The sequence below is a fragment of the Callospermophilus lateralis genome, chromosome 4, assembly GCF_048772815.1.
Source record: "Callospermophilus lateralis isolate mCalLat2 chromosome 4, mCalLat2.hap1, whole genome shotgun sequence".
In the NCBI taxonomy this organism is placed as follows: Eukaryota; Metazoa; Chordata; class Mammalia; order Rodentia; family Sciuridae; genus Callospermophilus; species Callospermophilus lateralis.
In genome coordinates, this window is record NC_135308.1 from 67,898,648 (window position 1) to 68,124,475 (window position 225,828).

General features: G+C 49.2%; 1 protein-coding gene and 1 non-coding gene across 6 annotated transcripts; one reads left to right on the forward strand and one right to left on the reverse strand.

Annotated features, from left to right (window-relative positions):
- The first annotated feature begins 22,831 nt into the window (after positions 1-22,831).
- Tspan9 (tetraspanin 9) lies at positions 22,832-220,929 on the forward strand. Of its 5 annotated transcripts, XM_076854033.1 has the most exons (11): positions 22,838-22,905; positions 28,184-28,225; positions 46,590-46,668; positions 47,002-47,083; positions 137,346-137,425; positions 213,613-213,804; positions 214,137-214,211; positions 215,365-215,466; positions 216,090-216,221; positions 216,606-216,689; positions 217,516-220,929. In XM_076854033.1, exons 4-11 carry the CDS (start codon positions 47,068-47,070, stop codon positions 217,585-217,587), a joined length of 753 nt encoding a protein of 250 aa, XP_076710148.1. In that variant the 5' UTR covers positions 22,838-22,905; positions 28,184-28,225; positions 46,590-46,668; positions 47,002-47,067; the 3' UTR covers positions 217,588-220,929. The 5 variants fall into 5 exon arrangements, with proteins under 5 accessions (XP_076710149.1, XP_076710148.1, XP_076710151.1 ...); XM_076854034.1 differs by lacking the exon at positions 47,002-47,083 and having other exon boundaries at positions 22,832-22,905; XM_076854036.1 differs by lacking the exons at positions 46,590-46,668; positions 47,002-47,083.
- Positions 117,453-117,583, reverse strand: LOC143398720 (small nucleolar RNA SNORA42/SNORA80 family). The gene has a single exon (XR_013091319.1). It is a non-coding gene; the product is annotated as a small nucleolar RNA SNORA42/SNORA80 family (small nucleolar RNA).
- Positions 220,930-225,828: the final 4,899 nt, after the last annotated feature.

Genomic DNA, 225,828 nt, shown 5'->3' on the forward strand with positions numbered 1-225,828 from the left:
GAGGGCACACCCCCAATGACCTAAAATCTCCCACTAGGCTCCACCTCTTAGAGGTTCCACCACCTCTCCATAGTGCCAAGCTGAGGACCAAGCCTTTAACACCTTTAACACTGGGGGACATTCCTGACCCAAACTAGAGAAGGCACAAAGGCCCAGCATGAATTTTGGTGGGGACAAACCACATCCAAACCACGGTAGAGGGATTCACAGAGTGGGTGGTCATCCAAGGCCTCTCTGAGTCAAGACCTAGGGAAGTGGAGCCCTAGAACTTCAGGCTGTGGTGGGAAAGAACATGTTCAAGTGTCAGAAAGAGGGCCAGAGTCAGCCAAAGAGAGGACATCTTCACTCATCAGCTTGAGGACAGTATGACTTTAGGGAGGAATTCTTATTTTTTTTTTCCACTTTATTTATTTATATGTAGTGCTAAGGATCAAACCCAGGGCCTCACACATGCCAGGCAAGTGCTCTACCACTGAGCCACAACCCTAATCCAGGGAGGAATTCTTTACCCATCCTGGTCTGTTTCCTCCCAGTTGCTTTTCTCTTGGTTAGCTTTGGTCTTGGTGGCCCCTTGTTAGAGGCTTGCCTCAGAAGCCCTTGCTTGTCTGCCTAAATGTAGGAGTGGAAACTGAAAGCTGACGGGAGACTTGCATTCTGTGGCCCTCAGTCAGGGTCTTAATTTAGGAAGTGAGTTTCTTTAGGGTATGTTTTTCTGGCCTGATCAGATTCCATGAAAAGTGTTTCTCCAACTGCTTGTTCTCTGGCTGCTAGCATTCTGGGAATCAAATGCAAGAGCTGGGACTATCTCCACTCAACATGGAAACCTTCACTAACCCCTCTGTGTTCTGCACCAGAACTCTTGTTTTCAGCTGTTCCTGGTATCCCCAGAGATACTCCACGGTACCCTCTTCCAAGAAGAGAACTGAGTTGAGTGTGGCGGCACACCCCTGTAATCCCAGTGACTCAGGAGGCTGAGGCAGGAGGATCACAAGTCCAAAGACAGCCTCAGCAACTTAGGGAGGCCCTAAACAACTTAGTGATACCCTGTCTCAAAACACAAAAGGGGTTGAGGATGTAGCTCAGTGGCTGAGTGACTCCTGGTTTCAATCTCTCGTACAAAAAAAAAAAAAAAAAAAATAGGAGTGAGAACTTTTGGTTTCCATCTGAGCTGGAGAGGAGCAATTCCCCAGCTGCATTGTGGGGAGGCAAGGATTGGGGAGTCTCTCTCTCTTCTTGAACTTAATTTGATCAACCGTCCCCTTTTTTTTTTGGTGGTGGTAGGGATGGAACCCAAGGCCTGGTGCATGCTAGGCCAGTGCTCCATCATTGAATTACATCCCAACCTACCCTCCCATCTTGAGCCCCAATGTTGCCTCCATTTCCTTTTATTTTGGGAGCGGGGCTGGATGATAGTGGGGATTGAACTCAGGGGTGTTCCACCACTGAGCTATATCCCCAGCCCCTTTTTAAATTAATTTATTTTGTATTTATAGACAGGGCCTCACTAAGTTGCCTAGGCAGCCCTCCATCTTGTGATCCTCCTGCCTCAGCCTTCTGAGCGGCTAGGATCATCAGAGACACTTGGTGCTCCCAGTTGTTGGCTTCTTGGGAGTTGAGGGGCATGAACGTGTTCCTTTTTGTCTTTCTCCAGGTTAGGCATCAGCTTTCTTAGGTCTTCTAACTCAACACAGCCATTTCCTTTCCAGCTTCTGAAGTGATGTCATGATTACCTCCTTAGTCCTTTAGGATTTCTCCTTAAAAAAAAAAAAAAATCTCTTAGCCTGAGCCCCGCCCTCCAGGTCTGGAGGAAGCCCTGTGGGGTCTGCCGGGCTCCCCACCTTCTCGGATTCTGTTGCTTTCCTCTTATCCTCTGCTGGGCTGCTGCCCTGAATGACCGGTGGGTTGGCACACAGAGCAGGCAGCCCCAGGCACCTGCTGCCTCAGGGATGCTCCAGCCACCCTGGACCTCCGCACAGCTGCCCTGGCTCCCCGCCTCCCACCCTCCCCAGCCTGCAGTGGGACCTATCAGCCTGGTCCCACCCCATGGAGAACCCCAAGTCTTACTGTACATAACTCCAGGTGACATTTCTACATCTATAGTAGGGTTGAAAACCACATGCTTCACACAAGGAACCACCCTTCCAAAATCCGTCTCCCTTCCCCAAACCCTGACCCTTGCCGGGTGGGCGGAAACCGCTGGCGCACTGTGGGCTGGCCCCAGCGATGATTCCAACAGGCAGCTATTGGGACAGGCGGGAGCACACAACGTTATCATTATTATTATTTCACTCATCATTTAAAAAAGATTGATCGAACAATTATTTAGGATGTTTGTGATTTGCCGACCTTGCTATAGATGCCATGTTACTAAGATTTCCTGGGGATGGGGTGTGTGGGGCTTGTTTACTCCTTTATTTTCCAACTTCTGGCCTAGGCATGACAGTGGGCACCTTCCCCCAGCCTGGCTGGGCCCAGGGCCTGTGTTCTCTGTGGTGTGTGTGTGTGTGTGTGTGTGTGTGTGTGTGGTGTGTTTGTGTGTTCTGTGTGTGGTGTGTGTAGTGTGTGTGTCTGTGGTGTGTGTGTGGGTGTGTGGTGTGTGTATGGTGTGTGTGTATGTGTGTGGGGAGTGTGTGTGTGTGTTCTGTGTGAGGTGTGTGTGTGTGTGGTGTGTGGTGTGTGTGGTGTGTGTGTGTGTGTGTGTGTGTGTATTTTAGGGAGCCCTCTTCCTTGAATATTTTACAGTTACCTCATTTTTCCCATGTATCTATTTGAGAAAAATGTTAATATATAGAGAAAAAAATGGTTCCTAAAGCTTAAATGTGTGGTTTTCCCATTCAGTTGGATTCACATTGGGTTGTAGCATTGAACATAACTAGTATGTTATATTTTACATATATATGTATACGGATTTGCCGGGTTTCTGTTCGTTACTAAAAGGCTCAGGGGTCACTCCAGGTAAACTGGGCTGATTGGGCTGTGCAAAATAACCACACAAGAGACACAAATGCCTTTTTCTTTGGGGTCGCTGTGATGGCTCCTCTGACCTTAAGGGCCTGCAGGAAGAGAGAAAGCGAGAGCATGCCTGACCCGACCCCTTTTATTGAGAAGAAGCTATTCAAATGAGGCAAGGGGTCAGATTTCACGGGGCTGAGTTTATTTTCCTGATGTCCACTGTCAGCAGGTTGACTGACAACTGGGTAGGCCACACCCAAGGGCACAGTAAGAGAAGGGGACCCACATAGGCACTTCCATGGAAGATTCTATCCTAATCAGGGCAAGGGGTTATATTACAAAGGGACAGGTGAGCGTAGCTTCACCCATGGGGCTGTAGCAAGACACACTTGGGCATGATGACACAGTCCCTCGAACCCTAGAAGAGCGGGGCAGTCTAGCAGCATGGGTGCCACATCACCCAGCAGGGGAGTTAATTCAGTCTCCTGTGAAGTTGGTCTCCCACACTGATTGAAATTTTTAACAGATTTGTACTTTTTTTAATATTTATTTTTTAGGTGTAGTTGGACACAATGCCTTTATTTTATTTATTTATTTTTATGTGGTGCTGAGGATTGAACCCAGGGCCTTGTACGTGCTAGGCAAGCGCTCTACCTCTGAGCCACAGCCCCAGCCCAGATTTGTACTTTTTTAAAAAAATGAAAGTTGCTAGTTCTGTTGACCAAGTAGTGCCATCATTTTTTAAAAAATATTGTTTCTGATTTTGGAGGGATGTTCATTAATAAATGTACGGTGTATACCAAAACAAACAAACAGCCCCTTTATGGTCATCTCAGAAATGTTGCAAGATGACACAGAGTACATTGTGTTGACTCCATCATCTTTGTTTTTCGTACTGGGGATTGGACCCAAAGGTGCTTAACCACTAAGGCATCCCCAGTCCTTTTTATTATTTTATTTAGAGACAGGGTCTCATTAGGTTGCTTACAGCCTAACTAAGTTGCTGAGTCTGGCTTGAAACCTACGATCCTCCTGCCTCAGCCTCCTGAGCCACTGGGATTATGGGCATGTGTCACTGTGCCTGGCTGAATCCACCATCTTTGATTCACTTACTTAAACTACTGTGCTCGCTGCTGTGGAGCTGGGCTATGGGAGGGCAGGAGTGGATAAGGGGAGGCTGGATGAGGCTGCTGCGCAGTTCCAGGAGAGAGGTGCTAGTGCTGGTGCAGAGGTGCAGTGGTGCAGGTGGAAGAAAGCAGATGACCTTGAGAATTGTCCAGGCAGACACACCATGACTCCCTGAGAACTTGGAGGGAGAAGTAGAAGAAAGTAAGGAATTAAGACCAATTCCAACATTCCTGGTTCAATTCACTGGTGCCATTTACCAAGAGGAAAAAGACTTGGAGAGGAACAAGTCTGTGGATGGAGATGAGGACTAAAGATTGAGATGCCCAAGTGGAGATAGCAAACAGCAGCTGGACATACAACCCTGGAACTAAGGCGAGCCATGAAGGCTAGATTTGGGATTCTCTGGCATCCAGAGTGGCGTTTAAATTCTTGGGAGTAAATGAGATTTCTTAGGAGGAAAGGAGTGTATGGCCAGAGAAGAGAAAGTGTTGCCAGGATCCTGTTGAGACATTTAAATATTTATGGATAGAATATAGGAGGAGGAAAAGCAAGAGAGAGTGTGGTGGGGAGGGCTTTTTTTTTTTTTTTTTTGGTGCTGGAGAGCAAACTCAGGGCCTTCTACCAACTGAGCTACAGCCGCAACCCAACAGAGTGTGTTTTTGTTCTCAGTGGTATACAAAAGAGTTTATAGGAAGAGAGGTCAAATGCTACTGACAAGATTAAAGCAACAATGGAGAAGGGGCCATATGTGACAGAAACTCCCTGGTTTTCCCTTCTTCTGGGTGATAAGATCCTCTATTTTTAGCTGAGCACATGGTCACTCAGAATGAAAATCACAGCGCACTTAGATGTGGTCACGGGACTAAGTTCAGCCATTGGAGGAAAGCAGAAATGCAATTTCCAGAAGTGTCTTGAAAGGGAGAAGGCATATTCTTCTTTACTCCTAAGAGGCTGATTGGAATGTGATGTAATGCCTGGATTTTGCGTGGCCATTTTTGGGTCATGACCTTAGGAATCAAAGCTACCCACGATAAATCAAAACAATAAAAAAGCTCTTGACTTGTTCGAGGCCCTGGGTTCGATCCTCAGCACCACATAAAAATAAATAAATAAAATAAAGGCATTGTGTCCAACTACACCTAAAAAATAAATATTAAAAAAAAAAAAAGCTCTTGAGTCCTTGATACCATGGAGTACCATAAAGCTCCAGACAGATTTCACATGAGAGAAAAATTAACTACTATCTTGTTTTTTTGTTACTTTTACTTTGAGTTTTCTGTAATTAGCAAACTTAATTCTAACCAGTACCCATCATAGGATCTGGCAACAATTCAGAGGCATAACATTTAAGGCATGAACAGCTGTAATAATAATAAAACTAAAAAAAAAAAAAAGAAGCTACCCCTAACACACACACACACACACACACACACACACACAGAGTACTGGGTATTGAATCCAGTGGTGTTTTACCACTGAGCCACATCACCAGCCCTTTTGATTTTTTATTTTGATACAGTGTTTCACTAAGTTGCTTTGGGCCTTGCCAATTTGCTGAGGCTGGCTTTGAACTTGTGAGTCTCCGACCTCAGCCTTCACTGGGATTACAGGTGTGTACCACCCCCAACTCTTGACAGCACTTTTCAGTTTACAAAGCACTTTCAAATCCACTTTGTTGCGTGGCATATGCAGTTTTGCTGGGATACCACAGACATTCTTTTCACATAGATGAAGAAACTGAGGCACAAAGAAATCACAACCTTGTGTTACCTGATTACTAAGGTGCAGATATTCTTCGCCCTGGACCTCTGACTCTCAGGCAGTGCTCTTGAGTGCAGGTGGAGGGCATGTTGTGAACAGGCTGAGTCTGCCTGATGCTGGGTGGGGGAGTGGATAGCTGGCCCCCAAGATCCTGGACAGTCCTGGAAGTAAGAAGAAAACCTTTTGGAGGCTGGAGGGTGGCTCAGTGGTTGAGTGCTTGTCTCGCGTGCATGAGCCCTGGGTTCCACTCTCCTGCCCTATGGGATAGAAGGCAGAAAATATTTTTTGGTGAGACAATCCATGGTTTCTCATCTTTGGGGTAAAACAGTTTGTTTCTGCAGGGGTGAGGTGGGGCACAGGAGATTGTGGAGAATAAAGGGAAGTAAACATTAGACAGCCACCCCCACTGGGGGGGGATTGGGCCTGCCCGCTGGCCAGCCAGCCGTCCCGTTTTAGAAGTAATCGGGAGTCATCAGATGTTCAGCCCAAGTCTGCTGAGTGTCTTGTGACCATAGAAATGCTTTCTTGGTATCAAAGGGATCTGCTTCTCTTTGCAGTCCCCCTCCTCGGAGGCCGGGCTGGGAACAGCGGGGTTTGGCACGGTCCTCTCATCCTGCTTTTCTTCTTCAGTAACTACTTTTGCTGACTTCTTTCCAACTCCTTTCTCGAAATCCCCACCAGTCCTGATGCAGACCCTCCGTGGCTGGTGGATGCCAAGTATCATTTGGAGATTGCTGGGGATGTGCAGATTTCTCACTTGAGCTGCTTATGAAGGGTCTGCACCATCCTGACAGCAAGCGAAGGTGAGGTTCCTTTTAAGAAACTTGCTCAAGGTGACTCAGCCGGCATGCGGAAGCTGGGCTTGAAGACAGCCTCCAGGCTTCTGAGACCCCCCAGTGTTCAGCTCTGGAAAAGTAAGAACCCCCAGAAAATACCATTCTGTCCAGCCCACCCATGGCCCCCTTTAATCTTGCCAGACCCACTCCCGCCCCACCCCTGGAGGCAGATTAAAGCAAGCCTCAGATGCCTGCCCCAGGGAGCCCCGGCCCCTCCCCAGTTGTAATCTGCCCACTTGCTTGTTCTCTCATCTCCCTGGATCTGGGACTCCTGGCTGTGCTCCCTGGCTTTGATATTTGCTTCTGCTCTCTCTGGTTTGGCAATTCGTCACATTCCCCTTGTGGCTTTATGGGCCTCCAGGTTTTGTTGGTCAGCCCTCTGCAGTGTCCCCTCCTCTGATTTTGTGTCCTTCCATGGCCTTCCACGAGGAACACTCTCTGGTCTGGGGCTCTGTGGAATCCCATGATAAGGCCAGAGATGACAGTGGCGTTGAGGTGGGATTACGGCAAGGGGCACAGGAAGACCTGAGTCCTGCCCAAGGCCCCAGGTACCCCTCCTGTGAGGGAGGAGTACAAAGGAGGGTTAGCAAGGCGCTCATCACTGGAGGACTTGGACACCACTGCAGAGTTCCAGTCCGATGCTGGCGTGAATGCTCAGCACCCAGACGGCTGCTTTCATCCTGGAAACCCTTCCTGAGCCCCTGGGAAGCATCTGGCACTGTTCTAGCTGCTGAGGATGCAGCAGTGAAGACGTCCAAAGTCCCTGCCCTTGAGCTGTAAGAGGGGCAGGGAGGGGGGCAGCCCGTGCCAGATGGTCACATGTGAAGAGCACTGCTTCTGGCCTCAGAGTGTGCTCCAGACAGCAGCAGGGCACCACCCTGGAACCCACTGGACAGACAACTCTCACCCCGCCCACCCCAGTCTTGTGAAATCCCAGTGTGCAGGCGATTTCTATTTCTGTTTCACTGGAGTCTGGTAAGCAGCAGGACTGGAATTTTTGACCAAGTGCAGAGTAAAGCTCTGTCCCTCAGTCTGAGCTTATCAATCCAGGGTTATTCCCCTTTCTTGGAGATGAGAAGTGGGGTTGGGGTAGACACACAGCACTTCCTTCCTTGGGAAAGGTATGTATTTGAGCAGAATTATTAAAAAAAAAAAAAAAACTGATTACTTTTCTCTTTACACAAAATACCAATAAAGTTGAATACACAAAATTATATTCCAAAGAGACACTTTCTTTTAATTTGATTTGCAATCTTTCCAACTGTCAAAGTTTCAACAAATAAATCATTCTATGCTTTTGTGGGGATGGAACCCAGGGCCTTACACATGCTAGGTAGCATCCTTCCACTGAGCCACACCCTCCACCCCAAGTCTATACTTTTTTTTTTTTTAATATTTTTTTTTTTTTTAGTTATCGGCGGGTACAACATCTTTGTTTGTATGTGGTGCTGAGGATCGAACCCGGGCCGCACGCATGCCAGGCGAGCGCGCTACCGCTTGAGCCACATCCCCAGCCCGTAAGTCTATACTTTTATATTGGCTTATAAACTACTAAATCAGCTGGGTGTGGTGGCATAGGCCTGTAATTCCAGCAGCTGGGGAGGCTGAGGCAGAGGGATCTCAAAGCCAGCCTCAGCAACTTACTGAGACCCTAAGCAATTGAGCAAGACCCTACCTCAAAATAAAATATTACAAAGGGTTGGGGATATGGTTCAGTGGGTTAAAACCCCTGGGTGGAATACTTGGTACCAAAAATAAAACAAAGGAACAAACAAACTACTAAGTCACTGTCAATTGAATTTTTAATGTATGAATGGAACTATTTTTAAAAAGATTTTTTAAAATATGGACACAATATCTTTATTTTATTTTATTTATTTTTTTCTGGTGCCGAGGATCGAACCCAGTGCCTCACATGTGCAAGCTATAACCCCAGCCCCTAATGGGAACTTTTATATATGGAAAATTGATTGAAGTTATTTGTATATTTTAAGCATTTTTTTCAATTTATTGAAGTTGTAAATTTTAAAGACTAGTTTTATTAAGTTCAATGTACGTATCTTGTATCTTTGTTCTCCAAACTAGTATTTCTTGTTTTTTGCTACTGGGGATTGTACTCAGTAGGCACTCAACCGCTGAACCAGTGAGGCTGGCTTTGAATTTTTGATCCTCCTGCCTCAGCCTCCTGAGCTGCTGGGATTACAGAGGTGCATCGTGGTAGCCGGGTCAAGCTACTGTTTTCATGTTAAATCTCTTTCACTTTTCTTTGATTAATGCTCAATTAGCTCATGAATTCTCTAACCATTTAATATTACAAGCTTGATTAATTAAATTATCTTAGACTGTTTAAATCATAATTGAGCACCTCAAACATCTCACATCTGACATCTGTCTAAGGCAGACTTACATCTAACAAAATCTTAGACACTAAGCATTTAATACTAAGAATTTAGAAATTATTCACAAAACATGATCTTAGTTTATAGATTTCATTAGATTTGTTTACATATATAACCACCAAACCTAATCTACCTAAATAATAAATTAACAGCATAAGTCTCGTGTCACATGCTTTTATACTTTTCTAGTACTTTAAAAAGCAGATCAAAAAATTTTCCAGTTAATGGTGAATGGTGAATCTTATGTGAATTTTACCTCAACTTAAAAAAAAAAAAAACAACCCAGCAGATACTATACAAATCACCTCCTTCAGTACAGTATTGAAAACCTTAAACCTATCTAAACATCTGGGTCATTCATCATCTTTATATTTTATTTAAGCAATCAGCCTAAATTTAAGATTTAGAGGCATGGGGTATATAGCTCAGTGGTAGAGCACACTCTTAGTGTGTGTGAGGACCAGTGTTGGATCCCTAGAACCACCCTGCCCCCAAAACAAATTTGGAGTTTGGGAATATAGTTCCAGATTAGAGTCATAAATTCCAGTTTAGAGAATCACTTGGAGATTGGACACTGAGTATGGGAACAGGGTCTGGATGTGCCTGGCAGTTATCAGTGGGCTCAGCTTCTACTGGTCAATTTTGCTTGCCACTTCTTTTTGTGTGTGTGTGTGTGTGACAGGTATTGAACCCAGGGGTGCTCAGCCACTGAGCCACATCCCAGCCCTTTATGTATTTTTATTTTGAGACAGAGTCTTGCTAAGTTGCTGAGGGCCTCACTAAGTTTCTGAGGCCTAGAACTTGCTATCCCCAGCCTCAGCCTCCCAAATCACTGGGATTACAGGTATGCACCAGCACAAGCAGCCTGCCACTTCTTTTTTAATGCAGCCCAGTTCATCTCTTACCCCTGGGTGTCCCTTAAATCTCACTGCAGGCTACAGGTACCAGAAATTCAGAAATTCACAGCTTAATAATTAAACAAAGCTTGGCTATGGCTGGGCACAGTGGCCCACAATAATCCCAGTGATTCAGGAGGCTGAGGCAGGAGGATTGCAAGTTGGAGGCTAGATTGGGCAATTTAGCAAGATCTTGTCTTAAAAAAAAAAAAAGAAGAAGAAGGGCTGGGGATATAGCCAAGTTGTAAAGAGCCCCTGGGTTCAATCTCTAGTACTGCACAACAAACAAACAAACAAACAAAACACTATACTTAACTATGGTATTATTATTGTATTTATTTGAAATGTCCCCAGAGGCCTATGCATTAAAGGCTTGTTCCCCAGAGTGGTGGAGTTAGTGCTGTTTAAGAAGTGTGGCCTACAATCCCTAAAAAACAAATGCCAAATGTCTTCTTTGATATAAGGAGAGTAACTAAGAACAGAGTAGGGACGAAGAGCATGAGAAGATTAACATTAAACAGGGATGAGAGGTGGGAGGGAAGGGGAGAGAGAAGGGAAATTGCATGGAAATGGAAGGAGACCCTCAGGGTTATACAAAATTACATACAAGAGGAAGTGAGGGGAAAGGGAAAAATAATACAAGGGGGAGAAATGAATTACAGTAGAGGGGGTAGAGAGAGAAGAGGGGAGGGGAGGGGAGGGGAGGGGGGATAGTAAAGGATAGGAAAGGCAGCAGAATACAACAGACACTAGTATGGCAGTATGTAAATCAATGGAAGTGTAACTGATGTGATTCTGCAATCTGTATACGGGGTAAAAATGGGAGTTCATAACTCACTTGAATCAAAGTGTGAAATATGATATATCAAGAACTATGTAATGTTTTGAACAACCAACAATAAATAAAAAGGTATATATAAAAATAAATAAATAAATAAATAAATAAATAAATAAAAAGAAGTGTGGCCTAATGGGAAGTTTAGGCCTTTGGTAGCAAGCTCTCAGGGGCTTTGTGGGACTCCAGTCTACCTGCTTTTGAGGTAAACAGGCTTTCTGACACACACTGCCACCATGATGTACTGCTACAGGTCCAGAAGCAATGTGGCCAATTGGTCATAGACTGAAACCTCAAAATGTTGAGGCCAAATAAAACCTTCTTCTTTATAAATTGATTTATCTCAGGTAATTGTTACAGTAATGGAAAACTGATTAACACAGGTATGTATATTATTTGAACAGTGGACATTTTGAGGAACTCAAACATGCCTCTTTTTAGAATAACCCATCTTTGTTGTCATTACAGACTCAGGACTTTTGCAAAATTTTTGTTTTATTTTTGATACTCAGATAGTTGTAGCTTTGCTTTTTCTGTTTTGTTTTTGGCTGTGTCCCTTTTCCTTTTAACACTACCTCAAAAATCTTTAGATTCTAACGTGCTTCTGGCATCAGCCAGCAGATTTACTTTGATTTTTCTTGTGCTAAGAAATGGAATCAGCTGCTCTCCAAAGAGACCTTGTATTTTTAAGTGGTGAGTGCTGTTAGAGACCAATATCTGGACACTTGTCATGGGAATCACATTATCCACATGAGAACCAAAGGCAGGGGTCACCACTTCTAGTCTAATCTTGGGAGAAAGCTGGGAAATGAGCTTGCATTGTTGTGTGTGATTTGACTCCAGCTCTACTAAGTCCTTTTTTTGGTTGTTGTTGTTTAATATTTTTTTTGTAGTTGTAGATGGACAGCATGCTTTTGTTTCATTTCATTTATTTATTTATTTTAGTTGTAGATGGATACAATATCTTTATTTATTTATTTATTTTTATGCAGTGCTGAGGATCGACCCAGGGCCTCACACATGCTAGGCAAGTGCTCTACCACTGAGTTACAGCCCCAGCCCCTCTACTAAGTCCTCTGAAATATTATCCTGCTTTAGGAATTTTTCATTTTGTGTTCATTTTTTCATAGTATGTATGGCAGAGAAATAGGAGAGAACCCCATTTCCATCAGCTTCCACCCCAAGTCTGCCCCTTATTTTGCAGTGCTGGGATCAAACTCAGACCCTTGCAGATCCCAGACAAGGGGTCTACCACTGAGCTACAGCCCCAGCCTCTGTACATTTTAGTGACAATATTAATGAACTTTTCTATGACATAAATAGATAGATATTCACTTAGATCCCAGACTCCCTGGCCAGGGCTGCACTTTTGAATCTTTTTATGTCTTATCCACCATCATCCTCTGGTCATTTTATTGACAGTCACACAATTTCATTTCACCCCACTCTGTTGAATTCACCAGGCTTTGATTCCAATTTCAAAGTGTCAGCGTTGGCTGGCTCCCCTCTGCAGGAGCAATCTTCGCTTTCAGACTCTCCTCTGTATCTCGGACTGGAGATTGGAGCTGTCATTTCATTTCTTGCTGTTATCTTCAGGATTCCTCTCAGACCGTCCCTGTGTATGCACTTTAAACATCTGCTCCTTAAAAAAGCCAGGTTTTAGAGGGCATAGAATCAATATATAGCTAACAAAACTAACCTATTTAATGCACTTTTTTTTTTTTTTATAAGCAAGCAGGTTTCTTTTTCATGGTATGTATGGCACAGAAAAGGAGAGAACACAATTTCCATCAACTTCTTCCCCAGCCCAAGCCCTTCTCCTGTCACTGTACCATCCTGTACTAAGTCCTGGTCCTCAAGTGCTCAGTACTTCCTTGCCCTGACCCAGGTCTCACTCTCTCTGGATTCCTTCCCTGCCCACCATACTGCCTATGGCAACTGGCAAACACCCCTATCTCCTCTTTCTTCTCTTGGAGAATGAGCCCAAAGAGGCTCCCACCTCTGCCTAGTGTCCTCCCTGGAGTGTGTATGCCTGTGTCTCTGGGACTTGCTGTTTTGTTTTTGTTTTTTGAGACAGGGTATTACTAAGTTGCCCAGGCTGGTCTTGAGCTCCTGGGCTCAAGAAATCCCCTTGAATGCTAGTTGAGGTGGTGCATGCCTGTAGTCCCAGCAGTTCGGGAGGCTGAGGCAGGAGGATCACAAGTTCAAAGCCAACCTCAGCAACTTAGTGAACCCCTGAGGAACTCAGTAAGACCCTGTCTCTAAATAATAAAAAAGGGCTGGGGATATGGCTCAGTGGTTGAGTGCCCCTAAGTTCAATCCCTGGTACCAAACAAACAAAAAATCCTCTTTACTCAGCATCCCTAGTGCTGGAACTACAGGCAAGCTCCACTATGCCTGGTTAGACACCTGCTTCTAATAATTAGAATATGGCAAAGATGGTGGGACGTGGTCCCTGTGATTATGTTACATGAGACCCTGTCTTGCCATTAGGGTCATTCTAGAGACTCTTTGCTGGCTTGGTAAAATAAGAGGCAACCTGGAGAAGCCCACGTGCCTGAGTCAGGACCCTCCAGCATCCAGCCTGTAAGCAATGAATCCTGCTGCTGCCCGAGTGGGCTCAGAAATGGAGTCCTTCCACTGAAGCTTCTAGGTGGCAGAATGGTCAGTACCTTGACTACAACTTTGTAAGATCCTGGGCAGATGTCCCAGGTAGGCCAGGGTGGCACTGACTCACAGAGACTATGAGACATTAAATAAGTATGGTTTTGAGTTGTGAATTTGTTATGTGACAATAGGTAAGCAATAAACCTACAGGCACTATATTCTTTCAAGCTCTTCCATGGGTGTCCGGTTTTCCTCCATGTCATAGCTTAAAAACTGCAGGTAGGGTCATTGTCCTCCTTACTTCCCATTGCCCTCAGACCTTTTGTCCCAGTGTCCATCATGTGACCATGACACCCTCTCCCCTTCCCAAGAGCTCTGTTAGGACTGAAGTCCTGGGATTTTGCTCTTCAAACATGTCGTCTTTTTTTTTAAAAATATTTATTTATTTATTTTTGTTTTAGGTGGAAACAGTATCTTTATTTTTTTTTTTAATTTCTTACATACATGACAATAGTGGAATGCATTACAATCATAATTATCCATTCACAGCACAATTTTTCATAACTCTGTATATAAAGTATGTTCACACCAAATTATGTCATTATGAGTTGTGTTAATATTATTATTTTTTTGCATTACAATTCTTTTTTTTTTAATTTATTTTTTAGTTGTAGATGGACACAACACAATGCCTTTATTTTTATGTGGTGCTGAGGATCGAACCGGGTTCTTCCTGTGCTAGGGGAGCACTCTACCGCTGAGCCACAATCCAGCCTGCATTACAATTCTTAATACACCTTTATGCCACAATTGTTTTTATGTGGTGCTGAGGATCGAACCCAGTGCCTCATGCATGCTAGGTGAATGCTCTACCTCTGAGCCACAACCCCAACCCCTTCTTCAAACATTTCTGCAGCTGTCTCTCATCCTTTTCTATCCTATATCTGTGCACTGCTGTGGATCTAGGCAAATTCAGCACTGGATTGGGTGAGCTTTCCAACAGTCCAACTGGACTCTCAGTTTCATGATTTATATCTCCCCAAACACCATGTCTACTGTCTGGAAACTGTCCACTTCCACAGTCACAGTTTGGTCTTTAACATCATTGGAAATTCTTCTGCTCCCAAACCATCAAGTCAAACCCCTCCCTTCTCTGACTGCCACCTCCTTTCCCCGCAGTTGGTTTGTTCCACTACTGTTATTGCAACAGTCCCTGCCCCCCAGCCCCCTGGATCAGCATCTCTGGTTTGGGGGTCTCCACACCACCGATTCTCTTGTTTACTTCCTTCTCTTCTTGTTGAGCTTAGATTCCACATCCATAACAGTCTTGGTAATACCCTAACCTTGACCTTTTGCCATTGTGTTATACCATCTGACAAATCCCAACTGCAGCTGGCCCCAGCCATCCACTGTCACTCTGCACCAAGGCAGCCTGGGAAAGTCACACAATGGGGAATATTGGTTCCACATAACATTCAGTGATGAGGTTCAGACGGGACTTCGGTATGTCTAGGAAACCCTGTTAAGTGTCTACAATTAACTCAGTCTCCCAAGTGGTTATTTCAAATCGCTGACAATCTCCTCAAATCTCTGGCCTTTCCTTCACATCTCTACCTGTAGCAGGTGACCTTGTCTCTAGTTCTCTCTTTTTTACAAGGAAAATAGAAGCCATCAAATGAAAATTTCCACCTAGAACATATCAGTTCTCCTATGTTTGCTCCAGTGTTATCTTTCTTTCCCCTCCTGTTGCAATCAATGCAGGTGGTCTCATGTTTTCTGCCTTAGCCAAATACCTAAGCTCACATTGAATTCCATTCCTTCCCACCCTCCATAGAAAATTTTACTATTTGTGATCGCTTACCTTTCCATATATCAACTCTCCCTCCTGAATGGCTCTTCCCCCTAAGCTTTTGAATATATATATATATATTTTTTCCTTGTTTTTTTTCTCTCTCTCTTGTTTCCTCTTTCTGTTCTTTCCCGAACTCCAATTTTGATATTGACCCACAGGTCCTTGAGCACTTTTCTCCCTTTTTCTTTCTAATCTTCTCTCTCTTTCAAATTGAGTGAAGTCTGCTCATCTCTCTTCAAGTTCATTTACTCTTTACACTGAGATCTTCAGTGAATGGTCATTAAGTTCATCCAGTAAATTAAAAAAAAATGTTTATTTTTTAGTTGTAGGCAGCACACAATTTCTCTACTTCATTTTTATGTAGAGCTGAGGACTGAACCCAGTGCTTCACAGTGCCTCACACATGCTAGGTGAGTGCTGTACCACTGACCCACACCCCCAGCCCTTAAATTTTTTATTCTAGTTATTTTAGTTCTAAAATTTCCATTTCTCTCTCTCTCTCTTTCTTCCCCTGTTTTTCCTCTGTGCTTTCCTATCTGTTCATTCTTTACAGATGTATTTTTCAGTCTATCCTGGAGATATAATAGCTTCTTGTAAAATCCTTGTCAGATATATCCAACATTTGAAGTGTCTTGGAACTGGCCTTTATTGTTTGTCTTTCCCTTGAGAATGGTCACATTTTTCTGGTTCTTTGTATGCTAAGAAATTTGGGATCACATCTTGACTATTTGAAGGTTTGGTGAGAAGACTCTAGATTTTTATTTATTTATTTACTATCAGGGATTGAACCGAGGGGCTTTTTACCATGGAACCACAACCCAGTCCTTTTTATTTTTGCTTTTGAGCCAGGTCTAAGTTGCCAAGGGTCTTGCTAAGATACTGAGGCTGGCCTGAACTTGAGATCGTCCTGCCTCAGTTCCTAGCTTTGCACCACCTTACCTGGCTCTGGATTTTATTTTATTCTTCCAAAAGTGTTGGTATTTTTTCTTTTAGCAGCAATTAACTTGGTTAAAATTCAAATTGCAGACCATGTATTACCTGTAGTGGGCAAGTGCTCAGTTTTGGACTGCCTCTGGTTTTCCCTGCTCACATGTGGGACAGGGATCTGTCAGAGATGCAGGCAGAGAATGCTGGGTTCCTCTTTTCCGGCTTTTTCCTTTCCAGGATTTATCTCTCATTCTTTGGTAACCTTGATTGCTCTGGGCTCCTAAACCAGAAGGACAATGGCTTTCTGCTAGAATTCCAGCCATTGTGTTCCAGGACTCCAGCCAACACAGGAGAAATCCACAAAGATGTGAACCCACCTGCCTCCAGGTGCTTCTTTCACACTATGAATCCTGCCCCAAATCTGCCTCCCTGGGCTCACTCTCCAGGGTCCTGAGGTGGGTTTCTTGTTTGTTGCTTTTGTGTTTTGCCCAGACTTTGTAGACATTTTCTGTGGGAGAGTTGATTGGTTAGTAACTGATTCTTCTATACTAAAATTAAGCTTCTTCTTATGAGGCTTTATATATTTATTAATAAATGTTGATAGTGTGTATGTGGGGGTGCAGATACTGGGGATTGAACCCAGGGTCACTTTACTACTGAGCTACAACCTCAGCCCTTTTAAAAATTTATTTGAGACACAATCTCACTAAGTTGCTGAGTCTGGCCTCGAACTGGTGATCCTCCTGCCTCAGCCTCCTGAGCTGCTGAGATTACAGGGATGCCCCATGGCACCAAGTTCCATAAGGTTTTTATTTTTTTCTTTCTTTATTTTTTTTTAGTTGTCTACGGACCTTTATTTATTTTTTTTATATGTGGTGCTGAGAATCGAACCCAGTGCCTCACACATGATAGGCAAGCACTGTACCACTGAGCCACAACCCCAGCACCCTCATAAGGTTATAACAGACTCAATTCTCCCCATTTAAATTCCCCAAACCTTCTCTTGTTCGTCACTCTCCTTTAGTTATCTGTTGTATGTATCTTTCCACCTATGGCCAATTTTATTCCCTTCCCTTCCTTTTTTTTTTTTTTTTAAACTTGTTTTTTGTAGTTGTAGATGGACAGAATGTCTTTATTTTATTTGTTTCATTTTTTTGTGGCGCTGAGGATTGAACCCAGTGCCTCCCACATGCTAGGAAAGCGCTTTACCACTGAGCTACAGCCCCAGCCCCCTTCCTTTCTTTTTTGAGATGGTTTCACTAGGTTGCTCGGTCTCAGCTTCCCAGGTGTCTGGGATTATAGGCTCGTGCCATCACGCAGGACTTAGCCAATTTTCTTCAAAGAATTGTCTCATCATCTCCATTTCTCAGATGGAGTAACCTTTCCAACTCTTTCCAGCATCACTTTTGCCTCATCATATCAAAGAAATGATTCTTGCCAAGATCCTTACTGACCTTTAATTTACTGTATCAGGTAGACATTTATTAGCTCTCATGTTCCTTGAACTCACCATTGTCCTCTTAAAATCTAGTCCTCTGTCACTGTTTCCTATCTCAGAGAATGACCCCACTAGCTGTCTTCTTAGTCTGACCAGAAACCTGAGTCATTCTTGACATCTCTTTTCCCTAGTCTTCTGTTACATATCTATTGCTGATATATGTAAATTTCACCTTTTTTTAAGAACTTTTTTTTTTTTTAGGAGAGACAGAGAGAATTTTAATATTTATTTTTTAGTTTTCGGCAGACACAACATCTTTGTTTGTATGTGGTGCTGAGGATCGAACCCAGGCCGCACGCATGCCAGGCGAGCACACTACCGCTTGAGCCACATCCCCAGCCCGTGTAAATTTCACCTTTAAAATCTCTCAGGTCTGTTCAGAAGTCTCCTTCTTCACCATGGTCAATCTGACGTCATCTCATGCCTAGTTTACTGCTAAAGTCTCCTATATTTAATTTTTAACCCCTGACTCCTCAGATTTGTTCTTAACACTATAGCCAGAGCCATAGGTTCAGAATGTGAATCTGATCATGTCATTTTTTTACTTGAAACACTTCACTGATTACTTGTTTTAGGATATATATATACATGTCAAAACCCTTAGCTTGGAATACTCAATTGCCTGTGGGATTCTTTGTCCCAAGGTGCTCCCCCACAACTCCTGTGATCCAGAGGCAAGTTCTGTGCTGTGGCAAGTTCATGTTTGGGTTTCCTGCTTTTATTAACTGGTCAGTCCTTTAATATGTGGTTTTGATTCACAGGGCAGAATCTACAGTGTGATTTAAACCATGGAATTGCCCTTGATAAGTATATAGGAATATTCTAAGATCAATAAGAAAGTTGATACCCATATAGCTGATTTAGTTATTACGGTTACATTTATTGATTCCAACCAACCATGCAAATTCCTCAGTTGCTACCCACATGTTCAGACAGCGGGTATGTGTCCACGCATGTGCGTGCACACACACAGATACTCAAATAGTTACCATGTGTTTTTGCATAGGTGGAGGAATGCCAACGGCTTTGCCTTAGCGGAAGGCTTTCTTCAGGGGTGTTCTGCTTTCCTTGGCCTCTGTATTTTCTGTTTGATTTCACAATGTGCATCTCTGTCTTTACAGAGTACATGCTGACCACCAGCAATTCCAGACATAGAATCTGCATTTCTTCAGACAGGTCTGACCAAGACCTTGCAAAACCTAGGAAGCTTCAAGCCCCACTTTAGAGGTGTGTGCTTTCTGAAGGCACCAACTCATCTTGGGTCACACACATGTGCACCTGCATACACCCACTCATAGAATTGCTGGTATTCATTATGCTCAATGCTTTTGGTTAGTCTTTCTCTGTGTTTTACACTTGCAACTTGGACCCAGGCCACTCACCTCAACAACACATCTGAAGATAGCCAGGAGTTTGCAGGCTCCAACTTGAAAAGATACCCCTCTCATTTCAGGGCTTGGCAAATTGTGATCTGATTTTTTTTTTTTTGGTAAATAAAGTTTTATTGGAACACAGTCATGCTTATTCATATTTGTATTGCTATGGCTGCCTTTGTACTCCCATGGCAGAGTTGAGTAGTTGAGTCAGAGAGTGTATAGCTATGAAGTCTGAAATATTCATTATTTGGTCTTATTTTTAATTTTTATTTATTTATTTTTGTGGTGCTAAGGATTGAAGCCAGGGGCATACTACCTCAGGGCTACATTTCCAGGCTTTTAGGTTTTATTTTGAGATAGGGTCATGCTAGGTTGCCCAGGCTGGCCTCAATCTTGCCATCCTCCTGTCTCAGTCTTCCAAGTAGCTGGGATTATAGGCATGTGCTACTATACCTGGCTAATATCTGTCCTTTTACTGACAAAGTTTACCTGCCTTTGATTTAGTCCATACTTTATAGCAAGTCAATAACAAGGTAGAGTTACTAGATTTAGCAACTAAAAACAGTAACACTGGGCTGGGGGTGTAACTTAGTAGTAGAGCACTTGCTTAGCATAATATGAGGCCTGGGGTCCATCCTCTGCAACACATACACAGAGCAGATTCACTGTACATTTAATGGATGGTTTATATGTTTTCTTGTCTGTTTTAATGTCATGCTTTTAATAGATGCAGAAACTGTCCCTTCTTTACTGGTAGACATGGGAATAGAACTCCTGGTACATTCTGCTTCTCCACCTACCTTTGCCTCTTCCCTATGTCAGAGGGTTGGTGGAAGTCACTCTCAGTGCAAGATACCACTAATGTAACTTTGCACATCACTAAACATGGAGTAGAGTAGCAGTTATGTGTGCAGGCCAGACAACCTGGAATAATAGCTTAGCTATGTAGTGCCTAAATAACCTAAGAAAAATTACCTAGTCCTGAGCCTCAATTTCCTCATCTATATAATGAATGAAGAGTGTACCTACCTTGTGGAGTGTGAGGATCAACGAATCAAAGCATGACATGCTCAGGACCATGCCTGGCACATAAGTACTTGGTAGATATTAGCTGTTGCTCTCTGGTTTGCAAGTCAACTGGAAATATGTGGCGGAAAGTGAAACATTCTCTGAAACCCAGGCTCCTGCAGTTCCAATTCTTCTCACTAGGTGTCACCATTCAGCAGCCACTGTCACTGAAGCTTGACAGGGTGGCTGGCTGAAAATTTACTTTTTGCTTTTTATCATTTTTGATTTGATTTGGTGATTTCAAGGGGATAAACTGACACACTATCTTTCAAAATCCTTGGGGATCCAGAAATGCCAGCAGAGATTCTGGCATTCAAGGCTGGAAGGAGCCCTTTGGAGTTTTGCCTGTGGTCATAGTTTAAGTGGCATATAATTTATTGTCCAAACCAGTATATTCTGAAAGTGAAAAGGGCACTGTTAATAAATATACCAGGGGCTGGGGATGTGGCTCAAGTGGTAGCGCGCTCGCTTGGCATGCGTGCGGCCTGGGTTCGATCCTCAGCACCACATACAAAACAAAGATATTGTATCTGCCGATAACTAAAAAAAAAATAAATAAATATTAAAATTCTAAAAAAAAAAAAAGTAAAAAAAAATAACTATACCAGGACAAGAGGAGTAAATGGGTTGAGGCTCAAGAACCCAGATATAGTCACCTTACCCATATCTAATCTAATATATGGTTATCCCTCAGAATTTTTTTAGGATCTGAAAAATGGGAACTCAGCAACATTTTTCAGGAGCCCGACCCAGTAAATTGTGGTCTTGTGCTTTTGGGAATTCTTTCTCTAAAAGTGTCTTGTTTCATTGTCAGGTTTATTTGAATTTTGTCCACAGTGGATTTGAATAGCATATGTCTGCCTCATAGACTATAAGTCACCTTGGCCTCTTTATTCTGAACAATCTCTTGTCCTTTATAGCTCTTTTTTCCTCAGGTTTACCCTGCAGGTACTGAATCTTCCACATCCGGATAATTGCTGTTGGAGAATCTTCTAAGGATCCTTTCACTTCTTAAGACTCCATCATTCTATCATTTCAGATTTGTTTATTTTCCTGTAAAGGGCAGAAGGATGCTAGCATTTTTTGGAATACCCACTTGGCATCAAGTGTTGTGCTGTTGCCTCCATCATCTTGGTCAGCCCATCAACCCTGCAGGTGTTGTATTATTATGCCCCATTTCAGAGGTGAGGAAACTGAGGCCCAGCGCAGTCACAGCCTGTAACTGTAAGAGGCAGAGCCAGGATTTGGACAGCTGTCTGTTTTTACAGACCCATGTTTGCTCCCTCACCAGGCTGCCTCCACTGTTTTTACAGTTTCATCACTCACTGGTAGACATCAGTATCAAGTCTTCTGTCTGAGCCAGAAGGTGGGCAGAGTTGGCAATGTGGGGTTAGCCTGGCAAGGTTTTATGCATATGGGGTGTCAAGCAAAGTTTTTTTTTTTTTTTTTTTTTTTTTTTTTTTTAAAAGAAGTAGAATATTTCTTTTGGTGGAAAAGGGGAATCAGAAGTGGACAGATGATGGGTTAAGTCTAATAGTCAAAAACAAGACTGTTGTGGAGGGAAGCTCAGTGGATGAGTGGAAACTGCCAGTGTAATTAGGAGAAAGCAAAGGGGGTCCCTTGCGATTATAGCCAGGTTTTAAAGGTTTGTCTCAAGTGAACTGGTGGTCAATGCCTGTAGTCTCTACTTGGGAAGCTGTGATGGGAGGATCACTTGAGCCCAGGAGCTCAAGACCAGGCTGGAAAACATAGCAAGATCTCGTATCTTAAATAAATAAATAAATAAATAAATAAATTTGTCTCAAATCACACTCACGCAAGTGGGAAGCACAGGTTAGATTTTCAATGACAACAATGATGAAAGATGACGGTTTTAGTGGTCACTTTGGTGCAAATTTAGACCTCTGGCTTCAGGAATGCAGGCCTGGGAAAGCCAATAGGAAGCGCAAGGCCCGAGATGTCAAACTTGAGTTTCTCCAGCTTCACTCCGGCCCCTCCCGGCCCCCGGTGCCCTTTATCAACACTTGGAGGCCTCTAGCTCCTGGGGAGGCAGCGGCTCCTCCAACAGGGTATCTCGGGGCAGTATCTAATACACACCCGCGTTGTCAACACCTCAAATAGTGCGCTCGAAATACCAAGGGAGGATTTCTTCGGTGTGGGGTGGGGGTGGTGAGGCCAGACAGACTGGCACGAGCGGGAAAGCTGAGCCCCTGGCCCAGGCGGCCTTGGGGTGTTGTGTGGGCGCGGAGCCCAGGAGCGCCACCTAGCAGGCCTTGCCCTCCCTCTCCCCAACCCGGGCAAGGGCGCGGCCAGGCCCGATCCGGGCAAGGGGAGGCGCCGTAGTAACACCTCGGGGGAGCGGCCAGTCGGGGAATCCGGGCGGCGGGGTGCGGAGGGAGTCTTCCGGAGCCCGCAAAGGGAGGCGCTCCTGGACGGGCCTGGCCTCCTTCCAGCTCTAAGGCTGGGGACCCGGCCGGGGTGGTGGAGGAGGGGGCTCCGGTGGCCGCTCTCGACTCCGCGCTTTCCGGGGCGCCCTCGGCCTGGCCCGAGTGGCGGCTCCCGGGTAGCGCAGCGCACTCTAACCACGCGCGCTCCCCGGCACCGGGCTCTGGCCCCTCGGCTGGCCCCGCCCCTCCCCGCCCCGCCCGCGGCCTCGGCGTTCCCGGGAAGGCCCCGCCCCCGCTTCGGCCCCGCCCCCCGTTTCCGCTGGCGGCGGCGGCGGTGGTGCGGGAGCGCGAGCCGAGTCGGGAGCCACATTCCGGCGAGCGCGGTGAGTGCGGCCGGGCGGCGGCCGGCGGCCGGCGGCGCGAGCCTCCTGAGGCGCAAAGTTGCGGGGGTTCGGGTTGGTGCCCGGCTGGACAGGCAAGCCTCCCACCGGGTCCCGAGAGGGGGGACGCGGCTGGGGGCGTCCCGAGGAGGCGGTACTCTGGGGAGGCGATGTGGGCAGGGCGACAGTGGGGCGAGAGGAGGAGGAATGGGGCAGGCGCCGCGAGAGGGGGGCGGGAAGGTGCGTGCGGAGCCCAGTCACTCAGCCGACAGGAGTCTGCCAAGGGAGAGGCTTGGAGGAAGACCTTCGGGAATGGGGTTGCAGGAGAGTGGACAACGGAAGCCCAGGGGAAGGGATGGGAGGTTCGGAGGATGCAGCAGAAAGGGACACCCTTGGAGCTGTCAAGGGTCCAGTAGACTGGCTTGACAGTTCATACAGGGCACATAGAGAGGGCCGGGACCTTTTGGGCAGGTTGGGATACTGCCTGCAGCTTCCTGGGTACCCCCAATCACTCCTTGGGCCACTGCTGGCAGATCGGCACTCAGAGTGACAGGGCTTTGGCACGTCCCTAGGTCCGAGATGCAGCCCATCTGTGCACTCAAGTTTGGGACTTTTAAAAACTTTCTTGTGGTTAAAAAAAAAAAAAGTCCAAATAAGCCACTAGCTTATGAGACCAGTATTTGTAGTTGTGCATGTTGAAACTAGAATTTGGGATCTCTCTCTTTAAGTTGTTGCTCTATTTTTTCTGCATCTTTCCCGGAATGTCTATAGCATCTAGCGAAGTTGACAGTCTTGGGGTAATATGGGATCTCCTGGGTATCCCGACCTTTTCTCCTCATCCCCCTCTAAAGTGGGATAAGAAACCTTAGCTTTCTAGGCTCTGTTCAGGGAACCAAATTTCTTGATTTGTTATGACAGTGCCTTTCTGACCTGCAGCTGTCCCCTTCACTGGGGCAACTCAGGCATTTCCTCCTCCAGGAAGCTTTCCTAGATTAGTGGAGACTAGGGACTACCTGACACTTCCCTTTTCTTTACTAAAAATAGCTGGAGTGAAGGTTTTGTATGTATATTTTTTCTATAAAGATGTGCAGTCAGCCTGCCATCATGATGAATGGGGAGGGGAGGAGAGGGATTATGGATAATTTCAAACAATGGACTGGACAAATCATTTATATTTAGCTGAGGAATGCAGCCAGAGAGGCAGACAATCACCCCAGCTTCCTACCCTCAGCCTGGTCCCAGCATGGCTGATATAACTGGGCTGTATGTAGGTTGAATGTAAGAGGGAGAAGAGGATCCGGGTGCACAGAACCTGAGGTATAATTCAGTTCTACTCTCACTCATGGAAGACCTGCTATGCACAAGGCCATGAACTGTTGAAAGTGTTCCAGAATGGAGTGGGGTTTTTGTTTGTTTGACTTATCAGGTTTTAATCTTCTGGTAGGGCTCTTTAAATCTGTGAACAGAGATTTCATATTAATAAGAATAATGAGTGTTTATAAAGTCATTTATAGTTGGCCAGTATATTCACTGCACATTAGCTGTATTTAATTTTATTTGATTCATACATATCCTTGTGAAGTATGTTATTTTAGTTGCCTTCTCATAGGTTATAAAAATGAGGCTTAGAGGGAATAAACTTCTCTAAGGTCAAAAAACTCATTAAGAGAGAAGCAAAACTTGAACTCATGGCTTCTGACCCCTCATGCCATGCGCCTCTCTTTCCTACTTCTGTATTGAGCCTTGTCTTAGCTCTATTTGTGCAACCTTGGGCAGTCTACCTCCCCTTTTCAACTCTTTGATTTAGAGGGATATTGAGTTAAAATGTTTCTAGGGTCTCTTCCAGCATCACATAATTAATAGTATATTATCAGCAGCCAGACAAACAATTAAATGTGTTTTATTTACATTAGGCTTTTAATTATGGCAGAAAACACAACGTAAAATGTACCATCTTAACCTTTTTTTTTTTAATTTTGAGATAAGTTCTCACTAAGTTGCTTAGGGCCTTGCTGTTGCTGAGGCTGATCTTGAACTTGTGATCCTCCTGCCTCAGCCTCGAAAGTCACTGGGAGTACAGGCCTGTGCCATCACACTCAGCCCATCTTAACCTTTTTTTAAGGGCTCTAATGTACAACAGTTCGGTAGCATTGAGAACACACGTAAAGCCGGGTGGGTGGAGCAAAAACCAAGGTGCTAAACAACTCAGCGAGACCCTGTCTCTAAATAAAATACAAAATAGGGCTGAGAGTGTGGCTCAGTGGTCGAGTTCCCTTGAGTTCAATCCCCAGTACCCTCCGCCCAAAAAGAACACACATTATTGCACAACAGATCTCCAGAACTTTTCATCTTGCAAAACTGAAACTCTGTCCATTAAACAACAATTCCCTGTTTCCCACTCCTCCGAGGTCTTGGCAATCACCATCCTGTGTTCAGTGTGGTGTGCTTATTAAGATTCCACTGTGTGCTTAATATGTGCTGCCCTTAAGTGATTAATAAAGGGAGTTGTAGAGAGGCAGCCAGCATCAATGGGTAGCCCTTGGGCCCAGGCTAACTGATAGGCGTGCCCTCCTGCATCTCTGGCTCTGTAACCTCCACGCCAAGACTATGAAGCAAATGAGTGAGTGGGTAAGGCCTTAGGCATGGGCCATCACCTCTTTTGGTCTCAGCTTCCAGCTTACAAACTAAGGATAACAATACCAAGTTCTCAGGACTGTGGGAAGGAGCAATGAGATAATGTATGTGAAGCATGTAGCTTAGGGCCTCATACACAGCAGGTGTGCAGTAAATGGAGGCTGTTATTTATAACCTAGCTGGGGAGACTCGACTAATATGCTTGGAACAAGAGAGGACAAGACTTCTTTTCTTTTCCCATTGAGCCCCAGGCTTGCTGTGGTCGTCATCCCCACTGACTAAGGGGGAATGGAGCTGGTCCAGATGCCTTAGCCCGGCAGTCAGCATCCTTCTCCTCTAGCCCCAGCCTGCCTTCTAGCTCCTCTCCCACTCTTCTCCCTCTAGGAAACCCTTGGGTCTAGCCAGACTGATCTTCCAAACATGCTTTGTTCTTTCCTTTTTTGTCCCTTAGTTCATACTCTTCACTTTCCTGGAATGCTCTTCCCATATCTTCCTTTCCGTCCTTCAAGGTTCTATGCATGGATAGCTCTTTTCAGCCTTTCCTGGCCACCCATCCCAAATGAGCCTTTTCTTTGGAATTTCTATGGCATTTTCTACCCTTGCCTGACTGTTGGCTTTCAGACTTTGCCTTGGGTGATTCTTCAGTGAATTTTTCAAACATGTGTGAGATATATATATATATATATATATATATATATATATATATATATATATATATGAGTTTTGCTAAGCTCTTTTTTTTTTTTCCATACTGGGTGTTGAACCCAGGAGTGCTCTACCACTGAGCTGAGCTGAGCTACATTCCCAGCCTTTTCTTTTTTTTTTTCAAATTTTTTATTTTGAGTGAGTGTCTTGCTCAGTGGCTGAGATCCTCGCTAAGTTGCCAAGGCCAGCCCACAAATTGCGATCCTCCTGCCTCAGCCTCCCAAGTCTCTATAATTACAAATGTGTCCTCAGCCCTTTTTATTCTCTATTTTGAGACAGGGTCTCTCTAAGTTGTTCAAGCTGACTTTGAATTTGTGATTTTCCAGCTTCAGCCTCCTGAGCAGCTGAATTACAGGTGTGTGTTAGCACATCCTGGCTCTGTGCAAAGTTCTGATGATGCAAAAAGAAAAAAGATAAAGGTCCTTGTCTTCATGGCTGTATAATCCAGGAAGGGGCTAGGAAAGGGGTTTGAAAATGACAGTTTAAAGTGCAAAGTGAGTAACTTCTGAGAGAAGAGTGGGTTTAAACGTGGATCAGTGGCCCTGATTGAGAAGGAGCACTTTATGCACCAGGTTGTGGTGGATGCCAGTGCTGAAGGGAGGCTTGAGTCTGGGCAGAGGGAGGAAGGATCAGCCTGAGGATAGGCACTGGGAAGGTGTTTGGGTGTATGAGTAGCCCAGTGGGGCCAGTGTGTGGATTGTGTGGAGGGAAGCCACTGGAGAAAGGACTGGATAGGTAGACAGAGGTTATATTGTGTATGACTTCAAATGTCCAGCCAAAGAGTTTCATCTGTCCATTCATTCATTTATTCAAGAGAAATGCAGGCACTGGGCTGGTCAACCTTGGGGTGGGGGGCTGGAATCTGTGCAGGTTTTGAGTAGGAGTTACAGAAGCAGGCCTGGGCTTAAGGATAGGGAGATCTGAATCTGAGAAGAGGGGAAATCTTGGTCAGGAGAGTGGTTGGGCAGCCATGAAAAATGGTGAGGAGGGAATGACCCTGCATGACCCAAGACCGTTTGTGAATTGATCAGATGAGGCCACAAAGGAACTTTGAAACTGCTTCTGAGCTGGGTGATTGTGAAAAATGTGATGCTGTTTGCTGTTTCCATGGGGCATTATTTCTCCAATTAGATTCTGAGTCCCTCCAGCTCATGGATTTTCTGATATTCTCACTGTACTCCCTGCTGTGAGGCACAGACTAGGCAATGTGGACCCCTGACCTTCTCAAGAAACAAGCCTTGCACCTTCCAGAATCCCACACTTGCATCCACAGCAATATTTGCACACAGGCTTGGCTTTCTCCGGAGTCATGTTTCTGTGAAGAGTCAAGTGTTTCCTGTATATATATCCTCACACTCCAAGTTAACTGCCCTTCCAACTTCTGTTGCAGTTTTATCTCCCATTTGACGGTCATTTTGCACTACTTTCTACTATGCTATTAAAAGTAGCTTTGGATGTGATAGGGAGGAAAACAACACTGTGGCCCATCCCATTATATCAGCCTCATAGTGTAAGTTGATCAAGCCGATGTCTCATGGAAGTTACACACTTTTATGTATCTTGAAACTTCGGGTCTCTTTTGAGTGGTCAGAATGTTATATCATTAGATGCCTGGGGACTATATATGTGTAATGTGGATACTGTTACTTCTATAACTGCCCACAGCAGCCCATAGCAGACATCACTAATCTATTGCAGCTGTCTTTCCTACTGAGCCAGGGTTCGGGTTCTGCTCATAATGCTTTAGGCACCCACCACCAACCGAGTGGAATTGCACCACAGCTGGAATCTGTTTGCCATTTTTGGTCTTTTCCAGTTGTTGAATCAATGGGGTCTTGGAGGGAGACTGCTGCCCCAAAGAGTGGCTATTGCTCTAGAATTCACCCTAGAGTGACTTCATAGCAAAGTGGTGATACAATTTTTTTTTTTTTTTTCCTTGCAGGAATACTCTGGGGCCAAGGTGTTTACAGAAAATACAACAAAGGTCAGTATCAGCCTGGGTCCATTGTGTGCCAGGGTCTCTGGAAATCTGTGTGTTATAAACTGAAGTCAGTTTTTCTTGCCCTTTAACTGTGGGTTGGGAAGGATAGAATAAGATGCTGACATTTTCTAGATGTTCCTCTGCCCTTGCTCCTGACTTGGAATTTATAAGGTTTTTAAAGTGGGCTTTGGAGCGCCACTGTTTCTGATTGACCACTGAGAGTACCCTTCGTTCCTTTCTTGGCCACCCCAATTGTGTGGAGGAAGCTTAGGGAAGCAAGAGAGGCTTTTAACTTCCTGCTTCCTGTCTCCTCCCCACAGGCTGGGGAGCCAGGGTGGCTTGGCCTCTCACCAGCAGGCCAGGAACGAAGCTGCGGGAGTCCAGGCCAGTCCTGTGTGTCTCCATTCCTCTTTGCCGGCTGCTGCAGGAGTGCCCCCTCTCTGCTCCTCTAGGCTCCTGGGGTCTTGCTGATGGCGTGTCTTTGTTCCCAGCCCTTGTGCATCGATGCCCCTGCTGAGCTAGCAGGCTGGAGCTACTGGCAGCCCCTGTGGATGGTGCTGATTCAGGCTCCCTGGAGGAGCTGCTTACAGACCTGGGCCTTTTTATGTTTTAATTTATGTACATTTTATCCTGTGGCTTCTCCCTGCTGGGTGATTTGTAATCTCTTACCTTCCATGAACCCAGCAGTGTGGTTGGTGGAGAAAGAGGGGAACTGAATGGTACTGACTGGTGGCTTATTTTGCCTAAAGAGTCCCCTGTCTGAGTTCCAGCAGGGATTATTTTGTGGCCCAAGAGTGGCCCTGTACTTCTTATTGTCCCACCATGCTTTGTACTTATTTATGTTTGTCATCAACCCAGTTTTTAGACCCTTTATGTATGTTAACAGTGAATTTAGTGTAATTATATGACATTGTGATTTAAATCTCATTTCACTGTCATAGTCCCATGTGGTAGCTGTCATTCTCTTGCATTTTACAGTTTTTCCTATGTTAGGTGAGCAGGGATTCCAACCCAGTTTCTGTGCCTGGCCTTTTACAGAACTGGGTTCGTTCTCCTCAGCCCCTGGGAATCTGCTGCAGGGCCCTCCCAGAGCCTGCCTGTGCAGGAATGTGTGAGCTCTCATTTTGAGTCTTCCTCCCTCCTGGGACCTGCATGGGTGTCCACTTTCATTCTCACAGCTCTGGGATTTGGGGCACCGCCTATAGTTGGACTGAGCAGTGGAGCCTGGCACATGGGCTTAGGCCAAGAAAACACAGTCTGGTGATAGTCAGGTGGCAGAGAAGGAGGGACCTGAGGACAAGAGAATGGTGGTCCTCCTGTGTGCAGCACCTCTTGCCTCATCACAGATCCTGTGGGGTCTGCTTCTGGTGGGCCCTGCCAGACAGAACTTGGTGGGGAGCCGCCCAGGAGGCCTGTGTGTCCTTGCGGAGACAGACAGCCTCTGACATCACACCATTTCTAGCCAGATGACTGTCTTGGTTCTGCAGTCTGTGTTGCAGCTAGAGTGAAAGAGACCTGAGTGAAGGACTTTGCAGACAGGAAGTTTATCCTCTCTCATGGCTTTGGTTTTGCCATTTCTTGTCATGCTGTGGGCCTCTGGAATCATGACCAGCTCTGGGGAGGGAGGCTCTCATCCTGGCTTCTGTTCCTTCCTCTCACTGGAGGTGACCTTTGCAAATTAATTGCTTTCTTCAGTCCTGTTTCCTTACCTACAAATGGGAGGTTGGGTGATTCATGGCCAAGGACCCTTTTAGCTCTGCTGTAGGTTGTTTTGGAGGTAGAACATGCCTGGGTTTTGGCTTCCAGTTCTGGAGTATCCTAATACCTCTTCCTCCAGCTAATGCCTTCTCTGCCTCTGGTCTAGAGGTAGATAGCTGACAAAAGAGGTTAATGAGTAAACCTGGTGGCCTGATTTCTGATGAAAGGGTGCACAGAGGTTGTTTACAGAGATGGCCACACCATCTCTGTAAAGATGCCTCATTGGTGCGGCTACTTTCATTTGAACTCTCTGCCTCCTGCCCCTGCCAGTGCAGTTATGAGTTGGAAGGCTCCATGGCTGGACTCCAGCCCTATAGGTTAATAACTCCAATTTTGGTTGTAGCCACAGCATCATGAAAAGAGAAAGTGCCTGGGTGTAGTTCAGAGAGACCAACAAACAACTAAAAACTCATCTGGAACCAGCCTGGGGCTCTGAGAGGGAGAGGCAGAGGAGGAGTCCTTCTGTTGACCTCGGGAGCCATTGTCACACCCCTGAGTGATTCAGTTGACACCTTGGGACCCAATATAGATTTTGGGGAACTATTCCTTGTTTAATATTGTCTGCCCTTTTGAGATTACCACACCCCTCCTGCCTTCTCTTCTCCCTCTCATCCCCTATGCGGTGGAAGGCTGGAAATGGATTCTGTTTTGAACACTTGCTTGCTTTCTGAGAGTCTTGTGACTGTCTCTACTCTCAATGGTCAGCATTTGTTAAAATATCTGATCTTGTGATAGGAACAGGATTGTGTGGAAAACAGTCCAAGGGGTCTGAAGATTCAGGAAGCTTGGTAGGTACCTCCTAGGATTCCCCCACTTGTTGGGAAGGCTTGGCTGTCACTGTGGGAGGACTGGAGGAGCCTGTGGTCTTTGGTGCAGGATCTTGGTAAGATTCTTAGTAACTTGTATAGCACCTTTGTGCAGATTTGAAAAATAGCCTTTCCTTGGGTTAAAAACAAAAATTAAAATAAATATATTATTGTACAATTAGAACAATGTCTACCTCTGCTTGGGACAGGCTTCTAGAACCCTGGTGGGCTGTGGCCCCAGCTGTGTATATACTTGCATGTACATGTCCCCCAATTATAGGGTGCACATGTTGCTGTCAGCACATATAGTCTATGCTGCTTCCACTCCCAACGAGGGGAGCATGTCAGGTTCAAAGTTAAGGGGAAAGGGCTGGGGTTGTGGCTCAGTGGTAGAACGCTCACCTGTATGCGTGAGGCACTGGGTTCGAACCTCAGTACCACATAAATATAAAATAAAGATATTGGGGCTGGGGATGTGGCTCAAGCGGTAGCGCACTCGCCTGGCATGCGTGCGGCCCGGGTTCGATCCTCAGCACCACATACAAAACAAAGATGTTGTGTCCGCTGATAACTAAAATAAATAAATATTAAAAAAAAAAGATATTGTGTCCACCAATAACTAAAAAAATAAATATTAAAAAAAAATGTGAAGGAGGGCTGGGGCTCAAGCGGTAGCGCGCTCGCCTGGCACCACATACAAACAAAGATATTGTGTCTGCTGAAAACTGAAAAATAAATATTAAAAATTAAAAAAAAAAAGTGAAGGAGATCGCCTCTGGGAAGCTTAGACAGGCAGGGGAAGTGATCTTGGGAGGTATGTCCAGAACAAGGTTGAAACAGGGTGTGGGCATACCTGTGTGTGTAGGTGAGTACATATGTGCCTGTCCTAGCGTGTGTGTGACTGGGTGTGCCCACATGGGTTGTGTGGGTGGGAGTTCTCCTGCATTCTTCTGGGACTCAGCGGAGAGGCCCTCCTGTGCCTACTCAATAGGTCAGTGTATACCTGTGATGTGAAGTCCCCTCAGTGGGCACGGCACCTGGCAGCCCTGCCTAAGGCTTCTCCCCTTGTACCTGCCACAGCATAGAGACTGAGGCTTGGGGGTCTCAAGTTCCCAATAAACCCTGGAGGGGGAGGTGCCCGGGAGAGAGGGAGCATATCCTGCCTCAGAGAGCCCCAGGCCCCTTCTGGGTCAAACCCTATATATAGCAGGGCTCTGAGGGGTAGGGTGACTGGTGGGATTTGACTAGAGTGTGTTTCTGGGTGTGTAAGCATGCAGAGTGACATGTTTTGTTTTAGAGAAAATGAGGTAGAGGTCTGGGCTTGCAATTTTCCACTCATCTTAATCCTGGGAGATTTTAAACAGCTTTGTTTAAAAACTGAGTGTGTAGATTGCAGGGACCTGAGTGAGGAAGAGCTGTTGTGTCCCCCAGGAAGGCAATTAGGTTTGAAGCCAGAGTGTGGATCTGTCTGACCATTATGTATGTATGTGTGGATGCAGCATGTGGACCCAGCGGGTGGGGAGGCGGAGTGCTTACAGCATCAGCCAGGGGTGAGTCACTCTAAATTAACAGCCATTCACACTGACTCTCTGCGCTTTGCTGCTGGAGGTGGGTGGGGGAGGGGAGGAAGGTCCAGGTTGGGGTGGGGTCCTCACCCTATCCAGGCTGTGCAGGGGCAGAAAGGGAAGAGGGTTTGGAACTACCTGTCTTGGCTCTGCCTCTGACACTGTTAGAGAAGCTGGGGATGGTGGTGGCTGGTTAGCTGGTGTCCGTAAGGAGTGGTCTGTACCAGCAGTGCAGGGAGAATAACACAGGCCACTGTTCAGTCAAGGGCAAGGGCAGTGGAATTGGTTCTGAGGATCTGTAGAGGAACTCAGGGGAGACAGATCAGAGCCTGGAGGGAGGGCTGGGATTTGGGGAGGTGAAGGAAAGGGGGCTCTTTGCCTGGTTGCATTTTGGGGGGTGAAAATCTGAGGTTGGAGTTGGGAGGGGAGCATAAGCCCAGGTGAAGAGTGAGAGGTATGGCTGGACAGAGTGTGGGGTCCTTGATCGCGGGTACCTTGAATGCTTCCTGGAGCAGCTTAGGTTCAGGAGGCTGGCAGTGGGGAGCAGGGGAATGAGGATGAAAAAGGGATGTTTTGGGAAACATGAATTTTTTTAAAAAACATCTTTCTGTTATAAAAATAAAACTCATTTTAATATTCAAATGTTACATAAATTATAGAAAGGAAAATCTCCCATAATCCTGCCCTTCAGAGATAATCGCTGTTAATACTTTGGTTTCTATTCATTTCAGATATTTAATGCTAAACTAGCATCTAGCCACCCACCTAGTTATGTTCTCAATGTCTACAGATAGAATTGTATTGGACTTCTTCTTCAACTTCTTTAGTCATCTTTTCACATGAGAATGACCTATTCTTTTCAGTGGCCACCTAGACTTGCTGAATGGGTTTTTAAAATCAATTATCTATGCAGCACAACAGAGAAGCCCATAATTTAGTGGATTCATATACTCGCCATTTCATTTGCCCGCTATGCTGTGGCTTTCATTTGCTCACCTTTAGTCTGGGCTCAGCTGGTCACTCCTGAGCTCATTAATGCAGTAACAGTCAGCTAGTGGCTCTGCAGGGACTGGATGGTGCAAGAGAGTCAGCGGGCCTTTTTCCCCCTTCTGGCTTTTCACTGTCAAGGACACTAGCCTTTTAGGAGAAAACGGAATCATCTTCTTGTAAGGTCTGGACTTGAAAGCCTCCCAAACACAGTATCTATCTACTGCTGGCCAAAACAAATCTCAGGACCAGTGGAGCTCCAGGGGTGGAAGAGACAGCTCCTCTGGTGGCAGAATGGCCATGCCATATCCAAGGGTGTATGTTCAGGGATGAGAGGGGATGGATGTGCAACCCCTCTCTTGCCCAGATGTCTGAGAACTGGAATCTTTGCAGATAGCCCCCACAGGTCTTAGGAAAACCGTAATCCCCCCTTTCTTCCCAGCCCACTCTGCCCCAGATAGGCCAACCACAGATATTGGCAAGGGCAGGGTACTTACTTTTTTTTTGTACCAGGGGTTGAACCCAGGAGTACTTAACCACTGAGTCACATCCCCAGACCTTTTTATTTTGAGATAGGGTCTTGCTAAAGTTGCTGAGGTTGGCTTTGAACTTGTGATGCTCCTACCTAAGCCTCCCAAGCTGCTGGGATTACAGGTGTGCAACATCATGTCTGGCCAGGACACTCACTTTTCATGTTGGTTGGAAGTGCTGTTTTAGGTAGATTTTCTGTGTGTGTATAGGGCTAGTGCCAGCAGAGGTTTAGACTTTGTAATAGCGTCTGTGGCCCTAGGTCTTCTTGAACCATCTAAGTTGAATCTTCCTGGCCTCTGAAAGCAAAGATCCAAGAGCTTGGCTTCTTGGAACCCCTGCTAATTTTCATGGCATTTCTGAAAAATATGAGTCTGTGAGTGACAGATCTTTAACACAGATAGCTGGCCACTCCAGGTCCGGGCCACTGCTGGAATTCCACTCATTGATTTGCCAACAAATACTGCACCTGCTATGCTCCAGGCTTCCCTCCCACCCCCTAGGAACTTCACATGTAGAACAGGAGTGCCTGGATCCGTGAGATGCACGTTACCTTTTTCTTCTCAGGAACTCATGGTGGACTTGACATTTTGACTTCCTGCAAGGTGTTCATTTTTATAATTTTCTCTTTTCATGCCCTTCCTTGGTAGTTCTTCCCTCTCTGTGAAATGTCACCAATGGCCAGAAGGCAGGAGGAAGCAGGAAAAGAGTGAGCAATGGGGCATTAATAAATCCCTAAGTCCCAGTTTTGAGGATGCTGTCGGGGAGCTGCTGGTGGAGAAGTTCTCCCCGGCTCTGGTCATTCATCAAACAGCCACCCCCACCCTGCTCGCTGGACCTAATGGAAAACACTCTCCCAGCACAGGAGTGTTCTTTTGCCTGTCATCTGCCTGGTGGTTTGTGCATTCATCAAATTAGAACAAACCAAAGTGGGCTTTCACATTTGAAAACCCAAAGTGTTTTATTTTCTCCCTGCTCCCTTTCAGCATCTTTTGGAATAGAAATACTTTGTGGTGGTAAGCATTCTGCACCCCATGGCACAGCCTCTTGGCCATTCTCTTTCTCCATCTCCTCCTCCATGATCCCACTGTGGGAGGCCTGATGTAGCTCAGCGAGGGAGTTGGTGAAAACTGTGGAACAGGAGGGAGTGTGGCCTGGTGCCACACTCAGGAATGTCCCTGATGCATCTGGGTGACTTGGGGATGTCAGCGCTGTGCTCTTGCTGCAGGGTTAATGATATCTAATCAGCTTAGAGGCTTCATATTTACAGTGCTCAGTGATGATGGAAACATGCAAAGCTGACTCTGCAAACCTTTGAGCAATCTGGCAAGACCAGAAACCTCAGCAGCTCCTTTTGGCCAAGCAATTGGAAAAACTGGATGGAGGTCTTCAGCCTGCTCCAAATGAGAGTTTGCTAGTTTGAGGAAGATAGGTCAACTCTTCATAAGCAGAGACCCAGGAGGCCCTCTTTGATTCTTCTCTGCTCTATGTCCCCATTATTTCTGGTTCTCCATGGCTATGAGGATGGGTCAAACTTCAGCATGCTGAAAGAACATAATGTTGGTTAATCAGCAAATAATTATTGAGCACTTTGATTGCTTAAAGGCTGAGACAGCTTTTGGCCCAGGTGTTCTGTGCAATAGAGAGCTTTAGCCAAATGCAGGATTGGATAAGTCGTCAACCCTTTCTATTTGTGGCTACTGACTATTTTATCTAGTTCTCTTGTTTCCTTATAAGGCTTATTCCCACAGCATCTCTGGCACCCAGGAGTGGACTCTGAAGGCAGCAAGCCATGCAGGAAGGGGTAAGATTGCTACAGATAGTTGAACATGGTGGTGCACACCTGAAATCCTAGTGACTGAGGAGGCTGAGGCAGGAGGATAGAGTTTGAGGTCAACCCAGACAACCGACCCTACCTCAAAGTGAAAACTTAAAAGGACTGGGATATAGCTCAGTGATGAAGGGCCCTGGGTTCAGTCCCAAGTATTTGGGGAAAAATTGCTATAAATACAAACAGAGCCCTCTATGTAAAATTCAAAGGAGATGCCTGCCTTGACCCACCTGGGAAGTCTTACTGCCCAGAAAAGTCACATCTTAATGGACATAAAGAATGATGGTATCCAGTTTCATTGTCCACCTTACCCACTGCTTATCCAAATAAGTCAAAGTTGTTTGACAAATTTGGAGGTCCCTTAAGGATAAGGATGGTCTTTCTTCCCCTGAGGATGCTCATTGGACTATGCCTTGGCCTCTGAGTACTGCTTTTTAAGGACAGCAGTAGAGGCAGCATCTCTGGAATATGGGTGTGGCTTTCCCAGAGGGACCATACTATGGTCACCGAGAGGGAAGTTAGAAATACGAGGGCTGGATGAACTGTTGGGTGCTTTACGCCTGCTCTTGGCCCAGGCATTGCAGTTTGGAAAAGATCAGGCAGAGTGGGTCTCTTCTTCCCAGGAGCTCACATCCTGATATTCAGATGAACATGAAGCACATGAGAAGCATTCAAAGTTTTGGGGTTGGAGGACCTGAACCATATACATTGTCTTCCCTGTGAATACTCCTGCTGGGTGCTCACCTCTGGGATAGTAATATTAATTGTAGGACACACTTATGTCAAATTGGGAAGCCATAGAATTGTTCCTAGTTCTGGGGGACAGGAAAACCTGGTTTCTTAGGTTCATGTGCTATCTGGTTGGGTGGGGGTGGGATTTGCCCTTCACCTGATGGCTCTTGAGTATGAGCCCCTGATTCTGGGCAAGGGAAGAGGTGCAAGGTGACTCTAGCATGCGTGGCCTTTCTCCTTTAGTGGGTAGCAGGTGCTGTTTAAACCATGTGTGCTGAGCTTTGTGCTCTGACTCTGGCTGTGGGTTAGTGGGAGGAAGAAGATCGGAAAGACAGGGTCAGGTCTCCAGCTCACACCTGAGGGCTGCTCCATCTCTGTGCACCTTCAGGGCAGTGGGGATGGAGTTAGTCGCAGAAGGTGAACAGGGAATGCTGCCTAATGCCACCCTCAACCCAACCATTAGTGTCTGCTGGGGAGGATGGCCTACGGATCTAGCAGATCCCCATTAGAAGATTGCCTGACCCAAGGAAGCCCTTGAATATTTGTGGATGAAGGTAGGAAGAAGGCAGAGAGTTTCAAATCTGGAAAGAAACTTCCTGGGCCAAATCACAGTCTGGAGCTGGCTGAAAGTCTGCTATTCGGTGCTCTTTCTTCTGGAATCTGATCCTCAGGAGTCTTCTCTTGAAATGCCACCGCCTCTTAGGAAGGCAGTCTGTTTCCAGCCGTGGCAGCAGCCTTGCAAGGCATTTTAAAGATGGGGTTCACAGGAGGGGTGTGTCACCCCTAGACTCCTGGCTTCCTTCCTTATCTTGCCCAGTGTTGCCTCTAGTTCCCAAAGCTTTTTATTCTGCAAAATTTTCAATGGAGTAGCTACAGGGGTTCCTCACCTCCTTCCAGAGCTTGCCAGTTACTGCCAGGAAATGCTCATGGGCCTTCGTAGGGCAGATGGGGCAGCTTTAAAGGAACACTTCAGAAGGTGCTGCTTGGTGGTATTGGTGGTTTTACTGAACGTCTTTAATATAGTCATGATTTGCATCAGGAACTAAAGCCTCAGTGTCGCCACATTCTAAACCCAGTGGTGCTAGCCTTCTCTGTGTTTCTAAGACCCTGCAGCCATCTCCACCTTCCTCACTCCCCAGCATGACAAACAGAGCTGACTCCTGGGCTCAGGAATTCTGTAATCTTCACTGGCATTTTCTGATGGCACCAGAGTTTCTTTCCTTCTCCTTAAAAACCCAGGGTCCTAAGCATACTAAGCACATGCTGTACCACTGAGCTACACTTTTATTTTTAATTGATACATAGTAATTCTACATATTTATGGAGTACAGTGGGGCACTTGAATATGTCTGTCATATATATAATGATCAGATCAGGGAAATTGACACATGTATCACCTCAGACTTTTATCATTTCTTTGTTTTAGGAATATTCAGAATCCTCTCTATTAGCTTTTTTGAAATACTCAATTAATTATTGTCCACCATGGTTGCCCTACGGTGCTAGAGAACATTAGGAATTAGTCCTCCTATCCAGCGATACCCTGTGCCTGGTAACCACCTTTCCCAGGATCTGGTAATCACTGTTTTATTTTCTGTTTATTTATTAGCTTTCCCATTAGGCTAGAGATTGTTTTTCCAAGAGGGGTAGGAGTATTTCTAATGTCTTGCCTAAGTCTCTCTTGTGGTCTCTATTCCTTCTGAAGAACAGAGGCCTTGAGTATCTCTTCTCTGATGCTTTTCCTGTTTTCTTATTGCCTGGCACCTGGTGGGCACTCTGTGTGTGTGTGTGTGTGTGTGTGTGTGTGGTTCTGGGGATTGAACCCAGGGCTTGGTGCATGCTAGGCGTGTGCTCCATCACTGAGCTGCACCTCCAACCTCTCAGATACTTTTTGAATGAAGGAATACTACACATATGATCTAAAAAGAATTGTGTCCCTGAGGGCATCTCTTTCCCCAGGACGCAGTGCTTGCTTGGCTTCACCATCCATCTTCATAATCACAGGGTTTGAGATGTCTCTGGGGAGGAGGCAGGGATCTCTGTTAGGTCTGGAGTTCTTTATGAAAGTGTCCACAGCTCTGGGAGTGGAGAATTATGCCTTCTTACCCAAAGGAAGTGGAGAGGAAGTTGAGGGAAGAGGAGGCAGCTGCTTGGAAGTCCCATGCCTGAGGAAACTGAGGCTGGTTTTCTTGGGATCTCTGGGCAGGTGAGCAGAGGAGCTTGGAGCCAGGTGTCCTACCTGCATTCTGTCTCCTCTATCCCTCTGCCACATCCATACCTGCTCCCACCTTCCTCAGCAACCCCAAGAGTACCTCAGAGCTCCTGGCTCCCTGTGTGAGAGAGGACGTCACAGGACCTGTGGGCAGCTTTGTAAGAAAACATGCACCCCAAATGGCCAAATCCATGAGGACTTGAGAGAGGCACGTGTGGGGTTATTTTAGGTTGGGTGGGCAGGCTCAGATCTCTGTGGCATTCTTGGCCTCTGGCCTTTGAGAATTGACCAGAATGGAAGGATGATAAAAATCGAGACTCCAGGAATAGCCCAGGAATTTACTCATTCTTAACCTCTGGGAAGAAGTGTTGCCCAACCCAGAGCCTGTATTGGGGGAGGGGGAAAGAAGGAAAGTTCAAGTTCATTTCCTCTTCCTCCCCTGCGCCTGCCTGGAGGAGGGGGTGGCAAGCACAGTGCGTGGCTTAGGGCCAATCTGATAAGGGAAGCAGGATTTAGAGTCCAGAGGAATGTCAGCACCCCCACCCCCATCCTTGCCTCTTGAGGAGTTGCCTGGTAACAACCTTAGAGCAGAGTTAGGGGGTCCTCTCTGTATTGCTGTGCCTGTCTCTGTTTCTCTTTCCTCTGGCAGACGACTGAGTAGACACAGCTCTGGCCTCAAATCTTCAGAAAGACCTCATTTCTTCCTCCCTTCCCCAGAGTCAGGTGGACAATCACCTTTGGCTCAGTGCACATGAGAGGGACTGTATTGAACACCCACTCCATAGTAATTCGGGAGCTCATTGATGCTGGGCCTGTCCTTAAGGAGCTCGAGTGGGCCTGTAGAGACAGACACAGGTAGACACACACAGACAATGACGTTGTCCAGAGCGGCATGGAGTGCCAGAGCACTGTGGGGCTGTAACAGGTGGAGTAGGTGGAAAGAGCAGTCCATGGGAGTCAGGACCCTGACTGGCCTTGGGCAAGTCTTGTCACTTCTCTGGGCCTTAGAGTTTTTTCACTGGAAAGTGAGGGGTTCTGATACCTGAGATCCTTTCTGGTTTAAGAGTTCTCATTACAGGAACTGTGGGGAGAGGAACCTTCTCAGATGGGTAAAATATTTCTGTCACTTCTATTTTTATTCCACATGGGGTCCATCCTTGGGTTGTCCTTGTGGTTGGGGGAAGAGCAGCCTGAAGACTCAGAGGTCACAGCTGGATCCACCTCTCTTCTGTTCTCTGGATCCTTCTATTTAGGAAAACTGCAAAGTCTGACATTAGGCTCAAAAAATCATTTGCATTTTTCCAGGACAATCTGACCTGAGGTTGAGGTGAGGCCAAAGGACTGAGGTTTTCAGAGCCTCCTTGGAGCTGCCATCTGCTCCTGTCCAGGCTCATTGGTCCCCGGTTAGATCTACCTTGTCCTTGTTTCTGTAATGCCATATTATCTGTGATTCTCCCTTCCTTTTCCCTCTCAAAGGCTCTCATTTCTCATTGTCTTGGGTGTGATCTACTTTGCTGAAATGCACCCTCCATCTTGCATTGTTTCAGCAAATGTAACAATTTGTTCAGCAATTGTTCCACCCCCTCCCCCACCGGCAATGGGGTTTGAATCTGGGACATTTAACCATTGAGCCACATCCCCAGTCCCTCCCCTCTCTCCCTGTTTTTTAAAATTTTAAATTTTGAGACAGGCTCTCACTAAATTGCTTCATGCCTTGCTGAGTTGCTGAGGCTGGCTTTGAACTTGGGATCCTCCTGCCTCTGCTTCCTGAGTTGGTGGGATTACAGGTGTGTGCCACCACGCCAGCCAGCCACTGTTTACGTTTTTTCCACTCCCGCTCCTCTGTCTTTTAGAATGCCAACTATATGGATATTAGACTGTTTGGTATTATCCTATGGGTTTCTGAGGCTCTGTTAATTTTCTTCAGTTTTATTTCTTTCTGAGGTTCATTTTGCATAGTTTCTGTTGTTACCTTTTTACACAGATCTTTTCTTTTGCAGTATCTAATCTGATTCAGACCCTTCCAGAATATTTTCACTTCAGATATTGTGTCTCCCATCTTTCATAGACCATCTGAGTCTTTCTGATGTATTTTCTGTCTCTCCTCATCATATTTTGGTTTTCTTCTTCCTTGAGCATACGGGGAATGTTTACAGCACCTGGTTTTCCGTCTTTGTCTACTAGTTTCATTATCTCTGTCATTTTGGGGGTGTGTTCTACTGATGGATTTCTCTTCTGGTTATAGGCCATTTTTCTGCTTCTTTGAATGCCTGCTAATTTTTGATTGGATGCCAGGCATTATGAATTTGATGTTGATGGATGTTGGGTTTTGTTATATTTCTTTAAATAGTATTTGACTTTATTCCGGTATGCATTTAAATGACTTGGGATCAGTTTCATACTTACAGTCTAGGGCTAATTTAGCCTCACTACTAAGGCAACACCCTTCTGAGGACTCTACCCCATGCCCTCTGAGATCTTGTCACTCTCATAGGGGATGTGAGCTCTTTTGGGACTTGAATGTGCTCCACAGATGATTGGTGTATTGCTTTTCAGTGGTTCTTCTTCAGGTCTTGTGGAGTTTCACCCCCAAGTGTGCAGATCAGTCAGGTGTTCCAGGGGACTCTTCTGCAGGTCTCTCTGAATTCTTTCTGTACAGACCCTTTTTTTTCTGGCATTTTACACTAAAAATCCTAGCTGTATGAGCTCTGATTTCTGTTTCCTCCTCTTGGTGAGACCCTTGAATTCCACTTGGAGTCCTCCTCTGGACCTGCCCTCTGGAAGTTGCCTCCAAGGCAGTCAGCTGGTTTTAGTAGGACTCCCCTCTTTTATTTGCAAGGATCACAGTACTATGGCCTGGGGTCTAATCTAAAGCAGTTTCATGCCTTCTGTCCAGTTTATTAGTTGTTTAAGGTGGGTGGGAATATTCGTACCCCATTACTTCACCATGGCTGTTGTCAGGAGCCCTGCATTGCTTTAAGTTACCTGACGTGTCTCCCTTTCCTGGATTCCTCCTTCCCCACTGGGGTGGTGCCTTCAGTTAAAACTCCTAAAAGACCCCATTAGCAGCATGTTCTTTTTCCCATATTTTTTTCTGATTTTGTTTTAATCTCTCTAAGTTGGCTGTCTCCTTTAGCACAAAGATGGTATGGCATTTTCCCCAGTATCCCTTGTACCTATCTTATTGCTTGGCATATAGTAGGTAGCTAATACATGTTGCTTGAATAAATAAATGAGAACAAATATAAGAAAATATAAGGTAACCATGCTATATGGTTCTAAGGAGTTTTTCCTTTTTATTATTGTCCTCCGCCTCCTCTTCCCCTTCTTCTTCCCCCTCCTCTTCCCCCTCCTCTTCCCCCTCCTCTTTCTCCCTCTCCTGGGGCACTTAACAACCTCCTCCTCCTCCTCCTCCTCCTCCTCTTCCTCCTCCTCCTCCTCCACCTCCTCCATCTCCTTCATCTCCTCCATCTCCTTCATCTTCTGTTCTGGGCATCATGCCTGCTAAGCAAGCACTCCACCCCTGAGCCAAACCCCCAGCATTCTAAGAACAATACCATCCTGGATGTGGGGTTCAGACCTCAAGAGCTCAGACCACATCTGTAGCATTAGGATTTCATAATTCTTAATTCAATGGTAAATTTGAATTCATCTAGAGGAGGGTGAAACCACACTCATGGGAACTTGATTAAGGATTTGGGGATGCTCATTTTGTCAGGAAATTATGAAGTGCTGTGGGAGGGGCCATAATCATGGTTTTCCAGCATGTGTAGGATGGGGAGTAAATCTACGGGCGAGTGGTCTTAGGGGATCATCAGATTTGGGTGCAGGCCCAGGAAGAGCTTTCCAGTAGAGCCATCCAACAGAGAAATGGGTTCCTTGGGAGGTAGTAAGTTTTCTGTTGCTGCTAGGATTTAAGCAGACACTCATATCTGTTGGTGAAGGATGTTGTGTTTGGGATTATAAGATTAGACATGATAGTGCATGAGGTAATCTCTTAGATACATTCTATTCAACTCTAAATCTTACTCCTGCCATTGAGACCCACGATTCATCTCCCCTTGCAATCTCCTATCCCCAACTGGTGTGTGCCCACACGCACGCGTGCACATACACACACACACACATTCAGAGAACACACTGGCAATGTGCTTCTTACTTTTGTTTTAATGAACTACACATACCCTCCTCCTTATCTAAGCAGGTGTCTTCTCAGTGCCTTGCAGACTAGCTGCTGCCACCCCCGGCTGGTGTCCATGCTTTTCTCTATCTTTGCAGCAGCAGCCTGACTGGCACCCCATTGATCTTGGCTGGTCCCAAAGTGCCTTGTTCCATTGTCTCCACTGCCTGGACACATAGTGCCTTTGAGAGAGGGAGGACTCTGGTTAGCTCATTGCTTTCCCACCTCCTCGCCGTCCCCATGGCCTGGGAGCCTCCTAGTGAAGCCTTGCGACTTGGCATCCTTGCTCCAGCCACAGCAGAGCTCAGGAACATCACCCGAATGGAGCTTCTGCTCTGGACCTGCTCCTTTGCTTGTTTCTCTGGCTTGCTTCTTTCTTGGGGGCCTCAAGGACTGGAGGCTCCCAAGCGGAGTCACCCCCAGGTCTAGGACGGTGAGTCACACACTCTGGGGAGGGGGTGGTCCAGTGAGTGGTGGTGCTCCAGAGGCTCTTCATGCACCTGCTCTTTTCCAGTTTTTAAGATGGCTGAGGGGAGCTGCAGTTGGATCCCCTGCAGCCGGGAGGTGCGAGTCTGCAGCTCTGTGGCTGGAGGAGGGGCCTGGAGGTCAACCTCTGGATGGAGTGTCATGTGCCAAGGGACCTTCTCAGCGGAGCTTTGTCTTATGCTTCCCCTGAGTAGTTGCCAGCCTGTCTGTGGAAGGAACTTTTGCTGGGTGACTTTTCTATCTCAGCTGTCTGTTAGGGGGATCCCTGGCACTTGCCTACCCCACTCATTCTCTCTGCAGTTGTCTCCTGAGCTGCATTCCGGTGGGCTCTGGGGCAAGGGATGTGCAGAAAGCAGGCCTGAGGTGAGAGAGCTGCCCAGGTAGCAGGTGCCTGGCTATACTGCCAGGGGTCTTGGGCTCTTGCCACCCTTCTTGTTGTACAGCTCCGCATTCTTTCAGGTTGGCCTAGCCAGGCACCATCAGGGATGTGGAGGAACACTCTTGAACTTGGGACTTGGGACTCTGTGGTCTCTTAGCCTTGGCCACCAGACAAGTTTGACATGAGCAAAAGCTTGGTTTCTTTCTCTGCATACTGGGAAGAAGGCTTCTGGGAGGGGGACAGAAGGGAGGGCTCCCCCAGGGGTCAGGCCTGCTGACTTCCCAGGGAAGCTTGCAGTATCCTGAAGACAGTGGACTTGGTACGTTCCTCAACAAGGGCTTCAAACTCTGTAGATGAGAGTCCTGTTCCCCAAAGAGGAGAAGGCCATGTTATTTGAGGGATGGGTCTGAATGTTTGTGGGCTCACAAAGTCAGCGCCATTGGCAAGGGAGCAACAAGAGAAGGGGTCTGCCTGTGTTTGCTACTGCACACCCAGTGTCTAGGAAGGCTTCTGCCAGCTGCTATTTGTTGATTGAATAAATGAGACCCAGAGAGGGAGTCCTAGCATCTGGGTGACTGGGACAGTGCCCCACTTCACCAATCCACATTTTGAATGAGAAAGGCAAGTTCAGCAGTGAAGCTGTGCGCCCAAGGCCACGTACCACTGCGGGGAGAACCTGTCTTAGAACCCAGTGTTTCTACTTCTACTGTTCAGCTTGTTCCATCAGAAGGTGTCAAGATAGTTGGGCGAGGTGGTGCATGCTTGTAATCCAGCAACTTGGGAGGATTACAAATTTGAGTCTAGCTTGGACAATTTAGTGAGACCCTATCTCAAAAAAAAAAAAAAAAAAAAGGCTGGGGATATGGCTTAGTGGTAGAGTACCCTTGAGTTCAACTCCTGGTACCAAAAAATTTAAAAAGAAAAAAAAAGGTGTCAAGACAATAATAAAGACAGTGGGTATAATATTATAGCTAATATTGACCATGTGTTCTGTTTTTTTTTTTTTTTTTTTGCAATGCTGAGGTTCGAACCTAGGGCCTCATGCTCATGCATGCTCAGCAAGTGCTTTGCCCCTGAGCTAAATCTCTAGCCCTGGCCTACTTTTTTTAAGATTAATTTTTTTTCCCAGTGTTGGACATTGAACCCAGGGCTTTGATCAAGCTAATAAGCAAGTGCGGTACAACCGAGCCACACCCCAGCCCTTTCCCTGCTTCTTGAAATGCATTCACTGAAAAGAGGTTTCCTGAAGTCGTTCTTCACTCCCCTCGACTGTCTTCACCAGTTCCTTAGTGTCTGCACCAGAAAACACCTGGCTTGGGGTGACTAAACAGCCGTCCCTCACTCTGGAGTTGGTTCCAGGACCCCCCTGAGGACACTAAACTCTGGCACAGCATTTGCATACGGTCTCTGCCCACCGTCCTGTGTATTTTGAATCATCTCCATATTGTTTAGGGAATAATATCAAGAAGAAAAGACTGTACTTGTTCAGTACAGAAGCAGGTTTATTTTCCCCAAAATTTTTGTTCATGCTTGCCTGAATCCTCAGATGTACAATCCATGGGTGTGGAGGGCTGATATTGTCACTATTTTTGTCAGTCTTCTCCATGGTAGCTATTGTCTGCATGCTGTTTGAGGTCAACTCATGTTTTATTCAGGACTTTTAACCAATTATCTTTCTGTTCTCTTCGTGGCTGTCTATATGGGATCTGCTTATTCATGCTTCCAAGCAAACATTTGTTGGAACACTTACATTGTGCAGGAGGTCCTGGGCACAGGATTCAGTAGTAGATAGGATACAGTGTGCCCATCTAGGGACCGTCCTGACTCGGCAGGATTCCCCAAGGCAGTGGATCTCCTGTAGTATCCTCTTAGCACTCTGGCTCCCAGCTGGGTACCAAGGTTGGGGCCTGGGAGAAAGAATTGGGGATTGTCCATTTTTCTAGGGCTTTCCACCAGGCCAAGCACCAAAGCATATTCCTAGATAACCTCTTACTATTGCTGCCTCTTGACTGTGACCTTGAGTGCCGAGGATGAGGCCTGTTTTTGATATTGCAGGCAACTTATTAGTGGGAAAGTGGGGCTTAAGACTTGTTTCTAAAAACAAAAAGACTTGTTTCCAGTGCCAGCCTCTGCTTGGTCCACTCTAGGTGTCCTAAGACTCATTCCTTTCCACAAATGTTCAAGGGGTTCCTCTGGACCAGGCATTGTCCAGGCTCTGGGGAGGCAGGACAGAAAAGTCCCTGCCCTCAAGAGCTTTTATTTTGGTAGAGGAGTGAGATGATAAGCAATTAAAATCTGTAGTTTATTGGATGGTGACAGATGCTATGGAGAGAAGTAAAACAGGGAAGTGGGGGAGGATGGGGCACTGGCAGGGATTGTGAAAGGCCTTACTCAGGAGGGGACATTGAAGGAGAGGTAGAAGAAGGAAATAGCGGAGGAAGGTGCATTCCAGGGCAGAGAGACCAGGAGATGCACAGGCCTTGAGGTAGGTGCCTGTAAATTGTTCAGGACAGGTCCAGCTTTAGTGAAGAGACCTGGGGAAGGTCACGGGGCTCAGATCACATGGGGCCTTGAAAGCCAGCTGAAGGGTGGTAGCTTTTATGGAGGGAAAAATTGGCGCCTTTGGAGGAATTTGAGCAAAGGAGTGACAGAGTTACCTTGTATTTCAAAAGGGTCACTGTGAGGACTGGGGACGGAGCTCCATGAGCACTTGCCTAGCAGGTGTGAGGCCTGGCCTGGATTCCACTGGAGCTGCGGTGGTGGGTGGGGAGGGCCAGGTCACCATGCCGCTATGTAATAGTGACTGTTTGCTGCCAAGTGCTTGTTGTGTGTCCGGCATGGTGCAGAGTCTCTATGTGTGCGTCTCATTTAATCCTCACAACTCTTATCTCTTTTTTAATTAGGAGGAAGCCGAGGTTCAAGAAATCAAATTTTTTATCCAGGAACACGAGTAAAAGGTGGTGGAGCTGGCTGTCAGCGCAGGTCAGTCTGATGCCGAAGTTCATGCTGTGGACTATTGCTCATATTTTCAGGGACAGAGGGACTGATTGTTGAGAAGAGCAGTGAACAAATATCTGGGTGTGATGGTCAGGCCGCCTCTGAGTCTGTTGTTTGGCTACTCTCAGGTGTTCAGCTGGTCACCCAGGAGGGAGGTGAGGGACAGGCCCCCTCCTTTAACTTGCTTGTTTGGTAGAAGGAAGAGCAGATTGTTTCCAGATTAGGGGAGGCTGCTTGGGGAGTGGAGTTTGTGCCCCGTCTGTGGACAGCAGCCTCTCTGGCCCGTGAGGACCCCGTGTCTTGTGTTTGGCTCCTCAGACAAGCCTGCTACTGAGAGACCCCTGCTTCCTGCTACCGACTTGGGCTCAGTGCCCCGGCAGGCAGATGGAGACCTCTGCAGGTGAGCCCTACCCTCCCTGGGGACGGCAGCTCCCCCAATTCTGAGGAAAGTCTGGGCTGAAATGCTCTATATTTTGTCTCCCCCCTTTCTTCCAAGTTATTCAAATCACTTTCAGAATGTCATTCCGTAATCCTTGTATTTATCACTCCCTAAAGAAGGAAGGAGGGTTTTTCTTTGTCTTAAAAAAAAAAAAAAAAAAAAGCTACAGTTTGGGGAAGGGGAGTGGGAAAAAATAAATGAAAAAAAATGCTACAGGGTGGAAAAATTGAGGTCAGAGAGTGAGGCTGAGAATAGAGCAACCCAGGAGCGCTCTCGGGTAGAGAGAACCCAGGAGCACAGGCAGGTGGGGCAGAGGTAAGCGGAGTAGGAAGCTGGGCTTCTAGATTTAGGGTTGTTCCTTTTATATTAACTATGCGCTTTGGCTTCTGAGTCTGGGCAAGTGATCTTTCTTGCCTGCCCTCCTTACTCAGCGACTGTCTCAGTGTGGCCCTAGGGCCCAGGGTCTGCTCTGTGTGTACCTATACACACACACACACACACTCTCTCTCTCTCTTTCTCTCCCGCCTCCCCCTTTCTCTCTCTCTCTTTCTCTGTCTTTCTCTACACACACACACTTCGTGCTCACATACACCCTCATGACCTCATACTTGTTTCCGCTCTCACGCACACATTTATCTGTACCATGCACATGTGTTCTTCACACACATCTGCTCACACGCCCTCACTGGCTTCTACCCTTACCCCACATACACACACCTGATGTGCACACTCTTGTGTAAGGCTTGTTATGTGTCTGCTTTCACTGTGGCTGTCACACATGCTTAAGTGTGTACCTAGTTCACCTGTGCATATGCCCTCCCAAGCCCACAGTGAGATATCTAGGGTGCATATGTCAGAGATAGGCACCAGCAGCTGGTGGTTGCCTGACTGGGCATGAGAGTTTCCGATGACAATGGAGCCCTGCAAGTATTGGGCCCCACCCCGTGCCTCAGTTTACCCCTGTTGTGTAATAAAGAGAGAGAACTTTGAGAGACTAAGGACCCAGAGAGACACACAGGTGGCTCACTATTCTGAGCTGTTCAGACTGGGAGGTGCTGTCTGCCTGAAATGTCAAGTGTGTCTGTGCTGTGAGCAGAGAAGGGAACTAGTGGTGGGAGGAGGGAGAGTTTTCAGAAGCGAGCAGGCCGCGCCTCCCACAGGGCTCCCTGCCTGGCCCTGCTTCTCCAGCTGCAGCCAGTGTGTTCCCAACCAAGAATATATGCCACCGGCAAAGCCCAGCCTGTGGCTGCAGAGGCTGGGCCTGGCAGAGAGGGCGTGGTGATCAGCAGGGCGGAAGGCACCATTCTAGGAAGAAAAGGGTCCTCCTCAGCTGCTCAGGTCCCCCTGGGTTACCAGCCACAGAGGCAAAGCAAACAGGCCCTTGACTGCTTCTATTTCAGAAACCTCACTGCCATCGCTGCTGCTACTGCAGAGCACGAAATCATCCCTGGTCTGTGGAAATCCAATTAGACTTGCGCCGCTGGAGGCCCCTCCGTGGGGAGAGCAGAGGGAGGTGCGAGGGGAGGGGAGTCTCCCTCTACAAAGCTGCCTCCATAAATTTGAGTTAAGGGTGGTGCAAGGGCCAGACCATTATTCATCCACGACTGTCCTTCCTGACCTCAAGATCCAGCCAGTGAAAATCTGCATGAAAACCCGAGGTTGGCTACACGGGGTTCAAGGGGTAGGGGGCAACCTGAAGACTTAGATTGTATTCCCAGTGTGTTTGACCTTCACCCATTCTCTGGTCCTGTGATCTTTCAGAGCCTTAAATCTCTGGCTTTTCTGGGTGGGGGTGGGGAGAGTGGGACCAGGTACAGTGAACCCTCTGTTCCAGCCCAGTGGCCATATTTCAAGTGCCCTTCTTCCAGAGCCTCTGCATCCTCTCGTTATGTCCGGCTTCCCATCTCTGTACAGGGCACTGGTTTCATGGTGGCCTGCACCTAGTTGCTTCCAGGCTGCTCTGGGGACCTTTAGGACACATCCACAGCCAGCCTTTTGCCTCAGTATCCCCATGCTTCATACTCAGATAGGTTGTAGTTTATTTATTGTATATTACCTTGTTCCATAAAGGATATTAAAGTGAACCCAGATACTCATAATGTCACCAGTGCTACTTGAGCATGGCTTCATGCTTTCCTGGCTTCAGTTGCAGATGTTGACTGGGACTTTTGTCTGTGGTCAGCAAACCCATGGATTGTGATGGGTCCCTGAGCCTTGGCACCTATTCCTGCTGCCTGCACCCACACTGTCTGTACCATCTTTGCTTATTCTTGAAGATTCTGTTTACACACCTCCTCCCTGCACTTAGCGTCCTTGTCATGTGAAATTCCATGGCACCTCTTGCTGGAGGCACTGAGCTGAGTAAGACCTAGTCTCTCCCCTGGAGTCTAGTGGTATAGACAGGGAGTCATCTTTCATTTGCAGCCTGCTGTGACAGATGTGCCACAGGGGCAAAGTACTACATAATCGGTACTCTTAATGCTTGTAAACGTTGCAAATCTGAAAAAAGAACTCTCGGCATTCACATTTTATTGATATTCTGGCTTGGTAAGAGATCTAAGCCGGGGATTGGCGTGTGTATGCACATGTGTGCAAAGCGTTGTTTACTTTTCATGTAAAGGTTGCTGTCTAGAAGTCTATCGCCATTCCCATTTCACTCCTTTCTAGGTAGCCTGGTCTTCCCTCTCTGGATTCTCTAGCGTCCGATGTGAAAGTCTCTGTCTCTGGTATTCTGAAATGTCACACATGACATGCCTTTGTGTGGCTCAGTTTTCACCCCATGTGTTGGGTGTCCTGTGGACCTGTCTGTTCAGTCTTGGAGCACACATTATGTTTAGTTCTGGGCGATTTTATGGAATTCCTTCATTGATAATTTACGCCCTCCATTTTCTCCTCTCCTTTGGAATGTCTAGAATTTGTATATTAAATCTCCTGGATCGGCTCTATAGTTTTATGATATTTTCTATTTTCTTTTCTTTGAGTTTTCCCCCCACCTTTGTCTTCCTGCTTTCTGCTGAGGTTTTCATTCTAGTTATCCTATTTTTAATTCTAAGAGATTTTGTTGTCTGAATCTTCTTCTTTTATAGCAGCCTGTTTTGGTTTCATGGATACAATATCATCTCCTGTGTCTCTGAGGATATTAATGGTAGCTTATTTTTGGAAGGAAGGATTCATCCTGATTGTTTCCTATAACACATGTGTGTGTGTTTCCTGTCTTTCCTGTGACAAGCTTTCTTCAGTCTAGTGATCCTAGGAAGTCTGCTAGCATTTGAATGAAGCTTGAAAAAGGTGACTGAAGGAGGGTGTAATGGCACACACCTGTAATCCCGACTACTCAGGAGGCAAAGGCAGGAGGATTTCGAGTTTGAGGCCAGTCTGGGCAACTTAGTGAGACCCTATCTCTCAAAAAACAAAAAAAACAAAACAAAAAAAAGGCTAGGGATGTAGCTTAGTGGTGGAATGCCCCTGGGTTTAATCCCCAGCACCACACACACAAATAAAGGTGAATTGAAGCTGTGTGTGTGTGTGTTGTGGGGTGCCCAGACAGACAGTGTGTGTGTGTGTATGGGTGTGTGTGGGGGCAGACAGATAGTGTGTGTGTGAGAGTGAGAGAAAGAGAGAGAGAGGGGCAGACAGACAGGGTGCGTGTGAGGGGTGGGGGGAGGAAGACAGAGGACCCAGGCCTCATGTAGGGTTTCTGGTGGTTTGTTCATTTATGAACTTAGCAAGTTAGTACTGCAGATTGCTGAGATTCCCTAGAGAAGACTCTCCTAATCTAACTGGAAGGTCTAAGACAGACTCCCTGTGCCCAGAAGCTTAATGGAAGAAGCGGGCCAGGGTCTCAGCTTCCGCATGTCAACTTAACCCTGTGTCCAGTTTCCTTAGTCCACAGACTTGCTTTGCCCTGTCCATAGAAAAAGGCTACTTCCTCGTCTGATGATGGATGGAGGAGGGACATTCACTGGCTGAGGGAAGTGGGGACAGAGGATGAGCGATGGATGGATGGTTTTATTTAGTCCTATTTTTTTAAAATATTTTTTTTTTAGTTGTAGATGGACACAATACCTTTATTTTGTTTATTTTTATGTGGTGCCAGGATTGAACCCAGTGCCTCATGCATGCTTGGCAAGTGCTCAACCATTGAGCCACAACCCCAGCCCTATTTAGTCCTATTTTTACAGCAGACTTTTAATCTGCCTCCTGTTTGCAGTGCCCCCTGATGCTAAGCCTTTGGGGGTTTCAGAGTGCTGATGGATTAGGACTCAGCTTTGTGTCACTTACCATTCATCCTTCTGCCCTCCAGTCTCCAAAATCATGTTACTGTCATCAACCCTTCTGCTTTTTTTTCTTTTTTTTTTAAATCATGGGTTTTTGCCTTAAAAAGTCTCTTTGCTCTCAACTTTGTGAGGTGTCGGGTGGGAGCAGAGCTCTCTCACGTGCGTTCTCTCAGAGACCAGCGTTGGCCAGAACATACTTGGGGCATTTAGTTGTCCTCACTTGTTGTTTTTAATAGACCACTGGATGGTTTTCATCAGCCTTTGTGGGCAAGGAATGAAAGCTCATTTAGCTATGTATGTGCATTACAAGGATCCCCATGCCTGGAACCATGCAGGTTCTATCCAAGGTCCCAGTAATTGCTGGCAGAATGAGGGAACGAACAAATGAATGAATCACAAACAGATTTGGAAACAAAAATGTCAATACAAGTACACGTCAAGGAGGTTCAAACTCTGCCCTTGGATGCGGGCCGGTGGCTTATGTAACTCTGAACCTGTTAAATACGAGACTATTGGACATTGTTTCTGACTAGTGGTGGGGACACTATTAACCTTATCCTCATCCTGGCTTGTTTTCTCTGGCTATAGTACATACGTGTTATTGCTATTTTTGTTGTTGTTGTTGTTGTCGTTGCTGGGGTCAGGTGCCTTACCACTGAGCTATACCCCCAGCCCAATTGCTTGTAATTTTTATAAAGAATGAAATGAATAAAAATAAAGCATCAACACAGGCATAAGTTACTCCTTGTATAGCCTTTCACAGTTCCTCTGTCACCTTACACCCTAGTTTCTTGCTCTGTAAAATGAATGGTTGGATCAGATGCTCCTCAGGCGTCTGCTATTGTCCTTGTTTGTTGGTGTTGTGATAATGTTGGCTTCTGTAGAAAAACCTGCCCCATCTCCACTTTCTTGGGCCTAGGATGACTTTCTTGCATTCTCTGCTCATCAGAATCCTTTTTTTTGTTGTTATTAAAATGTATTTTTTTATATTTTTATTTTATTTATTTATTTATTTATTTTTTTATGTGGGGCCGAGGATAGAACCCACTGCCTCACCCATGCTAGGCAAGTGCTCTATCACTGAGCTACAGCCCTAGCCCCTCATTAGAATCTCTTACTCCTTTAGAACCTACTCTGAAATCCCACTCCTTCATGAACATGCTGATTGCTCCAATAGATGCTGGCCCCCTTTCTCCAGCTTCTTTGGACAACTTTATTTTGCAGCTAGATATAGAGGAAGGAGCATGGACCCTGAGGTCTGATATTGCCGAGTTGGGTTTTTAATTCTGTCATTTACTTCTTGTTTGACTTTGGATAACTTACTAAGAATCTCTTAGCTTCAGTTTCTTTATCTGTCTACAAGGAATTTGTAATAAAAGTTATTTTATAGAACTTTATGAGAATTAAATGAGATATACACTGTCATAGCATCTGTGGGGATTGTTTCCAGAACCTCTGCAGATACCAAATCCATGGGTGCTCCAGTCCCTTATATAAGGGCCTGTGCATATACTCCTGTATACTTTAATCATCCCTAGATTTCCTAGAGTACCTGATACAATATAAATAATTGCAATACTATATTGTCTAGGGAATAATGACAAGAAAATGTCCGCACATGCTCAGTACAGTCATGATCTTTCTTTTTTTCTGACTAGTTTTGGTTCATTGTTGGTTGAATCCTCAGATGCAAAACCTGTAGATGTGGAAGACCCACACAACACAAGAAGATGATAATAACAATAATCTGTGTTCCTTACCTTTTAACCCACAAAGTAGGCACTTTCATTATATTTGTTCACAGATGAGGGGTTTGAGCAGGAAGTAACTTGTTCAAGGTTGCAAACCAAGGATATTTAGCCTTTACCTTTCTTTAGGTGTTTTGTGTTTGCATTTATTCTATGAATATTTATTGAGAGATGACTCTGTGTCAGGTCATGCTGAGAATACAGCAGTGAGCAAAATGAAGCTTCTACTATTAATATTATATATTAAATTTGTATTCCAGTAAAAGAGTCAAGGAAAAAGGAGGTACATGTCCATCAGATGGAGGCAAGTGTGATGGGGCAGGGCAGGGCGTAGGGCATGCAGGAGCATATGGAAAGAGTATGTGGTGGGAGGGGCGCTTCCCCCAGTAAATCACACCTGATGGAGACCTCCAGAGATGGAGGGAACCGTCCTGGGGGTATCTGGTGCATTAGCTTTCCGTCACTGTCAAAATACCTGAGATAAATCAACTTCTAAGGACAAAAGGTTGACTTTGGCTCATGATTTCAGAGGTTTCAGTCTGTGGTCTATTGGTTCCCTTGCTTTTGGGCCTGTGGTGAGGCTGCACATCATGATGGGGAACACTTGATGGAGCAAAAGCTGCTCTACTCATGATGGCTGGAGAAGGTGCGGGGGAGGGGAGATAGATAGAAAGATAGGTAGATAGATAGATAGATAGATAGATAGATAGATATCATCTCAAGGGCATGCCCCCAGTGATCCAGCTTCCTTCCACTGGGTTCCTACTTCCTGGAGGTCATTGTGTCTCCAGTAGTGCCACAGACTGAGGACCAAGCCTCTAACACGTGGGCCTTTGGAAGACACTCTGGGGAATCACATTCTAGGCCTTGGCAATGGCAAATGCACTTATGTTTGAGTCGCAGGACCCAAGTCTAGCTGGGGTGTGAGACCATTGTGAGAACTTGGGGTTTTATTTTTAAGTTACTGTTTCCTTTTTGAAGTCTGAAGTTTGCATTTTTTTTTTTTTTTTGGTACCGAGTATTGAACTCAGGGTACTTGGCTACTGAGCCACAACCCCAGCCCCTATATTATATTTTATTTAGAGTCAGGGTCTCACTGAGTTGTTTAGTGCCTCACTGTTGCTGAGGCTGACTTTGAATTCGTGATCCTCCTGCCTGAGTCTCCTGCCAAGCCTCTGGGATTATAGGTATGTGTCACTGTGCCTGGCCAAAGGTCGCATCTTTTTCTAATTTTGTGTCGTGTATGAACTGGATAAAGAAAGTGATGGACACTTTGTTGGGTAATCAATACATATTTTTCAGTTGATAAATTCTCCCACCTTCTATCTTCCCAGGTCACCTGGCATAGGGTTGTATACAACTTTCAGGTGGCTCTCAGCCCCCTGCCACATTCTCCAGGACCTTAGCCTGGCAGGGGAAATAGTGCCAGCTGCTGTGAAAGCTTTGTGTGAAGGCCTTGGTGACCTTCTTGTGGCTCTTGGGTGGGCCACTTCTCTCTCTCCTCAGTGCCTTTGAAAATGTGGCTCCCTCCCACTCCTTCTGGTGCCCAGGTCTTGGTTGGTGCACTCAGAGGCTGGAGGGTTTTTCCTGCATGGCCGCATTTGTTTCCATTGATGTACCCTCACTGTGTGGTCCTCAGGCCCCCATCGTCTTCCTCGTTGGTCATTAACTCCTTGAGGACAGAGACCCTACTGTTCCTCCTCACTCTTCCCCTCTGCTACACTCTAATCTCTAGCACAGAGGTTGGCAAATCTTGTCTGCAAAGGACCCGATTGTAAATATCTTAGGCTTGGCAGACCATATGGGCTCTGTTGCCGTCTCTCAGTGCTGCCCTTGGAGCACAAAAGTGGCCATAGAGAATACATAGATGAATAAGCATGGCTGTGTTCCAGTAATATTTATTTATGGACATTGAAATTTGAATTTCATATAATTTCCACATGCCATAAAATATTATTCTGTTTTTTTTTTTAGTCTTGTAAAATATAAACATCATTCTTGGCTTGCAGGCCATATGAAAATTGGCAGCAGGTTGGATTTGACGCATGACTGCTGACCCCTGAGGTGAGGCAGTGCATGGCTTATAACATGTTTTTAATAAATATTTGTTGAGTGACACTGGCAAGAAGTAGTGAGCTGCTGCTTCCCCTAATTAACTCCGTAATTTTTGCCCTTTATCAGATTCCCTGTAATCTGTTAAAATTAATGAAGAAGGCCAACTGGTTCACTTTATTGAGGTGTAATTCACTACCATAAAATCAGCCCATTTAAAGCATACAATTCAGTGGTTTTTAGCATATTCTCAGTTTTGTGAGCATCATCACTGTCGACTTGAGAACGCTTTCATCACCACCAAAAGAAATCCTATTAGCAGTCACTCTGTCCTCTCCTCAATTTGTCTTTCCATCCTAGCCCTAGATAACCATCAGTGTACTCTCTGTCTCTATAGATATTTCTCTTTTGGACATTTTGTATCTGTGGGGTCCTGCAAGTTGTGGTCTTTTGTGACTGATTTTTTACTTAGCATAATGTTTTCAGAATTTTCATCTATGTTGTAGAATGTACCATCAGAATTTCTTTCCTTCTTAAGGACAAATAATGTTCCATTGAATGGATATACCACATTATTGTTTATGCCATTCATTCACTGGTTGACTGATCTTTGAATTGTTGCCATCTTTTGACTTATATTTATAATTTTCATTTTTTTTGTGGCACTGGGTATTTTTTAATCTTTTTATTTGTTTTCATTAGTTATATATGACAGTAGAATGCATTTATGCACTTTGATATAGCACACATAGATGGGATAATTCATCATTTTTCTGAGTGTACATGTTGCAGAATCATGTTGGTCATGCAGTTACATATATACATAGAGTAATAATGTCTGTTTCATTCTACTATCTTTCCTATCCCACATTCCCTCCTCTCCCCTTCCATCACTTCCCTCTATCTAATCTAAGGTAACACTATTCTTCCCTAGTGTCCCCCGCCTTATTGTGAATTAGCATTCTCATATTTGAGAAAACATTCAGCCTTTGGTTTTGTGGGATTGGCTTATTTCACTTAGCATGATATTCTCCAACTCCAACCATTTACTGGCAAATTTCATAATTTTACTCTTCTTTAAAGCTGAGTAATATTCCATTGAGTATATATACCACATTTTCTTATCCATTCATCTATTGAGGGACACCTCAATTGGTTCCATAGTCTAGCTATTGTGAATCGAGCTACTGTAAACATTCATGTGGCTGTGTCACTATAGTAAGCTGATTTTAACAAATACATGCAAAAGTGTTCAACATCTCTAGCAATTAGAGAAATGCAAATCAAAACTACTCTAAGATTTCATCTCACTCCAGTCAGAATGGCAATCATCAAGAATACAGGCAACAATAAATGTTGGTGAGGATGTGGTAAAAAAGATACACTCATACATTGTGGGTGGGACTGCAAATTAGTGAAACTACTATGGAAAGTAGTATGGAGATTCCTCAGAAAATTGGGAATGGATGGAATTTGACCCAGCTATTTTTATTTTTTGAGTAACCCTTTTCACTGTCTTTTTGATTGTTCAACCAGTTCTTAAATGGACAAATTTCTGATTGAACGTGACTATTTAGATAAAAGTTTTGCTATTTTCTTTCCTAAAAATAATGCATATTTATTTTTTTATTTTTTTTTTAAAGAGAGAGAGAGAGAGAGAGAGAGAGAGAGAGAGAGAGAGAATTTTTTAATATTTATTTTTCAGTTTTCGGCGGACACAACATCTTTGTTTGTATGTGGTGCTGAGGATCGAACCCAGGCCGCATGCATGCTGGGCCAGCACGCTACCGCTTGAGCCACATCCCCAGCCCCAATAATGCTTATTTATTAGGGTATATTTGGAAAACAAAATTTGTTTTCTGCTAGTGATGTCCTGGTTGCATTTGGTTACAGTCAGTTCTTTCTTTCTTCTTCTTATTATTATATTGAGATGGGATCTCTGTATGTTTAATCCAGGCTGGTCTCAAACTCCTGGGCTCGTGATCCTCCCCAGTAGCTGGGACTACTGGCACACGCCACTACATCTAGTTGCAAGCCAACATCTTAACAGGCCTCTGAAGACCCAGGCAGTAGCCCCAGTGAGGTACAGTAGATCAGGATGCAGGTCCTGGTGGCTCAAATTTGGGTTCATAAACCAGCTCTGTGGCTTGATATTGGCAATCTGCTTCTCTATTCATCCAACAGGAATTTTGGGGTACTTACATGTGACAGATGTGTACCTGTTTGGCTGGCTTATGGCTGTGCAGGGCTGAGCATAATGCCAGCTCCTGGTAAGCGCTTAGTAAGTGGTAATACTGAAGAGCGATAGACAACCCTACCCCCTGCAGTCCCCAGCTCCTCAGGGCTTGAGACAGACTCAGAGGAGTAAGGGTCCTCTAGCTCATCTTCTCTCCTTGTCCCTGGTACTGGGTTCCATTCTGGAGCCAGGCTCTGCTGGGATGCTGCTGCTGGTGGGAACTGGCCCCTGTTGCTGGGCAGCTCTGGTTTTCGGCTCTTCCTTTTGGAGCCATGCTTTCTTTGGCCATGCCTCTCCAGCAGGGCCTGGGAGAGCCAGCCGGCCCCCTGGTGCACATGACAACCCTGCGAGCATTTGACAACAGTTCCCCACCCGCCTCCTCTCCAGATCCCTCAGCTGTCTCTTAGATAACTTCATTTCTAGACCTGTCGTTCCTGTTGCCACCTTTGGACAAGCTCCAGTTTGTTCTTGGTTGTTCCTGGCCTTGACCTAGAGGTGGCTTTGAGGGGTGGGATGACATCCTGATGGTGGTATATGCACACCAAGTGCCAGGATGAGTTGTAAGCCTTTGGGGTGACAAACCTTCACTTTACTAGCAGGATGAAAATTGTGTGAGCAGGAAAGAACTTTGTTCTGAATTATGACAAAAATACCAGCTAAGGCTGTCCAGTGTCCCCACTCCTCCCATTTCCAAGCTCAGTTAGGGGAGTGGGGGCTGCCCAGCCCGCCTTCCCGATGTGCGTTGCAAACACAGCTCACCCTGCTGGAAGGGCTTTGAGTTTTCCCCACTGTCACTTCCCATCCTGATAGGGCAGAGCTGTTGTTATGTTTTCTTGGGCTCCGTTTCATTAGCTGCTGGAGGGAGATTGTGACAAGCAGCCCATTAATAAAAGCACTTTAACAGAAACAGAACAAGAGGAGTCGGTTTGATCATTTGTCTGGTTTTGTATCCTAGGGCCTCTCTCCTATTGGTGGGAGAAATCCAAGTGTGTTTAGCAATCCCTCATCTGCTGCCCATGGGGTAAAAACTTTGTAGTTTTATAACCAGGAAGAGTCCAGAAATCCAGACCAGGCGCAGCACTTCCCTGCGGCAGGCCACAGCGGAGGAGCACAGTTTAGGGCATTTCCTACCTCCTCGGGCCAGCTTTTGAAAACCCATGCCTAATGTTATTTTAACTGTGTTCTGGGATGATTTACATAACTTTATTCTTCTGTGGTTAGTTACTCATTCAGAAATTCCCCTGTCCATCTGTTCTTCTGGGACTCTGAGTCAGTGGGAACAGAGTATCCCCTTTGATTGGGGCCTGGTGACCTCCTGCTGTCCTCATTGCTGCCTGGAGCCCAAGGCCAGCAGCATTTGTCTGCCTCCCTAACCCCAGCACCTGCTGGCCAGATTCCTGCAGTTGGAGGAAGCACCTTGGGAGGCAGTCGCCCCAGGTTCCAGAGCCTATAGGCCTGAGAGTTTGTTTGCAGGCTGTGGTCTCATGGCTTGGGAAGACAGGACGGTGGCCCGGAGGTGGAGGAGGCTTGTATGGTGTGAGGCAGCATAGACAGTGGTCAATACCACACACCTGGTCGAGATCCTGACTCGGCCATTCCCCAGTCATGCGACCTTGGGCAAATTAGATACCTCCCCCCTTTTTTTTTTGGTACCAGGGATTGAACTCAGGGGCACTCAACCACTAAGCCACATCCCAAGCCCTATTTTGTATTTTATTTAGAGACAGGGTCTCACTGAGTTGCTTAGCACCTCACTTTTGCTGAGGCTGGCTTTGAACTCGAGTTCCTCCTGCCTCTACCTCCCAAGCCACTGGGATTATAGGCATGTGCCAATGCACCTGGACCCTTTTCTTATCTATAAAGTGGGGATAATAAAGAACTTATTTCACAGGGTATTCATATATTATTGGGTGAGTTTGTGAAGCATCTGGACCTGGCCTGGAATAGGGAAAACACTATGTAGCTGTCAGTTGGTGGTAATGAGGAGGGGGAAAAGGAGGAGGAGGAAGAGGAGGAGGGGGAAGAGGAGGAGGAGGAGGATCATCTGTCTTTCCTATTGGATTACCTTCCTCTGCCTTTTTTTTTTTGGAACTTATTACAAACACGGGAAAGCTTCTGTGTGGGCTCTGCCCTACTGCATCTGCAGCCCTTAGATTCCTTAGCCCTCTTAGATCACCTCTGCCCAGCGAATCACCACCCAGCCACTGTGTGAGAACCAGCCTTAGGCTGATTACCGGCTGGCAGTGGATGGCCTTATTTCCCTGCTTCAGTCTCCTCATCTGTAACCTATAGAAAACATTTACCTTCTGCTTCCCTCCTCCTTTCCTCCTGATTCCTTCAAAAACTTGAATAGGGTCAGGTGACATCTACTAATAAGCATGGCAGGCAGGTTACAAAGCCAGGCAGAACTTGGATGGGCAGCATGGGGGAGTTGTGAGCTGAGGGCCTGGGGAACTGGTCTTCCTGTTGGGGAGAACCCTGGGTCAGATGAAAATGGAGCTCAACACTGCCCTGGGGCTACCTGGAGCTAAGACAGCCATTTTGGTTGTACTCCCCACTGTGAACGGGGACTGGGATGTTTGGTTAGAAAATCAGTCCATAAATGAATATTCCTCAAGCTGAATAAGGTGCTATGCGTAGTCCTTAGGATGCTTATACAGTGGCAAAGGGCCGTTGAAGTATCAGCCAGAAAGTCTCACTGATGCGAATAACCAGCAGTTAATGCCTTACCTTGTATGTGTCAGGTGCCAGGGCACCTCTTTCATAAACGAGGGGCAAGGCTCAGAGTTCATTAACTCCGCCAGCTAGGAGTTAGGGTATGCAGATCTGGGGCGTTTCCTAGTCTGTGTTCTTTGCAGGAGGGGAGGGGACCTGATCTGGAGGCCTGGAAGGCCTGCGGGAGCTCCCTGTCACTCCCTGCCTTCCCAGTGTTTTGCTGTGAAATCCTCTCACTTGACCACATGGTGTGTGTGTGTGTGTGTGTGTGTGTGTGTGTGTGTGTTTTCCCATCAGCCTGCTGACTCCCTGTGGGAGTGCACGCCCCTCCTCTTTGTAGCCTTTCTCTCTCCCTTCTTTCAGCTTCCTCCTGCAGTGAGAGCCCAGAGAGAAACCTGTGCCAAAAGGTGTGGTGACCTTGGGCTTTTGTTAGTGTGGAATTTCTGAGAGCTTCTGGGGGGAGGGCGTGAGGTGTGTGACACATTCTTTGCTGTGGTGTTGGAAGTGTTCTTAGTTGAAAGGATGAAACGGGGAAGTGCTGCCTTGGAGAGGGCGCAGGCTGGCAGCCAGCGGCCAGGGAGTCTGGTGTCTGTCTGCATTAACTGGCTGTGTGACCTTGGGCATGTCTACTCCTTTATGGGCCCTGCTCCTCACTGTAAAGCAAGGGGTTTGTACCAGATGGTCCCTAAGGTCCTTTTGGCCGTAAAAGTCCTAAGACTTGAATTGCTTTCCTCGGGAAGTGTGATGCCTGGGCTCATTTGTTCTTCCTTTCCCTGGCTGCCTCTTTCCAGCTAACATTTGCTTTCCAGCTGGTGTTAATTGGTAAGCTTTAATGTATGCTTTGAACCAACAGGAGGAATTCCGAGGCCATAACTCCAGATCCTGTCAATCAAGGTTTGCAAAGTCTAGTACCTACAAAAGCCAGGTGGGATGTCTCTGAGTAAGAACAAGTTCAAACAGGAACCCTGGGGCCAGGAGCCAGGCCTGGCCAGGGCACAACCTTGAGGTGCTCGTTCACCTCAGGAAATGTAGCTCAGTGCTTTAGGACCTGGCTGGCTAACCCACAGGACCTGTCCCAGGGAGTGCTGATGACACCTGCCCTGAGGCAGAAACCCGCAGGCCAGCAGGGCCTCATTGCTCATGCCTGGGTTCCTTGGCCTGCCCAGGACACAGCCTTTCTTCCCAGCCTACTCTCAGCTCCCCCAGCTACCCAGCCCACACTCTGGCTCCAGGCACAAATCATGTCCCTTCTGGCCTTCCCTGTCCCCTCTTTATCTTTTATACCTGTTGATGTCACTGCACCTCTCATGCCCAGCCTGCCTTTTACCACTCCACCCAGACTGAGATAGGGCAGGAGAGTGAGCTTGGCACAGGGTGCAGCCCTAGAACACACTCAGTATAAATCAGAATGTGGGGGTGAGAGGGGAGCCACTCAGTCAGATCACATGAACTGAGCCCCCATCACCTCGTGGATGCTGCAGGAGGGGCAAAAATGTGTGCACGACACATTCCTGGGGGAAACCGGAGGTGGCCATGACAGTTGGAAGACCAGCCCTCGTGAGGAACACCTGCCCAGTGACAGGTGATATTTCCATTCTGTATTGGGAAGAGGTGGGAGTCAGCGGACCTGGGTCCTGCCAAGGCTCTTGCCAATGGCTTTTTTGCAAATCATGTTTCAGGACCCCTGAGTCCAAGTTTCCTTTTTGGAGAATGGAAGGTTAGGGTGGGTCTTCCTGAAGTCCCTTTCATCTCTCCCAAGTTAATAGTTGCCATTTATCAAGTGCCTTCTGTGTGTCAAGCCGTGTGAAGTGCTGGACAAGCCTAATGCTACCTGATCCTCCCAACATGAGGCTCTGTTATTTGCTCTCATTGCACAGGTGAGGAGCCTAAGGTTTAGAACTTAGGTTTCTGTCTCTTAGCCCTTAGGTCTGATCTTGGGTCTTAGGTCCTATCCAGGTCACTGATATATTCTGTTCTGGCCCAACTAATGCTGCTGTGTTTTAGAGCCCACATTTAAATGCTGGAAAGATTTTTTTTTTTTTCACAAAAATAGGGATTTGGGCTGTGGAAAGTTGGAAGGAAACTGAACTACACAGTACAGTACACTGTACTGCCCCACAGCAACAGTTGGCTGGATCTGAGTCTCAGCCTCCACCATCGTGTGGGGGGGCCTGTGGACTTTCCTGGTCCTTCAGTCTTTATACCTTGTGGGGAATGTGTGCTTGTACCCAGGTGGCCTCGCAAGCTTGTATTTTCTACCTGGCTCCTGTAGGTACTAGACTTTGCAAACCTTAATTGACAGATGTGATGGCACTTACACTCTATCAGTGACACAGCTACTGAGTGTTATAGGCAGGACTAGGCTTGGTTCTGCCTGACGTGAACCCTGAACCACCCTGCTGCTTTTTTGAGTTGGTCCTAAATCTCAGCAAGAATTTTTGGGTGCTCCATCTGAGCATCGAGAGCCAAGTCAAATTTATATACATTTATACATCCAGAGAGCTGTGCACCTCAGTTCTGTCCAATATACTGTGGCAGTGAGGAGGTCAGAAGCTTGCTCTTGTTTTCAGTCTAGAGAAAAGATTATCTCCTTGCTATGGGGTCCGTCCTTTCCAAATGAATTTAATGTAATTGTTTTCTTGTCTACTGCCTATTTTCTTTTATCTTGGTTTCTATTTACTGGAATCCAGGAAACCCACCTCCCTTCTAGGAAAGTCACCAAAATGCCACGCAAAGAGCTTGTGTCTCTCCAGGCAAATGGAAATGGGCAATAGGGTTTGTCTTCAAATTGTGGATGCATCAGGGGTGGGCAGGGGTCCCTGGAGGACAGGCAGACAGGATGCTGGGCCTCCCAAACAGGGAGGGGATCTGGTGGAGGCCAAAGTTTCCTGCACTTGCTGTTGGTCTGTCCAGCTGCTTCCTGCTGATAGAGAGGGTGGACAATGCTGCAGTGACTCAACTCCAGGATCGTCGGTGAACAATAGCAGATTTGGCCGGGGTCAGCCAGGGAGTGCTGACAGTACCAGTCACCTGTTTGCTCCTTGTGGGGAGGAGCCCATGGCACCTTGAACTACCTTCCTGCATGTTCTCCATGTTCTGGTTGGGCTGCTTTCTGGCTGTTTCTGTTTGGTTTCCCTGTAGCTTGTTCTCACCCCTCCTTTGTGCACAGCTGACCCAGAGCTTCCGTGACTCCACGCTGACCAGCTGCCTGCCTACTGTCCCAGAACCAGCTTTGCCAGCCCTCCCTTGCCCTGGGTCTGAGGTTCAGGGGGTTTGGCATGGTACTTGAAGGTTCTGAGTCTCTCCACAGGCATCCAGGGCTGGATGAGTGTCAGATGAGAGAGACAGCTGTGAGTCTTTAATCTCCTCCAGTGGTAGAGGATTAAACAATTTTTTGGTGGGTTTGTTGTTATGTATTATGATTTTTTTTCTTCATAAGAAGCTATCATTTATTGTGTATTTTCTAGGTTCCTGACGTGGTTACTAAGTACATACATTATCTAACTTAAGCCTTCCAGTAACTCTTAGAAGGAGGTATTGTTACCCCTATTTTATGGATGAGAAAGCTGAAGCATAAGAGAGTAAGGAGCCACACCTATAATCCCAGAAACTGGGAAGACTGAGGCAGGAGGATCTCAAGTTCAAGGCCAGCGTGGGCAATTTAGTGATACTCTGTCTCAAAAAAATAAAAACGGGCAGGAGATATAGCTCAGTGGTAAAGGGTCCTGGTTTAAACGCCAGGATGGCAAAACAGATTAAAAAAAAAGGGGGGGGGTGTGGGGATGGGGGTGGGGAGGTGGTGAGGAGCTTTCACAAGGTCTCAGATCCTGCTTACTTCAAAGTCTTGTGACCTATGACTTCCTAGGGAGGGACACAGGAGAAGGGGGAGTGTGGAAGAATTTAGAACAGTTTGAGGCTGAGTGCAGTGGTAAGCACTTGTGTTCCCAGCTACTTGGGAGGCTGAGATGGGGGAATCTTAAATTCAAGGCAAGTCTGAGCAACTTAGTGAGACCCTGTCTCAAATAAAAACTGTAAAGGACTGGGAATGTCATTCAGTGGCAGAGCACCCCTAGGTTCAGCCACTAGCACTGCACAAAAAAAGGGTGGAAGATGTTAGAAGGGGATGTAGAGGTGAGCAAGCTTCAGCCCCTGTGCCCCCTGATTTACAGCAAGATGGAGGAAACAGGTGTGGTGTTAATGAACTTGACACAAGCTGTGGTACGCTTGGTGTTAACCGTGGAGTTGCCTGATAACTTGGAAGAATATTTTCAGCTGGTAGATCAGCAACCAGCAGAAGACACTTCAGAACAGAAGTGGGGGAATTCTTAGCCCACAGGACTGATTCAGCTGTCAGCATGATTTCAACTGGTCTATGTAGAAAATGCTGAGATGTAGTGCCATTTATGTCTGGAGTTGCAAAAATGCAACATTCCTTAGAAATATTTTTAGTACAATTTTTGGCAGTTTGTATCCAGAGTCCTAGAAATATTCATTCATAATCCTGTTCCTTGTAATTCATACCAAAGAAGTTTTTATATGTCTTCATTGCAGCATTATTTATAATAGTTAAAAATTGTAAGCATACCAAATGTCCAACAGTAGAAAACTAGGTACATAAATTTTGGATACATTAAGTTATAGTTAGATAGACGTAAGACGTTCTAGTATGCTATTGCATGTCAGGTGACTGTAGATAATGGTAATGTATTATATATTTCAAAAAGCCATAAGAAAGAATTTTGAATGTTTTCACTGTAAAGAAATGATAAATGTTTGAGGAGATAGATATGTCTGCCCTGATTTAAACATTACACAATGCATACATGTATCGAAACATCACATGGTACCCCATAAATATGTACAATTTTTGTTTTTATGTATCAGTTAAAAATAAATTTAAATAGTTTTTGAATACATTCATTTGATGGTCTGTTGAGCAGCCTTTTAAAAAAATCACATTCAAAACTTATTTATAATGACTCACAAGAATATTTCTGAAAAATGTTAAGCAAATCCTATAAGATGTAAGCTGTATGTATATACCATAATTCCTAGTTTCTTTTTTTTTTTTTTAGAAAGTGAGGAAGAAAGAGGAACTGCACCAGAAATGCTAATGGCGTTAGTGGTTATTAGTGATTTGTCTTTTATATAATTCCTAAAATTTCTTGAGTGAGTAATAACAGAGAAATCGGGAGTGCCCTGGGAGTCTCAGAGGCCCGAGGGTGTTCAGTGCGTGGCGGCACGTCACCCGGCCTTGTGAAGTGAGGGCCTGAAGCTTTCTTCCTAGAGGTGACAGATGTGTTCAGGGAGGTTCCTTTCCTTCTCCAACACATTCTTCCCCTCCAGCTTTCTCCCTTAATTGGATGTGAATTTACAGCTAAAGGACAATTTTTAAAAAATATGTATTGTTTTTATTGGCTGTGTTTCCCGAACCCTGACAAGAGACATTTTATATTTCTCACTCTAACAGAAAGCCCTAATTTAAGCTCCTCTCCACTCATGTGATCCCAATTGATTTTTCCCCTCTCTGTAGTTCATATGGTCTTTGTCAGATGGAAACATTTTCTGCTCCTGCCTTAAATGGCTCAGTGTAAAGTGACACTGTGTGCCGTGGCCTGTTGGGTAGTACCAAGCTGGCCTGGCTTCCCAGGGAGGATGGGCAAGTGGGACACTGGCTGTTTCACAGCCTTGTGGGGCAGTGAGCTTGAAGCCGACCCTCAAGTGAGCCTGGAGAACACCTGGGATCCTAGCTGCAGAACAACAGCCTGTGTTTTGTGGATTATTGATCAGAGCTTGGCATAGCATCTGGTGCTTAGGGCCCAATTCGTGTTATTTGGATAAATACTGACTGGCCTTTATGACAGTATTCACTCCAAACAACAGACACTTCCTTGGAGTGTTGTATTAAAAAAATAAATAAATAACTAAAAGGAACAAATAAAAAAAAAAAGAAAATAGGTTTTGGCTGGGGTTGTGGTTCAGTGGTAGAGCGCTTGCCTATCATGTCTGAGGCACTGGGTTTTACATATGAAGACATACGAGTATGTGTGTATATATATATGGGGGCATATACATAATAATTATTTTTTGCGGTGCTGGGGATTTAACCCAGGGCTTTGCACATGTTAGGCAAGTGCTCTGCTGCTGAGCCACATCCAGGTGCACAAAGAAAATGGTAGCTGCCAGGTGGGCTGCCCTGTAGTTCCAGCCACTGGGGAGGCTGAGGAAGGAGGATTGCTTGAACTCAGGAGTTCAGGGCCAGCCTGGGAAATATACAAGACCCTGTCTCACAAAATAAAAATAAAAGAGTAGACAGATATGTTTAAATCAGGGCAAACATATCTATAGAGCTTAAGAAAATAGATTTTGGCAGACATGAAGACCAATGGTACAGAATAGAAAAAACAGAGTCAAACCAACATAAATATAGTTATCTCATACTAGTTAAAGGTACCATAAACATACATTATAGAAAAAATAGTTGCTTTAACAAATGGTGCTGGGAAAACTGGAAATTCATATGAAATAAAATGAAATTAGACCCCTAACTCTTACCCTGCACAATACTTAAAGTGGATCAAAGACCTAGGCATACCAGAGACCCTGCACCTGCTAGAAGAAAAAGTAGGCCCAAATCTCTATTGTGTTGGTTTAGGAACCGAATTCCTCAACAAGACTCCTGAAGTGCAAGAATTAAAATTAAGAATCAATTAATAGGATGGTATCAAACTAAAAAGCTTCTTCACAGCAAAGGAAACAATCAAGAACATGAAGAGAGAGCCTACAGAATGGGAGAAAAGCTTTGCCACCTGCATCTCAGATAGAGTATTAATCTCCAGGATATAAAAAGAACTCAAAAAACTTAACACCAAAACAAACAAACAAATAAATAAACAAAAAACAAATAACCCAATCAATAATAGGTAAAGGAACTAAACAGTTACCTAATAGAAGAAGAAATATTATGGGCCAACATATATATGAAAAAATGTTAACATCCTAGAAATTAGAGCAATGCAAATTAAAACTACACTAAGATTCTATCTCATTCCAGTCAGAATGGTAATTATCAAGAGTACAAGTAACAATAAATGTTGGTGAGGATGTGGGGGAAAAGGCACATTCATATATTGCTGGAGGGACTGCAAATTGGTGCAGCCACTCTGGAAAGCAATATGGAGATTCAGAAACTTGGACTGGAACACCATTTGACCCAATTATCCCACTCCTTGGCATATACCCAAAGGACTTAAAATCAGCATACTATAATGACATGGCCACATCAATGTTCATAGCAGCTCAATTCACAATAACTGAGTTGTGGAACCAACCTAGGTGCCCTTCAATAGATGAATGGATAATTCATCAATACAATATTACTCAACCATAAATAAGAATGAAATTATGGCACTTGCCAGTAAATGGATAGAACTAGAGATTATCATGCTATGTGAAATAAGAGTCCCAAAAAACTAAAGGCTGAATATTTTCTCTGATATGCAGATGCTGATGCATAATAGGTGGGGAGGAGTGGAGGTTCACCAGATTGGAGTGGGGGATGGGGGTAGGGAAGGGGGATGGGAATGGGAAAGACGGTAGAGTGAATCAGACAAAACTTTCCTATGTTCATGTATGAATACACAACCAATGAAACTCCACATCATATACAACCACAAGAATGGGAAGTTGTACTTTATGTATGCATGATATGTCAAAATACATTCTACTATAATGTATAACTAAAAGGAACAAATAAAAAAAAAGAAAATAGGTTTTGGGCTGGGGTTGTGGCTTAGTGGTAAAGCGCTTGCCTATCATGTATGAAGCACTGGGTTCAACACTCAGCACCCCATAAAAATAAATAAATAAATGAAGGTATTATGTTCCTCTACAACTAAAAAGATATTAAAAAAACAATAAAGAAATTAGGTTTTGGATTAGAGAGTTTCAGATCCTGGGTGATGAGGATGGTGACTTGTGAGCCTACCTCCTAACTTCCTGGAGCCTCACTGCTCTATAAAATGGGTAGGGTGCCAAAATGAAACCTATATTGTGTTGTAGGGATCAAATGAGCTAGTTCTTTAGCTGTGCGTACATACTAAGGGACCAGTAGCTATCCTACTGATATAAAAATATTTATAAGATTGTTGGAGGAGGGGTCACTCCAGTTCCCTCTGAGCCAGGAATATGGTTCTGTGGTCATTATTTCAGGTGCCCTGAACACCCTCTCTCCTCTAGTTCAGCCAGTTAGATTCCTCAGCCCTCCTTCTGGTTCTCACCTGGTTTCTGTTGAAACTCAGTAGGGAATAAACTTTCAAAGTCCAGAGGGCCTGTTTCCCAGGTATCTTGACGGAGGCCATAGCACAAGACTGAGTACCCATGTTCTCTCAGGAAATACCTTCCTGGCTTTATGATGAGCCAGATGCCACCCACTCCAAGGTTGCCCGGGTTACCACTCTGCGCTCTGTCCATCATTGGATGAGGCAAAGATAAAATGTTCAAGTCCAGCAGATCTTCACCATCACTACCAGCATATTATTTTTCTTTTAAAATTGTTTTTTATTGTTGTGGAATACACATAACACAAAATGTACCACGTTAAGTGCACTGGCCTGTGGAATTAAATGCGTTCACATCATTGTTCAGCTGTCTCTGCCATTCATCTCCAGAGCAGTTCATCTTCCTAAACCGATACTGAGTAGCATCCCCAATCACTTTCATCTCCCACTTCCTTCAACTCCTTGTAATCATTTTTCCTAACTTCTGTCTCTGTGTTTGACTGTTCTAGGTACCTCATGGAAGTGGAATCATACAATGTATCTGGCTTATTTCACTCAGCAAGGATCACTGATGTTGTAGCAAGTGTCAGAATTTTATTTTTATTGCTAAATAATAATCCATTGTGTGTGATACCGGTTTGTTCACCCGTCTGTCCCTCTGTCTGTCCATCCATCCATCCTTGGTCATTGGGTGTGTCTACCTTTTGGCTGTTGTGCACCCTTGTATTTTAGAATTAAAGTCCCACTCTTCTCCTTCCCAGCAGCTCTCCAGTGCCTGACTGTGATAAAAATGATGGATGCTCATCATAACACCTGTGAGCTCACAGGTAGATTCCTGTGCACGGGGGCCATTTGTCCATTTCCCTTATCAGGTTGAAAATGTTCTGAGGCTAACAATTATGTTTAATGATTCTTTTTTTAAATATTTATTTTTTAGTCCTAGTTGGACATATTACCTTTATTTTATTTATTCATTTTTTTATATGGTGCTGAGGATGGAACCCAGGGCCTTGCAGGTGCTAGGCTAGTGCTCTACTGCTGAGCCACAGCCCCAGCCCTGTTTAATGATTCTTTGCCAGATCCTGAGGGTCTGTTTTAGGAAGTGGTCAAGGATCTTGGTTAAAAGTGAGGGATTCTGAGGTCAGACCATGTGGCTCTGCTTCCTGATTCCATTGCATGGTTACTTAATTCTTTGACAATTTGTCCACTTTTTTTTTTTTTTTTTGGTACCGGGGCTTGAACTCAGAAGCACTCAACCACTGAGCCACATCCCCAGCCTTATTTTGTATTTTATTTAGAGACAGGGTCTCACTGAGTTGCTTAGCACCTCACTTTTGCTGAGGCTGGCCTTGAACTCTCAATCCTCCTGCCTCAGCCTCCTGAGCTGCTGGGATTACAGGCGTGCGCCACGGCTCCCTGCATTTGTCCTTTTTTGAAATGGTGGTGTTGGGGGTTAACCCCCTGGTCGGGCAAATGCGATGATCTATGTACGGGTTTACCATATACCCTCAAATACCAGCTTAAGAGAAGGGTAAGACCTCTGCATCCTTTTGGAGTTTGCCTCTTGCATCCTCATTGTTCCCTAGGAAGTGGCTGGAGAATAACATCAGAGGGTCTCTTGCATGAACTGGAGTTCCAAGGCTCAGACGGGGCGATGGTGGAACCCGGCAGAGCGGAGTCCTTCCCCCTGCCCGCCAGTGTCCTCCTTCCTCCCTTGGGCAGAATGTGGGCCCTGAGCCTGACACTGGCCCCTCTTTGGATGGCTTCTCTGTGGCCTCTGCCTTGCATGGACCACTGCTCAGTGGCAGGCACTTGATATCTGGGGGTTGTTTGTAGGCAGCATGACGTCCCTGTGGTTCCTTCAGGGTAGTGCTATGGGATGGCCAGAAGGTCACTTCCTTGCTGCTTCTGGAACATCCCCAGGCTGCTCCAGAGTGCCACCAGCCATGTGCCCAGTGACTGGCCGTACCCCACCAGCATGGGGAACCCGAGCCCCTCTTGCCCACACAGCAGCACACCCACAGGCCCTGACAGTGTTGGGCAGGAGCATGAGCGGACAGTGGTTTCTCCCTAAAACTGGTGGAGCTGGTGAAAACAGAAGCTCCCCTATTTATTTTTCTCTGTTTAACAGAAAGTTCCCAAATATTTACCAGAGACTCTCACATTTTCTTCTCAGCATCAGCTTCTAGCTTCGGCTTCCTGGCCACAGCGAGGCAGGGGAAGGATTCTGTTGCTTGGGGCCGATTATCTGCTCTGGAGAGACCTCCAGTGACGGAATGCAGAGGGCAGGAGCCAGGCACCTCACCCTGAAATCAGGTGACTGAATCAGCTGACGGCGTTTCTGGAGGCTGGTACTCAGGAGTGGCCTGGTGGCAGAGTGGACACTTCCTAGCTGCGTGACCTTGAACAGACCTTTTAACCTCTTGTAGCTTCAGCATCCTGATTGGGAAGATGGGGTTAATAATAGCCTGCCCCCCAGAGATGTGAGGACTCAGTGAGATAATCTATGTAAAATGCTTAGCATAGCGTCTGGCACACTGAGAAGGCTCTAAAAATGGACGCTCCTTCTATTTTTATTGGCAAACTTTATTTCTGCTGTTCCTAGCCTTCTATTCCTTTACACCTTTTCTTTTCTTTTTTTCCTGGTAACCTTGATGCCTTTAGGATCCCAGTACCCTTGAATCACTTCCTGTTCTCCTCTATGAAGCCCAGACTTGGGGAAGGGTCTCAGAGTACAGGCACATCACACTTCAGGGGTCACACCTTCAAGGTCATCTGGGCCAATCCCTGACTGAGAGTTGTTCTTTCTGAGTAGCTCTCTGCTGGACCTCACCCCCATGCCTGTCTACCTGCTAAGGCAGTCTGCTCCACTTTGGGGTGGGGGAGGAACTGAATATTTCTGGGGCCCCTTTATGTGCCAGGAGCTGCTAGGCACACCCATTATCTCATCTTTTGCCTCAGTAGGCCTTCAAGGTTGATGGTGTTATTCCAGTTTTCAGAGAGGAGGACACTGAGGCACTGCAAGACCGAGTAGATAGCCAAGGGTCACCTGCAAGCCTGTGAGAGCTGGACCTGGTTAAGCTCAGTCTTTCCGACCCCCCACCCCAGTGTCTGCTTTGATGATAGCCATAGCTGGAGGCTACAGCTCGGTGCACAGATTTGAATCTCAGCCTCTCCACTGACCAGATACTGTGGGCTCCTTACCTCCCTGCTCTAAGCCTCAGGTTTTCCACCTGAAAATGAAAGTGCTAGTTGCACTCGCACACAAGGCTGTTGTGATGTTCAGAGAAAATGCTGGATGCTCTAAACCCTCGGGGGCAGTGCCTGCATGTGGCCATGCGTGGGGAAGCCGGCCATGGTGTGACCATGCTCTTGAGTTTGACTTCTGGGAGGCTCTAGAACAAGCTCCAGAACAAGCCCTGGCCTCTGACCCAGTGGATGGCCTGACCAGGTGTCATGCCTCTCCTGAAGTCCTCTTCATTTTTAAAGACTTTTTATTGTGATAACAATACATATACATAAAATGTCCCATTGTAACCATTTTAAATGTACAGTCTAGAGGCATTAAGTAATTCACTGTGTTGTAAAACCACCACTACTTAGCTCCATAATATTCCCAAATAGAAACTGTGCCCCTTAGCTATCATCCCATAGCCCCCCACCCCAACCACTGACATCCACTAATTTGCTGTCACTATGTGAATTTGCCTTTTCTGGATGCTTCATACATACAATCATATAATATGTGACCTTTTGTGTTTAGCTTATTTCATTTAGGATATAGCTTCTATTCATCCATGTTGTAGCTTGGAACAGTACTTCCTTTTTTATGGCCAAGTAATATTCCATCGCGTGTATATGTATGTATGTATGTGTGTGTGTGTGTGTGTGTGTGTGTGTGTGTGTATATATATATATATAAAACATTTTATCTACTTATCTGTTGATGGACTTTGATATTATGAATAGAGCTGTTGTGAACACTCCAATACAAGGTTCTTGTTTGGACACCTGTTTTCTCTTCTGTTGGGTATATAGCTAGGAGTGGATTGCTGGATCGTATGGGAATTCTATGTTTTACATGTTGAGGAAGAGCCAGACTTCTCTCCAGCAGCAGGGCCATTTTTCATTTCCACCAGCAATGTGTGCAGGTTCCAGTTTCTCCACCTCCTTGCCAGCACTTGTTATTTCCCATGAAACACACACACCTGGCTGTCCTAGGTGTGAAGTGGCATCTCATTATGGCTTGACTTGCATTTCCTGATGACTGATGGCGCTGAGCCTCCTCCTTCAGCTTTGACATTCCCACATTCTCTTGGCCCTGTTCTAAACTTTTTCCACCACTCTATTCAAATTTCTCAAAATGGGGCTCCATTTGTCTAGATTCTGTTTAAAATGCCCAGATTGCTGGGCAGGCCTCCAGCGAGGCTGGGTCCAGCCTGGTGTGGGGACTCCCTTCCCTGGTTCTAGAAAGGCTGCTTTTTCCTATCCAGTCTGGCAGGCGCCTCCGAGCCCTCCTCTGTGGGAGCTCTTCACACTCAGATTCTCCCCCTGCGTGGCTGTGGGCCCTCAGCCTTGCCTTCCCCTGCCTGGTCTGTGGGCCGTCTCCTTCCACGCCGTTCAGGTGACAAGATGCCTCCCTGCAGGCTGGCACGAACCCTCTTCCTCATCCTTGGGGCAGCTTTGGGGCTTCCGGGTTGTCGCTGGCTCCAGCCTGCACTCCCCCGCCCTTCTGCAGGGTTATGTGGAGGCCTGATAGGAACCTGCTTCCCCGCGACCAGCAACCCTGTTCCCTCCAAGGGTGACTAGAAGCCATCGTTCTGTGTCTCTCGGGTGGGTTTATGGTTTCAGACCTATTTCTGACTGGAATCAAAGCCTGTCCCTCGTGAAGGAATCTCAGGCATGACTGAGCAGATGGAAGAGGTATTTTGGGGGGCTGAGAGTTTGTCCCTGTGTTCCAGAAACCACTTCACCATCTGCCTCCGTACAGAGACCCCACCCACCCTGGAAAAAGCCAAGGCCTCCTCTCCTCCAGGCCCCTGTCCTTGAGACCTAGCCCATAGGCACCTTCCTACAGGGGCAGGGTTTGGATGTCTGTGTGAAGTGCTGGATTCATTTTAAACAGTGACCCAACTATTGTATGAAAATGTATTTGCTATAAAAAAATCAAATAACATGAAAGAACTAGAGTAAAAGGTAGGAGTTTCTATTCCCACCCATCTCCCACAACCCCTAGTGTCCTTCCTGGGGGAAATTACAGGTAAAATTTAGTGTGGATTCTGGGTCCTTCCAGAACTTCCAGACCTTTTCTTTCCAATTATTCTTTTTAAAATTTTTACTTTTCTCATTATCAAAACTCCAAAATAAATAATACCATCAGATTGATCATATCAAACAAAATGAGTTCAGGTTGCCCTAAAATGGCCTGCATAAGTAGACAGCGTCGGCTTTTCCCACTCGGGTGATTAACTGTGGTGTACAGTCTTGAGTAAGGGGCGCTCAGGAACCTCAAGTGGGGTGGGTGGAGGTGTCCATGGATCAGGTTTCGTGAAGTTAGATGGATGAAGGGAGGAGAGGGAATGGTAATGGCGATCACACACCAGGGCACAAGGGTAAGAGCCAGAGGCTGCCCAGGTGCAACACCTACGTGACACTGGTGTTGTAACTCCTGGCAAGTTTAGGGCTGGAACCTGCGTGGGTTTTGGTTTCCTCAGTTGCAGGTAGGCTCAGCTCCTGGGTCTGTCATGAGGGGTGGATCCTTGGAACAGCACCTAGAAGGTGTAATGTGAGGGATGGCTGCCCTGATCTGCTGGGCCTCAGCCTCTGGGCAGGTCATGGGCCCTTGGCCTTTCTTGTTGGCCTCCCTCTGCAGGCTGTGACTAGAAACAGCTAAACAAGTCACATTGCTAAAAATAGCAGTCTTCCCCCCCAGCATGTGTGCTCAGTGTTTTTCTTTTTTAAAATATTTTTAATTGCACATGGACACAATACCTTTAATTAATTAATTTGTTTGTTTTATGTGGTGCTGAGGATCTAACCCAGTGCCTCTCATAGGCAAGTGCTCTGCCACTGAGCCATAACCCCAGCCGCTCAGTGCAGTTTTTATTATTGAATGAATGAGTGCTGAGTTGAGACTTTGTACCCTCTCAAGACAAGTGTATTATGGGAACAACTGAACCGTTAGCTGTCATCAGTCATGGACACTTTAGTTTGAATTAAGTGATGATCCTTCATGTACAAACATGAACATTTTTAGGTTTGAAGAAGGAAAAAACTTGCCTTGCGTGTGACATGGCCAGCTGGGGCCAGCCAAGGCTGGACCCCGGGTCTCCTCTTTCCGCCTATCCTGGCAATTGGACAGGAAAACCAGCCTCGTTTCTGTGAGACCTGCTTGCTTCTGCTCCGAGTTGCTATGTAGTGATGGAAGGTCACCTGGTTCCGAAGGCCCACAGGCGAGCTGGCCGACAGATGGGCCTTCTGGAAGGACTGAGGGAGGCCCAAGGACGGTGGCATGGTAAATGACTGTTTAGGGCCCTGCAGCTTCCAGAACAGGAGGTGGGAAGCATTTGAGGCTCTGAGGCCCTGCTTGGTGTGGCCCGTGGAGCCAGCCGCTCAGCTCGTTTATGTGACCACAAACTAAGAGCTGGCCTGGTGGAAAAGATGGACATAAAATCAAGTGATGACGGCCCAGGGTGGAAAGTGAGGGAGGGTGGTGCAGCACAGAGAGGCAGCAGTGTTTGCCCAGGCAAACCGTCCATGTCGAGAAGGGAAGAAGAGCATGAGGTCAAGCAGGGCAACCGGAGGCTGCAGACCATTGCACCACCACAGTGTGAACTGTGCTTCCTAGATCCCTGGGATGCTGGCCCGAAGGCCTTTGGTTTTTGTTAACTTTTGCACCATTTTATCCTCCTGATACTCAAGGTTCTGCCTGGTTGCGCAGCCCCTGGTCCAGAGACCTGGCTGACGGTCTTCAGCTTGTTGTCTGCTCTTATGTGTGCCTGCCACTAGATGGCAGCAGGCAACCTACCAGTTTCTCTGGCATATTGGGTGTTTGTCCAGTCAAGCCCTTGCTCTGGGTGGATCAGTCACTTGGCTGGCCCAGGGACTCCAATTCCATTCTCACTGGGTCCAGCATGGATAGGAGCTGGGATGAAGCCGGGCCAGCCCTATGAGAGCTGAATCTGAATCTCCTTCAGTACTCTTGGGAAGTGGCTGCCTTAGCCCAGTAGTCCCAGGTTGCAAGATGGCCCTTCAGGACCCTTCCATGTGGCCTAGACTCTTTTTTTTTAAAAAAAAAAAGAAAGAGTGAGAGAGAGAGAGTGAGAGAGAATTTTCAATATTTATTTTTTAGTTTTCGGCGGACACAACATCTTTGTTTGTATGTGGTGCTGAGGATCGAACCGGGGCCGCACGCATGCCAGGCGAGCGCGATACCGCTTGAGCCATATCCCCAGCCCCAGGCCTAGACTCTTTTTAACAGCTCCCACTGTCAGGCAAGTGTTTATCGCCAGGCCTTGGCTGGGTTTCCCAGGTGGCAAAGGGACCAGAAGCTGAGACCCAGTGTCTCTGAAGAAAGTGGGATTAATTCCCCCAGGTGCCCTCAGCTTGGTGGCCTGTGGTGATATTGATGGGCATGGTGATGGAGGGACAGCAGCCTGTGACAAGGATATGCTCCTCATCAAAAATGATACATAATAATAGCAAACTCTTACAGGGCACTGCGTGACACTGACTCCGGACTCTAAACCTCCCAACAGCTCCCAGGTGTAGTATCTTATCCTGATGTGCACAGCTGATCATGGCTGAGCAGGGCCTTGAATCCAGGCAGGTAGGCACCAGAGGCCGGAGATGAGTCATGTGCCACTCATCAAGGTCATTCTCAAGCCCTTGAATGTCATTCCTGCTCACTCAGTTCTTCCTCAACTTTGGGGGTCTTACTGAGTCATCCCAGCAGCCCTGTGTCAGGTACTGGAGTATCTCCCCTTTACCGATGAGGAACTTGAGGCTCAGAGAGTTAAGGATGTGTCCAGCATTTCAAAGACAGGATGATAAACATGGTCACTTGAATGAAGAGGTGTCAACCTGCTGCTGCCCCCGTTTCTGAGCACCTCACCATTGTGTACCACAAGCTGGAGGCTGGGGTGGGGGAAGGTCAGCTGGGACTCACTCCTGGTGTGGGACTAGAGAAGCGGCCCACACTGCTCTGTGGAGCTACCAGGTCCGTCAATCTCCTTCCACTGGCCAGTTGCACCATGAAGGCACTGAGCATAGGAGGGCTGGCGTGGTGGGCACCGAGTTGGCCTCTTGAGTTTGTATTGGGCTTATCTGAGTCAGGCAGGCTTTGGCTGGCACTCCCTTGCCCTCTTCCTTCAGGAACGCCGCTGTGGTCAGGGCCTGTGTCTTATTTGCCTGTTTCTGCAAGGTCCTATAGCTTCCAAGGCTACTTATCGGTAGTGGGCATAGTTCTTGGGCTCTCCTTCATCCTTTTTCCCTCTCCAAGACGGGCCTTCTTGGGGGCCTGCTCCTCTCCCCCACCTCTACTCTATCTGGGCTGCAGACCCAAGGCCCTGTGTGGGTATGGCATCTTCATCAGATCTCGGTCAGTTGGGGGAGGAGTCCATGGGAAGCTGGGCCCTGGCCTTGCCTACTTGTCCCTGGGTCATGCTCCCTTGGTCATCCCAGGTCTTCATTCCCCTCTCACTGGAAGACCCCAGCTATCTGCCTCTGGAGCTCAAGTCATTGCCCTGACCTCCTGACTCTCCCAGGACCCTGCCCGCTGCTTTCCGCCTCCCACCTGGCTTCACATCCTCCAAGTTTAATTGTAGACATTGATGCCTCTCACATGCTCTGCTCTGGGCACCCCACAACCATGCCAGGCCTGTGTTTGGGCCCCAAGGTAGCGCTAAGCCCTGGTTACTGGTTCAAAGGCTTCTGCTTTCCAGCCAGACAGCAGGCCCACTCCATCCCAGGCTCCAACATCCTGCCTGGCCTGTCTTCTCCACCCCGCCCCCAGCTCCAGCTGCAGCTTCCCCGTCGTGCTCTGGCAGTAGGCTTGCTGGGGGTGGGGGCGGGGGCTCCTCTCCCCTTGGCCTCTCCTCTCTATTACATCAGCTTATAGCCAAATACCCCTGGGGTCTGGTAAGGGAGGGCTTTTTATTAATTTCTTTTTTTCAAGGGAAATAATTCCACCTCTTGTCACACGGATTTCTGCATTTGGCTCTTTAGGGGGCTCAACTTCCTTCCCTCATCTTTCTCAGCCTCCTTGATTCTCAAGAGATGGAGCAGTGTGGTTTCCTTGGCCAGGGCCTACAGGCCCTGGACTCTGAAGAAGGTGGTATGGGGCAGGAGAGCACAGAGCTGGCAGTCAGGTATCTGAGTCTGGCTGTCCCACTCACTGGCTTTGTGACCTTGAGGCTGGTCCGTCCCCTCCTTGGGCCTCACCTTCACCTTCCTCTCAGCAGCCTGGTGCTGCATCCGTCATCTGTGGATGGATGGTAGGTGGTAGTGCCCAGTGGCTTTTACTCTGGTTTGGAGGACTCTGACCTCTGGCCTCATGGTGTGATTACCCATCTGTCCCCTGCCCCTGGGTCTGGCCCTCTGCTGGGGCTGGGGCTGGCAGGAGGCTGGGAAGCCGGCCTACCTGTTAGGAGTGAGGAAACCCCTCGGTGCCGGTGCCGAGGCAGGCGGGAGAGCGTGCCTGGAGGGCTGGAAGGGCTGTGAGGGGCAGGGCCATGCCAAGAAGGAGAGTGCCCTTTGTCTCCTGCTGGCTCACAAATGTTAGAGGAAGGAGCTCAGCTGGGGCGAATGTGTCAGGTGGAAGAGGCCCCAGCACCCTGCTCTGCCCCTCCTGCCTGCTCTAGCCAAGCAGACCTCTTCTTGCGCCTTCCCCTCCCTTGTTTCTTCTTTTCCTTCCTCCTCCTCCCTCCTTTGCTTCACCTTCTCTCCGTCCCTCTCACCATGCCCTTTCCTGGTCTAGAGCCACCAGTCCTGCAGGCCGGGTAGGTCCTCGACACTGTTCCCTCCTCTGCTCTCCTCTGGGGAGCCAGGAATCGGCACTCTGCTCCCCAGCTCAGAGCCTAGGGCTCCAGGGTGTAGAGGGCCTGAGGAGGGGGTACCTCCGTCTACACAGCGTGCTGCTTAGCACTGGCCGGCCCCCTGCCCAGGGCCCACATCTGGCTGGAGGGCTCAGTTTTCCTTGCTGCAAATTGCCTCCTGCTGCCCCTTGGCATCCGCTCAGGTTTCAGCTTCTGGGGCCTTTTTCTTTTGGGGGTGGGGGTGTGGATCTAGGGAAGGCCCTGCTTGCTGTTCTCTGCCTTCGTCTGTCTGAGGCTGAGGAGAGAAATCTTTGGCAGTGTTTTTAGTGATCCTTCCGCCCAAGTCTTGGGTGAGCTGTGGTTTTTAGCAGGTGGCTGAGCAGGAACCAGCTTTAATTAGATTTTCTCCTTTTTCTGTTCACACCTCCTCCCTCCCCTCCTTTCCTCACCTCCTCAGAGGCCAGCCTTACTGAGCCTATGTCCTCTTGCTGTGCAGCAGGAGGGACTTTGCTCCCGGGGACCTGGCTCTTAGGGTGGGATAGCTTAGAGATGGTGTGGTTCTGTCCAACTTGACCTGCCTCCTGCCCTTCCTTGGTATGGCCCTTGACCTGGTATTCAGCCTCGGATTCCTTCAGCCCCACGTAGCCCCTCAGGTTTTTGCTCCCTTTACTGCCGGTGAGTCTCCAGTCCCTGCAGCTGACCCACCAAGGGCTCGGGCTGTGGCACCCACATCATCCCACCCACATCATCCCACGCGGTGACCATAGGGTCCTCTGGCTGGTCGCTTGCTCTAGAATTTGTTTGCACCACTGTAGCTCTTGGTCACCCATGTTCCTGGGAAAGCCTTACATGGCGGGCATCTCAGAGCAGCCACCAGGATAGCCTAGTGCGGGGTTACTGAGGCTAGAAGTACTCCAGGGGTGGTGTGGACCAGGGTTGATCTGCAGCAAGGGGAGTTCAAACATGGAGAGTAAGCATTTAGAAATGGTCCTGGCAGTTGACATGTCATGGCATTTGAGGTCGTTGGGTGTTGCCTCGGACAGCTTCTGGGAATTTGATTGCTGGAAACCAAGGAAATTCTGTTTTTTTTTTTTTTTTTCCCCTGAAACTTATTGACAGAGTACGGGTCAATGTTGTTAAAAATCTGCAGAAGAGTCAAGAGTGGTGTAAAACATTGCTATCCTACACTTCAGGGCCAGGAAGAATGGAAAATAAAAAGCCTGACATCTCCCTCAGATGGGCTGGCAAGTACTGCCCTTGGCATTCCCAGCCTGCAGAAAGGTCCCTGAAAGGAAACTGAGGCTTTCTAATGGGAAGCGGGAGGGATTTTAGATTGGCATGGGATGTTGAGAAGCTGAGACGTTGGATGTTGAAGGCTCAAGGAGAGTTCAGGCTTTGTTGGGGGAATTTGAAGGAGGAAGATTTGTAGTTTGGTATGGGAAGTTAAAGCGTGGCCTAGAGTTTGTGGTGGGAGGACATAGGGGTGTTTGGGGGTTAGGCGTTGGAGACCTGGGGGCAAGGTTTATGGGGGGCAAATGCATGAAGCTCTGAGGTCCTGTGGGTGAAAGTAAAAGGACATACTGACTTCCTGGGAAAGGACCTCAAAAAAGATGGGCTGCATGTGTGGGCCAGTGGCAATTTGGAGGTCAAAGAGAAATCTGGGGTTTTATTTGGAAGATTTGAGGGAAATTTGGATGCATGTGGAGGAAGGACCAATGGAGTTTCAGGGTTTAGTGGTGGATGCCAAAAAGAAGCTGTGGGGAAGGGCTGTGTCCACTGGTGGGTTCACAGTGGAGCCCAAAGGGGACTTTGGGGTCCTGTGCAAGAGGCCAGAGGGGAGCCATGGGATTCTCTTGATGAGCATCAAGGGCTTTAGGGGTCCTGGCCAAAGGGGAGGTCTGAGTTTTGTATCACCCAAGGTGACTGAAGGGTCTAGTCTCTATCAGCTGTCAAATATCCTGTGTCATGAGGAAGTTCAGAAAGAGCTCTCACCCCATCCACTTAAAACTTGCTTCTCAGTGCCAGAGCCTTCCACCTCCCCGGCTTCCCCAGCCCTCTCGTCTAAGTGCAGTTGTGCTCGAGCTGTAGGCACACAGGTGTCTTCACTCACAGACTGCAGCCCGGCCCTTCTCAGGGTGGCTTCAGATGGCTTTTCCAGCCCATTCCCTCCTTCCTCAACACGGCTGTGATGGATGTCTGCCTGCCTCTGCGGCTTGCTGTGATGATGCTCCTCATCTCGATGCCTGCCTCCCTTCCTCCTGCCCCTGCTTCTGCTCCACTGAGTCCCACACATCTTTCCAGGGCTGGCAGGAGCCCTCCCTCACAGTAGTACCTGTGGCGTTTGACCTGGTCCTCATTCACCCTGGGCTTGTGATGGTGATTGCCCCGCTTTCCTGTTGAGACCTGATGTTTCAGTGTGCAGTTGTCTCTCCAACTAGACTGTTAGTACCCCAGAAGTGGGGTCCAGGTATCTTATTGCTGGGGCAACCCTGACCCTGTGGCCCAGAGGCTTCCCTCTGGGGTGGGGCTGCCCATCCTTAGCTCCACCCCAGCCCACACCCACCCTGCTCTCTTGGCCGCCCTTGCCTTTCCTCTGGGCAGCAATAGCATCACAGCCACCTGACATTTAAATACAAGGGCCCCTTCCGGTGCTGCTCAATAGGAGACCTGTGACAGTCAGCCACTTGGGAGAACTTGGAATTTCTGTCCTTGGAACCAATAGGTGTCTACATTTTCCACCAGGTCCCAAAGCCCACTTTTTCCATCTGCCCCTTTCCCACCTGGCCAGCAGGTAAGCAGCAAGATTTGTCGCGGGTGGACTCTCCTAGGCCTCCTGTGTGATAGGCACATTTGTACCGATGAGGAGACCAAGGCACTGAGCACCCAAGGCCCTTGCCCAGCTTCACACACTCGCGCCTGAGGACCGATTATCGCTCTGCTCTGCTGCTGCTCAGTGAGGCCCACCCTGGAGCCTGCTGCCTGCCCTGCTCCATGGCCACAGCCTTTATTTCATCCAGAGGGCTCCTACCGGGGGCTTCCCTCTTGGCACTGAGGGGCTTTTCTCTGGCTGGCCCCCAGCCTCCCTCTCTTGAAGCCTGGTGGGTTCAGGCTGCTCTCCTTTGTGGCGGCTGCCCCCTCCCCTGCTTCTCCTTCCACCCTTTTCTGAGAGGGGCTGAAGCCATTCCCAGGCTGGTCCTAGATGTGGGGAAAGGGCTGTGGGATGAAAGGTGATATAGAAATGCAAGGCGATGATTATTTATGTGACAGGGACAGCTGCCTGTGGTAAAGAATGTAATCTAGTAATCCTTTTGTGAAAATCAGATCCGCAGCTCAGCATGCTGCCTAAACAGCAAAAGGGCATTTTTCCTCCCTCTTTTTGCCTCCCCACCCCCACCCCACCCACCATGCTCTCTTACAAACTTACATGGCTGCACATGTGGCCCTGGAAGCATGTCTGTGTGTGTGGCATACACATGTGTTCATGCATTCTGTGTCCTGGTAGCATATCCATGTGGGCAGCATGCACATGTGAACACATCTGTGCCCTGGTAGCATGTCTATATGTGCAGGCTGTGTGCATGTGTATGCTCATTCTGTGCCCTGGTAGCATGTCTACACTTGTGTGTACACTTATATACTCATGCATACATGTTCTCTTGCTTTGTTTGGTTGTTGGTAACTTACTATGTATACATAGTATTACATTGTCGAAACCAAGAATAACATCAGTATATTATTATTAACTAAGTTACAACCTTTATTTGGATTCACTTCTTTTCTGCCTAATGTTCTTTCTGTACCAGGATCCTGCATTGCATTTAGACGTCATGTTTCCTTAGGCCCTTGTAGCGTGTCAGTTCTTGGTTTTTCCTCTCTTTCCTGACCTTGACAGTATTGAAGGTTACTATCAATTACTTTTTAGATGGTGCCTCACTTTGGGTTTGTCTGGTGTCTCCTCATGAGTAGACTGAGGCTGTGCCGTAGCTGTGATGCTGGGTCCTCCTTATTATCCCATATCACATTTATTCCTCAGGTGCTCCCGGACTCCCTCCACAGCGTGACCGTGTGCATCAGCCCAGGTGTCCTTTGGTGGAAGGCATGTTGGCCCACTGCTGGTTCAGTGAGGTCCTCAGTAGGCCACACTTGCCCTGTGCTTGGGGCCCTCAGTCTCTTGCAGTCACCTTTAGGCTCTTGCAATCAGCCCTCTCTAAGCCTGGCTCATGGCTCTCCTGTGGTGGCTTCCCACTGGGCCAGTCCAGGTGCCCTTGCTCTGCCCTGTTCATTTGCAGTGCTCTCACTCAGGAAATGGTCTTTTTATGTCAACAGTATTAATGCACCAACTTGATTGGTGAGAGGCCCTGTCCTTTGGAAGGTGCTTCACTGGGGTGGTTGTAGATTTTCTCCTTCTTTTTTACCTGGTGGCAAAGGAACACATGTCTTAACACAACCCGTGCTGCCTTTGGGGTGGAGGATTCTCAGCTATGTAGGGGGAAACTGAGACCTTGAAAAAGAGAGAGCTACATGCTCACGGCCTTGATTCCTAGTAGCACATGCACAGTAAGGGCGGGCAGGGCAGGGACCAGGTGTCCATAGTGTCCCAGCAGTGCTCTCCGCCAGAATCATCCTGTCCTGCTCTTTCCTCATTTCTCTGTCCAGATGGCTGGGGGAAGGCATGGCTGGCATCAGACAAGGTGATGTATGACCACCTGGGGCTCAGAGCAGAAAGGGCCCAGACCATTAGGGTGTCAGGCTGGGAAATAGGAAATTAAAGGCCTGGTGCCACAGCCAGCAGAACCTCCCCCTGGTGCAATGTTCTGAGATCACCTGGAGTGGGCTTCATTAACATGGGCACAGGGGAGGGAAGGCCTCTTGGCAGGCGGAGGAGACAGATGGGCTGCAGGCTCTGGCTGGCCCTTAGAGCAGGCCATGGGGCACTCGGGCTTGGCGGTGGTCTTTCGGTATCAAGCTCCTTTAGACACAGGCATGAGAAACTTTGCTCCACTTTGATGCTGTGCATGCCCAACCAAGCCCACTCTCTTCTTGGGCTCAGTCTCATCATCTGTAAAAGTGGGAAGATTGCCACCAGAGAAACTTCCAGTTCTTTGTTGCCCTGACTCAGCCTACATTTATAGCTTGTGTTGGTTAGGAGTTGCAACTGATGTCCAAGGGGGCAGACAGGGCCCCAAGGTGCTGGGCAAGGTGCTGGAGCCAATAGGAGGAGGACAGCTTTTCTGGATATCTCCCCAAGAAGGCCTTCAGGGAGCTGAGGTCAGGAAAACTTTGTGGATATGGTGGTCTCTGAAAAGGTAGAAAAGGGGACTTTTCTTTTCCCCTAGTTCCTTGATGTTGTGTTTGCATTCTGTCTATAATCTGTCTTCCACCCTTCATCTTTCCTTTCAGAAATTTATTGAGCACCTACTGTGTTAGGAACACCACGGTGAACAAGACAGTATCTTTGCTTTCATGGTTTCTAAGGAAGACAGGCATTAGACAAACAACTGCACAAAGAATTAATTACACCTGAAGTAATTAAGTTCAGATGTCTCTGTGCTCTTCCTTGATCTTACTTTTTGGTTCTCTCTTCTGTTTTGTTTTTCCTCCCTCCTTGTTCTTTACCTGCTGTGTCCCATGGACTTTCTTCACCAGAAATGCAAAATGCCCTTGGTCTTGATCCTCCTACTTCTGGGTTTTTGGAGGGTCCCAGGGGTCTCCAGAGACCATGCCTGGTCTTCCTTCATATCTTATCAGAGGACACTTTGGCCTCTGAGGGGTGTAAATGTCAGAATATGATACTGATTTACACAAGTCACCTATCTTGAGCTTAGTCTTATCTGGACAGTGGGTTTAACCACATCTACCTTGTGGCATTTTTTGGACATCAAATAGGAAAATGTAAGTGAACCTTGAATGTAGTAGATGCTTCATTAAACCTAGTTTTCTCTTCCTTTTGCTTCTTCCTTCCCTTCCGCCTGAGTTTGTGGCTAGGTATTTCCATCTGGGCTGGAAGCAGGGGAGGCCTGGCCCTCTGAAGGTCCTATTGTAGCCTGAGACTCAGGTGGGGCATGGGGGTGTTTCGGGCAGCAGCAGGATAGCAGGGCTCCCTGTCCCTGGATAAGGTGCAGACCTTGAGCTAGAAAGGGCCAGGAGTCTGCCAAGGGCTGGAGAGAATGACAGGCGTTCCATGCATCCCAAAAATGAAGTGTGATGTGACAGCTGTCTGGTACATCCTGCTGGGTGTCGGGGCCAGGGAGACCCCCATGGAGGGGTATGGTTGGTGAGCCTACAGGAACCTGAATCCTGGTGGTGTCTTCCTCTTTCAGGGTGGCGACCACCTCCTTTCCTCTCTGTCCCCTTTGGGTTCATTCTGGGCCCCTAGGGCCTGATCTGTCCCTACAGAGAGCATCTGTTGGCTCAGTGCCTTGACACCCAGTGCTCTCTGTTCTGCACCCTACAGTGTGGTCATCATTAGCCACACGTGGCTACTGAGCATTTGAAGGGTGGCTAGTGCACCTGAGGAGTTTAATTTTTTAATTTTGTTTACCTTTGATTAATACAAATTTAAGTGTAAATGGTCACCTACTGATAGTGGCTGCCATGTTGGACAGTACCCTTCTGGACCATAGTTTTTACCGGCAGTGTCGCCACACTCCAGGGGGCCACTTTTGGCGTGAGGTGTATTGTGACTGATTTGTTCTTAGTGAGGAATTGCTGAGCTGCATTCATGTTGTACGTGTATGTGGGGAGGCGGTCACGGCTGCCCTTGAGAGGCACATCTAGGCACGCTTGGGGGTGGAGTGCGGGGTCCGCGTGGCCGAGGAGGAGGGGTAAAGTGTGAGGGCCTCATTTATCTGGGAGGCGCTGCAGAACCAGGAAGGCATTTTGAGCAGCAATTCCATTCAGAGAGAAGAAATGAAGGGCACACGTCCCAGGGTTACTGGCTCAGAGGCAGAGTGGATTTTAGAGGGGAGGAACCTGTGAGGCCCTCTAGTCCAGCCAGTCATTTTGCAAATGAGGAAACTGAGGTCCGGCATGTGGTGGATGTCTGTCATGGACCAGGATATTGTCCCTATACTTCTAAAACCTGTCCCGTAAAGCAAATATTAGCAGCCCCATTTTGAAGACCAAGAAACTGGAAATCAAAGCCATAGAGCTTTGATTTGATTTAGAACCAGGATTTGGTCCCCAATATGTCATGAGTCACAGCATGATTTGCGACAAAGCCATATCCACTGATGTTCAGTAGCACCTACACTGTTGGGGTGTTGTACTGCTTCCCACATTCTTGGGTTGAGGGGTCAGGATCCTGGCCTTCCTCCTCCAAGGCATGGGGGTTGGCTGGCAGTGGTGAGGCCTTAATTCCCATGTGGGTGGGGGCTATGGTGTGGATGGGTACAGAACGTGGGCTGCTGCTGCGGTGCCTTCCATACTGGTGAGTGAGTGGCCCTGCTATTTGTGGAATCCAGAGACACCTGCCTGCCTGTGAAGGACCAGGAGGGACAGAGGAATAAGGTCAAAGTGGAGCTGAGTGCTTACATTCCATCCTTAAAGAGACGTGTGTGGAGGAGACTGTGTCTCCTTACGCTCCAGCTCTGGCTGGGACTCTGCCCAAGTGGGGGAAGGGCCCTCCCTCTGTCCAGCTGTTGTCCACCTCCAACCCCCTCCCCACTGCTGCAGCTGTCCCAGCTCCATCAATTTCATCCAACACTGGGTGGAAGGAGGGGGATGAAGAGAAGAGGGGCCGCGGGTGTGTCTGGCTGGGGTAACTTTGGCTCCTGCCTTCGAAGGAGCTGTCTCCGGTCGCTGAGGGAGGGGGCTCAAGGTGATGTCTTCCCCCTGGCTCTTGGGGAAGTTGTGGGGTATGGGGGGCTCGGCTTCAGCCTCTGAGCATGTGTCTGTGTTGGAGAGCCACTTTTGATTGAAAAGAATAGGAATGGTTAAACTCTCCCTTCATCACCAGCTGACTCTACTCCTGGACTTGGCTCGGCTCAGCGTTGCTGTAACTTCCATGAATGAATAAATGAGCGGCCCCTCGCCTATCTCCAGGATGTGGTGATGGGCAAGGCCGGAGAGGAAGAGTCTCTGTTCCTTCTGGCCTGCTGGCTTGACATCAGGGACACCCTCTGTGGGGGGTCAGACTTGGGTGTGTGAGCTGCAAAGGACCTGTGTGTTCTGCTCCAGCCTCCCTGGGGTGGAGAGATGCCAACCCTGGTGTTGGCATCATCTAGCCAAATGCGTACCTAGCCTTGTTCTTTCTTTTTTACTGAAACCCCCTGGAGTCCTTGAAGGTTTTAATAAATTGCCCTCTTCAAGAGCTCAAGGGTGAGATGAAAAGAGGGACCTCTTTCCTGGCCAGGCCTCAGTTTGCCTGCTCTCAGAAGAAGAGAAGCATTGCCACCTATCTCATTCCAATAGGTAGCGGTGTCACAGCTAAGAAGTTACTTGAGCCCTTTGTATAAAAGACCCTAGGAGAGAATCACTTATTTTGTTTTTGTTTCTTAGCTTCATCCAGTCCCACTGCAGGACTGAGGGAGTGTTAGCCAAGTAATAGACATCAGTGATTCCAGACCTGGCTCTGAGTTGGAGACATCTGGGAAGCTTTTTTAATAATTCAGACTCCTGGGCCCCCATCCCAGATCTTCTGAGTCTTAAAATCTGGGAATAGGGACAGAAATCTGCATTTTGAAAAGTTTTGCTGGTGATTTTAACACAGAGTTGGGTTGGGAAGGTCCAGCTCTCCCACTTGTGGGAAGTCTCCAGGTGAACAGATCTTCATAAGGTACTTTTTTGGAAGTACGCCTTCCTGTGAGGAGCTTTTGTCCACTCATTCATGGATTCAGTGGTCATTCATGCAGCCAACCAGCTATTTAATGAATGTGGTGTGGTAGACATGGCTCTGGACAGAGGGGTGCAGGCCGAAGGAGACAGAGAAGAACACCTACTGTTAGGTGTTAGAATGTACTGTTGGAATTCTACTGTTAGAATGTAGCACAAAAAGTGGGGTGTTGGAGAGGCTCACTGGGGCTCTTATGTTTATCTAGGGTTCAGAGAATGTCTCAAACTCCCCAGTCAGCTCAGTCCCTCTGAGTTGGGTAGGGGCTTACTTACCCCAGAAAGGGACCTCAGTAAGCACCGCAGGCATCCCCTGATCCTTACACAAGGGGCAGCTGATGCCCAGAGAGATGAAGCAACTTGACTTGAGCCCTTGGTGAGCTAGTATTTGTTGTTTGTCGCTGTGTTGTTTTGAGGGGCACTGGAATGAGGAGGGTACACTTTGGAAAAACTGATGACAAACCTCAAATGGAGCATCGGGTATCTGGACTCTGGAGGTGTGACCAAGGTTGGGGGACTCCCTGATTCTCAGGTGTCTTGTCTACCACATGAGGTTAATATACCTGTGTTGCTGCTGGTTCTTAAAATTACAGCCGTCCTGTGCTTGGCCCATGCTAGGTGCTCAGTCAGCACTGATTTTCCTTCTCCACCATTTTATTTTTATTTTTTTTGGAGAAGAGTCTGTTTTGGGGGTGTCTCAGTCTTTCAGAGCCCTCCTTCTAGCTGGGGGTTACCTTAGCCAATTCCCACTTATGGGCTGTGCCAAGTTCCAGGCACTGCAGGAGAAAGGCTGCGTGCTGCCCCTTCCTTACCCCAGGCTGTCCTGGCCTTGGGGATCCAGCCCCCTCCTGTGCCTTTTAACTCAATACTCCCTGCACGGCTCCATGCAAATTGCTGGAGCACTCAGAATGCCTGATTTCTCAGTAAGACTCCTCCATCCAAGCCTTTGTCCTTCCGCTTGACATTAAACTCTGTCAACATTTTTTCCCAATGAAGTTCTTCCTCCCTGTGCACAGTCTCCAGTCTCCAGCCGGCTTCTCTAGCCAGGGACACAATTGGATTGCAATTGCTAGCACTTCCTGGAGATCAGGTCCCTGAAGAGCTATAAAAATCCAGGAGTGTTTCTGGCCACCTCTCCATGTGGTTTGTAGCATTCTGTCACACGCTTATGGAACATGTGAGTGTGTGTACAGTTACATGTGTGCGTATGTGTGTGTTGTATGTGTGCCTGCCTGCGAGTATTTGGTTTTGACAGAGGCCCTCCTATTGCATTACCTATGTCACTAGTTTCTGGCTGCCAGTGTGAATTTATTAAGTGGATTTTCTGATTCTAGGCTCTGGAGGGCTCCCCCCACCATATGTAATCGGGCACGGAGCCCATCCTAGGGTGGATTTGGGTAATGACTGGGCTGCATTCCTGCCATTCTTTTCTCACAGGAAAAAGTGCCTGGAAATAACCCCGGGGTGGAGATTGCTTACAGGAGGATGGGCCTCCTGCCGGCCACGGCCTTCACATTTGGTCCCTCTTGGCCCCTCTGGCCCTTCCTTACCACCTCCCCTCATGGCAGGTGCCACCAGTTGGGTGGCCCCAGGGCTGCACATGTCCTTATGGTTTTCTGACCTGATGGCTTGACTGCCTTCTTGCCACCCTTACTTGTTGGGCGGGTGCCTTCCTTTCCTGGGGACTCCTCCGCAAATCCATGTATGTAACACAGTAGGGCAACAATGAATGAAATTTCTCTCTCCTTGCTTTCCTCCTTCCTTCCTTTTTCTTTTTGCTTAAGCTAAACCAGTCTTTGGAATTGAAAATGAGAAAGCCTAGCCATCAAGTCTAAGTAAATTTCCCTACAAATAGGAGGCTTGCTGGATTTGGGGTGTGATTTGGCCGCTTGGCTCAGACAGCTCTCTGTGGAGGTGTTTTCCTTCTCTAGCTCTCATCCCCTGGGGAGTTCATAGCAGGAAATCTCTCCTTGGGGAGTCTGATCATATTGGAAACTGGAGGTAGTAGGAAAGTTTCTCTGTCTTCCCAGGTGCCAGCTCTCAGTCACAATTTACATTAAAGCAGCTGCCACTTCACAGCCCCCAGTGTCCAGTCACCCAGGAGGCCACTATGGAGTCAGGTCTTCTGGGTGTCCACATGACCCCAACACCCGGGCTCCACCAAGGGCTGGCCTGATGCCATGGTGGGCTGGGATTTGGAAGGTCCAGTGATGGTCCTTCTATCCTTTGGAGCCTCTCCCTTCAGCCTTCCCTCCAGTTTCTAAGGCCCCAGCAATGTCCATGATGAAATGTGTATTAAAATGAACGAGTGAAAGACAGCCTTGGGGGCTCCCAGGGGGCAGGTTGTGACATTATTGCGTCACAAGGTGGCCCTACCATTCTCAGCGGTCAGAGGTATCTTTCCCCCTCATACTGACTGTATCAAAAGATCTGGAGTCGTGGCTCAGTGGTAGAGTGCTCGCCTAGCACTTGTGAGGCACTGGGTTTGATCCTCAGCACTACATAAAAATAAATAAACAAGATAAAGGTATTGTGTCCACCCAAAAAATACCAGGACTCTGGGACCAACGGTGTAAATGACAGAGCTGCAGAGGGTTCCATACGTTGATGGGTGGGGAACTAGGACCATGTGATGTCAGTGCTCGGTGAGAAACGCTGAGCTTTCTTCCCTAGGGGTGGGTGGGGTGCAGGGGGTGCCATCTTTGAATGCTCTGCAGCCTTCCATATCTGCAGATTGGCTGGTGACACTTCTACCTTGTTCCTGACCTGGTCACACGAGGCCCTCAGTGAGGAAGCAGCTCCCACCAAGCCATCATCGCTGCCTCTTGGATTGTGTGAGTTTATTTCAGGGTCACCAGTGGCCCCGCATTTTAACAGAGTGTAATTGTGTGAATAATGCTGTATAATAAGAACACAAATCAAAAAAAAAAAAGGGGGAAAGACCTCACAACTGTCATTGCGACAAATCAACTTTCCATTTTCCAAAATGCCATGGGTCTGTGTTTACTGACAAACATAATTTTTACATTGTTGTAGTCATAATGTAGGTAGGATTTTGCATTCTGTTTGCTTTATTTAATATTCTACCACAAGCTACATAATCATCAAAATTAGACTTTTAAATGACTACCTAGGAATCAATGAGTATTTATCAGTTTTCCTACTAGTTTGTTCACAGATTCAACTTACTTAAATAATAATTGCAGGAAACTGCATTAATATACATTGATGATTATACTAATATATATTTGTATGTGTCTATGTACGTGTGCCTGTCTCTCTCTTTCTCCCTACCCGCCCCCCCCACCCCAGTCTTTGTACTCTTTTCTTAAGGGCAATTAAAGAAGCCAGGCATTCTTTCATTCTTTCCTAGAGTAATGGGAGATCTCATTATGGGTTGTCAAATACCAGCCGGAAGTCAGGTGCCTGAGAGCAGCCCCGGATTTGGATCAGATCATGGTCCTGTCTGTCCTTACAAACTGCCCTTGAGTCAGTCTGGTGGCAGAGGCCCCATGGTAAAGGCCGGGAACTGCATTTTTGCTGTAACTCTGGCTTTGAAGCCTGCCGGCCTAGGTGCCTCTACAGAGGGTACCTTGTTTCACTCATTCAGTAATTCCCAAGGGCACCTCCCCCCGTTTCTGACCCCACTGAGAGCAAGAGAAAGTAGTCTAGAGGTCACCCATTCTCACTTTGTAGTCTGAAATGACCATAGCTCACCCATTCAGTGATAGTCAGCTTGAGGCAAGGCTCCAAACTCCAATGAGGGGTAGGGGACAGGGTGGTGGGGTCTGAGAGAAATTGAAGAGCAGGAGCCCCCTCTGACACCTCCTGCTATTCAAGTCCATCTGACTGTCACCACACCAAAGTATGTCCTGGAATTGCCAGAACTTCTCTTTCTCTTTCTTCTTCCTTTTCCCCCTCTCTCTATGTCCTGTTGTTGTTTTGCAGCAGAATGCTCAGCGTAGAACATAATTGCAAATATTTGGCTATGCAAAAGAAGAGCTAATGCTTAAGTACAAATGGAAGACATGATTCTTTTGTTTTAAATAAATACTTAAATGCAACTCAGGTCCTGTAAGCATCTGGACTCCAGGACTGAGTAGCAGAAACTGCCTCCACTGTGGACTTTCAATGATGTTAGGATCCCTCTTGTAATCAGTACATGGAATCAGGGTGCCAGTGGTGGAACTGATCACAATGAGCCCATTTTCTGGAACCTTCCTCGGCCCTCTACAGATGTAAGCTGGCTGGAATTTCTTGAGGGTTAGTGGACTGTCACAGTTGAGTGTTCTACATGAGTCTTTTTGTTCCCAGAGTCTTTCATTTTTTTCAAGTGAAGTTTGAATTTCTGATTTTTAGCTGTTGGCAAAAAATTAAGAAAAAATTAAAGCATGGTGTAGAACAAACAAAATGTGTCTGTGGGCTGGGTTTGGTCTGGGGATGCCAGTTTGTGACCCCTGCTTTGTGTATTAAGGGCAAGATATCATGCTGGGCACTTTGAGGGATACAGGGATCATAAAATTAATAAAAATCGTGGCGGGTAGGGGAAGTGATCTGCATGCAGAATTAAAATACAAAGTACCGTTTGGTCAATGACACTGGTGAGACACAAGACAGGCTGCTCCGAAAGTGCCTGGGCAGCGATAATTGATCTGCTCTGCACTTAGTGGATTGGGAGGCTGCTCCTTTCTGGATGTTGGAGCTAAGTGAGACATTATGAAGTTGTTATTCTCCCTGTACTTTTCTAATCACAGTGATGAGATGGGGTGTCTGTGTCTGTCTGTCTCAGAATGAGTCCATACCTGGCTTTCCTAGAGCCTCTGAGCAGAGTAGCTTGCCTGAGAGGCGGTATGAGCCATAGAGTTGGAACTGGGAAGATTGGATTAGGTGGGTGCTGAGTAAATTTCGTTTCCTCTGTTTTCCCATCTGCACCATGAGGGAATTGTCCCCCTTGGGCAGTTAGCAAGTATTTATTGCAGGCACTCTGGAGGCAGAGTTGCCAGGCCCCCCTCCTTCCCCCACTCTTCGAGAGCTACGGGGAAGATGAAGGGGTGTCTGTCTGATGGGCTTTGAACTTCTCAGGAAGGAGAAGGGACTTGAAAACTCTGCCTTGCTCCTTGGTCTCCCCAGATGACAGCCATGACGTACGAGGCGAGTGATACTTAAGAAATACGGCTCTTGAGGGAAATAAACACCCCATGTTATTTATTATTTATTAAAAAAACAAAGCTTTTCTCAGCTGGGAGGTTTCAGATCACTGACAATGTCAGGTCCAATTTCCCTCCATTAATAACAGGTCTGCCTCCTCCCTGCTTGTGTCAGCAGCCTCAGGGTGCGTGTCTTAGGTACCTCTGCCATTTGATGGCTCCTTGAGAGGAAGGGAAAGTGGGATTGAAGGATTGGAGGGTTGTGTGGCACCAGGGTACAGATCTGCTTGTGAATAGCCATCCAGAAAGGCTGCCTGCTCAGTGCAGGACCCTGCACCAGAGTCCTTACCTGCCGTTGCTCACAAAATCCCCTCCAGACCAGGAGGGTGAGGGGCCTGAGGCAGGAGCCAGGGCTCAAGAGTGAGGGTGCTAATGGGGATGGATGTCCACATTTTCCTGGTGGTACTGCAACCAAGGGTTCCTGGGCTTGGCTTCTAAGAGTCAAATGGAATCCGGGGACCTCAGGCATTCTTGGCAGTGACTGGAGGAAGCAACTGTGGGCCCAGGAGTGAAGGTGGAGTACTGGAGGAGAGGGACCTTGGGTAAGGGATCCAGTGAAGGTGAGGTCTAGCCCATTTGAGGGCCACCACCTTATGGCCTTGAGGCACTGCAGCATTGACGAGGACAGTACCCTTGTAGTACTGAGTTTGATTCTCCCCTCTGAGCCTCGTAGCAAGCAGGTAGGGGAGAGCAGAGCAGGTCTTATTTCCACTTAGTTCAAGTATGAGTGGTGTCATTTAAGAACATGGGTTCTGCTGAAACAGATCTGGGTTCAAGGTTAGCCTTATGACCTTGACTCACCTATTTGACCTCTGAACCCCCGTTTCCCCATGTGTAAAATGAGGAGACAACCACCTCTTAGTGTGTTTGTAAAGCATAAAAACCTACAGTGGTCCTTAGCACACCATAGACACTGAATGACCGACCACAGCTGTGTGTGTTGTCAGTGCAGACTGAGGAAATGAGAGGTCACATGTCTTGCTCAAGGTCATGAGGGGACTGGCCTGGACTTGACTCAAGCTCCCCGATTTTTTAGACATGTTCTCCTCTTTTCTGTGTGCACTGGGCCCGCTCCTTCCCCCTGATCAGATGTACGCTGGGCAGACATTGGCAGGCAGGGACCACCACTGTCCAGGATGCATTTACGACTGAATTGTAAGTTATGGGCTGCATTCCTGCCTCAGATATGATTATAGGGTGCTGACGGAGCAGCACACCTGATAAAAATGAAGCGTGAGAAGGAACCAGAGCTTTTGTTCACTGAGCAACTCCATTGTGTCTTTCTCCCCTTCCTACCCCTCCCTTTATCTACAAAGAAAAAGAAAAGGAAAGATGAAGGGCTGTCAGCACGAGATCACAACACGGGCTCCAGGAGTTGGCTGCCTTTCAGTTCCAGGCACAGAGTTCTCTTTTCTTGCTTTCCTCAACTAAACCTAATTGAGATAAATCTAAGCAAGCCCCTAGAAGCGGGGCTTCCTGCTTTCTGGACTCCCATTGGAGCAGGTCTCTGTGTTAACATTCTCCTTGTCCTGTGAATGCATCATAGGAGAACTGTTGAAGTGGAATCCCACTGTCACTGCTGTGGGCGGGGCCACCTTTCCCTAGCACGCCTCTGCTCAGGTCACTCTCCTGCTCCAGAATGCATGGAACCTTCAGTGGCTCCCTGTTGCTCATCTGTAGGCCATGCTTCTAAGTGTAGCATGCAAGGCTCCCCAGAGTTTGACCCCAGCCTGCCTTTGCTTTGTTATCCCCCACTGTGTCTTGTAGAAAGCATATGCTTCCACTGTACTGGCCAACTTGCTATTTCCTGAACAGATCTGGAAATTACCTGCCTTTGTGCTTTTGGTCACATGGCCCCTTTTGCTTGGAAAGCCCTCATCCTGGTGGCATTCAGCCCATTCTGCAGGGATTAGCTGAAGTGCCAACTCTTCTGAAAACCACATCTTGCAGAGGAACGTGCTCCTACTTTGCCTGGCACATGACAGATATGAAATTAGAGTTGAATGTGCTCACGGACCCTCCACTTGTCACTGCGCAGGTCTCTTCCAGGGCCTCCGCAGAGCCTTGCTGTCTGCACCCCCTGCCCCCAAGCCATGGAGCGCATTGGAACTTTGATTGCACATGATCTAAGTTTTTAGGCATTTTTCTCTTTAAGTTTAAAGTTTTCTTATTTTTCCCATCATTGTCTGTTCCGTTCCTGGGCCCCAGAGGTAAGGCAGCAGGAGAGTGTAGAAGAAAGAGCCCAGACGAGCGGCAGTCCTGCCTTCTGCCCTCAGCCTGCCTCTGACCAGCTGTGACCTTGAGCATGCAGCTCCTCTTTCCTGGGCCTCAGTCCCCACCTGTGAGATGAGGGACTGGACTAGCTGATCTCTAGGATTTGTGGATGAGTTTTTTTTTTAAACAAAGTTGGTGTTATTTTATTTGGACCTTTATTTTGTTCATTTATATGTGGTGCCGAGAATCGAACCCAGTGCCTCACACGTGCTTGACAAGTGTTCTACCACTGAGCCACAACCCCAGCCCTGTGGATGAGATTTTTAAGAAAAGATTTATTGACTGTTAACCACAGATTCATATGTCGAAATCCTAATTGCACTTACCTGAGACTGTGGCTGTATTGGAAATAGAGTCTTTAGAGGAGTAATTAAGGTCATGGGGGTGGGCTGTCATCTGATAGGACTAGTGTCCCTACAAGAACAAATCAGGACCCACACACACAGAAGGACCATGTGAAGACAAAGGGAGGGTACAACTGTCTAAACTGTCTACAAACCAAGACAGGGAGGAACTAGCCTTGTTGACACCTTGATCTTGGACTCCTTGCCTCCAGAATCAGGAGAAAATAAATTTTTGTTGTTTAAGCAACTCAGTGTGTGACACTTTGATAAGGCAGCCCCAACAAACTGACTCAGTATGTTTAGGGTTATGTAACTCTTACCCTAGTCTATCTTTGAACATTTTTATCACCCCCAAAAGAAACTTGATATGCATTCTCAGTCATTCCCTATTTCCCTCCAACCCTCACCCCACTCGCAACCTTGGGCAACACTAATCTACATTCTCTCTCTATGGATTGCCTGTTCTGGACATGTCCAGCAAGTGGAGCTACACAGTATGAGGTGTTTTGTATCTGGCTTCTTTTAGTAGATAATGATTTCAAGGTCCATCCATGTTGTAGCGTATATCCTTTTTATTACTGCATAATATTTCATTCCGTGAGTGTGTGCCACATCTTGTTTATCCATTCATCACTTGATGGACATTTGGATTGTTTCAGTTCTTTGGCTTTTATAAATAATGCTTTGGTGAACATTTGTGTATAGGTTTTTGGGTGGACATGTTGTCATTTCTCTTGGGTATATACCTAGAAATGGAATTGCTGAGTTATGTGGTAACCATGTGTTTTAACTTTTTGAGGAACCATCAAACTGTTTTCCTAAGTGGCTGCACATTTTAAATCCCTGCCAGGAGTTTATGGAGGATTCGATTCCAATTACTCCACACTCTTGCCCACTTGATTGTCAGTCTTTTTGGAGCCACTCTTGTGGATGTGAAATGGTATCTCGTCATAGTTTTGGTTTGCATTTCTTTGAGGAGGAATGGTGTTAAGCATCTATCTTTTCATGTACTTATTTGCCACTTGTATATGTTCTTTATTTAAAAAAATTTTATTTTAAAATTTTAACTTGTTATATATGACAGCAGAATGCATTATAATTTATATTTTTTTAGTTAAAGATGAACACAATACCTTTATTTTATTTTTTTATTTTTATGTGGTGCTGAGGATCAAACCCAGTGCCTCATACATGTGAGGCAAACGCTCTGCTGCTGAGCCACAATCGCAGCCCTACAATTTATATCATACGAGCACAATTTTTTATACCTCTGCTTGTACACAAAGTAGAGTCATGTCATTCGTGTCTTCATATACGTAATTAGGGCAATGATGTCCGTCTCATTCCACTGTCTTTCCTACCCCCATCCCCACTCCATTCCCCTCCCTCCCCTTTGCCCTATCCATGCTCCCCACCCCCAACCCCATTATGAATCAGCATCCTTAAATCAGAGAAAACATTTGGCATTTGTTTTTTTGGGATTGACTAACTTCACTTAGCATTACTTTCTCCAACTCTATCCATTTACCTGCAAATGCCTTGATAAAGAAAATGTGATATTATATATTTATAAAATACCACATTTTCTTTATCCATTCATCTACTGAAGGGCATCTAGGTTGGTTCCGCAGTTTAGCTATTGTCAATTGTGCTGCTATAAACATTGATGTGGCTGTGTCCCTGTAGTATGCTGTTTTTAAGTCTTTTGGGTATAGACCAAGGAGTGGGTCAAATGGTGGTTCCATTCCCAGTTTTCCAAGGATTCTCCATACTGCTTTCCATATTGGCTGCACCAATTTGCAGTCCTACCATCAATGTATGAGTGTGCCTTTTTTCCCACATCCTTGTTGTATATGTTCTTTGGAGAAAATGTTTATTCATATACTTTTCTCATTTTAAAATTGAGGTTTTTTTAATTGAATCTGAAGAACTCTATATATTCTGGTTATAAGCCCTTTAATAGAGATATGATTTGAAAATATTTTCTCATATTCTATGGGTTTTACTTTCAGAGGTTTTATCTGTAGCATAAGAATTTTTTATTTTGATAAAGTCTAATGTAACCATATTTTCTTTTAGCACTTGCAATTTTGGATTATTATCTAAGACACCATTGCCTAACCCAAGAGCACGGAGTTACTCCTATGTTTTCTTCTAAGAGTTATATAGTTTACGTCCCAACATTTAGGTCTGTGGTCCATTTTGAGTTAATTGTTGCATATGGTGTGAGGTAGGGGGTCCAACTTCATTTTTTTGCATGTGGATATGATGGTGCCCCAGCACTGTTTGTTGAAGTGAATGGGATCTTAAAGAACATCTGGAGCCCCTGGAACTTACCACCTCAGAAGGAGGTATGGGGAGGGCCTAGTGGGGGGCTTGCTTGGAGAAAATGTTCTTGTCCCACCTGCAACGTGCAGCCCTCAGTCCCTCTTGCGCTCTTGTGTTGAGATTTTTTAGTTCTATGTTTGTTTTACTTGCTCTTCACTACTCCCAGAGTGGTGCTGTGTGCAGCTGGAGGTTGAATAATTGATTCGGGTGATGGTGAAAGTCAGAACAAGGGACATGGGCTTCCATCACAGCAGAGGTGTCCTAGTGAACCACAGCTGGGAGCTTGTCAACTTCCTTCTACCTGGAGAGGTACCTGAGGATCCCAGAGTCCAGTGGATGGGCCCATGTAAGTACTCCTGCTCCGTCAGCTGTGGGGATGATGTGACAGCTGAGACCAGAGGTAATGAATGGAGACAAAAGTAAAGAGAGAATTTTCAGCTTTCTGGCTCCTTTAATCCATCCCTGCTTTAGGGCCAGAGGAGGACCGTTTTCTTTCCCCTCAGCACTTTCTCAGCAGAGCTAATAGGTCCCTTGGGTAGATTTAAGGGAAGTTAGCGAGACAAGTTATGGCTATACCAGGCTCTAGGCTACATGTCGCACTTCTCTCCCAGGCTTCCTGGGTGGAGGCTTAAAGCTCCATCCCCTCCAAAGGGCTGAGGCAGGTGTCAGGGCACTGTGCACCCTGCTTGGTAGGGCAACCATGTGAGGGCGTCTGGATCACAGAGGTCAGGGACTTCTCCTTCCTTCCTGCGTTGACCTTTGTGTATGACGGGAGGCGGGGTCTGGGAAGGCATTGGTTGATCTCTCTTCTTCAAGCTTCTTCCATAGCATCCCTTTCCATGCCCCCCTCCCCACGTCTATTCTGAGCATTCCCATGCTTGTTCAAACTCTTCGTTGCTGTCCTTAGCACCTAGGAACTGCCTGACAACTGTGAATGGATGGGTGGATGCTTTTCTCCCTTGAGCTCAAGCTGTTCCTTCACCTCATTCCCCAGTCAGCCCCTGGCTGTCCTTAAAAAGCCCTACCAGCCACTTAAGGGCCAGTGTGAATGTCTTGCTGTTATGGTTTGGATGTGAGTTGTCCCCCAAAAGCTCTCGTGTGAGACAATGTAAGAAGGTTTGGAGGAGAAATGATTGGGTTATAGCCTTAACCTAATCAGTGAATTAATCCCTGATGGGATTAACTAGCTGGTGACTGGAGGCAGGTGGGGTGTGGCTGCAGGAGATGGGAACTGGGGGTGTGGCTATGGGGTATATATTTGCATCTGGAGAGTGGAGTCTCTCTTTGCTTCCTCATCATCACGTGAGCTGTTTCCTTCTGCCACACTCTTCTGCCTCACTCTGAGCCTCGAGGAATAGAGCCAGCCATTTATAGACTGAGACTTCTGAAACGATGAGCCCCTAAATAAACTTTTCCTCCTCTACAATTCTGGTCAGGTCCTTTCGTCACAGCAGTGAAATAGCTGACTAAAATACTAGTCCAGAAGCCCCATAATTGAACATGATGGTCTCTTCTTTGCATCTTCTCTCTCTTTTGTGTTGGCCTCTGTTTTGCCACTTGCCACACTTTGGTGCAGTGTTCATGTGCGTACCTTAACCCTAGATCCTAGATACCACGCGTGACACTCTCATTTTGCATTTTCCTCCATTTCCTTTTGCCATACCAAGAATGGTGGTTTGCACCAATGAAGTTTTTGAACTGCTGAGCCTAGGTTGCAGATTGTTACTCTTGGGCCTCTGCCTCCCGAGTTAGTGTTCTTTGCTGCCCAGAGAATTTTTCTGAGTTTTGCATCCTGTAGTAGGAAGCGGATGTCAGTGTGCGCTCCCTGTGCTCTGTGTATAATTTGCATATCTCTGTGTGGCTAGCATCAACATGACCATGTTACTGAGGTATTATACTTGACTTCTTGCAGGAAGAATTGGAGCTGATAACACATCGGTGGTAATCCCTTGCTCTGCCCTGGAGGATACAGAAAATCTCTGGTGTGAGCTGCTGCCTGTGGATATTAGAGACTCACCTGTTATCATTAATGCCCTGCCTGGGCTCTTACCTCCAATTTATGAGGCAGCTCTTCCCTCTTCTCCCATCTTTGCAGCCTGAAACCCTCCCCTGCCACAGTTCCTGGCTTGGAGGTTGGAGTTGATTTGGGGAGAAGGGCCAGTGGGAGGAAAGGCATGGGAGGTCCAGCCCTACAGTCCTCTGGGGAAGGACATTGGTGCTGGGGCTGTAGTGCTCCTTGGGTAAAAGTCCCTAATGGAAGAAAAGGGGAGGAAGGCAACCATGACAGCTGTATACTAACATGGGGCTGTCTTTGTCCTATGGACTTGCATATGAATTTTCACCTTTGCCTTGCAAAACAATCCTGGGAGGTGTGTTTATGTCTGTTTTTTGGACACACAGTCTACAGAGCCGAAAGGAAGCTGATATGTCATTGAAGTCAGTAGGAGAGGCAGTCACTTTTCACTGCGTGGCATGTGTCATTGGTTGGGAAGCCCACTGTGCCCTGAACACAGTGGGTATTTAATGCATACTTGTGCAATAAAGGAATAGCAGACATTCAGTAAGTAGTTGCCATGTAGAAATTAAAGTTGCGTTTTCAGTATTTTGCCTCCAGTTCTGTGGTCTCTTTCACTATTGAACTCGGTTTCTTTTCTTCCCATAGGAATAACTGCTCTCCCTGGCTCTGTACTTGTTCCAGGCCACCAAGGGGAGAATGACACCCAGACATATTTTGATCAAGATGCTGGAGGATCATCCTTAGGTGACTTCAGGGATGCAGTGGTGTAGTGGCAGGTTGGCAAATAAATTTAACTGCACACCCCTTGTCCTTTGTTCCTAGTGGGTGCTGCTCTCTAGTCACACACTCTTCCCCTCTGCGTCCAGACCAGCCTTCTCCATACAGCCCTCTGCTCTCCACCTGCAGTGGGCCCTGCATGGCGTCTTAGGTCTAGTAGAGCGCCTGGGCCAAGTGCCAGAGGACCAAACCCTGAATGCTGGCCTTTCCATTTCTGCTTTGTGATTGGTCTTTGTGACTGCCTTGTGACCTGGACATTTTGGAGCCTTGAACTGACTGGTTTCTCAGATCTCTTAAAGCCCTGAAATTCTAGGATTCCGTGGTCCCTCACTGGAGGGAGTCTCATCATCTTGTAGCCTGGCCATAGAAGGGTAGGATTAACCTCCGGGGTCAGCAAGCTTGCAGAGCTCAGGAAATGCCTCTGTGTGATCCGTATTTGGTCCAGAGACAGGTGGTGGGGCCTGGAGGAGGGGAAGTTCGCTCACAGCCTGGGGCTGGGGGAAGGGAGGCCTAACTCAGCCGCTCTCTTTTTCTGAGGGAATGAAGGTCTACAGGCCTCAGTGCATGTAAACCCTGCGAATTACTTTCCCAAGCCAAACACTTGGTCACTACCCCTGTTGCTCACCGACTCTGTTAGAGGGGGCACAGGGGTTGTCTTATTCCTGATTAATGGGGCTTTGCTGGGAATCAGGGTTCATTCATTCATTTTTCTGTAAACTTTATGAAATGCCAGTTCCTTGGGCAGGTGTTGCTCTTTGGATTGCAACTTGACCTCTGGAAAATTGCTTCCTTTGAGTCATTATTCCGCGTGCTCTCTTGTTTGGTAGGGGAGTCCTGGAAGATTTCAAGTGTTAGTGAGTGGGTTCTTTGTTACCACTGAGAAGCCTGGCTGGGGTCGTGGAGCATGTCTCCCACTGTGCAAGGAGGAGACTCTGAGGCTGGAAGAAAGTTGCCTGCTGAGCCGTGATTGGGGCGGGGGACAGTCAGGGAGGAGGCATCTGTGTTTGTAAGCTTCCGAGGCTTCTTTCTAGGGAGCTGTAGTCGATCTGTGTGTGTATTTGTGAGGCGCCCGTGAGCTTAGCCACTGGGCAGAGGTTTTATTTATGATGGCGCCTAGAACTCCCGTCCGCTGCCTGCTAGAATCCACTGCCATCATTGGTGTTGTTGAGCTCCCAGGGGTGTCTTAAGTCTCCTAAGTAATCTGTGTGTCGGTCATGTTCCAAGGCAGCCTCATGCAAAGGACAGTCCTTAAGGAGTGGGATCAACCCTGGGGCTCCTGCTGGGCTCAGCCTTGCTGAACACTTCAGTCTATTAGGGCTGGGGTTGAAGTGGCCAGGGTGTTGGACTGACAGACATCTTAGTGTGACCCTCAAAATGCTCTAATTTGGTCACTTATAATACAGCAGATGTAGTAATTTGGCATTCATAACTCCGCTGGATGAAAATGATTGAAATAAAGACCTACCGTGGGCAGGATGCAGGATTTCAATAATATTCAAGGCAATTTCAGAAGTGTCAGCCTAAACTATATTGTACTTTTTTCATTAGCTTCAATTTAGCAGACATTTAGATTTTAATTTGTAATGCGCTTAGTTCTTGAAAGCTGTAACACTGCTTTTCCTTAAACAAATGTTCCATATTTTGCACTTTTCACTAATTTGGGAAGGATTTCTTATTACTGATTAATGAGGTTTTACTAAGAATAGGATCAAAGCATTATACTATCGAGAGCTGGATGTTCCTTAGAGATTATCTCATATGATTCGTTTTGGAGATGAAAAAACACTAGTACTACATATACTGATGATCAGTGATTTATTTTACATAAACAACTTTGTTCCTTTCTTGAAAGGCCTACAGGAGTTAGTCGATGAACAGAAACAGAAAATTGTTCTGACCTCCTATTGAAATACAACATGTGTTCAAAAATACAACACTCAATTAATTTTTGTAAAGTGAACACATCCATGGGGCCAGATTAAGAAACAGTGTTACCAGCACCTCCAAAGTCATCCTCATCCTCATACCGGTTTCCAGTTTTTCTAGATCAAGGGTAACCTCTATTCTGGCATCTAATAGCATAGATTAGTTTTTGAACTTCACATAAGTGAGATCATACAGTGTGTTCTTTGTTGTGTCTTGCTTCAAAAAGAACATTTAGGGCTGGGGCTATAATAGCTCAGTGGCGGAGCGCTTGCCTAGCATGTGTGAGGCATTGGGTTCACCTGGGTTGTAGCTCGGTGGTAGAGTGCTTTGTGAGATACTGGGTTGATCTTTAGCACCACATAAAAATAAATAAAGGTATTGTGTCCATCTACGACTAAAAATATTTTTTTTTTAAAAAAAGAACATTTAAAAAAATGAGATTCATCCATTCTGCAAGTGGCAGAACTTTATTAAAAAAAATTTTTTTTTGTACTGGGGATTGAACCTAGGAGTACTTAACCACTGAGCCACATCCCCAGCTTTTTTTTTTGGTGTCAGGGATTGAACTCAGGGGCACTCAACCACTGAGCCACATCCCCAGCCCTGTTTTGTATTTTATTTAGAGACAGGGTCTTACTGAATTGCTTGCAGCCTTGCTTTTGCTGAGGCTGGCTTGGAACTTAAATTCCTCCTGCCTCAGCTTCCTGAGCCACTGAGATTACAGGGGTGTGCCACTGCTCCCGGTTCCACCCTTTTTAAAAAATATTTTATTTAGAGACAGGGTCTTGCTGAGTTGCCCTAATGAATTGCTTAGGGTCTTGATAAGTTGCTGAGGCTGGCTTCGAACTTGCAATCCTCTTTGTCTCAGCCTCCTGAGCCACCGGGATTGGAGGCATGCACTACTGCACCTGGCCTGGTAGTTTATTAATTTTCAGTGATGCATAGTGTTTTACCATGGGTCTGAACTACAATCAATTTAACCTTTGAACTGTTGGTAGATATTTTGGTAGTTTCCAGATTTGGGTTACTTTTTAATTTTTTGTGTGGTGCTAAGGATTGAATCCAGGGCCTCACACTTGCTAGGCAAGTGCTCTGACACTGTGTTGTATTCCCAGCCCGAGGTTTTGATTAAAGTAATGCGTCTATGGATGTTTAATATACTTTTTCATCAAAACTAATTTCTGTTGGTTTACAGCAAAAAGTGAAATTACTGAGACATAAAATATGGGTGTACAGCATTCTACTCTTGAAGATACCATCAGTTTTTCAAAGCAATTATACCAGGTTGTACTCCCAATAGCAGTATATGAAAGTTCTGGGTGGCCCATGTTCCTCCCATCATTTGGTATTTTCTGTTGTTTTTGGTTTAGCCATTTCTGGTGACTATATAATGATATCTCACCATGATTTCATTTTATTTTGCTGATGAACAGTGATGTTGAATAGCAGGAATGGGATTTTGAGCGTAGATTGGGGTTTTTAGCTCTTTCATTGAGGGATCTATCTACTCTGCCAGTCAGTGAAGACACAGAGATGTATTTTTAAGGATGATAAACATGTAACTTGAGTGTAGTATTGATTGGTAGAACAGAGAAAAACCGTAAGCCTCTGGAGGTTGGGGTTACATCACGTGTACTTTGGCATCTCTCTTCCCCCTTAATGGTCAGGATAGTGTTATTCACGTAGGTGCTCAGGAAAGGCTAGTGGTGGGATCCACCCAAGGTTCAGCCTGAGAGGGATAGAGATGGGCTGGGTGGATGTGGGGGCCATGATAGACTGGATTTGGGGCACAGTCCTCTGAAACCTCTGTCTGGTTCCGTGTTCAGGTAGCTGCTGCCGCCATGCTGTGAGCATGGCCTCCTCTGAGCTCCTTTATGAACCTGGATGGCAGGAGCTAGGTGCTGTCAGGGGACAGATTTGACTGCTGACCTGGAATGCAGAGACCAGGGCTGATTGAGTTTCTCCAGGGGCCTTAGCTGGCATCACTCTGCTGAGGATACCCCCCTGGATCTGTGGAGTCTTGTCTGAGGCATTGTGTACCGACCACCCTTATCCCCATCCCACCGGCTTCTTTGGGAGCTCTGGGTCTGAATCTGTAGGCCAGGATTGCAGGCTTTTGAGGATGGAGGCATGACCTGGAGTCCAGGGGCAGAGCAGTAGCAGGAGGCAGCCCTCATATTACATACTGTGCACCAAAAAAAATGATTCTGGACATACAGGCTTGGAGAACCCACCACACCCTTGAGCTTAGTTCCCTGCACGGCAGGGGTTGCACTGACCTTCCTTGGCAAAGAACCATTTTCTCTGTATCATCAGAAAAGTCCTCAACCCTTTACGCTGTATCAACTTCTTCCAGATGCTTCAAACCTATTTAGTTGATAAGGTATTCATCAAAATTTCCCCTCTATGCTTCTTCTTTATGCTTCTTCCAATTCAAGACCAAGAGGGGAGCCAACATGGATGAGTTCCCAGCATGTGCCAGGTGCTGCAGGGGAAACAGGACTGGGGCCTGCCTGAAGCTGTTCAGTGTCCAGCCCAAGTACCAAATTCAGGACCCGGTCTAATAAGAGGATATAAGGGGTAGGCAGAGGATGTCACATAGTGGGAGCTGCCAGAGCCTGGGAATCACATATTTATTTTCTGTCTCTTTCCTCCTACCTCTCCACATGCCCCCCCTCTTTCTGTCTGCTGATACATTAATACTTGCTCGTGAATGGCTGCATCCAATCTCTTTGCTGATTGATGTCTCAAGAGAGATTATAGGGTTGGGGAGGAATTGGGTTCTGGGTGGGAAGGATTTGGTAAGCCTCACAATCCTCTTCCCCATCTCTCTGGGAAGACAAGGCGACTCCCTGCCCCCTCTGTCTCCGTGCATCTCTATCAGTAAAGAGCTGGCCAAATGAATAAGATGCGGTGTGTCGACAGTCCCACCTCCTCTCCTGGCCAGCGTTGGTGTACAGATGGATGAGCTCAGGTTTGGATGTGACTCAGGAGGAAGGTAGTAGAGAAATATAAGGTGGTGATCTCATGTGGCATTCAACGGAGCCGGAACATGAAGTGTATGCATGCCTATCTTGTCATTTCTCTTGGTCCAGATCCTCTGGCAACAGACTCCCTGTTTAGGACATTTTATGGAGTGTAGTCAGAGAAGAGGAAGCTGGCTTTCTTTCTACCAACACTGGATATTTCACCAACCATTGCAGCTTCTAGACTTGTAACACTGGAGAGGGACAAAGGCCTAGGCACATAGCTGCCTTCTTTCTCTGTAAAGTACTGTTTTCCCCTTAATGTGCAGAAAGTGCCCACTCTGTTTCAGGTAGCTGGGGGTAATTTGGCCTCAAGGCTGCGGGAAGGTCCAGTTGACTTTGGCACCCTCTGAAAGGAGGAGTGGAAGTCCCTGCTCTGGGAAGTTGGGGCGGAGAGCGGGAGTTTCTGTGGTCTAGTGGAAAGAGGTTTGCCTTTGAAACGAGAAGCTCTGATTTTTAGTTCTGGTTCTGATATTAATTAGCTTGATGTCCTTGGAAAAATCCTTCATTCTCCTATGTTAGTCTGCCTTGTGTTATTTTAACAAAATATCTGAGATAATCAACTTAATAAGGAAAGAGATTTATTTTGGCTCAGAGTTTTGGAGGTTTTAGTCCATGGTAAGTTGGTTTCATTGCCTTTGGGATGGTGGCAAGGCAGCACATCATTGGGGGAGGCACATGGCAGAGGAAACCTTTGTACCTCATGGTGGCTGGGAAGGAGAGAGAGAGAGAGAGAGAGAGAGAGAGACAGAAGTGTGCAGGGTCCTAATATCCCCTTTCAGGGCACACCCCAATGACCTAAGTTCCTCCCATGAGGCCCCACCTCCTAAAGGCTCCACCATCTCCCAAGAGCACCACGGGCTGACGACCAAGCATTGATGTATGGGTCTTTGTGGGACACTTATCCAAAGCATAGCACCTCCATATCTCTTCAGTTGTCCCATGGCAGTATGCATACATTCCCTTCCTGCCACCCCCAATGATGATAAGGACCACGTGAGGTAACAATATGGCAGCCCAGGAGGATTGCAGTGTGCTGTTTAACAGCAAGGTGATATCATTTTCAGACACTCAGAGCCACAGGCATCAGTGAGGATGTGTGGAATTATAGTTGAGAAGGGCGCAGATCTGAGGGTTGAGGGTCTGCAGGATAAAACCCAGGTGTTTGGTAGGTGCTTCCAAGCCCATGAGCTTGGAGGAGGTCGAGCCAAGTGAGGAAGGGAGTTTGGAAGACTTGATAGAGGAGGCAGTTTTGAACAGTATTTGAAGGGAGGTTGAAGATGGCCCTGTGAGCTATCATGGTGGGCAGGGTGACTTCTGGCTGTCCTGGGGCAGGGAGGAGGTGAAGGATTCCAGGGATCCTGGAGATGTGTTCTGTTTCCTGAGTCACATTCAACCAGCCCCTTGGACCTGATTGGGGCCCCTTCTTCCTTCATTTCCCTGAGGCAGCGTGGCAGGGGAGAGGGATCTCAGTTAGAAGTCAGGATGTTTGGGGCTGGGGTGGGGTGAGGGATGTCCTGAATTCTGTCTCTGCTGTTTTCTAGCTGCTATGACCTTGAGCAAGTCCCTTTACTTTTCGAAGTTCCACATCCTTCATCTGGGAATAATAATACCTGTCTGGCAGGGTTGCTGTGAGGATTGAATGCAGCAGAAGAACAGCCGGGAAGTAGAAGGTGCTCAATAAATGTCATTTAAATCTGGATTTTTCTCCATTTATCTTGTTTATAGTGTTTTCAGGGAATATTCCAGAGCCTTCTGACATATCCACATTGGTCCATGTATTGGCTCAGTATTTTCCTTCTTTTTTATGGAGACAAACTTTGCAGTTACTCCAGCTTTCTATCCCAAACCTACATTCCTGCATCGGACATACCTATCTGCGTCCAGCTTGGATTCTGCTGTAACATACATTGCTGAGGAAAAAAATCCTCAGACTTCAAAGGCAACTTTTAAGAAAAAATTTTAGAAGCAGTATTTCCTTTTTTCCTTGTTGTCATTGTTGGGAACAAATCTAATTTGAGGGATCTATGGGGCATATGGAAGAAATCACCCATTTCAGCTCTGCTTCCAGCTGGCGAGTAGCCTTGGGAGGTGGTGTGGCTTCTCCTGGCCTCAGAGTACCTGCTCTGTAGAGTGGGACAGCTGCATAGATCAGGTCCCGCCCCCCAACCAAACCAGTCAGGTAGTAGGTACGAAGACACAAACCCCTGAGCAGAGCAGAAAGGTCAGTGTGTCAGTGGCAACTGCTGGGGAGAGCCCCACGGTCACATCATTACCTGCTGGGTCAGGACTCTTGGGTTAATATTCCTTAAAGCCTCTTCATTTCAAAAGTTCTTTGGCTCATAAAATCGTTGGATCCACAGCTCCACTTGGATGACTAATAGACCTCTTAGTGTACAAAAGCGTGCCTAGAATCTCCTCCTAGGCTGTTTCCTTTAGATCAACCAGCATCGATCCTCCTCTTCCTCCTCCTCCTGCAGCAACCCTGGTCCCAGCCACCATTCCTCATCTCTTCTTTGGACTAGTGCAGTAGCTTCCCCACTGTCTCCCTGCCGCTGCCTGCTCAGACCTTCCCTGACCTGCATACAGTAGCTCCCCCGCCCCCAGATTCCTTCCTGCTCCCTTATCCCTCTTCAGTTTTCTACCTAGCCCTTCTCTCTCTCTCCCTCCCTCCCTCCCTCCCCCCTCACTCTCTCACACACACACCCCACTTTATTGTTGCCACTGTGTCCTCAAATCAGAATGAAGCTCTATAAGGATGAGGACTTTTCTTTTTTTCCTTCTACTTTGGTGCACTCCTGTAAGCTGTGTAACTAGATCATTGTTTTAGTCAGGTTTTTTGTTGCTGTAACCAGAAGACCACACAAGAATAATTTTTATTTTTTTCATGTTTTTTATGGGTGTGTTAGAGTTGTGCTTAATGATGGGATTTGTACATGTACATAGTCACATGCATGCAATATAACAATATAGTTTGGCTAATATCCCTCCTCCTGCCCCCTGATCCCTTGCCTCTACTCTGTCTTCCTTGGATTTTCAGGAGATCCCTGTCCTTTCACCTTTTTTCCCCCTTTTTCGTCTCTATCTTCCACACAAGAGAGAAAACCTATGACCCTTGACCTTCTGAGTTTGACTTATTTTGCTTAATATATAATGGTCTCAAGTTCCATCCATTTTCCTGGAAATGACATAATCTAAATTTTCTTTATGGCTGAGCAAAATTTGATTTTATCTATCTATCTATCTATCTATGGATATATAAAATTAAAACATATATGTACTTATAGATACACACATACATATACACATACACATCTCACATTTTCTTTATTTATTCATCTATTGATGGACACCTAGGCTGGTTCTGTAGTTTGGCTATTGTGAATTGTGCTGCTATAAACATGGGTATGCATGTATCACTGTAGTGTGATGACTTTAATTCTTTAGAATAAATATTGAGGAATTGGTATAGCAGGGTCATAACGGTGGTTCCATGCTCAACGTTTTGAGGAAGCTCCATGTTGATTTCCATAGTGTTATACTAATTTACAATCCCATCAACAGTATAAAATTGTTCCTTTTTCTCCACATCCTCTCCAGCATTTATTATTGTTTGTATTCTTGATAATTGCCATTCTGACTGGCGTGAGATGAAATCTTAGTGTAGTTTTGATTTGCATTTCCCTAATTGCTAATGATGTTGAACATTTTTCTCATATATTTGTATTTCTTCTTTTATAAAGTATCTGTTTGATGCATTTGTCCATTTATTAGTTGGATTATTCATGTTTTTTTGTGTTAAGTTTTTTGAGCTCTTTATATAATCTAGATATTAATCCTGTCAGAAGAGTAACTAGCAAAGATTTTCTAGCATTCTGTAGGTTCTCTCTTCACATTCTTAATTATTTCCTTTGCTGTGCAGAGCTTTTTAATCTGATGCCATCCCATTTATTAACTAATTCTTGGCATTATTTCCTGAGCTATTTAAAGGTTCTTTTGAGAAAGTTGTTGCCCCTGCCTAAAAGCTGGAGTGTTGATCCTATGTTTTCTTCTAGGAGTTGCTTAATTTCTAGATTAATTCTGAGGTCTTTGATCCATTTTGAGTTGAGTTTTGTGAAGGATGTGAGATAAGGGTCTAGTTTCATTCTTCTACATGTGGATAACCAGTTGTCTCAGCACCATTTACTAAAAAGACTGTCTTTTCTCCCGTGTATGTTTTTGGCACCTTTGTCAAGAATCAGATGACTGTATTGTGTGGGTTTTGTCTTTGTGTCTTCTGTACCATTGGTTTATGTGTCTGTTTTTTGATGCCAGTGCCATGCAGTTTTTGTTACTAAAGCTTTGTACTTTAATTTGAAGTCAGGTATTGTGATGCCTCCAGCTTTGCTTTTTTGGCTTAAAATTGCTTTGGCTGTTCTGGGTCTTTTATTCTTCCAAACTAATTTTAGGACTGTTTTTCCTAGTTCTGTAAAGAATTTCATTGATATTTTGATGGGGTAGAAGAACAGTTTTAAAGGAGGAAAAGTTTATTTGTTGTTCATGGTTTCAGAGGTCTCAGTCCCTAGATGGCAACTCCATTGCTCTTGGCCCAGGGTGATGCAGAACATCATGGTGGAAGAGTGTGGAGGAGGAAAGCAGCTCAGTACATAGCAACAAGGAAGTACAGAGAGCTCTGTTCACCAGAGACAAAATATATACCCCAAAGGCACGTCCCTAGTGACCCACCTTCTCCAGTCACACCCTACCTGCCCACACTACTGGATTAATGCACCGATTAGATTCAGGCTCCCATAATAATCATTTCACTCTAAAGTTTCTTGTATAGTCTTACACATGACCTTTTCAGGGACATCTCATATCTAACCATAACAGTCATATAATTCATGATCTTTGGAAACTCTTTGCTATCAGTCTGGGAATTACTGTTCACCTTCTTGTCACATTTTCCTTGATGCCAACTCTTATCTCAAGAGTCCCCTGACGCAGGGTGTCCTGATAGCCCCTATTGTCCCCTCCCCTTACCCCATCAGGCCCATCCTATCCTTTCTGTATTGCGAGTTATACATCCTGTGTGTCTCTATGAATTGATCCCGTAGATAGAATAATTGAGGACTTGGTCTTACACTTTTAACCTTTGCCCAGCACAGATCTAATATACATAGTTGTCCTTCAATGTCCACATGGAATTGGTTCCAGGCCCTGCCGCAGACACCAAAGCTACAGATGTTCAAGTCCCTTGAGTAAAATGGTCTAGTATTTGCATATACCCCATGCAGTCCTCCCATATACTGTTCGTTATTCTAGGTTACTTTTAGTACCTGCTACAATGTAAATGCTGTATAAATAGTCATTTTATTGTGTAGGGAAAATGATAAGAAGAAAAAGTCTACATGTTCAGTACAGTTACAGTGTTTTCTTTTCAAATCTTTTTTTTTTTTTTTTTTTTTTTTTGATCTGAGGTTGGTTGCATCTGCAGATGTGGAGCTCATAGGTATGGTGGGCTGGTTGTAATAGAAGATGTCCAGTAAATTCAGCATTCATTCATTTATTTACTGGCAAACATTTTAATGAATTGCTATTAAAAGATGTTTAAAATTCCAACCCAGAAATGTTCTGGGCCTTTGAAAACTGTGCCTTATGGCCCTGCAGTGGCCAGATGATGACTCGATATAGACAAGGACGGTGTGGATAGTTCAGGTTCTGGGCTGAAAATCTGGGAATGTGTCTGCTTCCAGAGTGGCCACGGTCCCCAGGGCATGAGGGGTGCACCTCTTTCTTTAAATTTCCCTCGAGGGTCAAAGCTGCTCTTTGAGATTTTAAAATACGGTGTGCGGTCCCAAAGTTGTCAGGTGGCTAGTTTATGGGTCCCGTCCTGGCTGTGATAACTCAGGCTAAGCTGGATAATAAACGAAAGTGGGACAGAGCTGCAGGATAAATATTGCTACAGGGCATCTCGAGCAGCACAAATCACAGGGAAAATATCTCCCAGCCTTTTCATTTCTCCTCTTCCTCCCTGGCCCTCTGGTAGCAGCCAGCAAAGCAAGATCCATCCATCACAGTGCCCCGCCCCAGCCCAGCCTCTGCTCTCAGGGCACTGCTGCTGCAGGCAGCCGTGCAGTGCTCCCGACGCAGGATTTGCTCTGTCTTCTCTCTCAGCTCTGGAGCCAGCCTCGGGAGTCAGCACGGACAGGGTCAGGCCTCCCCTCTGTGGCCATTCCTAGCTATGTGGCCATTCCTAGCTATGGACCACTGCCTGGCTTTGCTGACCTGTTTCTTTTAGAATGAGAGGGTATAAAAATTGGGGAGGTCCTTAGTCTGCCACAAGCATTCTGGTCACCTGGAGAACTTCAGAGCAGTCTGTGAGCCTGCCCTAGTGTGCAGAGTCCTCGTCATGGGAGTCTAACCTTGAGGGTCTTCACTTGCCTTCTGCGGCCCTTGCTTGCGGCTTCCTGCTGCCCACTTCTGTTGAGAATCACTGTCTAGAGATGAAGATTGGGAGACGGGCTTGAGTTAGCAGTTAGACGGGCCAGTTGTGTGACTGTGACCCACTCTTGTACCAGATCCATCAGCGCTGTCACTTAGGAAGGTGTTATTCAGCTTGGGAAGCATGCTTGCTTTGTGATCAGTGTCAGCTTTAGGTATTGATTGAGCCTGTGGGGAATACGAAGCTGTCTCAGGCATGTAGCCATGGAAAGGTAACTAACTGCACGAGGCAGGCGCATCTATTAAAGGAAGAGGATGATCTCTGTGAGAGGTGTTACCACCCTGCTTGGGCCCTCCCTGCCTCCAGGAACGTAGGAGGCATTCTCTGCTGTTCCTCTTGACCCCCACGTTCAGATTCTGTTGTCCCACCTCCATGTCACCTCTAGATCCTGCCTTCCCAGTTCAGGTACTCGCTGTTACAAGAGCTTCTTAACGGGGCCTGTGCTGTCCTACGGAGCAGTTGTGCTCACTGACCTGGTTATCCTAACTAGTCCTTTGCCGTCCTATGAAGTGGCCGTGCTCACTGACCTGATTACTGTGCTTGGTGTGCGGAGGACCCTCGCTTTGCTCGGTGGATAAGCCCAGCTGTTCCTTGTTGCCTTGGGGGAAGCCAAGACTCCCTGTGTCTGCAGCCCTGCCCTCTGGCCTCACAAGCTGACTGTGACAGCCATGCTGCCCTTCTTGTGCTTTTGTGAGTCTGCCACCCACTTCTGGTCCGTGCCTTGCCCGTGCCACTTGCTCTCCCTGGGGTGCTCTTTCTTCTCGGTGCCAGGTAGACTGCCCCTCACCATGGTCCAGCAAGGTGCCTCCCAGCTGGAAGGAGCCACTTCCTCTGTGCCCTTCCTGGTATCGTGGAGGGTTGCACATCTTGAGCTGTTTAAAGAGTTTGTTAAATTTTTTGTTTGTTTGAAATCTCCCTCCTGCCCTTTTTCCTTCTTACCATACCCTGTCCCCTTTCCTTCTTAAATTATAAGCTGCTTGAAAACAGGGACCAATTATGTCTTAAATTGAGTCCATATGCCAAGTACAGCGCCTGGCAGGTCTCTGCCTGATAAATGTTGAGTGAGTGGAGCATAGTGGGAAGCACATGGACCAGGACAGCAGGAAACTGGGTTTTCCTATTTGTCTTGTTACTTACTACCTGGCTGGATGACCGTGGTTGTTTCCCCCTCTGGAACCTCATTTCCCCCTCATTTGTACCGAGGGTGTATGCCTGACTGACTTCTAGGTTGCCTTCCGTCAGGGAGGAGGAGGCCCCCGATGCTGTGCTGGGCACAGGTCTTCGTGTCACAGGCCCAGCACATGGTTGCTCAGCATGGTTTTCATGGGTATGACCAAGATTCAGGGAACCTCCTGTTCTGGTGGCATCGGGTGGCTGCCTTCTTGTCTTTCCCTCCTGGTTTTTGGAGGAGGTGGCTAGGAGGACTGGCAGTAAAAACCAGCTTTGGGCCTTGTGTGATGTGAAGCCTTTGACATCTACTGTGCTCTGTAAATATGGCCACTGCCAGTGAAGCTGGGGACAGCATGTGTGATAGACTGGTTTGAGGGACCTAGGAGCAGGGGAAGCCTCTCTCCGAGGGGTGATGCCAGAATTGGAGGAACACGAGATCAATGAATCTTTTCTGGCCTTGGAGGCCTCAGGGTGTCTGGGCTTCTGGCCGTCCAGAAGGGTGAGACAGAGAGACAGAAGGAATGGGAGGTTGACACCCAGGCGGGTGCCTGGCAGACTGGGATGGCCCTCAGAGCTGGAGAGTGGCTGCCTTGGAGAAGGTGTGAGACCCAGAGCCAGTGCATGCTGGGAAGGTCAGAGCCTGCACGTGGAAAGACAGACTGCTCGACCTTTCTGTCTCTCTGGGCTCATTCCCCTAAGTACTTAAGAGAACCACATTGAAAGACCCAACCTATCTGGCTGAGCTCAGCACATCACAGAAGCCCAGAGAGAACTGCACTTTTCAGCAGGTCGGAGCCTCTAGTGAGAGGGCCCAGCACTGGGGAAGAGCCCCTCTCACAATGGACTCTCCCTGGTGCAGAAACACCCAGTATCTCTGGTGTCTGGCTTTGCAGCCTCAGTTTCTCCCACTGTGCCCCACCTCCATGGCTGCGTGTGGGACCAGCACTGCAGCGTTGCAGCGAGTTGCTTTATAAATAGAAAGATACTTAACACCGACCCTGGACTCAAGCAGAGAGGGTGGCTCTGGGCAGCAGTGTTTTAAAATGAGCATTGATTTCTGGGGATCTGCACGCTGCATATTAAACAGACCCATGCTGGCACCCAGGCACTGCTTAGACTTGCATCCTGCTCCTTTCCCCTTTCTGGAATGTATGCTACCCATCTGATCCTTGGAGGGTCGGAAGAACCTCGGGATGGGGGTTTGTCCCAGCCTTGAACTCTGTGGGCATTCACTGCCTGGAGAGCTTCTCACACGCACCTGTTTGTCCAATTACTTATTCATTCCTGTATCACCTGCTGTGATTCAGGCACTGTTCTAGGTTCTGGAATTCACAGATGAAGAACAACCACCCCCATTCCTCTCTGCTCTCCAGTCTCAGCATCAAGACTCACAGCAATATACAATGAGAGTCTTAATATGGAGAGCTTTGAAAGTGTAGGAGAGAATGTTTAATTTTGCCTGGATTGGGGAAAAAAGAGACTTCCCAGAGAACTAAGAGTGCCCCAGAGCAGGGCATACATTCCTTCCAGGAAACAGAATGTGCAAAGACATGAGGAAGTGTATCCTTCCTGCCTACTGCAAGCAGCTGGTGTGAACCAGGCATCTCATTGCTGTTACCTGAGTTAAGTACACCAGGGGATTGTAATGTCCACAAACCATGCCTGCCCTCTTCTGCTGGCCTCCTGCGAGGGTGCCCAATCAACACCTGTAGATTGATTGAAATATTTTGTTTCTTGATCCAAGCACAATAAAAGGTTAAGAGAATAAGTAGTTGAGGGCTGGGGATATGGCTCTGTGGTAGAGTGTTTGCCTAGCGTGCATAAGGTCCTGGGTTCAGTTCCCAGAACTACATACACACATACAAAGAATAAGCAATTGAGTAACTTCACTATCACTAAGCCATGTTTTTCACTTGGTGGCTTGGACTCTTGGTCACAGTAGAGAAGCTATCACTTTTCTAGAGAAAAATCCCAAGAAAAGCTTGTCTTTACATCCCCCTGCCACCCTGCACTCCACCACCTGACTGAGAATTGTATCCATTGGGCCTGCAGAGCTCCCACCACACACCAGACTTTTGCTTGAAACTGGAGCCGTCGAAGTGCTTTGGCAGGAAGTGAAATGAACAGAACTGAATGTTGGAAAGATAACCAGCATTTGCATGAAGAGGACCTGGACGGAAAGGGCCAGATGAGGGAGATGGGGAGGTCCCTTAGGAACACCAAGAAGAGGTGCAGACCCGAGGAGATGGGCCACACTCTTTCCAGCACTGGGGAACCTTGTTTAATTAAAAAAAAAAAAATTAAAACTAACCTGATGAGTAAACAATGAAGGTTCAGTTATTTTAGTCTGTAATGTCCTTGACTTTCAGCATTCCCATGGTTTTCACAACTAAGAAGAAAAGGGGTAAAATCCCTCATCACAGAAAGGATTCAAAGGGAGCCCCCTCCCTGGTTGGTGTGGTGGGCCAGAGGACAGGTGGGTGATGCAGAATGTGGAGTTGGAACATGGTGGCGCTGGTCAGGCGGGGCCATGCCGGCCCCTCCCTCTGTGCTCTTCTTACCTCTGTCCTTCTGATCTTTTCTCCTGACCTTTTCCCCATCCTTCCCTGGCTGTTTCTCCCTTCTCCCTACAGTGCTTAGCATAATATTTGTTGCCTGTTTTCTCTCCATTTGCGTTTCTGTCTTTAGCTGTGGCTGGTCACCCTTAGAGATAGAGGTCTATGTCACTAACCCTGTGCCTGACATTTAGGAGACACTCCCTTAACTCTGGTTCTTTTCTTCCCTTCCCCGAGTTTAGTTGTATTTCTCACAAAGAATTGGAAGGATGGGGGTGTAGAAACGGTGACATTTAGAAAGCCGTGTGTCCAGGCCGGGCATGATAGCACATGCCTATAATCCCAGCTACTCAGGAGAAGGAAGCAGGAGGATGGCGAGTTGAAGCCAACCTCAGCAATTTAGTGAGGTGCTAAGCAACTCAGTGAGACCCTGTCTCTAAATAAAATACAAAGTAGGGCTGGGGATGGTGCTCAGTGATCGAGTGCCCCTGAGTTTAATTCCCAGTATCACTATACACACATAAAAGAAAGCCATGTGTCCAGGTTGAGGGTGCAGGTGGGACTCCAGCTTCTCACACTTCCTCTTGGCCATTGTGTTTGGAGGGTGGGTTTAGCCAATGGGAGGGGCAGGCAAGCCTTCTTGACATGTCTGTATGTCTGCCGCAGGGGACCTGATGGACAACGTTGGAGATGCCCTATGGCTCCCGCCCGCTGTCCCCCTTTGTCTCCACCACACAGAAGGATCTGGTTGCTTATCCTCTGATGTGGTTTCTCCTGGGAGAGCAGAGGAATGAGAGTTATTCAGTAGCTTTTTATGAAGAGGAATGCATGATTTGAACAATGCTGGGCCCAGGATGCCCTGGATTCCTCCGATGACGCTGGCATTAGACAGGAACTAGCAGGAGCTGGAAATAGGCCACGAGGCCTGGGGGAGATCTGATTGTTTGTGGCAACCCCACAGCCATCATCCCATCTCATCCTGGAACCATGGATGCCGCAGACAGGAAGGCACCTCCCAAAGTCATCTAGGAAGGAAGGGACCATGAGCAGCCATGCAGGGCACATTACATACCCTGACACCCAGCCTGGCGCTGACTCCAGGTGGGGTGGGCTTAACTGGCCCAGGGGGGTAGCTAGCACCTGCTTGGGTCAACTGTTCTGTCTTTAACAGCTCCATTCTGCAGGCTTCCTGTTGCATTTTGAGCCCATTCCTCTCATTCTGCCCGGAATGAAACAGGAGATGGGGCCTCATGTTCCCTGCACAGTCTTTAGATGCATGAGGGCACGATGTTTCCCTTCTGTTTTGAAGAAACCAGTGGAAGGTGGTGTCTACTACAGACACATGAGACAAGCAACTGAGTAGAATTTGTCATGGGTAAAATACTGGCTCAATTAAAAATTGGTTTTCTCTAATTTAATAGATTACTTAGGGTATAGTTCTATACCAAGCTAACTTCATGCATTTTTTTTAAAACAATTTTGATTTGTTCCAGCAATCATGTAATGAATACACAAATAAAAAGTCTATGTTATATATTGCACATTCAAGATTTTGGGCACTGTTCTCCCCATTTTGCAGGCAAGTACCTTAAGTCCAAATTCCTAGCCAGAGTTCTGCCCAGTGGATGATGTCATCAGATCAAATGCCGAGGGACACATTTCCAAACTGACAAGACTCAATTTGTCTCTTCTCATGATACACGTAACTTTTTGGCATCCATTAAGCACATTTCCGTCTTGAAGAGTGAATCCAAGTATATTTCCTGCAGCTGGGTAAACCTTCCTGGCCAGGTGTGGTCTCCTATAGAAAGTAACCAGCTTTAAATTTCATGCCTCAAAAGTGCATATTCTCATGGGCGCAGTTAGACTCTGTAGGCTGTCACGTCCCTTTTAAAGACCTGGGGGCTTGTTTGTTAAACTTCATGATAACATGTATATGCACACACAGCTACACCTGAGAAAATGTCTCATGGATGATGCATATCTCTTTATTGTGTGAGTAAGTTGAATTTTTTTTTTTGTTTGTTTAATCTTCGCTTCTTCCTTCCCTCCCTCTGTGCAAACCACTTCAGTACCAGTAGCCTATGGGCATAGACCAGGCTGTGGTTGGGGGCCACAGTTTGTTCATGGGGCACTATGAAATGCCCAGGGGAATTGGGCTTGCCATAAATCCAAATGCTTTCATTTGTTCTTTTAAAAAATACACTGCTGACCCAACTAATTTCATAACCTACGATTGGGTCACAACCTGTGGTTTGAAAAGCATCCATTTGGGAGTTGCTACAGATTAAAGCAAATGGAAACAATTAACAGATGAATTCAGTTGGGTCATAGTCACACTGACATCTATTATAACTCAGACTCTTTATTTCTTGAAATTGGATTTTCCCCTTCTTTATTGTCATTGATACCTCCAAAGGAAGTACCAATCAACCCGGAAGCTTGGATTTCATGCGTCCTTTATTGGGACCCTTTAAGTATCTTTACGTGCTCCTTCTAAAATGAACTTTTACTTAGGTTAACAGAGGACTACTTTTCATAATAAATATAAACAGAGCCCTGATTTGTGAATTTGCTGAATTATTCAACAATATTCATTGAGTGGTTTTAGGGTTTAGTAAATTAACAAATTGAATAAATTAGCAAATTCATGACCAAGAGCTGGAGATTCAGAGATGCCATGTCCTGCTCAAGGAGCTCCCTTTGAAAAGGGATCAAAAGGTACACAAAGGGAATGCAGTGTGAGAAGCGCTGTGGCGGGGGCACTGCAAGGCTAACCAGAAGGAAGTCAGGAGGGAGGAACCAAAAGAGGAGGAGGTGAGGATTGAGTTGGGTCTTGCAGGATGCACAGGAGCTTAGTGGAAATGCCTGCCAGGTTGTGGGGAAAATACTTTTGTATTCTTTAAAATAATGTGGAATAAAACCAGTAAGATTTTTAAGTTGAAACAATATAAGACCAACTTTATTTTAAAAAGATGATTGCAAGTACAAATATATGGTAGAAGGTGTTCAGAAAGTGAGAGGGATTGTGGGGAGAGCAGGAAAGAGGTTTTGTAATAGTCCAAAGGAGATAGGTTGAGGACCCGGCCAAGGAAATGGCATTATGGAGAGGGTGATAGATGGACTCTAGGCATGGAGACTTGCTCAGATCTGTGGGGCAAAACGGAGTCTGGGAATAGAAGGAGGCTGGAAAATCTCTCTAGGTTTCTAGTTTAAGTGACCACATTAGTGGTCATGCTATTAACAGAGTAGAAAACACTGGAGGAGAAATGGGAAGGGAAGAAAAGGAATTTAGATTGAGATCTGTTGGGGGGCATTTCTTTTGAACATCTGGTTAGAGGTGTCCCAAGTTCTTTGGCTTTTAAACAGAAGGCCTAGGGCAGGGCTTCCAGAATGACAGAGCAGGTCTCTTCCCAGCTTGGTGACATGCTGAGCCTGCCTGGCCTAAGATAAGTTACTGGAACTTTCCTTTCTTTCATCTGTGCAATCGGGAAGGCATGTCTTTCTTACAGGGTCTTTATGAGGACTGAAGAGAATAGATATTAAGATGCTAGGGTTTTACAGAATTAGTATTAGTCTTTTGGGCTGAAGGGGAGGGGCCCAGGGCTCAAATCTCAGTTCTGCCACAAAATTGCATGTGTCCTTGGGCATCTTACTTTGATACTCTGGACCTCAGTTTCCTCATTTGGCTAAGGAGGGCATTTAAATTTGCATTTCAGCACAAAATTTCTGTGATCCTCTGAACGTTGAGAGAAAGAATTTACCAAAACATTAGACACTAGAATCAGATCTTTAAACACAAATGCATAGTAATAATGAAGCAAAACTATCAAGTTGAATGGTAATGGGGCAAATGTTTATAGTTCCACTCATTATGATAGTCCTACACATAGGATTAGAAAACTGCAGAAACATCCAAAGGAGAGCTATGACTTAAGATGGCTCAGACTTAAGGATGCAAGAGACCCTGGTGGTTCTGGCTGCTCTGGGTCTGTGTCTGCCAACACGGTCTGGTGCATGGTGAAGGGATTCAGAGATGGAGACACAGCGTCCAGACCAAGAGATGTTACAGCCTGTTGCCTTTTGCAGTTTTAGATTCCCTGAAATAGAGTGTTCAGCTCATTCATTGACTACTTGGTCACCAGGTGTGTCTGTGCACCTCTAGTATACTGGATGTTCTGGTGGGTGCTGGGTGCTACATAGGTCACATGAAGGGGTTCAGGCCATGTATTTTAGGGAGAGCATTGACAGACTGGGAAAGGCAAGGAGGGGAGTGGGCAGGGTGGCAGAGGATCTGTAGCTGCGTGTGAGTATCCATGGAGAGAAGTGTGAATGTTTGCTTGGGGAGGAGCGAATGCTGGGACACGTGATGCTATCTCCTTCTGTGTGAGAGGCTGGCACCTGGGAGAGGAATCAGGCCTCTGTTTTACAGCTCCGGAAGGAAGAACTAATTCCATTAGCCAGGATCATGATGACGATGATAATTAAAAGAAATATTCTGTACTATTTATTAAGTGTACTGTATGCCAGGTACTGAATCAGGCACTGTATGCATGTAGATCATAAACTGTATGCTGTTGGGTGTTTATTGTAGTCATAATTCAGATGGAGAAACTGAGGTGCACAGAAGTTAACACATCAAGGGGAAGAGCTGGGAGTTGCATGCTGCTGTGGGTGATTGGACCCACGTCTTCCCCCTCCGTGTCACTAAGGTGGAAAGTAGAGACAGGCAGGTGGGGTCTCAAGAAGGAAGAGCCTTGTGCTACAGAGTATAATTGTTACTCTTGCAGCTACTACTCAGAGGATTTCTGCAGAGGGGAGGAGATGGGACATAAGTAGCTGAATGAGCTCATTTCATCCTAGGATGGTCCAGTAGGGAGGCAGGTTTTGTGCCCAGTTTGCAGATGGGGAAACTGAAGCTCCAGAGGTTCAGTGCCCAAAGTTACATCATTCCTAAGAAACAACAGAACTGGGACCCAAACTCGCTTCTTCTGACCACATCTCCTGTACCCCGTCCCTCCCTCTGTCCTGCACCCCTCCCCCTGTCCTGCACTGTCTCTCTGCCCCTAGCAGTTTGCTTTGGTCTTTCTCCCAGATTCTTTCCACCTGCTGCTGAATTTGTCAGGCTTTCTTTGATGTCGCATGGGTGACTGAGCTCAAGATAAGCCACAGCCAGAAGCCAGGCCGACTGAGGGATGTTGCCATAGTTGGTGCGAGTGCCTCTGTGTGTGTGTGTGTGTGTGTGTGTGTGTGTGTGTGTATTTGTGTGCTGGAACCTTTGTGTCTTGGAGGGCCAAGAGGGGGCTTAGAAGTCTTTGGGGGGTCTGTGTGAGATGTGGGGTAGACTGAACTTTCTGTCCTGAGGAACAGAGGTCCTTGCTCCCTGATCTCCCAACCCTTCCTGCCAGGCAGAAAGGGGCTCTGCACCCCTTTCTGAAGGAGGGCTTGGGGGCAGATTAGGGAAGTTGATGACTCAAGTAATTCATCCAGATCAGACAGACTTTCAGCTTGGGAGATGCTTTGCTGATGGAAACTGCTTGTTTACTCTTCCTGGTTCCTGATACAGACTTGGTGGGCTGGGGCACAAGAGCTGTGGTGCACCCCCAGGCTTCCTGTGGTCCGTGGCCCTCTGAGCCACAGTCTTGTTCTCTGCCTTGTGCGAATAAGTCTCTTCTTTTCTATTACTTTTCTGCTCCCCACTATTCTTTTTATTTACGCTAGTTACCACCAGAATGGTTGGCTATGCTAGATTTCTCCACCCATCCCTCTCTCCCTCCCTCTGTTTATCCCTCCATCCCTCCCTCTATTCATCCATCTATCCCTCCATCTTTCCATCCCTCCCTCTATCCATCTATCCATCCATCCATCCACCCACTCGCCCACCTGCCCAACCATCCATTCAGCAGTGCTCACTGAGTAACTGGCACCTGACTAGGATGTGGTAGGTTCTAAAGGAGATTTTTGACGAGTGAGCACCCTTTTTCTTTACAGCTGACGGTCCATTTGCAAAGACAAATGGTGTCTACTCAAACAGTGTCCAGGCTGAGTCAGTGTGACAGAGGACAGTGAGGGGGAGAGCAGGAAGGAGGTGTGCTGGGCTGTGAGGAGGTGGGGATCTGTAACTGGGCCATCAGCCCGAGGAGCCTCCATGCCAAGGGAAGGCAAGCTAATTTGAAGCCTAGAATTGGGACAGGCTGGTGGGGAGCTGAGTGTGAAGCCACGTAGCTCTCCCCGAGGCTCGGCCAGCCAGACAGGAGCGGAGGCAGAAACAGAATGGAGAGACAGGTCAGAGCAGCCGGACTGGAGACAGACGATCTCTGAGAGGCTGAAAGCTGTCTGGGGGCTGATGGCAAGAACGTGTGGGGACCCCAGCTTTCCGGGGTTAGAGGGTGCACAACCTAATCAAAGGCAGAACCCTGCAGTGCTGCACTCAGGATCTGCATGAGAGGGAGAGACCACAGTGGCCAAGTGGCCAGAGAAGGCTTCTGGGAGGGTGGGGGCCCCTTGGTGCCCTGAAGAACATCACCTTTGGAGTGATGTCACCCTTTTGTTCTTCTCTTCCTTCCCTTTCTCTACCTACATCTCTATCTGTGAGCGAGCCTTGGGCTGAGCAGAGTGACTTTGGCAAATATGTCCCTTCTCTAGACAGGGTGGGGGTTTGGGCCAGGATCATCTGCCCAGCTGGTGTGATTTCAGACTAATGACAGGGTCACTTTGGTAACTGTTTGCAAATACATCTTCAGAAGATGAACTGAAGGGTGGCAATAAGAACCTTCTGCCTAAGAGACTGTGGTTGTGGCAGGCTTGCTGGAGTGGAGGGACATTAGCTGCTAATTGGGTAGTGAAGGAAGAGCCAGTTAGATCAGTCAGCAGCCTTCTAAGCGGTGGCCCTCAACAACATATATTTTTCTATAAATGCAGGATGTTGTCATTGCCTTTGCAACAAAGGCTCAGAGGAGTGTCTGGATTGATTGAAGCCAAAGAAAGAAAGGAAGAAGTGCACCAAAGGATCTCTGAAGGCCCTTAGCTTCTGGGATCCTCTTTCCAACAGGAAAATCCAAGAATTATACCTCCTGGTAGTGGATCTATTTCTTTAAGGTGTGGGTGGCTGCTTCTGTTTTGAACTAGATGGGTAGCAAGGAGAGAGGTCTCAAGTTCCCTAATTATAGCACCTCTGGCTCTCCTTTTTCCTTACTCAAAGCTGATATTGCTTAAACGGGGCAATTAGAGCTGCGGGATGCTGCCTGTCTTCCCAGGTGTGTGTCCTGGGTGGTTTTGCTGATGTCCTGCAGCATGAGGTTGGGAGTAGAAGTAGCTAGACTCATAGTTCCTGTCCTTTGCATCCTTTCTCAAGCAAGCTCCTGGTTGCTCGGATGTCCCATGGTGAAAAGGTGGTTTGGAACAGGGCCGCCATATTGCACAACTTTAGGGGGCTCAGTTCAAGGAAAGTACAGAATAACTTTCTTACTGGAGTTGTCCTGTAGTAGATCTCCATGGATGGCAGGATTTTGTTATTAAGTTCTGTTGGTTTCTTGGTTCTGTGGTCTTTATTTTCAGTTTTGGGTTTAGTGATGCAGTAGAAATGTAGATGATGATAATTTTTTTTTTTGTAGATGATGATAATGATCACAGTAATAAAGAGTAGGTTACCTCTAGTCCACTTTTGTCATAGTTGATTTCTGTGCATTTAGAAACAGTCACATAATCAACAAGTCTTTGCTGAGTGTGGCTGTGTACCTAGCACAGTCCACAGTCCTGGAGGGCAGAGAGGAGTGGGCAGGGGTTCCATGGAGAAGCCATTCTCAGATAACAGCTACTTAACTCCTCTCTTTAGCCTGCACTTATGTTGTCTCTCATGTTGTTAGGACCTGGAAGATGGGTTCTGAGCTAGCTCTTGCTTTGTTGGAATTTCTAGGGGTTGGCAGGGTGGGGCTAGGAGTCATTTTGCTGTAGAGATTCAGGGGGTCACTTTCAGAAATGGAATCTGGGCGTGCCCAATGAAGCTCCTGACTCACTTTCCCCATGGCCTGGAAGTTTGAGGGTGTGGATTGGGAGTTTCCAGTCCCTGCAGAGAAGGGCTGGTGTTAAGGGGATGACCAGTCTCCGCCTCTGGGAGCTCCCCAGGTCAGCACTCCTTACTGAGTTAGTGTCTCTACCTCCTCCTGGGCCGCCAGCCCGCTGTGGCTACGTGCTACAGCTGGCCCATGGAGCTTAAAATAGCAGTGTGAGCTGGCTGTTGTGCATGTGGGGAGCCCATCTGAGGCATTATGGGGCAACCACCCGGTGATGGGGCTCTGCTGACACTAACCACTGGAGTGGACAGCATTTTCTTCTAGACGAAGAGCTGGGGTTTGAGGAATCCATGTGGTCGGGGGTTCAGGTGTGGCTGGTGCCTTTACGACATCTTTTAGGGGAATGCTTTGGACCTGACCTCAGAGCCTTCTACTGTAGAGCTCAGAGGGCTTTGGACTTGGAGTCCTGTTTGGCCTCTGACTTGGCCCTTGGTACTGCCCAGGGTTAGCTATGTGGGGGTCCCATTACAGTCTAAATGAAGAGAGAAAATGAAGTGCAGAGTTGGGATGCTGGTGCAGCTGTGCCAGATCACAGGTGGCAGGGCAGGCCCAGAACACAGGCACCTGGAGTCCCAGCTAGGTCGGCACTAACCACTGGACTCCCTCATGCCCCAGCTGCCTGCTCCTGGGAAGCCAACATGGCTTTGGCAGAGATCAGCTCCAGGCACTCATCAGTCATTCAAAAATATCTATTGAGCACCGACCATGTGTAAAGCTCTGATCTTGGCCACAGGAAAACAGCAATGAGAGAAGTCGATCAAAATCCCTGTCCTCATAAAGCTCACTTCTCATGGGTGGAGACATCATAAACAATCAATGTAATGAAAACATAAATTATATTGTATATTGGAAATATGAGCTATGGAAAAAACAATTTTAAACAATCTGGTCAGGGAAGGCCTCATTGAGATGACATTTGAGCGAAGGCTTAAAGGAGGAGAGAGTTGGCAATGCAGAGATGTAGTGGAAGAATGTTCCAAGAAGAGGGAACAGCCAAAGTAAAGGCTCTAGTGTAAGAAACAGCATGGAGGATGACGTGGCTGGAGTGGAGAGAGTGAGTGGGTCTGGTATGTATGTGTAAATTGTGCCAATTCTTTTTTTTTCTTTTCTGATACCAGAGATTGAACCCTAGATTGAACCACTGAGCCACATCCCAGTCCATTTTAAATATTTTTATTTAGAGACCAGGTCTGGCAAAGTTGCGTACTGTCTTGCTACATTGTTAAAGCTGGCTTTGAATTTGTAGTCCTCCTGCCTCAGCCTCCAGAGGCTTTGGGATTACAATGCCACTGCATCCAGCTAGCTTGTGCAAATTTTTATAAGGACTTTTCTTTCACTCTGAGAGGGATGGGAAACATTAGAGGATTTTGTGCAGAGCAGGAGCCTGGTGTGACTCCTGTGATGGGATCACTGCAGTACAGGAGCTAGTTTCAGTTACCTTTCTCTGGTTATTAGGCTTCCCACGAGGAGATACCAGGGGACCAGATAAAGGCTGTCACATTCTTTTCCCCCTGTGCTTGGTCCAGCCTTCATTGCTATTCCTCAAACCTTAAACACTGAAACTTTTACTGCTGGAGAAGAGGGGACAGAGTGGTGCTGGGTTGACTCTCAGTTTCTTTTGGAGGCAAGAGATGGGTTTGGGACTGGAGTTGTAACTCAGTGGTAGAATGCTTGCCTAGCAAGTGTGAGGCACTGGGGTTCGATTCTCAGCCTCACATATAAATAAATAAATGTCTATCAACAACTAAAAATATATTTTTAGAAATTATTATTAGAAAAAAAAAAAAAGAGATGGGTTTGTTACAGTGGTTTGCTGGAGTCTACTTGAACAGCCTCTTGAGAGCCTATTAGTAAATAATTGGAGAATTGGCCAGCTGGCTGTTAAGCCATCAGCAGCTTGAAATTGGCCATGGTGGGAGTATTTACACTGTGGCCATTGGCAAGCACTACAAATCGGGGCTTCCCCCGGACAGCTGGTGGTTAAACATTTACCAGCCCTCTGCTAATGTGTCTCTTTCATACCTGGTGATGGCAATGATTCTGGAGGGTAGGGCCTCTGTTTCCTCTCATTTTGCGATCATGTTATATGAAGTTAGAAGGAGCCTAGGGACGACATTGGATAGGTGGTGAAGAAGGTTGGTGTTGGATGGCAGTGGGCCACTTGTCTATCTTTCAGGATTGACAGGGCTTCAGTCTCATGGTGGGACTGAATTCCCTTGTTGTCCTGACTGGGTAATTCTAATGCATAATCTCTCTCTCTCTGCAAGATGGGTATGTGTGTCTCAGTAGGGATCAGCTTCATACATAAAAGCAGGGTACAGCTCTAGTCTCAGATAAAGCTAAGTGTAGGGAATGATCTCTGTTTTGAAAGTCTGGAGAGGTAGATTCCAGGTCCAGCCTGAATCAGCCCTCTTCTCTCTTGGGCTTCTGGTTCTCATTTGTAAACTGGGATACCTTCCCTGCTTACCTTGTAGGTTGTGGTGAGAATCAGATGTGATCATAAGCCTGAAGACCCCTTGGAAAAAGCTAAAGGAGTCACCAGGAACATGTCTTTGCTCACTCAGGACTCCTCTGCCTACCTCTTGGTAGGATACTGTGCAAGCCTAACCCCTACCCCACCTTCTCCAAGCAGCCTTCCCCAAAGGCCAGACCTCTGAGCACTCACAATCTGTACCACACCCAGGTGCACTTGAACTGCTGCTCATTCATCTTGTTGTTGTTCCCCAAATGCAGATGGAGCAGATTGTTCCTTGGTAACATCCACTGTGGCGAACCAAGACAGGGCTCAGAGCGGGTACTAAGGAGCACCACAGTCATCCATTAGTCAGTGTGGGTGTCCTTTGTTTGAACACCTATGAATGTACTGGCTGGCTGGAGTGTGTGTGTGCGTATGGAAGGTTCCAAGGATAATACCTTGCATTTGATAGAGTCGCTCCACAGACATTGTCTTACTGGCCCTCACTATCACACCTAATGCCATTTTGCAGATGAGGAAATGGAAGTGTGCTCATTCATTCATTCATTCAGCACTAGTGTCCTCTGCTCAGAGAGCTGTAAGTTTCCTTCCCAGGTAACACAGCTGGAGTGGGGCTCCCAGCTCTTCATTCTGCCTGGATCTTGCAGTCTGGGTGCATTTGCCTTGTGCTCACTCCTTTAAGATGCAAATGGGGTAGGGAGGTGGACTCTGCATTTTTGGAAGGATGGAGGCCAGGCCAGGGTGCTGCTCTGCCTCAGGCCTTGGAGGTGTAGGAAGGGAGGAGGAAGCTCAGTGCTTGCTTGTGCTTTGTCTGACCCACTGTGGCTGCAGGCTGGCATTTCCTCTGGCAGCAGTGTGGGGGAGGGGGAGGAACAAGTGTGCCTGACACCCAGCCAGGCTGGAATATGGAAGCACCTTTTGGGGTCTGAGTATCCAAGGCCACCCAGACATGCTGGGCCTCACAGAGTCCAGCCATATTCTCTGAACTTCAGGCTGGATCTGGGTTGCCCTGTGGTTTTGGTAGATGGATGAATCTGGTAGGTGACCCTAGAGAGGGACTCCCTAGAAGAGGACAAAAGGTGGTGATCAAGGTGAGTGCCTACCAGTTAGGCAGAGGGCATTGTTGGGGGGTATCTGACACATGTGTTGAGGTGATCATGTCTTCTTAAGGTCCATCACCTATCATCAAGCTGGGCTGGTGAGTTCCTCCTGTATGGAGATTCTATGGCTCTTGTATAAAGAGAAGACATTCATGCAAATATCTGTGATAACAATGCAGAGTAAAATTGGTGGCTAAAAGAGAGGTTCAGAACAAGAAGAGGGCTTTTTAGTGTTGGGGATCCTTCACGGAGGATGTGGCATTTGAGATGAGTCTCTAAAGGCAGAGATTTGTGGGGGACACCACTGAGGGGGTGGGCAGTGCATGAGCCAGAGTACGGAGCCAAAGAAGTGGGGGCGTCCACTGAGGAGCTTGGATTGCTCAAAGCTCAGGGTGCAGGTCAGGGGTTTGTGGAAATAAGGCTAACAATGTTCAGTGAAGGTCTCGAATAACAAGCTTGAGTGTTGTTTAAATCCATAGGCAGCCAGGGAGGATTTTGAGGTGATGAAGGAGGCAATGTGGCATTTCTTGGGACAGTAATGGTGGCAGATGTGGCAGAATGAATGAGAGGGAGGATGGGGAAGGGGGAGAGCAGGGAGTAAGGAGACTGGCAGGCAGGAGGCAGTCACAGGGAAGGAGCCTGTGATAGGGAACATACACATGCTCTGACTTCAGGTGGCATGTGTGCATGGCCTCTGTATTCTAGGTCCGTGTTGGGGAAGTGTGGTTTGGTGAACTGTGGCTGGGTACACATCATATACAATTAGGTTACAGTAGGAATGAACCTCTACCCGAGTCATCTAAGAGAGACTTTGGAAAGAACTTTCTAGAATTCTAAGAGTTTTGGTAGCCCAAATTGCTTATAAAAGGGCATGGTTGTGACCTTGAGATGAGCAAAGATGTCTCCAGGTTTGAAGTGGATGGGGTGCTTTCAGGAGGTCCCCTTGAGCTGGAGGTACCTTGAATGATACGACAAGCCACAAATGAGAGGAGGAAAGCAGGGCAGAATTAGGAGATGGCTGGTGCCCTGCCTCATTTTACAGTGACCCAAGAAGGTTCAGAGATCCCAAGTGACTTAGGCATTGTGAGACTTGTGAGCCACAAGACACCCAGTAGATTTGTCCCCTGACCACCCATCCAGACTCCCCAGGTCCATCAACCTGGGTAGAACTCGCACACATTCCCATCCTCTGACGGCTTCGGAGCAGGGTGCAGTCGGGGACACTTTCTTAACTTTAGAGCATTGCTGAGTGCTACTTATGCTCTGTCCTTCCCCAGGGTGGCTCCAGTGCCAGACCCGATGTGCCCAGGCTTAGTGGAGGTAGAGAGGGAAGGGGAGGCAGCTGGTAGCAGCTCCTAAAATCAGAGAAGGGGCCCGGCTGCATTGCTGGCTCCACAGGCAGGCTGGATGCTGGGTCAGAGAGCGCCGTCCGGGCCTGCAAGTCGGTGTCCTCCATGGAGCGGTTTAGGAATATTGGATTTGCTGGGTCAGTAAATTTCCACTGGTGCATGGCAATAAACCTCGGGCTTCATCACACTTCCCTCTGCCCGGCGGTCTGCCTTATCTCATCCTCCCGAAGCCACCTGCCCTCCTTGATAAGTACTAATAACAAATGCTTGCTCTCTCCTCTGTTTCCCAGGGTGAATGGCTCAGTGTTGGCACTGAGTGTGGGTGCAGGTATGTCTGTCGGTCCAGCACAATGCCTCGCACACCAGGCCCTTCTGGGGATCTGACAGGGATACCGATTGGCTTTGGGATGAAAGATGGGGCTGGTTTGGGACCTTCTTGGAAAAAAGGACCTGAGAGCCTAGGGTAGGTGGCTCTTTATTCAGCCTCTCTTATCTCCCCCAGTCTGGGAACATGCTGGAGGAGGAGATTAGTGTCCTAGAGGAGTAGCAGTTCTTGCTATCTGTGGAAAGGCTCCTTGCTCCAAGCCAACGCTCAGTTTTTCTAAAGAGCTGCCTTCACCTTGTACTGGACACCCACAGAGGTCCTCACAAAACTGTCATTTCATGTATCTGGTAGAGATTTCAGAGCACCCGTGTGCTACACACCATGGCAGGTGCTCGGAAGACAAAGATGATGGACAGTCCTTGCTCTCTGTGAGCTCACAGTTTGGGGTGGGGGAGGTCAGGGAACAGGTTACATCATGGCAGGTTCAACTCAGGGTGTTACTGAAGGAGACCCATGGAGGAGGCTATAGCCATGCTGTCGCCCATTGGACTGTTGACGTTAGCCAGTCAGGGTGTAGGGAAAGGGGGCTTCAGGTAAGGGAGCCATGCGCCCCAGGAGGTGAGGAGGAGTTTGATGTAGGATCATTCTGTTGGGAGCATTGGCCAATAAACATGCTGTGGGTGGAGCTGAGGGGGAGGAGGGGTGAGCACGCACCTGTGCAGTTTTAACTGGCTCCAGTGTCATCTCTTCTCCAGATCCTCCTTCCTTTAGGTGCCCTTTCTGTGCAGTTTCATTTTGTCTGCACTTCCCAGACAGCCCGGGCCCTCTTCTGCACTCCCCACTTTGCTTGACCCCTCCCCTCCTAGGATGCTCTTCCTCTGTCCTCCCTGCACATCTCCAAGACCGAAGTCAGGCCCCATTTTATAAGGTGGGAAGCTCAGGGCTCAAGGGTCCTTACAGGACCAACTAGTCCCCTCCTTGCTTTGTTCTTAAGGAACTATGGATCCCACAGGAAATTACATCCTAAGGCTTTGTTCCTTGGGTGGCTAGAGGTGACCCTATAAACCCGAAGGCCCTCAAGCCCTTCCTGGTGACTCGGGCCTGCTGTGCACACTTCCTCCTTGAGCTCCTGTTCACCTGTTCATCAAGTGTTTCTTGGGTTGCCCTGTAGACCAGGCATAGTTCTGGCAGTGGGTATACAGTGGTGACAAAGACAGATCAGTCCTGCTGCTGATGGTATAGGGGCAGAATCAGATACAGATTGTCACTCAGACAAACATGTACTTTCAAACTGTGATGAGTTTGTGGGAGAAAAAGGCATATCATGGTGGGGAGGGGGCTTTCATTTTGTCATAGGGGGTTCGCCAGGAGACCAGAAGAGACCTTTGTGAACTCCTGAGAACTCAGGGATGAGCAGAGTAGTAGACATGCAGGTATCAGCATGCAGAGGAGGAGGCTCCGTGGCATTCACCCTTAAAATGGGCCACAGGACATTATGGGTTATTGTGTTACTTTCTCTGTTCAACCAGGTTGTAACGAGAGGGGACCCTATTTATCATACTAATTATGTTGTTGACAGTGATAATGGTGCCTCAATTCATTAGACAGTTTCTACGGTCCAGACTTTGTGCTATGTGTGTTACATTCATAACTTCTAATCTCTAATTTTTTACATACCCCTTGGGAAGGCATGTATTATCATCTCCATTTTATAGACAAAGAAATACAGAGCCGACATCCTAGGTTATCCAGCAGTTGGGTAACTCACTCTAGGTCTAGGCTGGAGTGTGTCCACCCTGCTGTTTTGCCAGAGCTCTATTCACTGTGGTTGTGCAGGATGGTGGTATGGGTGGGATCTGTGAAGGCATGGAGGCATATGGGGCCAGCTGATCGCAGTCACTAGGGCATGTGGAGCTGATTTCAGGGTCCTGAGATTAGCTCTGTGATGGTCTATCCACACCTCTTGCCTGGCTCCTCTTGGTGTGGAAGCCACCCTTTCAGCACTCATGCTGGACTGGAAGTCTGATGGCTGGTCAATGGCTGTGGCCCTGTTTCTTCAGAGCGCGGCTTGCTGACCCAACCAGAGGCACTAGTGCCTGCTCTGACCAGCATGCTCACCTGTCCCAGGTGGGTGCTGGTACATAGCCACACCTTCTCAATAGCTTCTGATGGGGGCTGGCCACAGCCAGGAGGCAGCTTTGCTCTGGGGACTTTGAGATGTGACACAACACTAGGGCATTTGCCCAAGTTCCCAGGGACTGAGTGGTAGGCAGAGGTGTCCCTGATGTCCTGTCCTTGGAGCCCCTCCACAAGGTTCAGCCCACCTGAATGGGCAGAGGTCCAGAAGCAGCCTTGTCCTCTGTCTTGCTCGTATCGCAGTCTTCTTATTTTCCAACCTTCTATCTTGCCCAACTTTTCCTCCAAAAATGGCTCTCTGGATCCATACATTTGTTTATTTGTTCATCTGTCCATTTATCCATCGATTCCAGGTTATGACATGTGCTGTGGATATGGCTGAAAACAAATTAGTCGACCTCACGGCATTTGCATTCTGTTATGTGCCAGGCATTTACATTTCCTGGGCTTCCTCATCAGGTTCTGATGCCCTCAGATGCCTGCTTTCTAGGAACAATTCCATAGATTCTGGCTTGGGTCCCATTCTTTAGGGAATGAAGTTGGGACTCTCAAGCTGTCCTTGAGGAGAACATAAGGCTTAGGCATGGTGGTCTTTCTTTCCCTTCTCCAACACCTGCCATGTGGTGGTTACTGTGACAGGCACTAGGGGAGCGGGGGATCCTGACCATCTTTCTAAAGCCCAGGGACCACAGCAGAGACAGGTGGGTGCACTGTCATTGCAGTCTGATTAAGTGCTGAAGAGGATGGAGGAGCCACCTCTACCTCTCTCCAGGAGAGGAGGTCCCTAGAACCCTTTATAACGTACCCTGAGCAGTCCATCCCTCCCTCAAATTGTTCACCCTCCTATTAAACCAAGCGTTGATGGTTTTCTTCATTGATCTCAGAAACTAAAAAATAGAAAACAAAAAACACCACCCCCTCCTCAAAAACCCCCCATGCTCCCCAAAAGTACCTTTCGTTCTTCTCTACCCTGACTCCTTCACTTGTCATTGTTACCAACCATTCTGAATCAGTGTCCTAGCCATTTCATTTCATTAGCAAATAGGAGAGTGGCCCCTGCCACCATCCGCTTCTTATTGGTCATCTTGTAAACCTCTGGGAGGTGGCCCCTCCTAGGGACCTCATCTTCCTCATCCTTCTTCCCCTTTGGCCCCATCCCTGAGTGGTTTGTTCAGCACTGAAAGCATTTCCTATATAGCCAAAGAAGATCCCAAGTTTAGAGTTCAAACATTGGAGCAAGGTGAGTAACTCTCCCTTGTCCTCCTGCGGTGGCCTATCTCAAACGTTCCTTTGCATAGCAGGTTGGACTTTGGGAGTAACCTAACTCCAGCCCCGTGGGGGCAGCTGCCTTGTTTGAGTCTTGGGGGTGTGAGAAGCCTTGCAAACTATACATGCTACATACAGGACCTTCAGCACAGGTCAGCCTGGGGATCTGGACTGGCCCCTTGGCTGACACTGTGTGTGGCTGAGGGAGGGACCAAAGACTGAGCTCTGTCTTACACTGAAGCCCCAGAAATTCAGGGAGAGGCACAGAGAGCTTGGCATTTACTTGGAAGCCCGCAGCTCCCTGGTTGCCAGTTAGCAGAGATGTTGCATGTTGATTTCACACATTCACTTTTCTTCCTCCCCTCTGAGAATTCTGTACTTGCTTCACTTTTTTTTGTTTAAAAAAAAAAAAAAAGCAAAGTAGGTCTGCCTTGTTCAAATGCTTGAAGAAACCCTCAAGGCTGCCTGTGCCTTCTGGCCCTCCTGGGCCTGGTGGGCTGTGGAGGAATGGGAGAGGACAGGAGAGATGGTGTCTCACATCACAGTTTCTACCTGGTTGGTCCTTCTGTACCCCATGTCTAAGGAACTGTGGCAATCCTTGAAACTGGCCTGTCTATCCCTTGCCTTGCCTTACCCCATTGTCAGCCCAGCTTTGTAGGGCCCTGGTGGTGATGACATTCCTCTACTGCTTGGGAAGAAACTGCAGGACGTAGTCCAGACTTTTCATGCATCTTGGAAGACCTTGTAAACTAGCTCAAGTTGATTCACAGGCATATTCTCCCACTTCATTCAGGCCTGCTGAATGGACCACACCTAATCCTTTCTAGAGTGTCCTCTGTCCCCCTTTCTTCCTGTGCCCACCCACTTCAGAATGTCCTTCTCCAAAGGCAGGGCCACAGGACAGCTCCTTGCTCGTCCTTCTGTGTGTGTGCACTGTGGATCACTGTTTGGGGCTTCTCTAGGTATGTGTGGAGTCGGGGAAGGAGACTGGTCTCTTTAGCTGGTTTGCCTCCTTTCTCCTGGTGGGTCCTTGCTCAGTGTCCTGCTCACAGTGAACAATCTGCCATCTATGAATGGTCTGTTCATGGGGATAGGGTGGAGGTGGGTTGTATTCCAGCTAAACCTGACTTCCAGACACTCCTCTACAGCTTTGTCCTCAGACAGGACTTGCTCCCTGTCTTCCACACTCCATTTACCTGCATCCTTTGGTCCTTCTATCCTCTTTAAGATTTCTCAGGCCATCTCCATGGTGGCTCACCTCCACTGATTAGCAGTTCAGACATACTGCCCCATTCATTTCTTCTCTCCCTTTGGCTCCTTACTCAGGGATGTTTCAAATAATGACCTTGGATCAGGGCACACTAATTCAGGTTCCCCATTGTGCTTTAAGATTCTGTTAGGCTGGGAAGATTTCCAAGGGCAGGAAATGTGTTTAAAGTCCAAGAGAGTATAGCACATGATTTGTCTGAAATCACACAGTTTCCTTGTCTGTAAAATGGGTTAATAACCACACCTATCTTGTATGGTTGTAATGAGGATTAAATGAGTAAATAAGTCACTATGAGGGAAACTTGGCTTCTGGTACATATAAGGACTTAACCAAAGTTGCTCTTATTATTCTGTTAGTGACTATGCCAGTGTCCTGATGGGACTTAACTGTAGCTCTGTTCAAAAACTGACAAGTGGGACTTAAATGCCGCTTTGACAAGTGTGACCAGGAGGGAGCAGAACTGTTGACATTGGACAGCTTCTTCTGCCTGTTGTCTCCCTGTCTTCTGGCTCTCAGGCCCTTAAGCTTATAAGGAAACAGTGGCACATTTTTTTTTTTTTTTTTGGTACCAGGGATTGAACCCAGGGGTGCTTAACCACTGAGCTACATCCTCAGCCCTTTTTGTATTTTATTTAGAGACAGGGTCTCGCTGAGTTACTTAGGGTCTTGCTAAATGTTGAAGCTGGCTTTGAACTTTTGATCCTCCTGCTTCAGTCTCCTAAACTGCTGGGATTACAGGCATGTGCCTCCGCGCCTGGCACGCATTCATTTTTGATCAGACACGAAGGTGGAACAATCCAGGGGCAATCAGGAGACTGTTCCGACTGAACCCAGGTGTGAATTGGGGATGAGAACTGGAAAGTGATTAGAAAGTAGAGGGGGCCAGTTTGGGAGGACGCTTAGTAACACCAAGTGGCTCCATGCCCAGGTCATAACAGCACCTTCTTGGTGTTCAGGGTGTACCCTCTTTGTTTGAAATCAAACAGTTTCCTGTCTGTAAAATGGGTTAATAACCACACCTATCTTGTATGGTTGTAATGAGGATTAAATAAGTAAATGAGTCACCACCACCAGCTCCCTTCACACAACACCCGCAGGAGGCTCTTGATTGACAAGGAGGAAATGGCAATGCAGAAAGGCAGATTACCTTGTCCTTGATAACATAGTTAGGATGAACTGGAAGGGAAAAGCAGTCTCCTGATTCCTAGTCTAGCTGGTAAACAATCTTTCCCTGAACCCAGGAAGTAACATTGTGAGAACCAAGTGACAGCCATGAGCCCCTCTGTATTGGGCCTGCCAGGTGAAGCAGAAGAGGACAAAAGGTGTTAGCCTTTCCAGTTGAGTGGTGTTCAGTCGGAGCCAGTTAAACACCTGCCCCTTCATCTGTAGATAGCATCCACAGGACCACTGTGCTGAGCAGGAGAGAGCACTTTACTGGAGGCTGCAATACACAGTAGGCTTTATTCCCACCTGTGTTGGGAAGAAGCTCAGACAAGTAAAACCATTGCAGGCTCCTTTAAAGAGGCTGAGCTGCCCTCAGAATCTGACAGCTTTCACCTCTAGGATGCAGGTCTGCCTAGTGCAGACTCTAGTACAGAGTCACTTCAGTGAACTATGATGAGGGTTTTGAAGTCCCTCTGGATGGAATTCATATCTCCTTTACCCTGCAGCCATGGCCAGCTCAGTTCTGCCTATCTGCTGGGTGATTAATATACCCTCCTGTCTTTGTGACTCTATTGTGGGCCCCTCAAGGGCAGGGGCACATCTTGTATGTTTCCTCAGGGGCTTTCCCCTGGTGCTCAGCACACAGTATCTGGTGTGGAATAAATGCCTGGGAGGATGCAAGGCTGGGCATTACACACCCAACCTCAAATAGGGCATGGAGGCTTCTATCCAGCCATCTCTGTGCCGTGCCTCCCAGAGGCCAAGCCCAGAGTTAGGTGCTGGGGTTTCAGAGCCCATTAAAACTTAGCTCCAGCTCTGGTAGTACTGTCAGTTCTCTTGCGGAGTTACAAGGATGGTGGAAGAAGAGAGATGGGATCCCCGCCCCTCAAGCCTTCTAGTCTTCATCATTTGCAAACTGTGGTGGTCACACGATATCAATGCAGACTTCTACATGAGCCTAAGGGAAGCTGCCCTAGTCGCAGTGTTTTTCCAGACAATAAAGTGTTGCTGTGGCCGGTCTGAAACCCCTGGCAAGCGCATTCCTCCTGCTGTTTCTCTGACCACCTCCTTTCATGCACTCCTCGCTACTCTGAGAGGACCCAGCCTATGTCTAAGAGTACTCCTACATTGCTTCACTCTTGGTATAGGCAGGCTGCGGGGAGCAAGGCAGGACCCCACTTCGGCCACCTGCCCCTTAGAACCCAGCCAGAGCCCCAGTGGCGCGGCGTCCCACCCGGGAATGCGGGGGCGGGGGTTCGCGCAGCTGCAGGAGCCTCGCGGAGCCGCGCGTGCGTGTGCGCGCCGAGGGGGCGGGGAGGGCGGCGCACCCGCGGAAGCCCCCAAACGCTTTCCCACACCTCTTGCCTACCCTGCGATCTCTTCTCCCTGTCCGCTCTAGCCAGCCCCACGTGTGCAAAAGCGTGGTGTGTGTGTGTGTGCGCGCGCGTGTGTGTATGTGGTGTGTGTGTGTGTGTGTGTAGGCGTATGAGTAGATATAGCCAGGAGACCATGTGCCCCGGGCCGGATCGACTCCGGTGTTTGCAGGAGGCGGCGGCCAGCTTGACAGTGGCCACGTTTCGTGCCCTCTCCAGTGCTTCTCCCCAGACCTTTCCTCCGGCTTCTTTGGGTCATTGGTACCTCCAGCCATCCCCCTTCTCTCGCCGCCCTCTTTCTTGAGTTAAAGATACCAGCGCTTTCCAGCGAAGGTTCTGGTTCACCCCCAGCCGCAGAGCCCTTGACATTTAGCGAGGGTTCGCGGCGCACTTGTATAGGCACACAGCAGAACGCTAATCCTATTAAAGATATTGTGTCATTGGGGAGGGGGGGGTGGCTCTCCAAACGGAGCCAGGCAGGCTCATGCCCATTGGTCAAATGCAAAGCAGGGGGTGGGGCTGAGGAACCGGGGAGGGGGCTCCAGGCGATTTCGGAGTCTGGAGTCGGGGCTGGGATTTCGCAGGGAAAGCCCAGCGGTTGCAGCTGCGGCGGATCCCTAGGCACTGCCTGCCGTTGTGCCCGGGAAGCCCAGGGCCGGCAGCAGCTCCGCAAAGTCGTGGAGCTAGAGGAGGCCGAGCGCCTGCAAAGTGCTCGGGCTCAGGGCTGGGACTGGACTGGGAGAGGTGTGCCCAGGGAGCCTGGATCTCGGCGCCCTTCGGCCTCGCGTGGAGCGGTGGGTGCAGCCGGGAGGCGTGCTGCCGCTCTGGAAAGAGAAATCAAATTACAGCCTCCCCTAAGACGCCAAGTTACGCAGGCGAACCGGTTCCCGGAGAGCGTTCGAGAGCGCGCATAGATAGAACCGCGCAGTGCCGCAGAGCCCTCCCGGGCCAGCCGGCCGGGAGCGGGGTGCCGTCCCATAAGCTGCGGCCCCCGGGAGCGGGTTTCGTCCGGGAGTGCGCCGGGTGCAGAGAGGGGGCGTGCAAGGCTCCGCCGGCCCGCCAGCCTGCCTGCAGCCCGCGCCCGACTTGGGCGCCCCCTCCGTCCCACTCTGGGAGCGATGCCCCCCGCTCCTCGCGCCCCCTGGGAACGACGCGAGCATGGAGAAGTCGAGTAGCGAGGATTCTTCGATTCACCGGAGTCCATCTTTGGACAGCAAGGACTCGGACTTTGGCAAGCCGTCCACCTCCGGTCGTCCGTTTGGCCGCGGCTTCACGGCCGGCGCCTTCTACGGCACCGCGGGCTCCCGGGGCCAGAGCCGCGCGGAGGCCGGCGTTAAGACCGACAAGTACAATGCACCCAAAGGCAGCAAGTACGTGGTGTTTTACCTGGACCTGTCCTTTGTGTTCCTCCTAGAATTTAAGAAGTGCAACATGGCCAGGGGCTGCCTCTGCTGCTTGAAGTACATGATGTTCCTCTTCAATTTGATATTCTGGGTAAGTCCTTGCGTTGATTCCTCCCTTTGCCCTCCTCTCCTCCTCTTTGCTTATCATAGCGTGAATACCCGCTTTCTCCTCCGTGCTGCATTGCTCCCCTCTCTGCACAACGGTAAGTGCTTTAAAAAAAATCGTCCCCTACCCCCTTTCATGCATCTTTTTCTTCCTTTCTCCCTCTCGTTGGTGGCTGAGGAGGGCTCCAACTTGCCTGTGTTCTAGGAGAGACTTGCTGTACTCTAGGAGGCTGGCAAAGTTTGCCACTACTTAATTCCCCAATAAGAAAATCCATGCTGGAAGTGCTTGAGCCCAGGGAACCTGCAGCAGTGGGTGTGGGGTCAGAAATTTTAACAGCTGTGACCCTGCATTGGAGATAGCACAGGTGAGAGTGGTTTTCAGAGTTTCTTCTTGTATCGCTCCTGAATGCACAAGAATTCAATCTGCAGCATTTTTTTGGGGGGGAGCAGGAAAGATGGGAGTGTAGAGGTCCCATTCTTTTCAGTGAATCCTAGGAAGAGGAGGAGGAGCCCCTATCCCAGGTTGAGTTGGGGCTGGTGTGGGAAGGGAGGGCTGGGGGCATGCTGCCATGGGTGACTCGCTGCTGCTTTTGAGGGATTGCAGTGGACTGGGCAGAGGGCAGACTGGTAAAGCATTCCCAGGCTTTGAGCGCCCCTGGGGACTGGAAGGGACAAAGGGAGAAAGTGGTGCTCCTGTCCTTGGTGAGACTATGTTCTAGAGAAACTGTCAGTAAATGGGGTGTCTCGAAATTGTTCTCTGTCCTCTGTGGGATACTAAAGTATGTGTGTGCACAAGAAGTACTAGTTAGGCAAATTAGATGAAAACTTAAATTCATCTCTAACTGTTCCTTTCATCCTAACTGCTGCCTCTGCCTTTCTTCACCAGAGGCCAGACTATAGTCAGCACAGATGTTTGGCTCAGCCCCAGGCTCTGTCCTGCCCGCTGGAGGCTGTCAGCTGCTTGCCTGTGCATGGTCCAGGAAGAGAGCTGGGGACAGGAGAAAGTCATTCTGAGTGAGGTTGAGTAGAAGTAGTTGTTCACTGGGGCTCAGCTTTTGTATAGACTGACCCACTTTAGCTGGAAAACTTTTTGAGAAGTGTGTGTAGGGTGAGTGACTTCTCCCACAGAAGGGAACACTCTGGGTTTTGAAGGAAGAAGACAAGATTTTGATATTGGTTCTTTATTAGCTTCTTGTGTGACCTTGGGCAACTCACTCTCTTCTTTAAATTCTGGGCTTCCTTTCCAGTCCAGAGAGGGGCTGTTGCAATGATCTTCCTCACTGCCCTCGTCTCATCTCATTAACTATGTGACATCCTGGGGCAGAGGAGGCACCTGTTTCTTTTCTAGAGAGAATTGTCTAATATTACTTAAATTGGGTTTCCTCAGATGTGTCTATGGGCTAGGACCTCTGGCCACCCCGACTGTTATTAGGAAGGATGCTACCTGTCCTGTGGTTAGGATTTTATGGAAGCTAGGGCAGCTATTCTAATTATTTTTTCTGGTGGTGAGAACCATTGGAATGTCAAGAATGACTTTGTAGCTGCCTTGTGGGCAAGTGCCTTCTGGTCCTTTGACTTGGTTGCCAGCCAAGCATTAGTGTGTATTTCCGTGAATCCTGGGTCCATCAGAATGCTGTCCTTTGTTGTTCACAGCTTTCTTCTGTCCTTTTTCATAGTTTAAACCCACTTTTCTGTTTTGTCTCACCTTACACCTATTAACACTTAACCCTGTGGGGATGCTCCGTGCATTTGGCCAGTAACTCTCCACTCCATGCTGTGCCTCCCCACCCCCACCCCGCCACCTGCTGGCCGAAAATGGTATATCTGCTTGTGGTTCCTTCAGCATGATTCCAACTTGACTTGGGGACCTCCTAGCAAACTAGTACCCTGGCCTGTGACCTGCACATAGTAGGTACTCCTGATATATTTGGATGTGAATAAATGGGAAGATGTAGCTGTGAATCTCCAACATGTGTTTATGAGGTAGGAATTCCAAGTCTCACTTAATAGGGATGAGAAGTTAGGTCTCAAACTTGCCTGTAATAAAGTCTTTCCTAGCTTAACTGTGGGGTGACAAGTGATTCTTTCCATCTTCCCTTAAAAGCTTGGCAGCAGTTAATGAGCTAGTTGATGAAACGTCCTTCCTTTATGATCTATAGTGAGAGAACTTGCTGTCTCGTCCTAATTAGAAGATGCCGACTATGCTCTCTTACCAGGAAAGGAGTTGCTCCCCCTGGTCCCTGACTTTTTTGATTACTTGATATATTCAGAATTCCCATGACTCAAGCTGGGAAAATTGAGTCTCAAAGACCCAGTTCTTTTATGCTAGGAGCATGTGAGATGATAAATAAGGCTTAGATCTCAGGAAAGATGGGAAATTTAGCAGAGGAGAAATGAATGCTTGTGTATCTAAGTGATTGCCAGTGTTTGTTGGGGGATGGAGGGGCAGGTGGAGCAGGACATGGGCCAGGATTTGGGGAAGGTGGGTCACTTACTTCCCTCAAGTGAAGATTTCTTGTAGTTAGGTAGGGGAAAGATCAGAGGAAAGAACTGAATGAAAGCAGAAAGCATCAAAGGCTAGCAGTGTGTGGATGTATCAGGGTCCCTGGGAGTTCTCTTCTGCTGCCCCAGAGCACACATACTTGGGGGCCAGAGAACAGGACCTGATGAAGGAGAGGGATGGTTAAGCCCAGCCCACTGGGACCAGGAGCAGTTGGTAGGAATTCTGTAGCATTACTGGTTTTAGTCTCATGGCTCAGATCCCAAAAGGAGGCATTTCTGAGACATTAGGGTTGAACTTGAGACCTGCGATCGATCAATAGACAAGAGTTCTTCCCATAGATCCCGAGCCATCTGGTAGTTCTCCAGACCCCCACTGGGCCACGCCCCTGCCTCCTCCCAGCACTGGGAAGGTTCCTGAGGAGAGGTGAAGCATATAAGGCAGCCTCCTCACAGCCTGTGAGTGCTTGCTTCCTCACCACTGGGTGGAGCTTCCAGGGTGCTGGCATTGGTGAGGGCCTGGGTGACATCACTGGGGGCAGGTTGAGGAGGGTGGAGCTGTACAGCTGTGCTCCTCCTCCTCCTTACTAAGAAAAGGGCAGGTGCCTCCCAGGCTGCTGGGCGCCTGCCTGCTGGTGGGGGTCCAGGCACTGCTGACTTCAGCCAGACAGTGCTGGCCACCTTGGCAGCCCAGTGCACTGTGGGAGTTTGGGGCACCCAGGAGGGCAGCATTTCTGAGGGCCTGATACAGATGGTGAGAGTAGAGGAGGGGGTCTGAGTCCCCTTTCCTCTTTATCCCTTTTGTCCCCCATCTTTCTTGGGTCCTTGCATGGTTGTCTGATAGAATATTCCAGCTAGAGATTAAGTGAAATTAAGTTTCCCCAGGAGAGCAAAGGAGACTTTTGATTGTGAGTAGAGGAGAGAGTGAGTGTAGGGATAAGCTGCAAAAGGCACCTCTGAGTGCTGGGGCCTGTGTCCTTTTCTTGGGACAGCCAATCATGATCCCGGCCTAGCTTCTCGCAACCCAAATCCAGTTGCTGTCTGCTATGGAGGGGTGAAGGTAGGTGGCTGCCATAATTGCCACTCAGTATATAATGGTCACTTTTCATGCTTGCCAGCAGAGCTGTCCCATCACTTTAAATCATGGCTGGCAGACAGTGACATTCTGGCCCCACTGGAAAGCTATTCCTTGTGGATTGCTCCCTTAATAAAGGCCAATTAGTGGAGGAGACAGCGGTCAGTGTGCCTGCTGGGGCAGGGGCAAGGCTGGCACGGGCTGCCATGGGCAGGGTGCCGGGACAGGCCCTGATTAGCCTCCCTTAAGTGGGGTCAGGCTTCTCTCAGACCGTTCACTGGCGTTGGGAGCAGGCATTGTCAGGGCTCTCCAGCAGCTTTGGTGGCGTGTTTTCCGTACTGACGTGGCTGGCTTATCAGGGCTTCTGTGGGCTCCACACTGGGTGGTCTGGAGTGTCACAGGGAGTGTGTGGGGTATCTTCTGGTAATGAGTGGGCTTGAGGGGTCCCAGCAGAGAGTATAAGTTCAGACCTGGCCCCTGCCGGCCCCACCTGGCCTTTCTCAGCAGCAGAGATGAGCCTGGAACTGGGAGCAGGAGGCATTCAGAGGCTCAGATGGAGAGATGGAGGCTGGCCTCTTAGAGGGCTGCTGCAAGACAGTCTTCAGGGTGGGTCAGGCCTGGCTGTGCTTGGGAGCAAGGGAACAAGATGAAGGGCCTGGCACATACCCTGAGAGACCCCTGGATTGGGGCCATGAGAGAATGCCAGCTCTGTGTTCACTTCCTTTCCAAAGCATTAAAAATTAAACTTCCTTGTCTTAATATCTATTTTTAAATCATGTCAGAGCCAGCATTGGTGTCAATCAAGAGGGGGTGGGGAGGAAGAGAAGAGAAAAGAGAGAAAGCCCCAGCTGAAATGGGGTGAGCAACTCCTTCCACCTTGAGAAAAGGGCCACTGGCTCTGCCGCCTGGCCTGGCAGTGAGAGCGCAGAAAACACCACTGACCTCCACTCTGAGCAGGGTGGCCTCGCCCTTCGCTACTTCTACCCCCGTGTGCCTGGCTGCCCTTGGCTGAACTTGGCCGCAGGCTCTGTGGCCCTAGCCTTCTGTGGCTTACAAGGGTGTTGGGGTCCCAATTGAGTCCATTCACTCACGCTGCAACTATTTGCTGAATGCCCGCTGCGTGCGCAGGAGCCTCCAGTTGGTGAGGACAGGGGCCGACTGGGCTCACTTAGGGCAGATCAGTTTTCTCGTGCCAGGAAGTTGTGGAATTGAGAGGTCATCTGGCCTGTCTTGCACTCAGCATTTGAACACAGGGCTGCCAGGGAGAGGCCAGTGTGCAAGGGGGCACCTCCTGCTTCCCTAGCGTTCCAGGGGGAGCGGCAGCAGGCCTGGGTGCAGCTTCCTGATTGCCTGACTCCACTCAACCTTTCCCCTCTCCAGCGCTACCTGGTAACTCTCTGAAGCTTCCTCTCTGAAGTGCTTACTCCCACCAGAAAGAAAGGGAAGGAAAAAAAGAGCGTCAGTTTCTTTTCCCCTTGGTTTGGGAAAAAAGAGTCAGTGAACTGTGGCTTTTCTGTTTTTCTTCTGTTGAAAGGACTAATGGATTCTCTGTGTCCAGTGTGTACTGTGTGCATTTATTGAGTGCCTGCTGTAAGTCAGGCCGCTGAGCCATTCAGAGTTCCATGGAGGAGTTAGCCACATAAAGAAATAATTATAGTTCTGAGTGATAGATGCTTAGTAGGGCTACTTAATAGATTAATACTGCCCAATAGATGTGGGATACAGAGATATCAAAGTAGAGCAAGTGACACTTGGAGTTGAGGGATGAATAAAAGTTTGCTGATTCAATGAGACTAAGGGTCCAGGAAACTGAGAAGGAAGGAGAGAGATAGAGAGCAAGTCAACCTAGAGTCTGTGTCAAGAGGGAGCCAGCAGCCTGATGGGAGGGGCAGGACCCCCTGCACACTGGAAGTGGGCTGAATACAGAGAAGCAAAGGGGCCCATCAGATGGGATTGAGAGGTTGGGATGGGCTCTGAGGTTGGCAGGGCTCTAGCTTGCAGGAGGGTATGTGCCAGGGCCTGGGGAGGCTCTCTAGTGGGTCTCTGGGCTCCTAGGAAATGACTAGCTTGTTTTTCTGGCGTTGACCACCATGACAGGTCTTGCTGTGTCACTCAGGCTGCAAGCTGTTGCTGTAGGTAATCCAGCTTTAGAGAGATGCCCTGTTTTCTCCCCCTTTCCGGCCTCTCCCTTCCAGCTGCGATATGCCCGCTTATTTGGTTCCAGTTAGGAAGCTTTGAAGCTGGGCTAAACCCATCGGGCAGAGTTAAGTCTTCTGAGCCAGCTTTGTCCCTGCTCACATTTGAAAGCTAATCTGCCAGCAGACGTGGTGGGGGGTTGGGGGCTGATCCTGGCAGGGATGTTAAAAATGGCACACGGTCAGGCGGGTGAGCAGATCTGCAGCTGGGGGAACAGCACAAGGTCGAGATCTGGCTTCCAGGTCCTGCTCTTTGTCTCACTAGCCATGGGACTTCTGGGGGGATCTGAAATCTCTACTAACTTAGTGAGTCCCTGGTTCACTCCCAATGGGGTCTGCCTTATCTTCCCATGGGTCCCAGCAAGCTTCAGATGCTCTCAGGGGACTTGGAGAAGTGTGGGAAGTGGGGACTCTGGGGTTTGAGATCTTCTGCCTGGCCTTGGGCAGCTCCTTGCATCGTTGCCTTGTAGGAGACACTGTTTAAGTGATGATGGCAGGTGGGAGACTGTCCTAGGAGAAGGGAGACAAGTCTTCTGCCTTTTAGAGCTTTCTATCTGCTCCAGGGGTTCTTCACTGGGGTGCACATTCCCATTGACCAAGCAGCTTCTTATGAGAACAGATTCCACAACCTCCTGCCCCTTGACTCACTCAGGGGGAGTCCCAGGAATGAAGCCCCTGGGCAGAAGTTGTTCCCTAACTATGGGCACCTGGGTTTCCTTATCTGTGCCTGCACCAAATTTTCTGCAGGGCTCTGATGAGGCCCACATGAGGGCATTCTGAACACATGCTGCTCAATGCTTCAGCTTCCACGTGCAGTAGCTGCACTCAACTTTCCTGCAGTTCTCATAGTGAGCCCATGTGAACAGGCAGTTGGGTGCCCAGGGGCTGGAGCATGGACCTTGGAATAACAATTCTGGATAGGGTTTTGGAACCTTAGAAGAGGCCCAAGTAATTCTGGGACCAGGGGTTGTTCTGAACATCTGGTCTTAGGGAGAATGGAAAAGCAGAGACAGGTGCAGTGGTGCACACCTCTGTTCCCAGCAACTTGTGAGGCTGAGGCAGGAGGATAATAAATTCAAGGCCAGCCTCAGCATAGCAAGACCTTGCCTCAAAAATATAAAGAACTGAGCATGTAGCTCAGTGGTAAAGTGCCTCTGGGTTCAATCTCCAGTTCTATCTATCCCCCCTCAAAAATAAATAAATAAATAAATAAATAAATAAAAGAAAGAAAAGAACTGGGGAAGCAGGGAAGTCCAGGGAGGGAGGAGATAGGAAGCAAGGGGGAGAGTGGTCTCTGATCCTAGGACTGGCAGCTGCATCTGCCATGTTCTACACTTCTCTGTAGCTCTCTCTGTAGCTGACCTACTTGGTATAATGAGAGAGACCAGGATTGGACTAGCTGGACTGTGGTCATATTGTCGGGTCCCCAGGGACCTCCTGGCATACTGTGTCCCTGAAGATGCTGGGCTCTGTTGAGCCTCTTGGTCTGTGATTAGGGCTGAGCAAGAGACAGGACATACAGAACAGGACATACAAAAGTCAGGTGCAGGCTACTTCACCAGCCAGAATACAGTTATGTCAAGGGTTTCCAGTTTGTGAAACATATAAACTCATGTGATTTAAATAATAGTTAAATGGACATATACCCATTACCCTGCTTATGAAATAGAACATTCCATGTACTCATAAGCCTCCATATGTCTTTCCTTGAGCACATCCCCAGTGTGAGCCCCCAGAGCGAATCATTACCCTTGAATTCTGTGTGAAGTATATTTCACATAGGTAGGCATTCTTTAGTGCCACATTATTTGGTTTGGCCTGTTTTTAAACTTGAAATAGATAGAATTATTCCAAATATATTTAAAAAAAAATTCAACTTTGTATTTCTTATTCCGTTCACTTTGGTAGATGTGACCATAGCACATTCATTTTTTCCTCCTCTGTAGTATTCCATGATGTGAACGGACTGCAGTGTGTTCTGGTTATGAGCATTTGGGCTGTTTCCTCTTTTCAAACAGTGCTCTGGTGAACATTCTTTAATAGGTCTTTTGCTGGACATATCCCAGAATTTCTCTAGGCCAGTGACTCAGGAAGTACCTTTGGTGAGGGACCAACTTTTGAAATTTCCAGTTCTCAGGGGTGGTTCTGCTGTGCGTGATTAGTTCACAGCTCAGATCACATGTGACTCTCCTGATGAACTCACTAAGCTCAGTGACACCTGAATGAATCACCTGGTCAACATCCTGGGATATTCTAACCATAGTAAATTGCTAAAAATGTTTGTAAGCATTTCCATGGACCATATTTTGAGAAGCGCTGCTCTAGGTATATAGTAAGGAATGGCATTGCTGGTCTTTAGGATGTGTGCTTCTCAGCTTTGCTAGATAAGGTCAAGTTGTTTTCCAGTGCGGATGTATCAACAAACATTTTACCAGTGGAGTGTCAATTGAAATGAAAAATTGGGGGCATTATCCAATATAGTGGGTGTGAAATGATCTATTATAATGGCTTTAATTGGGGCTTCTCTGTTTACTAGTGAACCTCTTTCCAAATATTTATTAACCATTCTTTCTTCTTTTGTGAATGCCTGATTACATCTTTTGTCAATTTTTCTGTTGTTTGCCTTTTCCTCCTAATTTTTAGGGTTTTATTTATGTTTTGGATACTAACCTCTTGTCAATTAAACATATTTATTTATTTTGGTGCTTGGGGATTGAATGCAGGGCTTTGTACCTATTAGATAACTGCTCTACCACTGAGGTACATCCAGCCTTCAAATACAGTTTGTAGCTTCCAGTTCATTTTGTCTGTTCACTTTCTTCAGAAGGTCTTTTGATAACAGAAATTGATTGTTGTAATATAGTCAATTTTATCAGTTTCTTCTCTTTGTTAGATTATACTTTCATGCATTATTAAAGAAATACATATTTCACGGATGTCTTTATATACTGGTAATAGGATAGTGCTTGGTACAACATAATAAGCATTTGTAAACTATTGAATGAATAAATAAATAAGGATAAGTTTTTATATTTATTTCTGAAAGTTATTCTCTTAAGACTAAAGTCCTTAATATCTGAAATTGTTATTTGTGTTTGAAATGGGATAAGGCCTTGGTTTCCTTTTCCCATATAAGTATCAGTTGTCCTGACTTCATCAGTCACCTGTACAGCCTTTTCCCCATAGGCCGGTGATGCTGCCTGTGTTTCCATGTGTGCCCGAGTCTTTTCATTGGGCTGGCTGTCTGTTCGGGTGCCAGGCAATAATAATTGCTGTCTTAGTTACTACACTTTCAAAGTATTAAGTCTCAATAGGGCAGAAACTCTCATGGTGTTTTTCAAGAGTATTTGACTGTTCTTAGTCTTTTATTCTATAGCATAAATTCTGGAATCAGTTGGAATATTCACCAAAAATCAATCAGTCCTCTCCCCTCTAACACTGTTGGTATTTTAATTAATTGGCCTTTCATTGAATTTATTGATCAACTCTGGGAAAATTGCCATCTTTGTGTTTATTCCTGAATACAAATTGTATTCCATTCATGTATTTCTGTCCATGAACATTGTATACTTCTCTATGCATTAGACCTTCTTTAATGTCTTTCTCTATAGTTTTATCATGTTCTCTATGAAGGTCTGACATATTTTGCTGTGTAGAGAATCCTGATCTTCTGTCCTTGCCCACCTCACTGTCCTCCAGGGTTCAGCTGTGCTCTGTACACAGAAGATGGACCTGCAGCCACTCCTTGTCACAGTGTGGCGATGGAGAATGACACTAGCAAATAGTTGGGCACTGTGTAGGGTGTTGTTCTAGATAACCTTATCTGGTCACCCAGATGAGGATAAGAGGGTTATTGCCATTCTGCCTCTGAGGAGAAGGAGCTTGGAAAAGTGAGGGATTTTGCTCCAAGTCACTGAGCTAGAAAGTGGCAGAGCTGAGATTTGAACCCAGGTTAGCTGAGCCCCAAAGCCAGTATTCTTTCTGTGATCTTCTCTGGGAAGTCATCCTGACCAGCGCTCCTCCTCTGTTAACTTTTTATTATGCTGCTTTGGGATCTGTGTTTCTAGTATAGCATAACATGGATGTGTGGCCATAGGACCGTGGTTATGTGTTTGTGGATATGACTCAGTTGATAATTTGTGCCTTCTTTCTCCCAGCCCCAGCCTCAAACAGAAGTTAGTTAAAAAGTAGCCATCTGTGGTCTTCAGGGATGTTTTCAGTTCAGTGGGTGATCAGTTGTGTTCATGAAGGCCCATGAGCTACTTTGATGTTTTTATGTGTATACCCCAAATGAAAAAATACTGTTTTTTCAGCCTTTCAACAGCATGGCCCTGCATATCGCTCTGTTGATGATTTTAGCTCTACTTAGCTCATATGGCAGGGTTTACTTTTATAACCACGGGGTCTTTTATATATTTTTTATATTTTTATTTCTTGGTTGCCTCTCTGCTAGCATCTTCTAAGCTTTAAGTCTTCATGGCCCCCTTAAGCAGTCAGTGGTATCTGCTGTGTAGATGAAGATAGCAGCTCTCAAAGTCATCACCACCCAAGGCTGTGAGCAGAGGAGGGAGTGGAGTGCCTTATCATCTCTGGCTGGCTTGCTCATAGTATGTGCTCAGTAAATGTGCATGGATTTTTAGGTGGACTGTGAATTGAACAGAATGTGGGGTAAGCTCAGGGTCTTGGGCAGGCACCCTTCCAGGTGATATTCTTTAACTATTGCAGGTCTAGGTGAAGGAGAGGATTCATGCTGTGGGGAAGGAGCACATATTCTCCTTGGCCTAACAGGATGCTGCAACTACCCATACTCACTGCCCTGGAAAGCAGCTTTGTGACATCTATCTTTGTTCTGGAAAGACCCTCCTAGGCCTGTCCCCTAGGGATTCATCAGTGAATTCTATCTACCCATGAACAGCACTCTCCCTGGGGGTTCTGGGAAATACTACTGTCTCCATCTACTGCATTTTTAGAGGTGCTGAGGACCCATGGAGTTTGGCCACCTGTACATTGGGCTGACCTCCTATCCTGTAATCTGGCTCTAGGTAGGCTTTGGTACTGGTCCTGATTACTTTGTCATACCATGATTATTAATGATGTGGAGAAGTCTGTTTGTCAGGCTGTGCCTCAGTTTCCCTTTCTGTGGGGAGTTAAAATTAAGTAGACTGTTCAGAAAAATGATTTTGTTCTCAGAAAGGGGTGGGAAGAGTCCATGAAAGGAAAGACAAAAGAGGAAAGTAAGATTAGATTCATCCTTAGGCAGAAAAGGAAATGAGAGGCAGGACTGAAATTCGTTTCTCTCTGTGTCAGAGAATGAGGCCATGTATGGAGGGACTGCCAGCCGGACCAGCACAGAGCCCCCAAATAAAATCCTGTTCAGTCACATGCTACGGGCTCCTGGTGACCTGTGCTTATGTGGAAGGGTAGTGGGTGGTATGTTCTTTGGTCTACTGCTCATCCTTCTGGGGGTAGGGGTCCTGTGGTCACAGTGTAGACATATTTACAGACAAAACCAAAGGGAAGGGCTAGGTGGTCTGTGTGTGAAGGTTCTGTGGGTGGTAGAGGGAAGAAGAAGTGCTTGAGGTGGGTCTCTTTTCCTCCCCCTTGTCTGCTTCCACTCTTGTAGTTTCCCCTTAGGCACCCCAGGTTGTGAGGTCTCAGAGCTCCCCCCATGCATGTACCCAGACACACACACGTACACAGACACAGATGTGTGTGCATGTAGGTCTATCTGTGTGTGTACACATGAGTATATAGACACAGTATTCGCTTCCATTCATGCTGCTGCAACACAGCTGTACCATAGACCAGGAAGCTTATAAACAACAGAAACTTTTTTCTCACAGTTCTGGAGGCCGGAAGTCTGAGATCAAGGTGCCAGCATGGTTGGGTTCTGGTGAGGGCATTCACCCAGTTGCAGACTGCCCTTTTCTTTCTTGTATTCTCATATAATGGAAAATGCAAGAGAGTTCTCCAGAGTCCTTTTTATAAGGACACTAATTCCATTCATGAGGGTTCTCCCCTCATGTCCCAATCACCTTTCTTTTTCTTTTTCTTTTTTTTTTAAGCTGCAAAGAGGTGTTTATTGCGAGCTAGCTCGGTTCTCTGTGCACACACAGCAACTAGTGACACTGAGAGGCCTCCTAATCACCTTTCAAAGGCCTTGCCCTCTAATATTATCTTATTGGGGGTTAGGAATTCAGTGGTTGAATTTTTTTTTTTTTTCTTTTTGGTGGGAGGGACACTAACATTTAGTCCAGAATAGAACTTACATGTAAATGTGTATATGCATATAAACACCATATATGTTATCTATATGTAGGTACATAAAGTATTGAAAACATATTCACAGTATAAATATGTATGTGTGTATATTTAGGTATTTTCCCTCCATGTGCGTGTGGCTCTCGGGCATAGCTGTCATCCTCTTTTTAAGCAACCTATTTCCTTGGATTGATTCTGGCTCTTAGATTGCAGGCACCACATACCAACCTTGGTTGAATTAGAAAAACAGGTTTACATCTACTGATTTATCTATGAACAAATTTCAGCAGGGTTGTTTGGCATTTCATGGGGTGTAACACATTTTAGATCTCTTGTTTTTCTGATTCAGCCTTCTTTCCCCTTCTTTTGGTACTGACACCCCTGTTTTTGTAACTGTGTGTTTCCTATCTGTGAAGGACACACAGATAAGAAAGGAAACTTGAGCAACAGACCACAGTGGGGGCAGGAGCCAGGGCTGCTTTGGGGGATCCAGGGATGGGGTGTGAAGACTTCTACCACTTCCACTCTGTTGGGATGCTTCAGCTCCTGCTACTTTTGGCCCCTGAAGCTCACTGCGCAAGAGTTGGCTTCCCAAGAGAGAAGGTCTGTCTGGGTCACTTGCCTGCCCTTGGCCAGGGGTGAGCAGAGCAGCTCGATTGGCAGGACTAGCCCTTCTGCATTGGGGAAAGATTGGCAGTGCTGATACCCAGGGAAGGGGGCGGGCAGCTAGGCCAGCAAGAACAACTGATGTCTGCTGAAGTGATTTGCCCACAGATGCCAGGTGACATCGGGCTGCCAATGTCTGTTTCTCCTCATAGATATATCTTCCCCACCTCCTCTTGAGCATCCCTGAGGCCCAGGAGGTAGAGCAGTGGCTTCCAGGCCATGCTACAGCTCTATTGTCTTGAACCACCATCCCTGACTGTTCCTGTGAGACACACAGTGTCTGTGCTCCCTCTCATCTGTACTCCACATCTGGCTGGGTTATTATGTTTGAGTCACTTGGGAGAGGGTTTCCAGGGTCCCCCAAACCAGGACACCTTTCGGGGTGGCTCCTGGCAAACCATGATAATGGATCCTAGGGTATCAGCACCTACTCCACACCCTTCCCTAGTGTCAGCCTGGGGATTGCTTCCTGGCTGGACTAACCATTGCCCCCTGGTGGTGGGTGCTAGGCAGTACATTGCCTCATTTCAGTCCTACCCTGTAGTTTTTCAGTGTTCCTTACTCCTTACTTCTTACTTCTGAATTCCAAGAAAAGTGTCCTCAGTGATCAACCAATGAGTCCTGATGTGTGCCTGGGGTGCACTAACAGAGGATGAGAACTCATTGTCTCTGCATTCCAGTTAAGATTGGAAGTATCCAATCTTTTCCACCTAAGTATTGGGGAAAGCAGTGTAGCCTACCAGAAAGTGCCCTGGTTTGCAGTTGGTCAGACCAGGGTTAGTGCTTCTTCCTGAGGTTCTCATAGTCTGATCCTTGGATTCTTCACCCAGCATCATAAGGCAGCAGGGGTAACTCAGGTGAGAGTTCCTAAGCACTACAGCTCACACTTAGGAGGCACTCACACCAGCACTCACACCAGTGCCTGTTGCTATACCGCCCACCATGTTTCCCGGGAGCTCATACTAAGTTTTCTCTCTACTAATAGTTCTAATCATGAATGTCTGGCTCATTGTATCTTATCTTGATGATCCTGCTAATGGAAGTCTCTGTAAGTCCTTTTGGAAGTGAGGGTGAAGACAACAATGAAAGGCTGTGACTTGACACAGAGGAGTAGGATCAGCCGGTGGAGAGGAGGAGAGGCAGCCCTCCAGGTTCAGGGGGAAGGGGAGTCTGAAGTCAGCCAGACCAGAACTTGGAACAGGACCAGCTGCCTGTCAGTGACTTCATGCTCATGTTCACTGTCGTCACCGTGCAGCCTGATGAATGAGCGAGGTACCCTGAGGTGAGCACGTAGACAGAGGAGAGCAGGTGCAGGTGAGCACCAGGCACAGATCTGGTTGCTCTTGCCTAACCGTGGAGGGAGGGCTGAGTGTCCCTGTCCAGCACCTACCCTCTGCCTTGTGTTGGGAACAGGCTGTGTAGAAGAGGCAGGTTCTCTGGGCGTCTGGAGGGCAGAGAGGAGAGGGCTACAGGGTCTGGAGGGAGGAAGACATACAGCTTGGGAGAAGGCAGGAGGCATATCAGGTGAGAGGGAATGGGAAGGATGGAAGAGGGGGAGGCATATTTCTCCCACAGAACAATGAGGAGAGGCCAGAAGTCAGAGAAAGGGGCCAGCACAAAGAACCAGATCTGTGGCCTGCAGGGAATTCTGGGGATGGAGCAACTGACTGGTTGGAGAAGACCCTTTTAGCAATGGCTCTTTGGATCCTCTTGGGAAGAGTCTTGCAGGTGCCAGGTGGGGAAGGTCTCAGGGAGCCTGGTGACTGGCCAGGGCTGGTAGTCTCGGGGGTCTATCCGCAGGAAGCCACAGTTGCTGTTGGAAGGTCGTGAACCTTCAGAGCTCTATACGTTGAGGTCAGGTGTGTCCTGCAGCCTGGCGGCCCCCACTTTCAAGGGAGGCATCCCTGCTTGTTGGCAGGGGCCCTTCGGACCCAACTCAGAGTGGCAGCTTGTCAGACCCATGAGCCTGGGCTGTGGGCAGGAGCTCTGTGGTGTCTGAGCCATTCAGGACACCTTATGTGACTGGTCCCTGGGGCTCGAGGCCAGGTTGTTGAGGAGGTTGGGGGAAGGAAGGTGGATGCTCTCAGAGGAGCTGTGTGTGCAAGGTGCTCCATTTGTTACCATTTATGGCAGCTACAGAGAGCTTCAGGGAGGCCCCAGCTCCCCTCCCTCCCCTCCCCTCCCCTCCCCTCCCAGCCCCCTTTAGGGGCCCTTTCTCAGTCTGCCTGCTGGGAGGAGGGGAGTCTCTGTGAAAAGTGCATGTTTCACAAAAGCCACACGTAGAGGGCTGCCGGTCTGAACCAGGGACTGTGGGAGGAATATTGACAAGATTCTCAGCATTGCTGATTCTTTTTCTCTCTTCTTTCCTAAATGGAGACAGCTCCCAACCTGTAGGGAATGGGTGGGGCAGGTCGGGTCTGGGCACCACTCCAACAGCATGTGAGGTCCTGGGTGCTTAGCCCCTCAACCAGCATTTCCTCCCTAGAAGGATTGGAGTCACCAGTTCACTCTCAGTTGTACTTGGGATCAAAGAGGCAGAATGGAGCTGAGCCAGGGACTGGTCCAGAGACTTGGCTTCTTGTCTCTGGTGTGTGACTGGCTGTGTGACTCGGGCAAGTCACTTCCTTCTGAATCTCTGTTTCCACATCTGGAAAAATGACAGACTTGTCCAGCTCCTGTCAGTTGGTTGAGTACTGACGTTCTGTGCCTTTCTGGGTCATTGGCTTCCTTTGTGACTTTGAGGAGCTGATGTTTGAGATGCTTAGTCCTCTTCCTTTCATGGTAGCTTTGGTGGAAAGCTGATCTAGGGACGATTCCTTCATGTCTCATAGGTAGGGAGAGTGAGGCCCTGGGAGAGAGAAGGACCTACTGGACAGGACAGTGTCCTGGGGGTGCTGGAACTCACTGCCTGCACATCAGAAGCTGCCCTAGATTCTGTGGTACCTGGAGCTCATAGCTGAGAGGGAGCCGTCACTGTCACTGACCTGGGTCTGAGGACAGGAGCTCCAGGGTTCTAGGTGGACATACCCCTGAAGGTTCATGACTCCTGGATCTTGGTGTCCTTGTCTAGTGGCAGGGAGAGGATCTTCCTATGACTCCAGATCCCACCTGGGCTAGGAAGGAACCGAAGTTGTTTCTGGGCTGAGTAGGAGATGGGGACTCCGCAGCCACAGTTGGTTGGCTTCCCCCTGCCACCTCCCCTGCCTAGGAGGGCTGTCATGCCTGCCGAGCAGGTAACGAGGGGGCGGGCTGCCTTATTAAGCAGCTTCACTAGGAGAGCAGCTCGGCACCTTGTTTGACACACAGAACTGTGGAGGCTCCTTCCTATTGTTAGAAGCCTTAATTATGATTGTTTCAGTGCCCCCCCTTCCCTGGCAGTCACCCTTAGGAAGGGCTTCCTCCTCCCTCCCTGCTTTCCCCAAGCCCCCTGAGTGGCGGAGCTGCTTTTCAACACTGCAGGCCTCCCGCCTCTGCCTTTGCCCTCTTAACCACCCACTCGTATCTAGGGCAGCCCAAGTGGGGCAAGTGACAGCTGCCTCCCTCATCCCCTGGCTTTGGCTCATAGTCCAGCTGCCACCCTTTTAGAAAACAACCCCCTCCCCCCAAAAAACACAAAACAAAAATCCTCCACTAAACTCATGGCTCAAAACCAGGCTGCTTCCCCCGCAGGGTGGCCTTTTGATGTGATTCAGGAACGGTTCCGCCCTCCCTGCCACCCCTGCCACCCCGCTCACAGGTGGTGGTGTTTCATCTCGAGGCTCAGTCCCCTGTCTCTTTCTTCACTGTGGCTGGTGGCATCTCCTTTCCCCCCAGAGCCTGCCACCGTCCTTTCTCTGACTTGGTCACAAGGAAGGTGGGCATGGGGAGAGAGCCTTGAGCCTCTCCTCCAGTACCACCATTGCTTCCTGTGAGGACTTGGAATTCAGTCTCTGGCCTGCAGAGTGGGACACTAGTCTTAGAACTTGCCTGGCCAGTGTGGGAGAATTGTCAGGAGCGTACCAAGAGGTGGTGTTCATGAAACTTCTCTGACACGTCTACTAGGGACTCGGTTTATGTAAATTAGGAGCTCTGTCTCTCCGTGGCTTCGGGTTCTTTGTCTGTTTATGTCACCACCTTTTCTCCTCGCTGTGTCTGAAAGGTCCTAGAGCTTTGGAGTCTTGTTCCTTGGAGTATTTCTCCACCTGCAGCCAACCAAGCCTGTGATTGTGCTTCCAGCCTTTGTCTCCTGAGGCATCTGTAAGGTGTGACACGCCAGGGAACCCGACTCCTGGGCTACCCAGGGAGTGTGATGGTGGGAGGGCCTCACCATTCCCACATTCCCAGGGTCCGTGCTGGGCCGGGCACAGGGTTCTGTCAGAGGGGAGAATACGGGGTGGCCCAGTGCAGATTCTGCAGGACTGCTTCTGTCTGGCATTCCTTCCTTTTGTGTGGGGGTTTACCAGATGACTGTGAAAACCCCTCAGGTACCAAGATTGCAAGTTCCCCACAGCTGACCCATTATCTATCCCTTGGCCCTGCTCCTTTCTTGGTGGTGCCTGGCCTCGGCTCCTTCCTATGATCCAGGGCAGGGAAGTAACCTCAGTTAGTGATCAGGGTCTTCCCTGCCCCCATCACAGCCCCAGTCCAAATGGGATGATCTCCCAGTGTGGATGTCTGGTGCTTTGATTGACAGGCATTGGAACAAATTTGCTTGCTTATGTTTATCTGCCCTGGGGGGATACTAGAGCCAGGTGGATTATCCTCTGGCTGGTTTCTGCTTTAACCATCAAGAAGCAGAGATAGGCTCTTGGGACAGGACATCGAGTGGGGCTCTCACGTCACTGTGAAGCCATATCTCTTTTCATTCCCCCAGAAATATCCAAATCCATGCTGGGCACTCATTGGTCAGGCTGGTGCAAGGGGATCTGCCTGGAGCCAGGGGCTGGATGGGAGGAGCTGGAGAGCTTTTCCAGCTCAGTCTTCCCAGGGACCAGGGTTTTACACCATCTCTGGGGCCCTTGAAGAATCTTAAGACTCATCTTCTTTGCAGGGAAGTTTCCTGGAGGGTTCATGGCCTAACTTTTGCTTTTAGAAAGACTTAGTTACAGAGAGGGAAGTCCAGGTCTCACAGGAATAGACCTGGTTGGCTGTAGTGGAGCCCACAGGACGCAGAGTCACCCTGGAAAACCTTGGGAACCGTTCATCTTTGGGTGGTCAGGAGGTGGTTCTGGCTTCTACATCCGGCCATGTGGATCCCTAGGATGCATCAGCTGTCCCAGCCTTACACCTGGGCTGGCTTCTCTACAGAATGACAGGCATCTTGGGGAAGTAGGGACCTCCCTTCTCAAGGCCCTGACCCTGCCATTAGTTACAGACCCCCATGGCTCTTTTAGTGATCTCTGAGGATTCCTCTCCAGGGCCTCTTATAGGCTTCCTAGGCCCTTGTGAAAGGCTAGGCCAGGCCACTACCCCACGGCCCACTGCCCTGGCAGACACTGAGGACCCAACATGGGCAGGTGGAGGAGGGGCTGGGGGAGAGGGGCATGGGGTAGAAGAACAGCAAGCAGCTTCTCAGCAGATGGCCTTGGCCTTGCTGTTCCACTTCCTGGAGTTAGTCAATTTGTTTTCTCTTTCTTTTTGGTGTTCCAATTCCTTATTCATGACTCTGTCCTTTCTGTGTTCTCTGTTGCACTGTGTTTAGGACAGCAGCCTTTGCTGGACCCTGGGGCTGATGCCTCTGACCTTGGATGCCAGGGTCTAGGGCGTGAATGCAGCCTGGGGTCCCTTGGTTGGGGTTAGAGGTCACAGTCAGGTGACCAACATCAGGTGACCAGTCTTTGATGTTTGTGTGTAGCTGTGGGTGCTCCACGGGGAAGACCCTGCTCAGCCTCACCTGGAATGAGCTCCCCGTCTCCTCTGATGTGCAAGAAGCATGATTTCTAGAGGCCTGGGTCCTTGAGGCAGCAGTGGGGGCCCTAGTTTGGGTGACAGCCTGGTCTTTGAGAGGAGTGATGGGGGTCACTCCAGACCTTACCCTGCATCTGTGCAGGCATATTTCTTTCCCCGGAAATTAAGAGACATTTTTCGTTTGGGCCCAGGGGGAGAAGAAAGCCAGAACTCCAGGAATCGAATTCCCCTGGCTTCAGCTGTCTCCCTCCTGCATCCCTGTGGTCCTGCACCCCAGCACCTGGCAACACACCCCTGCCTGCTTCCAGGGCTTCTCTAGCTGTCTGGGGCAGTGCAAGGTAATATTATGGGAAAAGCCCTGCTCTGGAGCCAGAGGGAGGGTTGGTTCTTGGCTTCACTGCTGACCCTGGGTACTGCAGAGCAAGGGGCTCGTGAGGGTGGGATACAGCTTGAGTGTCACATATTGGGAACTTGTTCCGTGGAGTGGCGGTGCTCAGAGATGGTGTGGACCCCTTAAGAACCTTAACTTAAGGCTTAGTGGAAGGCCTATAGGTCATGGGGGAGCTACCCTCAGAAGGAAATAAAGTAGCCCTCATGGAACCCCTGAGCCCTCTTAAGAGCAAGTTGTTAGAAGAGCAAGCCCAACCTCTGACTCTCCCTCTCACTTCTTGTTTGGAGGCGTGATGTCACTGTGGTGCCATCCACCATGAGGGCCTCAGCAGAGCAGGACCAGTGCTGGCACCTTGCCCTTGAGCCTCCAGAACTGTGAGCAGAATAAACTTCTTTTTAAAAACAGTTAGCTGGCTTCAGGTATTTGGTACTGTAGTGAAAAATGGACTGACACTGTGTGCTTTACTCTTAGAGCCTTGACCTCATAATCTACAAAATGGGATGATAAATAATAAGTACTTTCTAGGTTGGCCCAAGGAATCACTGAAGCACTGCCTGAAGAGGTTTCAGCTCGTTGGCAGGCACCACTAGGTGTGTGAGTTTTGCAGGGGCAGATGGTACCTGCTGGGGTGGCACAGCCACGCTTGGCAGGACAGCAAGGGAACGTGTGTTGAGACTTAGGGTGTGGGTGCCTGCATTCTGTTCCTAGTCTCCCGCTTCCTTGGTGGGGCTCTGTCTTCTCTAGGCTTTGTTTTGGTTTCTCCTCGCAGGAGGCATTCTGGACCTCCCACCCCTCCCCCAGCTTCCTTCAGGGCAGGGAGAGAAGGACAGATGAGGAATGAGCTCACAGCCTGCTGAGTGCTTGGAGATCACAGCCGCCCGGAGGTGGGGGAGGAAATCGAAGGTGGGGTGTTCTATGCTTTTAGGAGGCTCACTGGGGACTGCATGTTTAAACCAGATTTGAAACCTCTTGCTGAGTTTTCAAAAGGAGGGACAGGAGGAGGCCCCTGGGGCTTGCATTAGCCAGAGAGCCCTGACCTGGCAGGGGTGGGGTGGGGGGCTGCCTTGGGCCTGCACTCCTGGCTTTCCGACTGGCCGCTCCACTCGGTGCCTTGGCATCGATGGAGTGAAAGATAAAAGCAGGACCTGGGAGTGGGCAGGAGGAAGAGGGGAGGAAAAAGCAGAAAGGGCAGGGAGACACACTGCCAGGGGGACAGGCGGCCAGCACGGGCGCCTCAGGTGGTGGTACTGGGTGGTGCGCCTGCCTGCTTGGGCGCCTCAGGCCCCCTCTCCCTCCCTGTCCACAGTGATTAAGATATCACCAGCTGCCGTGTTCCTAGCTCCACTGGCTCCACGCTGCCAATAACAAATGCATCTGGGTAGAATCTGGGTCATTAAAAAAAAAAAACAACCTGATATTTCTTTTCTTCCTTCAGCCTCTGGCAGTCCATCCCCCACACTGCAGCTGGAACCCCCAAAAGAGGGCTCAGGAAGAATGGGGAGCCCCAGTGGACCTGTTGGCTGTCAGGACCATTCAGCCAGCCAGACGGCCACCCTTGTTGAATGTCTGATTTCTGTGGTGTCTGCGATGTTGTGATACAAAAGTCCTAATGGAGAGTGACGTGCCAGGGACAAGGATTTTGCAGGTGGCTCTTCCCTCCTGTCACAGGCTGGGGAGGCTGGATAGCATAGTGTGCACTTGGCATCCGACAGCCTTGGCGTATGCCACTCTTGGCTGTGTGATGGAGCAGGTGTGCTTAACCTCTCTGCTCAGTTTGTTTCCTCCTATGAACAATGACTGTGACATGCATCCCACCTTCGGGGTTGCTGTGGACATGCAGGGCATGTCCCAGCATGGCACTGGAGGAAGGCTAGCTGCTGCTTTCATTTGTCATGATGATGAGTTTGTCTCCATTGAGTAGCACCTGGTGAGGGAGCTGTGTCTACTCAGCCACAGTGCCCGTCCCCACTGCCCAGTGCTATTGGCCACCTGGCCAAGATGGCCATCTGTGAGGATGGTAGGGGGATGTCAGTGCCTCTCATGTCAGGAGCAAAAGACTCAACCAGACAGACAGCTGGGTAACACAAGATCCATTTGAAGACTACACGGATTTGTCTGTGGCATGGGGATTCGGATAAGCCAGGAGGAATGAAGGGAAGAGGGAAGGGATGATAAAAGGAGTGAATCTTGAAGTTCCTTGAAAGAGACCTTAATAATAGTTACCTATGGCAGCTGCTGATGCTGAGAGCTCACCTGTGCTGGGCTCTGGTCTAAGCATGCTACCTGTGCGGTCTTGTGTTTGCTTTCTATTCTCCTAACCACCACTTTTGTCTTTTTCTGTCCCAGGCTGGCAAAGCACCAAAGAGTAAAGCACTCTTGGGGCCAGCAAGATGCTCGGCCTCATCCCCAATGTCCTGCAGTAGGTCTGGGGCTGGCAAGCACCTGGCTGGAAGCTGCAAGTTCCCGGATGGGACCCCAGAGGCTGACGCTCACTTCCAGTCTCTCCAGCAGGACTGTTTGAGGCACAGAGCTCAGCAGATGTTGGCTGAGGGGCTTCTTTGGAGCAGGCAGAGGTGACATGTGTCAAGCTGAACCTGAGACATTTTCTGGGAGGTGGAGGCATGGGAGAGGTCTGCAGAGGACCCAAGCCTGGAGACTTAGCCCTGCTCCCCTGGCCGGTGGGGCTGATTCTGCTTGTGGGCAGGGGGGCTATCTCGGTGTCATAAGACCCACTTCCTCTCATGTTGAGGAGAGCTGCCTAGCAGAGGGGCTCCCAGGTGGGAAGGCAGGGCTAAGAAGGCTGCCATTTCTGGGTTTTGCCCTTTGAAGGACAAGTCCCTGCCCATCACAGGTCTTGGATGAGGGACACATTGGCCTTTTTCCTGTGAGATGGTCATGACTCTGGAGCCATCCTTCAGCCGTTGATCTTTTCCCAAGATGTGGAGAGATATTTCAAGTTGCCTTTTACAGTCCTGTGACAGGAGAGCCCTGGAGACTCAGCATCCGGCTGACCTTTGCAAGTCTGTTGGCTCTTGGGGGTGGAGGAGGGGAGAGAAGCCACAGGTTTGTGGGCCTAGTTGCCTCTATGAGGACACAGCTGAGAGACTCACAGTTCTCTTGATCGTAGGTGGTTGGTAGGACAGTTCTGTTGGGGCTGCTACCTAGGTTCACACCCTGTCCTTTACTCATTCATTCATTCATTCAGATACCTACTTATGCTGGGAAGGACAAAGATGGAATTGTCATGGCTAGTGTACCTTGACATATTAAGCCAGTTTGTGTGTGTGTGTGTGTGTGTGTGTTAAAGGGCAGTATTAAAAGATATCTTATCACCTAATCAAACCCTTTTTTGATTGTTATAAAACATGCTGTTTAAGGAAGACTGAGTGAATGTGTACTGGAAAGACAATGAGAGGCTGCCTTGGGTACTCTGCTTAAAACTGTGTAGGGTTCTGTACTATCTTTCCTCAAAATTCTTCCAACACTTACTGAGCTTTACTATGCTCCAGGGGCAGCATTGAGCTTGGCCCTGCCAGGGTGTGGAAGGGAGGGCTATCTCAGTGTCATATGAGGGGCATGTGAATGGAGCTCTCCATTTCCTGCATGCAGGGCCTTGCCTGTCCTGGTGAGGCTGGGTATGGTTTGGGGTGTGGAACTTGTACTTCCAGACTCAGGAGCAGCAGCAGCTGGCAGCTTGAAAACCCTGCTCAGGTTGGACCAGAAGGCAGGGGTGTAACAAGTACTTCCTGGGCATTTGTCAGCACAAGTCCCCAGGCCCAAGGTTTTCCTTTGCCAGGCTAATAGGCCAACCCTAGCCTCTGTGGAGCTGCATCTGGATGGACACACAGGGGGCTTGGCCCTCAGCCTCTCATCTATTCCCTAAACCTGGCTGCCTTTCCTGAGCCCGCTGTGCCCAGAGATGATGCTGATTAGATCTTGTGTGGACTCGGGTGATGGATAGCTCATTTTGTGTCCTGGCTTCCTAGGCCCATGTTCCTGCCAAGGGCATAGCTAATGCAGGGCCCCTTTTCCAGTGGGTCCTCAATAAATATGAATTGGCAGTCAGGACCAGAGACTGAGGTTCACCAGTGCCAGCCTCTCTGATCCTCCTTCTCCCACGATTTATAGCTCTTTCTTTAAATCATCCCCCAAGCCACATGCTAGGAGGCAGGACCAGCTGACCTCTATCCTCACTGCCTCACTGTGGGATTTGGTCTACATTGGAGGGGGCTGTCAATCACAGCTGGGGCCATCAGATCTGGGAAGTCACCACCAGAAAGTGCCCATCAGACCCAGGCTGAGGAGTGGAATGTGGGCAGGGGAGTGCCAGTCCATGGGGCAGGTGACAACCTGCAGGAAGCCCAGTGCCCTAGCTGCCCTCCCCTGTCTATTAACTCTCCATTAGCATGCGGCAGTGGCGTTGCCTCTAACAGTTTGATTTATGTCACCGCGGTTTTGCTTACAAATTAGAAGCCGCTATTGTGCTAAGTCGGCTTTAAAATCGATGCGGAGTAATTGCAGTACACGGGTAGTTGGACGACATTAACATGAGAAATGTGCTATAGTCGTCATCCTTGGAACAAACATGACCAATTACAGTGAAATTCCGCGCCCTTTACCCGGCTGATTTGAATGTAGCTCACTGCCAAGGCCTTCTCCAGCATGGCCAGCCCTGGATGGAGATTGTCACAAATGAACTTGTCAGGAGTAGGCTGGGAGCTGTCGTGTTGAAGTCCTGTGGAGATGTGGGGCAGGGCCTGCTCCAAACCTGGTTTCTATGGTCTGTTTCCCCTGCAGTTTGCCGAGACCATGCTCTGGGCCAGGGGAACAGGCCTCAGAGCCGCCCGCGGTGCCATAGTGGTCAGTGTGCCCATGCTCTGGCTTGTCTGTGTGTCTGCCTTGCCTTAGAGTAAGAAAATGAATCTGATACCAGCTCCCCATTCTGTACCTGCCTCCCCAGCAGTTCCTACCATCAGTCATCATCTCCTCACCTGTAAGATGGGGAGAGGAACACTACTCCGGGCACTGGGTCAAGCCCTGATGAGAAAATGGGACTGGGCGTGTTTCAAGGCTGAGTGCCGATTCCACGAGGTTGGGGCGGCATCAGGAGCGGTAGCTTGTTAGGAGAATGATTAACCTAGGGGCTGATGGGCAGCCAGGCATCTGGATGGCTTTCAGTCTTCTCTACACATTGAAATCACGTGGTAGATTTAAAACAAAATATGGATGCTGGCTTCCATCTTCAGATATTCTGGTTTAATTGGAGTGGGGTGCATTCTGGGCATCCAAGAACTCCCTGGGGAATTCCTGTGTGTAGCCAGGGTCAAAAACTGCTACCTGGTCTGTCTGTTTCTCTATGTCCAGATGGATCTGTGCTGCTTTAGGTGGGACCCGTCTTAATCAATGCTTTATAAAAGAATTTTGCCCCAATTGATAGGCAGGATGTGGATGTTCCTCCTTTTTTCTAACAAGAATCCCCAACTTCTTCAGACCTGGCCCGCTTACTTGTTAGCTGTGAGGCGGGAAGCTGGCCCCTCTGTGTCTTCATATGGGAGGCACCAGATGGCACAGTCCTGTTGTGACTTCTGGTTTCCCTTGGGACTCCTTGTGACTTACGGATGGGACAGCAAGGCTTTCTACTGGGCAGCAGAGCCTGGCCGAGGACGGTGCTACTCCATGGGACACTGCACTGGGCACCTTCATAAGCTGGTGAAGCACAGTTGGAGCTCAGAGATGAGTGGTCCTCAGGTGAATGTGTGGAGCACAGTGAGTCTGTCCCTCCCACTCACACTGAGGAAGCTGGGACCCAGGGAAGGAAAGGGACTTGCCCGAGAAATCACAACAGGTTGGTGGCAGAGGGTTGGAAGCCAGGCCAGCCCCCTACCGAGGGCTGTAGTCCTGGCAGCCTGGCTGGGGAGGAGCTGTCCCTGGCCTCTGTGTCCGAGGAGGCTGTGCCCAGGGGGAGCAGGCTCCCAGCGATGTCTCTGAGCAGCCGGGGGATCACAGACGAGGCTGAGCGTCTGCTCACAGCCAGACACAGGATTGTGCCAGTTTGGCCGCGTGATGGGCTGGGGAAATGACAGCTGTCGAGTCTGGTTTGACGTCAGCGCAGGCCCCCTGACAGATTCCCCAGTTCTGTCAGCTTCGCTTCAGTGGTACGCTTCCTGTCTGGTGAAAGCAAGTCCATCTTGTGGGGTGGGCTGCTGTGGGGAGCAGAGCCGTGGTCAGGGTTGCCAGGCGGTCACAGGAAGTGGTGCTCAGCCCGGCGGCAGTGAGAGCTTCACTCTCTCTCTCTCACTAAATTCAGTGCTGCTTCTCTCTGGGGTACAGAGATACTCAGAGGGCCCTCAGCCTCTGTGGTTGAGGAGCTTCCATTCCAGTGGGAAGAGGCAGACAAGGTATCAGTCATCCTGACCTGGTGTGGCAAGAGCTATGTTGGAGGTAAACATGAGAAGCTATAAGAGTACCCAGGAGAGACACCCTGCCTAGAGTTGGGGGGCTCTGGCCATGCTTTATCCGACCCTAGGTGAGCGAGGTGAGTGACTTCAGGCTAGGGCTGGCTTTTTCTTCTGGTGTCTCTGGGCTCTTGCCACCTCCAGGCCTGTTTAGGGAACCCGGCAATGGGGCTCAAGAGGACTTGCTGTCAGACATGCACACACAGGAGCAGCTAGTCCTGGGCTCAGCAGCACTTGCCACATCTTTTCAGAAGTGGAGACTCCAGGGACCAGTGCCCCTGAGGGGGAAGGTCGGCACACTCAAGGTCAAGTTTGACTGCTTTTGAGCAGAACAGGAATCATGCTTGCAGGCACTGGACTAGGGGCAGTTTTCAGGCAGCTGCCAACCAAGACTGGTCCCTGTGGGATGTTGGCCCGTGGTTGCATCCTCATGGGAAGATGAGCAATGCATCCCTACATGTTGCCTGACTCATGCTTGTTCCGGAGCTTAAAAGAGGTAGGAAAACAGCCCCCTCCCCTTCACAATAGTGGGAAGGTAGGGGCTGAGTGGTTTTTTGAAGTCCAGGGAAGCAGAAGGGAGTGTCTCCCCCTCCTATGCTTATCAGAGAGTCTGTGACCAGGCTGAATTCCCAGGATTGGGAATTCTCAACTAAAAGAATAAGCAGAGGCCACAGTTGAATCCTCGTCCCCTAGGCCTCTGCTTGTATCTGCACCCAACCCTGTAGTGTGTAGTATCTGAGCCCCTGGACGCTGGCAGTAAACAGCACAGTGGGCAAATCCGAGGGATTGTTTAGTGGTGAAAAATTAAATGCAGGAGCTGAAGCCAACAGCAGTTTCAACCAACACAGGGACACTCAGAGCCACAGAGCAGCTTTAGAAGTCATCTGCCACGCATGTGTCCTGTGCTGAATGTGTCCCCCAGGAATGTGCACATCCTGGGCTGATTTACGCTGCCGGGGGCAGGCTTTGGAAAACCGCCTCAGCCTCTCTATGGGGGCTGGCTTCTGAGAGCTCTGGGGCAGCCCATCTTGGGAATGGTTCCCATAGTCTGTGCCCCCTTGACATCCCTGAGACACCTACAGCAGGTGCTAAGAGGCACAGCTGTGCTGTGGGGAGACCCCCAGGTGAGGGTGACACGTGCCAAGTGTCTGGAGAGCAGCAAGTTAGTGCCATCAGCAGGACCATGGAGCCCAGGTATCTAGAAGTAGGAGATAAGGACATGGACAGGTGTTCACACAAATGAGTTTCATGTGGCGGGCTGGCTTGCATGCTGGGCTGTGTGATTTTACACCACCTGTCCCCTGGCGTCTTGCTGCAGCTGATCTGTGTCTTACTTGTGCCAGACCTATGTAAGGCAAGGGACTTGGGTGTTCATTTGCAGCTGGGGCTTAGCACCTTAGGGACACCTGAAGACAGGAGGAGGTCCATTGGCAGGCCCTTGGGATCTTAGTAAACAGGGACAGTTGGTTCTGCTCATGTGGGCTGAGGTGGTGAAAAGCTTGACTTCTGCTGAGGTTATAATAACGATCTAACAATGACTAGCATTTGTGGGGTGCTTCCTGGTTTGGAAAACACCTTCATACACATTCCTCATTTGAGCCTTTTGGCCCCTTTCAAGAGCATAGCAAAGATAGCTACTATTTATTGAGCAATTACTATGTGCCAGGCACTATTAAATGTTTAACATGCATTTAAAAAATATTCTTATAATCAACTTGTGACATAGCACTTGTATAGTCTCCATTTTATCCACCAATATAGTCTCCAACACCTCTGAGGTCTTGGGTAATGAGGCTACACAAGTAACAAGAGGAAGCTCCCAGACTCTCCCAAGCACTGGGTTTCATTGGCTGTGTGCTTCCCACCTCCTGATCCTACCTTCTCACTTCCTGGGGTGGATGCTCTCAGGAAAAGGTGTCCCCGTTGACAGGCAGACCCAGCAGGGAGTGGTTCTGGCTCAATGCCAAGATCTTGCTGCTGCTGGACTATGGAGTGGCACCCCATCTGCTCCCTTCTCAGTTGGGCATGAACTGGTGCCCAAGCATCAGTTTTTTTGGAGGAAACTGGCCGTCTCTCACTCAAGGGTGTGTTGGTTTCCTAGGACTGCTTAACACTTCACCACAATTTCGTGGCTAAAAGCAACAGAAATGGATTGTCTCATGGTTGGGGAGCTAGAAATCTGAAGTTGAGGCTTCTGCAGGGCCATGCTTCCCTCAGAGGCTCTAGGAGAGGACCCTTTCTTGCTTCTGGTAGCTGATGGCATTTCTTGATTTGTGGCCTTGTCACCTAGTCTCTGCCTCTTTGGTCCCATGACTTTATCCTCTGTGCATCTGTCTCCCTCTCTTTTCTCCTTTGAGGACATTCATAATGGCATTTAGGGGCCACCCAAGCCATCCAGCATGATCTTTTTACCTTGAGTTCTTTAACTTATACCTGCAAACATTTTTTTCCACATAAGGGACCACCCACGGCTCCAAGGGTCAGTGGACCTGTCCTTGGAGTCACCATTCAGCCCACTACACAGGGCATCCCCAGGTTCTGTGGGTGCAGGAGGCAGGAGTTGGTCACATCTCACACCCAAGGCCTGTAGGATCAGGGGTCTCACCAGCCTTCCTTCCTGGTTGGCCCTGGAGTGTGCATTGGTCTGTGAACTGCCCAGCCTGTGCAGCCCTTGCTCCATAGGTTCTGACCGAAGCTGGAGACTGAAGGAATTGCAGCTGGTTTCTCTCGTGTTTCGGCACCTGGTTAGCTTTCCCCAGCTAGTCCCATCCATTTCCTCCAGTGGTCAGACTGCTTCCCTTACCTCTGGCCTAACCTTCTGGGGCTCTCTGGCAAGTGACTTTCACCAGGACCTATCTATGCAGTTGAGGGCACTGGCTAGACTGAAAGCCCTGGGCCAGGGCCTGAGCTGGTTTGTGGAGGTGGAGCTCTGTGCTGGGTCCCTCCTGCCTTTAGCTGGACTCAGAGCCGACTGGGGGAGCAGGCCTTGCTCCTGCCAGGTACAGGTGGGGCTGTATGCAGGTGAAGCCCCTTCCTGAGAGGCTACCTGGCCTGTCCCATTGGCCTCTCAGGAAGGGTCTTCATCTGCTGCATCAGCTTGACATCCTCAAGCCACCCCACCCCCTGCAGCAGAGCAGGCTGTCAGAGGCAGCAGTGGCTCCCTTGGGCTGGGTACGTCGACTTCTTATATTTGAGGAGGATCCAGGGCTTGGTCCCTGGGCAGGAGACAAGGACAATATGGAGCAGTATGTGGATCTTTTTCTTTGTTTATTCCCCCATCTTTTCCTCTCCTCCTGTCATCTGGCTGGTATTTATCTCTGTGGGGCTGAGAATCTGTGGACTGCTTGGGCCATTAAAACATCCTCGCCACTTGTCCCTCCCTGAGACTGGCTCAGAGCCTGCTTGGACTTTGGTTGGAGATGCTTGAGAGACTAAGCGTAGGTCACAGTCATCACAGATTGTTTAAGAGGATGGACATTTTTGGAGTCCAGGAGGCAGGTTTAGTTTCCAGGCCTTCCTGGTGCTCATCTGGGAGAGTGGTTAAATAGCCGTGGTTCTGAGCTATAGTTCCTCAGCTAAGCTTCCCTCCCTCGGGAGCTTTGGTCTGTGAACTATCTCAAGGCTTTTCCCCCTCCTCTTTTCTTCTCCCTACTGCCAACAGGTGGCTTTTTCTATTGTAGGGTAGCACCCACCAGAACCTTCCCATTTGTGCCCTGAAACTAATATTCTAAGAGAACATGTCACTTGTCTCTGCAAGAATAGGTGCCTACTGAATGCCCTTTGACCCTTTGGGATATGGTCTTAGAGACTCGGGATGGAGGGGGTTCCTAAGCCCATAGAGACTCTGCCTCATGCCTCAGGTTTCCCCCAGGGTGCCCTGGGAACTAGTGGGCATGAGTTCACCCTGGCCTGTCCCCACTAACTGCCCTGACCCTCTCCTTCCATCTCCATTACATTCTGGTTCTCTCTTATGTTCTGTAGTCTGCTGTTGAACCTCACTTTCCCCAAGGAAACTCTTGGAAGACTTGCCAGCTCTTTGGTCACCTGGGAGCCCCTTCAGGCGTCCATGGGGCTTTCCTGGAGGCCTCAGTACATTGAAGATCTGTGTGTCCTCTCTGTCTGGAGGTTGAGAGATGGGGCATGGGGGGTTGTGCTGTCAAGAGCCCAGCATGACCTACATAAACCTCCTGCCTGGCAAGTGAAAGATGCCTGTAACTGGGAGCAGTGCTTAGTCAAGAGTGCATGCCTGGGTGTGTAAGGATTGTGGTTTTTTAAAAAATAATTTTAATTTCTCTTCAGGGAATGCCGTGCGTTCTTTCTCTCTTTCTCCTGTGGAGCCTCTTATCCCCGCAGAAGGCAACAGAACAGCAGGTGCAGAAATGTGAGCAGCAGAGGAGAATGAAGGGAAGTGGGGCAGGCCCGGGTTCCCTGGCTTTGTGACCTCAGGCCAGACATTGCCACTGCTCTGGGGGCCTTAGTTTCCCAACAATGCATTCGGCCCTTAGAATTTCTCCAGGCAGGAGACTCAGGTTCTGCTGGCACCCCTGCAGACACCAAACATGCTCTGAGATGGGGAGCCCATGAGAACAGGCTCTTCTAGGCAGGGCCTGGCTCTGTCCTTGGCCCAGTTAGTCTCTGGCCTCAGCCCCACTTCACTAGGCAGGGATGCCTTTGGTGAGGGCTGGGAGGGAGCAGTAGCCAAATCTACGCATCCCAGCTGACCTACCTGTCCCCCATGCCAGCCCACCCTGAAGACCTCAATGGACAGAGGCTGGAGGGAGGGGGTGGGGTTGGGTGGAAATTCACGTGGAACTGGCTGTCCCTGTGCCAGTGTGGCAGATGTTCACTTTGGAGCCTGAAAGGGGTTCGCTCCAGGGCGCAGGCAGGCGGCGTCTTCAGATGATCTCCCGGCTCAGGTTTCTTGTTGGCACTGGGCAGGGCCTTTCACTTTGGGGGCCCTGTGGCCTCCAGGACTCCTCCCACCACTGCCTCCTCACCCGCTGTCATGTGGTACCCAGCCAGTGGAGTTGGCCACTCTGTGACTGCACCATGTTCCCTGTGCCTGGGGCTGTCTCAGGCCAGGGCGGCCTCTCCCTTCTCCCCAGGAGCCCCTCGCTTATTATGAACACAGCAGCCTAATCAGGGGGTGCCATGGGAGGGACTAGAAGTCTGCAGGGCCTCAGTCACAGCTCCACCAGAAGCCAATTCTGCCTGGTCACGAGCTGCATTTCTGGACTTTTTGATAGGATTCGTGTGGGCCCGAGGACAGCAAACATGATCCTTGAGCACAGTATCTCTTCCTGGTGAAGTGGGACGGAGGCCAGGGACTGTCGGCCAAGGCCAGACTTTCTAGCTATCAGGGTGCCTTCACAAACCAGGGACTGTTCCTTGGACCTGTGATGTCACTCTTGGGAAATAAGTGATTTTCTTTGAAAATATTTTCTCTCCTGATCTCTGGCTTCCGTGATCAGATTTGTTTTTCTTTTTTTTTTTTCTTTTTAAATTTTTTTTAGTTGTAGATGGACACAATGCCTTTATTTTATTTATTTATTGTTTTATGTGGGGCTGAGGATCGAACCCAGTGCTTCACACATGCTAGGCAAGTGCTCTACCTCTGAGCTACAGCCCCAGCCCTTGTTTTTCTTTTTTTTACCATGAGATTAACTTATTGCTGAAAATCCTTCCAATAACTGCAGCCTTGTTTGATTGTTTTCACCAAGAGCAAAGAAAGGAAATGGGGTGAGAGCAGAGCAAGGAGGATCTAGTGGTATCATCAGGGTAACTGGGAATCAGGGGAAGCAGGTTCCCTGCCCTGAAGCGTCTCTTCTTTCCCCCAACTCCCCTCCATTGGCTCTGAACTAGTAGAAAACTTAAAGAACACCAAATCGGGTGGTTTTGAGCCTCACTATAGACCAGAATCACCTGGGGAGCTTGCAAAGCCAGACACTTGAGGTTCCCACCCTCAGAGGGGGAGTCCTCTGTCAGGAGTGGAGTTGGGATCTGTTTGTTCAATGGGATCTCCAGGTGATGCTGATGTGTCCAGTCCCTTGGTTCTTGGAGTGGTCACATGGTCTCTCATGGCCCTGGCCCTCGCCCCGATGATGGAGGATGCCTAGCTTCAGCTTTTCCACGTGGTCACAGGCAGGTGGACACTCTCTGCCTCCTAAGGCTGCTCACTCCATCTGGGGACATCAGAGCTGTAGAAAGTTCTTTCCTCTTGGCCCTGGATCTGGCCCCCAGAGCCACCCAGAAACAAGTGTCCTTTTACTTCTCCATGGCTGACTTTCTCATGAGAGGAAAGATGGCCCACCTTACCCAGCTCTTATGATCAGGTTCTTGACCATGTCCATTTTCTCTGTGCACAATTAGAAGTTTCTCTAGAGCATATACCTAGGAGCAAAATTGCTGATCATGGGGCAGAGAGAGTTTCATGTTTTAAGAAATACATCAGATCTCAAAGACAAGAGCTATTCTGGTTGGGCTGACTGGGGAGTGCCTTTCTCTGAGGTTGTGGGCTAGAGAGGCTGTGCTATCCTGGCCAGGTCTCTGCTGGGGATAGTTCCAAAGCTGAGTAGCAAGAGCCAGGTTCCTTCCAGCACCATCAGCTCTGAGGCCCTAGTGTTGTTACTTCACAACAGTGGGGACAAATGGAGTGTGCGTGAGTCCATGTGTCAAGGGCTGGGATGTTCTCACAGATATAATTTATTGCTCTCTTTCCCATCCTGGAACCTTGGCCAAGGGCCTATGACAAAGATGAAATATTTAGCTAAGATATGGGGAGGAGGGATCAAGCCAAGCTTTTGCTATTAGCCGTGATGTTGAGAAAGTAGTACAGGTTAATTCCCATTTCCTTCTTTTATATTTTTTTAGGTACCAGGGACTGAACCCAGGGGCACTTAACCACTGAGCTACACTCCCAGCCCTTTTAAATATTTTATTTAGAGACAGGGTCTCTAAATTTCTTAGGGCCTTGCTAAGTTGCTGAGGTTGGCTTTGAACTTGTGATTCTCCTGCTTCAGCCTCCCAAGCAGCTGGGAGTACAGGGGTAATTTCCTTCTATACCATCACAGATTTAAATCCTGGCCATCCTTTGATATCTAACTTAAATTCCATGGTCTGAATGAAATTTTGTTTGTCCCCATTTATAGAAGGCACCTTGTCTTCCTGTATTTCTCAGGTGTACGTAACATCTGTATTGCAGATGAGCTGGGGTGCTTCCTGCCTGAGCTGCTCTTCTAGATGTGCATGCCTCCTGCCCTCAAACAGACCATTGCCCCTCAAGGAACCTTTGTTTCCTACTCTTTTGTGGTTTCCTCCTACCTACCCCTGCCCTGTAGCACTGGGCACCGTAGTGGGTACTCAATAAATACCATCATTAATTGACTAAGTACACCTTCCTTTGAGCTGGGTGAGGGCTACTTTATCATCTTTCCCATTCTTTGCCTCTTCTAAAATAACATGCTGAGAGCCAGATTTCTGGGAGGCTCAGATATCTTTAAAAAAAAAAAAAAAGGCTTTTAGCTGCATTGTCCTGTGGAGGGGCCTGCAGTGTGAGCGGAGTGTGGAACAGTCTGTGCTGCTCTCCGGGCTCCCTCCAGGGTGAGTCACTGAGGCTGCTCAGGGGGCCTGCAGAGGGCTGAATTCTGGCAGTTCTGGGAGAAAAGAAAAATATCATTATTGCTTCCCGGGTTTTCTCAGGTAGCAGGAGAGGTAGTGGTGGAGGCCGTGAGCTGTAGCGGTTTAAGAAACAAATAGAGATGAGTGAATGAAGGGGTATGTGGAGTGAAGGGTCAGTGAACAAATGAGAGGCCAAACGCCTTGTAGTGGAAAGAGTGCTGGCCCGGAGCACGAGACCGGGGCTTTACGTCCTAGCATTTTCTTTGCTAATTGTGTGACGCTGAAAAGACTGGCTGATGTCATCTCAGCTTCCTCATGTGTAAGTGGGACAAAAGTCCACCCTTCTCAGGGCAGCCCTAAAGATTAAAGGAGGTCATGCTTGTGGAAGTCCCTGGCTCCCTTGAGGCCTCAGGTAACCAGGGTCTCAGTCACAAGACTGAGCGTGATGGGCACACGTGTATGCTTTTCTCCACCTACTAAGTATGGAAAATGCCCCGGCATCTCATCTCCCACTTCCTGGTGATTGCTGGCCTTGCAGTCAGTCTGTTGAAGACCATTGTTTTTCCAGAGAATAGAAATTTTGGAGGCCGATGTGCCTGTCTAGTTTGCCTGCGTGGCGAAGACAGGCACCAATCTGACTAGCTTTGGGGGACTTTGGCAGTAGGACTTAATCTGGGGGATACCAGCCACTCCTCTCAAATGCAGACTCATGTTCCAGGATTCGTGGGGGGGCTGCTGAAGCTGGGAAGGGGATACCTGACCCATAGTCCCACAGCTACTCTGTCCCTGTGACTTGAGACTGCCAGTCTCCCCAGAGCTGAGGACATGCTTGGCTGCCCTCTCTGCCCCTTTTGTATCCTAGGTGGTGTGAAGAACCGTATGCCCGAAGTCAGCGGACCCAGCCTTGAATCCCCCATCCTGCTCCCTAGGCAGCGGCTCTGTGACTCTGAGCCAGCTGTCTACATCTCTGAGCTTCACCCTCATTGGCAGAGAGAAGACAGTAGTACCCAAGGGATTGGTATAAGCATATAATGCTAATTATCATTTATCTAGTTCTTTCTGAGAGTGCCAGACACTTGGTGGACACTTTGTACACATTATTTCAGAAGCAAACTAGAGAGAGAAGCGGTAGACCTGCCATTTTGCACAAAAGCAGCTGAAGCTCAGAGAGGTTAGGTAACTTGCCCCAGGCTGCACACCAGTGCCTGTCTCTGGGGCCTGTGCTTGTCCAGGTAGCTGTGTTTGTCCTCTAGTAAATAAGATGATCAGTGCAGAACGGCTAGCATATGTTGGCTGGGTCTGAATTTCACAGCCCTTTGGTATTTACTAAGAGATTAGTTGGAGCTTGCTGGGCCCAGAAAAAATGGGGGTGGGAGTAGAGAAGAGACTAGTCAGCCCATTCTGTGCTCCCCAGCATTGGCTGGGCAGTATCTCCACACCCAGGCATTGGTATATTTTGGTGGCAGGCTGATGACACTTCTCCAGGCCCGCAGGAGAAGGGGCACGGCTCATTCTGCATGTTTGTGAGGAGCTCTGCAAGCTCGGCTCCCACCCTGGATGTTATCCTCCAGGGCTCTCTGGGTTCCTCTTGCTTTGGGAACCTTTGAGAAGTGTCACACAGCTGTGGCCCTGCCTCAGGGAGCACCTGATTGTCAGACAGACCAGGACAGATGTGTGGAGTGGCTGGGTGGCAGTTGAGGCAGTGGTGGTACAGTGTGAGTATTTATAGGGAGGCCCCGGCTGTGGACGGGTCATTGGTGAGGGCTTCCTGGAGAAGGCGGGGCTCAGCTGAAGCTTGGGTGGGATGTGGCCAGGGGAGAGAAGGGGTTGAGGCAGCAAAATATAACGAAAGAGAGGGGTCAGCTTGAATTTGGGCCAAGAGCTTATGGATCAACATTGTCCCTTTTGACACATTTAAAATGTGTCCTGAGTTGGCTGCTCTAGTAGAAAGTCAGTGACACATGTAGTCCTGGGCCTCTGCCTCCTGATGGCTCAAGATCAGCCAGGCGATGCCCGCTCACCTGATATGTGGTCTCTGAAGCACTCTGAATCTGTGAGGGTGAGAGAAGGTTCTGGTACCTGCGTCTTCTTTCTCCTTAGGCCAGGGTTATCTGTTGGCCTCAGAACAGGAGGTCCCTCTGGCTGAGAGGGACCTCAGACATGGCCCTGCTGGGTCCCTTCCCTCCTTGCTCCCCAAGGACAGTCTCAGAATTGGACTGAGCCCCACTGTTCTCCCTCTGAGCCTGGCTGCCCTCCTGGTTGGGCTGGTTGAAAACCGCATTGATGTCTCTGGAGCAAAGGGCAGATTTATGGCTCAGGGGTTTGACTTTGGGAAGTCTCCCCTTCCCACGTGAAAAGATGGCAGGGTCTGCATCCCCCTCCCCTTCCCAGGCCAAAAATGAGATCTAGCACGACTCCCTCCAGCTGTCCCTGTGTCCACACAGCCAGCTGTTGCCCGTAGCGGAAGGGTGTCACAGCCGCCATCTGCAGCTCGTTCCTCTGGTGTGAATTTTGCAAACAACCATTTTAATCATGTTTATGAACTCAGCATACATTTGTGCAGGTTGGGTTTTCTGCGATGATGAAAAGGCTCGGCTCCGAAGCCAGCAGGTTGGGTCTCAGCGTCTCATCTCCGCCTCATCGCGGATCCTCCTGAGCTTCCTCTCATCTTCCCTCTCTCTCCCCACTTCTTCTCTCTCCTATCTTCAAGAGGAAGACTAGAATATTCCCTTGGTTTTTCATGCTGCTCACAGTTTACAAAGCACTTTTATCTCTCCTGCAGAGGAAATGCATTCTCCCTGTTTACAGGTAAGAAAATTGAGGGTTGGGGAAGCCAAGTGAGCTGCCCGAGGGTCGTGGTCGGAAGCAGCCGACTGAGCTGAGCTTGGCCCCGTGGTCCTCAGTCTGCATCCTGTCCTGGCCTCTGCTGAGCTCAACGATCAGTGTGGCATGACACATTCCTCCCTGGTCACTCTCACGGTTTTCTCCTGCCCCACCCCAGGACACGTGGGGTGGAGCACTCTGCAGCTGCCGGGCCAGCTTGCTTTGTACTGAATTGTGGTTTGTGGCTTTGGTCTGTTCCCACGGTGCCCTTTGTGAATGTCATTGAGTTATCAGGGCTGGCTTCCCCTTTGCTGGCTAGGAAAACTGAGCCCCCAGGGCTGCTCCTCCTGTCTCATGTGTAGAGCCCCACCTGGAAGCTGGGACTCCTGGGTCTCTGTCCCCCACCAACCATCCTTTATTCTCTGCTCTAGGGTTAAGTCACATGCCCTCATTTTCCCACGTGAAAAAGTGGGATGAAGAGGACACCACCCTACTTTGAGGGTCCTTTGAGAGAAGTTAGCTGAGGCATTTGACAGCAGAGCAGATGTGCCATGTAGCACTCAGCTGCTGGTGGCCAGTGGGCTTGCTGCTGTGCACAGAAAATGTTGGTGGATTGTGGGGCTGGGCCGCGATGCCCATCAAGCCTCCATCCCCAAGGTGTTTCTTGTTTTGTTTTCTTGCTGGTTTTGTCGATGGCATGTCTCTTCCTGAAGGAGGTTCAGGTGACTGTCTTCTCAGTGTCAGAAAGAAGTAGGAGATTTTCCCATAGGCCCCTGGCCTGGCGGGTCTTAGACCCGAGAGCTTTCCATTCGTCTCCTGGTCCTAGCTTCTGCTGCCTGGGAGCAGAGCCAGCTCATCCCCTTCCCTATGGGAAAGAGGGGAGAGCCCCAGCCCAGGGTGCTGGGGTAGGAAGAGAGTGGCCAGGGGCTCTGTGTTCCCATCCTCCTGGGGACCTGGACATAGCCCCTGCCCAAGTCAGGGCCTGCCTGCAAATGCTGCCCCCTCACTCCAGGAACTCCTGAGAAGAGCATCTTCTGCTCTGGGGTCTCGTCGTTATCCTTAGTCATGAGGTCACTGCTGCCTCAGTCTTCCGCTGCCCAGCCCCTGTGGGTAGGGAGCGCGTGCCAGGCAGTTACCTGGTTTTGCTCTCCGCTGTGCTGGGAGCTGGCACCCAGGTCTAGAGAGGGGGCTCTTCTTTGGCTTTTAGAAGTAGCAGCCGTGGTGGCTTCTGAAGACCTCCTCGCTGGCTGCCCTGAGCTTGCTTTGGTCAGAACTGGGTAGGGTTACCCACAGGTCAGTGCAGACAGCTTGGCTGGAATGGAAACCTAGGAGACCTGGTCACTGGAGCTTCTGCCGGGTCAGATGGGAAGCGGGCAGATGAGGAGATAAGGAAGGAGCTGAGCTGTGAGGAGAGCCACTGGGGGTTTGGAGGTCGTGAAATGGAATCCAAGGCAAAAGAGCCGATGACTCGAGGGTGGGCAGAGTGGCCTCCCCAGGACCCTAGGTACCAGGAGGGGGTTGGCAGGTGGGGCCAGGCAGGTGGGTACTGTCCTTCTCACCCCTTTTACCCTTCTAATGTTTTATTGTTGAGATTATAAAACATGCACCTAAGTAGAGACTGTATCATAGGCCTTGTGTAACTGTCACCCGGTTCACGGGAATTGACCACTCCTCAGTGTCATCTCGTCTCGTCCCCCTTCTTCTTCTGGAGGATTTTATTTCACCCTTAGCTACTTTCAGGGATCTTTCTCTGTGGTGCTGGGGACTGCACCCAAGGCCTTGCACGTGCTCCTTTTAGAACTCAGTGGAGTCAGAAGGCCCCACTGCAGGCTTGGACCAGAATGTGGGGCCAGCAGGGGAGCAGTCCTGGAGGACTCTGGTCCTTTGGAAGTGACACGAGGAGTCACAGCCCAGTCCCCTAGGGCCACACCAGCCATGGCTCTTACTGAGCGTGTGCTTCCTTCCTACTGGCTGGGGAGGGAGTTGAACATTCCAGGCATCACACCTGCCTCACCTTACTAACCCTCCACCAATTCCATGGGGGGAATCCTGTCCTCATTCCCATGTGGTAGGTGTGTAGAACAAAGACTCAGAGAGGTTGGGTAACTTGCCTGAGCTCCTACAGCTGGGTAATGAGGAAACCAAGATATGAACCCAGGTCTGAAGCCCTTGCTTCTGTCTGTTGATCTCCCACTCTTGGTGGTGGTATGATAGGCAGTGTGACTGATGGCTCTTCTTCCTGGCCCCTTTGTGGCTTTTGGGGTAGCCTAGGGTTCTGACTGGGGGAGGGGACTCCCTTGACATGGAAAGGCTTGTTTCCTGTTTAAAGGGTACATTTAAGATCCGAGTGACTCTCATCTTTCCCCTCTGCCATTCCTCGGGGGCAGGAGTGGGAGCCAAGGCTCCAGGCTTCCTGGCCCTAATCTTTGTTCTCAAGTGTGGAGCAAGCTGTGCCCCCCGTGTCAGCCCCCAGAGGGGAGGCCACCGCACGGTGGCTGGCCTCCTGGTTTACTTCAACAGCTCTCCTCTCCCGTGGCCGTAGCCAGCCTCCTCCGGCACGCCAGCCTCTCCCTGGTGGGACACCAGGATCCCCACAGCCTCTCTCCTTCCTGCTGCTGTCTTCCTCTAGGACTGAAGCCTCTACCCAGGGCTGGGAACCTCTCCGTGGAAATGACCCGCCCAGCCTCCTGCTGCCTTTGGAAGCTCATGGGGGTGCTGAGTCTTTTTCTGGTCCCCTGGGGGAGGAAAAGCCAGGCCATGGGTCCCATCCTCTGCCCCCTCAGGATGGGCCCTCTTTGTAAAGTGGACCCAGTGGGAAGACTCTCCTCATGCCCCGCTGTGAGTTAGCATTGTAACAACACAGGCCAGTCCTGCGTCTGCCTTTCTGTCCTGTCTCTCAGGGTAGGAGCTTTGTACGTGGGGCCACTCAGTGGGCCATCGTTGCCTCTCAGTGGGCACTGCAGCTGAGCGCTCATGGCCAAGGGCCTACTGGCACCACCCACCCTGATTTCATGGGTGAAATTTATTGTCAGTCCATTTTACAGATCCACAGCAGGTGACACCCAGGATAAAAGAGGTTAAGTCACTTTCCCTAGGTCACACAGTTGGTACATGAGGGAGTAGATGTTTAAACTCAGGGCTGTGTGACTTCAAATCTGGTGTTCCTTGTGCCATACCAGCCTGTCTACTGTGCTGTAAAATACAAGCACAATATTAATTCCTGTGATGTAATGTGTATTTTGTGTATCATAATGATAGCACTAAAATGGCTTGGACGTTTGAGAATTGTGGTTTGCTGGATGCTGCTGTAATTAGGTTTGTATAAGAAGACATATTACTGATCAACAAACATGAGGAAGAATGCAGAACATCACTAGTAATCAAAGAAACCCAAAGTATGACATAAATAGTATGCTATTTCCCTGCTTTTCAAATGCCCAAAGATTATTATTTTTAGGTCTGTTGTGAATGTGGAGGTGGATCCAGGGCCTCGTGCATACTAAGTGCATGCTCTACCATGAGTTACACGCTCGAGAGTGCACGGGGGATTTCTAAAAGCTGGTAATTGTAATACAGTGCTGGGGGCAGTGTTAAGGTGTCAGTATCTTTGTGGAAAGCAGCTTTCCTGAGGGCAGCAGGACCCTTCAACATGCTCCTAAGAATTGTACATGCTCTGGTAAGAATTGTACCTTCAAGCCTTCATTCTAAGGGAAAAGTCAGAAATGCTATCAAGTATGCCCTGTGTTAGGGTGCTCATTAAAGAGCAGTTTAGAACAAAGGAGAGTTAAGAGCAATTTAATTGTACTGCATTAGGGCAGCAGTTAAATAAAGCATGACATGTGTCTGGGAACGTATTAAATGACTTGGGCACAGTGTTCAACCTCGTCTGTTGTACATGAGGTTGACTTTCTGGTGTATGGTGTTCCCTGTGTCTCTCCCTTTGTTCTCCTGGTTTGTTACCTGTGTGCTTTGTGAAGATGCTTTGAGAGAGAGAGTTCACGTGGCTTTAGAGTAGTTTTAATATTATTGTTTAATATTATTATTGTTGTTCATCTCTTATCCTGCCTGATTTATGAAATAAACTTCACCCTGGGGAAAAACAGTACCCACAGGTGCTATCTAAGGTTTTAGGCACCCACTGGGGGTCTTGGAATGTGTCCCCTAAAGATAAGGGGGAACTGAGATAGAGTCACGTAGCTACCACCTCATGGTGCCATTTTTAAGGAGGAAATCTAGAATATGGTATGTTCCTGAATTTTGTATGACTGCGTATACATAGAAGGACTGAAAGATGGTCAGACTAGGTGGCCCTTCCTTGGTGGCCCTGCATTTTGACAATGGCCTGCGTTGCTCAGACAGGCACTTTACTCTGCCCTGGTGTTTTCTCTGTAAGCTGGGGATGGGAGGTTGCCTCAGGAGCCCTGGAATTCCTGGATGCATTCACCCCAGTTGTGACCAGTGTGGTGGGTGTGGGCTTTCGGCCTGGGATAGGCCCTGACCTTGGGTGGAGGTCTAGCCTTGCCCAGGGGGGCTGGGGAGGTGGGCAGGACACTGCCAGCCTGGGGCTGTGGTGTGTGTCACTCTGCTCAGTATAGAAAGGAATGTGGCTAGTTGGGCTGTGTCCTGGCTGATGATCCATGGAGGGCAAAGTCATCTCCCCTGCCCCCTCCTCACTGTCCTTGCCAGGGAGCTGCTTAGGAGTCGGGGCTTCAGCAGGTGGGGGGCCATTGACCCTGGAGGAGGAGAGAAGTTACCCACTTTCCCTCAATTCTGGAACTCCTCCTGCCCCTTGTGGGCAGGGTCAGCTAATCCTGGGAGCAAGCTTTCTGCTGTCTAGCCCTCTTGCCTCCTCCCTGCCACCTCGGGTGGTCCCAAGGCCAGCTTCAGGGGCCTCTGAAGCCTTCCTCAGCCCTGCAGGAGTAGCGTTATTCTAAAATTTCCCCCTGCAGAACAGTTCATCAGTAGGCAGGGAGACTCCTGCACAGGTAGCTGGTCTGAGCAGTTGGGAAGCCGCTCACTCGAGGCCATGAGCTGGGGTGGGGCTGGAGATGGCACAGAGGGCCCTGCCTGCAGTGTGGAAGGGCATCTGCCACCTGCCCCTCTCTCGATTGGAGTGGGCATGGCTGAGTCTTGGCATGGCTTCTGCCGGGTGCCTGGAGCTCTGGGATGCCTGCCAGTCTTTCCCTCAGCACTCGGCTTCCCTCCTGCCCTCACCTCTAGCAGGGATCACAGATTCTCAGCCACCAACTAGCGAGGCTCACCAGCAGCCCAGACATGGGGACAGCCCACCCAGGCCCCCACCCTTCTCTGTTCCCCAATTCACAGCACAGCACAGGCCCCTGTGTGGGGGTTGTAATGGAGGCACAAGGGGCTCCAGCTGCCACCAGGTAACTCGTGTCTGAGCGGTGGGGCAGCTTGCTGTATTGGGGAGTGCAAGCCCTGCCCTCAGTGTGCCCTGGTGTTTGGGGTGAGCTATGCCCTCTCCTCTCTGGGATTTAGTGTCCATGACTCTATCTATGGTCTCCAATGTTCCTTCAATGCCTGGTCCTTTTCTCATGGGATTTTGGGCACATAGACTGCTGGCTTCACATATCTCTGGTGGCTGCAGCCCACGCCCTGCAGACATTTTTTACCATTTGAGACTCTGCAGCAGGCATCCAAACAGCTAGTCCCCAGGCCTCCTACCTAGCGCAGCCTCTGAATCCCCTGAGAAAGTTGGGGTGTGGGTGAGTGGTGTGTTTAGGGTTAGGGGGCAGAGAGGATATCATTGATGGTCCTTAAAATCCAATGTAGAAAATATCACCCATGCTGAATGTGGTGGCACATGCCTGTAGTCCCAGCTACTGGGGCAGCCGAGACAGGAGCTACTTGAGCCCAGGAATTGGGGACCAGCCTGGCAACGTGCTGAGACTCTGGCTCTAACAAATAGGGATGCATCCTTTTCCAGCGTGTTCCCACCTCCTTTCTTGTGCCTGAGTTTGTGCCCAAGTTACAATGCAGTGGTTGAGTTCTACATCTCCAGGTGGAACCCATGATTCCACCCATCCTAACCTGCATTGGCAGAGCTTGGAGCTACCCCATTGAATTCCCACCACCAGCCCTGGGGCAGGGACTGCTGCTGTCCTTTGTTTTGCGTGTAAAGAGGCTCTCAGAGGCTGAGTAGCTTGCTCAGGTTTTCTCAGGAGTTGATGGTGGCGCTGCCTGTGCTGCCCTGTGTTCCCACAAGGCTGACCCTGAGCTATGAGAGAGGACTGTTGGCTAAGCAGCTTAGCGTGGGCCCAGATCTCATCCAAAGAAGCCTCGGTGAGGGTCCAGCCAGCCGGAACAGCACCAGGCATTAGGCCCCTGCCTCTGCCCCCGCTCCCCCGGCTCCCTCTCCACCAGCTGGCCCTGCCCAGGTCTGGCCAAGGAGGCAAGTGAGGACCCTATTGATTTCCTGTCTCCTTGGATTCTGGCTGTCAGGCAGCTGGAGAGCCTGGCCTCCTTGCCCACGACATGCAGTTGACTGAGCTGAGTCCGCTACCTCTGAGAAGACTTGTAGGATTGTGCTGCCAGCCATGCTGGGGCTCCTCTACCCCGACAGGCACCAGTTCTGCTCTCCCAGGAACCAGGGCTTCGCAGCCTGGCCTTGTCTTCACGCATAAGCTCCTGGGGCCTGGCCCTGGGGTAAGGCTGTGTCCTGCAGCCTGCCTGCTGTGGACTGCTCACTGGGTGTAAGCCTTAGGAGCAGGCACCATTGGAGGTGCTTAGCACTGCGTAGTTTCCTCCAAGGTGACAGCTGCTCATGTGATGCTCTTTTTGACACCAACAGTTTACTCGCAGCCATTTGGGATTTAGTCTTCTTGACCCAGACTCTTGCCTTCTCCCCAAGACACTGTCAGCTGCATGGACCCTGGTCCCATGGATGCATGAACTGGGCCTCCCTTTCTCTCTGGACCCTCCGGAGCCCCTCACCCTCTCTCCAAGCCTGTGGATATCTTGGGAGGTACGAGGGGTGGAGGCTGTGTCTGCTAACTCTGTGCCCCCTGGTAGGAGGCTAGGTCTTTACACTCCAGCAGATACAGCCCCCAAGCGGTATTTTAGCCGCCACCCCCCCCAGATGGCATGAGGTACACAGATGGGGCAAGAGAGGCAGCTGGCAGCACGTGCTGGGTCCCCTGAGGTGTAGCCTGGCAGGGCTGGCTTTGGGAGAACGCACTTTTGAGCCCCCCTCCACATCCCATGGGACCCTAAGTCACAGGCAGACAGTGAGCATCAGTGGCAGCCGTTCCCACCAGATGGTGAGCCTTGAGCCACCCCCTAAAGGGGACCATGTGGTTGAGAGCCTCTTTAGTCATGGGTGTGAGAGCCCGGGTAATGGGGGAGAAAGGCTAGTGGGAGCCAGATCCTGCTGGAGCCAACGGCCGAGAAGAGAGGTTGTGTGGTCTGCTTCATTTGTACTGGTTTGTACTGCACAGCCAGATTCTGGAACCTTCTCCCCATGAGAGTCAGGAGCCCTGAGGGGCCTCCTTGCAGGGTTCTTCCCTCCCCTGTTTCTTCCGAGGACACTGGACCCAGCTTTGCCTTGCAGCCCCCAGGACTATCTGTTGCCGGTCATTTACCTGCTTGTGTCAGGCCTCCCTCTGCTTTGCCTTCATTTCTCAACCCTGGGCAGCCAGGACTTTCCAAAGATCCTGCAGTTCCTCAGAGTAGGCTTTTGGAGACAGCGGATCTGTGTGCTGTAACCTGACTCATGCAGGTGCTAAGACAAGGAAAATGGAGTCCCCAGGTGCCACCCATGCTCTTCTCCAGCCCCAGAGGGCGCCGTTCCTCTGCTTTCCGCTGGCAGTGCCTGGTTCTGGAACTCGGCACCACTCTGATCGGACCATTCTGGGGCAGCCAAGCAAGTGAGCAGATGCCTGGACCAAGGCACGTTTCTTGCACCTGCCACCCGGTGGAACAGACCAGCAAGGTGCCAAGCACAGTTCCGGCTCACAGGCTTCTCCCAGGGGCACAGGAAGGATGTACTGGGAACTGTTCTGGGCTTCACCCTAAAAATGTGACTTTTGACTTGGGAGAGAAGGTTTTCAGTTTTCTTTTTCTCAAATCTTTTATACATGTTTCCCAAGGATAGAAGTGACTTGAGGGGCAGCTTAGATGTGCTGGAGGGAAAAGGAGCAAGGCAGAGGCAGGGTTTGCCCTTGATTTGCCATATGACCTTGGAATACCTCTCTGGTATTCCTGGCAACCTGAAAGCCGAGTAGGGAAAGGGCTGCCTGACCCTGTCCTCTCTGCCTTGCAGTAGGTTGGTGGACTTAGAGCCACAATGGTCAAAAGAGAGGGGTAGCGGGGGCTCAGGCTGCATCTCCTAACCCCTAAGCAGCCTTTGCTCCCAACACCTAGATGTGGCTGGCAGGCCCATGATGCAGAGTCAGCTCCAAGACCCATTCTGCAACTTATTTGTGCATTTTTTAGTTGGTGGAGGGTCTCTAGTTTCAGCACTGGAGTCTTTGCTGGATACACTTGGGCATCCTTCTCAGATGTATATCAAGCACTGAGGCTACTCTGACTGTGGGGCCGTGGACAGCACCTCACCTTCAGGGCTATGGCAGCCATGCTGAGGTCAGGAGGACTGTGGCTGCCTGTGGTAGAAGGGCTTGAGTACCACTTTCCCATGAGACTGTTCCCCACAGTGGGGAGAAAGGAGGCAGATAGATATCTGGCAGAATTTTCCACTTGAAATTTCAATATGGGATTCCATGCCCATTCTCCTGGCAATGCCAGGGAACAGTATCCTGGTCCATCCACACATATGTTCTCTGGGTCAGCGTGTCCACATTGTTCCTGGTCGTGATCCTCCCATGCCTGGCCCTAATAATAGCCTCATTTGGGGTAGGGCGGAGAGAAACCGGAATTGGTGGCTGTTCAGAACAACCTGGCATCTTCCCCAGCTCCCCTCTCCCAGTACCTCCTGGCCATCCTGCCAGCAGCCATCCAGGCCCAGAAACTGCCCTGGGGCTGGCAGCAAGCACTGCCTTGAGCCTTCATTTCTTCCTAAGGCCAGAGGGGACAAGCTGTGCCTGTTCCCCTTCTGTGGACAGTGGTTTCTGGGTGAAGTGAGGTGGCTTCCAGCTAGGTGTTCTGCAGGGTATTCCTGGTTCCCAGGATACTGAGTGCTCTGGGGAGCGCGTGGCCTGGGTGAACTGGCAGAAGGAAGCGCGTGGTTTTGCCGGAGCAGAAAAGAGGAGCAGCTTACTTGTGTACATAGAAGGTGCTCAGTAAATGTTCACTGCAGGAAAGGTCATTGAGTTTATGGAGAAGCCATCTTGGGGATGCCTGTGAGCTTGTCCTAGGCCTGTCCCTGAGCAATGAAGTTTGCAGCAGAAATGATTTGACAGTGGCCCTGAGGATGTACTAAAGGAAGAGTCAGAGGAGATTGAGCTACTGCTGGTTATGAGTGATGGACTTTGCCTGGCCTACCTGTCCCCAAGGGAAAGAGTGATGCTCACCAACCACCTGTGAGGCTTGGAGTGTAGGCCAGCATGGGGACAGGCCATGGGTCCCGAAGACTCTCGGTAGTCCTTTCTGCTTCTGATTCTCTAAGTCTTCAGGGCGAGAGAAACCACAGGGGTCCTCAGAGGGTGTCAGACCAAAACAACAGGTAAGAGCCTCCTCAGGGGCTCACAAGGCAGGTGGACACCTCACTTGAAATGGGTGTCCCCCAATATGGTACTCACTGAGAGCCACAGCACTCAGGGGATGTGATCTTGTCTGCAGGTCCGTCTCACTTCATCCCCATGTCATTTTACTTCTATGTTGGTCACTGGTTTTGAGGACAGGCTCCCCCCGAAGGTGCCAGCTGTGGTAAGCCACGGTGCTGGGTTTAAGCCAGCCCTTCTCCATTGATCTCCAGGTGCAGGATATGCTTGCCGCTTCCCCTGTTGACATCACTCTGGGCTATTTGTTTTCCCACTGCTGGGCTCCTCGACTCATGGGGTGCAAGGAGAAGTTCCTTTACTTCCTGCAGAAATGCCCCCAGCTGACCCCTGCCTACCTGCAGACCCCCTGCCTGTCGGCTCTCGCTGTCTGTGCCAGCCCTGCATGCGTGCCTGTGGGGGAGCGCAACAGCGCATGGCGAGTGATGGATTAGAAGACTGCATCTTAATCAAATGACAGACTGCCTGTCTGCCTGCCCCTCTCCAATAGATTCTCCTGACCTCTCTGGATTAGAACAACAGTCACTTCATTTTAATCAGGGAGCTAATGGCTTCCCGACTGCCTCTCATGGCGATGGCTGTCCCCTGGGGATTTGGATGAGCTCATCCTCACATGGACACTCACACCCCTCATTACCTTCCAGACTTCCTTCAGGGAGCTGTGTCCTCCCTCCATGGCGCACACCCACTCACCTTTCTGATTGTAGTGGGATCCATCACTTTTCTGGCCGTATTTGGAGGAGCCATGCCCATGGGACGGACGTTGGGTAGTGCTGGGGAGGGCAGGCAGCACAGGTGTGTGTCACTTCCCATAGCCCTTTCTTGGGGAAGCTGTGCTTTCCTTTGACTTTTGAGATGTGCTCTTGTTTTGCATCTTCCTTTCTACCTTCCCCAGGAGGCCGCTTGCCCTGACCTTATATTCCAGCAGATTCTCTCTCTGGTACCCTGCCCTCACTTGCTCCTCTCTCTGTCCTTGTCTAGCCTGTTGGTTCAGCTCTGCTCTGATGATAGCATCTTAATTTAAAAGTGCTTTTGTAGTTTCCTGAGCATTATCACATCCATGACATTTGTTCCCGACAGTGATCCTGTGTGATGGCATAGTTCATTCAGGTTTTGAATGATAATACTGAGGCATAGTATGATTAAGCCACAGTTTGGCTGCACCCCCATTCTCAGAGGATTTGACTTGGAGGTGACACAGTGTGGCTGAACCAGAGAAGGATGCTCCCTCACTATGTCTCCAGCCGTATCCCTGTGTCTCCATGTGCATCTCTACTGGTCCTTCAAATGTGTTTCATCTCTTGCCTCAAAAGCCCCCTTTGTCCTCTGTTATTGGTTTGGTAATGGGCCTCTGCACCTGCCCAGCTCCCAGGCTGGAAACCTCTCTCAGCCCCTCCCCTATCCCATCTGTCCATTTTTGCTGCCATTTCCTAGGTCAGGGCTCATTCACAGCCTACCCTTTTCTTCCTTGACCTCTCTGTTCCCAGTTCCTTTTAATTCACTTGCCATGAAACTGCCAGATTTTTCTTCCCAGGGCCTCAGCCATGTAGAAGCCAGCAGAGTTCATGTGTCTCCATCTGTGTCACCTGACCCTCCAACTTCCATTTGCTTTCTTTTTCTTTTCTTTTCTTTTTTTTGGGTGTGGGGGGGCGTTTACCAGGGATTGAACTCAGGGGCACTCGATCACTGAGCCACATTCCCAACCTTATTTTACATTTATTTAGAGACAGGGTCTCACTGAGTTGCATAGTGCCTCGCCTTTGATGAGGCTGGCTTTCAACTCACGATCCTCCTGCTGTAGCCTCTGGAGTCACTGGGATTACAGGTATGTGCCACTGTGCCTGGAATCCATTCACTTTCTTTTTTTAATTATTATTATTTTTTTAGTTGTAGTTGGACACAATACCTTTGTTTTGTTTATTTTTATGTGGTGCTGAGGATTGAACCCAGTACCTCAAGCATGCAAGGCGAGTGCTCTACTACTGAGCCACAACCCCAGCCCCTCTATTCTCTTTGTTGATGACTCCAGGCACCCTGAAGACCCATCAAATCCTCCTCCCTGAACCCTGTTCTAACCTGTCAGTGAGTGTTCAGTGTGACCCACAGGAAATGCTCTGCTTCCTGCCCTACTTCCTTCCTGTGTGAACCATGATTCCTTCCAGACCAGTTACCAGTGCATGTGACAGGCCCACCCGCTTTTCTTAAAACTTTATCTCAAATGCCCTTCCACAAAAATTCCTGAGCGGCTCAGGGTGGAACCTCTTCTTTTGTTTTACCACTCTCCTGAAATTCTGAACACTGTTCACTCACACCTTGGTTGTTTGGGGGTGTGCCACATTCCTGAAGGAAGAATTCATACCTAACTTACCAGGTTAGCAGCTATGTACCCAGCACCTCCGTCTAACAGGCGCTATCCCAGGGTTCACATAAGTTGTTTGGTTTAATCCCTGGTCAACCTGATAGGGGTGACATCCATCTCTCTGTTTTAGAAAAGTGGAAACAGCCTCAGAAGCTATATAATGTACTCGAGCCTCCAGTCGGTGGTAGAGTTGGGACCTGAACTCTGGTGTTGGACTCCTGTCCTGCACGTATTTTTCTTACCCTGCACCGGGATCAGTGCTGGCGACAGCCACTGTCCTCTTGCTGAGCCCAGAGGTGGGGTGGGCTTAAAAGATTCCACTTTTATTTTTTATTTTGTTTTTGTGGTTCTGGGAATGTAACCCAGGGCTCTGGCATGCAAGTGCTCTACCACTGAGCTCCATGCCAGCCTCAGGTTTTCATTTTAAATAAGGACTTCACTTTAGAGAAATGACAATGTCTTTAATTCTTTGAAGGGATTAGGACTACCCACACCAGGTTGGCAAAGCCCTGATGGTGGGTCGTCTCCCACAGGGCCATCTGTGAAGGTCAGGTGTGCACCAGCGTCACTGCAGCCCCTGTGGCCCCCTGTGGTCTTCTCTTCCATGCCCTTCCCTGCGTTCTCTTGATCTTCCTCGTGTTTTGATCTGGTGCCACCCTGCATGGTAATGAGCTCTGCCTGTGCCCGATGCTTAAAGTGAGCTGCCCTTTGTTTTTCCCTCACATGATTCTTTCTGCTTCAAGGGATGCCTGAGGTTCTGTTGCAGGATCTGCTAGATGGGTCTGTGTTGGCACCGTTGTCCTTCATGATCTCACGGGCTTTGATCCAGTTCCCTGTCAGCCCTGCTTTTCTGGAATGGAGCTCATGGCTCTCTCTTTGGGAGTCACCCTCATGTCTCACTTTTTCACCTGTCTTTTGGGAATCTGGTGTTTCACGAGCGTGAGAGTTTCCCCAATTAGAGATGGAGCAGCCTGAGGGCAGTGCCATTTCCACACACATAGGAAAGCCTTCCACTGCACAGAGAAGTCACAAGAAGCTCTGTCGCCGCGCCCACCCCAGCGCAGCCTGCCCATGCTGAGGTCAGCTTCTCAGCAGCCATGGGTAGTGACCATCCCTGGCTGCTGGCTCAGGACACCACATCTTCGACACCGAACCCTTTCTTGGTGCTATGATGCATCGTGAGAGGTATGCAGAGCTTGGCCCTTGGACTTCTGAGCTGATTGTAGGCTGCCAGGCCTGGGGAACAGCCAGGCTAATGGCTGTGACAGGCATGTCACCCTGCCCTGGAGAAGGGGCTTGGAGCCTGGCAGGGGGCACTCAGGTTGGCCGAGGTGAAGAGGTAGCGTGTGGGGATGGCCCGTGCTCAGTTTCAGGGGCTCTTACATCTCCTCTCAGCCTCCCTTTCCTTTCTGCCTCATCTCCCCCACCCCCTCCCACCGTGCTTTGGGAGTTAACTCAGTCACAGGAATGATCTAGCACCACCCACTTCCAAGTTAGAGTTCAGAAGGACTTCCTGACTGTGGGCTTCCTGCTGTGGGGGGTTCCTGGGTGATTGCAGAATTTGAAAGATTGAAGGCTGTCTTTGGAGATGGTTAGGGAGGCTTGGTGGTATGAAAAACAATAGCAGGGACCAGTAGTAAGAAAGAGAGTGAGCATTCAGTATGCACCACTGGGTGCCATACACTGTCCCCAGGGTCCAGTACCTGACCAGCACAAAGAAACCAAGGGCCGTTACCTTCCCAGCAGTGAATTGCTCTAGAAATGAAATGCCTTGTGTTGCCACCTTCTCCCTGGTGTGTGTGAGTGTACAGGGTGTTGAAAGGGTGGGGGGCAGGCTGGAGGGCTCTGGGTGCTGATCTTGACAAATGACAGGCGTGCCTGAAAGGGGAGAAAGAATGGATTATTTAAAAATAAAGTTTATTTTTGATATAAAACTAGTATGTAGTCATTGCAGAATATTGGGAAGAACAAAGAGGTATAAAAATAGCATAAATTAAAATCTCTCACAGTGCTGCCATCCAGAGAAAACCGCTGTTCACCTTTTGGTGGGTTTCTAGACATCCGTGAGGGAAGACGTGTTTTTCTTGCAAAGGACATCTTTAGTTTTAAGGACAGAAGGACCACAGGACAGTGGGACACTCTTGGCTGCCTGGGGTCTCCCACCGCTGACCAGGAGCTCCAGCTGTCTGCCCCTGGAGGATTGGGCAGCCAGTCGGCACCATGCTTGGGTTCAGAGTGGGATGGGAGAACACCCGGGAAGGGCCCTGCTCCAGGGAGCTCATGGTGGAACATAGAAACAGAGCAGAAAGTGGCTGGACCACAATAGCTCATGGGACAGCCCCTGCCCAGAGCAGAGTTCCTGGCAGAGGGTCCTGGGTTTTCTTCTCAGATTCCCAGGGGCAGGGACCTGCTCAGCTTTGGTGTCTGGGTGAGTGAGGTTGAAGGATTGCCTTTTATCTTTTGGTTTTACCACTTGGTCCCTGTTCTGCCCTTCAGAGCCCCTTGGAATGAGCATAGCCACTGAACTACAGCAGTTCTCCCCGCATTTAAAACATGTCCCCGCGTTCCTTGACATATACGGAGGCCTCTCAGGCCAACGCCTCCAGTTCCCATACCAGTTCCTCGTGGGCACCAAGATTCCCATGCCCTCTAGTGCCAGTGTGACTAGAAAGGAGTGGAGCCCCTGGCCCGGCTTCTGCAGCAGGTGAGGCCAGCTCTGTGTCTGGAGGGTATTGTGATGGCAGCGAGAGGGGGAAGCCCATTCCAGGCCAGGGAATGGCACGCAGGAATGTTCATCCGCAGCAGGTGTGTGCGCATGCCTGCGAGAGCGGGAGCCCTGGCCAGGGCCTGGGAGAAACCCCAGCCCCTGGGCTCCCCCCAGCCCCATGTCCTTATATAGCTGTCCCTGTGCTCCTGGAGTGCTGGGGTGGGGACAGAACCCCTCCTACTTACACATGCAGGGTGCGAGCTGGGCCTGGGCCGACTCAGGACGGCTTGTCGTCACAGCCGGAGTCAGCTGTTGGTTTGGGAAGCCTTCCCCGGTCCAGCGTTCCACGGTGTGGAGCCAGAAATATAACCCTGCTGTTTGCCAAGAGCATTGGCAGGCATCCTTGTGGCCTATTTTAAACTGAAGGGAGCGGAGCGAGGTGCCTTTCGGGCTGAGCCAACGACCCTACTTGCTTGCTGGGGTCTTGCTACTTTCTCCCACCAAGAGCCAACAGACACCCATCTTGTAGGGAGGGTGGGTGGGTAGGCATTGGGGCAATTTCAGGGTCATCTGGGAGAAGGGTTTAACAATTATATGGCAAATCCTGAACTGGCTTTGGGAGACCTGGTTTGTGCCATTCTCCCAGGAAATTGCTGTGGGGTGGTGTGTGGGGGTCTCCTCCACCCTCTAGAAAATGGGCTCACGGTGCCCTGGCCCGCCTCTCAGAGGTGCTCCTGGGACTTCAGGGGATGGCTCACTTGCTGCAAGTCCAGACACCAAACAGACACCAGTTCTTAAGAAAACCAAATAAAAACACGAGATGGGGGGCGGGAAGGCAACGCAGGCTGTTCAGTCAGGCCCCGCTCTGCTGGTTCGGTGAGCACTGCGAGAGTGAGTCTTGGGGATGCAGGGCAGCCTGGTGCTAGAGGTCTTAGATCTGGGCCTGACTTGCCAAGCTTCTCACTGGGACAGCTTCCTCAACTCCGAGTAAGTGGGGTTGATGAAGATGCCCACCTCACAGGTGGCACTGAGGATGCAGTGGGATCATGGGTGGCGGGGACTGGTACCTGCTGCCGGCCGTGCAGTCTGTAGAACACCCTGAGATGGGGTTTGTGCAGTAACACCAAAGCTCAGAGAACACAGGCCACCGATCTTCCCAGGATGGAGTCTGGTAGAAAATTGTACCCTTCATTGAAGGTACCCAGGGTGACAGGTGGGGACTGGGAGCTGGCCACTTCTCCCAGGAGCCAGTCATTGGAGGTAGGATGTTGGTGGTCACAATGACAAGGTGTTTGTTCTGAAGATGGTGTGGGGAAAGGGCTGCAGCATGTCAGGTCCCAGGGGCAGCATGTCCTTCAGAGTGTTTCAGTCTGCCACGTGTTGGCCCAGTGGAGCGCCCTGCTGGCTGGATGTCCCATCACCTGTGGGACTCTTAGAAACCCCAGCAGGTATGGGTATGGCTCTGGGGACCCAGATGCACTGCAGTCCAGTGTGGGACCTGGTATCTGCAATGTGGAAAAGCTACTCAGGGGATTCTGATGCCCATCAGGGGAGTGAAGGGCTCAGATGTCATCCAGGGTGGGGAACATATCCTGGCCCAATAGTGACTCTTGGGTAACAGTGCCTGCTCCTAAGACTGGCATGAGTTGAAGTGGAATAATACATTGGAACCCTCAACCCGGTGCCTAGAGCACAGGCCTCATTCTGTTAAATGTGGGTGACGGTAGCAATTACCTTTGAGACCCTGCCTCGGTGGGGCTCACTTTGGACCAGGTGCTTACTATTTGGGACCCCAGTTTCTTTCCCAGTTTTTAGAGGTCCTTCTCCTTGACCTGTTCCTTCCCTCCCACATCCAAGATTACAAGCCTAAATGCAGAGGGAGTCCTTGCTAGAGGTGTGGAGAAGCGAGGGAGAAGCCCCTGCGAGTCCGTGGGTAACTGGATGCCAGTTCCTAGCCCTGCTCCTTCCCTGGGTCAGGCTCACAAGTGCCTTCTAAACCAGCCCTGTGTCCAGGTTCAGGCCCTAGGCTACAAGTTCAACAAGTTTCTTCACCAAAAACTCAGCCTCAATAAATGTTTTCTGTGTTCTCTCTTGTTCATACTGGTGATGATGATGATGTCAGTGACAAAGAGGATGACAGTGACAGCATTTAGCACTTACAGAACAGTTACTAAGTACCAGACGTGATTTCAGGTACTTCTTGTGTATGACGTATTTTAGCTTTGTGATGACCTTGAGGAGGATTATACTGGTGAACCCATTTAACGGATGTGGGAAGCAAGTCACAGATGGATCTGGGTGGCCGGGGGCTCTGCTTGCAGCCGTGCTCTCCCCTGTCCCGCCCATTTGTGTCTGTGAATAATCCATGAATGATGATGAGCACGTATCACATATTTCACGGGGCCATTTCTCTGTCATTAGTAACTACTGCGTGGGGTGGGTGCTTCACGCACATGCGTGGTTTGACTGTTGAGTGAATTGTATTTGTTGGTTTCCAGGGGACCGGGAGGAGAGGCTGGACAGAGAGCAGCAGCTGCCCCGAGGCCAGGAGAGCTGCTTTGACGCCAACCTGCCCACCCTGTGGGCTTCCTGCTGCAGCCATCAGCTCCCCTTTGTCCCCCAGAGCCCAAAATAGCAGTCTACAGTCAGGAGAGACAATGAGGAGCAAGGCACGCGGCCGGGCTGGAGGGCTGATGTGTACGGGGACAGTCAACCTTGGGCCTTCCGGCCTGGCTCTGTCCCTCAGCGCTGGGCTTTTTATAGAGGCTGTGTTAGGCAAGCTGAATGGGCTGTGCATGGGCCTCATCTGACTGTGGCATGCAGACCCTTCGCAGAGGTGGCCTAAGGAGACACGGTCCCCGGGCTGACCCGGGTTTGAATCTCCAGCAGCTGACTTGCCCTGCCACCAGCCCCATCGCGTAATGGGAGCAGCCCATCAGGGCAACTGAAAAAGGAAACGGGCCGAGGCCAACCCAGCTCTATTATTAAACTTCTCTAGCACTTTCTCCCCACTCAGCCCTTTGCCACCATGTTCATGAGATTGTCCCCATGCCACCCCAAAGGAATGTGGCCATTGTGAGCTGATATCGGGAGGTCATCGCTGGGTCTGTGTCCATTTCTTGGAAGCATCAATGAGATTTCACTTTTTTGGATAGCAGAAGGGTGACTGATTTTCAAAACTAACTTCCTGGGTGTCTAGCTTGGTAACCGGGAAGCCCTGGTACCTTTTTCTCCTTGGTTGTCCTGAGGATAGGGCAAGTGTCTCTTAGACAGATTTCAGGTGAAGTCTTTGTGCAGGCCAATAAATAAACCCTGGATGGTTTGGCAGTGGTGGGAATTCTTAGACTCCTCGCAAGTCGGGAAGATGGAGGCTACTAGAGGGAATGGGTGGATCATTTAGAAACTAAGCTGGGCACCCTTTGTATCTTTGACGTGAGAGGTGCTAGTTGTCAGGGTGTACGCTGGTCAGTTTCTTTGAGCTGATATACAATCTGCCTTTTGCCTGGTGTGTCCTTGGAGCTGGGGCTGTTTGCTGTTCACTCACCTTGTTTGCAGAGGGTGGGGGCCACTCCAGATGCTCAGACTAGCCCCGCCCTCCATTTACATCAATGTTCTCACTCCTGATCCTTTTGCAGTCCTGCATTTCTTTATATTTGTTGGGTCGCCAGGAGCCAGGATCCATTAGGAGCGGAGGAGGTGGAGGGAGCTGTGGGGAGAGGTACAGCTGGAAGGGGCTGGGGGTACCTTATCCTGAGACCCAGCACTAAGCTGGTAGAAAAGCTGGAGGAGCTGAACCCCATATGGTAACAGGCCCTGGGTCTTCCTAAGGAGACACCCTGAAAAGGTAAGACTCTGCTGAGCATGGCTCTCCATGCATCAGAGATGACAGGATCTGGGGAAGGCAACTCCTACAGGAGCCCTGTGCAGGAGCGCCCAGTGCCGTAGAGTCCCCGAGGCCAAGGCCACATGTCTGGCTCTAGGCATCAGCACCGTGATGAGATGGGAGGTGTCCGGTTCCCCAAAGAAGATGGGTGGCTTATAAATAGCTGATGACGGGCTTCAGTGAGAGCTGCCTCTAGCGTAATTGTCGATTTTGGGAGTGCCCTGGCTGGGGTTGGGAGGATGGACGAGGTTAAATTCGGCCTTGTTGGCTGATTCGCATTTCTTGAGCTGGGTGCTAATCCCTTCAGGAGGTCAGATAAGCTCCCCAGCGGCGCCCCTGATCTTGACTTTGGAGGCCAGATTCACTCTTTCAGGAGGACTGCCGAAAAACCCCAGCGTTAGGGGTATTCTGCGTGGCCTAGAGCAGAGCAGAAGCCATCGTGAAGCCAGACCTTGAGGTGGTCATGAGGGAGGGCTGGCTCCAGAAATACAGTGGAGTCTGCTGTGTGGCCACTTCCCTGACAGTGCCATTCCCCTGGGAGGACCCTCTGGGACAGCCCTGGAGCTAGTGAAGAAGGTAGCTGGTATTCCCTGGAGAGTTGCCGAGACCCAGGGAGAACATGGCCTTGTTGAGTGTGAGCATGAGTTGGTGGAAGTGCCAGGCAGGCAGCATCGAAGGCTCGGACTTCCTTTTCCTCCCCTTGCAAGCCCCTCATGGTCTGAGGAGTTAGGACACCCTTCTCCACCAGGCCTCCAGTGACTAGTGCTGTTCTCCAGGCCTGTGAGCAAAAGTGGAGAGCACCCTCTCCGCAGCCCTCGGCTTTTGTCCTCTCCTGTGCCACCCCAGCCTACTGGTGGCATGACGTCTTGCCCTCTCTGCAGAGGGTCTGGATGGGTTTCTAGCCCTGTACTTTCCTAGGGGCCTGGGGTAGCCCTGGGGGCAGTTTTCTGCTGCTTTTCCTCAGTGCCCTGGGGTCTTGGCCTGATTTTCTCCTCTGTCTCACCCCACTCCCTCCCCGCCCCCCAGTGCAGGATCCTGCTCTACTTCTTGCTGAGATTTATAGGCCATGCTCATGGGTTTCTTGGAACCTCCTCTTTCCAGGGCTGTAAAGTCTGGTCCCCATGGAGAGTCGTGGCCCCCATGGGCCATCCCCTGCTTTATGGCCGCATCTCTGCAGCACGCACTCCCCCGTCACGGAGCCGCAACATCCAAGAACAACACTGACTGCTTGTTCCATTATAAACTCAACTAGCTGAAACCCGCTGAGACACTGTGGGAATAAATTATGCCCAACAAGCTCTCCTATTAAAGCCCGGCCCCTCTGCTGCTCCCTCCTGTCTCCCTGTTTGATGGCATCTCAGCAGGTTTCCTGTGGCAGCCTGCTGTCTGTCCCCATTCTCATGCCCTTCTCACTTACTGGGATGGCATCTTCCTAGCCACCGAGTGTGATGACTCAGGATACTCAGGGCAGAGGGCTGATGCTGCAGGTGCCCAGAGATGGAGAGGGTCAGATCCCTTCCTTCTGCTCCTTTGGCTCTTTACCAGAGAAAGGTGCCGCGGAAGGTAGAGCAGCTTGACCCGTCTGGCAGGGTGGGTCAGACGCAGGCTTGGTGTGAACAGGGGCCTGAAAATCTCCCCTCCTTGTTTTGCTGGAGTGAAATCGTTCACATTGAGCTCTGCTGGGAGATGAAGAAGCTGCTCAGGGAGGACTTTGAGGCTCAGGGAGGACTTTGAGGCTCATGGAGGACTTTGAGGCTCATGGAGATTTGGGCTCCCCACATGGGCACTGAGAGCCATTGAAACCTCTACGCATGAGAAGAGCATGGTAAAAGCAGTTCTAGAAAAAATAACTGAGAGGTAGAGAGGTGTTGGAATGGTGTTGACAAGTCCAGGGGTCTCCACAGCTAGTTGGGAGTTGAGCCATGTGTATGTGTGGCTTGATCCAGGTGTGGGCTGAGCCGACCTCCAGGTGTTCCAGCCTACAGACTTTAGGGGTTCAGAAAGGCAAGATTCATTTTGTGACTGAGTTCTGTGGGATGGGGACATGTCCTCCCCACCAAGGGTTTTATTCTGGGGCTCAAAATCACCCTAGCTTCTGCTTCTTGGATGGGGGGAGGAAAGAGCAGACCCTTAGTGGCTGGAAGGAGGGTGACCGCAATGAGCATTTCTGGCCTGGGCAGTAGCTTGTCATCTTCAGGGAGCAATGAGTGGGGGTGTTTTTAGTAGCTGTGTTGTGTTTGAGATCATCAGTTGCAGTGGGGCACACCTGGTTGTGACTTAGCGGTAGAACGCTCACCTAGCACGTGCAAGGCCCGGGGTTTGAGCCTCAGCACCACAGAAAAATAAATAAATAAAGGTATTGTGTCCAACTACAACTAAAAAAATAAATATATATATATAAAAAAAAGATGTCAGGTGACACGGAGGACTCCTTTCTTTTCCTTCCCACCAAGGCTGTAAGGAGCTTGGGATAACTATAGAACCCAAGATGCCTTGAGTAACCGTGGCCTGCCCCTGTGCCAGGTGCCTGCCCACCCCCACCCCCGGCCATGGTTGAGAGTGACAGGTCCATCTGGGGCCAGTTCTCCTTTGGGAACTGCCAGCAGAATCTTGGTTCAAATGCATTCACGATCTTAGTGGACAACATGGTAGGCTCCTCCCAGAGCCCCCAGCAGTGCCACCACACACCCCCAGTGCCTCTTGTTCTTAGGTGAGATGCTGAGGTGAAGGTGGCTAACATGGAAGTGATGGTGACACCTAGGCAGTCCAGCACCTGGGGAGCCAGAGGACAGACTACTTTGATTAGAAAGAGAGTGTGGTCGGAGCTTCCAGCATTCTTTGAAAAAATGCTGTTTTACTTGAATGTCCACACTATACCAGGCACTGTGCTCATTCAGCTCATGAGTTTGGGGCTGATTCCAATTTTGTAAGTGAGGAATTAGGCATAGAGAGGTTAAGTGACCTTTTTTTTTTTTTCATTCACTTTACTAAGGTTGCACACAGGATCCCCTTGGCTCCTAGCCCATGTGCTTCTCATTCTTTGTGGCTAGAGCTTTTCATATCCTTCAGCATTTTCTCTCTGTTGTAGCTCTGATCCCTGCTACCTCTCCCGGGATCTAGGTGATGTGTTAGAAAGTCAGTCCACACAGGTTAAATGGCACTTTTTAATTGTTTCTGTTTTTATTATTTTTATTTTTTAAGTTTTATTTTTCCATAGTTTTAATTGGTGCATTATAATTGTACATGATGGGGATTGGTTGTCAAATATTTGTGTGTGACACTAAATTAAACTGTGTGCTTTAGAGGAAAGTTCCCCAGAACAGAAGATTTCTAGGTTCTGGTCTTCTCCATCCTGCTGTCCTCTTTCAGATATTTATTGAGTCTATACTATGGGCTGGCCCAGTGCAGCACCCTAGGGAGACAAGGACTAAGTCAGGAATCAGCTCCCACAGTGCTCACAGTCAGCAGGGAAGACAGACAACAATAAATAAATGGGTGGGAAGAAGCAAGGGAAACTTAAAGGATAACATGAGCCAACCACCAGTTGCAGTGGGGCATATCTGGAACCTTAGCTACTTGGGAGTCTGAGGTAGGAGGATTGCAAGTTCAAGGCCAGGCTTGGTAACTTAGAGGCAATCTCAGAACAACAACAACAAAAAAAACAAAAACAAAAACAAGAAAGGATGTAGCCCGGTGGTGGAGCACCTCTGGTCTCAATCCCCAGTACAGTGAATCAGAAACCAACGAATTAACCATGTGGCTCCCTAATGAACAGGTGATTACCAGAAGAACATTCTGGACAGAGGAAACAATGGGTGCAAACTAGTGTGGTGTGTCTCGTGACCTAACAGGCCAGCAGGTGGGCACAGCAGGGAGGAGCCAGAAAGGCAGAGGCCAGGTCTCCTAGGCCACAGAAAGGGGCTTGGGATTTGGTCTACATGCTGTCCCTCCAAACCATAGTCACTGGAGGTGGGACTTAGAGGCAGAGCTGGAAGGCCTTCCTGATGGATGAGGTGGGGTGTGAGGGAAGCATTGCTGATGACTCTTAGGCTCCCTATGGCTTGAGCACAAAGATTCCTGTTGTGAACCTAGTCATCCTAAGATGCCTGTGAACCCCGTGTAAAACACATTGTAAGATGAATCCTAGAAGAAAATGCCGAAGGTCCATAGTTAAGTTTAAAAAGAAAATAGCACAATAATATTAGGGTATAACTCCCAGTAAGTAAAATAATCATGTTGAATGAGTATGTGGTGTGTGCGCATATATATATACATATGCCGAAGAAGAATGGAAGGATATACCCTAAAAGGTAACAACACCAAAAAAAAAAACCCAAAAAAACCCAAAAAACCCGCGTGTAGGGCATCCAAATGGAGATGAAAAGTTGGCAAGTGACTGCATGAGACTGCAGCACAGAGTCACGCTGTCCCACTTTTGTCCCACAGCATCAGCTCCTCAGAATACTTTGACTGCCCAGTGCTGCTAGTCCTGGTTCTTGGCATAGCTTGTGCTTAATAAATAACTAGGGAAAGAAAGCAGGATTGCACATCTGAGTTGCACGGAGGAAGCCCCTCAGCAGCCCTCATTATCACACACCTTGGGGGGTGGGGGTGGGGATTTGTTCCCATGGATAAAACAACTTCTTTTTTGTTTTGTGCCAGAGGAGAATTCCGATGTCCTTGGTGTTCATAAAAGTGGGACTTGCTTCCCACTCCTCAGCATATACCCAAAGGACTTAAAACAAGCATACTATAGTGATATAGCCACATCAATGTTTATAGCTGTTCAGTTCACAATAGCTAAGCTATGGAACAAACCTAGATGCCCTCCAACAGATGAATGGATAGATAAAATGTGATATATATGTATGTGTATACACACACACACACACACACACACACACACAAAATAGAATATTACTCAGCCATAAAGAATAAGGAAAATTTGGTATTTGCCGGGAAATGGATGGAACCTGAAGACTATTGTGCTAAGTGAAATAAGCCAATCCAAAAAAAACCAAAGGCTGAATGGTCTCTTTGATATGCAGATTCTAACACACAATAAGTGTGTGTGTGGCGGGGAGAATAGAAGTTCATTGGATTAGACAAAGGGGAATGAAGAGAAGGGAGGGGGAATCGGAATAGGAAAGACAGTGGAATGAAACAGACATAACTTTCCTATGTTCGTATATGAACACATGTCCAGTATAACTCCACATGTACCACCACAAGAACAGGAAGTTATACTCCATGTACATATGTCAAAATACATTCTACTGTGATGTATCTAAAAATAACAAATAAAAAAGTTAAAAAAGAAAACTGGGATGTGCTTGACTCTAATGGTTCTCGGCAGCGTGTAAGGGGTCTTTTCCTCAGGGTACCAGGTATGGGCTGGTTGTACCATCCATAGTCCCAAGCCACTGTGATTTGCCTTCTTGTGAAAATATAGTTCCACTTGAAACTGTCTTTTGGGAGCCTGCTCTGTGTGAGGCACTGCAGGAGAAGCAAGTCAGCAAGACAGGGACCTGCCTGCAGAGAGGCGCAAGTCCAACAAGGACGAACATCAGCAGGCAAGATGTGTTAAGTGCTGTGAGGAGGGTATCGGATGCCCTGGGGTCAGGAAGTGGAGGTGCTAGGCCTCCGAGCAGTGACAGGCATTGCTGAATGATTGCTGAGTGGTGGGAGTGGAAGGAAGGGCGTGCTGTAGAGAGGAATAGAGGAGAGAGCACAGGCCCAGAGACATGGCGTGCATCCCCAGGACAGGTACTGAGTGTAGGGTATGGAGGCAAACTCAAGGAAGATGAGCCTGTCGAAGGTCTTGAATGAACACCATGCTGAGGAGCTCCAGCCACATCCTGTGGGCGATTGGGCCTCTAGGATCTTGAAGGTGAGGTGTGACATATGGCACAGAGTGTTTGGATTGTGGCAGTAGCAGAGAGGAGGTGGGGTCACCAACAGGGACGCCTTTCCACTGTTCAGCCAAAGGGATAGAACCAGAGATGCATGTGGGAGTGGAGAGGAAGAGGGGCCCAGGATGTCTGCAGGGCCACGGGCTAGGACTGGAGGGGGGTGGGCTGTGGAAGGTTGACACTAACGATGTCGGTAGGTTTATGAGTGCCTGCTCTGTATTGTGCCATATTCTTGTTTTAAGAGTCGTAGACATTTGCTCCTATTGGTTCTTCACTACAACCTTCTGGGGAAGTACTGAATGCATTTTGGGTGATGCAGCATTGTGATTCCCATTCTACAGATGGGATTAGGCCAAATGATACAAAATTACTTCTGGTCAGGGAGGAGCTGGGATTCAGAGCCCAGGTGTTGAGCCCAGAGTGTGCTTTCTTTACTGGTCCCAAGTCCAAGTTTCAATTCGCAGGTAGAACAGATCAAGAGACGCAGCCCTGAGAGAGGGGCCGTGATAGGAGAAGCACGTTTTCAGGAGATGAGGACAGACACTTGATTCGGAGGATGCCATTCAGGGTGCATGTGATATGTGGGAAGGAAGTACTTTTGGTGCAGAGTGTCTTGGGTGTTTTGACTTGAGAAGCAATAGGGGCATACTAGGAAACCATCATTACCATCCTCCTGATGAGCTGAGAAAGGCGACCTGAGGTGTCCTCAGGTATGTGCACCTGGTCAGGTGACAAGATCCTGACCTATGTCCTGGGATTTCCAGCTTCCACAGGCTGATGACACGGTGCTCTGCATGACTGCCTAAGACCTTGGTGTGCAATTACACCACCTCCCACAGAAGGGGCCCCTGCCCTCTCTGTCCTTCGGGGTGGTGGTGGTTTTCTGGACCTTGGTGAGGTGGCTTCTGCAGAAAAGGCAGAATTTGTAGGATTACCTTGGAGGTTTGCTTTTGCAAAGGAGGTCAGAGTTTTCCTGAAATGAAGCCAAATGCTAGCTCCCTGGAGCAGCTGGTGCCAGGAATTTTGAAGGTACCATCTCCAAGTAAAACCTTTTTTTAAGAAGTAATTTCTACTTCCAGAGATCTCAAGCTGCCAAATGAATGGGCATGGCACCGCCCCCTGTTAGTTTGTGTGGGTACCGGGAAGCAGCACCCCAAGTCCCTCCACGTACAATGTTGCTTCTTTGGACTCCTTTGCCTGTCTACATCTCAAAAAACACTCTTTCGAGAGCTGAGGGGAAATGCTGGGCCACAAAGTGCAAGCGTCTGCACTCTGCCGCGTCCTCCTCGTCTCTCCGGCTACTGCCCCCCCTCCTTTTTTTTTTCCTTCCTCCGTTTCTGTTGAATAAGCAAAAGCAAGAGCAAATTTATTCCTCGGATCTCATATGAAAAAATGCGTAGTAATTGTTTCTTTTTGCTATTGTCAATATGTTTCTGTTCCGTTCACTGAACTTTGTTCTCAGCTCCTCCTGCCAGCTCGCAATTTAATGTGTAGGTTACCCACCCCCAACACCCTGTTACCCTTTATAAAATGGCATCATTTCCCCCCTTCAGGCTGTGGTGATGGGAGCAATTATCCTTGCTGTGGGGCGGGGGTAGAGGAGGGAGGAGTTGGGCTCTGCCTCAGAGCCTGGGGTCCCCTGAGTCTCCCCCAGCCTACACTGGGTTTCACATGGGCTCACATGACTTCGGTTGGTATGGGAAGTGCTTGGGCTCAGAAGCAGTCAATTCTGATTTATATCCAGGTTGGGGTATAATTAGCAGTCTTGATTTAGTGTCATTGTGGCCTGAAACCTACCATCTTCCCTCTCTGTGTATATTTAGATGGTCAGGGCCTCAGGCTGCCAATCTGCGGTTTCAGACCTTGACCGTGGGATACTAAGCAAGTCGATTTTCTGAGTCTTAGTTTCCTTAGCCGAGGGACTTGCATCATGATGTCATCTAACAAGGAGTTGAGGTAAATGACTTGGCATGGCTCAGGCTGGCTCACCTGGTGTCTGGTGGATACCATTTCCTTCCTTCTTCCCTGAGAAAAGTGGGACCACTATTCAGATGGCAGCAGGGCCTGGTTCCAGCCTCCCAGTTCTGAGGGCAAGTCACTTATTCCAGGGGCCTCAGCCTGCCTGCCTGTAACCTGGGCTGATGGCAGCTGTCTTACCTTTCCTGTCTCACAGCCAGGGATGGAGTAAGGGGAGTGAAGGCAGAGGATCTTAGGGCTGGAAAGGGCTTTGGGTGTTACTGGTTTACCTGTGTTTTATAGATGGGGGCTCAGAGGGCCTGTTGATGTGCCCCAAGTTACGCAGCTGATGAACAGCATCTGGTCTGTGTGCTGTGCTTACTGGGCTTCTTTACGCTACTTTACCTGAAGGCTTACCTGTCTATTAACTCATAAACATATGCAAGATGTACTCCTAGCTGCGTGTGGTGGTGGACAGACAGATGGCCCTTCTCCTGCCATATGCTGCTGCCTGGTTAGGGTGTCAGGGCCTGAGGAGGTTGTATGCTAGTGCGTGGGGTGTGGGGGGGTGCCCTGTTGCTTGCTTTGCTCTGCTGACCCCCCTTCCCTCCTTCGCGGGTGCTCCTGAGGTGGATATTTGGCTCTATCCAAAGGAGGCCACTCTGTGCCCAGCATTGTGCATGGAGAAGTCTGAGGGGGGCTCCTGCCCGCTGCAGCCATCTGCAGACAAAGCACGTACCCTGCAAAGGTCAGCCCTCGCCAGGTGGGAGAAGTTTCCAGGCTGATGGGTAGAGACTGTTGGGTGGGAGGAGCCAGGGTTTGTGCTTGGCCTTGAGGGCCCCAGGGCTGGGGAGGAAGTGGAGGAGAGTGCCCTGGGAAGGAGAGAGGCTGCAAGGTCTGGAGGCCCAGGTGTGGAAGGTGCACTTGGAGGAATAGAGGCTCTCAACAAGAGGGGCCAGGTGCTCTGAGAACATTTTTACTCTTAGAGGAGGTTTTATAGTGTCAGTAATTGGGCAGGCAAATGTCCAAATGAGTTAGTTTGTCTAACACAGAATCTAGATCATAATGGTGGCCCCGAGCATTGCTGAGGACTGGCCTTTACCTGTCACTGCACATGGCTCCCAGGATGTCACAGTGCCTTGCTAAATCTCTCCCTCCCTGAGAAACTTGCTCCATTCGGACACCTGGGATCCAGCAAGAGGGGGTGGGAAACACCAGTCTGGCTTGGGATTCACGATGGTCCCTTCTGGGTCACAGAGTGACTTTTCGCCCGCCTGCCCCCCAGCCTGCCTGCCTCAGCCCGCCTCCTCTGGAGCTGGCTTTCCGCTTATCTTAATTTATTGATGAAAACTTGTTTTACGGTCCAGAGCACAGACGGCAGCAGCTCCCTGCCAAAAGAAAGCATGCTGCAAATCGGGAAAGCGAGCCGCCTCCCGGAGATGGGTGGCTGGGGACAGGGAGGCCGGCAGTGACTCAAGCATGTCTGGGTGGGTGCGTGCTGCCTCTGCCCTGGTGACCAGGGCTCAGGGAGGCCAGCCCCTGGCCACGTGGTGCATGGGCTTGGGGCAGGGAAAGCCCCGGGGGTCCAACCCAGCAGCACCTTCCTGCCCCTCTCCGCCACTGGCTTACAGCTGCTCTGCCTGGTCTCCGTCACCTGGTAGGCCATAAATACTAATAATGGCTCCCATTTATGGCTGTGTACAAGGCACCATGCTAGGAAGTTTATTTTCATGAATCTCATTTAATTCTGACTACAACTCTGTGTGGTAGGAACCATTAAACCCTCATTTAAAAAATAAGCACTAGAGTATCCCCCAGCTGGTAAATGAAGAGCCTGGGCGGGAACTTGAACCAGGTCTACCTGGCTTGAGGCCAGAGTTGTTCATGGCTGTCTCTGACCCACAGTCCAGGATTGACCCATGTTCTACACTGTGGCTACCTCTTAGTCTAGTAGGTCCAGCTCACTTGTGTGTTCCCAGTGGAGACCCCATCGCATGGCCTCCTGGGCTGCAGCAGCTGCCAGGGGCTGAGCTCAGCGCAGACATTTACCTGTGAGGCAGGCACCTAAGCAGGCTGTCCCTGTATCCCTTTCCAAAAAGTGGGAAACCTTTGAGATGCTTCTGTGCCTTCCTCTGAAACTCAGTGTCCCTGTGACTATTCGTAATGTCCTTGCCTGCCCTGTCTGCCAGCTCTAGGCATCGTGGAGATCAAGGCTGGACCTGCTGGGCTCCGGGCTCCTCATCCATAACATGGGATAACAACTCCTTGTAAGATCGTTGTGGCCATTTGCCGAGATAGCGTTTGTGGAAGTACTCTCTGGAAGACAAATGGCAAAGGATGGTTGTCATTTGCACTCGCGCTTCTGTTTGTAGAGATAGAGGAGCAAAAAGGGAAACTCCACACTATTTTCCTTTGTTCCTTCTTGTTTCTTCTTGCAGAGGTACAACCAGTGATTTTCATAACAGTCAGCAAAGTGGGGGGACCACCTAGTCTGGGTCATCTCCACCCCCTACACATGCACCCCCTGTCCACACCCTTCCTGTAGCCTGGACCCTGACACTTTTCCTTTTCCCTCCAGGTGCCCTGCATCCTGCATGTGTGCCTTGTCCCCCTGCACGGCCACACCTGGACCCACACTGCAGTGCCAGGCCCCCCAGGCAAGCCCCTGCAGGGCCCCACCACTTGCTTCACTCTGGGCCTGTGCTTCTGGCTCCCCACCTCCCTCAACTCATACTGAGGTAGAAAATTGTGGAAAATGTTTACTCCAGTGTGGTTTTGAATTTTTCAGGGCTGTAGGAGACCCATGGAGGTTATTATCATTAGATTCAGGGTCCCAGCAAACTGGATTAAAATCCCGCTCTGCCAACTCCACGCGTGAGCTTAGGTGACATATTCAACTTCTCTGATCCTTAATGTCCTCATTTGTGAAATGGGGGAAATAATAGTAACTGCTTTCCATGGCATTTGTGAAAAGGGTTTGTCACAGCACCTGACTCAGAGAGAAGTGCCAGCCTCGTCACCACCCTCGGCACCACTGCATCATTACCACCTTTGTCACCAGCAGTGCTTGTCTCATGCTGAACTACTGGTCTTTGTGACTTCTATGTTAAACTACTAAACCAGATTAGACTGGACCTCCTACTGTCCTACTAGGCTGGGGGACTCCTGTGACTGTCCAGGCCCCAGGCCTGCTTATGGGTCGTACACCACAGCTAGCCTTCCTTTCTCAAAGTAGGGCCACGTCCTGATGACACCTTTCTGGCATATTTGAGAAAGAGCCAGGGGATGACGAGGGTCTCTGCAGTGTAGAGTGATGGGCAAGAACGCGGCTGCTGAAGTCAGACTTCCTGGGTTTCTTCGCCACGTAACATCTCTGTGCTTTTCTTCTCTTATCTCTAAATGGGGATCCAAAATAGCCCCTCCGTGGGTTGAGAGGATTCGGTGGGCACCAGAGGCGCAGCAGCAGAGCAGGCTGGCGCGGTCCGTCCTTGAGAGTGCCTGAGTTCACCCTGTGCAGCAGCAGGGCAGGGTGGGCTGGCCTTGGGTGTTGCGAACAAGGCATGGCTCCTTGTGAGGAGCTCTGTGACCTTGAATGAGTGTGCCTAGTGACACCACAGACAGACAGCTTCTGGCCAGGTAACCTGCACTGTGGTGCACATATTGAAAAGCAGAGGGCGGGCCCCTGTCTCCCCTCTGTCAGGAGCACCAGGAGGTGGGCAGAGCTTGGCACAGGCAGGGAGGGATCTCAGGCTGTTACTTAAGTTGGTGCTGAGACCATCTCTGGCAGAGAGACCTGAACTTAACTGGCCTGTGTCCCCTACAAAGCATGTCAGGAATGCCAAAATCCTGGCGTGGGTGGACACAGCTCCTGGCTGGCAGTGCAGATAATCAGGCTGTGGGCATCAGATCCCTAGAGAGAAGGCAAAGCCTGTGTTAGCCACGTCAAAGGGTTAGAGCAAGAGTGTGTGGGTGGTCGTCTTGGGGACAGAGATGGACTTGGTTGTCAACCACAGTCTTTCCCCATATCTGTATGTGTAATGTGGGCTGGGGAAGATGGCCCGTGTTGCAATATTATTTATTTTTAGGGTACCAGGGATTGAACTGAGGAGCACTCGACCACTAAATATTTTATATTTTATTTAGAGACAGGGTCTCACTGAGTTGCTTAGCACCTCACTTTTGCTAAGGATGGCTTTGAATTAATGATCCAGGAACCTCAGCCTCCCTAGCCACTGGGATTACAGGGGTGCGCCACCATGCCCAGGGCCAAGTTGGATTATTAAAGGACTCCCTCTAATAGTTGGAATGAATAGTAGAATGAAGGCACTCAGGGACAAAGTGTCTTTGTTGTATGACTTCTCATGTCTGGGGCGGGGAACAACTTTCCCCAGACAGGAGAGTGTCCCCAACCCCATCCCATCACCATTCCTGTCCTGAAGGATGAGTTACAGTCTCCCAGACGGACTTGAGCTCTTTGCCAGAACTATGTAATGTGAATTCAAGGCATCCTTGTCCTGTCCCCGCTTCCAGAAGCTTGAATAAAAGCGCAGTACCTTGTGCAGTGGTTCATTCTGAGGAACGTAAAGGACACGGTGGGCATGATCCTGTTTGCCCTCAGTGTTCCCAAGTGCTGGGGAGGTGCTTTTCTCTCCCTCACTCTTTGCTTTTCGCAATGCTGGGGTTGGAATCTGGACCTCACGAGCGCTGGGCAAGTGCCCCACCGCTGAGCAACATCCCAGCACTTTCCTCGCTCTCAACAGAGGAAAACTTAGGAAGGTCAAGTGACTTGCCAGGGCTGCATAGCACCTCACTGCTCCCCTGGGTGCCAGGTCCTTAGAGCTGGGCTGCTGGCGGTTCTGCCTTCCTGGGGAGAGCCCAGTGGTGGCCAGTTTTAATGTGGTCCTTGAAGGCTGGTTTCTTAAGCCCATCCCTGCCTCCCCCGGCAGCCCTGGCTGCAGAGTACTCTGAGCTTTGATGTCAGAAAAGCCTTTCTCCCCAGACACTCAAAATAAAACAAATGCAGGGAAGAAAAAAAAATTATAGTGGTGATTGAAAAACCTGTTCTCCAGACTCCTCTGACAAGCTCTTTGAGTCCTTGGTGCTTCCCTCCCACTTCATGGCGACCTTGGGAGTTGAGACAGTGCTTCATGCTGTGGTCCGAGGCTGTGTCCTACCGGGCACAGGAACTCTGGCAGCCGTGGCCCCCGGGGGTTGGACAGTGAGAGCTGCATATCTGCCCTCCTCCCCATTCCACTTCAGCAGGGAGGGCACCCCCTTTGCATCAGACTCTGGGCTGGGATGGCCTGAATTCCGTGCCATTTCCTTTGAGTGTTGACAAGTTCCAGAGTATAGAGAAAATGTGTGTCCAGGGTCGTTATCATCTACTGTCCAGCACAGGGCAGTCCTGGGACTAACTCTGAGGACACGGGCCTCCCATGGAGGGTCTGACAGCGATCGTCACCCTCCCTCTTGGGATGTTCTTCCCCATGCCTGCCCTGACAATGTCAGCCACTGACTTCTTGAGTGTTCCCAAGTAGGACGGGAACCATCTGGTCGCTTGGTCCATCAGGGCCTCAAGCCGAATCTCGGAGTCCATAGGCCACAGCATCCTACTGACAGCAGTGGGCAGAGCTGAATGGGTCCAGAGGAGCTTGGGACTATGGAGTCACAGTGTGCCCCTTTGTGCCTTCTCTACACCCACTGAGCCCAGTCACGTTTGCACACCATGCATCACGTGTGGGACGGTCGGGAGGGGAGCGTGGTTCTGCCCTGGCGGGCTGCGGCGGCAGTCGATGTTTATGGTGTGGTGAATGATCGCTCCTCCTTTACGAGGCTGGCAGGTGCGCTGTATCATCCACTGCTCTCTGGCATCCTGGCCACACGTCATTTTGTGGTCCTTCTGGGGCCATTCCTCAGCCTCAGCCCCACGTGGGCCCTCGTAGGGGTTCAGATCTTGCCTCCACTTCCCTTTTCAGGTCCCCCCCAGGGTGCAGGCCTGTGGGTCAGTTGGAGAAGGTGGAGAGAAGCTGTCTCCTGAGACACTTATCCTGGGGCCTGCTGCTGTCAGAAGTGGGGGTCCAGAAGACTGGGGATGTGGGGGTTGCAGGGCACAGGGTGAGCACTGTGGCTTTCCCCCAGTCAGAGGATGAGCTGTGTGAGGACAGCACAAGGCCTCACTGTGCAGGGACTGGCGTTTCTCAGCCCCCTGCCCGGGCTTTGAGGCCCAAGTCTCCTGCCCTCAGGGCTGGGCCTCCCTAGAGTCCATAGACACTAGGTGGAGTGAGGCCCTCAGAAGGCCAAATGCCCTGTGCTGAGGCCAGAAGATGGGACGTGATCCAGGCCCCTCCCTGGACGAGAGGACACCAAGCCCTGCGAGCAGCCAGGACTGCTGCTGATTGATTGGACATGTGCCCCCCTCCCAGGGTCTCCACGCGGTAGGGGGTGGCAAGGAGCTGTCCTCCACCTTAAGGAGCCCCCTCGCCCTGCGCCCCTCACCCCTCATGCTCCTGGGCTTTCAGCTGAGTCGCATGGGCATCCCTGTTGGCTGATAGGGGCTTCGGGTGAACTGGGGAAGGGCGACAGAGCCTGCTGGGGAGAACTGGCCCCTCAGATCATATGATTCAGGGGTCTTAAGAGCATAGAGATGGGCAGCTCCCAAACACTGTCCCTAGCCTCTGACAGTGTTCCAGTGTTGTCTCTTAGGCCATCTTATTTAAGAGAATAACCCCATTCTGGAATAATCAAATGTAACTGGGTTGTAGATATGCAAATGCTTTACGTAATATTTATTTGGAGGAAAATTAGGCCCAGAAATATGGGTGTGATCTCCCTGTCACCTATAAGCTGGTGAATTGGGAGCTGAGAAGTATAGTTGTGAAGACTTTGAGAGAGAGAGAGAGAGAGAGGAAAAAAAAAAAAAAAGGATCCCAAAGAGAGTGACCAAGGAATAATGCCACTTGGCTTTAAATTATGTGCGAACAGTGTGAGAAAACAGCCATGGCTACCAGTCAAGCTGATGGGGCTTAGGCTGGATTAGGAGAAGTATAGAGCTCAGAGTGTGGGAGGGTAGAGTGGTATCTTTGTACTCTGTGCTGGTCTTCCTGTAGCTGGAGTCTGACTTTCAGTTTGAGAGAGAGATGAATAGTGGAGGGTGACTCAGAGGTGAAAGATGTAAAAGCCCTTAAATGGGCTAGGAGGAGACTTGGGAAAGAACGTCGTTAGATACACATCGTCAAATATTTAAAGGCCTGTCCCACTTGCCTCTTGGTGAGCTTCTTGGGCAAAACGAGGATGGATGCACGTTAGCCACAGGGAAGTGGGTTCTTGAGTTGGTAGAAAGAATTCTTGAGCAGGATTATGCAAAAAAGAGGAAGGGGTGCTCGTCAGATGGCAAACACTGAGACCTGGGTGCCCAGCGTGGTTACCGCCCGCTCTGCAGAGCTGTGATCCTCCTGCCTGCTGGGTGACTTTGGCAAAGCCATATCTGTGACTTTGTCCCTTCATTTCCCTCCGTGCAGAATTGGAAGCACGAACCTGCTCTCCCCTCGTTCCCAGTCCCGCCTGTGTCTCCCTTTATGGCTTTGAGAATGAATGAGCGGCCGGGGGCCCCTGGAGGCAGGGGCCGTCTGAAATACAAAGTAGCAGCCCTCTCCTGGAGCTGATAGATTGTCTCTCGCCCTCTGCAGTGACGTTCTTGGCAGGTTGGCCTCTCCCCGGGTGGGGCGGTTCGTTATTAGACAGCACGCCAAGCTGCGAAATTAAAGCGGTTTTGATTTTCTTTTATTTTCCATATCTACTAATTTATTAAATGCCATTAAACTCTGGGCCTGTCCCTGCTCATTGAAAGCAATGGGGAGGGCTGATACCTAGCATTTGAGAAGTTCCTGCAAGTATAGAGGGGCTGAGGGTGGCAGGGGTGCCAGGGGCTGAGCTGGGGAGTTACCAGGGACATCAGACCCCCCAGGCCTGCTGTCTGATGGGGCTCTGCGAGCACAGGAGGCAGAGGGGATTCAGATGCCCAAGGGTGCCCAGGGCTCTGATGAGGGCTGGCCAGTGAGCAGGCGCCACACCCCAGGCCAGTGAGGAGCTGAAGAGGGGTGAGTGGCAGGAACTTGGGGGCACTGGGGGTTCTAGTTGGGAGGATAGGACACATAGAGGGCTTCTTTTTCAAGTGGTTAGATGTGTCCAGATCTGGTCCTGTACCAGGCTATGACCTGCAGAGGTCCCCCACCTAAACCCTCTTCCATTTGTCCATCTGTCCATCTACCTATTCATCTATCCATCCATGGAACAAATGTTTAGTATTCCAGACATGTTCTGGACCTTATGGTGGAAGAAAATGGATGAACCATGGACCTGGATCCTGGATCAGGTTTGGTGAGGGTGGGTCACGTCTACCCAAAGATTGGGGGCCCCTATGTGCTGCTCTGAATTCTGCCCTGTCCAGGTCATTCCCGGGAGGAGCCACCTCCACACTGGTGAGAGACTGGGCTGTGAGACGATATGGGTAGTGGCTGTCCTGAGCTCGTGCAGGTTGGGGTAGATGCTCAGGAGGGAGGACAGTGTGCAGGCCCTATTGCTGGAGAAATGGTGCCCAGGTGGCCCATACATAAGGACACATGGCAGATCCATATATTAAGACTACAAATCAATATGATTTAAATTGAAGATGAGGAGAAATGCTGTGGGGATGTGAGGCTGATTAGCAGTGGCTTAATAAGTGAGGGAGTGTGGAGAGCTGGCCTGCAGCCCGACACAGCCTGCCTGGGCCTCAGTTTACCTGCTGTGCATGTGTTGGGTGGGCCTCAGGGAGCTGAAGGACACCCTTGGGTGTCTCATTGGCTTGCAGGCTCCTCTCTGTGCCCAGGGCTCCTCTCTGTGCCTCTTGTGCAGGGCCCAGATAGGATAGCTCTGGAAAAGGGGAGGCCCAGCATGGCCAAGAGTCAGGTGTTGTTCGAGGCCACAGGGATGTAACCATGAACAAACAGACACCAAACCCGGCCTTCACAGAGGTTCTGGGCAAATGCAAGGGTAGAATTTATCTTCTCAAATTTGGATGTGGATTTATTTGGAGCCCTAATGGAAGCTATTTTGCAATGGCCTCAGTTGGGGACGTGGGCAAGGGGAATGGGAGGCTTGTTGCTCAGAAGGTTCCCTAAGCCTGACCCCGCTTGGAGAAGGGCACTGGCCAGGCCTGGACCACACTAGGGGTGGCTGGTGACCTCGGGCCAGTCGTTGCTGACATTGGCCGGGTCCCGATTCCCTGAGTCACACTGCCTCGCCCCAGATTCTCCAGCCTTGATTATAGCCCGGTCATCACAGCTGAGACAAACCTCTGGTTTGGGAAGGGAATTTTCCCGAATGCCACCCGCTAAGCTTCTGGCACTGAGTGGAATGTGCCGCCCCAGGCCGTGCCTCCTTCCTGTGCTTGGCTCCCTCTACATGGGGCCACTTCCCTGCCCTGCTCCTCTCCTCTCCCACCCCTGCCTCACCCTCTCCCTGTCCCCTGTACTGCCCTCTTGACCTCCCGCCTGTCCAGGGCAGGCTTTGCTGTCCAACTCTACAACAGACCTGTTTCTGCTGTCCACTGCTCCCCCTGCTCACAGCCACCTGCTCCTGCCCCATCTGGACACCTCCAGCACTTTTTGTGTGTCGTGACATCTCCTTCAGAACCAGCCCTGTCTTTAGCCAGCTCTCCTTTCGCCACAGCTGTCCTCTCAAGGAGTTGACAGCCGGGGATGGGGGGTGCCTGGCATGGGGAACTCTATTGACAATTTGAGCCAGGCCTTTCTTTACTGTGGGGGATTGTCCTGAGCACTGTGGGTGTTTAGCAGTGTGCTTGGACTCTACCCCCTGCATGCCAGGAGCATAACCAAAAATGTCTCCAGCCATGCTGTGTGCCCCCCTGGGAGCAAACTGCTCTTGCTTGAGAACCACTGGCCTAGGGGATGAGAGCAGTTTGGCTGAGACTTGGTTAGGATCATGCTGGAAGGGCCCTGAGCAGTGATCTAGTCTAAATCCCACAGTTTAAAGGAATTGGGCCTTGGAGAGCTACAGAATCTTAAGGTCACACCAGGGAGCAGTGTGGCGAGAGGCATTTGGAAAGAGGATCCAGGCGGCTCTATGTGGGCCGAGAAACAGAAACCAGAGGCAGGGAGTGCCGCGGGACCTCGCCAGATACAGCAAATGCTCACAGGTCTCCTGGGGAGGAGAAGGTGTAGGAGCCTGCCCGCACTCAGGAGGCGAAGTCCCATTCCAGCCTGGCCATGTGTCCGTCCCCCTGCAGGTTCCCTATCTGTTAAATTAAGGCCTGATCTTTGTGTTTTCTTCTTGCCTGAAGGCTCTGCTGGTGCTAGGTTTTCCAAAACTGGGGACAGAGGGTTCATTTTAGCAGGAGACCCTGAAGATTCAGGAGTGTGGCAGCGGGGATGTGTGTGGTACCACCTTGCCCCGCGCAGGCCTCATTGAGCAACAGACAGAGCTGGGGGTGCGGCTTCATGGGAAGCAGGGAACAGGCGTGAGGGCTGTGAGAGGAGGCTGGCCAGGACTTAGGGACAGGCTGCTTATGGATAGGGACTGCTGCACTCACAGGCAGCAGATCTTGCCTGGGTCTCAGCCTGGGGCCCCGTGGGACCTTGGTGAGAAGGGAAGCAAGGTGTGGGGACAAGGCATTGGCTCTGTTCCCCCGGTAGGAGACACCTGGACAGGGTGTCTGAGAAGCTTGCAGAGCACGTCAAAGAATGTGGAATGTGAAGTTGGAGAACGAATTGAAAGAGATGACCAGTCCCCAGAAGGTTCTGAACTGTTGAGGTTTCCCAGGGAGGGGCTGCTAGGCATCACAGCAGGTCCCTGCCCGCCGCCCCGGGGAAATGGAGACTCAGGTGCAGAAGGAACCCCCGGCTAGCTCCCAGTGAGCAGTGCCTTCTTCTCTGAGGACCTCCAGGCTCTGGGACCTGGGACACATTATGCATCTCCAGCTGCAGGGTGGTGGGGGCATCCTGCAGCTCCAGGGGTCCCAAAGTCAGGTCTGTTTCACAGGCTGTTCTACTGGTGGCAAGTGCCTGCTATAGCAGTTTTCAGCTTTCTCATTCCAGCGTCCAACTTTTAGCTATAAATCTTCAACCTGAAAATCATGAAATTTTCAGGGTATGATTAATGAAAGAAAAATTGAGACGGCAGCACAGAAACTGACCGGATTTGAAGAAAGTCAGTTGACAAGTTGGATGCAAGTTTCACATGTCAAGGGAAAATTCAAAGAGCTTCTGAGCCGGGCTGGAGCGCCACCTAGTGGTTATAGCGGGTGGTGACACCCATTGCCCCCTACAAAGCTATGTGATACCCTGTTTCAGCCAAGTGCATTCCTTGGGAACCTTGACCTGGTTCCACCTGCGGCTGCTTCAGAGTAAGAGAGGTGTAGGGCTACTCTCCACAGTGAGGGGGACCCAGGCAGTTGTTCAACTTACTTAACTGATTTCCTATGGCTCCTTGAACCATCTCTGATTTAGTAACACATGGAGATATCCCCCTACCTGGTTTTTCCCCCCATGAATGGCCTGGGCCCCCTTTCAATTTCCCCATTTATCAATGTCTTGCATATTCTTCAGGGCCCAGCAAGTCCTGTCAATACTGTCTGTCTCATACTGGACCGTTTCTCACTGCTCCTCCAGAACCACCAAGGATGTCACTACCGGCTCTTAGCCACCCCCACAGTAGCTCCTCATTGCTCTCTGGCTGCCCCCTTTGCCCTCCAGGGTCTTTTCTCAGAACAGCAGCCACAGTCACCTGAAGACATCAATCAGATGCTGTCATTCTGCAGCTGCAGGAACACGCTGAGAACACCCACATCTACCTACCTGCCAGATCCTGTCTCATCTGTCCCCAGGCCACCCCGCCTCCTTCGTCCCCTACCGCGCTTACTCCTCACTTACTGTGTTGCAGCCACTGGCAGCTTGGCTGGCCAGGCTCGTTCCAACCTGTACAGCCTTTGCACTTGTTGTACCCTTTCTTAGAACATTCCATCTCCACCTGTCTCTGTGGCTCACTCTCCCTCTTTTTTGGGTTGCTCCTCACATGCCACCTTTTCCATGATCCTTCTTTGCCTATCCTGTATCCAGTGACCTTCAAACTCTTTCACATCCTTATTTCTCTTCCTGGTTTATATTATCAAAAGCTCATCTGACTTTGCTAGTGTCATATTTATGTCCCCATAGGAATCTCTTCATGAAGGCAGAGTGTGCTGGGACTGTTTGCTGCCATCTTTCCAGTGCGTAGGACAGGGCCAGCACTTAGTAACTCCGTGCCTAGTTTGGGTTTGTGGGCTGAATGAGTGAAGGAAATGCTGTCCTCCAGGGGCTGCTGCCCTTTCCCTTCACTTTCCTGGGCATATGACAGAGCCCTCTCTGCCTGATTGTGAACTGCCTTGTCTTGGCCACATCTGTGTTTTCTCCCTGATCGAGAACAACTTGAAAACTGGGTCTGTGTTTGCTTCAGGGAGCCACAGCTAGGAGTACAGTTCCTGATACATAGTAGACGCTCAGTAAATTCCTTCTCAGCAAATGGTGCCTGGCATTGGCCACTTTACGTACTTTAGTTCTCTTGAATTCTCCCAACAGTCCAGTAGGAGGGTGATATTATTTTAATTCAAGGAGTTTTCAAGGTCTTATAGCCAGGACAGGCTGAAGCTGAATATAAAACCTGTGACTCCCAAGTCCTTACCATCTACAATTTTCCTTGTGTGGAATGTTCTTGCCCTCTATCCTATCCCGAGTTCATCTCCTCCTTTGGACCCCTGTAGCATTTCTTTGGCACCAGTGTGTACTGCCCCAGGGTGGTAGATGCTGTGTTTTTATTAACCCCTTCCAGCCAGAATGGAGGCCGCTGGAAGGCAGGTCTCTAAAGCGCCTGTAGCTTTTCTGGTGTGGGGTGCTGCATGCTGTAGATAATGAAGATTGGTTGACAGATTGATTGGCTCCTCAAACTCAGTACATGTCCCCTGAGCCAGTGCAAGGAGCGGGGAGTATCAGCTATATGGAGCATATAATGAGGCAGATGTTGAGATCTGCCGCCAATGAAAGGGAAGCTTCCCCAGGCGGAGCTGCTGGCTTCCGTCGCAGCCCAGAGGTGCGGGGAGGAGGGTCAGTTTTTGGGTCCGTCACGCTGGTGGCTGGCTTAGTTTGATGGGTACCAAGGGCAGCTGTGAACTCCCCATCCTGTACTACTTCAGCAGCCCCTCAGCTGGCCCCATGAGAGCTTTTCTCCCTCTGTCTGGGGAAATTTGTTCTTCAGGCTTCTGAGAACAGTGGCAAATGGCTCTTCTGTTGGGCAACAGGACATACCCGCAGCAAGTTTTCCTTCTGAGAAACCAGACCCCGACGTTCTCTCCAGTGCAGAGACAAGTCCTCACGTGCTTCCCCTGGCCACACACCCCTCTCCTGGCCTCTGCCCTGGTGGGGCCTCTTTTCTATCTAGTGGAACAGCCTCAATGCTTGTTCCTATCTAGGACCTTCGACGTGTTTGCTGCCTGCTTTGCCTCTGTCTTATTTAATTTGATCCTGAGCGTGAACTGATGAGGTTCATGAATCTGGTCTAATCCCCTTCACCAAATGGAGAGGCTGAGGCACAGATTGGTGGGATTCATCTAGGTCTCGTGCTTTGGGTCTGTGACTGTAACCTGGTTGCTGGCCCTGCTCTCACCTGTTTTGTGTCTCAGGGCCGGGGCTGGGGACATGCAGCACTTGGATTTCCAGGGAGAGGAGTACAAGTGGAGGTCTAATGAGCTTTTCCTTTCTCTCCAGCTCTGTGGTTGCGGGCTGCTTGGAGTGGGCATCTGGCTCTCCGTGTCCCAAGGCAACTTTGCCACCTTCTCCCCCAGCTTCCCCTCGCTGTCTGCAGCCAACCTAGTGATCGCCATAGGAACCATTGTCATGGTGACCGGTTTCCTCGGCTGTCTGGGGGCCATCAAGGAAAACAAGTGCCTCCTCCTCAGTGTGAGTTGGGCCCCCTGTCCCCAGCCCTCTGAACTCCAGGTCTCCCTGAACTTGGGCAATAGAAATGGGCAAGGCCTAGAACATAAGCCAACGGGTACCCAACCTGAGCCCAAGGAAATTGCTTCTAGAATGTTCTGTGCCTGACCACACTCCTGCCCCTAGTTGACCCTCTCCCCTGAGACTCGTGGTCTCTCTGGGTTTCCCTGGGAGGAGGTGGCCCCTCCCAGACCTGGGATACCCTGCCTGGGTGGTGCCTTCCCACATCCCTCATTTGCACCTGCCCCTGGCCATCACCTTTATCCTGTGCCCATGCCTGGACTTTTTCTTTCCAGTTTTTCATCGTCCTGTTGATCATCCTGCTCGCAGAGTTGATTTTGCTCATCCTCTTCTTTGTCTACATGGACAAGGTAAGCCTTCCAGCAAGGGAGTGGTGAACGGAATTTCATAGCCATCACAGCCCAGGGGTTGGGCTGGTACAAGCCAGGGTTCTTCCCCTGGCCAGAGGACAGTGTAGACAGACTCTATGAAGAAAGTGAATTGACCCAGGAGTTAGGAAAGGCAGCCAGGAAAGACCTGGATGGAAGGTGGGTGAGTTTGGAGCCAGTTGGGGAGTTCGATGTTGTATATAGTCTTAAGAAGTAGAATCCCGAGTTACCCAGGGTGGCCGTCGACTGCCTCTCCCTCCAGGGAGCTCCCCAATACTGGAGGCACTTTCCAGGAGACTCTGGTTGAGTAGGGTTAACAGTAGAGAGTCGCTGCATCTCCAGAGACCTTCCAGGATAGACCGCTGCTCTCAAACAGCACCTCAGATTAGAAGGATGGCCAGAGTGAGCCCCAGCCACCTTCCAAGGATGGGCAGTTTGTGGCCAACTTGGAGCATCTTCTCAGTAGTGTTGCAGAGCGGTCACCCAAGGTGCCGGTTTCTTGGGCTTGGAGGCCCTTTTGCGGATCTGCTCCCTATAACTATGTGTGTATCTGTTTCTGGGTTCTGGAAGCAGTTTCCCAAACTACCCAGAAAGTTATAGGCATCATTAGGATTCGAAACAATAACTCTTTAGTTTTGCATCTGTGAAAGGGAAAAGAAATAGCATGAGGAGATTTCTGTGTCAGCCCTGTTCTTGGTTCTTTATAAGAATTCTTGTCCTTGAATTCTCACAAAATTGACATTCTTATTCCAATAGCACTGGTAAAGCCGAGGTGAGAGAGGCCACGGTACTTGCTCGAGAGGTGGACAGAAGATCAGAGCGACTGATCAGCCACCCAGGGTGTGGGGCAGTTTGTGGGGAAGATGTCAGGACAGAGTGGCTGGTGTGGGTGGTGGTCCTGGGCAGGCAGTGGGGGCGTGCCGCCTGCTCTCCTCGTCCTGTGGCAGTGCTGGCTCTGCGGGCCATGCGTTGCTGGAGGTAGCAGGTGACGATGCTCCTGGGGCAGACTGAAGCCCAAGCGCCCTGCCCCCAGTCCTGCTGCCTTCCCTCCCCCACCCGGGAGCACCCCTGCCCAGTCCTGGCTGGCCTGGCCTGGGTCAGGGACCCCCTCCAACCTGCGGTGCTCACCTCCCAGGTGAACGAGAACGCGAAGAAGGACCTGAAGGAAGGGCTGCGGCTGTACAACACCGAGAACAACGTGGGGCTCAAGAATGCCTGGAACATCATCCAGGCCGAGGTGAGGGCTCTGGTGGTGTTGGGCAAGGCCAGCGGAAGGCGGGGTGGTGGCCTGGCCTTCAGGCCGCCTATCAGGTGGCGTTTGCCTGAACAAATGGATCGGGCATTATACCATGAGATACAGCAGAAGAGGGATGAGGAGGTGAGCACGGAGGCCAGGGGGGCTGGACACAGGAGTGGACAGGCTGAGGGAGCTCTGGGAGTGGCTTGGCTTTGGGGCGAACTGTAGGATATATCTCACAAGGATTGGCCGCCATGATTGTGCTCGGCTCAGGCAACAAGCTCTGATTCTAAGAGGAAAATAATCAGTATTCCCGACACCCCACTTTAAGGCCTGAGAACTGGCTGGTGGATCTATGAGCCACCAACTTGGTATGATTGGTCTGCACCACAAAGCAAAGAGCTGGAGGTGCTATTGGGTGAGCAGGGGACTGGAACAGTTGCTTGCCTCCCCCAGGGCTCTACCACAGCCCAAGGAAGGGCAAGAAGAAGGCCCTTTGTCTCCTGACCTGAACCTCAGCACGGCTGCTTCTGAGGGATTGGGGTTGGCCCAAGCAGGGGACGGCCTGCGTGGGCGGGGCTGGCTGGGTGCTTCTAACCGCTCCTTCCATCCCTGCCGGGCAGATGCACTGCTGTGGGGTCACTGACTACACGGACTGGTACCCAGTCCTGGGGGAGAACACAGTTCCCGACCGCTGCTGCATGGAGAACTCCCAGGGCTGTGGGCGAAACGCCACCACGCCCCTGTGGAAAACGGTGAGTCCTGGAGTCCGCCACATGGTGCATGGCCTGGCACGGGGATGGCGGGCACAGGCACAAGGATGGGCTCTCTGGGCAGTGGGCGGGGACACCAGGGTGGAGTCAAAACGCAGGGGTGTGTGTACAGACTTGCACACACATGCTGGGCCCCCAGTTGGGAGAGTCCAAGGTTAAGGGTTGAAAAGGGGGTCTGTGGCTGTGTACCTTGTAGGGGGAACCTTGGGTGGGGTGAGGCTGCTCACAGGAAGGAGGACCAGAATGGAGGGTCAGTGAGGGCCAGGAGGTGTGGGCGAGGACAGGGCCTGGCAGGGAAAGTGAAGTGGGGCTGAGCTGGGGGAGCTCATGTCATGCCGGGACCTTCACCTGTGTCTCGCTCCCCAGGGCTGCTACGAAAAAGTGAAGATGTGGTTTGATGAGAATAAGCACGTGCTGGGCACTGTGGGGATGTGCATCCTCATTATGCAGGTGAGGGGCGTCCCGAGGAGCCACGGAGCACCTCTATTGCACCTGACCCGAGGAGAGGGGCATTAAGTAGCCTGTTGGCGCACAGTGGGGCTGAGCTCTGTCCAGCAGTTGTCATCCAGCTCGGGTGGGATGAGCAAGATCGCGCTCCGTGCTTGCTGGCACCAGGCTCTTGGTGTTGGTGTCGTTCGATATGATCTTCTCTAGTTGCACTCGAGCCAGAGAAGACACACATAGTGTCTCCTGGCCACCAGCTTTACGACTTGAGCAGTGGCATACTATGTGGTGACCAGGAAGCCACAGCTGCCCCCCTACTTCCTCCTGTGCTCATCCAGGTCACCACCCCCTTTCAGATTGAGGTCAAAGGACACAAACGAGTACTAACATTGTCCCAAGCACCTCTGCCTGAGGCCTCATGTCCAGTGTTCTAGAACTAAGCATGCGACTCGGTGTGAATTTCATCTGTCATCGCCACCACCTCCCTCTTTCCCTGTGGTTCTTGTTGGCTCCTGAGTCATTCAGGGTTGGATTCTTCATGCCTTCAGCCTTCACACCAGCCTCTGACGTGTCATCTGTGGAGGGGGGTAGTGGCAGAGGGGCTCTGTACGCATAGCTCTGAGCAGCTGAGCTGGAGTCCACCTGGGTGGCCCTGTGCTGTGTCCCCCGGTAACCTGGGCTGGCTGTTTTCTTTACCCAGAGCATTTCCCAGCACATGCATGTTTAGTTCCACTTGTGCTGGGTGCCCTGTGATGTTCCCAAGGCTCCCAAGGCTGAGGCTAGATCCTGGGCTGCCGGAGCAACTATCTAAGCCCCTCCCCTTGTCTTTCAGATCTTGGGCATGGCCTTCTCCATGACCCTGTTCCAGCACATCCACCGGATGGGTAAAAAATATGATGCGTGAGCGGGCTGGCGGGGGCGCCCAGCCCCACCCGGATGCTGTGCCAGGGAAGAGGATCTGAACTTCGTCCCCTGCCTGTGCCCTCCAGACTGCCATCCCTGCCCCACCTCCCCAGTCTGCCCTCCCCCTGCCCACCCACCTCAGCCTCAGACTTCTCGGAGGGCGGAGGGCCCAGTGGGAGGCAGCGCACAGAGACCTTGGGGCGCTGGACACCTGGATTCCTGCACCTGCGATTTGCCAAAGACGACAGGGTGGGCTGGGGGACGCCAAGGAGGAAGTCTCTAGCACTGATGGGTTCCTACCTGCTGCCCTTCCTCACACTGACACTTTGTCCCCAGGTGGGGTGGGGAGCAGAGTGTCCCCCCCACCCCCGGGGGAGAATCTGCCCCTGCGGAGGCCACTGCCGTCCATACCGCCCAGCCAGAGAGCTGGCCAGGGCGGGTCCGACCGCCGCCCGCTGGAGCATCTTGCCCAGGCTTTTTATACCTTACAATGTAACTTTTTTATTTTATTTTACTCTGATTATGATTATTCAGGAATATTATCTCTCAGATAAGTTTAGGGTTAGCTTTTCTGATTTATAACTTTTTACTGTGTTGATTTCTTTAACAGTTTGAGTTTCCTTCTCCTGTGGGTGGGGAAGGGTGGGGAGATGGGACGTCCGTCCAGTTTCCTTCCGGATACTCCTGAAGCTGTTGGGTGGGATGCACCAGGCTCGGCCTGAGATGTACCAGGAAGGAGGGGGGATGGCTAGCATGCGGCCCCCTGAGGCCTGGCATCTGTGACTAGGGGCCCAGGAAAGGCGGGAAAGACAAAGGAGCATCATGTGGGCATAACAGGGCGTCCTACACAGGGGAAGTGGCATTTGCTGACCGAGCCAGGGAGGCCAGAGCAGTGGTGGGGTGGGCTGGGGGGTCCTCCTGGGTGAAGGGCTTTTCCAAGACTGTGGCCAAAGCTGACAGAGCCTTGTGCTTTTCAATGGTGAGCAGTTTTTAGTGTGGCCTTCTTCCTCCCTCTGCTGGCCTGGGTGGCTTCCCTTCCCACTCATGCCCAGGTCCCATAACCCCTGTTACTTTCACAGACATTCCTGCCACAGACTCTGAGACACACCCCTCTAGTTCAGGAACCTGCTCACGTTCATTGTCACTTACCTTAGGAGAGGGAAGCAGTCCTCATGGTCAGCTGCTCAGATGGTGGCAGAGGACCCAGGCCCATCAGCAGGGGGAGGCTGAACTGGCACACATGACTGTCCCTGCCAGATTACCCCAGCTGACTACCCTGCTGGGGGAGGAGGGACAGGACCACGTGGCGCCCAGGGCCCTCATCCCCTTGCGGGGATTTGTTGCTCTCCGCAGAGGGGTGGGTGGCCGCCACATCTTGTATCATCCCAAGGAGATGAGATACAGAAAACCCCAGAGGTGGGGGGATCTTGTCACAGAGGTCCCAGGAAAAGAGCAGTCGGTCCTGGCACACACAGACCTGGGTGTGGAGACCAACAGGCGGGTTTTCAGCTATAGCAGGGCACCCCCGCCAGAACTGGGGCTCGTCTGTTTAATGTTTTATAGTTTAAAAACTCAAGAAACCACAGGACTGAGCTTGAAAAGGTCACATCGGGGCTGGCTAGGGGCCAGGCGTGTCACTGGGTGGGGCCTTGTGTGGGCAGCTGCCTTTCCCTGCTCATTGCCTAGATCTCTTACCAAACTCTACCTGCCTTGTCTGTTCCCAGAGCTGAAACGGCCACCAGCCAACCAGTCACTCTCCATTCACCTTCACTAACATAGAAATCGGGACCAGGAGCGCAGGACTTTTGGTGTGTTCAGGATTCATGTTTTGGGGGTGGGAGTGGAAAACAGAGTGGTCTCAGTAAGTAGGACAGAGTGAAAACCACTTCCCTGAGACAGGAGCATGGCGCTGATGGACATTGCAGCAGGGCGGGTCCTGGGGCGTGTGGGGCAGGCAACATGAGTAGAGCTGCTCTGGCCTGTTCTGGTTAGGAGCAGCAGCTGCCTCTCTAGGGCCCCAAATGCAGAGACATTCAGCAACGAGTGTTGGAGCACAGTGAGACCTGGTGCATATGTTTTTGGTGGTGGGGATGGATTCATTTATGCCTATCAATGCAATTCTTAATTTTTGTTAATATCCACAGCAAAAGCCTAGTATGTTAGGAGGTGTCTAGCCTCCCTGGCGATCTTGTTTCTGGAGTGTTTCAGGGTGGCCTCTTGCTCTGGAGCCTTTGCCGCAGTCCCTCCCCGCCACTGACCCCACCAGCCCCCTCCTCATCCGTCCATGTACAGAGCATTGTCCACAAGTCCCCAAACTGCCTTTTTGCCTCACCTGTTCCTTCATGTTGCTGAGTCTACATGGGGTGGAAGTCTCCATGCAAGGGCAGGTGTTCTCCTGAGCCCCTTGACCATCCTGCAGAATGGTCCCCACACTATCCAGAAGGCCAGGTGGCTCAGAGTCTTCTCCATTTCTCCCTACTATGATCTCATTGGGGCCAAATCCCGCCGAGTGAATTCCCTCCCTTGCCAAAGTCAGAGTGAGTTCAATTAGGTCTGATGCAAGCAATTTACAGACCTGACTCACAAAGTCCCTTAGGGTTTGCAGGCGACTTCAAGGGAATGCCTAATGTAGACTCAGCCTTTCCTTGAAGCCATCTTGCTGAGGAGGTGAACTCACGGCTGAGAACTGCCTTGGGGTGGCTGGCGGTGGGTGTCAGGGTGCAAATCTCCCCTGCGCAGTCACGCTCTCTGAGCTGGATCAGTGCCACCAGCCTTCCTGCCAGCCTGGGCCTGCATCTTGGGCCCTCGCCCTGGAAAGGTCACTGAACACACCCCAGATCCCCTTGCACGTGTTCTGGTTGGACTTGGAACTAGGTAGCCATGCCTCCAGGTTTGGGTGGCTACAGAGTAGACAGATGGATGGAGTGACTGTCTCCTCCTCTCCAGCCCCCTGCCCACCCTCTGGTGGAGGTGCTAACTAGCAGGGACATGGCACAGGATGGGAGCTGGGTGCCAGATGCTTGGGGTCTGTTCTTCCCCCTCTTGTGTTCCATTCTCCCATTTCCCTTTTCTCTACCACTGTGAGGCAGTGGTCCAGGGTGGGTCCTGGCCTCCCTGCCTCGAATGGCGTCTCTGAGGAGTGTGGGCCTCCTGTCCACACCCTGCCCGCTGTCCCCGGGCAGCACAGGAGAGCCTGGAGTGCACGCTTGTTGGTTTCAAATGCACTTTTCTGCTTGCAGTGCCCTACATGTGCGTTCCCTTCATCCCAGTCCTGGCTTTATTGAGCACCATGTTTTTAGCATGTTTTTAAATAAAAATTGATAACGCGTCAAAAGCACAAGCAGACTGTCTTTTCGTGGTGCATTTTGTTCATCTAGCTGTGACTGTGATCTATTCATTATACTGGTAGGTATGAAGGGGCCAAAGAGTCCTCGGACTGCAGTCTTAGGACATCCAGGACATTTCCCCAGCGGGGACCTCATCTCCCTCCCAGGGTCCTGGTTCCCCACTGGTGCGGGAAGGGTCTCAGTCCCCTCTGTGGGTACCTGAGGAATTCTGACTCCTTGGGTGACCTGATACCCAAGCCTAGATCAGGAGTCAGTCCAAGTGAGGCCTGAGCCCTCTACATGAGAGACCATTGCCTCATCTCGGTGGCTGTCTCCCCAGAAGTGGTCAACCCTATGTGAGGGGCGAGGAACACATCTCTGATACTCTCAGGGTTCCTTTGAGGCTGATGTCTCTTCTAGGAGTGCAGAGAGCTTAAGAACCCTTCCAGGGTAGCTCTGAGACATTCTCCAAGAAAGCCCAGAAGTCACAGTCTGAGGATGGTCACAGGGAGGGGCTGCCCCCACTGCCGTGGTTGGGGTTCTGGTTTACAGGCTTTCCTTAGTTGTCATAGTCAACACCACAGTGACAAGTTACAGATGAGGCAGCTCTGAGTTCTTGCCCAGGGTCATTGCTGTGTCACTTGTCCCTGGGATGGGGGCAGGATGAGGCATGAATGTGCACTCAGGTCTGAAGGCAATAGGAGGAGGGGCAGCTCCAAACTCCCTTATCTCCTCTCTCAAGGGAATAGTCACATCTTCAGAATTGTCCCCAAATACCAGTCTTTGGAGCTCTTATTTGCAGCTGTTATGTTTCAAAGCCTCTAGTTACTTTTCCCTGAATCTGGAGTGACCCTCTCTCAAAGGGTCCAGCTGGAATGGGGTCTCCCAGAGCCTCCCCAGGAGATTGACTGAGAAGGATTTGGGGGCCCAAAAAGCAGGAGCTGGTTATGGCTGGGGGCAGATAAGCTATTATCTGCTGACCAACTGACCTGAGAGAAGCCACTTTGTCTCAGTCAATTCTTGCTCTTACTTTTCCCTCCAGGTGGTGGGCATACCTGCTGGGGCATCCCAGCAGGGACAGTGTGCTGTCTGCTGGTAGCTCACAGGGCAGTGGAACACACTGAATCTTCTTCTAGCATCAGACCCTGGTTCATTGAGCAGAGCCATGGAAGGCAGGAGTCCTGGCTGGGCAGCAGACAGGCCTCTGTTTTCCTTGGGTCTTCTAATGGTGATGCTCGAGTCTTCTGGGATGGGTTCTGAGTTCTCCTGTCCATGGAGATGGGTTTAAGATGACTCTGGGGAACCCTGTTTTGCCCTCTTCGTTCCCTTGAGATGTGGGAGAACCTCCCTCCATCTGTGCTCAGCAAAGGCAAGTGAGAAAGGATGAATCATGAGTGACTGCCAAATAGCTCAGCACCCACCAAGCATGGACAATACAGTGGTGGAAGATGTGTGCCCAACCTTGGACCACAGCCAGCAATCCAGTGGGGACAGGAGCCAACCCCAACTTGCATGGGGGGATACCCTCTGGAGAAGGTGCCCTCTAAGCTAAGAACTGAAGATGGAGGAGTTAACCTGGGCAGGAGGGGAAGGAGGAGTGTCTGTGTGGTGGCTGAGCACAGGGTGAGGGGATGTGTCTGCAGCGGGCAGCCCTCGCCAGAACTCATCCTTGAAGACCAGGTCAGAGAACTTGAACTTCCAGCTGAGAGCAGTGGGAGCTGCCTGAGAAGCTGTGAGCCAGGGTGTGATGGGCTTGGCCCTGGCCTTTAGGAAGATGACTGGCTGCAGTGTGGAGAGTGGGCAGGGGGACGGGGTGCTGCGATGTTTTGGGTGAGAAATGATGGAACAACTGGGAGATGGATTTGAATGACACTCTGGGAAATCAGATAGCCCTGATAGGTAATGAGGTTTACTGCGGGGAGAAGGAGTGTCCTTGCCATTCACCCAGCATGACACTCTCACCCTGGAGAGGTAGATGACTAATTCTCTGCACCAAATAGATAGATGACTGTACTGTCTGGTATTGGTGCTCACGCGCAGGAGAGTGGCAGAGACCAGCATGGCATAACTGAAATGCTCCTTTTGTTTGTATTGAGCTTCACAGCTTCCAAAATGCTTTCATAAACTATCGTCTAGGTTCCTCCTGACCAAAGCGATCTTCTTGGCCGTCTGCATGCCCGAACTTCACATTCGAGATGTACCATGGTGTGGACGGCAGGAGCACCGGTCTGGGAACTGGAAGAGCTAGATTTATTTCCACTGTGCATTTGGTGTCCACATGAACCTTGGAGCAGCCACTGAACTTGTCTTGGTTTTGTCATCTGCAAAATGAGGATAATGCTATTTTACAGATTTGCTGGGAGGCTAAGATAAAAGAATGTGTGTAGGTGGTCCAGATAGCTCCTGGATCAGTATAGGTGCTCAGCAAGAAGTTGGTGGAATCAGGATCCCCAAACCAAAGGTGCAACCCAAGGAAGATCATCACCCAGGCCCAAAGCCAGGGACAAGGGAGAGCAAGCTAAGAAGGGCAGTTTGGTGTTTTGAGTGGACAAGCTTTCCCATGCCTCAGCTTAGCCCTGGGCTGGCTCAGCAGCAGCATTCAATAACCCACAGCAGCAACAGGGAAGACAAATCAAATAAATGTCATTTTGGACACAAAATTATTGGCATTGTGATGGTCTCTTCTTAAAGCATTCAGGGAAGATTGGGAGACTATTGATTTAGCCATCTGGGTTTTGCTGTGTTTAAAGACAGCTATGAGAAGGACGATTGTTTGCTTAAGCTAACAAAAAGAATAATAATGGTCCACAGGTGTGCTTGAGCCACACTCTCCTGCTCGAAGCTGCCCACCTGGAACTTCTAGAGACCTGAGAGCTCACTGGGATGAACCTGGGGTACTGACCAGTTTCCCTTGGTGGCCCTGGGCACAGCGGAGAGACATAAACTTGGGGAGGAAAACTGCACAGTAGTCTGTGGCTGGTTCCTGTTGCCCAGAGAGTTTTCCTCTGGTTACAAATTTGTGGGATTTAGCTTGGCCCAAGGTCCAGAGCAGGGGTCCTCCAACAGGCAGTCAACATGAGCAGTGGCCTGTGTTATATCACTTAATGACATGGGAAGCCCTTGTCCTTTCCTTCCCTACCCCCATGCCCCCCCATTTGAATTCCCAGCCCCCAAGTATGTTCTTAATATATTCTTTTTTTTTTCCTGGCAAGAGACCTTGAAAGGGTCCCACTCAGGGAGCACATGCTGAATTTGATCTCTAATCCCCAGCTTGGGGTTCTTTAAAGCAGAATTAGAGGTTCATGAGCTACTCTCAATATTGCAAAAGTCTAATGGAAGTTGTTCCTCACCCCTGGGCTAGTCAGCTTTCCATAACTATAAAAAAAAGTACCTAGGGTAGTCAACTTCTATGGAGGAAGGTTTATTTTGGCTCATGGTTTCAGAGGTTTCAGTCTGTTGGCCCCATGGCTTGGGCTTGTTGTGAGGTAGTATATCGTGGCTGGAGAGTATGTGGAGGAAGCTGCTCACCTTATGGCAATGGGGGAGCAAAGAAGAGACAGGAAGAGGCCTGGGTCACAATATCCCCTTCAAGAGCCTGCCCCCAGTGACCTAACTTCCTCCCACTAGGCCCCACCTCCCGCAGGTTCCACCACCTCCCAATAGTGCCACAAGCTGGCAATCATGATTTTTAACATATGGGTCTTCTGGGGACACTTACCCAAACCATAGCAACCCCATCAGCCTCTCTATTTTCAGTTGTGGGGAAGTAGTGGAATCCAAGGTCCCCAGCAAAGTCAGCCCAGCCCGTGGGGCTGCCATGAGGCATTGACACCTTCAGGGAAGTGGTGGCAGCTGACAGGCCAGCAGCAGCCACCAAGGGGAGCCTGGTGTTGCTTCAGCAACCACCTCCCGCTGCCTGCCTGCCTTGACAAGGCCCTCGTGGGCTGCTAGGGATGTTTGGACAGCAATTGCAAACCACCAGCAGCAACGCCTGTTTGCAGCAGAGAAGGGGGAGGAGTGGCGCTTGTCCCTCCTCAGGTATGTTTGTGTGCTTGTGCATGTATGTGCAAGTATCATGTGCACACACACACACACACACACACACACACAGTGATAGCAGAGGTGAGCAGATGTCCCAGGCCAATGGGACCATGAATATGTCCTAGGCTTGGCCATTCCCTGTTTACATCCATACCATAGAGGACTCTGTTGTGGTTGTTCGGGGAACAACTGAACATTGCCCAAAGAGGTCCCAGAGACACAGAGAAGCAGACTACCCTGCAAGGTGGGTCCTTGCCTGGGGACTTCCTCAGGTGGCTCAATCTGTCTACACAGCAAGTGGTCAGGCCCACCTCAAGTTCAAACAGGCAAGTAGTTTGGCTCCTGGCTGCCTCCTGGGCCTCACCCCCCCAGTTCTTCTGTCTTGGGATTCCCTTGAGCCCAGATTACCAAGATACTCTTTGGGTTCCCCCACCAACCAAATTTTCTAGAAAGAGGAGTGAATTAAAGAAAATGAGTATTTTATGTCATTAAAGACAAAGTATGCACTTCCTTTCAGCTTTTTGCCAGGTAAGCTGGCAGGGGAAGTTTCCAAATCTAGATTTGGGGATGGAAATGGATCAGATGGTGCCAGGGGGAGCAAGTCTATTAGTTCACTGGATTGAAGTGGCCTGGGATCCAGGATGCAAGTCAGCCAGAGGGAGCCCTGTGCTCCAGACCTCCCGCCACACTCCGCCATCTGCTACAGCCAGAGAGGGTGAGTGTGTGTGGTCTGAGCAGGGAGAAGCCAAATGCAGGCTTCTTAACACAGGCAGTTCAAGTCTTGTAGGAATGGTGTGAAAATACCAATAGACGGAAGGTGGGAGACTTTAAGCAGAACCCAATCCAAACACACTTGTTTGAGCCTGGTTCTCACT

Bases quoted from the DNA above. Each gene is read 5' to 3' on its own strand.
- Tspan9 (XM_076854032.1), top strand. From the start codon at position 137,090: ATGGAGAAGTCGAGTAGCGAGGATTCTTCGATTCACCGGAGTCCATCT. The intron at 215,467-216,089 runs GTGAGGGCTCTG...CCTGCCGGGCAG, and splicing joins GGAACATCATCCAGGCCGAG to ATGCACTGCTGTGGGGTCAC. The intron at 216,222-216,605 runs GTGAGTCCTGGA...CTCGCTCCCCAG, and splicing joins CCACGCCCCTGTGGAAAACG to GGCTGCTACGAAAAAGTGAA.